General features: G+C 36.3%; 1 protein-coding gene across 2 annotated transcripts; it reads right to left on the bottom strand.

Annotated features, from left to right (window-relative positions):
- Nucleotides 1-109,511: 109,511 nt before the first annotated feature.
- On the bottom strand, nucleotides 109,512-273,158 carry MMP16 (matrix metallopeptidase 16). Of its 2 annotated transcripts, XM_072330184.1 has the most exons (10): nucleotides 272,715-273,145; nucleotides 189,364-189,512; nucleotides 181,833-181,955; nucleotides 171,910-172,214; nucleotides 152,711-152,872; nucleotides 149,202-149,419; nucleotides 125,983-126,121; nucleotides 117,636-117,786; nucleotides 114,353-114,468; nucleotides 109,512-112,433 (listed from the first exon to the last, which is right to left on the bottom strand). In XM_072330184.1, exons 1-10 carry the CDS (start codon nucleotides 272,844-272,846, stop codon nucleotides 112,099-112,101), a joined length of 1,830 nt encoding a protein of 609 aa, XP_072186285.1. In that variant the 5' UTR covers nucleotides 272,847-273,145; the 3' UTR covers nucleotides 109,512-112,098. The 2 variants fall into 2 exon arrangements, with proteins under 2 accessions (XP_072186285.1, XP_072186286.1); XM_072330185.1 differs by lacking the exon at nucleotides 189,364-189,512 and having other exon boundaries at nucleotides 272,715-273,158.
- Nucleotides 273,159-288,358: the final 15,200 nt, after the last annotated feature.

The following is a 288,358-nucleotide window of genomic DNA, read 5'->3' as shown; positions in this document are numbered from 1 at the left end:
CGAGTATCACTGACCTCAAAATCCTACACTTTCGAGATGAGTTCTATATGAGGTTTCTGAATACTGTTGTTTGGTTCAGGTGACATTTAAACAAACTAGAGTTTTATGTGAGGCTGCTAGCAAATTAAATCCACGGATAAGTAACTTGACTTAGTGATATAGAGTGTGTATGTTTCAAGTAAATTGTAAATTTGAGAGATTAGCATGGTGATAAATCAATTCTAAACAGATATTTGTTTCTGAGTATCATGATGTTTAATATGGGTAATAAAAGCCACAATAGCCACAGAAATGATATTGCATAAATATTAAATTATATTGAAATTAAAATGAAAAATGATAACTTAAAATGTCTTACAGATGACAAAATCTGTATAGATTTATATATACATATAGAATTATATCACTATGTCATCAGAATTATTTCAAATCTATTTGTATTTGCAAAAAGAAGTCAATATAAAGCAGAGCAATTCCAGTCTTTATATGATCTGAAATTTTTGAAAAGCGTACATGAATTATTCTCTTCCATTCATTCAGTTTCAGTGGGAATTTAGCATCTAAGTTTCTTCAGCTTCTGTAGAAAGCTTACTTAACATTCTTTGCAAGGTTGCTTCATATAGCTATGAATGTATAATACACTGTAAATGTCACTGAAAATATTACTGAATGAAAATACAAAGCTTCTGGCACAATAAAACACGTACATTCTTCAGATAATATGCCTTGTTCTCTTAGTGTTATCATTAGTAACGAAAGCTTGTTATTCCATAACCTCTGTAAAGGATATGTGACATAGATCTCCAGCACGAGAAAGACATGAAGCTGTTAAAGTGAGTCCAGAGGGTGGCCATGAAGATGAGCAGAGGGCTGAGGCACCTCTCCTATTATGTAGAGAGGCCAAGGAAGCTGGACTTTCTGGAAGCTTGGAGAAGAGAAGGCTCCAAGGAAATCTCACTGTGGCCTTGCAGTACTTAAAAGAAACATATAATCAGAAGAGAGACAGACATTGTATATGGTCTGATAGCAACAGGCAGGGGAGAATGCTTTTAAACTAAAAGAGGGAAGATTGGGGTTAGATGTCACAGAGAAATTTTTCACTCAGAGAGCAGCAAGACACAGGCACAGATGCCTGGAAAAAATCAAGTCCAAGATGGACGGGGTACTGGGCAGCCTGATCTGGAGGGTGGCAACCCTCCCACAGCAGAAGTTTGGAGCTAGGTGGTCTTTAGTGTCCTTTCCAATCCAGTCCATTCTATGACTCTATGATTTTCTATCAGAAATATGATTTATCAGTTGTCTTTAACGAAGAGAAGGTAACAGAAAACAGTAGATGGAAAATAAAATAACCTATAATATTTGCAACCACCAGTGTTCTGCTAATTTTTCTCACAGTGGATTCCATGCTGGCTGTTCTTTAGTCTCCTCAATGACAATGCAAATATCAAACACCAGCAAATAAGAAACCTAGATGAATAAGACTTTGTTAATATTTTATTACCAGGGTACTGTATTCAGTTGTGAAGTCCTTTGTCAGTGATATATTATGGCACTGAAGAAAGGGAAAATGGAAAGAGATGCTCATAGATCTGGAAAAAAATAAAAATAAAAATAATAAAAAAAAATCATCAACTTCACATAAAGAATTATATCAGAATCTCTTCTATATATATATATCCCTGTTTAATTAGTAGTTCTACAATTTAAGGTACATTCAATAATTAAGGTACACTTAAGCTTCTAATGGAATTTGAAAATAATATCTGGGAATTCAATCTAGTTATTGTTGAAGATCCATGTGGTGATCAAGACTTACTCCAAAGTATTTCCATCAATCAACTTTCAAATAACTGTGCTCTTCTGATTAAACAAATTTTCTTATTCATTGGATATCATAGTAGAAATAACAGTCAGGCAAAAGAAGTTGAACTTTAAAGCATCTGCACCTGTGACATTGATTAGTTTATTATAGATTAGTATTGTGGTCTCTCTTCTGATGTTTTTAAGTATACCAAATGAAAATAGTCAAAGATGGCTACACGAAAATTGACACCATTAGTTAAGGTCTGTTACAGTGCACTGGAATGTGTCATGTTTCTTGCTACAGTTTACTGTAACAGTACTTAATGATCTTCAAGTAATTGATTGGGATTTTTTTCTTTCCTCTGTGCTTTTAGAGTCTGTGTTATTTTTCCCCTTTTGTCTATTACTAGTGTGCTAGTAAGTGCTTCAAACTTTGTATAGTACTCTGGACAATAGAAATACCTTTTTAGCCACTTCAAGTAGTGTAGTCTTTACAACTGTAACTCAAATAAGATATCAGAAGATTCTGATAGGGGTTCAGACCTAAGGAAAGTAACAAGAGAAAGAAACTAGCAAGGTTTTCTTGCTTTATTTTCACTGAGAGACATAAAGTTCAGAAACAATGCTTTCATGGTGCTTGTCATCAGTCTAAAGATAGAGCCATAGGATAAAAAAGAAGCTTAAAAAAGATAATAATAATAATAATAATAATAATAATAATAATAATAATAATAATAATAGTTCTACCAGTAAATGCCCTTGCTTAATCCCAGGTGCTTTCTAAGTCCAAGTAGCCCATGAACCACAATGTATTTAAGTCTGATATCAGTATCATTAGTGCAACAGGATGTCAGGTGTTTAGTAATCAGGAATGCACTTAAGCCTGTGGTTTTTAGTCTTATAACTGTACTTTCATTCAGTCTCCTCTGTGGGGCAGGAGATATGACTGGGGCACAGAAGGAAGGTACTGTAATGCAGGTAGATGATTTCCATGTCATAGTGCACTTTCAGCAACATGCAGTGCAGTGTAGCTCAGACTTGTCCACAACTCTGTCTTTAAGTCCTCCATTTGTCACTTCTGTTTTCTACTGTCCTTATATGCTTCTTTTTCCCCGTGCTGGAAATCCAACCTTATTAGGCAACATCTCAAGCTTTTAAAATGTTTTTATTGTATAAGTGACAGTACTCTATAGCCAATCCAAATTTGTTTTCCTAGTTCTTATGATGTATCAGTGCTGTGCAGTGTAGCAATACAAACTGAAATAGAATCATTAGATGCACTGAACTGAGAGAGAAGTAACAGTAAGGACAGCTACCATGTTTCCAATCAGTTTTGTAAAGGGACCTGCTTACTTGCATCCAACCTGAGGAGTGCTATTCAACTCTTGTTCTTTCACAGTGTACTTTAACTGTCACTGAGCTGCTGCCATAAAGTACTTTTGCTAAAGTGGTTGTTTCTTCCCACAAACAAAATCAAAGGCTGAAGCTTGAAAGATGAAAGCTTGTGTCACTCTAAAATGCCATACTGTGTGCCTCATCCTTTTTTCCTTTCCAAGTTCCTCCATCGTGCTAGTTTCAAATTAATTATCACTAGAAAACTTGAGGCGTAGTCCATTCAGGTAAAAAAATGTGTTCAGTGAAAGGTGAAAGACCATCTGCAGCTTGGACTGAATGATATCAAAAGTCTGATTAATAGCATGGTGTCTAAAATTAAAAAAGAAAGTCCCAAGCCAAGCAATTAGGCAAATGTAATCCATTACACTAACAGACATTCTTGCTCTTTGGAGAGATTTTTGTCTTTACATTTCTCACCATCTTGTTCTTCCAATTTGTGTTAACTGTCTTCAGTTTAAAATGGCACTGTTGTTCATTAAAAATCTTATCCTCCCAGCTACTTTATCTTGTTATAAAAACTTCAGCTTAGTTGCTTTTGAACTGGTCTCTTGGTTGAAGTACTTGCTATAGCTTGAAGTGCTTAGGAGCACAGAGTAAAACAGCAGCCACTGGGGGGGAGAAAGAAAAAATGAGAGTGAGAGAGAGAGAAACCCAGCACCCTTAACTAGCAAAGCAACAAACAAAAATAATGAAATTGCCTACTATAATCCTACTGTCTGTATTGCTCCTGCAGGTAAAAGTATTCTCTGAGCATTTCAGATTGTTTTCAGAGGGCAATTAAAAGAATGAAAGAAAATTTCTACTGTTTATGGGCTCTTAGCCAACCACACTACAGAAAATGTTGTGGAACTGAACACATTATCAAGAAATTATGCTATAGATGTGGCTGTTATGCTCTACTATACTTGTTAACATCTATTAATATCCATTTTCAAAATTATTAAAAAGGCCATGTAGGAAAGAATGAATACAGGAAGTGGATAAAGCAGTAGAAGAAAATAGTAATAGAAGAAAATAGATGCAAAACAAACTAAAAAAGGGGAAGCATCAAGTTTGTAAAATGATTGAATAGAAGGACAGAAAGACGCATTTATCTTTAAATAGAAAGAGAAAAACTGGAGAAGCTTTGTGGATAATTCATCCATGCGGACTTTGAAGACCAGGTTGGATGTGGCCCTGAGCATCCTGATCTTTTGGTTGGAACACTATCCATGTCAGGGGGGTGGAAATAGATGGTCTTTAAGGTCCCTTCCAACTGAGATCATTCTATGATTCTATAATTAATTCAGTTACTTCTTTGGAATATTGTAATACAGAATGGTGTATTTTTGAGATAAGTTTGTTGCGGGATTCAGACAAAGGAAAAGTTCTCTCTACATAAATATTTGACCTATTTTTATTGGCATGGAATAATTGCTTGTATACTTTACAACATAAAATTAAAAGTGTATTTACATAAGTAGCTGAGTTTAAACAAAACACATATATATTCTTAGCAGCATTATTCAATACTCTGTATTATGTCACATACACTAAGCTTTGTTCAGACAGTCTGGACAGATAATGCTCATCTCTGTTAGATTCCACAATATCCTCTTGAAGCTGCATTTTCAGTAGCAGTCAAATTGCACCATTTTCATTATTATTTACTCACCTAGGTTCAAATTATTGAAACTTCAACATACAGTCCTTCATGCAGAAAGCAGAAAGACTTTGTCTTGGAATCTCTTACCTGCAGCAGACCAACTGGTACCAATGCACAGGTCTAGTCTGTGATTATATTTACACAGATGCAGCCTGGAGAAAATAAGTGAAATGTGTATGTAAATAAATCAAGATCTAGATTCAAATAACTGAAATAAAAAACAAAACAAAACAAACAAAAACAAACAAACAAACAAAAAAACCTTGACAAAGCCAAGCTTAATAATCTTTGAGATCTTGAATAAAATGATACCCATATTTTGTACAGGATCAGTTTACCCTAGTGAGATTCAGTCAAAAAGGAGTTCTCTTTATTTTAAGTGAATTTACAAGGGAGCTATACACTGACTGTACAAGACTTGCTTCCCTAAAATCAATGAAAGTTTTGTTTGCAGCCTCTCTGGGGACAGAATTAGACCCAGAAATTGTGTATTTTTTGTCCTAGGTTTCCATTAAATCTATTTCCATATCTATATGTGAGCACAGGAATTCAAATGTGTAGTAGCAATTATCTGTGGGGAATAGACTGAAAGTTAGATCTCCTTTGGGATCTTTATTAGCAAATTTCAAAAGTCCAACAGAGAGGAGCAATATGAACTCAATAGGTGTACAAATACCACCTTTTCCAACCTGGTTTGTAACAGATGCTGTTCACATGAAAACAGGTTAATCCTTTTCTTTCTCTTTCTCTCCTTAAGTACACAAGTGTGGCAATCATGATAATTATTAAATACATGTATTTATTTTATGTCAAAGAATATAGATTTTTATTTTCATAAAACTGCTTCTTGATCTTGGCAAGATCTGCAAGTACTTTTTACATTCTCTTCATTTGGACTGTGTTCAATATCTAATATGCTGAGTATCACATTCCTCCTCTTGGCTGCTGTGATAGTAAATTTGGAAAGCACTGTATAAAGTGATTGACATATAAGCATAATTGAAAATAATTAAAAGAAATGTTAGCTTTAAAGCAAGGTAAAGCAATTATATATTGTCACATGTATGCACACAACTCTACTCACAGCTATCATACAATTGGCTTAATTACTGTATTCTTTAATTTAATCGTTGGCACTGTATCTGTGACAAGTATTCTACTCTCAAAGAGATATTCCACCACAGTACAGACTCTCCAAACAGAGAGAGATTTGTACAACACAATTTACATTTTTCATTTGCTTAAAGCTATTGATTTTTAAAGCAATCTGTACATTTTCCTAAAATTCTTCATGAAAATCACTTCAGTAATTTTCTCTAAAATATAAAATGTTTAACATACTGACTTATAAGACTTTAGATGAGCCTGGATACTTTTACTTCTAATAGGGATGTGGGAATTCTTGAAGATTTGGTAGAAATTGATCTGTGATGATTTTAGAGAAGGAAGTGCACACTGAACCTTCTCATCCTCTGGGTTACAATAAGAGAAGACAAAATTCTCTGGTTGTGGATTTCTCCCCAGTCAGTAAAACAACAGAAAAAAATACAATAAGTTTTGTTTTGTTGTCTCTTCCTGTAGCCATTTTCTTCTATTTTCATTTTTTCTGCAATGTGTAATCGCTTGCTGTAGATCTCTGCAGCAGCGTATTTCCTTTGACCTTCTGTATTGTTACTGTCACAGTTATATCAGATACTTATGAAGCCTGTTTTCATTATCTGTGGAAATCTATCTTCTACCTTTCTATCCTGAAGGTTCTAGTGACACACTGCTTTTACAATATGTTAAAAATATTATATGGGAAAAACTATAAAAAATATTGCTCCTTTTATTTGATTAGCAAGACCATTAAAAAATATTGCATTCTCAGAATAGTTCTTAAAACAAACACTTATATCTCAATAAAGTTCTCAGTTTGACTTAAGAAATTTAAAGGAAAATGACACTGTGTGATCAAAAGTCATCAGCATTATCAGAAAAGTAAAGAAATTTAAAACAACAAAATGTGGAAGTCTAATATTAGCAGTACGACAGGCTAACGTCTGGCCAGTTTAATAGCTTAATGGATCTTTCTTTCCTCCAGTAGGTCAGGACTTATTAAATATTCTCCTGTTCACAGCTTGTGCCTTTTAAACTTCTTCCATTTCTGTGTCTCTTTCTGACAGAAAAAGAAGAAATGTGACAGAAGAGTTAATCTCTCCATGAGTCATGTGTGACAGATGAGAATTAAAGCTAAGAATAAATTATAATAATTATATAAACTCTGCATCTTTAAAAGCCAAGACAATTAACATGCAAAACGTGGTAACCTCCTGCCAAGACAATTAGCATGCAAAATCGTGGTCATTAAGGCCAGCACTAAGGGCAGATGGTATTGGAGAGAGGGATTCTTGCCTGCAGTGTTAAAATATGAAGGTGAAACAAGAAAATTGAATTAAACTGTTTTAGGAAAGGAAAAGGAGAGGAAAAGAAGAGAAAACAGAAACTATGAGAAACAGCAGAAAAGGCTTAATATTAATTGGGTAATTCCTTGCCTTGTTTGGAAAGGAAAAGCTCTTGGTGTTTAAAAATGATCTTTCTAACCCTAAGGTTAAAGAAAATTTGATAAAGAAGATGAAAATAATATGCTACGAAAGCAAGAAGAACAGTTCTCTTACTGACTGTCTAGACAAAAGGGTCAAAAATATGAAAAGAAGTGTAAAATCATATGATGGTACATCTGTTTTTCTCTGGTTTGAATTTTTCTAAGTATCATATGTGCTATATTATGCAAATTATCTCTTATTTGAAGCTTATTAAATCTATTAATAAATGTTGTTTTTAATAAGACCACTTGAATCACTGGATTTCTCAGGGAATATGATACAGACTGTTCCAAAGACAAATAATGCTTAATGTTTAGAATCATGTTGTGAAGGGAACACATTTGTAACTATGTATGTGCTATTTACACCTGAAGGAACTTAGAATTTTTATCCTGAAAGGCAAGAAGATAAAGGCAAATGTCAAATGCCAGAGGTAAGATTTTCTAAGTTTATCAGGTGAAAAGAACAAAACACTGGGGAGTCAGAAATGGGTTTTTTTGTTTGTTTGTTTTGTTGTTTTTGTTTTGTTTTGTTTTTTGTTTTTTGTTGTTTTTTTTCCCCTTTTCTTGTACCTTTTCCCTTATTCCTTATAAGTATGGTAGAAAGACGATTAATGAAAAAATGCATAAACACATAAAGTAAATAACTAAAGTAGTAGACTGAGTAAAGAGAGGATAGAGGGTAAAAATAAAGAAAGAATGAAGAAAAAGGGAAGTGGAGGGAAGGACAGGAAGTAAAGATGAAGATGAGGTAACTGAAATTATGTTAAACTACCTGAATGATAATAAAATCCAAAATTCTGTTGAATTGAGCTTTCCTGCTTGCTTTACTACAACATCATCTGGACTAAAACTTCACATATTAAGGAAACAGAATGTTCTGGATTCTGAAGAAAGAGATTCCAGAGTAATCAACCCAGGATCCCTGTCCACTCCAGTAAATACCAGCTCTACATCAGTATGAAACTGAGTTCTTTCCTTTAACTGCCTGTCTTAGCGCTTCACTGTACATTATATGTACATAATAGGCCATTCAATCATAGCCCATCCAATCATAGGTCATTCTATGATTCTATGATAATGTATAGTTCCCAGTAGAATAGTCCACTTGTGTCAGAATAGCACTTTTTCCATTAATGCTAAGATCAAAAGGCACAAATCTTATTCAGTTTTGTGGAAAACTGTTGTGCAAAATTCAAGAAGATGGAACTAAGCTCAGTTTCCCAGTGCCTCCACAAGCAATTTTTAAACAGGTTTTGGTAATATTTGCTGTTTTACATTTCTTCACAATCTAATCTCTATGATCATCCCAGCTATTCTAAATTGCCTGCTTCTAAAATAGATTCCTTCATTGTTTTCTGGCTGTACTTCTGTTTCCTTCCTCTGTCTTTACTGTATTTCTAACTCTCTTAAATTACTTAACTTTCTACTCTCTATAACTGTATTTCTTAACTCTCTTCCAGAACCTGAATATCATCAACCTGCTGTTTATTCATGAAGCACTGTCTCCTAACTCTTATTTTCTCTTTATCAGTGCACCTTGTTTATGATCTTCTATGCTGTTTTCAGTCAAAATAGAAATGTTTCTGCATCTAAAAAGTGATTTGAATTAATTTTCCACATAAGGTTTCATTATTCATTTAATCAAGACCTTCACTAAACTATTTTACAAGTAGTACTTCATATCATCTAGTGATTTTCTATTTCTAGTTTATAAAACAATCCAGTTTGTCACTAAGACTTATCTCTTAGGAGTAAAATATTGTCTACTTCCTTAATAGCTGTAAAATTATTTTTAATATAGCAAAACTTTCCTGCATGGAAAGACCAATTGTTCCCACTTCCAGTAAATTGTGAGGCTGGCTTATTGATAGCAGGAAAATAAATAAATTAAATAAAATAAAAGAAGACAAAAAAATGAAACCAAAAATAGAAAAGAAATTCACCAAAGTGAATAAGAAGCAATTTGAGCTTGAAAAAGCTCCTCTACAGTGATTATTAGTTCAAAGAATTAATTTAACTTTTCTTCTTTGACTTCCATTTCTTTGGTCAGTGTGGGAGGTAAAGTGGGGAAGTAAATGAATAAATATAAAAAATAGCAAGAAAAAAGAGAGGAAAGATAAAGAAAGAGAAAACAAAGAAAAACAAAAGAGTACTAAATTGAGAAAGAAATTAAAAAAAAAAAGGAGGAAACAGAATTCACAAAATCTATTGATTCACTACTTGAATCAAATACTTTTATTTTCTATTTCAAGATAAATGTTTATTATTTTGCAGTTACCTCAGGTTTTTTACCCTAAACATCCACACTGGAATTTATTTATGGTTCTTTGGATTTCTGAGTCTGGGACAAATCTTGTATAGTACTAGTGGAATATGAACTGCAATCATTCTTCTGTACTCTACTTGTGTTTTATAACTTCCTGTAAATTAGAGCATTGTTTCTTTCTGGATAGAAAAAAGAATCTGCTTTCTGAGGTAGATGCGACATTTCTTGTCCCAGGCAAGGGAATGCCTGCAGATGGAGAGTTTCTCATGCAAATGGTGCTGACAGTGCTGAGTCACTCTCTTGATGTGTGACAGACATTCTACACAAGGTTTGAGATTGCTTTATTATCTCTTCTGTATGCTGGTACAGAATTAAAATCTCTCTGCATCTTATTAATCTGTTCTGATGTCATTTATGAATTTGAAATAAGTCTTTTTAATAAGTTGAATTTGTTCAGTTTTAAATGCATGGAATTAGTTATGGCACTAGGCCTCTTTTTTCCTTGTTTCATTAATGGCTAAACTGCTTATATAAAGTTCAGTCTAAATATAATGCAGTTTTGTTCCGAATATGCCTTTTTAGAATGTTTACTTGGCATTTGCTAGATGAGGCCTCTAAATAATCTAATTCTAGGAAAAGCTTCATCAAAAGGTCATTTTCTAATGCTGAAAAAGTCATGATTTTTTTCTGAAATTATCTCCTTTTTCTTTCAGACTGCTGATGTAATGCCCCAGATCTGCTTCATACACCTTAGACCCTCTTCTGTTAGGGGCATTTGAATGTTAGAACTGATACTTAGCAGTAAACACAATTTGAGAAATGGCAGCAAAGATGTGTCTTGTTACAACTAGGCTGAACTGGGTGGGATGACTCCAGCATGATACAGATAGTCACTTGCTCCTGAGATTTCAGTGATGCATAGAGATGCTCACAGCCATTCAAGAAACAGGAAAATACATAGTCAGTGACCCACAGCCACTGTTTTTATTCACCCATTCATTCATTGACCTATTCACTGTTTTCCTTCTTGGACAACTCAGAATTATCTGATTTGCTTCCTTGTATGATGATTTTGTGTTACTTCACCAGTATCCCTTCTCCTTTCCTACCTCTGCCTTTTCAGTCTTTCTTCCACAGCCTTTTCTTGGGACACTTCACACAATCCCTATTTACAGAGATAGCATTTTATAAGTAAACATTATAATAAAACTTTTATCTTCCACTCAGCTGTCAAATATCTCCCTCTCCATTTCCACCAGTTCTCTTACAAGTTCTCCCCTGTTTCAAGAGTGTATTTTCTCACTTAAGGTTACTTAAATGTTAATGGAAAATTTCAGTGGAATCTTCGTCTTATTAAGTGATGCTAGGGCCAATCTAAAATGGCAAGGCTATGTAGTAGAAGCACTTCCAAAATGAGAACTCATAGTCATAGTTATTATAGTAAAGTGTTTGTCTTAAATTACAGTATAATTTTAATATATGACTTTATAGAACGAATTCAAATGAAATAATCTCTTGGTCTTATACAATCTCTTGGTATTATACAAAACCCTGAAGTGGCAAGAATACAGAGTGCAGTAGAATCATACATTAGGAGAAGTTCCCTTTTCAAAGTGCTGAACAAACATAAAATCAATGGTCAGGCAGAAGAGAATAGAAAATAATGGACTTAATTTTAATGGAACATAATGTTTTCGAGTCTTTTTATTTTTTATTTTCTCACCATTAGCAGTACTACCATAAGCCCAAGAAACTACAACTTTTCATCTCCTCTCTTTAACCTTCACCTTTCTGATCCTTTCATTTAGTGTTTTTTGTTTGTTTGTTTTTTGTTTTTTGTTTGTTTGTTTGTTGCCACAAAATAACAAAGATGGAAAGAAGTTACTCTTTGAAATACCGAGAGATTAAACTGCTATCACCTTGTCAACAACATTTAATTTTTAAAAAATCAAATCATTTAGCCCTACAAAATCAGATTATTTTAATTAGACAGTCTACTGCTATGGGTAGTTTCTGTTATGGCAAATTGAAATAGCACCTTATTACATTACATACTGTATTTTTACACATATGGTGATTTTCAAAACTGGTAGAGAGTGAAAAATAAAAAAAAATTGTCTGTGAATCTGTAACGCCTCTCCTGAAAATTGATAGAATTCCAGAATTATCAAATCATAGGTTCATGGAACCATAGAATTACTTAGGTTAGGAAAGACCTCCAAGATCAAGTCCAACCATTCTTGTACGGATTTGGTACCCTGATATAGAATCATAGAATCATAGCATGGTTTGAGTTAGAAGGTAAGATCATCGAGATCTAGCCCCACTACACCAGGTTGCTTAAAAGCCCTATCCAGCCTGTCCTACAATACTTCTACGGAAAGGCCATTCACAACCTCCCAGGGCAACCTGTTCTGGTATCTTACCACCCTCACAGTAAAAGATTTCCTTCTATATAAATCTCCATATGCAGCCACAAAAGCACAAAGCTTTCTAAGTCATGTTCTAAAGGGGGCAGGAAAATGATTTCATAGCACAGCTAAAATGTTTTTTAAAGAGCTTAAAAGGACACTTGGTATTCTTCCTATCAACTCTCCAGGTGAATGGAAGGATCTTCAGAGCACATTTTTTCTGTCATTTCAAAACTGTGTTTTTTAAAAAAAACATCTGGCATATGTGACTGCCACCAGCATTGCCTCAGTACAGGGAATTTCCACAAAGACACACTGCCTTCATGGTGCACCACAAAAAAATTTCTTACCAACTCCTGACTTGTTCCAAAAATGGGATTCTGGTACAGTGTTTAAATTAAGAGAAAATAGTTGTGGAATTTGGCTATTCTTTTGTTGCAGTCCTGCCTATTTACAAATAATTCTTCTTTCCAAATATATTACTCATATGAGAGGTCAGATGATAATACCAAAATGATTTTTTCTAATAATAGAGTTTAGGAATACTTGAATTAAACGTGAAATTAAAATAACTTTTATATGTAGATGGCTGATGAGTTATTCCTATTTTTCTTAGAAAGACACATGTATAACAGAAATTCACTAAATGATGAAAAATAAGGGGCCTTAAATCTCCAGAAAGCATTCAGAAGAAAAACCCTCTAATTTAGTTAGAAATTAATACTAGTTTTATTTAAGTCTTCTATACAATGTCATTTTGATTTCTTCTTTATCCCTCCAGTACTAGAGTATTGTGTTCCCCTGATCTCTGTCAGATCATATACTCTTCATTTAAGAATATGTAATCATCTGCTTTACCTGGATCTTGATGCTGAAGTGAAAAGATATAGTAGAGTATCATCTCAGTTATCTGACATGAGAAGAATCATAGAAACATAGAATCACAAGGTTGGAAAGGACCTACAAGATCATCTAGTCTAACTGTCCTCCCTTTACCATACCTACAGAAAACCACTAAACCATATCTCCTAGCTCCCTATCCAGACACCTCTTGAACACTGCCAGGGATGGTGACTCCACCACCTCCCTGGGCAGGCCATTCCCATGCCTGACTACTCTCTGAGAGAAAAAGTTCCTTCTTATGTCTAGACAGAAGAACACAAAGTTTAATGATTTTTCATGTGTCCACAAATACTTGCAGTAGCAACAATCTCAATTTGAAAATCTTAACTTTCTTTTTGCTAAAATTATAATAATGCACACAGTAGAAGAATTTGGAACCAGATAATGTGAAGGGACAGATAGTCATCGCCGTGGCTATGAAAAAGCAGCTCAGCTGGACTGACACTACCAAAATTTATGTATGAAAATTAACATTCTGTATACTACCCCTCAATTTGGCCTGCCTTGATGTAAATAGGTTATATGAGTCCTAAATTCTTAATTTGTTACAGGCCACTAATCTTTTCTATATCTTCATTTTGCCAATTTACTAAGGGGAAATGCTAGGACAAGAAGGATGTGTTTGAATTAGTCCCATTTGCAGAGGAAATTAATTCAATTTGCTCTGCTTGAGATAGAAGTAAAAGTTCAATAGGTCATATGTTAAGTTAAAAAAAAAAAAAAAAAAAAAAAAAAAAAGAAGAAGAAGAAGGAAAAAAAGGCCACTTGAAACATTGCTTTGTAGATTTTGCCTTGAAGAACTCTGTTTCTATCATGGATGAGTATTTCATTAACATCTTGTCCTCAGGACAAAATTAAAGTTTGACCAGATTAACATGCTACCCACATGTGTTCAAACAATCAAGTAATATGGATTTGTCAAGAATAAATTGTTTCAAACCAATTAAATATTCTTCTCTGACAGGTAACAGATGTTATGATCTGAAAAGAATTCATGGATGCCAAACATCTTGATTTAAGAAAAGCTTCAATTATGATGTTCAGAAATGAAGTAAATACAGTTTAAATTGGAACTACTATTGCTGGCTGGAAAGCCATTTTCATTGTAGGTAGTAATGGTTTATTGACAAAAGTGAAGGATATATTGACTGAGATTCTGTATGAATCTAGCCAAAATCTAGTGTTGTCAAAAATTTTCATTAGTAATCTGCTTGATAGAATGTAGTATATTCTTACTGAAATTGCAGATGATGGAAAGAACAGCAAGTATACTACAGGGTAGGAACAAATTCAAAAAAATCTTGGCGAGTATAAGTATTATATGGAGTAAAAAATTAACTGGGCTTATTTAATCAAGACCACTGGAATAAGTAAAGAATAACAGGTGATCACAATCTGACTTTGAGCAAACAGTTTGATGTTGTGAATAATGCATGTACAACAAAATACATACTACTATGTTAGATATATTATGTAACACTGGGACACAAAAAGAGAAGTTCATACTGCCAAACACATGAAGTAATACTTTTCTCACTGTTCAATATTTTTAAGTCTCAGACTGACTTCTTCAGTGTAGGGTAAGCACAAACTATATCATTTAGAAAGCAGCAAGAATTTTCAAGGTTTAGAAATCATGAGGAAGACTTTTTAAAAAGTGCGAATGTTTAGCATAGAAAAACACAATGGAGGACTATGACCTCTGCTCACAGGCACGCAAAAAGGCTACTGCAAAGAGAAGGAAATCTATTATGTTTGTCCATAGTACTTGACTGCAGTGAGGAGAGATCTAAATCAAAAGAGATTCAGCTTAGATATTGGAAAAAGGTTTACAGCAAGTGTGTTGAAGCACTGGAAGAGGCTGCTTCCCCTAGGAGGCTACAAACATAAATGATATAATTAAGATCAGGATAGATAAATAGTATTTGTAAATAGGATTTGGGGTAGTCTTGAAGACTTCTCAGGACTCCCTCCTTTCCTATTTCAGTAATCATAGATGGCCTGATGAGGAAAGTCACTGTATTGGTATGAGGATTTTACATCTTGCTGTTGGTGGAGAGAAAGAAAATCTTGCAATACTATGGTGGAGAGGTGTCAAAGAAAACAAAAATGCCATCCTCTACCATACAAATCAAGTTTTACTGATTATTGAAAATAGGTATTTTCTCTTAGAGTGCTTTCTCAAAGACAACTTTTTTAAGTGTTTGGAGGAAATTATTTTTGCCTCATGTTGTCAGTTATAGAAGCCTGCCTCTGATGCTAAAAAAGTCATGCTGCTTATAGCCAGAATGCTGATTGGTTCTTTTGTGCAATACCAGCTGACATAAACATTAATAAATTTAGGCCAATGGGAATGGAAGAATGAGCCTGTTTAGTCTACTCCTTTGTTAGTGTAGACCACCAATATTCTGTTTCACAAATTAATTAAGCAGGTTTAGAGATTTTTTGACTGCTTGAATAAATTGGCAGAGGTTGATTTTTTCATTAATTGGAGAGACGTTGAGTAAGAGGTTAATATTTTGAGAATTCACTTAGCTCAGTTCAGGTGTTCACTGTATAAGTCTTTGTGTCATTTTAACCCTAGTCTAACCCAGGAAGTGTATACTGTATTAATAGTTGTTATTTATGATGTTTATTGTATATATGTGTATATTTTAACAAATACAGAACTATTGGCATATAAAGCACAGAAGCTTTAATATCTGATATTTTGTAAAGTTTTCATATTTTGCAAAGCAAAATTTATTCTAAATTTATTTTACAAACTGCAACATTGATTGAACTGGGGAAAAAATAACTAAAAAGAAAACATAAAATTTTTCTAAAGTGCATTACATGTGATACCACGAACCTTCAGTGTTCAAATTCTTTAAATCCAACTCATTTCATCAGCTTAAAATTCACTCAATTTAAAATATAAACAAAAATGCATTTGAGTTGCCTTCTTTATTTCAGTAAGTACACCACACAGATTCAGAATGGGGAAACTAAGATTCTCAATTCATTTCAGGAATTGTAATTTTAAAACTGCAAAGTATATAGAGATCTATTGTATAATGGAAATTTCCTAATCAGGCTTAGAACTGTTATATTTGCTCTCAGCTGATTTTTGTGCGGTATTTTCAAAGTACTTGTTAGGGTAATCATTATTAACTTACTCAAAAGTTTTAACTGAATTTAACTCAAACAGCTTTTCAAGTCCACATTAACCAGTGTCCATATAGACATACTGCTGGCCCATAGGAGACTTGGTGTAATGGTCTGAAGTCACAGTTCATCACAGGATCATACCGTATACTGATGTCATCTGCTTAGCAGCAGGAGCCTATCCCACCACTGGGACTTCCTCAGGAACAGGACAGAAGCCAACTACAACACTTTTACTGACAGCAATCCAAGCATTATTTTACTCTTCCATCTGTTTCAGTTTCTAGTCTATTATTTCAGTTCCATATAGAAAGAAGTCTTCTTCCATCCTCACATATTCAATTCTTAGCTCTGCTTAGGAAGTCTATCAGAATACCATTCTTCTCCTTCCTTCAGTAAGTTGCTCTTTAAAAATAAAAAGAGGAGGTGCTAGATAGGAAAAGAAAAAGGAGGGGCTATTCATTTCTTGGCTTTGGATTAGACAGAAATTCACTCTTCTTATAAAATACAGAAGATACTATCCTTTCCCATACAAAATAAATGCCTACAAATAACAGAGAAACAACCAACCAACCAAACAACAGCAGCAACAAACTAGAAACACTGGGGGAAAAACAAAACAAAAAACAAACAAACAAAAAACAAACAAACAAAAAACAACCAACACCTTTCAATATGCAATCTTGTTTTTTTCCTCAAATTCCCATGGGAATAAGAAAATAGAATATTCATTCTCTTTTCTTGTTGGCTTGCATCTTTTCAGCTCACTGGCCCCTTAGGTCAAATCTATCTCAAGCTTATGTACAACTCTCATCAAATCTGTATTATATATCTCTGAGAATAAATAATGGTGTTTTCAGTGCACAGTGCAGGATCTATGTCATGTTTCTGTGGCATACTTCTGTGAATGTCAGAAAAAGGCATTGACTTTGCTGACATAGGACCAAGCCTTGACATCTATTAGCTTAGTAGAACCAATATTACCAATAGCACTTTATTGCTTCAAACATCCATTTAAATATTCCAGATGTGGTGAGTTAATCTTGGCCAACAGCCTGAAAACCACCCAGATGCTCACATGCCCTCCTTAACAGAGCAGGTGGAGAACAATGGATAGAAAAGCCTATGGACTGAGACAGAGAGAGCGTTCACCAATTACCATTACAACAAAAAAAGACTTGACTTGGGAAAATTAATTTATTACCAGTTAAGATAGATCCAGGTGGTGAAAAATGAAATAAAAAATTAAAACATGACTTCTTCTCAACCCCACAATCACCCATCAACTTCACCCTTTTCTTCCTGACTCCTTTATCGGCCTCCAGAGTGCAGGGTGACTTGTCAGCTCACAACACTCCTCTGTCATTTCTTCATCTCAGCTTTTTCCCTTGCTTGAGGGAGGGTTCCCCTGCATAGGCTGCAGTCAGGAAATACCCATCTATGTGTTCCTTCACAGAGGGCAGGCAGCTGAAGTACCTCCTGCCCTCATTCTTCTTTCACCTTGGTGTTTGAAGGTCTGTTTCTTGAACATTTTTCTTACTGAATATGCACTGCTTTCTGCCCTTTCTTATAAACACATTTTTCCGTAGGCCAACTCAAATGTCAGGTTCAGCTTTATCCTGTTGTGGGGCTGTTAGATCAGACTGGAAATGGCTGGAACCTTTGTGGAGCTCCACTGCAGCAATGGTCCTTAATCACAACTCTCAAACCAGCAACAACAAATTTTCCATTATTCATTTATAATACAGAGGCTACGGCTAGGGATGATATTTTATGGGATGGGATAGTAACTTAAGTCTAAGTCTAGTTAAATGATTCAGCCAGCCCTGATAAATGTTTCTTCCTTTTTGTAAAACCTGTATAAATTAGATCTCATCTCCAGGCACTCACTCAGTTTCAGTAGCGTGTCTGTTATCTTCACAACAGCTGTTGAGCCAACTGACTGTTCTCACAAATATGTGCTTGCACACTATTAACTTTATTGGCATGGTCCAGATTATTGGAAACCTGCAGTATCTTCTGGGGTTTCTGAGTTATTTCAGGGTCATTCTTAGCACAACATCTGAAGTTCCTTAGGGAAACATCAAAACTCAAAGCTCAGCTGTGTAGCAGTGCTGCTTCTTTTATCTCTTTTGGCAGTGCTGGTACTTCATTAACACCAGTCCTCTTTGTCTCTTGCTTTTGCCACCCTGCCATGTGCTAGTGATGCAGAAGGGACTTTTTTCTGGATTTGGAATTTTTTCCTTGGCACTCTCAGTTATTTCTTTTCCCTCTGATTTCTTTTACCTCTCTTACTCTGTGCTTCCAAAAGACCTGTTTCCCTCTTTTACTTTCTGCCTTTCTACTAATAGATCTGTTTCAATAAATGGTAAATGATGAAATGTGTGCCTTATAAATTTAACTCCATATGCATAGTCCAAACTACCTATGACTAGTAATATCAGTTTGTTTCAATTGTATATTCAGGTACTAAGGAGATGAGGAACATTTCTCTTCATTTTATTTAGTTCAGTCTGCTTTCCTATGTTGTCCCATAAAATAATCAGTGGTTATATATGCATATATATGCATATTATGATTGTATCGCCTCTATGATAGTTCTTTAAAACGGTTCAGTAATACTGCTCGTTCAGTACATCTCTTGTTTGTTGATAGAAATATAGATTTACAGAATCACAGTATCATAGAATCATAGCTTGCATTGGAGAGGACCTTAATGACCATCTAGTTCCAACCCCTTGCCATGGACAGAGTTGCCACCTGCCAGATGAGGCTGTTCAGGGCACCATCCAATTTGGCCTTGAGCACCACCAGGGATGGGGCATCTACAGCTTCTCTGGGCAGCCTGTGCCAGTGCCTCACCATGCTCTGAGTAAAAAAATTCCTCCCAGTATCTAATTGAAATTTCCCTTCATTATTTTAAAACTGTTCCTCCTTGTCCTATCACTATGTGTCTATGCAAAAAGTCAGTCTCCCTCCTGATTACACGCTATCTTAATTATGAGAAGGCTGCAGTGGGGTCTCCTGAGAGCCTTTTCTTCTTCAGGCTGAACAAGTCAAACTCTTTATCCATTCTTCATAGACCTAGGAGGTGCTCCAACCCTCTGAGCATCTTTCAGGCTCTCCTCTGGACACACTAAAATAGCTTTTGTGCTGGGGACCCAGATCTGTACAATATGGCTTTACTTTATTAACAATAACAGTGTGCTAGAACTCTGTAACACAGAAGGTGAACTAGTAAGCTACACAGCACAGTTGTCACTGATGTTATAATCAGCTGAAGAAATTCTCTAGCCCCACTCTACTGCGATAAACAAAAGTCTTATTTTGATTTGAACTGGGAGTAATATAGGTGAAAAAATATATAAGTAAGAAGATAATCAGACAGAAATGGTTTTATTATTGTTTCCATATAATGGATTGAAGAAAAAAAAGGAAGAAGGAAGGGACCGTTTTTGGCCCTAAACATCTATTAGATAATGTACTTTTAGTGAAGTGTAGGTAATGTAGTGATGAAAGATCATGTGTCTAAATTCATGAACAAAGAACCAGAAACTCATCCTCTATATTCCTCCCAATGGAGGCTTAATGACCTGCTTCTGCAAGAACATTATACAAAAGAAACTACTTAAATATATTTGGAAGCAAACACAATGGAAGAAATGTCTCTCTCGTTATTGTGAGAAACTAGGAAAACTATACTGAAAAGCTACATAATATTGTATTCAAATCACAGGAGGAAAGAAAATGTCAAAACAAAGTAAATTAGAAAAGAAACAAAAAACACAAACTCAGAGATACTTTACAGACTCTTCTAGAACAAAGTGGCCAGAAAATGCTCTACTCCACAATTACTGTTCAGCAAACAGTAAAAAAAAAAAAAAAAAAAAAAAAAAAAAAAAAAAAAAAAAAAAAGAAAAGACCTTACATTTTATATCTAAAACAAAACACTGTTTTAAATCAGTGGTAAAAAATAAGCTTAGAGAAATGCTTGACTCATCAGACGTATTAAGCCTAGTTGTTGTTGTGTGCTTTAAAATACCAGCAGTGAAACCATAATCACTCAATTTTGGGAACTGATGAAAGAATGCTGCAATTTCTGAGGGAAACCTGATGCAACTAAAGACATTATGGTGAAGTTCATTACGTCTGGGGCCTGTTGTTGATCCTTTCGAAATCTGAGTTGTTTAAAACTCCACTATGACCAGAGGAGCTTGAGACAGCAATTAAAAGCATCAAATGCTGAACACCTTGGGATCTGGGTGAATTTAAATATACATTAGGCTTCATTTAATCTTTGCTTATGAGCAAATTTAGAGGTGACTTTTTAGATAATTTATGAATTTCCATCTGTTATGTTTCCCATGCTGCAAGAGAATAATGCATTTTATTTTTCTCTTTACAACTTTTATTTTAAGTGAAGGAAACCTATAAGGAGTAAATAAAAATTTCTGTTTGATAGGGAGTTGAAAGAGTGGAAAAGCACTAAAGTGCTAGCACTCTAATTGCTTTCTTTAAAGGTTTCTCAAACTGCTCTTACAACAAAAAGTAGTGAGAGCACATTTCTCAGTGTTAAAATTACCGTCTATTTATCCCCAGCAAAGGGACAGGGGGAGGGTATGGAATCATCCAAAAACAACAGATGGGAGATGTACTAAATCGCCCATTTCCTGTGCTATTTTTTTTTTTTTTCTGCCCATAAATGATCAAATACCTTTTATATCTTATCACACCATTCTAACAGTCCTTTCCTAACACAGCTTGCAGACCTCTGCCTGCTTTTCTTTGCCACTTAGTGAGTGACCCTAGACCTCCCTAGCTGCAGTATGCAACAGTGTCACCTAAGGACTATTGATATGGGATTTTTTTTACCATACATTTAGGCATCACTTCCTCATCCTTTCACTTCTTACATGACATAGGTGTTCTTTGGAAATTCTTAATGATCCTGCTGAGTAATGCATTGAGGGCTCTATTAGCAGTGTAAGAAAGCTACATCCATTTTGGTAAATACCTGTAACACTACAAACTATCTACTTCTGCCTTGATTCTACCAATTTGTCTTGTCTTGGTCACAATATGACTTCCACTATAAAACTTCTACAGTCATATTACATTATGACTGTAGGTTTGTTATCCAGATATTCTTTGTGGATAAATAAATAAATAAATAAATAAATGAGTTATACTTCCAGTATAACAGTGTTGCACTAGAATATGTTATAATGCTTGTATTACTGCCTTCAGGTGTGCTTTCAGTTTGGAGGTAAAAATAAATGATGCAAAAGCTGACAGACACACTGGCCAATTGTTATTTACACTGAATGGAAAAAAACTGTCTCATGAGACAGCTGGAAATGTGGTGGAAGGTTAGCTGTTGGAGACACTAAGGGGGTTGCCCAGTAGCATTATAAACTGTTCTCCCTTCTGTCTGCCAGGGTCTTCTCCTCCTCCTTCCATCAGTCTTCCTTTGGCTGGCTCCAGCTCACCTGATGAAGAATGCTGAATCAGTAGAAAATGCCTACACTTCATCTCAGGGCTTGTTTTGTGCTGACTGACTGTACTGAATGCAGGGCCCTGCAGGTACTGGAGCCAGGACAAGGAAGAGGCTGGAGTGCAGCCAGGGATGGTTTAGTGAAGAGGCGCTACAGCTATCAATAATTATATTAGCTTGAAAGCCTTTTTTCTGATAGCCTATGCCATGTCTAAAGACAGTCCACAATTAAACTACAGGTCCTGTGTACCCAGTATATTGCTGCACTGATTAGTGTAGGGTGTGAATGTGTCAGAAAAAAAATATTGACCTGCAGTAACAAAAATGTGTAAGATAATAAAGGTGGAAAATGACTGTATGTGAAATGAAGTTATTTGAAAAACTGATTTGATTGAATAGGCATATAAAGTATTTTGAGTAAAGATAATGCCTATCATTGTCTTCTTTATCATGTTCAGGTGAGACAGAACTGTTTCATGTTCTTAAAATAAATTAAGCCAAAAATTATATTTCTATCTGGAACCAACCTCATCTTCTGTTGAAGACTGCTTGGAAATATGTGAAATACCAGTTATAGAATCAGGCTAAGGACAACAAATTATTATACCAATAACTTATACCAGTATTGATTAATAAGAAATAATTACTTACAGTGTCCATTTAACTGTATTTTCATTGAATTTAGTCTTTTATGGCACTTAGAATATGGAATGATGGAAGGACCCAGAAGGATCAAGTCCAACTCCCAGCTCCACACAGTGCCACTAAAAATCAAACCCTGTGTCTGACAGCTTTGTCCAAACACTTCTTGAACTCTCGCAGCTCGGGGCCATGCCCACTGCCCTGGGCAGCCAGTTCCATGTCCATGGCCCTCTGTTGCAGACCCTGTCCATCACCCCCACCCGACCCTCCCCGGACACAGCTCCATGCCGTTCCCTCAGGCCCTGTTGCTGTAACAGAGAGCAGAGCTCAGCACTGCCCCTCCACTCCCTGTGAGCTGCCATCAGGACTCCCTCATCTCCTCTGCTCTGGGCTGAACACATCAAATTACCACAGCCACTATTTGTACATCTTGCCCCGCAGACCCTTCGCCATTTGCAGCTCCTCATAAGAACAGTACTAGTCAAGTAGCCAGGATTCATTTTCAGAACTAAAAACCATTTAGCAGAAGCTGGATAATCAATAAAATATTTAGACAGAACAGGTAAAGTTTTCCAGATAAATTTGTCAGTCTCTTCTTCCAACAGAACTGGCAGGCAGCCTTATTCTTTCTGCACTGTTGATATTTCCTGTAAAACATACTTTGTATCTACACTGTTGATTTAGAGAAACTTTTCTAGTAGCCCAGCTGGCATGGTAACATGGATGCATCCTTTAATGCTGAACTTTCCATGTCAGAAGTAGGCATCTCTCAAGTCTCCCTAGAAAGTGAGCTGTTGAGTGCATAGGGATGGGAAAATTCAGTGTTACATTTCAGAAAAGCAGAGAACAGATCTGGAAAATACTGTGCAAGGGGGTTTCAGAGCTCTATCATAGAATTGTAGAATCATTGAATGGTTTGGACTGGAAAGGGCCTCAAAGATCACAGAGTTTCATCCCCCTGCTATGTGCTATCTGCTGCCCTGCTGTCTACCAGACCAGGCTGCCAGAGCCATATCCAGCCTGGCCTTGAATGCCTCCAGAGATGCAGCATCCACAACATCCTTGGGCAACCTGTTCCAGTGTGTCATCACCCTCTGTGTCTATAACTTTCTCCTAAAATCTAGCCTAAACCTGCCCTGTCTCAGTTTATAGCCATTCCCCCTTGTTCTATCACTGCCCACCCATGTAAGGAGTCTTACCCCGTTCTGTTTATACACTCCCCAGAGCCTTTTTTTCTCCACGTCTCCCAGTTCCATCAACCTTTCTTCACAGGCAAGGTGCTCCAGTACTCTGATCATCTTAGTGGCCCTTCTCTGAATCTGTTCCAAGAGCATTGTGTCTTTTTTGTACTGGGGACCCCAGGCCTGAACACAGTACTCCAGATGGGGCCTCACAAGAGCTGAGTAAGCTGAATAGAAGGGGACAATCACATCCTTCTCCCTGCTGGCTGCTTCTTTTAATGCAGTCCATGATATAGTTAGCCTTCTGGGCTGAAAGTGCACACTGCTGGCTCATATCTAGCCTCTTGTCCACCAGGACCTCCAAGTCCTTCTCCACTGGGCTATTCCCAGTTTGTATAAACACCTGGAATTGTCCTGGCCCAAGTTCAGCACCTTGCACTTAGGTTCACATGGGCCCACTTCTCCAGTATGTCCAGGTCCCTCTGGATACCTTTCTTTCTCTCCAGTATACTGACTGCACTGCTTAGCTTGGTGTCATCTGAAAACTTGCTGAGGATGCGCTCAGTTCCATTATCTATTTCATCGCACATTTATCCACATGCATGTCATATGAGAGAAGAAAGATTGCCAGGACTGAATGTTTTCTGTTTTGAAATCACGTGATCTGATAAGCTGTTCTTCATTTTGCAGGACTGCCAGGTTTCATTCACTGCTTACTAATTTTGCTATTAGTTTAATTACACAAGTTTGTTCATTTTAGAAGTTTTTTTTTTGTTTTGTTTTGTTTTTGTTTTTTTCTTCTTCTGTGTTTTATAACACAAATTCCTTCAAATGTTAAAATATGGAGGATTGAAGAAGTGGGTAATAGTTCTGAATTTTTTAAACAATCACTTTTACAAAAATAGAAACCAACAATGATAAAAGTAATCTGCAGTCCTTAGGTGCAGAAGTTTGCGTAGTTGAAAAACGTAAACCAATTTTTCAACAATAAAAGCCACATTAGAAACTCCACAAGAATATAAAGTCTTATAGTTATAACTGAATCTGTTTTCTTTAGTCATTATCATGCAGTGGTTTCTTCTTATATCATCATACAAAGCAACAAGGATATTCTCTTAACATGATGGCAATTATGCAGCAATAAAATTCAGCTAAGTAGCTGTTTTCATAATTGTGTCTAAAAGTTTTTTTATTATTATTAGCTTATTTCCATCTTATTGTCTTACAAAGAGTTCAAGAGAAAATAATGTCTGAATTTCTACTTACAAGGTATCTCAGAGATAGTAACTACAAAAATTCTTCTGCAGTTTTAACAATTGTGTCCAGCATGCACAACAAGTGATCAGGGAATGACAAAATCATATGTATTTCAGACAAGAGGATTCAGTTTGATTTTGATTTGTATCCACTGAAGTCTCACTTTAGTGTTTCACGTCAGCAGACAAATATAATTTGGTGTTGCTATTTATTAATAAAAAGACCCCATGTTTTAATGAACTAGTTCTTCACAAGGAAAGCAGATTATTAAGTGAAATGCTCTTTGCCAGCTGAGGTTAATAAAAACTCTCAGAACCAAGTGGGATGACATTTACCATGGTAACCAAAGCTTGGAATTATCAAGTACATCAAAGGTCACATTTGATAACATTTGAATCATCACCAGACTCAGTTTTCCTGGAGGAAAGTAGGGGTAGGAAGATGGGAAAGGAGAACACTTAGACTATTGTAACCCTACAAACGTTTGGGTCTTACATATGCTGTGTATTGTATGATTTTTGCAGCAATTGAAGGTGCTGTGTAAATTCACATTTCTGCTTAAAACTGATTGGAAATCCTAAGTAATATTTCTGTGTGAGGGATGTACTGGACAAATTATTCTACTCTATCTTTAGAAGAAGGATAACACTTAAAGCAACTACAAAATATCACAGAGTCAAAATTTCTAGGTATTGTGGATGTAACATCTACAGATTTTAAGAAACTTATGCTATTGTTTCATAGCAATATGAATGGACTAGATGATCTTGTAGGTCCTTTCCAACCTTGTGATTCTACAATTCTATGATTTTACAATTCAAGCTTTTCAATTCTTGGACCTGCCATTTTTCCTTTCCCTCTCTAGGCATAGATAGTAGTTAAACTTGGAATGCTACATGTTGGTGTCCCAAAACTGTACTTTTCATTGAAGATGAAGTAACTTTTATTGATTTCAGTGGAGTGAGAGTTTAATATTCATTTTTGCAAATCCCATTTTGACATTGTACACATTAAGTGGCATTATAATACAGCTCTCATGCAAAGATGAAGGTGTGGGTAAAGAAGAAATGTGAAAGAGTGGCAGCTAAAGATGTTAAGACATCTCAACACTGATTAAATATTGAGGGTAGAAGTCAAATATAATTATGAGGGTCTTCTTCATTACTAAGCAACTGAAAGGGATATTAAAGAAGATAAACTATAGAGAAACTAAATGAATTATTTATATCAGCCTTTACTCTTAAGGATAAGGAAATGCCTGTTATTTACAAGTTGTTTTTCATGGCTAATCAAGGTGGCTAACAAGAATAGAAGTATATATTTAAGATTTGTTATATGGCCACAGGAAGCAAAGTAGCAATAAATCACTGGGGCCCAATGGCATTCACACAATCAGAGCATGGAATAAATTAAAAAAGAAAAGTACATAAATAGTAAAATAAAATAAAGCACTAATAACTGAGGACTGGAAAGTATCCACATTTTTGTACATATATACAAATATGTACATTTATATGTATGTACATTTTTCAAAAAAGAAAGCACTGAGATGTAATTAGATAACAGATAATAGATAATAGATAAAAGAAAATGTTGGTTAGTTTTGATGCAATTACACTGATTTTAGAATAAAAACAAAGGAAAGTACCCTATCTCTTGACATGACTAATGCACATTGCAGAGGAACCATACTGATACAGTGGAATAAAAAAAATCATGTGCCCTCAAAACCCCAGCTTCTGTGAGGCACATACTTCAGCTTGGTGATACCATCTCTCAGCCTTCTTCAGATGAGCTAGGCACAGCTTTGTCACTGAGGATGAGAATCCTGAAGTGAGAGGATACAGCTGGTCACCTTTTGAAAATTAGCCCTAGTAAAGGGTCATCCACTGTCAGGTTGGGCCATTTGAAGGGACCAAGACTCTTCAGTGTCCCAGAGCTTCTGTCTTGCCCCAGCTCAGTATTCATCAGAAGATCCTAGCTCTAAGATTTTATGCAGAACTGGATATGACTCATTTGCTTCATCAAATAAAGCTTGATTGAAAGGGATACCTGTGGTTTTAAGAAAGAGGGACAATATCCCTTTGTTGCCAAGTGAATTAAATAAAGTTTTTTAAATAGGAATTATCACTATTGTGAAATTGTGATCATAGGAAGGAAAAAAAGCAGAATGGCTAGAGATCAGGGGACCATCTCTCTACTTTATGGAATGCCAAAGCAGAATAGATCAAATATTTGCTTTTCGTTATTGTTTCACACCTCTACCTGTGCCTCTAATCCCAAGCAAACTTTCACTGAGATCAGGTAGTATAATTCTAGTTATCCTAAACCGGCAGGACTGTGAGATTTGGCTTCCACTTTTCATTCTTTATTAACACATGTATTTTTAAGCAATATCTGGGTAAATTACATGGAAAACATTAATTTTCAAACTAAAATTGGTAATTTGTTCCTAAACTGCATCTTATACTGGGTCCATCAGTACAAAAACATCCTGTTGCTAATTTTGAAATTGCTTCCTTTTTCTCATCAGCCCTTCTATGACATCCCCTTGATGAGTTCATTGTTGCTACTGTTTTAGTCCTTTACATGCCTCTGGGACTAACATGCTAGTGGTCTTACCTCTACATGTTCATATTCAAATTTTTTTTCAGGAAATAGGTGTGGCAAAATATCAATAGAAAAAGATCAGACATTTTAAGTCTTCTCAGTGTGAGAAAAAATATATTTTTAGAAAAAGAACTCAATAACCTTCCCTGAATAGACCAGTAGTTTTTATGACAAAGAGGAAACAGTGCTATCTATCTGTTACCATTTTCATTGGAAATCAATTAGTAGAGTTAGATATTCTTTCCCGGCTTTTTTTCATACAGCTGTGTTTCATTCCTGTATTTTTCCTTTTGAAGCCTTAAGTATGCTCTATTCACTTTTACTATACTGAGTCCTTAGCCTAGGTCTTGCTTGCTCTGCTTGGACTGAGAAGGGATGCGAGTTTACTTTGCCTAGGCTCTGAATTGGTAAGAACTCACTCTGTTCATATCAGAAGTCATTGCTAGAGGCTGACACAGAGCTAATAAGCCTCAGTGAAAGCCTACGTGATACCTACTGACTGTAGTTATATACATATATTTTAGTGACTTGGAGATCTGGAGAGATATAGCTTATTGTACAGCATTTTTGCTAAAGAACCATAACAGATGCTCCTAACATAGTGATCCTTAGGTTGAGACTTAGTGTTCAAGAGCACAAAGACATCTTCCCACACTTACATCTTAAATATATTTTTAAGTCACACTGTAAGACAGATCTGTATCACATTCAGAATGTTGGCTGACGTAAACCCTTCAGGATTCTATTTAGCTGTTCATAGTGATTTGATATTCTGCATTAGATTCTATAAACAATGTATGTATCTTCCTTTGCATTATGTTCATCATCTTCATCAGTGACCTTGATAAGGGAATAGTGGCCACCCTCAGCAAATTTGCTGATGATACAAAGTTGGGAGGCTGGAGATCTGGGCAGTAAGAAATCGGATGAGGTTCAATAAAAGCAAGTGTAGAGTCTTACATCTAGGGAGGAAGAATTGCATGCACCAGGACAGGCTGGGGGAAGACCTGCTGGAGAGGAGCTCTTCTGAGAGGGACCTGGGCGTCCTGGTGGACGACAGGTTGGCCATGAGCCAGCAGTGTGCTCTTGTAGACAAAAAAGCCAATGGCATTCTGGGGTGCATTAAAAAGAGCATAGCCAGCAGGTCGAGAGAAGTGATCCTCCCCCTATACTCTGCCCTGGTAAGGCCTCTTCTAGAGTACTGTGTCCAGTTCTGGGCTCCCCAGTACAAAAAAGACAGGGATCTCATGGAAAGAGTCCAGAGGAGGGCCACAAAGATGGTGAAGGGCCTGGAGCATATCCCCTATGAGGAAAGGCTAAGCAAACTGGGTCTGTTTAGCCTTGAGAAAAGAAGGCTAATCCAGGTTTATAAATACCTGTCTCTTTTCAGTGGTACGTGGAGACAGGATGAGGGGAAATGGACATAAGCTGGAGCATAGGAAGTTCCACACAAATGTGCACAAGAACTTCTTTACAGTGAGGGTGGTGGAGCACTGGAACAGGCTGCCTTGGGGTTGTGGAGTCTCCTTCTCTGGAGATATTCAAGTCCCACCTGGATGCCTACCTGTGTGACGTGCTGTAGGGAACCTGCTTTGTCAGGGGGGTTGGACTTGATGATCTCCAGAGGTCCCTTCCAACCCCTACAATCCTGTGATTCTGTGATTTTGTGATTATCTTCTATGTCATTCTTATTCCTGAGGGAGTAGACAAAAGATTAAATGTTTCCTGAAAAGAAATACTCTAGGGTTTTGCTTTTCCTCTAGTGTTTAAAGACTTAAATATCTATTTCATTTAAACTTTTAAAAATACATATTTCACTTGTAGAATTAAAACATAATGCAATGATTTAGCTGTGTGAATTAATCTGAAGCCAATATCCCACTTTATCCCACTTGTCACCTTCCACAGAGTTGTTTTTTTTTTTTTTTTTTTTTTTAATCTCTGAAAATGTATAAATATGTCTGGGTAACTTTTCAGTGGGCCCTAGTCTGTCATTGCCTTGCTAGATAGAAAAGCCTTTATTCATATTCCATATTGCAGATAGAAAAAAGTTAGTTAAAGGCAGAATGTCATCAACTCCTACTGCATGAGAAGCTGTAAATAGTACTATAAATGGTTAAAGCTAAAATGTCAGAATAACAAAACCTCTTTACTTCTGCCTTTGAAGTTGGCAGTTTTCAACAGTCCTCAGACAGTCTTTCCCACTCCAGCTGGAGTGGGAAAAGACATATTTATGCTCCACTTATCTATGGGTTCATGTGGGGAGTAAGAATGGATGACAAAGTACTAAATAGAAAAGTAACTGACGTAAAACAAGATAAAAGAACAGGAAAGAAAACAGATCTGTTAAAGAGGTCTGCCTGACTAGAAGAAAGGATAAGGCAAACTAAAAAATCTGTTGTCAAATGTATTAAACTATGATTAAAGCAATTAAACCAAGAAGACCTGAAAGCAACAACAGGCTTTCAAAACAAACAAAAAAACAAAACAAAACAAAACAAAAACAACAACAACAACAAAAAAAACAACAACAAACAACGAGAGAAGCATAAAACAACAGGAAGCAAATTCTGCAGACAGCTGTCTGCAAGAACTAGCAATGTTAAAACTGATGCTAGCAGTCTAAGAAGCTGGTGTGGTTATGTTTGTGGCTTGTGGGAGCGTAACCTTGTATGCTTTAAGAGTTCAGTTTGTTAAATTGCTTGGGTTATCTCATTGCAACAGTTTCTTCTTCCTACTGGCCAAGGCAGAATGCCATCTCTCTGAAAGAGTCTCAGTAGGATTCAAGCCTGCACTCTTCTTTCATGACTGAGATGTATTTGACGTTTGACCTTGTGGAATTCAGAACAGTTTCCATAAGCATCTACTGAAGTTTTGCTCAGAAAATTCCCTTACTAGCAAAGACATGAAGTCTTATCAGTTTCCTGTTGGTAACCAAATTCATTGGTTCATAACAATATTATTCTTAAGGAGAATGGACTCAAATCCTCACTAGTCTTTACATGTGTCATGGTTTTGTAATTTTGTCACGGGCGCAGGTAGATTTTCGGTTAACCCGTGACAACATGTAAATAGTTTCCATGGGACATTTGTCCTTTGTTACCTTAAAATCTTCTGTCAAAAGTCAAGATTTTTTATTTTTTTTTCCACTTCCTTTCCAACACAGATAGTGACAGAATGAAAATCAGTGTACATAGTGGCCACTAGTTTTCTCTAAGTGGTTAATCTGAACATTATTTCTAACGCATTAAATGCAGGTGTGAACCCACTTTCAATCTCAAATTTAGGCTGTTCTCTCAAACTGTACGTGCAGGGTAGAATAGCAGCTTGACTGAAAAATGCCTTGTTGTAAATCTAGACTCTTGTGATCTGCAGGCTGTGGCAAGTCTGAGTCTGCACCACCTCTCTTTTCCATAAGATATCCTCCTTTGACTAAATAAAATGAGAAGCTATCACCAAGCTATAGATAAAAGGAGGTAGAATATGTGTATGTGTAGATTCAGGCATATTTTGATTTATTATCTCAAGTATATTTCTTATGGCTTGTATTCTTATCACTGGCTAAAGCAATCAATAAAAATAAAACAAACAAATTAACTAACTAACTAACAAAAACCATACAGGCGCAGGATCAGACATTTCCATGCGACTTTTAAACTGTTAGTGTGGTTCATGGCATAGTTTTGATTCATGCCAATGAGTACTTTCATAAGCAGTACCTAAGTACAGTTTGGACGTTAGTGTGGCCAGAAACCAATCCCAGTGGACAGTTTGAATGAAGCCTTTCTGCTCTGAGCAGTAGGAAAGTTTAACTATGGGAACATGATCTGTGCTGAGCCAGAGATGAGTCGTTGCTTTGTAATATTTACTGTTCCACAGGGGTAACCATAGCACTCACAGCGGTTACAGGGTTAGGCAAACTTCTCATATTAAAGAAGGCTCTAGCTAAAATGCTTTATTAGTGACTAGATAATCTATTTACGATTATTCATCAGTGGAAAGTCTCTTGTAAGCAGCATTTATTTTTTCAGTTAAACCTGGGCTGAATGCAAAATCATGTAAAATATAAAGGAAAAACTTTCCTTTCATCTGCCGTTAAAAGTCAAGAAGACCTGGCCCAGCTCTATTCACTGTGCTGTGGATGTTTTGTCCCAAGACTTCTGAGCCCTAGCAAGACATTTAAGGTCATATGTCTTAGTCCTGTTTATTATGGCAGCTTTTCCTTCCCTGGTTGCTGCATATGACTGCTTCTGCAAAAATATAATCCCCTTTCCACTGGCAGTTATACTGCAGAGAATCTTTTAAGTGGTAAAAAGCAAATCACAAAAGTGAGTCAGCCAATCAGTCAATCAAGAAAAGAGTGAAAATTGGCCATATAGCAATCTCATACATATATATTCCCCATTGCGTCAGTGTCAGATTCAAAATGCAGGTGCATAAATGCTCTTTGATGTCTGCACAGACAGTCATCATTACATCCTTCAACCAGTTGATAGGTATGCTCAGTAGTGCGAATCACTATTCAAATTTCCTTCTCACCAGGGGAAGTGTTTTTGTTTTCAGACTCATCTTTTTCTTTTAAAACCAATGTTTTTGTATGAAAATAAGAAAGTTGGATGAACAGCATGGGGATTTTAGCCTATTGGAATAGAAATCAGTATAAATAGCCTCTCTCATTTTCTCTTTCCTCTTGGCTGTCTTTTCTCTGTCATTCACGTCTTCATGGACAGGGGCTTTAAGAATAAGCCACTTTTATTTACTGACTTAATCTAAAGTGATTTAGATTGTTGCATATTGTTTTGAAAAATTATCAAGAAATCAAAATCCAGAAAAAAGAAAATATATATATATATATATGTATATATACTCAAGCTCAAAAATGCAACATAAATCCATAATGCACCTAATTTTCTGAACTGATTGACAATGCCAACTCAGGCAGCTATGTCTGGCTAAAGATGCCAGTCTTTAGTATAAAAGGTAGCAATTGGGCCACACCAGGCAGTGGGAAAACTGAGTAAGTTCCAGATCTTTTGTAGATGCAGGGATATTGCAGTATAACATGTCCCTGTGTTACCTCATATTCTCCATTTCATCTTTTGGAATTTGGCCACTTTTTGTCCTGCAACAGAAAATAACTGGGACCAGAAAGAATGCAAGGGCTGAGCAAGGAGCTATGTTTCTGATTGTATCTTCTTGCACACAAGGAAATATGTTCATGTTCCTCTGTGTAAGTACTGAGATTAGCTATGTGAAGCTTTTCTGATAGATTTTCTGTAGCACAATGCTTGACCTGGAAAGCCTGTGGCATATTAACTTTGGCACAGTAGCAAACCAATGTGGCTGAGCAGCTTCTGCTTCCAGACAGCTCAGAGTTTAAGCAGAACAAGAGTAGGTTTGTCTACATGCATCTGCATACGTTAGGTGTTGGATCATTTGAATAAGTAGTGATAGTTCTCCAATGCTAATTAGGAACATCAGACAGTTACAGGCACTTACAGGGAGCTGAGACAGAAAGAGTCCAGAAATTCCTTTTTCTATTTGAAAACTTGAATTTCTTTTCCACTTCTCCTCAAGAGTCTTAGTTTCTAGATAGCCTCAGCTGGACATTAAGTGATAGAAGGGAATGGGAAAATGCTTCATTATTGCAAAAGAAGCTTCTAAATATCAGGAGCACAAGAGGTATGGATATTGAAGAGCAACAAAGGAAATTTAAGTGATCAAAGTGTGGGAAACAAATAAGTGACTCTATTTCTGTTAATTTCTCTTTTGCTTCCACTCTTTCTGTCCATATGAGATACTTGATCTCCCATCTGAACAGAGAATCAGCTTAATCTTCCCAGCCAAATGTATACTGTCCTGGGCCACAGAACATATAAATTGAAATCAGCATCTAAAGCATAAGGCTCCAAACACACATCTTTCTCTTCAGAGCCACCATCAGAAAGGCCTGATTTGAGGGAGAGAGTGACAAAGACTTTTCAGTTAGGAATTTACTCTGCCAAGCTCTTTGTGTTCCTTAGTTTTCAGAAAAAAAGAAAAAAAAAAAGAAAAAAAAAAAAGAAAAAGAAAAAGAAATCTCTTTAAAATATATTTATCTGCTGAATCACAGAAAGACTTTCCATTTCCTAGACAGCAACATATTAAGTGTCTCCTGCAATTATAGGCAGAGATACATTAACCAAATATTTCTCTTGAAATGAGCAATTGATATGAATACCAACTTGGAGTGATGTGCTACAAAATATCATGGCCTCTGGCTCTGTTCCAGAGCATAAGATGTTGCATTACATCCCAACCTTATTCTTTAAATATTCCCATTAAAGTCAAGCAGTGATCAAAATGAATAAAAATATTATGAAAACTTTCTGTCCAATTTCTTATAAACCACAATATTTAATTAAAGAATATTCTATTCACCTTTCATCCAAAACTATTACAAATGTTGTAGGGTACAGCTAATCAGAACACTGTTGCAAAACATAATTATTATTGAATTTTTCAATGAAAGAGATTGCTTGCAGGGATAAGTTAAATGTTGCCCAGCAATATCATTTCTCTAGTATCAGAACTTTTAAAGGAAAAAATCAAATCAGTGGCCTTAAAAGGAAAATAAATAAATAAATAAATAAATAATAGGATTTTCATTTACTCTGGGATTTGATGATATTTATTTTAAAGATTTAGCAAAGATAAAATACTTAGAATGGAATTTTTTTTTGTTTCAGTTACTCTGAAGCTACTTAGGCACTATTTCACATCTGAAGAACTGTGAAGTGAAATAAAGATATTAGAAAGATCAATGGGATGAGTGGCTGAAAGATAAATTTCAACCATGACATCTAAGCCTCTAACAAACTCTGGTTAATACTTTTTATTCAGATCTATACTGATGAATTAATAATTTGTAAAAACAATGTCTTTCTACTAAAACTAAGTCTAAATCTAAGGGTCCAAACATCATAATCTTCTTGATTTTACAACCTGAAGCAATAAAATGTGCTTGATTTTTTCTACTTAATTTTGGGAGGAATGAGGGGGAAGTTTATATATACACATATTTACATACGATAGCATAAAAACATAAAATAAAGAAAGTATTCTCTTAAGTAGACAAAAGCACAAAACCTCACAAACAAAATTAAAGATAAAATAAATTCTTATAGGACAAATAGAAATTCTAAATCAACTACCTTCCTTCCTCTTCTAGAAACATTTATATTTATTTTATTAGACCTGCTTTATAATTTATCTAAGAAACATAAGAGGCAGTCATTTTTCACCAGTTTTGTGGACTTTGAGTTATTTCATAGATTCACATGGTAAAAAAAGTAACCGCTTATTCCAGGTTCTTATGTTTGTGCTTTGAAAACAATCACTTTTTTAAGAAAGCTTTTTCTTCTGAAACAAGTAGGAAGAACAGTGATAAAATTTTAAGGAAGCCTTTCCTCTTAGGAGCTTGAATGCAGTTTTAGAAAAGGCTGTGAGTCTATTTTTTTTAAGTTTGAAATCGCTTACCAAAGAGCTTATATAAATCAAATTTATGTAGCATATCTTTATGCACGCCAAGGCCCCTGAGCCTACTGAAGCTGAAATCCTTCATGAGTTTTCTGGAACTTGTTATTTCACTCAGACGGTAAATGTTGTTTTGCTTGGTGCTTAATCTAGTTAAATAATGAGGGATTTCACAAACTTAGCTACCACATCCAAAAACAACTTTCTCATACAGTTGGAACACAAACATTGGCTTTCTTAGCTGTCCTGAACTTGGTATGTGTTATATGGAATTCAATCACACTTTATCTGTGAGGGTTGGCTTGAGAAATTTATCTTTCCCATGTTAACCTTGCCAGTGATCTGACTATATTGTATATGCAGGACATTAAAATGAAAGACAGACCTTACCGCAAATCTTGCATTTTAACTGCTTGGAGAAGACTTAGTGTACGCTTCTTCTTTGCTAAGCTGTCTTATGAACACCTGCTGTCTTTATTAAAAAACAAAATAATAAAAAACTAAAAAATTATATATATCAGTAGTACTCAAGTACTTGTAACAATATGTTGATTGTCACAGCACAATGTGAAGTCAGTCTGTAGAGAGGTTCTATATCTTTCCTAAAACTAATTTAACTGAAAAAAAAAAGACAAGATGACAGGCCTACCAGAACTTCTGCAAATGACAATAACACAAAAACAAGAAATTGGCAGTTATCAGTCTGCTAAATTAAGCATGTATTAAATATATATATATATCTTTTTATTACCCCTCTGAAAAATTTAGGAATAATCTGATTAAGATTGGAAAAAAAAATAAAAGAAAAAAATGCAAAATCTTGAATAATTTTCACTGAAAAGTAGTAGAGTAACAGGATTCTGGGTAAACTCTCAAATATTCTTCATGCCTTGCATCTTGATTAATTTTAGTGATGTGATCCTCATGTGTTTGAACTACATCTGCTGGAAAATAGTACAGTATATAAATCTATGATAAAAGCCTCTACTCTTGTTATATATGGAAAAATCCATACTCATTCCCTTCCTAAATATGTACTCAACATATAGAGAGAACAGAGAAAGATAGCAAAGTTAGCTGATCTACACTGTGATATATAGAATACATTTCAGAAAAGAAGTATGTATATATGTTGCTCTGAAAGTAATACCTCCTATCTATTTCCATGGAAATTGCAACAGACACAAAAAGCACAATAGTTTTATTTGAATGAGCAAATTCTCAGCTAAAGGATGTTATTTTTTCAGCACAGTGACTACTATTAGCCACATATTTCTGCCAGTAATGAACAAGATCCTGTATGTCATGCTTGTAAAAATCTGATGACCTTCTGTTTCACAGATACTCCAAGGGTGTTGTTGGTAAGAAAATGTTTTGCCCATATATCTTTCATCAGCCCAAAGAGATGGAAGTCAGAATGAGCCAGATCCAGACTATATGATGGGTGTGGTAGATGGTTCAGCCAACACTGGAAATCTTCCCCACAGTTTTCGACCTAGTACTAGGCCTGGAATTACTTTTCTGGCAGATGAATCAATGGGATTCTCTCACTATGCAGCCAGATAAAGACCAGATCGAGAACATATAACCAAAGTTGTAAAACAGTGAGCAAGAAAACAAGAACAGGTGTGAAAGGAGAGGGATTTCCCACCATGGCAGAAATGTATCAGTTCATCCACAGCATCTGACCATCCCATCAAATATAATAAATATACCACTTTACTGATCTTGTATGCATTCCCTTTTGATCTTCAACTAAGATAACTTCCATCAATTACTTGTTTACTTATACTATTATTTTTACATTCATTCATCTTCTAGAATGTGTCTGCAGTGGTGGATTTTCAGATATGAAAAACAAAAAAGAGGTAAATTAATCCAAAAGTTCAAACCCACTGATTAGATTATAGCTCTAAGTTCTCAAGTTTCAAAGTTTGCAAAAGGGCTTTGCTGACAATATATACATTCTATCTTGGAAACCACTTTTTCCGGTATTAGAAAAATACATAGTCATATTAAAAAAGAATAGTCCATGCTTTCCCCCAAACATCTCTAGCAACATAGTCACTTCTGAAAATCTCAGTTCAGATGCATTCCACTAATATTATGCCATTTTCTACACACAAGTAGACAATCAACATCTTCATCAACGACCTTGATGAGGGGATAGTGACCACTCTCAGCAAGTTTGCTGATGACTTGAAATTGGGAGGATTGGCTGACACACCTGAAGGCTGTGCTGCCATTCAGCAGAACCTGCACAGGCGAGATCTGGGCAGTAAGAAATCGGATGAGGTTTAACAAAAGCAAGTGTAGAATCTTGCACCTAGGTAGAAATAATTGCATGCACCAGTACAGACTGGGGGAAGACCTGCTGGAGGGGAGCTCTGCTGAGAGGGACCTGGGCGTCCTGGTGGACGACGGGTTGGCCATGAGCCAGCAGTGTGCCCTTGTAGACAAAAAAGCCAATGGCATACTGGGGTGCATTAAAAAGTGCGTGGCCAGCAGGTCGAGGGAGGTGATCCTCCCCCTCTACTCTGCCCTGGTGAGGCCTCATCTGGAATACTGTGTCCAGTTCTGGGCTCCCCAGTACAAAAAGGACAGGGATCTCTTGGAAAGAGTCCAGTGGAAGGCCACAAAGATGATGAAGGGCCTGGAGCATATCCCCTATGAGGAGAGACTAAATGAACTGGGTCTGTTTAGCCTTGAGAAAAGAAGGCTGAGAGGGGATTTGATCCAGGTTTATAAATACCTGAGGTGTGGGGGTCATAGTGGCAAGGCTGGTCTCTTTTCAGTAGTGCATGGGAACAGGACTAGGGGAAATGGGCTGCAACTTCAGCAAGAACTTCTTTACAGTGAGGGTGACGGAGCACTGGAACAGGCTGCCCAGGGAGGTGGCAGAGTCTTCTTCTCTGGAGATATTCAAGACCCACCTGGATGCCTACCTGGGGGGGTTGGACTTGATGATCTCTAGAGGTCCCTTCCATCCCCTACAATTCTGTGATTCTGTGATTCTAGTTTAAACACATTAATAACTCTCCCAAGCAGAATTTATCCATTGAGGAAAATGATGTGGAAGCTGCAGAATTCTATAATATTGTGTACTGTAATGCATTAAAAAACTAAATATAAATTAAATACACAGTCAAATGACTAAAATTCTAAACTTACTTGAAGAAAAAGAATTATATTTATTTTATTTTATATTTTATTTTATTTTATTTTATTTTATTTTATAGTTAGCACATTTTTAGAAGGTGATGACTAAAAAGAAATTTATTAGGATTTTCATCCTGGGTCATAATGAAAAATTAATTTAAGGAATTATCTAAAAAAAAATGTTGTCACTGAGCTTCTTTTCATTTTATCTACATTTTGACAAGGAGACTGCTACACGGTGAGATATGGACTGCATTTTATACTGTTGAAAAGTTTTAAACCAACTGTAGAAGAGATAAATGAGTAATCCACACTCTACTAGCTTCAGACAAGAATTTAGGTTTGCAAAACTGATGTTTGCTCCAAGCTAAATTAATTTCAACCAGGAATGGGCATTTTTTTAAGTCATTCTGATTGCAAGCTGACCAAGGAGTTGAAACCTAAAAAAAAAAAAAAAAAAAAAAAATTAAAAAAAAAAATGCTATGGAATGCTATTTTCTAGAAAAGAACTTTTCTACAGGGGGTTTAAGAAATCACTGAAGGTTAAATAAATTTATCTGATAACAAAAATAGGAGTTTTCAACCTTATTGTTCTCATTTGGCATCTGTAATAAGATGTAAGATATCTAACAACACAGATTGGAATTCATGAAGTGAGGAAAATGAGGACTATCTAGGTGCTATATTGTAATTAGAATGGTAAGCACACATCATTTGAAACATATGATTACATCTTTCTTCCTGTAATCTGCTTTATATATGTTTTGTTCCTGTATTATGGGATTACTCTAAAAAAATAACATTGTTTTCATCACTTTTCAGTTTTTTATAAGTCTTCATAAAATGAGTTTCTTTTTTGAAGGTAAGATTTGAGGAAGGTGTTTGTTATGACATATACAGAATGAGAAGCCAGGATTGTAACCTACAATTTATGAGTAAAAGATTGCAGATAAACATATGTAGACAAGGGAGAAGCTAAAAAAGAGTCTCATCATTGATATTCCTATCATTGCCCCTAAGTCCAGAATTATTTGTGTTCCACTCTAATAAACTGAAAACTTAATCAATGTGTTAATATGACTGCAGGCATGTTTGTATTATCTGCCTGCAAGTGAAGGATTTTGTTGACACAGAAGAGATTTGCATCATGGGATTTCTGCAAGATATTTTCCACATGGCAAGAGTAAGAATGCAGAAAAATGATCTTGAGGGTGAGCCAGAAATGTAATGAATGTGTATCTTGCACTTTATCAAGCCAGATGTTAAAATAAAGAATGATCGTAAAAATAATTTGAGTATTTGTCAGCTATCACTTCAGTCATTAATTAATATTCATTTTCATTAGAGAAACATACAAGAATCTCTGACAAATGTTAAATTTTGACTGTATGCATCGTGAGGTACAATGTCAGGCCTACAAATATTTAAAAAACAAAACAAAACACAGAGTAGAAAGTGAAACACAGGTAATTTGACTTCCCTGCAATTAAATGAGTAGTAAAGAGGGAAGAACTGGAATATAAAACAGTAGCTAGTGGAAGATAGTTCATATTGTGTTCTTTTGAAAGCATAAGCCTTCTTTAATCTCCATTCTCTATCTGCATGAAGTGGTGTCTACTTCTTTCATGAGTATAAAGCGCGATCTTGTTGCTCTGCTATACATGGTTATCATGTACCTCTATCAGGATTGAATATGTGCTAAACATAAATAATTGACTCTGGCACAGGATATAATCATTCTTATTTGTAGGATATTATTGGTCAGTGATGCAAACATCAATGAGAAAAAATGAAAATGAAGTCACTGACAAGGAAAGGAATGAACTTACCTTTTAGGGATATCAATTTAATGGTTATCGGCACACTTTAGGAATCAGAATTTCTTCTCTCCCATGTTTTTTGTCAAAATACATTCTGAGCTAAGAAAGTTTTAAAAAGAATTCTTACAACTCCTTTTGAAATAGTCCCAGTGCTGAGTCAGCTTGTCTTAAGCAGAACCATCTGTTAGGGACTGATACCTTTCTTTCATACCTGCTGATTCTGCATGAGATGTGTGGTCCTCCAGCTTCATGACAGATAGAAAGAAGTTTCAGGGTGGAAGTGAAAGGCTCTTCTCCTTAATCCTAGCCTATGCGGTATGGGAGTATATGATTTATAATCACCCAAAAGCCTGACTGGAGGTCTAGGCCATATTAAGGAATTTATAAGTTGTTTGTTTGTTTCTGAAGCAAAATAGCAAAAGCAAGATCCAACTTGACAGTCACTTCAAAATAACTGTGGTTCTGTAGAGAAATTATTTATATTTATATACATTCATATATGCATATATAATAGCTCATCTGACTAAAAGCTTTCTTGATCAAACATTTTTGTGTAAGATATAATGAATTATTTCACACATTAAAATAAATTAAACATCCATGCGCAGGAGCCTGGAGTGGACAGGACCAACTGTCTGCTAGGTAGGTTCTACATGAGCAAAAGAGCTCTATGTGTTGGAACAGCACAAGGAATATCAGACTGCACTAAAAAGCTCTAACCATTTATTTGAATGGCCCTCAAGGTACCAAATTATGGTTTTGAAAGACTTGTTTTAATTAACTCTTTTTTTAAGAAAGATAAGTTGCAATAGGATGCATGGGGATCTATGTTGGAGCAGTGCACTCCTGCAGGGTGAGTCCCACGGTACAAATCTGTGTTTGAACAGTGCTTGGAGATGTGGGAAGCCTACAGTCAGTTCAGGAAAAATAGCATCCTGTGGGAGGGACCTTACACTGGAGTAGGGAAAGAGTGACCATGAAGGAGCACTGGAGATGAAGCTTTATGGACAGATCTCAGTTCCCATTTCCCATTTTTCGGCACTGAACTGGGAGAGGAAGTTAGGCAAGGGTGGATGGAAGTGCTTTTTTGCTCTTTGCTCTTTTTTTTTTTTTTTTTTTTTTTTTTTTTTTTGTAAGCCAATTAACTCAGAATGAAAAAATAATTAATTAAATTGTTGAAGCAAAAGTTCGTGTTACTTAAATCATGTTTAGTTGGAAGAGACTTGGGGCCTGAACTATGTTATGCCTCAATATAATTGTTCTTTGATGAAATGAACAAAAAGACCAATAGTAACACAGGTACTGTTCAGATACCTGTGCACCCTTCAGATTACATGGCTAAAAGAGCCTTTTCTCAGCATGATAGCTAGGATTCTTCTGAAGCTGTTTAAAGTTTTCTTTTATTTACTTATTAATGTCTTCTCAAAAACCTGGAGGATATCCAGACAAAATGAATTGGTCAGTTCTTCATACACAGTTCCTTCTCATGGCGTCTGTTCTCCAAAAGATCATTTGTCCCAAACCCTCTGACTCTGCTGCAGACTAATATGTTATGTCAATATTTCAATATATTCTATGTTTGGATTTAAATGAAGGACCATCTTATTGCTAGTGCTAGACCATCTAAGCTCTGATTTCTAAGTCATTTATTTAAGATTAGAGCGTTTTTTCATATAACTCTTATGTCTTAAGAACAACTTTAATATTTAGGTTCATTTAACAGAGTCTCCAGCAGAAGCAGGAATTGACAGTAAATTTGGATGATCAGGACTAAGACCATATCTGAAAATCACCAGAAATTAGAAACACTGAAATGAAATTATAGAAATTATAACATTGTAGCAGACCTGATGTATTTATCCTTTTACCAAAAAAATAAATAAATAAAAAATAGAGTTGCAAATCCTGTTGGGTCTGCATCTTCTACAGACAAGGTAAAGCAAATATCTAAATCTGGATTTCATCTGAACTATGATTAAAAGGCACTTCTTAAGTCCATTTTGTTTTATTATTATTGTTTTTCCCTAAGGAAAGTACACAGCACAGGTTCCTGAACAGATCAGGCAGATAAATAAAGCTTTCAAAGAAGGAACCTTAAACAACAGTCTCTAAAAGGACTTCATAATGAATTATGGGACAGAATTTACTTCAGCTAATATGTTAAAGTTTTCATTTTTATTTTTTGCTCCTACTGGCTGCATCTCATGTGGTTTCTAGTTTATATGTTTCTCAGAGTTGGTGTGTAATCATTTGCTAGTTACACAGACCACTATTTAAATATATGCCTAGTTCAAGATAAATAGCACTATTATGATGCTCTCATTGGAAATCTTTGTTGGAAAATTACTTGATGCTGGAGGTGTATATTGCTGCCAAAGGAATAAGGATGCTTGTTAAGTGATCAGAATACTTATTGGTCTGAAAGTGCCAAAATGCCAGATATAGTAAAATCTTCAAAATGGCTTTTAAAGGACATTGATTTAAAAACTTTATTCTTCCAAGCAATTTACTGGTTTAGCACTTCTTTTTCTTTGATAGATTTTCTGTTCATGGACTTTTTATTTCTTTATTTATTTATTTAATTTTAAATTTTTCAAGTGCAGCATTTCAAGCACTGTGGGAAATTTTATGGAGCAAACAGGCACATACTGGATTACACAGACTGATGAAATGAATAGTTCGTTTTATAAATGTTGCGTAAATCTTGCCTTGTTATCCTAAGTCCTTCTGTAGGTATGACTCAGGTCACGAAACAAACTGGTAGAACACCAAAGAGTTGAAAGCTACACTGTTATCATAATCTCTAGACTATTTTGTTACTCCTGAGAAGCTTGCTTCTGACAGCATCAATGGCAGTCACCAGAATAAGAAATAACAGAAGAGTTTTGGCTGTATGCTGAGTTCAGCCTCTTACCATCAAAATAGCAATGGAAAATGCTTATAAAACATTTATACTGGGTATCTAGACATTTGAGGGAGAGAAAGGGAAAGCACATTAAAAAGTGAGATTTATGTGAAACATAGAACAAATTGGGAAGCTTAAAGGAAAAATAATCCTATCATTTTGTAAAAGGACAGAACAAGATGACAGTCAAATAAGTCCCTGCATTTCATTTATGTAAAATAACAAAAGATTGGTTCTTATGAACCACAGACCATAAAACTGTATTTAAGTAGTTTAAATTGCTCTTCCATTGCAGAATATACAATCATCCTGCCCTTTACTCAATGTCTTTCCTCGGGTTTTGGTTAAAATACTGTGGATTTTGTTTGTTTTTTATTATTATTAATATTATTATTATTTAATTTGTCCTGTTTGGAGAATGTGTGATTTTGACAACAAGAAAAGAATGGGAAAAGGGCATTCAGACTTTTAGAGCAGGTGGGAAGTGTTAAAATGAGCCCTCTTAGTTTTTCACAAATTAAGCCATGGATATGAAGGAGCTTGTGAATCGCTAATGAACACAAGTGTCAAAGGTTCCCTTACTAAAATGATTACTACATAGAAAAGTACCATAAATGTGATAGGTTGTGAGCAGCAGAAGCAACCAAGCTACTGATTTATATATTGAGTGTGAGATTCTGGGTGGAATTCAGTCTATGAAATGTATTGGTTTCGTACTATAAACTTTCTCCCTAATGCAGTTTGTCTGCTTTAACAAGAATTTACTCTTATTACTCAAAAAAAAAAAAAAAAAAAAAGATCTTCCACTCTTCCACTCATCCATTTTATATTATTAAGATTGTACAGTGGCTCTAGAAGCTAATAAGGGCTTTCATACAAACATGCACATACATAAAATATTAAATAAAACTCATTCCCTTAGGAAAAAAAGAAAAAAAGAAATAGAAAAAATAGATTTTTACAAATTGTTTAAATGAAAACAAATCCCACAAAAGTCCTCCACTCATCCCCATTTTATTCATAGATTAATAACAGGAACATGTTAAATGAATTTTACCAAAAATTGTCTTAAACGTTACCCTTTCAGATGAGCCTGTTGAGGACAGTGACAGTGGATTACTGGGTTGATGACAGTGATGGGGGATGGAATTTAGGATTCATGCCCCAGTTCTAGCATTACACGTACATGGCATTGGAACTAACTTAATTTTTAGTCAAAGAAATGGTCTTTCTTCATCCAGAACTAGTAAATCCAGCTTGTAAATAAATTTCTGAATTTTGTTTCAGGAGAGGAGGAAAATTATTTCCTCTGACACATGGTTAATATGTATTTTGTTCTTGCTAGATAGTCAAAACCAACATGTGTGCATTAAGGTTTCTGTTAAATCAAAGCTAATGAACATTAAAATCTGATCTCACATAACATATCACAATCCCAGCAAACATTTTAAACTGTCATTGGTGAATAATGTCAGCAAATAGTATAGTTCTGAAGTGATGGGAGTGCAAATGCTGTTGGGTGAAAGTCATGAATCAATCAAAAAAAAAAAATACATTTTGAGGTGCGTTGTGATCTTTTCTAAATTGTGAGATTGACAAGAAAAGTACATATAGTAGAAAAAGAAGTTTTGAAATAAAATAGATGTAGCTTTCTAAGCAGGGAATTTTTCATTCATAAGAGCAAAGATAAACATGAAGTAAACAATATATATAATTTTCAAGGGTAGTTGCACACCTCCAATTATGCCTTCAATAAGAAATAGCAGAAAATCAGTTATACAACGTGCTTTTCAGATGTTTAGAGCTGTGGGTGATTATTCATTTCTCCCCTGAATTTATGTTATTACAGAATTTCATATATTGCAGCTATTTTTGCTCAGCACAGTAGGATCTCTCTAGTTTAATTCAGTCCTCAATAACACTGATCATTGAAAGAGGGTCTAACAAAACCCCTATGAACTACTGTTTACCTGCAGCAATAACTTCAGTCTTGCAGAAAACACTGGGACAGATATTTGTCTTTAAAAGAATTTTGTGCACTGATTTTTTGAGAAGCAGTCAGTCCAGTGAAAGACAACAAAATCAGCATGGGAATCGCACTAGGGTCTGTCACTCCTGAGATGGAGGTGTAAAACAGAGGAAATCACTTTTCCTGTTCTCTTTTTTGCTTTCCCAGTTTGTGTTCTTTTCAATTGTTGTAACTTCTTCAGGGGACACTGCATCTTTTGTTGCAACTCTTGTGTACCTAGTGTGATCTGGTGAATCAGTGATGATTCTGGATGCTGTTTCTAAAGAAAGAATTGAGGTGCTACAGGAGTGCATACGGTAGATTATATGAATTTTGTTTAAAAGTATTAATACTAATTAAGCATTCTCATAGTCAAACCAGTTTTCTAAAGAGTGGGAATCAGCTTGAATCAAATGAAATGGGCCTGGCAAAAAGCATAGTAAAGACCTTGAACACAAAGTCCCTGGTGACTGAGAAAAGGAAATATCACCACCGTTTTTAAGAAAGGGAGAAAGAAAGATCCAGGGAACTATAAGCTGATAGCCTCACTGAATAGAAGGCAACTGAAGTCTTCTACCTGGACATGTGCAAGGCCTTTGACATGGTCTCGCACCACATTTTTATCTCTAAATTGCAGAGTTATAAGTTCCAAGTGTGACCTATTCAGTGGTAAAAGCACTCATTGGGTGGTCATAGCCATAGAGTTATTATCAATGACTAGGCCCAGGTGGAGGTGAGTGACAAGTGGTGTCCCCCAGAGGTCTGTCTTGGACAGGTGTTCTTTAGCATCTTTATTGTTTACACAAACAGAATGATTGAGGGCACTCTGAGCATGGTTGCTAATGTCACCAGTCTCAGTGGCACAACTGATACAATAGAAGAAAGGGATACCATACAAAGAGACCTGGACAGGCTTGAAAAGTGAAACTAGAAGAGAACAAAAGTTGGGCCAGTAGTGTGCTCTTGCAGCCGGGAACACCAACAGTGTCCTGGGTTGCACCAAAAGAGGGGTGGGCAGAAGGGCAAGGGAGAGGACTGTCCCCCACTATTCTGCCCTTGTGAGACCTTATGGGGAATACTGCATCTAAGCCTGAGTCCCTCATCACAAAAAAAAAATAAATAAATACAGAGCTATCAGAGTGGGGCCACAAAAATTATCAGAGGGCTGGTGCATTTCTCTTACGAAGAACGTTTGAGAGAGCTGTGCTTGTTTATCTTGGAGAAGGATTAGGGGAGATCCCTTTGCAGTCTTCCAGTACTTAAAAGGACCTTGTAATCAGGAGGGAGACTGAATTTTTATACAGTCTGACAATGATAGTACAATGAGGAACAGTTTTCAACTAAAAGAGGTGAGATTTAGGTAAGATTCTAGGGGGAAATTTTTCACTCAGAAGGTAGTGAGGCACTGGCACAGGTTCCCAAAGAAGCTGTGGATGCCCTATCCCTGAAGATACCTCAAAGACATGTTGAACAGGTCCGTGGGCAGACTGATGTAGTGCCTGATTTAGTGGGTGGTAACTCTGACCATGGCAGGGGGTTGGGATTAGATGATCTTTAAGCTCCCTTCCAAACCATGCCATTCTTATGATTCTATGACTTTATGATACTATGATGTCTTACATCACTTATGGATCTATTTCTCTATGTATCTATTACATTACTGTAGAGAAAAATACATCAGTTTCCAAATTAAGCATTCTGTATTATATGGACTTTAAAGTGGCCTAATTTTCTCTAATTTCACATATTCTATTGCAAATGAGAAATCCAGCTTAATTGTAATTCCATATGCTTTAAAATTAAAAATGAATGACTTTTGCAGAACATTGAGACTTTTTCCAGGCGAAGTATTAACACTAACATGCACAGTGTTTAATATTTTCTGGAAGCCAGCCTTTTTGTCTTAAACTCCATGTGATGTTAATTTAATAACACAGTACAAAGTTCAGTTCTGCAAAAGCCTTCCTGTTCCATCAGAGCTTATGCACATTTCTGGACCTACTCATTCCTCTGTCTTTAAACCCAGAAATCCCTTTGGTCATAAAAAGAAATGATTTATGGACCTTCTGTCAGTGGCACACAGGGTTTAACCTCCTGTATTATTTGTATGTTAAAGGATTATAATTGATGTTCATCAATATCTGAGTTGAGAGCACACTTCTCTGTATGGTAACTTGTAGCTGGTTTATGGATTTCTGACCTAAATAAAGAAGAAATTTATTTATTTAGAAGACCTGAATATTGTCTGTTTCTAATCTTCTGCTACATTCTTAATAACTCAGATGAGTGTATCTTATTTTCTACAAAACGAGAATCAATAAATACGTCAAATCTTCAATCCAAACTTTATTTATTTAATTAACTCTTCAAAATGCTTTATTTTCCCAGTGAATACTTTGTTAACATCTTGCTTTAGCATCAAATGCCTGGAATGAACTTTAGTAAAATCTGCATTTATTTCAGATCTAGCCCTTTCCTCCAGTGATGTGCAAAGTAATTTTATCCCATACTCTGCCTCTCAGTAAAATGAGAGAAAATCAGGTGTGGTATTTCTAGTACTAATGTTTAAAGTTGTGTATTTGAATACACTTCTACTTTTACAACTATCTCAGTATAAGAAAGAGGGAAAAAATATCAATTATAAAATTTGTAGATACAGATAACCAAAAATATTTCTGAAGTTATATCAATTCAGTAAATCTGAATTCTCCATCAGCTGAACCATTTAAGTAATTTCTCCTGGAGTCTTGCTGGAATTCATTGTGTCGCAGGTTCAACCAGCATGAAGTGAGTCCATTTTTTCCCAGTATATGCTACAAATTCATTATTATGTTGTCAAGGATTGGAGACATTTCTACCTGGAGTCAACAACAGAAAGCTGAAAGCATATTTTAAGCAATAAAATAGTAAGCTAATAGTTAATTGCTGAAAAGCGTGTGTGGAAGGAAACATTCTATTTTCCTCACATACAGTGAATAGTTATTCTAATCTACTAAAGTTCCATTAAATCATATACCTTTAACACATATCCTAATACAATGTAGAAATGAAACAACAAAATTTAAAAATATTAAACTTTCATGCTTGTTAATTTTTCATATTTTTAGGAAAAAAAATAATTATAGAATCATAGAATCATAGAATTATCTAGGTTGGAAAAGGCCTTGAAGATCATCAAGTCCAACCACAGCCTAACCATAGTACCCTAACTCTAACAACCCTCTGCTAAATCATATCCCTGAGCACCACATCCAAACGGCTCTTAAACACATCCAGGGATGATGATTCAACCACCTCCCTGGGGAGCCTATTCCAGTAATTAACTACCCTTTCTGTAAAGAAGTGCTTCCTAACATCCAATCTAAATTTGCCCTGGCACAACTTGAGGCCATTTCCCCTCATCCTGTCATTTGTCATTAGTGAGAAGAGACTTGCCCCACTCTCACTGTAAGTACCTTTCAGGTACTGGAAGAGAGCAATAAGGTCTCCCCTCAGCCTCCTTTTCCCCAGACTAAACAACCCCAGCTTTCTCAGCCTCTCCTCATAAGGCTGATTCTCCAAACCCTTCACAAGCCTTGTTGCCCTTCTCTGGACCTGCTGCAGTACCTCCATGTCTTTCCTGTGCTGAGGTACCCAAAACTTGACACAGTACTAAAGGTGAGGCCTCACCAATGCTGAGTACAGGGGCAGGATGACTTCCCTAGTCCTGCTCACCAAACTATTCTTGATACAAGCCAGGATGCCATTGGTCCTCTTGGCCACCTGGGCACACTGCTCATATTCAGCCGACTGTCCATCAGCACACCAAGGTCCCTTTCCATCTGGCAGCTTTCCAGTCACACCTCCCCAAGCCTGTAGGGTTGCCTGGGGTTGTTGTGACCAAAATGCAGGACTCAACACTTGACCCTATTGAAACTCATGCCATTAACCTTGGCCCATCAATCAAGTCTATCCAGGTCATCTTGTCATAGAATGAAATCAGGTTAGTCAGGTAGGTTCTACCGTTCATAAACCCATGCTGACTAGGCCTGATCCCTTGGCTGACCTTTAGTTCAACCATGATGATACCTGAGATTATCCTTTCCATAACCTTCCCAGGCACCGAGGTGAGACTGATGGGCCTGTAGCTGCCAGGATCATCTTTCCGGCCCTTTTTGAAGACAGGCATCACATTCGCCAGCCTCCAATCCACCGGGACATCCCCAGTCAGCCAAGACCGACGAAAAATATGAGAGTGGCTTGACAACCACATCCGTCAACTCCCTCAGCACTCTAGGGTGCAACCCATCTGGCCCCATGGACTTATAAACATCCAGCTTTCGAAGCAGGTCCAGAACCATCTCTTCACAGGTCACGCAGGACTCATTCTGTTCCCCCTTCTCATCTACCAGCACAGGGGTCTGTGTTCCCAGGGAATTACAAGTGTTACTATTGAAGACTGACGCAAAGAAGGTATTAAGTACCTCAGCCTTATCCTGATCCTTAGTGACCAAGTTGCCCTCAGTATCCAACAAGGTGTGGAGATTTTCCCTAGCCTTCCTCTTGCCATTGATGTATTTATAAAAATATTTACTATTCTCCTTAACCTTAGCAGCCAAGCTCAGTTCTAGCTGTGTCTTGGCTTTCCTAATTTTCTCCCTGCACAGCCTCACTACATACCTGTAATCCTCGTAAGTAGCTCACCCACTCTTCCAGAGACCGTAAACTCTCTTCCTGTTCTTGAGATCAAGCCAAAGATCTCTGGTAAGCCAGCCTGGCCTCCTCGTCCATCGGCTTGTCTTTCGCGATTTTGGGACTGTCAGCTCCTGCGCCTTTAGGACAATTTCCATAAAGTATTCCCAACCTTCCTGGGCTCCCACGCTCTCCAAAGTTACCCCCCAGGGGACCCTCTCAACCACGGTCCTAAGGAGATTGAAGTCCGCCCTCTGGAAGTCCAAGGTGACAGTTTTGCTGACTCCCCTCCGTGGTTCGACAAGGATCAAGAAATCTAGTATTTCGTGATCACTTTGTCCCTGACGGCCTCCAACCTTTACATCCCCCACCAGACTTTCTCTGTTAACAAACAGCAGGTCCAGAATTTTGCTTTCCCTCATCAGCTCCTTCACCAACTGTGTCAGGAAGTTATCTCCCACACACTCTAGGAACCTCCAAGACTGTTCCCTATCTGCTGTATTGTAATTCCAACTGATGTCCGGGAAGTTGAAATTCCCCACCAGAACAAGGATGAAGAGGTGAGACTTATCATAAAAAGGGCCTAACATTCCTCCAATTCTCTGATACAGAATCATAGAATCGTAGAACCATCAAATGGCTTAGGTTGGAGTAGACCTTAAAGATCATCTAGTTCCAACCCTCCTGCTGTGGGCTGCTCAGGGCCCCATTCAACATGGCCTTGAACATCTCCAGGGATAGGGCATTCACAGCTCCTCTGAGCAACCTGCTCCAGCTCCTTACCACCTTCTGAGTAAAATATTTCTTCCTGATATCTAACCTAAACCTCATTTCTTTAATTTAAAGCCTTGTCATATCACCATCAGACTATAAAAATTCAGTCCTCCTTCTGCTTTTACCCACCCTCTGAGTAAAATATTTCTTCCTAACTTCTAACCTAAACCTCAACTCTTTAATTTAAAGCCTTGTTCTATCACCAACAGACTATAAAAAGTCAGTCCTCCTTCTGCTATTAAGTTCTCTTTGAGTACTGGAAGGCTGCAATGCTCTCCCTGGAGCATTCTCTTCTCCAAGTGAAACAAGTCCAGCTTCTTAACAGCAGGAGAGGCGCTCCAGCCCTCTGATCATCCTTGTGATCTCTGGATCTGTTCCAAAAGCTTCACATCCCTCCTGTACTGGGGGCCCCAGGTTTGGACTTAGTACTCCAGATGAGGCCTCACAAGGGCAGAGTAGCGGGGGACAATCCCCTCCCTCCCCCTGCTGGCCACCCCTCCATTTACCTATCCCTTCAAATCCAGTTTAAAGGCCTGGTGATGAGCCCTGCCAGCTTGTTGCCTTGTATCTTTTTGCCTCTCCTGGTCATTTGTGTCCCATTCTACATGTTCCTGTCTATAGTTGGAACTAGATGATCTTCAAGGTCCCTTTCAACCCAAACCATTCTATGATTCTGTGATATTTGTTATATATGTAACGTCTCTGTAGAAATAACTGGATACTAAATTCTTTTATGATCTGTCAAAATGGAGAACAGATGTTTTCTATGTATTTTATGATTGGGATCTCAAAGCCATTTAAGGAAAGCCATTGATGCTACTAACCTTCCTGACAGCTCAGTAAGAATTCTTCATATTTTAAAGCTGGAACATCTGCAGTCACAACATTGACTACTATGTTCACATGCCAGCAAATGTAAATGCATTTCGGTAGACCCTGTAAGAATTATGTAAAAGATTTTGTATTTCAGTATGAATTCAAAAGCAAGTCCAGGTAGCCAAAGAATTTGAAACCCTTTAGAGAAGGTTTAGGACTCATTTGTACATTGACTCAGAGTAGGCAAAATTCAGGCATTAGGATAAGTGCTTGGACTTTCTGTGTTTCTTTGATTTTGAGACAAAGCCTGGCTCATGAAATGAAAAGCTTATGCTATATGAAGAACAAACTTCACCTGTTCTTGAAAATTAACCTCTTCCATCAACTACAAGCTACCCTAATTACACCTCTCTCTTCCCATCAGACCCCACTCCAAGTATTTACTCACTGTTAGCCTTTATGAAAACAAGAACTAAAAGGATTTAAAACACGTAGAATTTTCCCCCCCTCTTCTCCTTCCTTTAGTTGTTACTTGTTTTCAGAATGTTAGAATTTGTGGCAAAGAGTATTTTGTAAGTAGACCTTTTCTATATTAAATTCAAGATCAAATTATAAACCACATCTAAGAAAGAATAGTAGTGACTTCATAATGACACTAAAGCACTTTACATGTCTGAGAGGTAGAGTGGAAAGCTACAGAAAGTACAGAGTGAAATGATAAGTACAAAATAATTTGAGAAAGTCTTTTGTATATAGTGTAACCAAAGACAGAGACAATTGTTAGAAATGGATTGGGCACACTTACTCTGCTCTGTAGAACTGACTGACAATGACACTGCAATTACTGTAAGAACACAGAGCTGTTCTTGTTGGTGCATTCTTGTAGGCTCAGCCAATTGAGTCAAACTTCGTGTCTTATAAAATTTGTTTCCAGAAGATTTTGTGAAACACAGTTTTTTTCCTCCACTCTGCTTTGTTCATACAAGCCAGTGGTTTCTGCCTCTGAGGTCAGTAACTTAGATACCAAGCAGTGGTTTGGATTACTCTAGATCACCAGATGTTAGGACACAGTGGAAAACGTCAGGAAAACCCCAGCAGAAAAGCATTCAGTAGTTTGTTTAAGCAAAGCCTGTCGGTTCCTCCCCAAATAATTTACTTGCAAGACTTCTTATTGCAGTTTGTTTTTTTTTTTGTTTGTTTGTTTTTGTATTTTTTTCTTTTTTGTTGTGTTTCTGTTTGTTTGCTTTTCCCTAGGAAAAAAGGGGTAGTAGTTTTATACCACTATACAAATTACAGGATACATTACCTTTTGTGACAAGATTTTTGAGTCTTTAGCATTAAATTTCAGGCAAACCTTTCAGAAGTCAGTTCACTAGAAATTTTATAAATTAATTCTGTTTATGCAAATTTCTCTCATTCTAGTGGGCAAGTTTGTATGTGTTGTAATACAGTCACCTCTGATTTATGTGGGAGCTCTCATCACTACAATCTTCTCATAAAAAAACACTATGGTACCATGTGATGGATTTTAGAAGTTCTTGTATTCCTGTATGTAAGCTTTTTCTTATTCTGTTTTCTGTTAGACTCCAAGTTGCCCCAGAAAGTGCTTAGGGTTTTATTGTCTGTTTACTTGAATTTACAGTACAAAATAAAGAACCACTGTGCTGAGTGGTCTTCTGGAAACTGTAATAAAAGAGAGGGGAATATTACATTTTGAAAAATATTGATGTGGAAGGTGTAGAATATTTAAGTTACGAATTTAATTCCAAATCCTAGGAATGATCCAAAAATTGGTCAAGATCTGAAGTTTAACATTGAGTATGCACCAGCTAATAGATTCAGGCCACGCTGATTATGTGAGCTATGGCAGGACCTTCAGTAAGGTCTGTCAGGAGAACTATAGCTTCACTGGTAGAAGGAAGAGTTCTTCTGCCAGTAAATAAGTACTATGTAAAGGAATTTAAGCATTAGAGCAGGAACTGTCTTACAAGGCAGGTAGAGTTTGTATGCCCAGGAGTTAAACAATTTAACTGCACAAGAAGCAATGCAGATCAGTCAATTTAAGACATGTGCAGCTGTGTTCAGCTTAGTTTGATGTACACTGAGCATATCACAAGCCTGCAAGCAAAAGGGATATAGTAGGGCTTGCCCCAGCTAGATCACTTTCCTCAGGTTGAGGAAGAAGAGAAGGATGCATTTCCTCAGGGATTCACACCATGCCAAATGCTTTGTAGCACATTGATGGGTTAGAGTCTGTACGTGGCTTGATTCTCTTTCAGCTCATGTAGACTTCAGGACAGTGTTGACAAACATGATCACTGCTGTGCTATTCTGCAAAGCAGATCAAAGGAGCAAGAATTTTAGCTCTTGTTTCATCTACTTGTCAGTCACTGGCAGCTTTCTATTTCTAACTAAAGCAACTTATTATTTATATTAACACACATTACAGAAACAGCGGGAAAAAATGGTATTAAGACTTCACTGTGAAAACTGGAGGTACTCATACATAAATAGTGAAACACTGCTGGAACTCTTAGAAAAAATCAGTGCAGCACACTGACAGTTACCAGCTCTTTCATCAGTCAGTGTGCAGAGCAAGAAGCAACCACATGCAGGCTGGAGAATCTACATGATGGCAACAGAAATACATAGATATAGCTGAAAGGAAATTCACCCTCCAGAATCTGTATGAGAAAGACTAAAATAAGGAGAGAATGTGTCATAACTCTTCATAAGTGATCATGAGTTTGCCTTGTGGGCAGCTAGGAAATATGTAACTCATTATTACAGATATTATGCTTTTAAACTCAGCAAGTCTGCAGTAGAAGTTTGTAGAGATAATTAGCATTCATTATGCCCTATCAGTCAACTTCCAGCATGGATCTCAAATTTTCTGGTATATTTAAGTATATCTGTCTTTTAAGATCTAACCATTGTTTATCAACAAAAGCCTTCAAATCAAGTGGTTTTTGTTTAATATACTTATCCTTATTTGACCAAAAGAAGAACCAATGTGAATTCTCTTTTAAAATTTCAGTGGGACTTTCTGAAAAATTTACAGTTATCTTGCTGGTTAACACAGATATTGAAACTGACAGTATTTGCAGATAAACAGTCTGAGTTTGCCTGTCAGTATTTCCCTCTCCAGAACTGACAGACTTAACAATGCATAGATGAGTAGCATCTTCAAGCACTGTTGGCTTTTTAGTGTAAAGAAAGAATCATTTATGGTTACTGACTTTATTGAAAATAATACTAATAATTATAACAAAATTTCACAGATTCACAGTTCAGTCTGCAGTAGATATACCCAGCTTCAGAAGTGAGAGGTAGATGAAGGTAGACTCCCCATCTGGAGTACTTTGTCTAGGTATGGAGCCCTCAGTACAAGAAAGACATGGAGCTGTTGGAAAGGGTCCAGAGGAGGGTGATGAGGATGACCAGGGGTCTGGACCACCTCCCCTATGAAGACAGGCTGAGGGAGCCGGGCTTGTTCAGACTGGAGAAAAGAAGGCTGCGGGGTGACCTCATTGCAGCTTTTCAGTACCTGAAGGGAACCTATATCCAGGAGGGGAATAAACTCTTTGAAAGGGCTGATAATAGCAGAGCAAGGGGAAATGGATTTAAGTTGAAAGAGGGTAGGTTTAGTTTGGATGTTAGGGGGAAGTTCTTTAGTAGGAGAGTGGTGAGGTCCTGGAACAGACTGCCCAGGGAGGTTGTGGATGCCCCGTCCTTGGAGGTGTTCAAGGCCAGGTTGGATGGGGCCCTGGACAACCTGATCTAGTAAACGTGGAAGTTTGGTGGCCCTGCCAGACAGCGGGGGTTGGAACCTTGAGGTCCCTTCCAACCCAGGTCATTCTGTGATTCTGTGATTCTGTGATGAAGTGGCAAAGAGGGCAGGTAACAGTGGGATGGCTGCAGGGATGTCCACCATGGGGCTGTTGATATTCAGGAGGGAGTGGAGCAGCGAACAGGAGCTGCAATGCCCTCTGGGCTGGAGGGCTCAGGAACAGGGAAGGAAAGAGATGCTGTCCTCATGTGACGCTAGAGCCATGCTGTACAAGAGATGCTGTGTTTACACAAAACACATTCCCTGGAAATGAGACACTGTTGTAAACAGAAATGTGTCTGGAAGCCAAGGAACACCTGGGGACTTTTGTTCTCAACATTACAAGAGCTTCTCTTCATTCACTGCCCCAGTGACAGGGTTCTCTTTTATTCCTAAGAACTGAAACAGTAAATCTGGACTGTCTGTCCTAGAAATTCTTGTTTCTCTGAGTGTTACTTTTGGGAATGGGTAGAAAAATAGTCCAGTATCCTCTGTAGATGTTTTCTGTGTCAATTGGGTCAGTAGCAAAATATTTATTCTTCCTCTGTGGACCTTGGAATGCAGTTTTTAAACTTTTTTAAATGGTTTATTTCAAACTTTGCTATGTGATACAGTACAGAGATTTAATTGGACATAAGAAAAAAGGTAGACAGAAGAACCTACATGCTCCCTTTTCCAAACCTCCTGCTAAGTGACACAGACATATCTTTGGACAGAGTATTCAATCTAAATCTTTGCTAATCACAAAATCTTACCTTCTGAGAAATAATGGATTTTCCTATCTACATATTCTGATGCAATATTTCCACTCTTGTTAGGCAACAATCGGGGCTGGCAATCACTTGCCAAGATTGAAAATACAAGCTGCAGCTTCCTTCAGCAAAATTTACACTTGGTATATTTTAAAATGTCTTAGCTGAAAGAAAATGTTCTTCACACATTTGCTAACTTATGAATATGGACACACATTCTGTTATAATGGCAACTTTGCTAATTTACTTATAGTTCTTTCTGTTGCTGTTGTTGTTCAGGCTCTTGAAAATGATGAAATACTTGCTGGTAGTAAAAATGGATTTTCCTACATTGTTTAATTTGAAATTTTATGGTATTTTTACACAACCCTGCTCATAGCCAGTAATAAGTAGTAATTTTCCATCTGGGTAGTGTGACATGTCAGGCAGATGGTACTGGTGTTTACTCTAAGGCTCTCTAAACATCTGCCTTGCAGAAAAATTATTTTTTCTACTTTGAACAGAAATTATTTCTTATTTTACTGTACCGTAAAAACATTATTTTCAGATTAGCAACATCCATTACTTCTTTAGAAGAGGTTGTGACATAGATCTTGTGGGAGAATAAAGCCTAATTGAGAGGATAAAAAGCTTAAACTCCAAGTTTGTCTCTGTTGAATTAGTCTGCAAAGAGATAAATACACAAAAAATCTTGGTTGTGTTAATGTGTTTGTGTCATTCCTACTAAACCACAGACAAATTTCTAATTGTCTGGTGGCCCATTTTTGGTTCCCATCTCTTGGCACAAACAAGGTGTTCATCCATGGAGGTGAGCAGAGCCTGGAGTAGTGGCAAGGGCTGCTCCCCCTCATTAGACAGTGAGTCAAAGTTGGCTTTGTGTCCATCTCAACTGTGCTCCAGACTTGACCTCTCATCAGCAGATGTTGGCTCCTGATCAGCACAGAGGCTGAAAATGAGGCTTATGGCTGTGTTGGAGGTCAAGTTTCGTCATTGTGATGAGCCAAAATAGAATCCAGAGCTGGCTTCAACAGTAGAAACAGTGATGAGCACAAGCTTAGTTTTATGTGATTCAGAACAAAGAAGCTGGTGCTCAAAAAAGTTTACATTTCTCTGTAAGTAAAGAATTGGGAAGGAGAAAAAAACAGAATTTGTTTTTATTGTGGAAGGGGCTTAGGTGCTTCAAAGAAAAATACTATTTTCATATTAAAGTATATTGTCATGAAAGCCTAGAACAATGCAAAACTGACTCCCAGTTGCTATAGTTTGTTTTTCACTTGTGGAGCTGTGCATAATGAGCATGTTCATGTTCCACTACTGTCTGCATTCTGGTTCAGGCCTGTACAGTTTCATTCTTGGGTCGTTAGTTTTACTTTTTGTATAGAAATGTTGCAGGCTGTGTATAGGAGTGTTAAAGGATTTTTGACAGTTACAAATGGGCTGATCTCAATGTACTGCAAAACAAACTGTGTTTCTAATGTAATGCTCTTGTTATGCCAATCAGATCTGAAACAGGGGTACAATTAAGAGAAATTGGTAGAGAAACTGATAAATTCAGCATTCTTTAATAGGGCTCTGGACTTCCACTGAATTCTCAGATACTCCTATGCTACACAATCCTGGTGCAAGTTATTTCCTTTTTATTTATTTATTTATTTATTTATTTATTTCCCACAGTGAGCTCTTTAGGTACTGTATCCATCTTGGTGTTTGTGTTATAGATAATAACACATCTAGTCCCACCCTGCTGTAATAGGTCTGTTTGGTAACCAGCATTTTCTAGAGTTTGTGTTATCTTAATCATTATTTGGCCCATCTATACATTTGTAAGTTTTTTATTTTTCTCTATTAAATCAATCTCTCTAGCATCCTCAACCATGTTATTGTATTTCACTGAAGGAAAAAGTCAGAGCGGCACTATGATTAAAGTAGCCTTACACTTTCCACATTCATAGCAGCAATAAAGCTGATTTATGGTATACAAAATCAATGCATTAAGAAAATCCCTCCAAAATAAACTAAATTCTGCATTTATTTATTTATTTAATTATTTATTTTTCCTGGAGTATTTCTAACTGTGCCTCAGTTTTCATTATACCTCCCTCATGCACACTGTTACTAGTTTTCAAGATGATATGGAATCAAATATATAGTCTTAGCTAATTTTTTCAAATACCTCACCAGGCCTTCCACTACTGTGCAAATTTCAGCCAACCTTGCCTTTGGGTGCACTGAGCCTTGAATTCATAATTTACATATCTGAATGCAGGAATGCAAATAGACTGACATAAATAAATATTACATGGCCCCAGTGCTCATACAAACACATGTAAACTCCTTGGGGATGGTTGCCAGCACTTAGGACAGTTAAAAAAGACTGCATGAAATTCTCTAAAATCTGGTAGTTTTAAATGAAGGCAGGTGGATCCTGCTTGTTTAAAACATGCACATTCCATACTTTGAGGACAAAACAGGAATAAGAAATTCTCCTTTAAGAAAGAATGAAAGAATCCTATAATGTTTTATAAACAGATTTATGATGAATTAATTTGGAACTTAACATTTTTCAAGGTCATTCATCTCACATAGTGCTATGTTTCAGATGTTAAGACTGATGCAAGCTTTGATAGATAGTAGTAGAAATGAGATGAACTACAAAAGCTTGTACAGTAGCAAAGATTTGCTTATATATGCTTAATCATACATATACTTTTACACAGAACCTGCCACAGCATTAGTCTCTTGGGATCACAGATCCCGGGGTAGCTGAGGTTGGAAAGGATCTCTGGAGACATCTAGTCAAGCAGGGATACTCAGAGCAAGGTGCCTAAACACATATCCAGATATCCTTTGAAGATCTTCAGGAGAAGACTGCACAACCTCTCTGGAAAACCTATGCCAGTTCTCAGCGATCTGCACAGCACAGCACAGAAGTTCTTCCTGATGTTCAGAGGAAACCTTTTGTATGCCAGTTTGTACCCACTGCATCCTGTCCTGGCACTGCTGAGAACTGTTGGAAAGGACCTCCAGAGATCTTCGAGTCCAACCGCCCTGACAAAGCAGGTTCCCTACACCACGTCGCGCATGTAGGTGTCTAGGCAGGTCTTGAATATCTCCAGAGAAGGAGACTCCACCACCTCCCTGGGCAGCCTACTCCAGTGCTACATCACCCTCACTGTAAAGAAGTTCTTGCACACATTCGTGAGGAACTTCCTATGTGCCAGTTTCTGGCCATTTCCCCTTGTTCTGTCTCCACATGCTACTGAAAAGAGTCTGGCCTTGCCACTTTGCCCCCCATACCTCTGATATTTATAGACCTGGATTCGGTCCCCTCTCAGCCTTCTTTTTTCAGAGATAAACAGACCCAGTTCACTTAGCCTTTCTTCACATGGGAGATGCTCCAGGCCCTTCACCATCTTTGTGGCCCTCCGCTGGACTCTTTCCAAGAAGTCCCTGTCTCTTGTACAGGGGAGTCTGGAACTGGACACAGTACTCCAACTGAGGCCTTACCAGGGCAGAGTAGAGGAAGAGGATCACCTCCCTGAACGTGCTGGCCATCCTCTTTTTAATGCACCGTAGAATGCTGTTGGAGACGGCGGGAGAAAAGCAAACGACGCCACCTGTCATTGACATATGATCAGCTAGTCTTGTTTATTGCTTGGCTGTGTGTACATTTATAATGCAGATAATTAGCTCATACATAGTGCAAAAGCGGAGCTCATCATTGGTCCTTGATTACATGTCATCCCGAGCATCTTTGCAACTTGTAGTTATCATCCTAATAGCTACTCCCTTGATGAGTTCTCAAAACCATGGCTAGTTTCTCACCATCACAGGACATCCTGTTGTTCTTGTTGTCCTTGCAGGTGGCATGGCTGCTTGGTTAGCTGCACTATGTTTACATGAGCCTTCTCAGCTAGCCAGTTGTCAATAAGACTCTCCACAGAATACCACTGGCCTTTTTGGCCATGAGGGCACACTGCTGGCTCATGGCTAACCTGTTGTTCACCAGGACACCATGGTCCTTCTCTGCACAGCTCCTCTCCAGAAGGTAAATTCTTCCAAACTTCCTCTTCACATTGTGAACTATTCTAGCTGTATCTGCCTCTCCTCATAAGAGAGGTACTCTTGGCCCAAAGAACCCAAGAATACTGTCAGCCTTCTTAGCAGTACACATTTCTGGCTCTTGTTCAACCTAGTGTCCATGAGAACACAAAGGTCCTTTTCTACTTTCCATCTGGTTGTTCCATCACCTAGGATTGTTATTTCCAAGTGTAGGACTTTACACTACCTACTGAATTTCATGAGGTGCCTGTTGGTCCATCTCTCCAGACTGACTAGGTCTCTCTGAATGGCAGCACAGCTCTCCAGCATACCAGATACTCCTCTCAGTTTTGTGTCTTCTATAAACTTACTGAGGGTACAGACTATTCCACTGTCCAGGTTGTTAAGGAAATTGTTGAACAGAAATGGACTCAGCATTAACTTGAGGTTTACTTTGCTCATTACTGGCCTCAAGATAGACTTTGCATCACTGACATCTACAGTCAATCTGAGCCTGACCATTCAGCCAGTTTATGATCTTCCTCACTGTCTGCATATTCAGATCGTACATTTATGGATATTTTATGGATAATATTGTCAAAGGCCTTACTGAAGTCCACAAAAGCAAAACCCACTGTTCTCCACACTTATCAGCCTTGTGAAACATGACTTTCTCCTGATGAATCCAGTTGAGTCTCTTGCCTTTTATGTACCTGGAAATGGTTTTCAGGATTATTTATTCCATTACCTTCTGAAAGATTGGGGGGAAGCAGACAGGCCTGTAGTTCCTCCTTCTTACCATTCATAAAGTTGAGTGATGCTTATTTTCCAACAGTTTTAAAGCACTGATCCCATTCATCATGATCAATCAGGGATTACTGAGTGTGGCCTCACCGTAACATCTGCTAGGTCTCTTAGCAGTCACAGGAGCATCCCATCAAGACATCAAGTTTGGACATTATTAATGTCCAAAGATTCAAGGTTACTAAACATAATATGTCTAATTTTTATGAAGAATCAAAGAATCGTAGGAGTTGAAGGGATTTTGAGGATCATCAAGTCCAACTCCCTTGCTAAGGCAGGTTCCCTACAGTACATTGCACAAGAAAGCATCCAGGCAGATTGTGAATTTCTTCAGAGGAGGAGACCACCATCTCTCTGGGCAACTTGTTCATCTGTTCCTGGTCACTTTGTTACCACCCCTCCTCTGCCCCCCCCATTTTTATTTATTTATTTATTTTTCTTTCAGTAAACAGATTCTGATGTATGTATGTATGGATGGATGTATTTATTTTGCCAAAGGAACACTCTCTAAACAATCTATGAAGAATAAAATAAATTATTTGCGAGTTGACTACAGGAAAGAGGAAAAAGAGATGATTTTGTTTAGAAGAGGGTCATGCTAAAGCTGTCAAAGGAGCAGACAGATTGTTATTGCATAATATATACTAAACAAAAGCAGAGATACCCAGATCACTGAACAGCATGGAACAGATAAAAGTACTACAAACATTTTATTTTAAATATTAATTGCCTGAGACTGCCTGAGACCATAGGAGTACATGTATTTGCTGCATGACCTGCTTCTTACGTAATTAAAGACAAGTTTAGGCCAAACTCTTCAATGTACATACCATAGATATTGAGGAATTTTGCCTAAATACTTGAGCTATCTGGTTTGCTTTTATCATTTGATATATCAGGCTTTCAAACTACATAACATAATGTTTCATTCTCGTTATAAGTTGTTTGGCTTAAACCCACCTCTAACCTTGATAACATTCCTGTATATTTTAATTTCACAAAACTCTTAGTGTTGTAACATGAATCTGACACTTAAAGATTTCCTTATATGTCTTTAAGTATACTTGAGACATCCCTTTGGTTTCAGTGTGAGTCTCAAGCACATAAGTGCTCTACAGGATCAGAGCCAAAGAATTTAGTATATTGCAGGACACAGCCTCTATAAAATAGAAAGAGCATTTATTACAACGAAGGTAGATGACTTTCAGATGTAGACATAGTGCCTTCTCCACAAATCTATAAATATAAAAAAGGAAAATAATTTTGCAAAAACTAATGATCAGTCAAAATATAATAATATATTTTTTTTTATTATTTCCTTGAACACATAAACAATATTACCACACAGTAGAAATTACTTAGTGCTTAACAAAATCACTGTAAAAGATTCTAGGATAAGAATCAACAGATTAACTTTCCTGTAGTGTAATAAACATGCAGGAATAGCACCTTTCAAATGTGATACAGAATTGAAGTGTCAGGTATAATCTTGCTTATATAATCACTAAGTAGGATCATCATGAAATATTAATGTATCAGTCAATAAAATAAGACTAGATAAGGTCAAACACCTTAGGTGTCATCTCCTCAGCTATAATTGCTATTACAACATGAACTTATGATCAGCATGAAACATCCTGCATTTTAGCAGAGAAAACATTGGCACATAACAGGCTGTTTCACAATAGTAAAATAAAGCAAAACAGTAAGCAGGATCTAATTCTGACATAAGCTCATAGGGGTACCTGCACAAATACAGAGTCTCTTCCTGGAACTGATCCTCCCACTCTACTCTTTTTGTACACATTAAATGCTGTAGAGAGTAGAAGCAATTCACTTCAGTGTGATTTAGAATCCTTCATCCTCTATGGGCATTTCAGTAGTTGCTTATACTACTTTAGGGAGAGTGTGATAAAGTAATGTGATGCAAAAGGAAAATCTAGCTAGGTCACTGCTTCTCACATCTGTCCAGGGGTAACAACATGTCCAGTAGTTTCTCAGTCTATTTCTGGTCAGCAGGACTCAGCTATTTCCCCGCATATCTAAACACGAACTACAATTCTCTTAAGTGCAGTGTGAGTGCAAATGAAAGCACAGCACTATTTGCAACTCTCTTTCAGTCAGTTGCAAGTTCTGTAGATGTCAGCGACATAAAAAGGAGTAGTTATGAAATGCATACCATTAATTAAACTGTCTTCAAATGCTGATAGATTCTAGTACTCCATAAGCATATTTGCTCTTACATTAAAAAGGTTTTTGTTGGTTTTTTTTTGTTTTTTTTTTTTTGTAACATTGAAGAAATTTAGATTTTTTTGTTTTCATTCAGGATGTATTTAAGGAAAAAGAAAAGCTGCATAGAGACTAGAAGCAGGCACTGAATAATGAGGGTCATGGAAGCAAAATGTTTTTATGTGGTTTTCTACTTGTTGACATATCTTTAAACAAACAAACAAACAAAACAAAACAAAACAAAAATAGAATATGCCAAAAACATACTTATGATTATTAATTCTCGTATCAATTTGAATGCATTATGATTTTGATGAAATACAACAGAGAGACACTGAAATGTAATATTTTCATGCAAAATGACTTGCATCTATACATGCAGAAAAATACACAATATTATGTATGAATCATTTAAGGGGATACACCTCTGAAAATCCATATGTTGATTTTCAGCTTCATTGACTTCAAGAATAGGAAAGACATGGGCTTGATCATGCAAGGAGCTGAAGTGGAATGCAACCAAGCAAAGCAGCCTGTGAGCAGAATTCACTGAGCTTCATAAGAAACTGGACGTAGGACTGTCAGTCTTTTCTGTTTATATATCATGTAGTAGATTTCAAATTTATCAGTGGAAAGTACTACAAAGAATCACCATTATCACCATTATCAGCTATGGTGCCCTGGCAACATGGAATATAACAACTTAGTAATTTTATCTGGCAATAAAGAAAGAAAAAAAAAAAAAAAAAAAAAAAAAAGGAAAAGAAAAATAAATAAATAAATACATAAGCACAAACAAACAGAAAAACCAGCTTCATAGCATGGAAAACTTATTGAAACTTTGTTTCTATTATTTGCTTTATAAGAAGTAATTTCATAGCATGTTGCAGTTTAAAGTTCTTAACCTATAAGACCTAGTTAGTCATAGTTTCCATTACACTCAAGAGCTTGAAGGCTGCATCATCCATGTCAGAACATCCTGATTGCATTTTTCTCCCTAAATATGGCATTAATACTGAGGTAGTTCCATTTCAGTTCAAGGGTCTTAAACGTCTTCTACATAAGAAGCACAAACAGAGAAGAATCCCTAACCTAACTAATCAAGATGCTTATAGTAGTTTATGATCTCATTAAGACAAGAGAAAAAGATCAGTCTGATGAACAAGGATGAGTCTTTCTTCTGTACCACTGGTCACAAGTATTCTATGACATTTTCTCAGATATTGATGAGAATAGATGTATCCATATTTGAATGGCTGAACAATTTTCTCTTTGTCATTCTATGGATCTTAATGTGCAATTATATTTTTCTTAAGGCTCATCTTTTCAGTATGAACAAGTGACTCCTAATAAGAACAGCAAAGCTTTTCCTAAAATATTTTTTTAAATATAATTAAAGTCCTATATCTCACTCCAAGATTACAAGATTTTTTACAAATAGCAGTTTATATATTAAAAAGATTATTTAATTCTATTCTAATACCACTCATCAGAATGTAAAGTGCTTGCAGAAATACAGAGGACTCAGCCTTCATAGTTAATTAGGTATTTCCTGTGAGGACTTCTGAGTGCTGAAGCTTTACCAACTGTTAAACTGTTTTCATATCTTATAAAATACCATTATGGTTCTTAGCACGAATTTGGCTTGAGCCAAAACACTGTCACATTTTTACAGGCTAGAATCCATTCATAATAGGCAATGTTATGTATCCTGTTTTTGAATGGTAGGAGATTTTAATGGTATGTAATAATAGACTGTAGACTGTATTTTGCCAGTTGGATTCAGTACCAGAGATCATTCACCAATACTAATCTGATTTGGTTCTGTAGAGCTACTTGACCTCTTCCACTTCTGTAAATCTTTTGCCCAAGTTTGCATCAGTGAGACATTTCTTAGATATTCCATGGAAGTCTTAGAACAAAGAAGAATATAGACAGAAAACAAAAACAAATCAAAACAAAACAACCAACCAAACAAAACCACCAAATGTATGACCTTGGCTCAGGAATACTCTGAGCTTCGGATCGCTCAGTTTTTGGAGGATAAATACAGAAATACTGTTACATGGTTGCCTCCTTGTTTTTTCTCTGAATCATTTGCAATGGCTTGAGGGAGTGCTCTGTATCAGTACAGCTGTTCTTTTGTTCTTTTAAGAACAACCATAAAAATGCCCATGGGAAAGAGGATATTGTTCTTTTTCATAGAGTGGCCTTGCAATTTTGGATCATGTAGAATAGTAGATTTTGTAGTCTAGTGTATGAAAATCTGTCTTGCTGATTAGAATAATTATAGTGTGTTGCTCTCTTTGTTTCTTCCACTATTTCCCTCCAGTAATTATCTGCCACTAATGAAGGAAGAAAGCAGGAAATATTCATATCCCGTTATAGAACAGATTAATTCACAAAATCTTTTAAGGAGTTACAGTAATGTATCACTACCAAATATGATGAGACTAAACATTGATGTTTTCCTTTTGTAACTGGTTTCTAGAGGAAAACAGATGATCTATCTATAAAAGCACACACACATATTAAAGTATTCTTTGAATGCCCAATTTTTAAAATGTAATAACAGCTACTGCTAATTATAATTTTACAAATGTTATATAATTATAATTTTACTACTGTTGCATATATTTGAGAAAATATTAAAAGGTAAAGAAGTAATGATAAATCAATTCTAGTTTATGTGGCTGAGGACTAGCGCATAACAATTCATAAGAAGAGTGTTGAAAAATAAGGAAAACTGATTTTGTTACAGAGCTCTAAGAGGTCTGGCATTTATTGACACAACACTAAGATTTCAGTCCTGGTTCAAAGCCAGTGATAGAAATCTAAAAAATAAAATAAAATAAAATAAAATTGCTTTTCTATAACCTTGGATTCTAGCTGTCACCGGTTTTGATTATAATTTTTTCCAGACCACTAATTTTTACATAACATCATGTTTTAAACTGAATTTTTGATATAAGTAATTTGTTTTTTCTTCTTCAAATTATTCTGAATATATTTAATATCTTATATTGAATGTTGCCGTGTGCAATTATATTTTAAACCCCCCCTTGTCCAGGTACTAGCGAAACCCCCGCTAGGGCCAAAAAGACCACCGTGACTTATCAAGAAAGGTGGCAAAATGGCGTTTATTAGGAGTAATCAACACCTTATATACCTTAATTACTTCGTCTACGCCCCCTAGGGTGCACGTTTGAAATGCGCGCCCAAGGTACATCACAAGGTAGGGGACGGAAGAGGTGGGGCTATTATCACCGTCACATCCCGAAAAGCCCCCGCTACCACCTACATGTTTACAACATCTCCCCCCCTCCGAATACTACAAGGTTCAGCCTCATTAGCATCTACAACAATTGAATGCATTGTAATTAACTTATATATTCATATATGCATTGTATTAATTACAGGGCAGTTGGACCTTTACAGGTCCTTTCCAACTCCCTTGCAGTGAACAGGGACACCTACAGCTCAATCAAGTTGCTCAGAGCCCTGTCTAGACTGACACTGAGTGTCTCCAGAGATGGGGAATCTCTATGGGCAACCTGTTCTGATGCCTTACCCCCATTGTAAAAAACATTTTCATTATATCCAATCTAAATCTCACTTCTCTTAGTTTGAAACATTTTCTTCTTGTCCTACCACAACACACTCTGCTAAAGAGCCTGTCCCCTTTCTTCTTATAGCCACCCTTTAGATATTGAAATGCCTCCCCAGATCCTTCTCTTGTCCAAGAATAAAAACCTCCAACTCTCTCAGCTTGGGCTTGCAAGGGAGTTGTTCCATGATTTTTGCGGCCCTTTTCTGGATGTATTCCAACAGGTCTGTCTTTCTCTTGTACTGAGGTCTCTGCATTTTGATGCAGTACTCCAGGTGAGGCCTCACCAGCACAGAGCAGAGGGGCAGGGTCAGCTCCCTCAAGCTGCTGACCACACTTCTTTTGGTGCAGCTCAAGATGCAATTTGCTTTCTTGGCTGCAAGGGTATACTGCTGGCTCATGTCCAGCTTCCCACCCACCAGTACCCCCAGGTCCTTTTGGCAGGGTTGTGTTCAATCCTTTAATTCCGAGCTTATACTGGTAGTGGGGATTACTGTGACAAAGGGGCAAGATATTGCACTTGGATTTAATGAAACTCATGAGTTCTTCCTAGGCCCACCTTGAGCCTGTCCAGGTCTTTATGGATAGCATCCCATCCCTCAGGTGTGTCAACATACCACACAGCTTGGTGTCATCATCAGACTTGCTGAGGGTGCAAAATCAGCAGATGTACTCCCAAAATATTTTTTTTCTTTTTTCACTCTTAAAGTGTACTTCAATTGATTTTACTTTCCTTTTACAGGAACACAGTCTCAACAAGGAAATACCACCTAGAAAGAAATAAATATTGATCTCCTACATGCTACATAAAACTTTGCTTTGTTACAGTTCAAATGTTGTCCTATAAAGGACAGAAATATTTATCACAATATATTGAGTTATGCATGTTGTTCAAAACTACTTTAAATAATGCAAAATTTTCATGCCTGATTTTAACTTCTATTTGGCAGTGGTTTTATTCATTAGCTCTAATTATGGATACTGTCCATAGAGGCAATATATGTCAGATTTTATTAAGAAGATAATCTGTACACTGCAGCTTTGCAGATTTTTTTCCATTCCAATACAATCTCATTATGGTTTTTCACACTTCAGTCTAGACTGTTTAAAAACAAGCTTTCTTAGCATTTGGCCAGGACACATAAATGTTTACATGAATACATTCTGCTTCTATCATGTATCGGTTATACATATTTATTGAATAAAATATTGAATAAGTAAGAAATAAAAATGCCTCTCAGCTAGGTAAGATTCTGGTAATTTCTAACTTGAAAAACTTACAAAACATATGCATTTCTTTCTAAATTAAGTATATTATTCTTGACTATAAATCACAGGAAGCTAGAGCAGAATAGAGTCATGAATTGCTACCAAAGAAGTGCAGTTTGTGCTATGAATGCAACCATTTGTAGAGATTGAATGTTGTCAGTATTTAGCTCCAACCTCGATTTAGCAAAGAAGATTTTCCTGTTTAATTACTACAGTTTTCAGTATAATTCTTATTACAAATCCCTTGTTTCTTTCTGTAGACACTCATTTCCATTGCTATTTTCCAAATATACATTTATTGTAAGTGTGTGTCCAAATGTGTGTGCAAACAGCAAGCTCTGACTCTGTAGGTCACACTCCAGCAACAAAAGTAATGGAACACTCAACTACAGTTTTACTACAATCCTACAGGATCTGTGTCAGAGACTTCCAAACATATACATTATTGATATTTCCAACACTCTTGTCTTGAATATATTGTAGATGTGTTGCCATTGCTCATGGGACCCGATGGGGTGCATCCACAGGTGCTGAGGGAGCAGGCAGAGATGACTGCTGAACCGCTCTCTATCATCTTTGAGAGGTCTTGGAGAATGGGGGAGATGCCTGAAGACTGGAGGATAGCTAGTATCCCTCTGGATACACACTGGACCTAGGTCTACAAATATCTGAGGTGTGGGGGGCAAAGTGTCAAGGCCAGGCTCTTCTCAGCAGTGTGTGGAGACAGGACGAGGGGAAATGGCCAGAAACTGGCACATAGGAAGTTCTGCACGAATGTGCACAAGAACTTCTTTACCGTGAGGGTGATGGAGCGCTGGAACAGGTTGCCCAGGGGGGTTGTGGAGTTTCCTTCTCTGGAGATATTCAAGACCCACCTGGACACCTACGTGTGTGACCTGGTGTAGGGAACCTGCTTTTTCAGGGGGGTTGGACTCGATGATCTCTAGAAGTCCCTTCCAACCTATACAATTCTGTGATCCTGTGATTCTATGTTCTACACTTGGTAAAAAATTGGCTATTTTTTAGGATACCAGACATTGAATAATTAAATACTCATGCTAGAAAATTTGAGCTAATAGTAATATTAATTATGTATTTTGCACAGTGAAATCTTACTGACATCACTGCCAGAAAGAATGGAGGGAAAAAGCAATAGGAAAGGATCCATCTCTGTAAGAGATGCGGAATCCAGTAGCCTGGTAGAAGTGAGATGGCTGCAGTTCCATGTCCAAAGGACCAGCTAGTGATAAGATAGAGCATGTCAATCCCATAGGCATGCAAACACAGATACAACATGCATACCCACATGGCCAGACACAAACACAATCTGTATGCATTTATTAATTGATGTTAACTGACATTCTGCCAAATCAGTAACTTGCCATGGGACATTCTCATCCCCAGTTCCTCCTGCACCAATATGGATGGGTGTCTCAGTCAAATCACAGACCCTATGGCCAACTCAGCAGATGGCTTGGACCTTCTATAATCAACCAGCACACACAGTGGTCTCTCCAGTGCTCAGCCCAGACTTATGACCACTTCCACACCTGTCCCCAGGCAATCTAACCACTAACTAGTTAGTCCAGCTGAATAATAGCAATCACACACTGACATACATATCTACGCACTATGAGCTATGCGCGTGGTCCATTACCTCTGAATGGAACTACGTGAAAAACTTGAAGGAACAAGCATCAACCAGAAGAACAGCTCTAAAAGTGTCATACACTGATTTCACCCAGAATAACAGTCCATTGGAACCCCAGCATTTTCATTTGTAACTGCTCTGGACAGCCAGTGTGGCAGAGGAAGGACATTAAGCAGTCATTAATGATTTGGAGGTAGGAATAGAAGGTGTTTTGAGAAAATTTGCTGATGATCTTAAACTGGGAGGACTGCTGATTCTATGGAGCTAAAGAGACATTGCGTATAGATTTACATAAATTACAGATCTGGGCAATCACCAACCACATAAATTTTAACAAGAATGAGTGCTGGATTCTGCATTTGGGAAGGGGGAAACCTCTCTGTACATAAGTATATATGGGCTGGAGAAAGAAATGCTGGAGAACAGCCCCAGTGAACAACATTTGCAGGTCCTGGCTGAACATGAGTCAGTAGTGTTCCCAGGCAGCCAGTAAGGTCAGTTGCATCCTCAGGTGCATCAAAGGACAGCACTGCTAGCTGGTCAAGGGAAGTGATCATCCCACCTTGAGAACTGTGGGTAGTTTTGCACATCACCATACAAAAAGAGCTATTAGAGTGTCCAAAGGAGGGCTACAAAGATGGTGAAGGTTCTAGAGGGCAAGGCATATGAAGAGTGGCTGAAGTCTCTTGGTTTGTTCAATCCAGATGAGACAAAGGAGGACTGAGGTGGCCTACAGCTCCTCACAGGGAGTGGAGGGACAGTGTTCAGCTCTGCTCTTTGGTGGCAGCAACAGGATCTGAGGAAACAGCATGGAATCGCATGGGGGATGGGGGTGGGAGGGGGAAAGGGGACATTCATTTGGGGGTTTAGGAACAGATTCTTCACCAGAGTTTGGTTGGGTCCTGGAACAGGTGCCCCAGGGCAGCTGTCACAGCCCCAAGCTGTTGGAGTTCAAGAAGTGTCTGAACAATTCTCTCAGACATATGGCTTGATTTTTGGATGGTCCTCTCTGCATCCAGGAGTTGAACTCAGAGATCCATATGGGTCCCTTCCAACTCAGGATATTCTGTGATTCTGTGAAGTCTCAAATTCTCACTACTTGTACAGATAAAGAAGAATTAAAAAGCTGCCACCTACCAAAGGATACAAAAAGAATATACAAAACTAACACAAGAAAACTCCAGTAAATGTGAGAGTACAGAATCCTTCTCTCCTTATGTCATAGGAAGAAATTAGACCGAGTGAAAATGTCTGGATTTGTGGACACATAGGGGGACTACATGGACACTGAGGTTTTAGTGGTTTGGGGTAGGTGGGTAAACAGTGTGAGTAAGAATGAGTTACATAGGTTTTGCTTAAAAATAAAACAACCTTACCCTGAATACCTAGGTTGAGTTCTGATACATTTTTGTCCCAGTGATGAAACATTATTTATTACAGTATAGACATCAGCTTGCTCAGTGTATTGGTTGCTGTGAATCTTCATTATTGGTCATTTTGGAAATTAGCTTAAGAACTTAAATTGTTATCTTCAGTTTATGTATTTATAGGTACTTGACATGTAAATATTTTGTGTAACAACAAGTCACTCTATCACACCTAAATCTGCTTCTGGATCTGTGTTTCAGTCACAATGCACTCCATTTTTATCTGTGCTGGAAACAGCACGATGTTGAAAATAGAATTTGTTGGCACTTCCAACAGGCAATCGTCACTGCTGTATTTGCCTGCTAAAGGGCTCACAGACCTCCTAAATATTCTCACAACAAATTATAAACATATGCAGTAATATTTATACTCTTCGCTTTGAAAATCCCTATCCAGCTGCGGCCTTCTTCTGTATTTGCAGGAGTAGTGTTATACCCATTGTGCTACCATATAATTAAAAAACAAGCATATATTCTTGTCATGGTTTTGTGCTGTCAATATTCTACATCATGACATCATGTGCGGTATGAACTGTTTTGGTGGTATAAGAAAGTGTAACGGAGGGTATGTGGAAGTGTAACAGAGGGTATGTGGAAGTGTAACAGAGGGCATGTGGAAGTGTAACAAAGGGTATGTGGAAGTGTAACAGAGGGTATGTGGAAGTGTAACAGAGGGTATGTGGAAGTGTAACAGAGGGTATGTGGAAGTGTAACAGAGGGTATGCGGAAGTGTGGAAGGTTCATGCTCCAGATCTGTGGAATGGCAGCATCCCGAGTACTCAGCCCTTGGAGGAAACTACATATCCCAGGGGACAACGCGGCCAGAGATGAATCACCAGAGGAGGAGGACACACATATAATCTCGCTCCCAGGCTGGAACGTCCCTCTTTTCGCCCTGTCTTTCGCTTTGGAGCGCTCCATCCCTGCCGTCTCGCTCTATCAGCAACGTTCCAGCCTGTCGCCTAGAGATTGCAGTAGGCCCCCGGTTCTCCGGGACTCTTTTTCTCTCTTTCTTTTTTCTCTGCCTTGTTTGATATAGTAGTTGTAGTTATATTGTATCATATTGTGTCTCGTATTTAGTAAAATAAGTTCTTTTCCTTAGATTGCTGCCGTTGTTTTTGTTCATTTCCCCTTATAGGGGCAGCAGCCTCTATCACGGATAAATCTAGATAACCCGATTACATTATCTTGGTGGAGAATGCGGGCAATCTGATTCGATTAGATCTGCTGCTTTTTTAGCTTCCACAACAACTCTCTTTTTGCTCTCTAAAAGCTTTGTTACAGGAGTGTTATTTTTTCATAGCTGCTCACTGAGAGCGTGACCTTGAAATTCCAGACGAACTGTCAACAGTCTGAGCTAGCTGCTCACTCTGAGCATTACTATCTTGCTTTTGTAAAGAAAACAAAGAGATTTCTTGCTCTCTCAGAGCACAGCTAGTTAGCTCTGACTTTCACAGGGCCTGCTAGCTACTATCAGCTATGAACCCACTCTTCATTCCAGTCGCTCTGTTTAGGGGATTGAAAGCAATCATGATCCTCTCAACATATTGTCCATACGTGCTTTCTTTTTGCGGAATTCTGTATCTATATAACCTAATAAGAACCGTGATGGAGACACCTGCCTGGTACTTATATGCAGTGTGGTATAATTTAATTGTCGGCACATACATTCCAGATGGAATAGCTAATTTAACAGACACCACGATGTTCAATCCAGTGTACAGGCTGTACTCTCAGATTGTCGTACGCTTTTCAACAGCCGAGGTAATATTAATTCTTGGTCTCATACTCATGTTCATGTTATCAATATCAGTGAATGTATATGTATTCCTATACATTCGTTCTATGCAGAAGTCTCCTCCAAAACCAGAGAATGCTGACTGGCAGGGAATATGGAAAGGTTTAGGAAAGATCTTAGAAGCGTGGGGACCCGCAGTGTCGTGGGATTTCACTATTGAACACCTGAGGGACCCTGAGAAATTAAGTGAGTACTTGGGTCAGAAATCTAAGGAGGTAAACATTATTTGGGGTTTGGCTTACGCATACCGTGCTCTGTATAATACTATTCTGGAGAGAGAGAGTTTCCGATCTGAGATTCAGACCAACAAAGATAATATCCAGGTCGACTCTAATCAGTCACGGGAGGCATCAGTAGCAATATCAGTTGCCCCTGTGGAAGGCAAGAAATGGAGACGGGTGTCCACGCGTCTAGAACGAAGAGAAGGAGGAGCAGAAGAAGAGGAAGCAGAAGAAGGTACCTTGTCTGGATCGGCACCGAGAAAGGCAAAAAGAAAGACTAAGAGGCGTGAAGAAGAGGCTGATGAGGAGGAAATTGTTTATCGTCGACCTCTAAAGCTGACTGAGATCCAAGGCTCAAGAAAGGAGTTCATACGGCGTCAAAACGAAGGTATCCTTGCCTGGTTGCTTCGCTGCTGGGACAACGGGGCCCACAGCCTGTCACTAGATGGTAATGAGGCACGCCAGCTAGGAAACATTTCCGGAGACACAGCTATCGACAGAGAGATTAGCAGATGTTCAGATGAAGATGCCACCCTCTGGGAGCGACTCTTAGCAGCTGTGAAAGTAAGGCACCCCTACAAGGCAGCTTTGAAGCTTAACGTTATTAAATGGGATACAATCCAAAGTGGTATCCAGTATCTGAGGGAAATGGCCATGGTGGAACTGTTGTACAACCCTGCGAATTTAAACGAACGTGATCCTGAGAATGTGAAGACCGATCCTGACATATGGCAGAAACTTACAAGTACAGCACCAGAGAAATACGCGTCATCACTGGCAACAACGTGTAAAGAATATGTGGACCACAACAGAAGGCCCGAAGTTAGTGAACTGATTAGGACACTTCAATACTTCGAACATCAGTTGTCCCCACTGTACACCGCCACTATTTCTGCCATCTCACAAGTAAAAGACCGGCTGGATGAGATGCACGAGAAACTATTTCCATTGACCAATCGTGACAAACCCATACAGGTATCAGCAGTGTCCAATGAAGATCAGAACGATCAAGGAAGTCTATTAAAGGAACTGATCAAACTAATTAAAGGTGATGAACACTACTCCTCACCTGTAAGATCAGAAGTCTCGGCAATTAGACGCACACGCTTCCCAGCTCGAGCAAGGAATAACAGTACAATTCCACCACGTGTTTCCATGTGGCGCTACCTACGTGACTGTGGAGAGGACATGAGGAAGTGGCATAACCAGCCTACTTCTGTACTGCGAGCACGGGTGAGAGAACTACAGAATAGACCAACCACCAGTAGAGCTGCTCCGGTTATCACAGGTAACCAATAGAGGGGCCCTACCCTCAGTCAGGGGAGGGACAGGGATAATAGAATTTATTGGACTGTGTGGATTCGATGGCCTGACACATCGGAACCACAGGAATATAAGGCACTGGTGGATACTGGCGCACAGTGCACTCTAATGCCCTCCAGTCATGAAGGGACAGAACCAATCCATATTTCTGGAGTGACTGGGGGCTCTCAAGAGTTGACTGTGTTAGAAGCCGAAATAAGTCTCACTGGTAAAGACTGGCAGAAACATCCTATTGTGACTGGTCCAGGGGCTCCATGTATACTGGGTATTGATTACCTCAAAAGGGGGCATTTCAAGGATCCTAAGGGCTATCGATGGGCCTTTGGAATAGCTGCTGTAGATACAGACAATATTAAGCAGCTGTCTGTTTTGCCTGGCCTGTCAGAGGACCCGTCTGTTGTGGGGCTGCTACGAGTGAAAGAACAGCAAGTACCAATTGCTATAAAGACAGTACATAGACGGCAGTACCGCACTAACAGGGATTCCTTGCTCCCCATTCACGATTTGATTCGTCAGCTGGAGAATCAGGGAGTGATCAGTAGAACTCATTCCCCTTTTAACAGCCCCATATGGCCAGTGCGTAAAGCCAGTGGAGAATGGAGGCTAACTGTAGACTACCGTGGCCTGAATGAGGTAACACCTCCACTGAGTGCTGCTGTGCCAGACATGTTGGAACTCCAATACGAGCTGGAGTCAAAAGCAGCCAAATGGTATGCCACCATTGACATTGCTAATGCCTTCTTCTCCATTCCTTTGGCTGCAGAATGTAGGCCACAGTTTGCCTTCACCTGGAGGAGTATTCAGTATACTTGGAACCGTTTGCCCCAGGGGTGGAAACACAGTCCAACCATTTGCCATGGACTGGTCCAAACTGTGCTGGAACAAGGTGGTGCTCCCGAACACCTGCAGTATATTGATGACATTATTGTGTGGGGCAATACAGCAGAGGAAGTTTTTACAAAAGGAAAGCAAATAATTCACATTCTTCTACAAGCCGGCTTTGCTATTAAGCGAAGCAAAGTAAAAGGGCCTGCCCAGGAAATTCAGTTCCTAGGTATCAAGTGGCAGGATGGACGTCGTCACATCCCAGCAGATGTGATCGACAAAATCACTGCCATGTCTCCACCAACTAACAAGAAAGAGACACAGTCTTTCCTGGGTGTGGTGGGCTTTTGAAGGATGCACGTTCCAAACTACAGCCTCATTGTAAGCCCCCTTTATCACGTAACGCGGAAAAAGAACAATTTCACATGGGGCCCTGAACAACAGCAGGCTTTTGAGCAGATAAAACAAGAGATAGCCCGTGCTGTGGCCTTGGGGCCAGTACGGACAGGACAGGATGTAAAGAACATCCTCTACACTGCTGCTGGAGAGAAAGGTCCCACTTGGAGTTTGTGGCAAAGAGCCTCAGGAGAGACCCGAGGCCGACCCCTGGGATTTTGGAGTCGAGCGTATAAGGGGTCTGAAGAGTGCTACACTCCAACTGAGAAGGAGATCTTAGCCGCATATGAGGGGGTTCGGGCTGCTTCCGAAGTAGTTGGAACTGAAACACAACTCCTCCTGGCACCTCGACTGCCAGTGCTGAACTGGATGTTCAAAGGGGAGGTTCCTTCCACCCATCATGCTACCGATGTCACCTGGAGCAAGTGGATTACCTTGATTACACATCGAGCAAGAATGGGGAACCTCAATCGTCCAGGAATTTTAGAGGTAATCATGGACTGGCCTGAAGGTAAAAGGTTTGGAACATCACCAGCAGAAGAGGTGTCACGCGCCAAAGAGGCCCCACCATACAATGAACTTCCGGAAAACGAAAAGAATTTTGCCCTGTTCACTGATGGATCGTGCCGCCTTGTTGGGAAACATCGCAGATGGAAGGCTGCTGTGTGGAGCCCTACACGACAAGTTGCAGAGGCCACAGAAGGAAGAGGAGAATCGAGCCAATTCGCAGAGGTAAAGGCTGTCCAGCTGGCCCTAGACATTGCTGAGCGGGAGAGATGGCCAGTGCTTTATCTCTATACTGACTCATGGATGGTGGCCAATGCCTTATGGGGATGGCTGCAGCAATGGGAACGAAACAACTGGCAGCGGAAGGGTAAACCTGTTTGGGCCGCTGAACTATGGAAGGACATCGCTGCCCGAACAAAGAATATGGCCCTAAAGGTGCGTCATGTAGATGCCCACGTGCCCAAGAGTCGAGCAACAGAGGAACAACAAAATAACCACCAAGTAGATCAAGCAGCCAGAATTGAGGTGGCTCAAATTGACTTGGACTGGCAGAATAAGGGCGAACTATTTCTAGCTCGATGGGCCCATGAGACCTCGGGCCATCAAGGAAGAGACGCAACATATAAGTGGGCCAGAGACCGAGGGGTGGACTTAACTATGGACACTATTGCGCAAATTATTCATGATTGTGAAACGTGTGCTATAATCAAACAAGCCAAGAGGATGAAACCTCTCTGGGAGGAAGGGCGATGGCAGAAGTATAAATATGGGGAGGCGTGGCAGGTTGATTATATCACCTTGCCACGATCTCGCAGTGGTAAATGCTATGTGCTTACCATGGTAGAGGCAACCACTGGGTGGCTTGAAACATATCCAGTACCCCATGCCACCGCTCGAAACACCATATTGGGTCTTGAGAAACAAGTCCTGTGGCGGCATGGCACCCCAGAAAGAATTGAATCTGATAATGGGACACATTTCAAAAATTCACTTATAAATACTTGGGCTAAAGAGCACGGCATTGAATGGATTTATCATATTCCCTACCATGCACCAGCCTCTGGTAAAATTGAACGATATAATGGGTTATTAAAAACGATGTTGAAAGCAATGGGTGGTGGAACATTTAAGCACTGGGAGAAGCACCTGGCAGAAGCCACTTGGTTGGTCAATACTAGAGGATCTGTCAATCGCGATGGTCCTAGCCGATCTAGTCCCCTACACACCATAGAAGGAGATAAAGTCCCTGTTGTGCATGTGAAGAGTATGTTGGGAAAAGCTGTTTGGGTCCTTCCAGCCTCTGGAAATGGCAAACCTGTCCGTGGAACTGTTTTTGCCCAGGGACCTGGGTGCACCTGGTGGGTGATGCAGAAGGATGGGGATGTTCAGTGTGTACCACAGGGCAAATTGATGCTGGGGGAGTGCAGTCAGTAATTCCATGTATCTGTGTAACCATGATGTAATAATGTAGAATAAGGGGTGGAATGTCATGGTTTTGTGCTGTCAATATTCTACATCATGACATCATGTGCGGTATGAACTGTTTTGGTGGTATAAGAAAGTGTAACGGAGGGTATGTGGAAGTGTAACAGAGGGTATGTGGAAGTGTAACAGAGGGCATGTGGAAGTGTAACAGAGGGTATGTGGAAGTGTAACAGAGGGTATGTGGAAGTGTAACAGAGGGTATGTGGAAGTGTAACAGAGGGTATGCGGAAGTGTGGAAGGTTCATGCTCCAGATCTGTGGAATGGCAGCATCCCGAGTACTCAGCCCTTGGAGGAAACTACATATCCCAGGGGACAACGCGGCCAGAGATGAATCACCAGAGGAGGAGGACACACATATAATCTCGCTCCCAGGCTGGAACGTCCCTCTTTTCGCCCTGTCTTTCGCTTTGGAGCGCTCCATCCCTGCCGTCTCGCTCTATCAGCAACGTTCCAGCCTGTCACCTAGAGATTGCAGTAGGCCCCCGGTTCTCCGGGACTCTTTTTCTCTCTTTCTTTTTTCTCTGCCTTGTTTGATATAGTAGTTGTAGTTATATTGTATCATATTGTGTCTCGTATTTAGTAAAATAAGTTCTTTTCCTTAGATTGCTGCCGTTGTTTTTGTTCATTTCCCCTTATAGGGGCAGCAGCCTCTATCACGGATAAATCTAGATAACCCGATTACAATTCTCATGATCCTAGAAAAGCTGTATTATTATCAAATAAAGAGCAGCTTGGTTTGAAGAAGAACATCAAGGTTTATTAACCAGTTCAAGCTGAATTTAATGAAATACAATTACTTACTGAGCAGCCAGAGCGTGTGGGTGAAGTGCAACCATGAGGAGGAAGATTTAACTATGTACATATCGCTATTTGGAACCAGCCTTTGCGCACCAAGAGGTAACTCTGCTTCCCTAACAACAACAAAATAACATTTATTTCTACTACAAATAAGTGCAATTATCTTTTTCTCATTTATTTAAAAATGTGTGGTTATATATAATGTACAGCTGCAATAACAATAGCTTAAAATATTGTGAGGAAGTAAGCAAGAGCTGCAGAATACAAGCAACTGCTAAACTCACAGGGATGGAGCACTGAAAGGGTGCAAGGCTGTTTGACTTTAGTGCTACACATGCACTGAGATATGGACGGTAGACCATACTAAAGGTGGTAATTTAAATTCACAAGATGCCTTGCAAGCCAGTGTGAAAAATTTTATATCCTTCTCCCTCTTCTTTAAGTATGTTTTCCTCATCATTAACAGAATACTTTATTTCTTCGATACTCTCTCTTGTGACTTTTAAGACAATGGTGTACTTTCTAAAGCTGCTGCCGGACACTCAAAAAGATGAGTTTTCAGTGCAATGACAGAATTTATAAGGACATTTTAGTCTTACATAGACATTTTGGTCTGGGGAAGGTGTGAGAGAAAACTACAACTCTTTTTATCATGTTTCCTAGAGCACACATTTGTCATCTCTCTGCTCAACACACTTGGTGTTGCAAATGCCCCTTCACACAGTGTTTCCAGCTATGGAAATGCAATTTGCTCTTATTTTTGCCAAAACAAGCTTACCTCTCCCTCCTTCTGAAACATTCTCTCAGGCCTCACCTCCAAGATGACAATTTACAGGAGAAGGCAATTAATTCCTGCCTGTATGTTTTCACAGCTATGGATCCAATAGCTGAGCCAGTTCCTCCTATACATGAAGATTTAGTTCAGCAGCAGTCACAAAGAACTCATTTTTCCCGTGTTTACATTTTAGAAGACTTAAAGGAATGTCTATGTATACCTTTAAGCCAAAGCCAAATAGAACTTATATTTCCAGCTGTGGGACAGAGCTGCTCTCTTCAGTTTCAGGTTAACTGATTATATTGCATATTTTATTTTACCTCAGCAGTTTTTTTTTGTTTGTTTGTTTGTTATTTTTTTGTTTGTTTGCTTTTTGTTTTTTTTAACTAATGTCATGATCTGTGCTAACATCACACATTATACTCCTTCTTTTATGATATGTCGTACAAGTCCTTACTCCACTCAGCTCAATGACAGGAGTCTACTGAGTTTGAATGCAAAATTCCATCCACAGATACAGAAAATATAACTCTTCCAGCAGTTCTGGAAGAGGAACAACCCTGTTTAGCAACAAACATAGCTAAAAAACTGTAATTTATTTGTTAGACAGAATTAAAGACAATGTTGCCATCTGGAGAAAACATTGTTACCATGAGTTTGTTTTGAAAATTCAGAAGGTGGCATCCTGGATGTGTAAGCAGCACAAGATTTGTTTTTCAGACACAATGGCCTTACTCGAGTATTTGACAAAGCCAAATGAAACAAGATATTTTATTTACTGCTTAACAGTCTTAGTAGTTAGGTCTAATCCAGGTTGTTTCCATTTTCAAATCCCTAATTTTCTAATCACAAAATTGCTGAAGAAGGGATATGGTCCTTTTCTGTTTTGAATCTTTTTATCTGACTCTCTTCTTAATTACAGTTCTCTTTTCCAAAATGTAGCAGCTGCTGCTCTAACAGAAGATAAACAAATCAACTTCAGAAGATATCCAGGAAGATGGAACTAGAAAACATGAACAGAATATGGCTAAAGAAAATCTAACTGTCAGGAAATAATGAAAGTATGTTTTAGAAAATAGTTACAGCAGATCAATCTTTCCTATTTATCAGAGCCGTCCGACAACTATTACAATAAAATCAACAAAGCCTTACTACAGAAGCTCACATACATCTGACTTCCCACTATGATCTCTCTCAGGCTCATTCTTTCCTGGGTTTCATCTTGAAAGCTCAGCCTGCATTCTTTCCTCACAGATGCACGACCTTATGGTTTGTCAAACAGAAGTGTATGTATAGATTGTGCTCAGTTTACAAGATGATCCAGTTTCTATATTAGTGACCTGCATTCTTCATTATTTACTGTTCCCTCAATCTTTGTCAACAGAAAACTTTATCAGTAATGATTTTATGTCTTCCATGCCTCTAGCAAATATTAAGTATTGTAGAATCAAGAATAGACCCCCGTGGCATTCCAGTAAAATCATACAGATAGATGGTTCTCCATTCAGAGTAGTATTCTGAGACACACAGCATAAAATCCATTTTGAATTTACAATGTTGGTTTTGGATCATACTATTTTCTGATTTAAACTGGAAAAAAAAAAAAAAAAAAAAAAAAAAAAAAAAAAAGTGCAAGACTAGAGCTATCACCTTCATAAATTAATTTTTTCCTTATACTATATTTATTTGATGAAATATTTAATCATAAACATCAGTTGATACCATCATTTAAATGACCCTCCAATTATAGCAAAAAGTTAATGACTAGCTGGTACACGGTGAGAACTTGATTAACTAGGAGATAAGTGCCAGTCATTAAAGCTGTTAGTTCAGCTCTCTGTAGGTACATAGATGTCTTATTTCAGCGTTAGGATTGAATATATTTATTTGCATATGTACTGCAAAGTGTTATTACTCACAAATTACAAAGAACTAACTACTCACAGGGGCCTAAATAACTAGATACCACCTCAGATAATTGCATGCAAAATACAGACTCCCTATAAGATCTTGCTGCTCTGGAGACACTTATATTCCTCACAAGCATAATTTTTTTTTACTGGTAATGACATCCTGGGTACTGAACATGTACTACAGACCCCATGTGAAGCTTGCAAGGGTATAACAGAAATCAAAAGCTCTTTGCATATGACAGGAATAGTCACAAATTATATGTTTTCATGTTTAGGTTATCATTCTTGCTTACTTCAGCATTTCCAGAATTTATTTTCTGGTTCTGACATCACACACAGGAAGGTGTCTCTTTTACCTAACAGCTCAGTGCTTAGAACAACAAGATTCATTAACTCGCATTACAGAGTCCAAAACTCACTTTCACAGATCTTGTTCTATTCAGTCCCTACAATCACAAATAAATCCTTATGTCTGTCCCATGGATAGATCTAAGGCGACAGGAGATGTCTCTGAATATTTGGGCTTCAGGGGCTTAGACAGACCTCTTTTGTAGACAGATCCCTAAGTTCTTGCTTTCCAAAAAGAGCACATGGATCTCTTTTCTGAAATGCTTGTAATTGTAAGTGACTTGGACCTTCATTTCTGTTCTTTTCTCTTACATCATATGAGCAGAGCCACCACTAAGTTGAATGTGCAGCTATGTTTAGCTTAACCAGTCATTAGATGTTCAACCTTTCATTTTTTTATCTATAGAAGTAGAATACTACTATGAAGGCATTTTGGAAAACTGTCTTATTTATAATAATAATAATAATAATAATAATAATAATAATAATAATAATAATAATGCAGATGCAAGTTGTACCCTTCCAGTTGAAAAATTCTATTCAGAACAGATGTTGACACATGTTTAGGACTGGAGTCTCCCTCACTGTAATGTGCTCAGGCAGCTTTGAGGTATGCAGGTATACTAGCTCTGTTTTAAGAAGAGATTAATCAGCTTATAAATGAGAATGCTTAGATGAGGCAAGGATAAGTGTCTTCCACTATAATCCATGACACCACAAAGTCCTAGAGCTGACTTTAGGTGCTTTGATTACTTTGCTGTACAGTTTGATGCTAACTTTCCACCTTAGAGATATGATCTGGTAAAGATTTTTTTAATGTATATATTCATAAATGTATATATTCGTATGATTATAGCACAGGTGTTTGAATTTAGCTGACATTTCATGACCTTGTCCCAGACATGATTTTCTTTCCTTTCTGGATCCTTCCCTCCCTGTTTAGCTTCCAGAGGTATGAAGCTGACATCTAAGAAGTTTCCTTGATGAATCATAAATGTTAGTATAGTCTATTGTCCCTCTAGAACTGAGGAATACAGAGAATAGGAAAAGAAGGTCAAAGTGGGCACCAGAATGTGCAAAAGGTTATTTTGCAATCATTTTGGTGGGAATTGTGCTCCACATTTATCTCACAAAGTCTTTTCTATATATCCTTTCCTTAAAATGTGGAGTTCTCAGTACAGGAGAAGCATAGACATTTTGTAACTTGTCCAGAGAAGGTCCACAAAAATGATCCATGGAATGTAACACCTCTCCCATGAGAACAGGCCAAGCAAGCTGGGGCTGTTCATCCTAGAGAAGAGAAGGCTGATAGGTAACCTGGTAGCAACATTTTGTTATCTAAAGAGGAGCTACAGGAAAGAAGGGGGCAGACTCTTTATCGGGGTCTGTGGTGACAGAACAATGGGAAATGGTTTCAAGCTTAAAGAGAATAGATTTAGGTTAGATATAAGGAAAAAAAATATTTTAGAGAGAGGATGATGATGTGTTGGAACAGGTTGCCTAGTGTTATGTTTGATGCCTTTTCCTTGGAGACTTTCAAGGCCCTGGGCAACCCAATCCCTGTTCATTGCAAGGGAGATAGACTAGATGGCCTTAAAAGGTCCCTTCCAACTCTGAAAATGATGAATGACATAAAAATATAGTTTTTATACTTTTAGCTCTCCTTCTCTTACAGAAGAGCCAATTAACAAGTGAAGCTCTGAAATACAGACTGAGAAACATCATTTTTAGGACAAAATTATCATGTTTCAGTGCAACAACAGTAGTGTATTTACATGCATATTTGACATTACATGTAACGATCCACAATCAAAAATAAAGAAATAAATAGAAAATAAAGAGATCATTTACTGATAATGGATTTGTTAGGATGTCTATCCTACTGCCAGCAGGCACAGGAAACAATTGTCTGGCTACTTGTGTTGGCTACTGTTAGTGTTGATGGAAGAACTGAAACGTCTTTCAATAGCATCCAAGTGAAAGGAGATCTTTGTTCTGTGTTCTAGAACTGAAAACATTCATTTGAAAACTCAAAGGTGTATGCTTTAGGAAGACTTAGAAGATGTTTGTTAACTGAGAAGGCTCCAAGAGGGGAAGTTAGACTAAATGCGCTACTGTTAAATTTATGATGATTTTCAGAGGCCCAGACACCTTCAGTTTCCAAGAAATTTTAAAGTAATGCAAAATAAGAAGGAAAATTATTTTTGCATATTCTCCACAAAAGCAGATTCATTGGCTGCCTAATTCTATTTGAATAAAGTATTTAAATTTGAAGTTTAAATTTTACTTTACAGGAACACAAAATATTTCTGTAGTATAACTTGCAAGAGATCAAAAATATATATGTATGGAAAGTATTCAATTATTCTATAAGTCTTTAATTCATGTACTGTATAACTTGCATATTATTATTCTGTACCTTAATGTATACAAAACTTTCTCCTGTCTTTCTTGTTTTATGTTTCATTTAAGAAATGTTAACAAAGTGAGTGGCTGAGAAAAAATAAGCTGGGGGGCAGGCTCTCTAACTTGTTTTCATATGAGTTATAAGCTATTTCAGTTCTTGGGGTGCTCATACTGATGTGCGCACTGCCTAAAATAGGCAGGCAATGAGACAAAAATATGGGTGTAATTGTGCATGTGCTTGAGAGCATTTCACCCAGACTGGTCATGGTAAGAAGGATGATGACAAAAAACAGGTTAAGCAGTAACCAGAGAGTTATCTTTGGAAGAATAAGATGAGTAATCTCAAAAAAAGTAGGAGATAAATATGAAAATTTTATGTTGAGAAGAGTCTTTGGAGAGAAAACATAAGAATCAGAGCAGGGCTCTACCTGTACCTCCCCTAGGCATGCCCACAAGCAAAATAAAACACTGAAAAATCTCAAAACCAGACCAGTGCTCTTCAACATCTCCATCAGTGACAATAGTGATGGGCTTGAGCGCACTCTCATCAAGTTTGCCTATGACATAAAGCTGAGTGGTGCAGCTGACACATTAGAAAAATGAGATGCCATCCAGAGAGTCCTCAAGAAACTCAAAAGGTGGACCCATGTGAGCCTAATGATATTCAACATAGCAAAGTGCGAAGTTTTGTACTTGGGTCAGAGTAACCCCAGATATGTATACAGACAGGAAGGACCAGTCCTTGAAAGTAGCCCTGTGGAGTAGGACCTGGGGGTCCTGATGCATGAAAAACTGAACATGATCCAGGATTTTGCACCTGTAGCTCAGAAGGCCAGTGGCTTCATCAGAAGAGGGATGGCCAGCCGGGACAGAGAGGTGGTTGTCCCTCTCTACTCTGCCCTCCTGAGGCCCCATCTGGAGTACTGCATCCATGTCTGATGGCCCCAGTATGGGAAAGATATGATGCTGTTGAAAAGGGTCCAGAGGAGAGCCAAGAGTATGATCAGAGGACTGAGAAAAGAAGGCTGTGAGGAGACCTAATTACAGCCTTCCAGTATTTTAAAGGGAAGTATAAAAAGGAGGGAAATGGTTTCAAGCTCAAGAAAGGAAGGTTTATATTGGATTTCTTCCATATGGTAGAGTGGTAAGGTGCTGAAACAGGCTGTCCAGAGAATGTGCAGATGCTCTTTCCTTGGAAGTGTCCAAGACCAGGATGGATGGAGATCTAGGCAACCTGGTGTAACACCAGATCTGGAGGTTGGTGGATCTGGATGATCCTCGAGGCCCCCTTCATCCCAAGCCATTTTGAGATTCTATAATTCTATGATAGTTTTGAGTCTCAGAGTTAGGCAGGTCCTTCTTTGCAGAAAGCAAGAACGATTTTCTACACCAATTCCTTCAGCCATAGCAGTGAAAAATCAATAAATAAATAAATAAATAAATAAATGAAAAATAAATAAATGAGTAGAAAGTATCTATCCATTCTGCTTCTAGTGAACATTTTTTTTGTTCATCTAATGTAATATGCAGCATACCACTGAAACAGAGAGAGAGGTTGCCAGAGTAGAAAATAGTTCTTCTCTTAATTGTTCTACTTTGCATAACTCCCAAATCAGACAAATTTTATCTTTTGGCAATGTTTAAAATACATTTAGCAATTTAAAATTTGTGTATAAAGTGAAGGAAAAAGAAAACATTCTGAAAGAATTAGAGTTTCTAACACAAGCATCGCAAAAATCCCCCATGATAATAACTTGTGTTTGGTACACAATATTCTCAGCAGAGGTATTTGCCTTACTTTACTTTTATGAATTTTAATTCATAAAAAATGTTCTACTAACAGATTCTAGGTGATTATGAGATGATCATTATTTTCAGTACATCATTTCTCATGGCTTTTTACTATTGTTTTATAGTTGATCAGTCCCCTCCAATATAACTTCAGGCAAGTGGGCTGAAACTCAGCAACCTGTCTCCCTCTAGGAAAGTATTTGTACTTACGCAAGCAAATAAGCTTGATTTCCCTGCTGAACAGGACTTAGTCCTTCTATTTGTATGCATTGCACATTTGGAGCTAAAAGAGATTAGTGTATGTTAGAAATGTATCTTCCTTCATGAGCACAGATGTACAGGTCTAATTACTCATTGAAACTCAGCTGCTACTTCTTCATAACTTCATAGTTATTAAAGTGCATTGAACCATAAACATATTCAATTTGAAGATGTTTTAATGGATTATGACATTTGTAATGTTTAGATGTAATCAGTGTTCTACGAATCTTTGCTGGTACTTGTGTTCACAAGCAGAGTTGAAAGGGAGGAAGTTTTGCAATGGTAGTTTTTGACACAATTTCTTTGCTAACTTTTCCTGAAGATGTATAAACTTGATTAATATCCTCTAATTAAACTGAACAATAAAATGATTTAAATATGCATACATGGTATGGAATATATGGAATGTGAAGTTGTGTGTTTTGTGAGGATATCTTGCTAGTGTATACTCAGCACAAGAGACTAGGGAAAGTCAGGAGAAGTAATAAACACCCAGGAGCACATGCCCTAATGAGCCACAGATGATAGCAGCAGTATCAAAGACCAGACCTCTGGATGCCTGATTAATATGCTATTGGCAGAACATCTCAAGGCCTGGAGGAGGTTCATTCAGACGTCCAGACATTTTATAACTGATAAGAAGAGGGAAATAGGATTATCTCATGTCTCAGGAAAATGATCAAGCTTATTATGAGATACATTAAGGGGCTTGTGACATTGTGAAGTTTATTATGAGATGTTTAAGGGAAAGGTCAAAGAAAATAGCTTGTAAACAAGTTGCTGGTCTGGCCCCCTAATGAATCCTCCTGGAGAGGCCTTTGTTCTGGGGCCAGCCTCAGTGGAGACTGTAGGTCTGTTGGAGAACTTTTGGAGGGTTTCTGGCTCAGGGCCAGCCACCAGAAAGTCCTACTTGTGTTTGCATGAAGATGGGCTCTGTTAGCAGCCTTTGAAGCCAATTAGCCTTCAAGTGAGAACAGGATGAGGAAACTGATATGATCCTAATTTCTAGGAATGCTGTTTGTGGGCACAAAACTTCTGTCTATCTATTGCTGGTAGACTGTAAATGCACATGCATGCACGTGTTAGAGGTACATGCTAGTAGTCAGACTCGCTACTGCTTAGACCTGGGGTCAGGAACCTCAGCAGCCTGTCTTTTGGAGAGTGGACCAGGACTTCTCTGGATCTTCAGCTGAGGTAGGTTGGGAATTATGCTTGAGTCCTGAAGTTCACCAAATTTGACATCCTCCAGGGATGCTCAAGGTAGATTACAGTCCCAGGTAGCCCAACTGAATTGCACTTAAGGGTTCACAGCATGAAGAAGGAGGGAGCATTACTGAAGGTGCCAGGTTTTGGAAACAGCCTTACTCTGACCTCTTCCTCCCAGAAGTTTCTAAGATCATGGATCCAAACTCAAAACTTGTATGGAGAACACAAAAATTAGAGAATAGGTACCAGAATCAAGGTGTCAAAGTCCCATTCTTGAACTAACAGGATGATACCCAGGTGAAAACTCCTTCAAAGGAGCCCAGAGCAATATAATGTGCCACAGATAAATCCACCCAAAAGCCATTGGTTGCTGCAAATTTGATCTGTAAGCCAATGCCAGTCTTTCCTGATCTCCAGTTTGATAGCTGATTTGATTTGGAGTACATGTTAAAAACACATTAAATAGACAGTGAGCAGACCCACTTGCACTACTAAAAGCACAAATGAATCTTTTCCTACATCTTATGCCTAGCATGAATTTTTCTGAATCTCTAAAGGAAGGTAAAATATAATTCTTATATACAATTGTCTAAGTACAAAGGAAAAAAATATTTCATGTCCATGAAAGTGCCCAGAGGAAATTCTTAGCATGGAATCAATATAGTACTGTGAAAATGCAGTGCAATATGTTGCCTGTTATGTATCAAAAATTCATGGCCAAGTGTTATCAATAAAGAATCTATTTTTTCCTACCTTCCAGGGTACTGAAATGGCAGAAAAGAGGATGGAAAGAAGACAATATCAGTGCTATTTCTCGTCATCTATTTTTTCTCATTTTGTTTTTATTTTATTGTTCTTTTATCTTGTATCTGTAGAACTAATACGCAGTCCGCTCACAAAATTGCTTTTCCTTGGCCTCACTCAAAACATTAGGAAATATATGAAACTTCAGAATAAACTCTTCAGTTTTCACGAAAGGGAATAGTTTGCATTTGAATGACAAAATTAACTCTTTTTGGATTAAAAATGGCCCTTTACACCCAAGATGCATCATGATAATTCCTTGTGTATTTGTTTATGAAAAAATATGAAAAAAAATTGAACAGCTGTTTACTGTAGAATGCAAGTACTGTAGAAACTCTGGTGACAAAATTAAGAGGCAGGTTTTGCCCATGTTACCTAGCTTGTTCCCAGGCAAGATGGGTCATAGTTGGTTGTGTTCTGGTCACAGTTCATCATAATTACTAAATCAAGAAAGAAGTATAAAACCCATTGAAAGCAAGGGAATCTTGCTTTTAAAATTACATATAAAGCGATGATCTCTGAGGAAGTCCTCCGAGAATGTTGATCAGCCATTTTTCACATCCCATATCTTGAATTATTATTGTATACCTTGGGGAATAACCTTCTACTCAGAAAGTAAGATGAATCATTCACTCCTCGCAAACCATGCATCACAGGTTTAACATTCCTGTTTGCATATACACACCTGCATTCACACACACATACTGAATTTTCTTTCAGAATAGGTGATTAGTTGAGTCTGAATAATTATACTGATTAATTTACTGTGCTCAGGATGGGCAAGATATGTGAAAACTATTCCCACGTATTAATATTTCTTTTTTAATACAAAAACATCAGTTGGTTACACTGTGCCAAGTCAGACTTCTCATGAGTCATGCTGAGTAGTAACAAACACAAGGCATGTCCGATGGGAATTTTGATGATGTAAATATCTGTGTCATGGAGACAGAATATGATATACAATAATCCTTGTCTCAGATTAGGTCCTCATTTACATAAATATTCAGTTATTAATTATAAGAATGACTGTTAAAATAGTTCTGAAATATTTATTTTTAGAAACATTAATAAAAAATGTGGATCTGAGGACCCAGGTCTGGTGTTTGATGATGATGCACATAGCAGATTAGTTGAAACTAGATGATCATTGTGGTCCTTTTCAACCCAGGTCATCTGATAAATCTGTGATTCTATGAAAATTCACCATCCCCAAGCTGATTACCACTGAGTCTGGTTTCAATTAAGAGAAAGAGAGAAATTACTTTCATGTTTAAATAGTCATATAAAGTATATCCGCTAAAAAATACATTGAAATGAAATACAAGGTTTGGTGAAGATCCTTCAGATTTACATTTGTGGTCTCATTTACTCAAAGCAGTGGGAAGCTTGACAGTTTACTCCTCACTGAGTCAAGTTAATTATAGCAAATGCTACTTGTTTGCCAGTTCAATATATAAACATATAAATGACAGTATGGAATCTAGTCCAGTATCTTAAGTGCTTCCCCAGAGATACTACTGCATCATGGTGTGAAAAGTCCTTCCCTGAGGACCCCCTGTGTCAGTGGTGGTGGTTTTCACTGAACAATACAGAAGAAATTTGATTTCTTTGTAATTTGCCTATTTAATCTATTCAAAATTTGAGTGTATCTAATAAGTAACTTTCAGCATCTATGATAATTTGTAATAAGTAGATGAGCTTCTTACTTCAGAGTTTTGTGCAGTGTCTACTTTTGCTTTTTTTAAGCTTCCATACAGTTTCAGTGGATTCTCTTAAGGAAGAAGTGAAAAATAAATTCCCATACACTTATTCATATAACTCATGGTTTTAGACTTCTGTTCCTCCATTCAGTTATCCTCCTATATGAAGTTATTCTTTATAAAATAGAAACATTCTTATAACTTTGGTCATCTCTGCAGTTCAAACATGACTACTACCTACATCATTACTTTGCAACCTTATGCATTTTTGATGCTCAAGGAGAGAAAAAGAAGCAGATTTTCAAACAGTATTCCTGATGCAGGTATGTAATGGATTTATGATGCAGCAAAATTATTTTTTATTATTATTATTTTGTTTTGCTCTGTATTCTATTTGCAATAACTTGTAATTTGTTTTCTTTCACTGCTGCTTTGCATTGCTCTGGCACTTTCATTGATCTCTCTCTCATTATCCCAAGAGCTTGCAGAGTAATACAAGCACATTATTTCACAAAAAGCAGCATAATATATATGAAATATATTTTTCATGTTTCACGTGCACTCCATTTCATTTATAAATTATATAATTTCCCACTTCCTTAGTATTGTGCACATTTTCTTTTTACAACTACTAACATTCATTCCTTGTCTTCATTACTGTTGGTGTCACCAGTAAACTTTGCCCTCTATATGTTTCTAGATCATTTATGAATATAGTGAATAACATTGCCCCTGACAGAAACTGTGGATTTTTGTTTATGATGCAACTCCACTGTGAAAGTGATATAGTAATCCTGTCTACTCTTTCCTGATCAATGTCTCATTTATGGGAGGTCTTTGCCTAATTTAGGAGCCTTTGGAGAGAGATACTGCTAAATGCTTTTTGGAAATTCAGAAATTCATATCAACTTGATTAGGATTATTTGTATGTTTTGAGAACTTTGGTGATTATCTTGCTAATGCCATTCTGATTCCTTTCCCATATATCACATTTATCCATATGTTTACTTACCTCTGTCTTGAGGTCAGCTTGTCCTCTAGACACATAGTTTACTTGGCTGAAATAAAAGATTGACTGATGTTGGCAAGGGGTCTCTGGGACTATCAGACCAACCCCTTCTCAGTCCAGGCACCTTTTAAAGATCTCCAAAGGGGCAGAAATGTAATCAAATAAGGTATATAAACTTTGGGAAGAATGGTTTTGACTTCAGCCACTATACAGATAAAAATCCAATTGCTCTCTCATTTTCTCTCCTCAATGGGACAAGAGCAGAAAATATGATGGAGAAACTCGTGGGTGAAGAGATAGATAACTTTCCAGTCTATGTCATAGGCAAAATCATAATTTAATGGCTGTTAATGTAGGTTATGATAGTGAGAAGCAAAACCACACTAAAAGACCTTCCACTTGCTCCTCAGTCCTTCTTTCCAGGCTTAGTTTCACTCCCTTATTTCTGATTCCTCAACATTCCCCCTTCCAGCGAGCAGTGCAGTGGGTGTTGTGTTAAGCCCCCCAAATCCCTCTTTGTTCCTCTTTCCTCCTCTGCTTTCCCCTTCTCTAGTGTTTTCTTGGCCACCTGGGCACACTGCTAGATCATGTTCAGCAGAGCAAGATTTGTGCTTTATTTTGTTGTTGTTGATTTGTTTTGTTGTTTGTTTGTTTTTTTTGTTGTTGTTGTTTTGTTGTTGTTTTTTTTTTTCCTCAGACCTTGGCCCATGTGGCATTTTTTCCCCTTCTTAAAAATGTTTTCCCATAGACCACCACCCTGACGTCTGGGTTCAGCTGTGCCCTGCAGTGGAGATACAGGAACTAGATAGAACCATTTGGAACTGCCTGTGAATGTCACAGAGGTGCCCTGCAGCCCCCAACATCATCACCTTGCACTGACACCCTGATGCCCACACAAAATACAACAAGTAACCAACAGCCTGTAAGACAGCAATGGGTCCTTGGGAAGATTTGTTCTGAAAAAAACAACACTGAAATCCTCACAGAATTTACCAGAATGACCTGCTCTAAATTTAAGAGACCCAGCACAAAGAATCTTTGTGTATACATATATCCCAGCTAGTGCTTAAGTTCTTTCTGCATTGACTGGAGTGGCACTTCAGAATTAGATTCATAGCAATTCCCATAATATTTCCTAAATTGATGCAGAGGCAAATACAATACTGAGAAATACAGAGAAAACAAAGTATTTAAAATTGTTCTCCTATCTCAGGGTTAAGTATGTGAATGATAAATGCACTCTGGAGATCAAATACCTGAATTGTTCCTTTGTAGATATAAAGAAGGCTAAGGTGAATGAAAGCCGTCTAATTCCTGAGAGGAGCCAAATCCCTCTGAGCCAAGCAAGTCTTTGAGTCCAGAATTCTCCACACCCCAGAGATGATACTTGCATGAGTCACTCATCTCCAAATGTGCAATTTACTCATTTTAGGAAAGGAAATATTTAGCCCCAGAGTGCCAAATGTACCTAGGTCTGGGATGGTGGCTAAGGCACAAGCAGTGTGGCTTCCCCCTAAAGCTATCACTTTGCTCAACGGCTTGGCTGCTATGGACTGTATTTTCAGTGTTTAGGGTATGGACATGGAACTGAGTTGGCAGTTATACTCAATTCAATACAGAGTATTTCAGCAGCTAGCCAATAGGGATTGTGTGATTTACCAAGACTCAAAGAACTAAACTCTGTCTGCTCTGGGAAGTTAAATCTTATTTCAGTAGGTGTAATATTGCCATCACCTAGGTTTCTGTCTTGCTCCAGCCACAAGACTAAAAAAGCAGATCCAAAAACACATCACAGGCCATGCAGAATCAGTCTTAGAGGAACCCCAGAGGTGAGCAGACTGTAGACTGGGATTTATTGCTCTAATAATCCATGAAAAAAGTATGAAAGACGTGGGGGAATAAGATTACCAATTCTAAAATAATTACTTTTTATGTATATAGAAGAACTGTAAAGCTTCTGAGATAAACAGGCATGTCTGATAGTGTCAGTTTAATTTGGACAAAGGTGGGAGATGTAAGATTGGAGCTTTTGTCTCAAGGAGCCGTTCCAGCAGCCCACATCAACAGGAGTTTATGTACTACACAAGCCCATGCAGTTTTGTCCATCAAAGTAATAATTTAATTTTCAGAACTTTCAGTTTCTTGTCTCTCTGAACCACTTAAATTCAATTCTTCTAATTAACATTAGGTTAGATTACTATTCCGTTTCCATTTTCAAAGGTCATTAGGACATAATGGCATTATGAATCATTCCTTTCATATCAAAGGATTTGAGAAATCATCTCACACTCAAATGTCTTGTACTTTCCTTGTATAGTTTATCTGGATTTATTTTGCTGCTTTCCCTTTACCTACAGAATTTACCTTCAGAATTTAATAAGTAACAAAACCAGGAAAATGTACATAGTCCAGATTTCCCCAAAAGGTAAATTCGGCTGTCTAGACTAATTTCCATATCGTATAAAGCAAAAATCAAAATTATCTTCTCTAAACACTTTTCTTTACCACTTTTCTCGTTTCTCACAGGATCTTTATCTTCCCCCCATTTCCATTGTTTTATAACATTGGTAATATGCTCTGTATCCTCACTTTCCTGTTCCCTCTTCCTCTTACATATATAAGTACACACACTATAGTAATACAAATATCTAAATATCTAAATCATATCTAAAGTCATATAAATGTCTAAAGGTATTATATTTTATATGATGTGACATTATATACTATGTCTAAATATCTGAATGTATTTGTGGACACCTAAAGTGAGGTGGAAGGCAAATGAATGAGACCAGGCTCTCCTCAGTGGTGTCCAGTGGTAGTGGTAAAATTAGAACATGGGATGTTCCATAGAACCATGTAGAAGAACTTCTTTATGGTAAGGGTGACAGAGCATTGGAACAGGTTGCCCAGGGAGGTTATGGAGTCTTCTTCTGTGGAGATATTCAAGACCCATCTGGACATTTACCTGTGAAATTTATTGTAAGTACTTATTTTAGTAGAGGGTTGGAGCTAAATGATCTCTTCAGGTCCCTTCCAGCCCCTGCAATTCAGTGATTCTTTGTGATTCTGTAATACTTCTCAGCAAGGTCAGTTTTATACGATATGATCCAGCATACACTTGCAGTTCGTCATAGCATCATAACTGGCATTCACCATCTGCTCCTACCACAAATTCCACCTTGCCATTTTAGCATAATACTGTTTTCAGCATACTGTGCTGCAGGGAAACACTGTGATGTTCTCTCACCATGCATTTTGAAAAGCATTGTTGTACCATACATGCACAGGACTTTATCTTTCCAAGATCTTGGCAGATCTTGTTCATTTTATGTCAAAAGAAGTCAAGTTAGAGTAGTTGTTGGGAAAAGAACATTTCTTCTACTGATATTCTACATTAAATTATCCATTTAAAATTTAATTATCTTTAGAGTAGGTTTATAGTGCAAATAAATCAGTTAACTGACCCGCTACCCCCATTCTAGAGATTTGGAAAGATAAAAACTTATTAACCCTCCCAAAAGTCTTACTCAGAAACTCCTTTTTTTGCAATCTATTTATGTATGATTCTTGAGCTCAGGCCTAAAATCCATTCTGAATTCACAGGGAAATGTAGCATGAAGAATTGGCAAGTTTCAACTGTGTTTCATTCTCAAACATTTAAGAATTCTCCCACTTTTTTTACTTCCTGTAATCAAAAGGGATGCTCCCCAAGCTTCAAAATGGAATGTTTATGCTAATATGATATAATTATTTGACAGTAACTGAAAAACGTATATGCAAACACTTACAAAAGCAACATGAGTTAATACAGAAGTGTATTGTAAGCTTCACTAAGAAGATCAGCACATTAGAAGGATGAAATATTATATTACATCATTAGCCATCATCCTGTAAGAGTGTTTTCATGAGTGAGAATCCAAATTAGCGAAAAGTGTCTTGAAGCTCTTGTTTGGAAAAAGCATTGCAAGAAACCTTGTTAGTGCTCATATCAGACAACTTTCCCAGTAGTTGAAGCAGGTAGAGATGTGGTAAGGAAATAATCATGCATGACTTCAATAAAAACATACAATTGGGGGACTTTGTCTTATATTTCAGGTATGTGAACAAAAACCTCCTGAAAATGTGGTCTGTGATGTCAGGAATGCTAGTGGTAATGCTTGACTGAAACAGAGATTAACACGCAGAAACATAGAGCAGTTTGGGTTGGAGAGGACCATTAAGATCTAGTTCCAACCCTCCTGCTACAGACAGGGACACCTCCCTCTAGATCACGTTGCTCAAATTCCCATCCAGCCTGGCCTTAAATGCTTCCAGAGAGGGAGCATCCACAAACACACTGGACAACCTTATTCCAGTGTCTTACTACCACCACAAGAATTTCTTCTTAATATCTAGTCTATATCTACCCTCTTACAATTTAAAGCCATTTCCCCTTGTCCTGTAGCTTCATGTCCTTAAAAAAATCTCTCTCCAGCTTTTCTGTAGGCCCCTTTCAAGTACTGCAAGGCTGCTATAAGGTCTCCTTGGAGCCTTCTCTTCTCGAGTCTGAAGAGCCCCAGTCTCTCAGCCTTTCTTGACACAGGAGGTTGCTTCAGCCCCCTGAGTATCTTTGTGGACATCTTCTGGGCTACCTTCTCTGACATCTCCACATCATTGTGTTGGGGCCCCAGACCTGGACACTGTACTCTAGGTGGGGTCTCATGAGAGCAGAGCCAAGGGGCAGAATCACCTGCTCTGACATGCTGATCACATTTCTCTTGACTCAGCCCAGAATACAATAGGCCTTCTGGGCTGCAAGTGCACATTGCCAGCTCATGTAGAATCTTTCATCAGTCAACACTCAAGTAATTCTCCTCAGTGCTGTTCTCAAGCAATTGTCCACACAGCCTATATCTGTGCTTGGGATTGCCCCAGCACACGTGTAATGTCTTGCACTTGTCCTTGTTGAACTTCATGAGGTTGACATGGGCCCACCTCTCAAACCTGTCCAGGTCCCTCTAGATAGCACCCCTTCCCTCTAGTGTGTCAACTGCACCACTCAGTTTTGTATCATCTGCAAACTTGTTGAGGATGCACTCGATCCCACTGTTCCATGTTGCTTACAAAGATGTTAAATAACAGCAATCCCAACACCTATCCCTGAGGAATGCCAGTTATCACTGGTCCTGTCACTGTCCTGTCCATTAGACCAGAGTGGTTCCTGGAATTACTGTCTCCAAAAGAAAACAGTTTTTGTTTGTTTGTTTGTTTTGTTTCTAAATGATCAGATTGGTGCAGTTCAAAAGAGAAACTACAATGCACACACAGAGTAACAGTCAAGGAAACAGAACCGGAAGACGTTTTGGAACTAAATTATTTGACACTGTAATGGAATTCCTTTCACAATAATAAGAAAACAAATAAACAAATATAAAACAATCCCAAATGGAAACAGTCAGTCTTTCCAAGCTGAATGTATTCCTTTAATGAAAATATGAGAAAAGATATGCAGGTAACAAGTTCTCACTGTAGAAACCAGGAAACTACAGCCATATGCCATGGTAAGATTGTCAGATGATGAAAAAAATAAAAATAAAAAATAGCCTCTAAACCATAAAACAAAAGCATTGCACAATAGATCTTTCATCTAACAATTAGACAGCAAGCAAGCAAGTCATGGATAACAGGGATGCCTTTACATGTCACTTCAGGGGAATATTTAAAAATAGAAGAATCCTGGAAAAGAAAAAAAGAATCAATGCAGTGATTAATGACAATAATTTCACAGAAACATCTGGGCAATTAAGCATGCACTTTTGGAGTTGTTTCTTGCAGTGACTTGTGAAGGAATAAATGAGTTGCAAACCAAACTTCACATCAATATACTGAACATTGCTAGTATGGTAGCAATACCTGTTTCAGCTTGGTAGCTTTTTAGAAATTAAACACTAATACAAAAACATATTTGAAATAAATAAATAAATAAATAAATAAATAAATCTGTTATTCTTACTATGCTACAAATGCTGCTTTGGTTTTGCAGCTTATTCATTCTAGTTTTCCTGAGTTATAACTTGAAAATTTCAGATCAGGAGAAAAAAACTTCATATGTGAAAGGGGCACTTAAGTGAAAACACCTATTTAATGCATTTAACATGACAAACACTGAATAATAGAATCACAGAATCACAGAAAATGTAAGTAGTTGAGATTGAAAGGTACCTGTGGAGGCCATCTGGTCCAAACTCTGCTCAAGCTGGGATGTGCAGAGTTTGTTCACAGCCGTGTGTAGACAGATTCTATCTCCAAGAAGAGAGATACCACAAAATATATGTAGAATGTGCATCAGTGCTCATTCACCTACACGGTAAAGTGTCCTGCTTTCTGGTTTGTGTCCATTGCCTCTTGTCCTGGCATTAGGACAACACATTGCCCAATGCTCCATCCAACCTGGCCTTAATCACATCCAGGGACAGGACATCGACAGCATCTCTGGACAGTCTGTTCCAGCACCTCACCAGTCTCTCATTAAAGAACTTGCCCCTGACATCTAATATAAAACTCCCTTCCTTTAGCTTAAAACCATTCTTATCACTATCTACCCATGTAAAAAGTTTATTTCCCTCATCTTTATAAGTTTTTTGTTGTTGTTGTTGTTTTGGTTTTGGTTTTATTTTTGTTGTTTTTGTTTTGTTTTGGTTTTTTGTTCTTTGTTTTAATAATATTGGAAGGCTGCAATGAGGTCTCCCTGAAGCTTTCTCTTTTTCAGGTTGAACAAGTACAGTTCCCTTAGCCTATCTTCATAGCAGAGGTTCTCCAGCCCTAGAATCATCCTCATGGCACTCCTCTGGACTCTCAAAAAGCTCCACATCCTTCTTGTGCTGGGGCCCCAGACTTGGATTCAGTACTCCAGCTGGGGCCTCACAAGGGCATAACAGAGGGAGGACAGACATCTCCTTCACCCTGCTGGTCACCTGTCTTCTGATGGAACCCAGGATACTATTGATTTTTTGGGTTGCAAGCTCACACTGCTGTCTCATTTTTTAACTATCAGAACCCCTACATCCTTCTCAGCAAGGCTACTCTCCAATATTTCTTCTCTTAGCTTGTATATTTGGAATTACCTCAACCCAAGTGCAAAACCTTGCACTTTGCTTTGTTAAATCTCATTAGGTTCACAAGGGCCCACTTTACAACTTTATCCAGGTCCCTCTGGATGACATCTCTTCCTTCTGCTGTATCAGTTACACTTTTCAGCTTGGTGTCCTAAGAAAACTTGTTGAGGGTGTACTCAATTATATAATTTACCTAACTGATAAAGATGTTAAAGAATTCCTGACCCAAGACAGACCTCTGGGTGATGCCACTCATTAGTGGCCTTCAACTGGACATAGAGCCATTGACCAGAACTCTGGCTGTGACCCTTCAACCAATTCCTTATCTAGCAAATAGTCCATCCTTCAAATCCGTAACTCTCCAATGTAGTGTTAAGAATATGGTAGGGAACTGTGTCAAATTCCTTGCAGAAGTCCAGGTAGATGACATATTTTTCCTTCCCATTGTCCACCGATGCCATGACTCTGTCACAGAAGGCCGCCAGATTGGTCAGGCATGAACTTCACTTGGCAAAACCACACTTTAATCATCTTTGTGGCCCCACATGGGGGTGTTTCCAGTATGCTCAGGACTCTCTTGTACTGAGGGACCCAAGAAATAGATCCAGCACTTCAAGTGTGACCACATCAACACTGAGTGGAAGGATCATGTACCTCGAACTGGTGGAGATACTTCTCCTAATGCAGTCAGGAGTATTGTTAGATTTCTTAATGCCACATTGCTAACTCATTTTCAATGTTAAACCTGCTGTTGAGCAGGTCATCAAAGTCTTTTTCTGCAGAACTACTTTCCAGAGCTGCTTTTACCCCGGGGGTTTTCCTTTCCATGACTCCACAATTCTTGTTAAACTTCATGAGGTACCTCTTGGTCCATCCGTCCAACAGGTTCAGATTCCTCTGGATGGTAACATAATTCGCAGGTATGTTCTCCACTCCTCTCAGTTTTGTGTCATCTACAAACTTGCAGTGGGTCCAAATCATTAAGGAAATTTTTGAGCAGGACTGGATTAAGTCCTGGGATACTCTGCTCATTACTGGACTCCACTAGACTTTGTACCCTATACCAACTTTGTACCAACTTTGTACCATTTATATCAACTACTGTCTCAGCCTGACCAACCATGACACCTCCTCAGAATCACAGAATGACCTGGGTTGGAAGGGACCTCAAGGATCATGAAGTTCCAACCCTCTCTGCTTGGCAGGGCCACCAAACTTCCATGTTTACTAGATCAGGTTGCCCAGGGCCCCATCCAACCTGGCCTTGAACACCTCCAAGGACGGGGCATCCACAACCTCCCTGGGCAGTCTGTTCCAGGACCTCACCACTCTCCTACTAAAGAACTTCCCCCTAACATCCAACCTAAACCTACCCTCTTAACTTAAATCAATTTCCTTAGTCCTGCTATTATCAGCCCTTTCAAAGAGTTTACTTCCCTCCTGGATATAGGTTCCCTTCAGGTACTGAAAGGCTGCAATGAGGTCACCCCGCAGCCTTATTTCTCCAGGCTGAACAAGCCCAGCTCTCTTAGCCTGTCTTCATAGGGGAGATGCTCCAGTTCCCTGATCATCTTCATTGCTCTCCTCTGGACCCTTTCCAACAGCTCCATGTCTTTCTTGTACTGAGGGCTCCATACCTGGACACAGTACTCCAGATGGGGCCTCACAAGTGCAGAGTAAAGAGGGAGAATCACTTCCCTGTCCTTGCTGGCCACCCCTCTCCTGATGGAGCCCAGGATACCATTTGCCTTCTGAGCTGCAAGAGCACACTGCTGGCTCATATTAAGTTTCTCGTCCATCAGTACCCCCAGATCCTTCTCTGCTGAGCTGCTCTCAAGGATCACTCCTCCCAGCCTGTACAGGTGCCTGGGGTTCTTCCGGTCCAAGTGCAAAACCTTGCACTTTGCCGTGTTGAACCTCATTAGGTTCACACGGGCCCACCTTTCAAGTCTGTCAAGATCCCTCTGAATGGTGTCCCTTCCTCCCTCTGTATCAACTGCACCACAATACGCACCACAACTCTTCACAGTCTATTCAGCTCATACATTGATATGTATCTTATAGGGGACAGTATCAAAGGTCTTAATGAAGACCTTACCAGCAAAACCTGCTGTTCTCCCCATGAGTACCTTCCTAGTGGCAGGTTACCAGACTGGTCAGCACAATTTCCCTTTGGTAAATCCATACTGACTACTTCATGTTTTTCATGTGCCTGGAATTCCAGGTTTCCAGGATTAGTTGTTCCACTTTCTTTCCCAGCAGCTGAGGAGAAGCTGACTGGCCTGTAGTTCCCCACATTCTCCTTACTGAAGTAAGAAAGCATGTTTTTCCTTGCATTCTGAATGTTTGTACAGAGGACATAATTTACCTTGAGCTGTAACTGGTGTAGGTGAATGTTGGTTTGGTACTGATCAGCATATATCTTTTTTGCCTTACTGAATCACACAGTTCAAATGTAAATTTCAGTCTTAAATGTCTTACAGCATAAAAATCTCCTTACTAATATTAAAAAATCCACGCTTTGACCAGTGCAGCAATTCATTGCCAATATACATGGATAAAAAAGCATTTTGACTAACATGTATTGTAAATTTTAAAGCTGATTGATGTTCATTAAAGTTCAGTCTTGAGAACTGGTGGGCATTCAGAGCTTTGCCATTTGGCTTAATAGGTGATCTGTAAATTACTAGTTTCCTTTACACTTAGTATATTTTGGGTGGGAAACAAGTTTATGCCATGCCATAATATGGTGTGTTGAAGTGAAGAAATTCATACATCATATATTCTTAAGTTTTAATTCCATTGACAGTTATTGAAGTCCAGATGTTTAGCTGTTGTTAACTAACAGTTCTCTAATTTTTGCTGAATCTTCAATTGTGAAGTGAATTATATGAAGTAGAAATTGATCAATTTGGAATTCTTCTTTCTCTCTTTCCCTTTCTCTTTCTCTTTCTCTTTCTCTTTCTCTTTCTCTTTCTCTTTCTCTTTCTCTTTCTCTTTCTCTTTCTCTTTCTCTTTCTCTTTCTCTTTCTCTTTCTCTTTCTCTTTCTCTTTCTCTTTCTCTTTCTCTTTCTCTTTCTCTTTCTCTTTCTCTTTCTCTTTCTCTTTCTCTTTCTCTAATTCCTGTGTTTCAGAAATAACACACTTCCATGAACGTAAGACACTAAGATATTTAAGACACTAAATCTTCACGTTCAGAAGTGGTGTTTTGCATCTATTACCTGCAGACTAGGGATAAATGGGTACTACTTTCTAGCCTGAATTAGTAGACTCATTTTATTTATACTATACTTTACATGGTTTTCTTTACACATAAAAAGGGAAGAAGTACAGACACTTGTTCATCATTCATATGTAGTGACTGTGACAGTAAACCCTAATGAGTGGCATTCAGACATTACAGAAATAGGTCCATTACCATTCTATCTCTTTTTCACACAAATTATTTTTCACCAATCTTTCACCAATTTTTATTTGAAGAATTAACTAGTGCTTGTTTCACCTTGCTAGTATCCAGATAGTAATATCTCTCTATATTGTCAGCATCTATTAGGAATTCCTTTTCTGAAGCTAAGTTGTCTGTAATGTTCTATTGTATCTAAAGAGCAGCAGATATAATTCTTCCAGTAATATATACCAAGTAAACCACAATGCCTTTATGAAACTTTTTTTTTTCTGTTCTCTTATTTATTGACAGATTTTTATTTTTTTATTTTTTTATTTTTTTTAATTACAACACAATGAAACCATGGTAAGTACATAAGATGCAATAGTATAAAAAGCCATTTTAACCCTTCCCTTGGTTAAGACACTTACAGCAGACAAGAACTGCCCCACCCCAATTCCCCCTTTCTCAAATGAAAACAAAATAAATATAAATTAATAAATATAAAACAAATCACTGCACAGCCCTTAACTCTTTGATTGCCATGGCAAGAACCATAATGATGATTCGAGCATGTGACTTTCTGTTGTTAAAGGTTGCCGCAGCAGTCAAAGGGTTATAGCATTGTAAACATAAGTACTTTGTTGAAAATGTTCAGTCTTGTTAATGGTCTACAGCAATGAGATTATTCATGACCCCTTGACCTTTAATGACACAACATTATAAGGAGTTAAAGAGATAATAGCTTGGTGAGCTGTTACATAGATTACTTAACCCATTTTATTTTTATTTTTTTAACAATGCAATATGAGGTCTTGATTTACTAATAAAAGACAACTTGTGTAACAAAACACTGTTCAATGCATTGATCAATAAAATCAATGAAAAAAATCAGTCTAAGCACCACAAAATTTTGCCTGATAATATCTGACAGTCATAATACACTTTAGCACCATTTAGTCAGCCTTGCATTTGCACACAAATAAGCTTTGTGTTTGTCAGTAGAAGCTACCTGAAGGAATAACATATGTCAGTTATAAAAAGGTTACTGTATAGAATGCTGTGTGAGCCAATAAAATAAAATCAAATAAAATAACAATAATAACATGAAACTTAGTTGCAGAAAAAAATAATAATAAATGCTCCAGTTATTTTATTAATAACATACATTCTAATGAGCAAACATGGACATGAAATGTATGGGGCTATGCAGAGAAAAGGAACACAGCTGAGGAATTTACATCACACAGAGAAGTCACATCCATATTCTGCTTAGTTTGTCAGGATTTTTAAATTAAGTGAGCAATTTATGGGTTGTTCAAGAAGTAGAGCTTGAAAGGAGTCTGTTTAACAATGTGTGGGTTTTGCGGTCATGGTATGAATAAAACCACTTTCAGAGATATCTTAGCAACTGTACCTTGTCTTTACAGGAAAAAATTATTTCTTTCTCAGAAGTGGAGGATAAACAAGAATATCATGGTGTGAGGAGTGAGAAGAGACTCATAGTGTATTAAGTACTAGCTAACATACTGGAATCAGATCAGTTACTTCTGGAATTATAGGGAAATAGGTGTAGGAAAGAATGGCAACTAGATGGAAAATTAAATCAGCTGCTAAAATCACAAATAACACCCAACAGACAGAAAGCAAAAATCATGTTCTGGTAGATATAAAATTATAGTGCTTGAATGAAAAGTAAAGTGCATGTTTGGAAAATAATGGAAATAAGAATGTGTATGTAGTATGCAAAAACATGTACCCTTTTGTGCATAACCATATCAAACATTGACTACACAGAGTTAAAAACAGCCATACAAGTTTGCCAACTGCTAACAGTACTAACCACTAGACTGGCAGGGAGCAGAACTCACCTCCTTCAAACATCTTCTGAGCATATAGGAACACTTATCATGTGCAGAAAACTTACAAAAATCAAACACTTGTACCTTTTTAGGGAGCCTGGCTTAAAACAGGCATTGGACTAGAAGACCTCCAGAGGTCCCTTGCAACCCCTATAAATCTTTGATGCTATGTTTCTCTGCAAGTTGTGACTGAACTGTGTAGTGAATCCCACTCCCAACCAACAGTATCAGATGAAAGAGAGAACGCTTCATAAATATGTTATTTCTGGTGCCTAAAATTTAGGATGCTAATGCAAGTAGGAAAGCTTTCTGCCATGCAACAGTCTGTGTTTTGCAACAGCAATAATTTATTGATCATAGATGCTTGTGCATGAATTGACTTGTGGTAGAGAAAGGAGTCCAACCCTACAGTTATTGTTGGAACATCCACGCATAAATCAGAGGCTTTGGAATGAAAAGAAAAACAAAGGAAAAAAGATAAAAAAAAAATTGAACTACTGCAAATAATATCAAAACATTAAAAAATGCAGATTTCTAGACTGCTCATCTCACACAGAAATTGTGAATGAAACTGTTCTGCAGGAACTGTCATCAAAAATTGTCTTTGTTGTTATATTATTGTACAAATTACGAGTGGAATAGCCATGAGAAGCAAATATGGATCCTATGATGATCAGTGCTTGCTTTGTCATATCATTTTAAAAGAGTTAAAGGATGGCTGTGTCAATGGATGTCAAAGACTTCAGAAATCTGAAGTGAATAACTTGGAGTTCAGCTATTAAGGGATCAGATAATGAACAAGATTTAGTAGAGACACATATCAAGTTCCTCAAATGTGAAAATGACATGTTTTTGAAAAGGTACTACCTATCCACCACATACATAAAAGGTGCCTTTCCTAATGATAAACTGTAAAAATTTACGTGATTGATGAGATGTACAGCTTCTTTTTTCTTTTGTCTGTAAATAGACTGTTTCTCACTTGTCTACCAAGATCAGATTATATTGCAAATTGGATTGATCAGTCAAAAAACATGTCAAGGCACAGTGGAGGGAGAAAACAGCAACAACAACAACAAAAAGGGAGGGATCAGAATTTTGAAACTATTCATCAATTTAAATACATAACTAATATATGAACAGTCCAGAGGTCATAGATTTGTTTCTATTATAGCAAATGCTTCAGTTTATGAAGATACGTGACTGAATTTGGGCTAAAGTGAAGAAAGACATCTTTCTGCTTATGTCTCATCCAACAGAGTTCTTCAAATGACAGTAAACTAGTTGGTTCTAATTTTTGAAAAAAAAGCAAAGAACACTTGATTGTGTTAACTTTTTAACAACTATTCAGGATGCTACTGTTTTGAGTAATCCTTTCTCAAATTATTTTCAATTGCAGCAGATAAGTAGAGTGCTATCTCTCCATATTTGTAGCGAGATTTAGAGCAACTGTACTGAGGAGCCTTTTTGGTTGACTGCTGTATAGTGGTCATTGACATAAAATTCAGAATTCAGTTCACTTTCTAAAGTCTAGCGGGTATTCTTTGGGAGATCAATAACATTTTTAAAGCTGTGATCAAATTTCTGATAATAATTCTGTTTTAATTTCAGTAACCAAGGTAGTGGATACATGTGATTTTCTGTGGTGTCAATCATCTTTGGTTCATTCTGTACCTGTTCATTTGTTTTTGCACTTGCTATTAAGAACCTACATGTTCTCATTCCTCCTCTTACATTATTATTGAAATGAAAAGCAGAAATGCCATTCCACTGCCTTTTCTGCGTTTGTCTGTTGTCTTTGATCAAAAGGCCTGGTTGGCTCTCCTGTGGATTCTAAAATTTGTGATAAGACAGTTCTTGACTAATTTAAGTTTCCTCTGATGAAGATTTCAATCGTGTAGCCCTAAAATCTGCATTTGTCATCACTGTAAGCCAAGGACAACCCTCTCTAAAGCAACACATATTGATAGCAGATGACAGACTGTGCAACTTAACCGATAAGAAGGGAGATTCATAGTCCTTGATCTATCTTATAAAACGGTTTTCATTCAGACACAGAAAGACAGTAATAGTGAATGACACTGTATGTACAAACTCACAAGCACAAACTGGCAAAAGATGTCAATTGGTTTCAGAAATACACACACACAAAAAAAGGATGTTAGTGATATACTTAGTTGACAATATTTTACCAAATGCATTACACTGCAAGTATTGAGAATAGTTTATTCACATCATCACACATTCCTTCAGTACTGGATTCCTAGTAAAGATTAAATTGTATTGAGTATAGGAATCTCAGGTATTCCTGCGAGCTGAGTGAGTATTAACAATTAACGTCCTGATAGTTTTGTTTGTTTTTTTTGTCTTCAACTATCTCACTTTTCATGGCATGAGTTTGTAGTGTGTCATTATATAAGGGAAAATATAACCATGCAGATGCATGCCAAAGCTATGCCTTGTGGGTATGAACTGTATTTTGTAGTGATCATCTAAAACAGTTTTGTAGGATGTTAATGATGTCTTCTAAATAAACTTAATCACATGTACCAATTTCCTCTTCTCACATTCAAGCAAACTATTCAGAGCTGATTTCAACATAGTGATTCTATAAAATAAGAACATGATCAGTATATATGCACTGTCAGTTTTATGGCAATAGCCAAGCAATGCATATGTAATATATGCATCTCTGTTTAGATTCATTGCATGCCTAAATAAATATAGGGCTGTGTATTTCAACTCAAATATATCAGTTGTACAATAGAGATTTTTTGGCTATATGTAATAAAATGTAATTGTTAACACTGACAAATAAAGAGTATTTTAAACCATTTTACACTACTGACCAACCTCCTTTTTTTCCTCTTTGATGTTGTGAAATCATAGTAAGGGAGCTAAAGATTTTTCACACCTTATACATGAGTTAGTACTTTCTGCTTGCTGACCCTAAGCACTGTCAGCTTCCACAAGACTTACAATTTTATTTATAGCCATGTAAGTCGTAAAAACATACGTAGACTCAGTTTAAAACTATCCCAGCATGTGAAAATGGAAATACGGTTTAGAAGCATCATTTTCTGATTTAACACACTACTCTCTGAAAGTGGTGAACCTGTCTCAACATGCACTGATTGGCACAGTTACAGTGCCATTACTACTGCATAAGTAATATAATACTTCCCTAAAACCTCTTCAAACTCTGCTGTCATATTGTTAAGGACTGAGCAGTTACCGCAGGAAGCTATTTTATTCTTCTGTTGTTAATCCGACCTCACTGAAACCCAGTTCCCAGCATGATGGATGGGTAAATGGATGATCCAGAACATGTGCATGGCACAAAGTAAAAGTGATTACTTAATGTGTCATTGCCAGATGGCCAAATGAAGAGAATGCTCAGTATATATTTTACTGCAACATCTTTTTTTTTTCTTATGGGGCATGAAAGGCTATGAATTAAGATATGCTGAGAGCTCGCCAGGAAGATTAACTGTGTAGTTGTAAAAAGGATGTGATGTAATTTCATAGGGTAGAGATAGCTGTTAGCTAAATGGAAAACTTTGCTTTATGCAGTGGCTCTTATAACTATCAGCTGTGAACAATGTGATTTTACAGAAGCAGAGGAAACCATGCTGTGTGACTGGAAAGCTTTGTACTGTAATGAATGGCTGCACAAGTAGTTGTTAGTGTTTATGTAGTTTTATGTAACAGCAAGAAGCACCATACTACATGCACATCCAAGTGCAGCAAATTCTCTTTAGCATGATCATTTGAATCAATATTTCTTCATTTATATCTTATCTGTCTTTAAAATTTATTTCATCTACACTGCGAGTAGACCAGAGTAGTAGTAAAGGCTCCATCCACAGAGCTGCCATACTCTTACATCCTCCAGAATGTCATATCTCAACAACAAAACAGGCAGTTGCAACTACAAACTGAACAGAATTTGTAGATGATATGCTAAAGCTTAGGAATACTGAGAAACAAAACCTGCTATACTCTTAGTGCTGTCTATGTACTTTGTAATTTTGAGAACAAATGCTTGCTGTCATCATATACTGATGATCCTTCAAAAAATGAACTCATGATTGTCACTGATATATCATACAGAAACTAGGCTGACAGTAGAATGTACCTTAGATCAAATGTCAGATGGAGCCAGACCATACCAGGTGATGGTATGCTATCAGACATTTTCAACATTCATGACACCGATGACAGTATCGTTCTCTACCAGTTTCTGACATCTCTGATGACAATCAAAAGAGTGGATTAGATAGATTGGTCTCACACATTAATTTTTTTCATGAGATCATTGGCAGACAATTCAAAGATTTACACGTATAAACCAGAAACATTAATGTTATGATTATATGTTGTATGGCTTGTTTACACCTGGTTGTGTAACTGACATATGTTTAAACACTCTTGTCTTATTTGAACCACACTATCTGCAGTCTGTGAACTATGAGCTAAGGAAGTATGCTTAATGTTACAGTGCTGGTTTATCTGTGCTACAGCACTGTATTCAGTAACAGGTTATCTGCTCCTTGGCTCACACACAATATCATTTCTTTATAACATAGCTGAACACTGAACTGGCCAGTGACTCTTGTTCCTTACACTGATAATAATGATTTTTCTTGTGGCTCGTAAGGCTGCAGTCATTTATTTACACTTCTGGAAAGAGAGCTTTCCAAAGACAGTCCTGACAACAACAAATGGTGACAAGGAGCTATTGTTCTGTAATGGCTGCATCAAATCTCCTACTCCTATAGCACATGGCTTTCTCCACCCCTGCAATTGGTAACAAAACCCTGGCCTCATTCTGATAAGGTATGTGAGCCAGGACAGAGCAAACCTCTGCAACCACATCATTATTCCTCACATTGTGCTACCTCCAGCTTAGGCTGCTAATGGTGTGATAGCTTGCATTTCTACTTTCTTGAAAATGCAGTGACTGGAACATTCACCATTAAATTTACTCCGTGTCTCTTTTAAGTGTTGCACTAGCAATGCCTCAAATGTAAAACAAACAAAGAAAAAAAACTAGAATAGGAAATTAGTGCTTCCACTTCCATGCACTTTTTTCAAACCAGTGAGATAGAATTCAATTCTACATAATTTAGTGCCCAAAACTAAATTTAACTAACATGAGGATTGTGAAATAAAGCAGAAAAAAAAGCTGACAATTAAAAAATAAGTCTTATACTCCATTTTTAAACCACCATGCTTACAAGCAAAGGATTTTTGAGAGGTGAAATACACTGCCGAAGGAAAGCATAAGTCTACCCCTGGTGTTTGAGTATATTACTTTCTCTTACTTTTATTCATAAAGTCAGCCTTTCTATATTTTTTTTTTCTCAATTGTTCCCCTCCCCCCCCCCCCCCTTGCCCCTATTTGAAAACAGAAAAAGACCAAAAGTTCATACAAAGATTTAAAATTCGTATTACATTTATTCAGGAGACTTGAAATGGCTCCTCTGGAGCCATTTGAGCCTCTCTACATCTCAGCCTATCCAGTAAATACACACTCATTTTTTAAAATGTATTTTCTGATAAAAATCAATTTGTGTGCACAGTCAATAACCTTTTCATAGATTTATACATTAAAAGGCCAGAAGAAACAGTGCTATAATCTGCTCTGGCCTCCTTCATCACACAGATCATAGTACTCTGAAGATACACAACCCTGTATAGCCAGCTCGATAGACTGTAATGGACTAACACAATGCATATTCAGTTTTGAATTGTTCCACAGTACAGATTGTTACAGTAGTAATATGGAAAAATTTATTAAAAACTTCATGAAAAAAGTAATGGCACATGAGCAGGAACCCAGACTGCAGAACTCAATGTATTTTCACTTCGTTAGTGCACATAATTATAGGCCCTGGTAGAAAAACACCTGTTTAAAATATAACATTGTCTTAGAACTTTTACTTGTTTGAGTTCAAAACTAAATCAGGCAACAACACTAATTTACTCTGAACTTCTGTAATATAAAGTCAGCCAGAAAGTATTTCGGAAATTACACTGAACATAATTGCTCCTACAGATTTTACTTACAGCAAACCTTTATGACTAAAAATAGGAGTATACAAGAGAATTGTTGCCACAATCTTGCTCTGTATGACATGAACATACCAATATAATATTACTTTTCCCTTTCTCCGTACATAATATTTATGCATTTTAGAGCAAAACAAACCAATCAATTTATATATTCGTGTATCTATGATGTACCATATACCAAGCACTAGATTTATCACACTTACCTTCTTGCACAATTAAAATTAAATTCCCCAAATGCAAACACTTTTGGTTACCTTATCAAAAAACAACAGTCAACATGCTCAGCACTTCATTACTCTCAGGGAAATAGTTGCACGAAAAGTTAAAGTTGCCATGAAAAATATTTCAAAGCCTAAGTGAAAGTTTCAGGTGAACAAAAAGAAAAACAGATGAGATGATGTTCTACTTAAAGGTAATATAAAATCAGTTCCCCTGTTGTAAAGGAAAACCGAATGAGGAGTAAGTAATAGTGTTTGTATTCTTCCACCAACTATCCAAGGGACTAAACTGTAACACATAAGGAATCAATTTGTTCTGTCTGTAACAGAAAATAAGTATAGTTGTTTGCTGACAATAAAAAATGGGTTAAAATATGTATGTATGTGTGTGCATGCATGCATTTATAAATACACAAATGCACGCACACACTCACATTCATATAAAATGAACAAACAGGCATAGAATACCAAATTCACCAAATGAGCTGATGTGCAGTAAATATTCTATGTTATTTAACTGTGAATTAATATATATTTTCACCAACTGAATTGGATTTACTAAATAATGCTATGGGTTGATACTGGTGCAATTCTAACCTACAGTATGCAGTTTCTCTACAAAACATCTCCAAAATGCCATCTGCATTGCATATTTGCTGTAAAACTATATCTTTTTTTTTTTTTTTGCTAATCTTCATTTTTGTTAGCCGTTACATATGTATATCTGTTTACACTCTAAGAAATAACAATTTGCAATGCTTCATAGCATGCCACATGTTCATAAAATAAGTTCTCAAATCAATATAAAATCATGTAATTGAACAAAAAGGCATACTATTTTTCATGCTATGCTCAATATAAATATAAATTCAAGGCAGTCAAGCTATCCATTACCAAAATAATAATAACCATAATATATATGCATATATACTTACACTCTCTAAAAAATGATCCAGTTATGTGAATTAAGAAACCGGTAAGAAATTGGCTGAATGTAGTACAAAAGTCTCATTTTATGTAAAAGCCAATATTGGCCATTTCAAGTATTTTAATACTTTCCTATAACCTTTTCATTAGCAACTAGCTATTTGTAGAAATGATAATTTTATATGGAAAATTGTATTCAAGTTAAATAAAAAAATCACTTATGCTGTATTTCATTTTTAGAGTGTGCATGTATACATAGCAAAATACCCTTCTACTGATCTATTATAAATACTTTAGTTTCTGTCTTTTATTTCCTAAGAAAACATTTCAACATTTCTTCTCTAATTTTGGATAACGTACATCAAGCCTTTTAAGAAATTAAACCATCTTAGTTCATTAACAACACCAGATTCCATTCCATTTGTGCCAGTTTGCAAGTTAAAGGTCAAAGAGCAAAGACATAGGACAGTACACTTTAAGGAAATTCAGACAGTGAAGCTGTTCACAGAAGACAATGTCTAACTTGGTAATGACAGTCAACAGGTCAATAATCAAGTTCAAGGCAAGCTGTTCATTGTTGCAAAAGCTACTCCCCTCAAATTCTGGCTTTCATAAGAAACCAGGTGTCTGACTTTTAGGGTGCATCATTCTGACCATCTTTAATAAGTTCACAGCCCAGTGACTGTAAAGCCTATCACTGCAAGAAGCAGCTCCTAAAAATCAATAAAGAGGTCTGTCAGTTGCTGACTTTTCTCTAGGAAAAAAATATTGATACAAAACCTGCTCTGCAGGTCACATGAATATGACAATACTGCTGTTAGCACAAATTACACAAAATGACAAAATGCTTTGGTGGTCCCTTGGCTCTTTTACTGATATCATGTTTGGCTAAAGGCCAGAGATTTGACTAACCCTTTGAGAACTATAGTGAACATGCAGGGGAACACCAGAAGGTACTCATGCAATATCAGAGTCATCATTTTAGTTTTCCTTTGAAACTGTAACTCTACCACTGGAGAGGTAAACTGAATTATCATGCACCATAGTTTTTAAAAGAGAAATTCAAGATGCTTAAGATAAAAGGCTAAGCTATAAAACTGTAGGCAGTTCAGAAAAATCCTATGGTAAGTGGATGAAGATATTAAAACAAGTTTGGTTATTTTAAGCAGAAAGTAGCTGATAAATATAGCTTTCTCTTTATGTTACAAATGCTTCTCTATCAATAATGCACGTTATTGAAAACACTTGCAGTCACAGGAAATCTGTTTTTAAAAAAAAACAACAGAACTGTTTTTCTTTTAAAACCTCCATTTTCCAAACACAATCCTGTAATTTAATGACAATCAAGATTAACATCCATCAGACTCTGAAAACTGATGCAATAGTTCTCAAAGGGTTATACCAAAGTAATACCAGTGTCAAGTTTCTCTATAGCATCAATGTTACTTTAGTTTGAAATCCATTTCAGAGACACACTGCTTTTTTACCATGCATTGGAATGAGTACTCCTGACAGACCTGTGAAAGGCCTGGGGCAGTTGGCTTGGTACAGCTTGGGAAAGATTATGCAGGAAAACCAACCCAAGAATCAAACAAACCAATAAAAAGATTCCACTTGAATATAGTGATGAATATAAATGAGTTTAAAACATTGAGGACATAGCCCAGAGCAGCTGTATAAAACACAAAATGAATGTATTATTAAGGCTGTTACTATATTGCAGATATTTTGGCCCCTTGTTTGTTGGAAAATGGCTGTCCAAACAGTCTGCAGTCCTGCATGTTATCCGGGTCTCCCACCTGACACAACTGGGAGTAGGAGTATAGGACTTTATCCATTGTAGACAGAAAGAAATCCTCTTTGGAGACAAAGCTGTTTTGGGTCTTCTCACTTTCCTGAAAGTTCCCCTGTGAGTTGTTGTGTTTTTTTCTTAAAAAAAAATAAAAATAAATAAAATAAAATTTAAAAAAAAAAAAATTTTCATAGGAGAACAGGCCTTAAGGAAAAAATGTAGAAACACTGGAGATTTTGGTTTTTCCTCTTCCTTACTTAATTCTGATAGTTTATCGGGGAATTAGTGTGCAGAGGAAAGGCCTAAATTGAATGACAAAGAAAGACAAAGGACTGAAGAAACAGCAGATACTGTGTATCATGGAAGCTTCCCAGCTGAGCGAATCACCACTCATGTGCGGGACAGGCAACCTCCTGGGTTTTAAAGATCAGCTTTGTTTCAAACTGACAGATGCCCGCTCCTAGCTAGGAAACTGCAGAACAGCTCTTGTGTTGAATCTCAAGTTACCACAAACTCCTGGGAGGGAAAGAAAAAAAACAAACCAAAACCCTACATCACACCCACTCTTGCATAGAGCGTTTGCAGTACAGTATGTGGCGGGGTGTTCCTTTCCTTTTGAACTGGAACACAGTGTAAACCAAGACAAGGAGGCACAAGGCCAGGATGCAGGGAATGACAATAGCTATGGCTTTCACAGTGCTGGCTGTGTTGTCCAGTTTGATAACAATATCAACGTCATCTTGAGGGCTGTGTCGATCTTTGTCTCGATCTGTTGGTCCATCACAACCCATAAAATCCTTTAGAATGGATCTTGGATAGCCAGGTTCCACTCTGAGCATCTGATTGTTGAATTTCCAGTACTCTTTTCCTTTGTAGAAATATGTGAAGCCTGAGGAAGAAATTTGAAGTTATTCATAGTCAAATCACGTGATCTATACTCAATGACCGAAACTGCTATCGTCAAATTATTTTATCACTAAGAAGATAAAATACATGAGAAAAATACCTAACTCACAGACCTTTCAAATCTTTCCAAGTTTCATTTCTTTCCCATTTATAGAAAATCTGTCATCCTACTTTTTTTTTTTTTTTATTTATTGAATAAATGGGCCTTTTATTTCCCATTTCCACAAACAAAAACAGAGCTCCAGAGAATATGATCTTCGATAAAGTCCAACTAGTTTGTTTATTTATTGAAAACACAGATGGAGCTCAACTAATCATAGGTTCTTCACCAAAAAGGTGGTCAGGCACTTGAACACCATCTCCTCAGGGTGGTGGTCATGGTACGAAGCCTGTTGGAGCTGAATCAGCATCTGGACACCACTCTCAGACATATGGTCTGAACTGCTGGCCATCCTGTGCACAGTCAGGGGTTGGACTCAGTGATCATTATGGGTCCCTTCCAACTCAGGATATTCCAGATTCTATGACACCATAATTTTCATTCACAAAGAGAGACATGTACTTGAGCTCAATACAGAAAACTTATTATGAGAAATAAAATCAAAATTACAAAAAATATATAAATACATATATGCATACCTACAAATACATAAATTCCATTTAAATATAGAGATTTACAAATATGCTTGAAAAAAAAATTGAGGGAAGAGAGCAGAGGTTATATGCATTGTACTTGAGTGTGCATACGTTTGTGCTCATTTCCATATATATATATGTATGTTTACTAACAGTTACTGAGTGTAGTATATGCAGAATATTAAGGCTGACCTACTTTCCAGTAAAATCAGAATAAGAAAAATAAAACCAGCACATAAAAAACTGTAGTCTAGCCAAACTACTGGAATCTGAAGATGATTTCTACTTCTGGATAAAACAGGGACAAAATAAGGAAGCAATTAGACACTCCTGGGAGAAAATAAATAAATCCATAGCACATTATTCAATAAAGTTAGAGATTGAAATAGTAAACTGAAGTGGTCCAAGCAAGGAAATATTTTTTATTAACTTATTAAAATGAAATTAAAATGAAATGAAAATATACGTGTTCTGTGAGTCAAGCGCAAGAAACTCAAAACTTACTAATAAATAAATCATAAATGTCATGCAACTTTTCCCAACAATGATACGTGATGACAAATGCCTATTTTCATTTCTGAAAAAGGGATCTACATTCTGTGCAACAGAGGTCTCACTTGGCAGCCTGCCATCAACCCCTGAGTAGCACAGAATTCTCATAAGATGGAAGAGATTCTGGCTTCTCTCATTCATTTGGAGGCATGGACAACTGAGATTCTAGATTCCTGTATGTAATGATCCATCTTGATCTAGGTAATAATATTTAATACTAACATCCCAATGATTTGTATTCCTTTATTGTGGGTTTAAAACATATTTTATTTAAATATATTCATAAGGATATTTCTGTTCAGATAAAGATTTTTCTTCCCTGTTCTGGTTGTTTAGAATGAAACCTCAGCCAACACCTTGACAATGAAAACAGAGATGTTCTGTGATTAGAAAACTCATTCTAAGAGACAATTTAATTCCATGTAGAACAAATAATTAAGTGAATTAGAACAGACAAAAACAAATAAACAAGAGCAGAAATGAATGTTTACTGCACTCAATTGGAAAGATGCTTCCCTTTCATGGTGTTAAATGGCACACGCAAACATAGCTTTTCACAAGAGCAAGTTCTGTAGCGGGATATATTTCCTCAGTTCATAATTCAAAAATACCTCCAATGCTTAATATAAATAATAAATCACTCTTTCACTGCAGTATCTTACATAAAAGCTGTTAGCAAGTTATTAAAAAAAATAAATAAATGTGTTTGCATACCATTTTCTTTGTGGACAAAGGCTCCCTGAGGCGATTCTGGGATACCTTTCCAAATTGTGATTGGTTTGGGATAGCCAGGGTCCATGGATCTCATTTCTTCACTGTACCTCCAGTACCTGTAATTTTTATTTATTTAATTATTTATTTTTAAAGAATGGGAAAAAAATATTTATTACATAGCAGACAATTAACATAGTTTACTCAATGCATAGTTTTTTACTTCTAACACACTATATCCAGTAGTCATAAATAGGAATGTTTGAGTTTTTTTCTTTGAAGATACTACCAGACAACAGAGAAATTAAAATTATTTGCCAACAAGATAATTGTTTCATGTTAGCTGAAGAAAAATATTTTTGCACTCCGACATCTGCATTAATGTGTGTTTCACTTAATAGTCACATCAATTTTGACTTCTGCACAGTGAAACAGAGATGCAACATATGTGAAAAAGGTCCAGAATATTTGAACTAAAATTTTAATCACAAAACTGCTAGCATGCCAAACTTGACTCCCTATCCCTACATTCATAATTTATTATGATATAATCATTAAATAGATATAATATATATAAAAAACAAACAGCAACAACAACAACAACAAAATCGAGATGAATTTTTCTGCATCTTTGTCTGTCAACCTTTCCCCAGTTTAAAAAGCCTAGGTAATCTGAACTTGGGAGATGTATTTATAGTTGTTATTTTGCTTAAAGATAATGTTGATACTTTCTTTGTCCATATGCAGATGGCTGAATTGCTGTTCACATCTACTTGCTTGGTTCTAACAAATACCACACTCTCAAGCATCTCTGTGTATTTTGATATATTTTGATTGGCTTCATTAACCTATAGCATCCTAAATCTTATTGGTGATTTAAATTTGCAAATTCAGCTTTACTCAAGTGAAAAATCATCTAGAAAGGCAGCTACACCATGTTTCAGGTCATCCAAAAAAAAAACCAAAAAAAAAAAACCAGAGAATATAACTCCAGCACTGACAATTTGATCATCACTAAAATCTTTAATCTTTTCCTAATTTGAATAATTTCACTTCAGCTTTTAGAAATAGTTGTTATGGTATTTTCTGATATATTAAAGAGTACTTAATTGGGTGATATTTTGTCCCTGTTAAAGTACTTCGACAATCTCTTGATTTCCTTTTTGAAAAAACAAAATTGACAGAACTCCTCTGAGCATCTCCATGTTGGGCATTGCTTCGGCTTTAAATTTCCAGTGAAATTAGTCTGGTGCATCTGTTAAGTTACATGAAGAACTATTTGTACTTAATTTTTTTCATTCTAACACATACATTATTTTACAGCCTGATCTCTTAATCTGATTGTATGTGCACCAATAGCCAACCAACAAAGCAATGCTTTGTAATTAGAATGGAACATCTTTTAGGATGTATGTGGAGAAAGAGACAATGTATAAGCAGCAAACAAAGCAAAAAAGAGAAGGAAAATAAATGAAAATGAACTGTGTGGCTTCAGGAAAAAAAAGTAAAATTTAGAAAATATTTGTTAAAACATGTTTTTTTCCTGTATTTAGTTTCCTGTTTATTTTCCAATACTCTGAACTACAAGATGACTAAGCTTTATAATTGAAAAAATATTAAGTTAATAGTGCAAAAAATAGACAGGCTTAAACAAAGCCATGTGTCAAGAGGTGCAGCAAGGTTGTTATCATCTTGTTCTTCACTATTCAATTCTAAAGACAGGAATAAGAGAGGATAAAATGATAAAATGTTTTCCTGTAGTTTTTTTTTTTTTTTTTTTTTTTTTTTTTTACACGTCTCTGAGTTAGGTAAGAAACATGGTTATTTTGATTATGGCATAATGTTTTGATTCCCTTTCATTCATACCTTCTGCCACTACTCTGCTACATTTATGCTATACTTTTTTTTTAGGATCAGAGCAGCCCAGTTGTAGATGTATACATACTTCTAAAACCATCAGAATTAAACTCCTTATCAATAATAATAATAATAATAACAATAATAATAATAATAATCTATGAAAAACATAGTGGAACATGAGTTTATTTCCACTGGTTATCAATATCCTGTAACAGATAACCGTCTTTGCAAGTTTCCTGATCTTCAACATTCTTACATATAGTCATGTATTATTATCCTGTTGAGTTTTATTGTGCTTATTAGATATAAGAAGAAATTTTCTTCATCAACAGATGTTTTTTGTTTGTTTGATTGATTTTCTGAAAGTTCACTAAGTTTTCTGTGAGAAGTATTTTAAGAAAGTGTTTGTGTATGAAAGTACAAAATGACATTAACGAGTTATAGGAAATAGAGGTCACATAAGATTCCTACTTCAGATATTTTACCAAGAGCATGGAGGTGGAAAACTGTTATCTGAAAATTAACTTGCTTTACAAATGATATCTATTTTTCAAACACCACAGAGTTTTACTTTATTATCTACTTTCTTTACATTGACTGTTGGAGGATGCTTTTTATTATTATTATTATTTTTAAATAGCACTAGCAGTACAATTGGTTGTGACTGCAATATTATAGTACTGGTAAAAGATTATTAACTGTAGCATGCTAAACATATCCCATGATGTACATTAAATTAATCTTTTAAGAGATTCAGTAATACTATCAATATCTCAGAATCCTAAGCATTACACAATATACATACATAACAGCAGCAACTGTACTATTAAAAATACTAATATAAACATTAAAGAAATTAATGCAGTTATTATACAAGTTATTTCTGAGTATTCTGAATACATTAATCAACAAAGATTGTAGCACACTAAATATGGGTAAAATACACCATCAAATAATATTTAGGAATTCAACAACTAGTGAGTTATCTTAACATTTCTATAAAGCAGAAAAATATTCTTTCCTGCAATTTTACAGATAAGGAAATGAAGACAGAGACAAAAAGTGACTACTGAAAGTGTGTTTAAGGACCCAGATTTTACCAAGATTTTGTCTTGCACTTTGAGTGAAAGATAATTACATTACCTGGAGTATTTAGGTTTAAATTTGCCACAACTCTGACTTGCTTCTTGATTTCTAAATGATAATTTTCTACTAGAAACAGACACCTCATTCCAACATGCTAACATTAATACAAGATATCAGAAATTTGAAAAAAGCATGGCCCTCAATGCAAGAGGTACTAACTGCATCCACAAAAAAACACTGAGCTATATAAGTGACATGACTCTTCTTGAGAAATAGGGCAAAAGGGTAATGCTTAGTTGTTATCCACCAAACGGCTAACTTGTAGAATTCCTATACCAACCTGTCTCCTTTGAAGAAGTAGGTTTTCCCAACGTCTTCCCACCAAATTGCAGAATCAATACCATGGGAAGGAATTCCACTTCCAAGTGTTATCAAATCATGAGGATACCCTGGTTGGAGAGTTGTGTCCTTGAAAACCCAGAATTTGTTACCTGTACGAAAGTATATATATACATGTACATATATGGGTGTTAGTCCTCAGAACTCACAGAACTGAAATGCACACATTCTAAAGCATGTTTCATGAGGAAAGAGTTACTCTTAAGATAAAATGAGATAAGAAATCATACAAATAAATAAGAAATATGAATTTCTTATTTTTATACAGACCATATTCTATTATTACACCATATTCTTTCTCTCTTTAAAAAGTTAAAATACTTATGCATGATACACAGTCTACTTTAAAATAACTGTAAGTGTAGCAGATTTTTTCATATAATGTATTCACATTAATAACCTTAGTATGGCCTAAACACTGCAGACTGAGATTCTGATGTCCCACAGGTAAAAATCACGTGCTTCCGAAATGAAGAGTTGTCTTAACACAGTAATGCTCAGCAGTTGTATCCCTACTGTTGCCATTACTAGTTTAACGTATGTTTTTATATGGACATACATGTTTATATTTGGGAATATATGTCTATAAAAGCAAAATTGGCACCAGTATTTTCCAGTATAGGCTCCAGAGTACCTATATTTGGAGAATATGCTTCCTGTGCCCTCTTCTGACTAGATAGCTTGACTCACCAGTCCTCAACTCCATTTTGTTCTAGCTTTCTAGCCAAGCTCGTCTTTCTCACCGTACATTTCCATGACTCATACTACTCAATTCACAGTCTCATATTATAATCCTTTAACCTAATGATATCTCTAATAATTCTGTTTTCTTCCAGATTCTTTCCTCGAAACTTTTCAAAATACTGTGCCTCATGGTCTATTTTTGTAACCATCTTTTCACTTTTACATTTTTGCTTTCTTCTAATTCTTTTTCAAAATCCACTTCTCACCTATGTCTTTTAGTAAAGACTTTTCTTTCAAACATAGATATGTGGGGCTGAAAAAAAAAGGTTATATCCTTGCATCCAGGCTGGATGGGTCTTTAAGCAATAGGATCTAGACAAGGGTGTCCCTCCCTATGGCAAGGGGATTGGAGGTATGTGGTCTTTTCAAACCTACATAATCATTTCAAAGCCAAACTATTCTGCTATTTTCTTGTTCTATGACAAAATATATTTTCCTCAGATACCTTTAGAAAGAGATCCTAAGAGATAAAATCAATGTAGTTCAATGTAGTCATATTTACCTATAAGGCTAGTCAGACTCTTACACAAACTTAATATCTTAAGGCACTGTGCTGAATAAATATTTTAGAAGGAAATATAATATCAACCCAAGGATTAGACACATGACAGACACCAAGAGGAAAAATCCAGAAAGCTATATTGCAGTTGGTTTTATATTTTATCTGTCCCTCGGTGGTATTAAATATGAGTTTAAAGGAAACATTATTATTATTATTATTTTAATCTCCCTGTTTATACTGTAGTGATTTAAAGCACACTTTAATTTTATCACAGTTTTAATTAGGAGAGGGGATATAGTTTCAGGCCCTCCCATGCTGGGTTTCCAGAGTCGATTTTTTATCAGCTTATTTACAGCTGCTTTTCACCCACTTCCAAGTGCACACAGTACAGTTTGCTCAACAGATTGATCTTCTCCCCCTTGCCAGCTCAGGAAAGGAAGGGTTCAAAGAATAAATGCATGCAGAGCCATTTGAAGTACTGAAAATGAAAGGGACACAGAGATATAAGAACAGACATAGAAAGCTAAGATTCATTTTGACCTGGAATTAAAGCCTGTGCTAGTGTGACATTTATCTTAACTGAGATTCCATAAAAATATTACTTAAAGGTGGTGATGATGATGGTGATCTTCAGTCTTTCACTGTCCCTGCTCCCACGTGGTTTAACTTTCTCTCAATTCATATAACTGGACACAGAAGGTTTCACATACTAATGGCAGTTGCAAACGCAAGAATAAGAGAAGTCATGTGTTTTGGATCTTACTAGTTGGTACTTACATCATGAACAACAGATGGCATCCAGTGAATGATACTGAGCCAGCTCATTTCTGTTTCAGAAGATCATTCAAAATGACAGCTGTTGCACAGCATTGGGAGGCATATGCTGTGATATATGTAATGCTATTACCTTTCCCCATGTTTCACAAGTAAAGCCAATTGTTAGGAACTGATCATTATCAGCCATACCCAACAAGTCAAACTCAGCTGTTAACAAGATCAGATCATAGCAAAACAAGCATCGGTTGAATACACACCATTTTAAGTGGCAGCACTACTGAGTAAGGTATTTGTTACATATTCAGGTATAACTAAGTAGGGTAAAGCAAACAAAGTATAGATGTGAGACTCAAGTGAGAAATTAAACCCTTCACAATTTCTTATTAGGAAGCAAATTCTTTTTGGATAAATAGAAAAAAGATAAATGTAACTATAAAAATACTGTATAAAATACTATCTAAAAACTGAGACAGTAGGGCATTGAGAGCTTTAACATCAGTGGGCAAGGCTTCTATTAATTCTAACTATAGGAAATTGTATTTAACATTTACATAGGAAGATATGTTTAGTCTGCTACAACTGTGTTGATTATTAATGGGAAGGTCTGTGTATAAGAAATCCAAATGTTCCATCTGGCTGTCAGTTTTTACTTTTTTGTTGTTGTTGTTTGTGTGGAGGTTTTTTTTGTTTTTTTATTTCTTTCTTTCTTTTTTCTCTTCTTAGCTTCTGTCCCTCTGCTGGGGGAAAGTGTGTGGCTGTTGATCAGATAAAAGTTTCAGAAAAATCACAGTAAGAATGGGAAGCATTCAAATGCTGAAGCACATATTACAGTGAGATGAAAATAACTCCAAATGATGCTTGACTATAATGAAAATTAGCGCCTTTTATTTCTAAATTATATATTTTAAAGTGTACTAAAAATAAATGTTTAAATTAGCATGCTTGCATTTAGGTCACATGCCACTTCCTCAAGTGAATAGTCAATGCACTTCATTAATTATGATTATAATAGAAATACAGAATATATGACAAAACTAAGATAACCACAGTTTCACCCTTCTTACAGATAGCTAATGCCTGGTTAGTGTCCTACACTACATCCTAGGCAGGAATTAGCACTGTATTTATTCAACAAATTTATATTTATTTATTTATTTATTTTTAAGGGCTGGTTGGTAGGTTTGTTATTCTCACCAAGCTTAATACAGCACCACAAGTTTCATGATTTCTTGCCAAGCTTTATAATGTTTCATCTCACTGCATTTATTCCCTAATGTAAGATCTAATTTAACAACAAGCAGAATGTTAAAGTCACAAGCTGGGAATGAAGAAAGGGATAAAATAGTCAAAATGTCTTACTTTTTCCAATGGTGCTTTGTTAAATATCACAACTTTAGGGAAACAATTGAGAAACATGAACTGTGACTGCAGTTATTTGAAGTTTCTTAGCATCTACCTTTGACATTCTCAAAAAAATAATAGAAATAAATGCTATCTTCATTGCAAAGCATCTTTTAAAATATCAAATATTTAGCTCCAAATAGTCTCCAGACTATTTAACTACCTACTGCCAACTACAAATAATAGTACATATTTTAGAAACTGCATTCATTCATTTTAGAATCCAAATGCTAATGGTTGTGCTCCAGGGTTACCAGCATCAAGCCTCTTATTCTTGGTATATGCAATTATGATATGTGTGTTTGCAAGGATACAGCGCACAATCACTACAGGTGCTATGATGAGTCAAATTCTCAAAGCTTTTATGTCTTCTATTTGTCTGAAACCAGGTAGCATTTGAATATCTAATTCTGGAAGGCTTTTCTCCAGTCACCCTTGCTTTTAACTCTGGTCTTTCAAACCAGGATCAAGCACCTTCTTACTAATATCCTCAAACTACTACTCTTGCTTACTTTTTTCCAAATTCTTGTCTCTGTTACCACTCTGCTCCATGATCTGGCAATATAGTAAGTCTATTTTTCAATACGAAATTGTCAGGCAGTGAGGTATGTGCAGTTGAAAGTTATGATGGTGGCATTGGTACAGTGAGTTTTACAGCAGCATTTCTATTGCTCCATTTGGTTTACCATAACATTCAACAGAGCAGATGGCTTGACAATTTCATTTTAAGCTTCATATAAATTCCTTCAGGTTCACAGAATAAATTTTACTATTTACATTTCCTCTATCAAAGAAGAAAAAAAAAGAGTATCATTCTGATGCTGTCTTCTTATTAGCATTCTGCATGGACACTCACAATGAATAGTAACAAGAATGTAAACAGCTGCTTTTTATAAGCAGCCGTCCACCAGATTGCTGTGACTTTATGAATATTATGAGTCATAAGGAGGCAGGCCAAGTATCTTAAGCCACCCAAAATGAGCAAGTATCACTTTATAGCTTTGCACTACAAGCATCCTACTGAAATTTTACAATCTTTTCCCTTGTATAAACAAATATTAATTTAAAAAATAAAATAAAATAAAATAAAATAAAATAATAAAATAAAAGTATATGGAATTAGTTTAAATGTCAATGTGTGAAAAAAATATTCAAATCCAGGAAAATTTCAAAACCAAAGAAGACATTTGATCTAATAGTCCTGAAATTGATTCATCTATGTTTTCTACACACATCTAACACATTATGTGCTACCTCAGAGGCTCCTCAAATATTCTCAGAAGAGCAACACTAAGCACGTTTAAGCATACTGATAGATTTTTATTAGGACAAGTAAAGAAGAACTACATTTCTCATATTTAAAAAAAAAAACAAACAACAACAACAAAAAACAAACAAACAAACAAAAAAAACTATAATGTTGTTTCTAAGGATCATTAATAAATATTCCATCTTGAGCTGTCATCCCAATATGAGCATATGGCTCACGTATTACAACACAGCTCCATTTTAAAAAGTTATCCTATAAACTTTTATACCTGCTTTGTATTTTATTTCTAGTACTATAAAGCAGAAGTCTATTAATATCCTGAACCCAACAAATAAATTTTAAATACAAAGATGTAGAAAAAAATCTAGTACTGCTATTAATTTAAAAAAAAAAAAGTAATGAAGATTTAAACCTGTTTATTATTTAAATCAACTATTTCAAACTTGATAATTTCTGTTTTAAAAGGAAAGTATTTAAACAAAATAAATTAGAATAGAATAGCTGAGGTGAGTTGAGTTGCAAGTGGAAATCAAAGATTATTTAGTCCAAGTGCCTGAACACTTGAGGGCTATCAAAAAATAAAGAATATTAGTGAGGGTACTGTCTTCTTCTCTGCCTTGACTTTGGAAGTTTGAATCTTCAGCTTAGTCAGAAGTATGATGTGATCAGAGATGATGGTTTCCCCAGGTTTCAGAACATCCAGAAGGATCACTCTTTTCCTATCCCAAAAGAGAATACACATCACTTTACCTGCTGAGGGCCATGTATTCTTTGACAGGGAGTTCACAGGTTGCCACGCCACGGACTGCCATTTTGACTCTGGCTTATAGAGGTGACAATACATCTTGTCATTGGTGATGATGTGATCCAGACAGCTATCACCTTCAGCCTCAAATTGGTTCAAAAGGTACTTAAAACCTTGCAAATGTTCTTTTTATTCCTGTGTTGGTATTTGTGGGACCCAGCTAGTGTAAACTTTGTAGTATTCCAGGATTCTACCACTGTTTCCAATTCACTGAAGCAGATATTCATCTCCATATACAGTTCACTGGTTGTAATCTGCCAATTTGCATGGATGAACTGATGGAAAAGCTCTTCATTTCATGGTGTTGCAGTTGTGCATGGCCATTTGAAACATGGCTTGTCTTTCATGTCACCATCACTACTGCTGAAATGTACCTCCAGTCACGTCATTGTTCTACATCTTGTTCGGTTTCCAAAAACATTCAGCAAGTCGATCAGTGCCAGAGAGTGCCATTTTTTCCATTGAAAGAATTCAATTCCAAAACTTTGCACTTCCATCTCAGATACCATTTTGTCAGACTGCCCCACTTCTGCCATCTGCTGCATGGCAACAAAATGTAACAAAGTACTGATGGGAAGAATTGACCTCTACAGCAATATGACCAACATCTGTCTCCAATTTTTTGGGCCAACACAATAGAATAGGAGGCATTACTTTCAGAGCAGCCCTCAGACTTCTGCAGGCATGTTTCACAAAGCAGCTGCGATCTTTTTTTAATGGGACCGTCAAGGATATACATATAAAAGACTCAGTTGAACATGTAGATTCTGCAGCATTAAGAAAATATGAAATCCACCGATAGATAAATACCATCAGGTAGATATTGAATATCATGAAGAGTTAATGACAGAGAAGCAAAAATTCAGAAAAAAAAAAAAAAAAAAAGAAATAATAAAAAAAAATCCTACAAGGAAATGTAAGTATTTTTTTACTTTTGCAAACAAAGAGACAGTGCAAATGTCACTGGAAAGACACAGGAAGGAACTCTGAACAAAAGAAAGTTGAAAAATCCAGGTATATGATATCAAGGCACAAAGTTGTCTGATTTGAACACAAAGAACAAAATCTGAGGATATGCAAGAGAGAAAAGAACTTAATTTTATGACTTGTACAAACACATTACTATTGTTTTTGCTTGCTTTAATTAAACTTGATTATTTAATTTCCCATATTAAAAAAATAAAAAATAAAAATCCTCTTAGCCTCTCCTGTTGTTTTGTAAACTTATGATATTACATATAATAGAATCAATCTATTCCTCTATGGCCTAACATGAGTCAGCCATCATTTGGCAAAGATTTAAATGGTGACATAAGAAATTCTGATGTCTGAGCAGGAAATGAAAGGAAAGCAGGTCTGACACTGAGCTGGATAATTCCTGTCTGAGGTTCAGGCAGTGTATCCCAGAATTATTGAGAAGAGTTCACATGCACAGGATGGCTCCTTTGCTCTGTGCAACATGATAAGCCAAGAAATACCTACAGAATAATCACTCTATCCTTTCATGACCCACGGACACAAAAATCAAGCAGTAGGATGGGAATTCTGAGGTACTTTCATAATGATTCTTGAACTTACCAGCTTTCCAGATGTTAAGACATTACATTTATTGCATTGTAATACAAGTAAAAGTATACATTGTTTTGACATAATGTAAATAGAAATGAACTGTATGAAATGTGATTTATCTTAGTATTCACACAAAAAGCCTACAAGTTTGTAGAATCATAGAATGTTTTTTGTTGAAAGGGACCTTAAGGATCACCAAGTTTACAGGTTGGGTAACCAACTGTTAGATCAGGTACTGGATTGTCCAGGGCCCTGTCCAACCTGGCCTTGAACACATCCAGTTCCCCATTAACGGAAGATAAGATTTATCTTCATTGTACTGCTATGTGCTATTTCTTCATGTTACTAAGTATTTTAAATTTAGTGTTCCAAAGGTGATAACCTTTCCATGAAGTATTACTTATATCTTCCTGTTAATGATTCTGTGTGTAAAAAATAATTTCTGACATAAGAATTTAGACACAAACATGTTTTTTACACTTTTGTAGTGGGTTAAGTGAATCACTCACAACACAAATAAATGGATTGCAGTTTCTTATTTCTTCTTTTAAATTATTATCTTATGAAACATATTTCATATGGCTTTCACTCTTCTGTAGCTAAATAAGTATTCAATAAACATGCAAGACAAATTCTCACAAAATCTGAATTTGAATAATTTTAATGATGTCTGGATTGAAACTTATAAAAATACTTAAGATACATCTATGGAAAAAATAGCTTTTTGCAATTCATTTCCCACCTGAAAATGTTAGCATCATAGTACTCATGTTAAATAAATGCATCACAATAGACAGCAAGATATATGCAGGTGAGGTAACACTTTAAAATGCAAATATCATTTGTAATAAGAAAGAAGAGCAAAGAGAAGTACATGAAAATACACTGAACTGTATTCATTCTTGCTTCTGATCCACATTTTCCAAAGAAATATTGCATAGCATACAAATTCATATGATTCATTGGATCCTGCATTGCAACTGTGTTGCATGTATACTTCCAAATTTCTATGGCATATATCAAAGTAAAAAATCTGATACTTTGAAGGGTAATCATAAACTAAATCTGGGTTGACTGAATTAAAAAAAATATAACTCATGTACTCTTCAGTTAGCTGGAAACTGGCCACATAATTTACAAACTATTAGTAAAAATAAGTAACTATATTCCAAAAAAATCATCACGGTCAAATGTATTACACAAATTCTGATATTTCTTACCTTTAAAGAAGACAAAATTCCCTTCACTGTTTTCATAAACTGCATCAATGCTGGAAGGCAGCCCTCTCCAGAAGTAGGTAATCTGCATGGGGTATCCATCCATCACCCTGTTGTTTCTGACTCGCCAAAACCACTGATCCTGGAAAACAAATACACATCTCTTATTGTGCTTTGAGGCATAGATATATAAGTTGATATCCTGGAAATAATGAGCAGCCCATCCCAGAAGTTTTAGTGCAGATTCTTTTGATGTTCACATAATTGTATTTGTGTTTGCATTCATGCTACCTCCTCTCATTCCAAATGTACCAAAACTGCTAATTCCCTGAAGTTAGAATAAGCTGTCCACCTGAACTGCCTGTGTGGAGTGGATAACATTTAGCAGATTGCTCAGTGTGCTGTATAAGATGATGTAATCTTCTCAACACCATTCTCTTTCATGTTGATGACACTAAAAATGGTTTCTCCCTGTGGGATAGATGTGCTACTACATTAAGTGAGAATTATATGGAAGGTGCCTTGTTGACTGATAGGGAATGTTCAACTGAGAAATTAATATATAAGGTATTTAGTAATCATTAATAAAGATATCTTTGCTATAAGAGCTGAAGTGGTACTACAAAAAGTTCCTGTTGAAAACAGATGGCCTAGTCAAGTATTTTACTTTTTATATACATTTTCACATTTACACATTATTAATATTATATATAATAGAACAAATCCCCTTATATGACAAAGTGCTATCCTGACAGATATCTGTCATTAGTGTTTTATGTCTTCAGTATGGATCAACTTGCTAAGCAAAAAAGAGATCTGTGCTCCTGTGGGAAATAACACAGCTTAGAGAAAGCACCTTGAACATCTGGTTATGTGATTTCAGAAGACTGTAAACTTTAGATCACCGTATGATTAAAATAATAATAATAATAACAACAACAGCAATAATAATAATAAAATGTTAACCCAAGCATGCTAGTTTTACTGATTATGATAATTATACCTACATTTAATAACTTTTTTTTTTTTTTCAGAATTTGTATATTTGATGAATTATGTATTGAGTGACTACTTTTTTCACATGAAATTAACACAAGTTAAGATTTTACAGAGAAATCTAAAACACAGGTAAAATAACAAGATTAAAGGGTATATATTTTTAAAATGTTAGAATTATTATGTATTACAAATTTAGAAATAATTTCAAAACATTCGTATATGAACCTGGTCTTATAATCATAAAAGGGGTAGCAAATAAAAAATTTCCAAAAAGTAACCAAACAACTCCTTTTTGGTATCAGTTACTATCATGGCCCACTAGGCCTGCATCTTCTGTCCCGAGGCATCAACAAATTGACAAACAAGAAAACAAAGCAGAAAACATGCAATGACAACTCTCTGATACACTCTCCCTGTCACTTGTGGCTGAGGAGAACCCTAAACCAAAGGTGATAATTTAAGAATTGATGACACTTTACTTTTATGGATTCCTTTCTAAACACATGCTAACTCACAGCATACACAAGCATCTGCGGAAATGTGTATGGCAACATAACAGCTGCCAGTGTGAAAACTTGTAAGCAATTAGGAAAATTCACAGCTGCTCACTCGTGTTCAGCCTTCATTTACCCACTTTCATTTTCTGTATCATCAACAATAGCAGTCCTTTGCAAGAACTAATTCAGGATCTTTTCGTTTTCAGGAAGTTTTTCAAAAATTTTATATATCTGACAAATATTAAGAAGAAAGAATCTATGGCTTGAAATAAGATATTCATATTCCACAGGTCTTAATGTCTAAGTATTCCATCCTGAAACATAATTTGAGCATAACATATCAAGCTCTGCCTTCTGATGTGCAATAGTATAAATTTCTTAGTAGTATAAATTTCTTAATAGTATAAACTTCAGGAAATTCAATGGAGCAGTACCAGCATTACCAAGAATTTGTCCCACTGACCTTCCTAAATTCCGTTAGTATTTTTTCCCTGTCCTTAAACTGTACTAACACCGCATTACAGTCTTCCAGGAACTGACTGATGAAAGACTTTCACAGAAATAAAATTTTGGAAGGGTATAATTCTAGTATTTTAAAATTCTTGCATAAATAGGCAGAAGCAATCACATTATTTGCCAAGAGATGTATTTTCGGAGATAGGCAGATCAATAAGATGGAGTAAGTATCCGGAAATGTCTGAAAACAGGACTGGAAGTTTGGACCATTTAAAAGAATGGGCAAGGTAGGTGCTGGTGAGTATTGACAGGATAATTTGTTTATGTAAATTGAATTTTCCTGGCTGTATTTTATATGAACTTAACAGACCTAACAGTTTTTGGCTGCCAGAGTTCAAACTCTGGAACTCAGTTTGAGAAAATGTGGCAATGAAACATGCCAAGGATCTTTCTGAGGTACCAAATAGAAAGGCTCTGTTTATAAAAAGAATGAATCATTTCAGCACATATGACAAAATTTACTGAATTTCTCCTTGACAAACTTATGCTTACTAGCAATTTTATCATCTGGATTTTGGTAAACAGATACAAACACTGGAAAATGCATTTACAATGAAGTTCGGCTATTACTGAAATTGAAAAGAGGCATAGTCATAAAGAAAGCTTATTCACTTCAAGAATTCACTCATTCACACTGAAAGCAAATAGTCTGAAACAGTTTCTCTGACAAAACACACCTCAGCATACTTGTTTATACTAAATAAACACAGTTTTGTCTCTTTTGAGAAATACTGTGCATTGAAAAGCTGTTTCTTTCCACTATATTGGTTTAATATACTCCTAATTACTCTATCTCCACAAAACACATTAACTCCTGCAGACAGATTGAACTTATGACTTGTTACATGCATTGCAATTCCAAGCCTAAAAACCACATAGATTGAGTGCATATATTTTAGTGCCTTTCCTTGCTGGTTAGCAAATGTTTTTTTGTAAGCATCTGTAGCCATTAACAACTAGCTCCAAATACCTAGATCATCTCAGTGCAGCTGGGATACAGTACAATAATATATCATTAAATATTATAACCACAGGCATACTAAGTCAATTAAACTTGGACAATTATCCCCAGTTCAAAAAACAGGAACTATAACAAACTAAAAATCAAAACTGAATTCAAAAGAGAGCAATACATTTAAGAATCACATAATGGACATAGAGAAAAGACAGACTGTGAGCTACTTCAGAAATACTATTATGGACAAAGACAAATAGTAGGATGAATGAGCAGGAACTGTCACTCAGATTGACTGATATAAAATTTTTAAGAGGAAACAAACTGAACAGAGATGGTACATAAACCATTTTGGATTGTCAGTAAACATTGTAGATAATTTTCTCCTTATCTTAGAGAATAGATTAAGGGAATAAAATGTAGCAGTGTCTGCATTGTAATAACAAAAATCTTCACAAAAGCATTTCCTTGTGGAGAATCTTGTATGGAAGACTACATTATAGCAAAAAAGATCTGTCTCATAATGAGAATACATAATAAAACAAGCAAACTTGCATTTCAGTGATGATTGAGGTAAATTGTGTTCATTTTATTGGATTCTATGAACTCTTTTAGAAACATTTCTTAATCAAAGACTTTGTACCTTTTATTTTCTTTTTATTTCACATTGTTAAAAGTTGCTGCTATTTCATTTTAAAAAATGGACATTTAAATCTGTATTTCTATCATAATAGTTTCCATACCATTCCCTGGTATTTTTTCTCACTGTAAACATTTTCCATGTTCCTTAAGGGATGAAACTGATGGTAGGAGAATTAAAAAAAAAAAAAAAAAAAAAAAAAAAAAAAAAAAAAACATCTGAAAATATCTCAATTAATTTATATTAGGAAATCAAATTAGTAGAGTTTTTAGTGCAAAATTAATGGAGATTTTTTTTTTTTTTTTCTCAGCATGCCATTTTCTCCTTCATCTCCAGACCAATAACTGTCACCAAACATTAATGCACTGCAGAATCTCCAGAGCTCTGCTCTTTATTGTACATTTAATGAACTCAACCTACAATTTTGCAATGACACGCAGCCCCTCAACCCTGACTCTGAGCTCTAAAGAACACTCACTAAAAACAGAAAAACTGCCCAATGTGATGAACATTCTCAAAATTTGGAGTTAGAAAAATAAATAAATAAATAAAAATAAAATAAAATAAAATAAAAAATTGGAAACATTCTTTGTGATTGCTTTCATGCCTACCTGGCAATGAAAATTATGTTGCCTTTAAGAAGAAATTATGTCTTGTGCCGGTTTTCAAGAGAACAAAAAAACTTGCTGTGGGTATACAAGGAAAGAAAAGATGTTATGTTAAAGTATATATATAGTGCTGCTAAGGGTATTCCACCTCCAAAAGATGGAATGAGATGCAAAACTGAAAAACAGAGAATCTGCAGCCACAAGAGTAGTTTTCCTATGGCTGTGATCCTCAGAGATCACTGCTACGCCAATTTAATTTTCTACAGAAAGGCAAATAAATGTAATACTTCTGCCCTAAATCAAAGTTAATTAAATGCTGAATTCCAATTAATACTGTAGGTTAATAGTATTGACAAAATACATTAAGGTTTCAGCCTGGGTCATGCCTTTTCCCATAAGCCATCTCTCATCATATACAAATGCAAGCCTTTGTCAATAGAAGATCAAAAATTCCCAGAAGCTATGAAAAGCTGGAGAGGCAAACTGAAAAAAAAAAAAAAAAAAAAAAAAATCAACATGCATTTCTCTATCTGACCAATGTAAAAACATCACGTGGTAAATAATGAGCTATGATCTTTAGCAATTTTAAATTGTTCTCTTACAGGGAAAGAAGGGTTATGTACAAAGAAATATCAGAGAATAAAACCTTCACAGTCTATATTCCTAAAGAACATGATACAGGTCGAGAATGAAGGCCCACAACTACACACCTTCATGAGAGAACTTCAAAGTTTTGTGAATTTTTGTGAATATTATTTATTGTATCAAAGTAGTTATGAATCAGGAATAATCCTTTCAAAAATCCTGATCTAATTTCAAAAGACACTTTTTAACATAAACTCCATTTGTTCATCTGAATTTCACCAGGACATTCCAATGATGGGGGGATAAAAGTGTTTGCTACTGGGTGTGCAACACATTTCAAGTCTTTGTTCCTACTTACTTTAGGGAATTTCTCTATTTCTTTCATATGATCCATTTTCAACATTCCAAAATAGAAATTTATAGCATTTAACCTATGAAAGGGTTAAATGTACATGTACAAAGAGCAATGTACATAATAGGAAAAAAGAATAAAATGCTTGTGAGAATTTTTCTTTAAAAAAATTTTAATGGGGCAGAAGAAAAAGTTACAGTCTAAGGCATTTAAAAGTAGAAAAATATATTAGCTTTGAGAATGATTTCTGACATTATTATTATTACTATTTTCATACATACAGGATTTGCAAGGAAATGTATAGATTAGACCCACTTCAGTTCCTACTTAATTACACAGAAGAAAACAATTGGTTCAAGTGACACAGGAATCAGACATTAAATGGATGCTGCCAATTTAGACCACTTCAAGAAACAAATAAATGGGTTATTTTATATACAGACTGAATACTTTAGCTCATCTTATTAAGCTGATTCACATTAAGAACAAACAAGGTTCCTTTAAAACTACTGTTATCTGCCATGCCTACTGTTATGGACTGTTATGAATACATAATGAGTTGGAAGATTTGAACTAGTAAAACCAATTCATCTCTTCTACTGAGTATGTGACAAAAGCATGACTATATAATGGGGTGAAAATGTACTCTAAATGACTGCGAGAACCCAGAAATCTTCTGACTTTGCTCAGCATCTTCTATGGTGAGATTCTGTACTTTCTAGAGGACATCAGACCATCTCATAGATGCAAAACCAGCATCAAGTACATTTCACTTTCTGATGCTTCCCTACATTTGCAAGTAAGGAATATAACTCTGTGATGCAACTTGTTAACTACTGCTAATCCCCATTACTAATCGTTAATGAGACACTGAAGCACTCCTCCGCACAAATTACAGCCATTGTTTGTAATGAACATACCCCTTATCTTAACAATATGTTTATCTAACCAACACCAGGATCAAAAGAACTGCCTATGACTCAGAATAGAAGATAGATGTATAATTATGAATTTGTTGTTTGCAGGAAGCGCTACACTTCACCTGAAATAAACTGTTTTCAAGCATGAAATGTATGGAATGATTTTACCTAGAAAATCTTTGCTAAGATGTAGCATGCATATTTTTCTAGTACCACTTATTTTATGTGTTTTTTTACGTAAATGACAACATAAAGTAATGGCAAACAATTTATTCAGGGTGTCTTAATTTCAGCTGGGATGGAATTGCTTTCTCCAGAGTGTCTGGGATGACTCCATGTTTTTGCTTCTTCGAGAAAAACAATGTGGATAACACACCAGTGTTAATAGTTACTTCTAAGCAGTGTTGTACAGAGCCATTACCATTCTGAGAGAGACGCCCAAGGAGCTGGGAGGGAACAGAATGAGGACAGCTGATTTAAATTGGCCAAAGAGATATTCCATAACAACTGACATCAAGTGGAAGGAGTTTTAAATGTGTTAGGAGTTCATCTCACTCTCTTCTGCTGCCTGGGGACTAACTGGGCATCAGTCAGGGGGTGGTGAGCAATTGCTTATGCATCACTTCTTATATACACAAACATATGTATATATTTATCATAACTATTATCCTTTTCCTTTTCTATATCTTAGTAAATAGGTTTATCTCAACCCAAGAGTTTTAGTTTTTTCTTTTCCTTGATTCTCTCCCCCTTCCCACTGGAAAGGGCAAGGTGAGCAAATGACTTTATGGTGCTCAGTCATCTGCCAGGTTAAACCAAAACACAGGGTCAAAAATGGGCTGTGTTTATGTTGAAATCTGCTCTCTTGGATTCATCTTCTGAGGAAGCTTTAAATTGAATAGCCTCTTTTGCTCATTTGATATATATGCAAAACCATTTCTCATAACTCATGCTGAATTCTTTTATTGTACTTTTAAAAAAGAGGATCAATAATCCAATGGTTAGAGTTCAAAGATTAGAGATTAAAATATGCTAATTCTGTTTCTAAAGGAGTCAAAAGACCATGGCACTCTGTAGATACTTTTAAAGACTATTAGTCAAAAACGAAAGCTTTTTTTCTCCCTTCATTTCTTAATATGCCAAATACGTCTACTTCACGGATGCTAATAAAATTGCAATCTGCTCTCTTGTTCATCCAATGTCTGCTACTGTTTTATGTACCATAAATATAGGATGTAATAAAAGAAGCTGCAACTAAATCTGAAGCAAAAATATAACCAAATTTTAAAGTATGGTCAATTAGCCAAAGTGTTGGTAAATCCTCTGAAATCCCTTCTAACTTTATGTATTAATTTCAATGAAATACAGCATCGCAGCTTTCCCATTTCTAGTGCTGCACAGTGCTAGATCTAAGACGTGTACTTTGTCCTCTATTTTACAACTTATTTTGAAGTTCTTATTTTATCCAAAGGCTTCCTTTTTCAATTTGTTGAGTGAATATTCTGGAGATTTGTACACAGTGTCAGTGCTACGTGCTGGCTATAGGGGCTGCAGGGATCCTATGTGAAGAGAGACCAAGTGACACCATGCTATTCACAGCCTTTCCAACCAATTCCAGTGGGCTGCAATGGCACCAGTGCAGGGCACAGCTGAGCTTGACACTCGAGGTGGTGGCCTCTCAGAAAACTTGCTTAAGAGTAAAAACTTCACATCGGCCAAGGAATGAGGAAAAAAAGCACACAACAGCCTTGTGAACAGCAAAGAGTTGAAACCAAACCAAACCAGGAAGCAAACCTAAAGGTAAATTTCCTTTCCAAAGGTCAAAAAGTAAAAATTAATGAAACTGACATTCTGCTGTGACCATTTAAATGTCTAAAAAAATCAAGCATCTGCTGTGCAGCCAAGTCATTCCTCGATGTATCTGGTCAGTTTTATCCATGGTATGAGCTTAAACACATTTTCTAATCAGCTTTTACATTTATTTTTTTTTTTTTTCCTAGAACAATAAGAAATAGTTATTTCTACAGGTGTGCATCTGTATTAAACGCTCAGAATCATAGAATCATAGAATTACCCAGGTTGGAAAAGACCTTGAAGATCATCAATTCGAACCGCAGCCTAACCACACTATCCTAACTCTAACAACCCTCTGCTAAATCATATCCCTGAGCACCACATCCAAACGGCTCTTAAACACATCCAGGGATGATGATTCAACCACCTCCCTGGGGAGCCTATTCCAGTAATTAACTACCCTTTCTGTAAAGAAGTGCTTCCTAACATCCAACCTAAATTTGCCCTGGCACAACTTGAGGCCATTTCCCCTCATCCTGTCATTTGTCACTAGTGAGAAGAGACCTGCCCCACTCTCACTGTAAGTACCTTTCAGGTACTGGAAGAAGGCGATAAGGTCTCCCCTCAGCCTCCTTTTCCCCAGACTAAACAGCCCCAGCTTCCTTAGCCTCTCCTCATAGGGCTGATTCTCCAAGCACTTCACGAGCCTCGTTGCCCTTCTCTGGACCTGCTGCAGCACCTCCATGTCTTTCCTGTGCTGACGTACCCAAAACTGAACACAGTACTCGAGGTGAGGCCTCACCAATGCCGAGTACAGGGGCAGGATGACTTCCCTAGTCCTGCTCACCAAACTATTCTTGATACAAGCCAGGATGCCATTGGTCCTCTTGACCACCTGGGCACACTGCTCATATTCAGCCGACTGTCCATCAGCACACCAAGGTCCCTTTCCATCTGGCAGCTTTCCAGTCACACCGCCCCAAGCCTGTAGGTTTGCCTGGGGTTGTTGTGACCAAAATGCAGGACACTTGGCCTTATTGAAACTCATGCCATTAACCTTGGCCCAACAATTGAGTCTATCCAGGTCCCTCTGTAGTGCCCTTCTCCCCTCAGGCAGATCAACACTCCCTCCCAACTTAGTGTCATCTGCAAACTTACTGAGGGTGCACTCAATCCCCTCATCCAGATCATCAATGAGAATGTTAAACAGAAGCAGCCCCAGCACTGAGCCCTGGGGAATGCCTCCTGAAAGATTAGGAGGAAGATTAGGTGGAAGAATCATTTGTTCATCTCCTACCCACATCCTTAATTTGTAACTATGATTTGTTGCATCTACATTTCATTAATTATAACGGTGGCAATAAAAGAAGTTCATCTGTTTTAGAGTGAAGTGGACAAAGCTGAAGTATTTTTATGGTAATGTTTTACATTAGAAAAGGTGTAATTCTATTTCTACTGTATGACAACTCTGAAATGCTCAGGGTGAATACAAGTACTTTGTGTATTTCCCTCAATATTCCAACATATAATTTATACCAGAAAAAAATAAAAAATAAAAAACAAAATAAAATAAAAAGCATTAAGTATTAGATTTTATGTTTTAAAGTGCCTAAGGAGGTCATTACATTATTTATTTCTTATTTGTTTATTTATGTAACAGTTCTGGCATAATTCGTGTGGAAACTATGGAGAAATAACTTTTTCAAATGAATATAGTGAACATAGCATATTTTCAGAGGCATCTATAATCATGATTATAGATTATCTTTTGAAAGAGATGCCTTCATGTGAGCCTTGGATCTTCCCTGTCTGTATTCAGGTGAATGCATTAACTAATTGAAATAACTAAGTAACATAATTTTTAAGTTATTTTGTCTAATTTAATGACTGCTGTTGCCCCCGCCAGTGCAGATGAAAGCATCATTTTTATTATTTTTTAAATATTTTTAATGTATTCTCTACATTCAAACTAACAAATTTACACTACTCCATATCAACAGTTTCAATCTAAAAGAGGCATCTCTTAAAACTGCTACTAGTATTTGGCACTCACTTAAGAACACTTTGATGCACACTCACAGAACTGCATAATAGCAGTTGTTGGAAGGAACCTCTGGAGATCATTGAGCCCAGTTTCCCTTCTAGTGCAAGTTGCCTATAGTAGGTTGCACCATAAAGTGTCCAAGTTTTGAATATCTGCAGGGAAAATGACTACACAGTCTCTGTGGACAGCTTGTTCCAGAGCTCTGTCAATTACTACACGGATGTATTTCTTTCTCATGTTCGGATAGAACATCATTGCCTCTTTTTCTATCACTAGGCCCACCAAAAAGAGCCTACCCTTATCCCCTTGACATCACCCTTTAGATATTTATAAGATATTTATAAGATAACTTCTAAGTCTTCTGCAGGACAACCTGTTCTAGGACTCAGTTATTCCTCATAAGGGAGATGCTCCTGGCTCCTAGTCATCTCTTGTCCTGTTTTCATCTGGGACAGAGTTGATTTTCTTCATGTCTGATATGATGCCATGATTTGGCTTTGGAAGAAGAAAAACAGCCCTCCACTGGACTATCTCAATAAGTTTCCCGTCTGTATAGAACTGAAGATCCCAGAAATGGACACAGTAATCCAGATGTGACCTTACCAGGGCAGGGTAGATAGGGATGCTATTTTTAATGCACACCAGGATAATACTGGTCTTCTTAGCAACAAGTGCACACTATTGGGTTCATGGGTGCTGCTATCTCAAATACTTGTTTCCTTATTTTGTTTCTGATCTATTCTCATTAGTAAATAGTGATTTAAATATATCAGTTATTTTATTTATTTCCGTCTTATTCAAATTTATACTTTATATATTCTTCTTTATCAATTTTTTTCCAATTTTTTATAAAATCTTTTTATGCATATCCATGTTTTATTTTTCTTGTGCTGACCATAGCAATGATATTAATGTATTTCTTTGAATATATTAACCTTTCTAGATACCCTGAAACAATAAAAATCTATGAGTATATACAGAATGCCTTCAGTTCAAGTAAAAACTATTATGTAGAATACTTTTAAATTACGCCACTGAGCCTTTGATTACCACCAGCAGATGGATAACACTATACATGAAATTCAGCATTCTCAGATACTAAAAAAAACAATGAGTTGATTTGTGCCTCTTGTGAGAGTACACCAAATACAATATCATAGTCATATACTCAGAGAGCACTTAAGTCTTCATGGAAAGTCTTCTATACCAGAACTTTTCCAGTAAATCTATTCCAACTGAAAATCTAAAAGTGATGGATCTTGCATTATAGTGCAACTGGAGATGATAGGTTCAATGGCTTTTCTGATGTGTTCTAGGACAAAGAAATTATAACGAATTAATACAAGTCATGTCACTAATCTTGTATTATTGCCAATTAGATAATTCCGTTAAAGGGAAAAAACAAACAAACAACAACAGAAACAGCTATATTTCCTTCTGGTTTCTCTGTTCCAAACTGGATTCAGCATTTCAGTTCATTCTGATTTTGTCCAAAGTAAAACAGACTTTGTCTCCATAAAATGATCCTACTGCCATATGATGATGATTCAGTATGAACAAACAAACAGCCAGTCATAAAAGAAGCACAATAAAAACCTCTGAAGGCATTAAATCTAGGCTTGCAGCCAGGAATCCCTGAAATGCTCCAATTCTCTCTAATGCACTACAAGTTATGGCACATGTACATGAAGTTCTGTACAAATCTCTTCTTCCAATAAACATTAGACCTTAACAGAGCTGTTGATTATTTCCCCGGTAGTGAGTGCACTTGGGAGTCTACATAACAGTCTGTAAATGGTCTGCACCCAATTATTTTGCTTGTTTCCTTGGGGAGTTCAAGTCAGTGTGTTTCAGGAGTTCATGGAGTATTCTGCACCATAGAAAGATAAGAAACTGCACATTTATATGTAACAAGAATAATAATAAAATTGTTATTAAAAATGCAACAATATCCTGGGAAAAAAAAAAAAAAAATATCACTCTGCAGTGGTGACTCAAATGGAAAAAAAAAAAGTTTCATGTTTACATTAACACACATGCCTCCCCACATAATATAATTAAAAAAAAAAAAAAAAAAAAAAATAAAGGCTTATTGATAGATTCACCTTTCAAAGCATGAAAGCATGTTAGTATATATTACAGGCTAAAGAATGAAAAGGTTCGATTAGTTGTTGCACACCAGTATGAGGTGTAGATGTCTACTATGCAGCAGCTGATCTTGTCTCCTTACAAATCATAGCGTAAAAGTGAGTTGGAATGGAAATTGTTTTTCTGTAAGGCCTGCATCTATATAGACTGTGTCAACACATTACCATTTTTCTTGGAAATACTATAGAAGACATACTGAATATGTTGTTTAAATGTGTCAGAGATTTTCTAGTTACAAACACGTACTTTTTGGTACTTCTCTTACACTGATATACTCTCCTCACAGTGCTATGGGAAACTAAATAACCAGTACACTTAATAATAGATTGCAGGCCTAAATATGGCAAATACTTGAGCATCTCTTCTATTTTAAATCTCATTAATAGTAATTTTGCAACCTCCTTCATCACTCAAGTTATCATAGATATTGTATGTCATACTCTCCACTTTTATTCAAACTATCAAACTACACTATTTCATGAAGAAAAAGAGTGTCAGTAATTGTGGATTATCTTTTCCCTTTAAATAAAGTTGTAAACAGGCTTTGAAAACCAATGAATAGATAGAATATTAGCATTAAAATATTTTCAGGATTCTGTCCCCAGCTGCACAATATTCCTTAGCAGTATGTTATACTATCTTAACAGCAATAACATAGATCTTACAAAACAAATATCTTCCAGAGAAGCACACTACCAGTAAGCTCCTGTAGAAAATTTAAGGTTGTTTTTCCACATTTCTTTTCAATTTATTTTTGTTGTTTATCTTGGCCAAAAGAAGAAAATAAGAAATATTTCTTTTTCTGTACTTACATTTTTAAATATAACTTTTATTTCTTTTTTAAAATCATATTTTATCTATTTCTTATCAATTGGAAATTTTTAGCTCCATATTTGTAAGGAACAGTGAAAAAATAATGTCATAATTTCCAGATACAGTACGTTACTAGGCCTCTTCTACAATAAATTTTTATTATTCACTCCTATTTATTTTTATTTTTACTGTTTCACATTTTTTTCAACTGCTCATGAAGACAAGGGAGCACAAAACTGTATCCAAGGTTAATCAAAGCCACCTGTCACAAACTTATTCTTCATAGCATATTAACACGGAAATTAGTATTTCGAATATTCTTATAGATATTTTAATAGAATATCCACTGTTTTCATGCAGTAATCTTTGTACTCTGGAATGCATTTTGATACAAGACACTTGTAAACAAAGTAAGAATGCATTTTATTTTACACTTCAATCTTTCTAAATGCAAATAAGTTCTTTCTAAGCATATTTCTTTGTTCCTGTATTATTCACATTGACCAAGGTAATCCTCTAATGAAATGTTTAAAAGCAAAAAAAAAACCCCAACATCAAAGGGTAGTTATTGTAATTAAACAGTCGAGGAGACAAGGACTCTGAGATATATTGAAACAAACTAGATAGCTAAATACTTGGACTGAAATAACAAGAAGTTGTTTGTAAATAATGAAATAGCTTTCAAAGGTAAGAAGCGACATCAAAAGTAGCTGCAGGTCAAGGAATATGATTCTCCCTTTCTACTCTGCTTTCATGAGAACCCATCTGGAGTACTTCATTCAGCTCTGGGGGCCTGCAGCATAAGGATGTAGAGAGGGCCACAAAGATGATAAGAGGGCTTGAGCATCTCTCCTATGAAGAAAGGCTGGAGAAGCTGTGTTCAGCCTGGAGAAGGGAAGGCTTTGGGGAGACCTTGTACTAACCTTCTGCTACTTAAAGGGAGTCTGCAGAAAAGATCAGGAGGAACTTTTGTTATCATGGAGTGTAATTATACTATAAGGAGTATTCAGTATTCAGTGTGAAGTTAAGGCAATGGAACAGGCTGCCCAGAGGAGTTTTGGATGCTCCATCTATGGAGAACTGCATGAGGCTTTGGGTAACCACTGTAAGATATAGCAAAAGATTTCCCTGCCCATGGAAGGGAAGTTGGAACCAGATGATCTTTGACAGTCTATTCCAACCCAAGGAAGAGAATTCTATGATTCTACAATTCTGTGAACTGAGATAGAGAGGTCCACACAAATCACTAGAAAAGAGTAAGACATACAGACCAGGGCATAACCAAATTCAGCCTTTAAAATTATATGTGGATTTAATACAGGCTTCTTATAAGTCAGTCTTTCATATTGCTTAGGTAGTGAATGAATCAATAAGCTCTGATAAGCTGATAACTTATGAAAATAGGGGAGGAGATTGTGTAAGGAACTGCTAAGAGGAGTTATTTTGGATTCAAGCCACTGAGCAGCTAAGACACTAATATATGCTGTTTGATCTCAGCTTAATGCTTGTGTTCTGTGAAACTTTGCTGAAAAGAATAACAAAAAATATAACCAGAGTTGGCTTTGAGTGCCATGCTGCAAGCCTAAGCATATCTTCTTGTCCATGGAAGTGGCAGGATTAGAAAAAAGACTGTAGTCTGTGGGTGAACACATCTATTCTTGAAATGATCCAGCACTGATATTGACAGAAATGACCAAAGGGGAAAACAGACCATGGAGAGTTTCACATCCAGGAAAGATTATCCAACAACAACATCCACTGAGACAAAACAGGTATAAAATTGATGGATATTTGACAGTCTTTGTGTTATCACTCAGATGGTGGAATTAGATCATAAAAGAATCAAAGGACTTTCTAACAGTGAATATGTGATAATTTAAATTAAATATGATTACAGATAAGCTCGTAGCTTACAACTTAAAGCACTAAATGTCTGTGAAGGCTCTATCATGGTGAGACTGAGAAAAGACACTACTAGGGAGAAGGGAAAAGCACTGACCTCTTTTGTCAAGTACATTATTTGATCTAATAATACAGTCTGTTTTCCTCAGTGAAGATACTCACACTGGACAGATGTGTTTTAAATCATTACCTGAAATTGTTCCTGCCCTATTTCAATTTATAGACTGAGATTGAGACAAGCAGTATGATCAAGACTGATATTACATAGCAAAGCAGTTCTTGATTTCATATGCTTAATATTATTTCTTGTGTTATTTTTCCTAATTCCGGTTTACTCATTGCTGATGATCTCCCTGAGATGCAAAAGGTATTTAAGTGGTGAAATCCTGATTCTATAATGATCAATGGAATTTTTTCTCATTACTTTTAATTGGGCCAAGAATTTACTCCATGGGCAAAGAAGACCACACTTCACTGATGACTTACAAAAAGAAAGAAAATACAGAATTTAATCTACTATATTTTTCTTATGTTTTAGTAGATTTTCAAATTGTGAGTAGTGCTTCATTGGATTGCTGAAAAAATATGTGGATGTTGCTCAATTTAAGACTTCAATTTCTTAGCCCTGCAGTACATTGCACAAGAAACAACTAAGAATAAATAAGATGATTTTCTTTTAATCTGTACTAAATTTCTGTGTTGTTGATCTTTAACCCCTTGAATGGGCAATAAATAGAAAAGTAAATGAATAACTAAAACATATATAAAATATAAAGCCTCAGCAGTAAATTAAAATTAAGCATATATTTCCAATATTTGGTCAATATCTTTCTTGGAAAAGTTTATGTTGCAAGTGATTACAATGGTTTACCAGAATCTTTACCTAAATTAGTTGAAAGACTACCATTTTTGTACACAACGAAATTGTAATTAATCTTTGTGCTTGAATTGTTTTTGAAATTATTCCCTTTGGTTCCATTAGGATGTAACTCCAATTAAAGTGTATTGTTAATATTCCAACACTTGCTGGTGGTACAAAATTGAAGATATGCCTCCATGTAATTTTAGATTTCTCCTTGCTGAGAGATTTTGCAAATATTTTTTGGCAATAATGTTTTTTTGTTTTGCAGTTCTCTTGTCAGAATTTTTTTTTTCCTTCATCAGTACACTAACACACTGAATCTTTGCAAATATGCAAGTTTAAAAATTGAATACATTTTGTACTCTACCATTCCATTAATACCTTTTGTTAAGTGATTTCCATTGTAGTAAAACAATAAGTAAAAAATTGATTGTGTCCCAGAATTCTCTCACTGTAATGTGCAAATACTGTGAAGGAAGTGTGGATAATAATTGTTCATAATGATAATAGAAGGAAACAGTCCTTTAATAAAGTGTTCTAGACCAGAGCATGACCCCTGAGAAGGATGGTGATTTCTCCTGAATGTTGATACAGAGAAAGGAGAAAGGAGAGGATATGTCCTGCATAGCTAGAGAAGGTAGATTTTCCCCTTCCTACATTAGCCCCTCATGAACAGCAGCCACATATCCAGCTGTCCCTGTCCCCTTCTCCTCACTCAAAGATATCATTCAAAAATCAGACTCTTGACCAAATCTCACTACTTACTCCCTGTAAGGGCTGTAGCCAAAAAGAAACGATGGATCAAATGCTACTGGAACATAGACTGTTGAAAAAAACAAATTTTCAGTGGATTCACAGCATCACAGAATGACTGAGACTGGAAGGGATCTACATGGGTTTTGGGAGAGTATCAAAAAATGCTCAGTCCCTCTTTTGGAGGAGAGAGGGGAAAGTAAGTGATGAAAAGACATTTTGGAATTCTATTCCTTTATAATATTCACATTTCAGTTGCTACATAAAATCACAGAAGGGTGACACTGACAGCACTTCTGGAGACCCAAATGCCTCCCTTGCTCAAAAAAGTCAGATAAAACTGATTGTCCAGGGCTCTGTCCAGTCAGGTTTTGAGCAGCTCCAGAGGCTCCGCAGATTCTTTGTAAGGGTTTACAACAGGAAGGATTTTTTCTACGTTTAAATTGAATATAACTTGAGTTTAAACAAGGTATTCTGTCTTGTATTTATCTCAGGGAAAATAAAATTCAGAAGGATGTTAGTCTGTAAGTTCAAGCTGATGTTTCAGGACATCTGTTAAATCTACCCCTTTGCCCTGGGCTGTATTGTGATGTACATCATCCAAACATGTGGTGAGGAGATGGCCAAACAGCAGGTACCATTGTATCACTCAAAAAATAGCTTCAAGTGAAATAATAATATGTGTGTTGCACAGGAGGGTTTATTTAGGGCAAGATGGTGTGGGCACTGACATGTTAACAACACTCTAACATTACTTGCATTGAATGAAAGCATTGTGTGGTACACCATCAAGGGGCCCACAGTCAAAGACACCAATGTCTAAGGGGTGGCTGCCCTTCAGAAAAATCTGAACTGCATTTGTAATGGAATTGTTTGGCCTGAGAGGACAGACTGTATCTAATTAAAAGCAAAGCACATATGACAGGCATGAGAGGAGCTCACTACCATCTGCTTTGATGCTGATCAAATCCTTTTACACCATATCATTTGCCAATGAAAACAAAGCCTTCTTGGAAAAAAATAATACTCTTCCGTCTGACAAATCTAAAGCCCTGCTGAAGATACTGAGTCATGCATCCTTCTAGGGCTATACTTTGCAATAGGCCAGTACATGAATAATATGAGTATTATTAGCCAGACAGTACAGATTGTTACTGTAACTGATTATTAATCAGTTCAAGTTGTTTATGAGTTTGAATAACATGTAAATACATTACACTGATACTCCTGTAAATAAATCCCTAATAATATATGGTTGTAATTCTTTAAATCTTTGTAAAGATTATATTTATATGTGTAATAATATGTATATAGGTTAGTAAGTTCTGGGTAACTGTCATTATAACTGGGTTCCCATCTTTTAGAGGAATTGTGACCAAGATAATTCTTTCTAAAGGCAACAGGGAGGAGTGAGGGTTTAATGGAACTCTTCTAGGCTGTGAAGATTATCAAAGGGCTGGAGCACCTTTCCCATGAAAAAAGGTTAAGGGAGTCAGGCTTGTTTAGCTTGAAGAAGGCATTAGAGACACCTCGTTGAGGCCATCTAGTACTTGATGGGAGTTTATATGAAAGAAGAGGACAATGAAAGGTTTAAATAACATTTGGAAAATATTTTATCATCATATAATCATTATATTTTATCATCAGCCATATATCAAAATACATAAATTATGACTTTTTGGTATTTTGTTATTTTCATGCTTTTGTCCTTCTTGATATTCTACAATTTGCACTGTGCTGTAGAGCATCCATCGTATACATTTCCAATGAGCTTTATCTACTGTAAGTCACTGAAGTCCCTACTGAATATTCACTGCTTTTCTCCCTTCTTTTCAAAATGGATTCTGACTTATCTGAAAAAAAGCTGTCCTCCCCCCATCAAATGGTTCTTTCTAACATAATAATTTGAAAATCATGGAGAAAGGAGTCTACTCTTTGCAGTCTTAACTTTCTTCTGACTTCCCACTCCTAATATTTTACAGCTGAGATGTCAAGTATTTTCCCCTCTCAGATTTTGAAGTCTTGACTTCCATAGCTTCCTCTGCTAAACTTTCCCAGGCTGCAGCTGACAGACCAGACATCCACAGCATCACGTGATGAAAAACAGCTACACAAACAGTCTAGGACAGCTTTGAAAAAATATCCTTTTAAATACTGTGGAGTCAGGTCTCGTATCGTGTCTGCTTCTTTGTCTCTACATTTCCTCTGTCTTTTAGATTTTTTATTTTTTTATTTTATTAGATCACCAGTTATGATTAAGTAGTCAATGCTAAAATGCTTTAAAAAATCTTCTTGTTTTTTACCAGATAACAAGAAACAGGGCTAGTTGTTGTTTTTCTTTTTGTGTTTAACAGCATACTCTATGTAAATACAAATTCTGAAAGGGTTATTGAATGGCATCTATACCATTATATATGAAAGAAACTGTTGCCTAAACTAATGTCAAGAGGTAATGACGGCCTAATTGACTTTGCTTGTTTGGCACTTCAGAAATGTTTTACAGGGGTTCTTAGCAAATGGAGAAATGGAAAACAGTTTTCTTAAAGTTGTGGAAAAATTAATGAAAAATAGTAAAACAGCCTGTTGAGGCCTTCCAACAGTTACTCTACCATCTGTAACACTAACATTTGATAAAACATTTCTCTGAGCTGTTAATGTTCTTCCTCTGATGGACAGGCTTCCTTCTCCTACCCTTAACATTTTAACAAACACCTTAAGATAAGGTTATCCTTAAGGAACACAGGTAGAAATTGGACATATATGTTGCAAACATCTGCACTAATGAATATTTTCTGGTGTCCTTAAAAAATGGCACTTCTTTCATAAAGCAGTAACTCTAGTGGTACTTTCATGATATTTCAAGCAGAGGACAGGATTGTCAGATACTACATATTGTAGTATGTATGTACTATATACGTAGTATTTTATGTACATATGTACAATGGCTAAGTAGGTTTTTCCATTAAAGAAAGGCATGCAGGCAGTCGGAAGTGCAAAGTGCCACTTTGGACAACTTCCCCTATTTGTTTTTCTCCATTTGTCAGCCATTTTCTACAACCCAGGAGAGTTGTAATTAAAAAGGGGGAGAAAACTGCTGGAGGAGGAAACACTGGAAATGAGAGTGTCAGCTAATACTAATTGCATTCAGCATAATTACAGAAGCTAGATGAAATCTCAATAAAAACTTGGCAGTAGTGAATTTTGGCATAGAAATTCTTCTCCTGATGATAGCTTTCACCAGTTCAAGCACAATTTAAATAATAACAATAATTGAAAGAACTACATACAAACTTCATACATTTTAGAGTATCACTTAAGTCAGCTAAAAACAATACTTAAAATACACAGACTTAAACTAATAGCACAGAGAATTTTAGGTCTTATAATTTAAAGAATTCAGGAAAATAAGTCATTTTGGAACAAAAAATATGTCTGTGCTCCATATATATTAGATGAAAAAATATTTTTTCCTTAAGATTCAATCATTTCTACCAAGATAGTTGACACACAAAATTCTAATGCTTTTTGCTGATCTTTGGGGAACGTTTGACAAATTGATTGCTTTTTCTTTTGTATTTATCAGTAATGTTACATGAAGAACAATTCTATTTATTTCATTTCTCTAAAACCATACAAATTTTATCAAGTGCTACTTGGACTGCCTCTTTGTCAAAGCAATGGCAAAAAAATAAAACAATAAGGGTGACTATAAATTTCGTTTCCCCTTTAATTTTATTCTTATTCTTACTCAGTTTTACTCTGCTTATATCCATCTGAGAATATCAGATATTCTTAAACCCATAAAGTTAATGGATTTGACTGAATACAGAATTGTCTCTAATATTTCAATACACTTAAATATACCTAACAGCTCAACAGGCAAGATAAGCAGTCTTCTAGAAATCCGCAGTGTATCTCTATCTTCTGTGCTTCAGTTTTATGTACAAATTAGAATTTAATTATTCAGAGGGCTTGCATTCTTCAACTCTGTGTCTAAGCTCCCAAGCAATTTTAAGGCTTATTTAAACAAATTGAGCACCTGATCTTGAGACTGGCCCATGAGATAAAGATATTCACTATTTTCATTTTGAAATTTGTACGGAGCACACATACCATTCAAAAGGCAGTAAAATTGGCAACTACACAGTCATTGCAAACCTGTGGATAAAGAGGAAGAAAGCAAAGGATGTAATCTGATTAGCCTCCAACTTTATGAATTTTAACTCATTTAGGAACTATCGTGCAGTAAGTCTTCCACTGGAGGTTATAACTCTTCTTTAATTGTTTCCACCTGGTACAGTACTGACAACAATCCCTGCTTCTTCTCAACCTCTCCTGTACCTGGCTCTCAGCCCATCTCTCCTGTCTTCCCATACTTTCTTTATACTAGCACTAAGGGGCAAGGCCAAGGAGGTCAATCTTTTCTGTTGTGTTAGATCACCAAACTCCCAGCTTCACTTTCTCCATTACTGGATGCTTTCCCTGAATTCATTCCTTATTTCAGTTTATACCTTTTGAAAATGAATTCCTGTTGTTCTGCTACAGCCTGATATGCTGAGCTATAACTCGTAACCTGCTCTCCCTCTCCCTGACATCTGCAAAGAAAGGTAGAAAAATGAGAACGATCTTACTTATCCAGTTTCTTCCCTTACCTGCTCATTCCATGCTCCTCCCCATGCAAAACAAACAAACAAACAAAACCAACCAAATAAACAAACAAGAGAACAACAGCAACTACAACAAAAACAAACAAAAAAACCCTAACAGATAAATCAAAACATCGGAACACCAAAACCAACTCCAAATCACATGAAAAAGAAATCCACAAAGATAACTGCTTTAGTAGATCAAAATCTTCCTTAGAAAATTATTTCCTGAGCAAGAAAGGTAAAGCCTACTAATGCAAGTATTCAAAGACAATCAGACTACAAAGTCAGGATTTTTATACTTAAATAGATCCTACTACTTAGTATGTTAACCCATGTTATGCCTTGCCACACTACCAGATACTCTGAAATTATTTTAAGAGAACTGCAGGACCCTAAAATAATTAATCTGGAGAAACTGTATCTTTTTTTTCTCTTCCCAACACCTTGGTTTTAAAAAAACAGTAACCTAATTTTGGAGTCAGTCTCTAAACATAAAATTTGTACACACTCTGATTCTGGTTTCTTTCTAATAATATTTGTTTCCTCATTTGGGTGTGGATCATGAATGGAGTTTTAGCTGTTGGAATACAGTGGCAGTTAGCACACTAGTAAGCATATCAGTGATAGAGTAAACATACAATGTTAGGGCAATAAGCAGCAAATACTTTTTGAAGTAATTACAGTCTTTTCAATCAGAATAAAAGAGTGTGTTCAGTAATGATAGTCAGTATTATTTTTCCAGGAATACAGACTTGGTTAGACAGGAAATTTTGTGTTAGTGGAATAGCATTTCACTATTTATTGATTTATGTCTAAAATAAATGACAGTATTTTCTATTCCTCTTGAGGTGGGTGGTGTGAGATTGAAGTAGGTTGTTTAATATCCTGTTTAACGTCAAGTCAGAAAATTAGACTCTTTCTTAACCTTTGAGTTTTAGTCATAGAAGACTGATAGTTCAGGACCTCCTAGAGTTTGAAGACACAACATCTATCCAAATGAAAAGGTCTGACATTCCCAGGGAAGGAATAATCCTTAGATTTTTGTGGGAGGAAAAAAGAAATTCCTGTTGTGAAGGTAGCTCAAAAAGTTTGAGTAAATTCATGTGAGGCTGTCATTAAATATGTTTTTGAGGTATGCTAAAGACAGTAAAAGCCCAGATAGTACTGCTAAAGAGATTAATCTGGAGTAATAATGCACATAAAAAGAAAACATTTTATGGGGGAAATGGATCCCATCAGAAAGGTCAACAAAAAACATTGGACTGTTTGATGACAAATTCGTATGTACTTGTAGAAGAAAAAATTGCAATCCATTCATGTTGAATAATGTCACAGATTTACAAAACAATGGCCCTACTCTTCCGGTACCTTAAGCATATTTGGCACACAAATAGTTTAAAATAAGAGACTATACTGTTGCACATTTCCAGCACAGCAATACTTGTCAACAAGGTATTTTAAGATACTGAATAATAAGAATTCTGTAATTATTCTTCAACACTGAATGCTTTCTGGATACAGTATTGTAGATCATTATCCTAAGACAGCTTTGATGTTCATGAGCCCTAGCAAAGACCTTCTATCCAAAGATTGTTTTCAGTTTAGTTTGTTCAGTTCAGTTTGTTGCAAATGCTACATTTATCAGCTTAGAGCTAGAATATGAATGTAAACAGACTGTGACACAACTGGAGTAAATTTTTGTATTTTTGTGACAAAGACTTTACTTAGGTACTTCCTGTTTAAATGACTGGCCTAATTGTAGAGCTGAAATGTTATCTCCAGGCAAAATAAAAACAAATCAGAATTAAATACATACTGTATCTACTGTATGTCTGGATGTGACTGTTTTCCCAACAGAGTCATTCTTACCACCTCCTACTTCTGAGCTGAGTTATGCTTTTTTATCTCTTCATAACATACAGAATTTATTTGCCTTTACATTTTGAGGCATTACAGTTTCTGCTGACGTGGGTCTTTTCCCAATTTAGAACATTACAGCAGCCGTCTGCTAGATGTTTAAGCCATGTGTATATTTACTTTTTAATTTCTTTCCCAAACTTTCTAACTGTGAGAGGGCTGGGAAAGTGGAGTCATGGTGAATGAGAGTGCTTTAAAAAATAAATAAATAAATAAATGCAGAAATGTAGACACTTGATGTAACACTGAAAAATTCACAGCCTCCTACCTTGAAAACAAACATTTCCCGGCGAAGAATAGCTAAAGTGTTGAAGTTCCCATCACAGATGTTAGGTTTGGCCCCAGGGTAGGAAGGTTTGTCACCAGTGGGTGGCCGGGGAGGCTTAGGTTGTCTGTCATTTTTCCGTGGGTCTGCTGGAGGGATCGAACGATGAGGTGGCACTGTTGGCAGAGGTCTTGTTGGAGGCTGGATCCTGTCAGGTGGACCTTTAAAAATGGCACCAAGATGTAATTTATTTGCCTATCAGTGACATTCCAAGAAGAAATAGAAAAAAAAACAACAAAGAAAGGAACAAAAAAACTAAGCAGTGTAAAACCTCCAATGTAGTGGAAGGGGAATAAAAAAAGGGACCTACCACTCCCTTGCTCTTAAAGGGTATAGTGAAGGCATGCTACAGAACTAAGGCATTAATGAAGAAAATAATTATTTTTCACTATTCAGTATCATTCTTCCAAAAATCTGCAAAGGATGCACATTCCACTATCATTTCAGATAAGAAGTACTTAATTGCATGTACCAGCTGAATAAGAATTTTTAAGACAGAATCGTTGTGGTGCCCAGGGATATGATTAAGCGGAGGGTTGTTAGAGTTAGGGTACTATGGTTAGACTGTGGTTGGACTTGATGATCTTCAAGGTCTTTTTCAACCTGTTTAATTCTATGATTCTATGATTGTCAATTTCATAAAATAATGAACCAAGAAAACCCTTTACCAGTCAAAACATCATCAATCAATGTTTTCAAGCCATCTTTTTTTTCTACCTATCAATTCACGTATGCCTATATAATTACCGCTAACCCAATTTGTAGGCATATTAGTATCTATTTCAGGATATATCCCAGGCTTTCCACAATGTTCCTTGCTGTGTCTAAATGTTCTCTTGGAACTGGAATTCAAATCATAGGCATCCGCATAAACAAATACCCTAATTCACAAGTTTTCTTCAAAGTTTAATTAATTTTTTATATCTAATTTTAAATTTGTGTTTGTCAGTGATTTTAACAAAGCTAGATACCTAGTAATTAAAAGGATTTCTAAGGATAAAATGAAAAGGAATAACTGAAATGAAATCCAAGCTGTATAATATAAAGCATTTTTCTTTTTGCAAATGCATTTATGTTCATAATATACAGGGATTGATGGCAGATAAAATAACTGTCCCACTCATAATTTCTCTATTCAAAAGTCAAATGGCCTTCCTAGGCAGATGTTTTTAATAATCTTAATGGCATAATTCTTTAATTTCAATTCAATATATCTTTCCCTTTCACCATGTATTACTACAGTTACTCATTTGTTATATGTATAAAGTCTCCATTGGATCAGTGATATTTCTGGAAACAAGATGAACGTGCTAATTTGGCTCATTCTATTTAGCTCCGTCTTCAAATCATTTAAATTCAAAATCAATTTGATTTCAAAATATAAGCATAATTTGCATGAATTGGCTCAGAAAGACATTTAAAGAGTAAGAGAACACTAAAACTGCATAAATGTCCTTTGAATTTCTGATATTTATCCACAGTAAGCATAGTGTTTTGAAAGCATAGTTTTTTGAGAAAAATATTGATTATACAAGGAAATGGTAAACTCCCCTTATGACTGTTATCCTATTTAATATGGCATTTACTTCATTCACAGTTTTAAAGTTTGTGGCATTTATAATTTACAGTTAATAATGGTGTTTGGAGGAAAACTGCAGATCAGAGTAATTATTTTAATAGGCATGACATTTTTATTGTGACATATCATCTTTTCATTTTAAAGGGAGCAAAGAAATCAGTGTGCAGTAGCACACGTTGGAAAGATTGTAACCCCAAACCAAAGCTTTCATACGCTATTTGCAAGGGATGTCAGATATTACTTCCCAGGGGTAACACTTCTCCTAATGTATAGCCCACAGCTGTTTGAACTTAGTGGTTAGTTTTTGTCAAAGTATTGTTGTCTAGCCTTTAAGTCTAGACTATTAACTGAGGTCATGAGAAACAACCTTCCTTTTTGCTAATCACACAGGAAAAAACAAAAACAAAAACAAAAACAAAAAACAAACAAACATGGTAAGCCAATCATTTTCAGACTACTGTTTAAGCTTCATGAAAATATATATCATGCTTGCTAATGTGGTATTTAAAAGCTTGTTAATATAAAACATAAAGTAGTGGTAGGAAAGTTCTAATTAGCAGTACTGTTGTTCTCTGCCAACATAGGTGTCCATTGTCACAGTAAAGATGAGCAAGGAATGGCCTTAATAATATTCAATTTAGTTTCTAAACTGCAAATAACTAAATGTGATAAAATATAAATTGGAGAATATTAAACAAGGTGAGTAAAATTATACATTCTACATACATGGCATAAATAGACTACACAGATATTTCAGTATAGAGACAGAACAGTTTTTTCATTGTAGGAAAACGAACAAATCAAACAACAAAAAACTCTTCAATAAATATCTATAGAATCAGTCTTTAAAATCAGGAACAAAGTTATGGCTTTGGAAATACATGAAACAATAATACAGGAATTAATTTTAGATTCAGCTCATAGGCAGAATAAGGTTATTGTTTTGGTTTGATTTTGTTTACAATTTTCTGTTACTTCAAACAGAATTCATTTCTATACTAACTACAGGGAACGGTTTTCTGGGACCTCAAAATTGATCTATTCAGGGAACTGTTTAATATTATAACCAATCTGGAGCACAGGCCTTATGAGGTGCGGCTGAGGGAGCTGGGATTGTTCAGCCTGGGGAAGAGGAGGCTCAGGGGAGACCTTATTGCTCTCTATAGCTTCCTGAAGGGAGGCTGTAGTGAGCTAGGTGTCAGCCTTTTCTCTCATGTAGACAGTGATAGAACTAGAGGCAATGGTTTCAAATTGCGCCAGGGGAGATTCAGGCTGGACATTAGGAAATATTACTTCTTGGAAAGGGTAGTCAGGCACTGGAATGCACTGACCAGGGAGGTGGTGGAGTCACCGACCCTGGGGGTGTTCAAGAAACGTTTGGACGTTGTGTTAAGGGATATGATTTAGCTGGGAAGTATTGGTGATGGTTGGACTGGATGATCTTCTAGGTCTTTTCCAACCTTGATAATTCTGTGATTCTGTGATTCAATCATTTGATAACTAAGAAGTAGTCAAATCATATTACTATCTTAGTTTTGAGTACTACAGGAATAAGTGCGCTATGGTTCCATCTTACAAGTCTTAATATTTTAAAAGATCAGGATCCTTTTGCAAATATTTTCCTTATGGTATTTAGAACATTTAAGATTACCATTCCAATTGAGTGCAAACTTGAATGCAAATTGTGAATAATTAGAAACTAAGTAAAAGAGCTTTACCATAATATTTGGCCATCACAGAATTTGGGATAGCAAGTGGCAGAGTTTGCCCCAACATTTTTATATTTCTTTTTTTAGAGATAGTGTGAACAGGAGGTTCTCAAACACATTCTTAAGCAACAATGTTCAAGTTTCCTAATTAAAACATGACATACCATATATCTTCTGGATGCCCTGTAAATCATCATTAGGTAGTTTGAAGTTGTCAGTTTCCATATACTGATAAAATGGAGCCATAATTGCTGTAGGATCATTAGAGTGCTCCAAGCCCAGAGCATGTCCCAGTTCATGCACAGCAACTAGAAACAGATCATTTCCTACGGAGAGAAGAAAGAGAAACAGTCTTTGAAACTGTGAGCATAGTAAAAGAAACAACACAAGTGGAGCACTCTTCACTTGAAAGACATTTTCACTGAATTTGATTTTACTCACTGATACAACAAACAACAAATCAAGAAGGTAATTTTTAAAAATTGTTAATTTGTATTGTTGTTACTCTTATAGATACCATAAGTGTGCTTATTTATTTAACTGATGCATATTGTTATGACAGCAGTCGAATGCCATAGCTGGCATCTTGTCTTGTGTACAACTTTAGACATAGATTTATGATGTATTTACCCTAACTGAAAATACCTGTATCAAGATATAGTTCCAAAAGTGCATATAAACTTTATGGACTGAGAACTACCTATGTTGGACAAACACTACATGGAACTTAGTCATTCAGATGCATGCTGTCAGGATCCTGCTGATTATTTGTACATGTTGTCCACTTCTGAGTCACCATAACTGAAATCCCAATATGCAAAATATGGGCGTTTTGCTGTACTTCTCAAAATGGAATGCTCATATTTGTTTCATTGTGTAGTCCCCTTATATTTCCAGATTCTTAAATATTAGAAAATTTTGAATTATATAGATATAAACAACCAAATGTCAGACTCATAGACTCATCTCACACTTTAGTTTTTCCCTTCCAAAATTCCACGTTTAATTTTTATTACAGGCTATTGAAAAAATCAGAAATGTTACAAGGTTTACCATAAACTCTGGAAAAAAACAAAAAAAAAAAACAAAAAAAACACAAATTAAAGTCAGTGCAATTGTTTCTATAAAAGTTTCAGAGTTAGACATCTATGATATTCATATTGCCCATTTTTATTCATTATTTTTTCAGCATATCAGTATATGAGCCTTTTGTAGAGGTTCTGCCTGTAGACAACGTGTAACACACAATGTGTGAGACTTTGGAAAAAGTATTTTGCATCAGGAGAAAGACTGTGGTTACTTGGAGGTAGTTCATATCCAGGGTATTGCTCATTTTCATCAACTAGGAATAGGAGGAATCATTCCTCAGAAGTGTGTTCTTCTCTGACTGACATAAGAATTTTTCTAGATAACAATCTTATGCTGAATTTTTAGAAGGCTGGACATAAGTGAAAGGGGTCCTACCAATAAAAGGTTGTTTCCTGTTGAAATGCCACTATAAGTGGTGAAAAATTAAGAGCGATGTAGGTTATTCTGTGCTCTAGCAGAAAGCTGTATATTAGGATGATAAAATATTCAACATTTACTCTCATTCTACATTCTACATTGTTTGGAGGTAGATGGTTATTCCACAGCTAGCACTGGAATTCTAAGAACTATTATAATATAATAATAATAGTAAACACTGGACTTAGGAAATATATATATGTATAAATTTATAGAACTTTGAAGATATAATTGACAGCATTTCAATTTTTCAAGTATTTTCTCTTGCTGACATGAAGAAATAAACTTTCTCCCAGGTACATAGAAAAGGAGGAACACTTGGCAGTAGATAAATCTACGATATATGAAGCCACGTTGATGTTTGTAAAATAAATGCTTGATTGAAAGCATGGAAATAGTCAAAGCTAAAACTCTGTTCTTATTTGACAATCTTTTCATGTCTTCCTGATTCTTAATCCAGAAATATGAAAACTAAATGCTTATGCTCTTTTATCAGTGTAACTGTGCAGAAAAAAATTCACATCTTTCAAAAATTAATCTGACATAATATGCATTCAGAAATGAGAAGAGTTTATCCTATCCTATCAATTATAATTATGTGGTTTTCAGATTAAATACTTTCTCATCTACCTATATATATTGGATGCAGTTCTTTATATAGCAAAGATTTTCAGTGCACTGTTGTATTAGGTTTGAGGAGCTTCACTGTCCCTGTCAGGAGTATTTTTGATACCTGAATTTACCCTTCAATATCCAGTCAAAACTGATCTTGACATCATCTCATATGAATAATCCGCAGTTTCTGTAGTTAGCTTCAGCATTATAAGTGGTACATGGGAGCAACTCTGTAAAGGTATTCATTCACTCACAGTGGAATAATTAAAATCCCTTAATAATGATAACTAAAGATGAAAAGACATGAAGTCTTTTACTGTGCCATAACCATTATATTACAACAAAGCTCACAGTTTTTTTCTACACTTTATGGAAGTTAGAGTTTCAGCACAAGTTTATTAGAATGAATTTGTGTGGCATTACACTATATATGTAAGATTGAACTTCCTTTTGCTCATTACAGTGGTGAAAAGCTAATTTCCTCCTTGACCTTGGTTTCTATCATCATAATTAAGAATGCTAACAGGCCTTTGTATTAATAATTGAACTAACAAGTTGCACACAGTACTTATTGAATCCTTTTCATGTGGCTTCAAATTGATAATATTTGATTTTACCGCAAGGTTACGCTGGTCAATATCAATAAATTAGGGTGTTTTACATGTGACATTCAATTCTAGTGTTTAACATGAGGGACTGCGAGGTGAACTTCTAACAATTCTTAAAATTTCACAAAACCACACTTCTTAATAAAATAGCCTTGGAAGTATCTACTTCATCACTTTAATTGCGCCACTTATGCAATGCATGAATGATCAACAGGTTCTTTGGTTCTTAGTCACCAGTGTGTCTCCAGGAATTCAAGTATCTTGTTCCATGCTGACCTTGAGGTCCCTTGAATTACATAGTGAAAGGAAAATAAATAAAACACACTGTAATCTACTGGCATATGTTCCTACAAGGATCATACGTAAAGTTTGTGTGGCAAAGCATCTCCAAATTACTTCTAAGCAATAATGGGACTATGTCAGAGAACAGGTGTTACACAAAGGACTGTCATTTATCTTTCTTCCTACATCTTTTGGGTGGGGCAATTAAGCAAAATAGAATACTAAATATTCAGCATCTGCTTGCCTCTTCCCCTCCCTTCTCCCCCCAACAGAGTTAAAGCCTAAACTCAAAAGGCAAAAATGGGACTGTGATAATTTCCAGTTTCTGCAATGCTACTTGTAGACATCAGGGGAACTATAAAACAAGGTAAACCAGAGACAGAGCAGAGCTTGGAGGAAGAACATAAGGAGAAAAGGAAGAAGGTCACAGGAAAAAGCTGGGAGAATAATATTCTTGCCTGAGGTGACAGAGTAATTTAACAGGGAACATATTTTCTACTTATAGTCAAATAGACCCATTATTCATAGTAATTTCCATCAAGAGTCATGATTGTCTCCAGGGCATCCTGAGTTTAAACTGACCCAAATAACTCAGTGCATTTGAAACTGAAGTTTAAACCAGTTCAAGATGTGCTGCATGAGACCACTGCAGGTAAGACTCACTACTGCCACAGTTTCTATCCTTCATCTCTTGTATCTAATCAGATTTCTACAGTTCAGCAATAATTACTCAGACCCCCTTTGATTTTGAAAGCAGACTAGCCTTGAGCGCACCAGTGTTAGTATTACCACAGAGATCTCTCTTTCTTTCTCTCCTAACTGCATAGAAGTTTACTAGTGAACTCAAGGTAGATAAAAGATATAGTTCCCGGGTCAGTGCTCAGAGAAAGATGAAGTGTACAGGCAAGTGAATGTTCATACCAGCTCTGGCTAACTTTGTTACTGTACTGGCATTGGGTATCTTTTTAAAATGTTTTCAGTCCCTGCCATTAAATAAGAGAGTCACAAATGATTCTGTATATATTTTATATATATATTTTTTTTTCTGTATATATATATATATATTCCAAGTAAAAACACATTTTTCAGTCTACTTGTTAAAATGAAGAACCATCTCAAAAACTTTAAAAAGTCATGAGTAACAGTTAAACTACATACAGTTATGATGGCTTTTAAACTAAAAGCTGCCACTTCAGGATATACAGTGGTGAATATTCATTGTGATAGTCTCTGTTACATCTTGTTATATTTAACTACAAGGTAGAAAAGAAATATTTCAAAATATATTTCACACATAAGAAATGTCTGCATGTCTGTTCTTATGTTATTAGAATTAGGATTTAGAATAGACAGGCTATAGGCTCAAACTGAATGTGATTGTTTTTCTTATTTTATCTCAAGTTTGATTTCAGAAAGAAAAAAATACCGTGTGTAAGGAACTAAAGCAAAATGATTATTTTTATACTGACACTTTTCTCTGAGGCTATAAACTATTTTAAGCACTAAATCTGCCTGACTTTACAATCACTGCCCAAACTCGAGAATATAAATATGTATTAATACATCAAATATTCAACAGCCAACACTGTGGAGCACTGTGGAGCATGCTGTATGGAGAAACCTTTTCTCCATAATATATACACCATTTTTCATGCCTACAGAGAAAATAAAGCCAGTATGTTTGTCCACAGCAAGCTGTAAATTAATGCAAGTTCTGGAGACATTATTTCCTGTTTTAATTGGTATATGAGCTTAATTTAGAAAAGTAATGCCTTAGTGGCTTAGCAACCCTTAGGTTCATCTCTTGGCCATCTTTTAGATGTAGCACTAAGTGACACCCCAGGATTTGTCTCTTGTTTCTTCTTGGCACGTGACAGTAGCTGCTACTATATGTTGTGAGCTCAAAGATTCTCAGTGGTTTAAAAGCCATGTAACCTAAATTCTGAAGATTTCTATATCCAGAGAAATACAGAAAGAAACTAGAAGCTGAATTTCAAATGAGAAACAGATTGGAAAACTACAAAAATATTTTATACACTGTTACAAATGTATTAAGAAACATTAATTTCCATGAAAATGTTGACAGACGCAAAAAGCAAAAATTTGATGGAGCAAATTCTTAGCTACAAAATAGCTTTTCAACAGCCACCACCATTAGCTATGTATTTTCACAACCCATGAACAAGAGGCTGCATACTGTCCTCATAAAAATCTGCATCAGCACAGGTGACCCACCGTTGCTATTGCCACTGCTGAAATGCAGCACACACTGCCTTACTGTGTTAACAGACATTGTTTGGTTTTCATAAATCTTCAGAAAGCATTGATAAAAGTCAGTAGGTGCCATTTTTCCACATGGAGGTATTCAGTGACACACCTTTGCTTTATATGCACTTTCACATCAGATGCCATTTGATCAATCTACTCCTCTGCTGCCAACTGCCATTTGGAAACAAAATGTCATGGAATATTGGTGGAAAGGTTCAGCCTCTACTGTCATACTTCCAACATCCACCTCTGACATCATGGGCCAGCATAAAATAGGAGGCACTACTTTTAGAGCAGCCCCCATACATATTTACATTTTGTAACTGTCTAGTAAATAGCTTGAAATGGGTAGAATAAATAATTTCACAAAATATTCTACTCATGAATCAATATCACCTTCTCCAAAAAGTGGAAAAATCAAGGAGCTGGGAATTATTCTTTGAAAGGTAAGGAAGGCACAAGAGTAAAGTGTTCTTCAGTAAGATGCAATATATGTGTGTTTTTTCAGTAAATATGAAATTTAGGCCTTTATTTCATACATTGAGGAAACTTGGCTGTGACAATGAACATAAAATACTAATAATATCTACAGTTATGCTGAATCTGTATCTCCTGGGAATAATTTCCATCTGTCTCCTGCAACTACCTTCTTCAGCATGCAGGTACACTACTGCATTTCTATACTTTTGTCATATGACATTTTGCATTCAGACATTAAAGAAGCAATACCAGTTAGCAGACTGAAGTTCTATTTTGCGTGGGCTCGTCAGTAACTTCAGATACAAATTTTTAAAAATTATTGTATTTTAATTATATTAAGATTTTGCAATTTGCTAGGAAAAAATATTCATAAATCAATTTTATTCATCAAATTCACACCAGTAAAAATGCTTTAAAAGACAATGGTTATTCTTGTAAATATACAAAAATGATGTGGTTGCTAAATATCACTTACTCCATTTTCCCAGTAGTCTCACTGCTGCTAATACTTAAGCAATTTTATTTATTAATAATCTTTCCTGTCTTCTATTTTTTTTCTGGTTTTTGTTTTTGTTGTTGTCATTGTTGCTGTGGGAGCAGTGAGCTAACTCCTGACTATGAGAAATTATGCAGGGACTAAAGGCTTAGATTGGTGTAAGATATGTGCAAGAGCATGAATCACCTTTTCAGCTTCTTCCATTGCTGTATCCTTGAGGGTCATTCATGTGAAGGGAATGGACAACTTTCTACCACTGGTTGGTACAGGATAAAATCTACCCACTGAGAAGGTGAAGATAAAAATAAAAGGGATTTCATAGTGATTGGGTGCCTCTTAAAATCAAATCCTTATCTTTAACAACAAATGTAGATTTTGACTTTTAACCTCTCAGCTAAAATGATGCCATGTTAACACTCTGTCTGCTTTTGTATTGAAGAGATATTTTTTTCTCCATTTCCCCTAATGTCCTGTGTATCCTACTATAAAGAAAAATGCATGTAATTACTAGCAGGAAGGTCAAAGTCATGCTGTCAATATTCATAATAGATGTAACTTGCCATGGGGCAGAAATCTGCAAGGGTCCAACGGATCACTGAAGTCACCAGAATTTAGTTTATATATAAAGCTTGTGTTGGCTCTCTGCAGAGACAATTTTTTATCCAGTTTCAGTTAAACTACTGAGAGCAATTATATTATCCTCTAATTTAATTCACACTAAAGCAATCAAAACCAGGTTATTATTCCTACCCAGCTTAACACATCTACAGGAACTTTAGATATTTTTTTAAAGACAAAGTGACATAGCATTGCATATTTATTTGGGATATTTATGTGAACAGTTCAATGTTATTTTATTGTTTAAGTGTACACATTAAAAAAAAGTAAATCATGATACGTTTGTCTATATATTTTTTTTCTTGGTTAGATGATGACAGAACTGGGATTTTAGAATCTTAATTGGCAAAATGATTACTAGAAGGAAAAAAATCATTAAAAATTCTCTGATCTGAGAAGCAGATATGTTTTCTGAGAAGCCTTCAGACTTCAAAGGGATACTTGATCCAAGTATATATTATATTTTAAATTGAGGCAATGCTAATCTGGAGATCATAAAAAAGGCAAATCTTCTACTCTGTAAAATTTTACTCATATGAAATGCTATGATCTATTGGATAAATTGTTGTTATCCATGAATATAGCTATATACCTTTTTGATTTACTTTAGATAGAGGATTAAGTGAGGCACTTGAAGAATGATGTCACTTTGGCACCAGGGACTCTTGCCATCAGCATGGAGATGACTAAGAACAAGCTGTGCAAGGCATTCTTCAGGATTAAAGCTCACAGAGATGCTGGAGAGGTTTGAACACAGTGATGTTAGCTGGGCAAGAGACTGACTGTGGCCATCTGTTCTAGCACATTTTTCCCTTCTGTTTGTAAGGTGCCCTGCTAGACTCAAGACATTGGTCCCACAGCTGGTCTACCACATTTTGCACTTAAGCAAGCCTGGAACCATTACTTTCCCCCTGTGCAACTACCATGGTCAGCCCTGCTAGAAACACAAGTGGTCATTAAGAACACAAACCAGCTAAAAAACATCTATTGGTATATATTGCAGCTGTTGGATCTTTCTGAAGCTTAGGACATAATATTTTCATTGCTTCTTCTAGAACTGCTAGCTGAAGTGAAACTAGCAACATTAATCCTATGCAACATTACTTCCATAACTTCAGTTTTCTAAGTACACAGTGATCATTTTCTATCTTACTACTTTGCATCAGTTCACAAACTACATCAGTACAAAGGAGCTATGTATTATTCTTATAGTAAGGGAAAGTAAATATTTGTATGAAATTACATATTACAATATTACAAGCAACACATTCAAAATGTAAGCAGGGCAATTCTTTTGTGTGTTACCAAATTTGGACTAACAGGAGAGTGTTTACTGTCCCACCCTAGGAAAAGGAGCACTAGTAATCACCTTTTTTGAGTGTAATACTGAACCATTTCCAAATCGGACATCTCTCCTGAGGAGAAAGATTTATTTGTACCCCAAATTGTGCTATTATTTGAAATTAGTTATCATTTCAGTTCTCCTCATCTAAAATTGCATGGTTTCAATGCTGCAGGCAATGTATCTCTACTCTCACTACAAAGGGATTCCGTGAGATTAACTCAGAAATAAACATCAACTTTAGGTCAGATTGATTCCCCTCTGCTGAAGTCTGCTGCTGAAGTCTGTTTTTTTCATTTCAGCCTGTAGGAAAACATTAATTATAAAAGTACAACTTACAGATTCAATTATGATGTGAACAAAATCAGGAAACATTAATCATTTACTCGAGCTAGAGACTTAAACTTGTCTGCTACAACAAAACATTTTGCACAAATCAGTCCTGTTCTTGTAATTTAACTCATTCTTTTTGATCTTCATGTTTTCATCTTTTTCCCAACCAGACATTTTAGCCATAGATGTTTCCAGGTACTAGTGCTCACTGCTCAGCATTTTTTTGAAACCCAAGCCTCTTAAGAAGTCTAAATATAGGATAAAACAAACAAACAAACAAACAAACAAACAAACAAATAAATAAAAGAGAGAGGAAAAAAAAAAGAGAGAAAAAAAAAAAAAAGGCCTCAAGACCATACAATTTGAACATTTTGACATGAAGAACTGTCAAGGAAAAACATCAATTAGTCTCCAGATTGGAGAACATAGACGTATGAAAGTCTTTCATTAGAAAATCAGACATTATTTTTTTTAAATGTATAATATAATATTTCCTTATATTTCAGAATTAGCTTACATTTTACATTTGCAACAGCAATCTGTTAATATTTTGCCTATTAAATAAAGAATTATATGTTTATTATAAAGTTCCCATCTCATTCTCTCAGGAAAAATGACATTTTCCATGGTAACTAGGAATGTGATTTTTCAAATTCCATTTAACCCATGAAAACACAGGGAAGAGAAGGAGTCAGCACAGTAATGATAACCTACTGAATGTCTGTGAGGAAAACATCAAATTTTCTAAAACCGCTGTCTTGGAGAAAAGGTTTCTTTAGATCACACTAGAATTGGGCTACCAAGATACCAAGATCGATGCCTACTTCAAATAACAGAACTTTCTGTTTGGTCGGACAATTTGAGGATCACAGATAATTCTGCTTCCTAAATTATTTTTACCACTATCTCAGATTGATAAAAACTTGATTTCAAGCCGTTTCTGTTTGTTTGTTTGTTTGTTTGTTTTAATTTTCTTTCTATGGCAATTTGTTCATGATTATAAAGGTGATCTGGCATGTTTAAAGAATGTAGATTTTCACATGCTTTACTTAGCAAGAAAGCTTTTTTTTTTTTTTTTTTTTTTTTTTTTTTTTTTTTTCTTCATAGTAGTTCCCACTCAGAAACGATGTGTGAGGTCTTATGTGGTTTATGTGGTTGTGAAAACAATCATAAAGAGGCTGACCTATATTTTATATATGCACTCATTCAAAATATAGTCATCTGCCTGAGAAAAAAAAACATCCTTGTGAAAATGACCTTTTGTAGCATACTGAAGAAAAAAATCATTATAATAATCATCATGGAACTATCAATAACTTCAATGTATTTTTAATTTCGATAACTTTTTCAACTAAACTTCCCCATAATAACTCATTATTCCTAACATAATAGTACTGGTGTCTGGTCCAATGAATCCAGCTTGGGAAGACATTAATAATGTCTAATTACTATGTAGTTGTATATCAAAGACTATGTTGAAAAAAAAGAAAAAATAAAAAAATAACTCATAATAATAATGACATGCTCAGCCCTTTTCCTTTGAATGTAGCTGCAATAGTTACAGAATTGGCTGCTAGAGTTTGTTCTCCCTATCAGCTAAACATTTCCTTGGCAATAGTTGACATAACAGACAGTGTGAACTTTCATCATTTATTTCTATCCAAAGTCTGCCAGCTTAATATTAACACTTTTCATTCGCAGTTTAAGGCTGGCTGATAGCAAACAGAGGCAGATGACAAATCCAAGAAGTTTGTTCTGCTGGCCCTGGTGTGTGGGAAACAACCTCCAGTTGAAACTGAGATGGATAACTGAGTTTGTACTTTCTCTACTTAGTCCATATAGGCTTGGTTTCTATTTTCCTACAGCATGATGGGAGCAATATGTAACTTAATGGATTTTGTTATACTGCCTTTTTGGCTTACTGAATGCATCATGACTCTTTTTGTCTGACCATAGTGTAAAGACCACCTTGCATCTATAGGTACTCAAAGCATAGTGTAAGATGTGCTTAACAGTCTACATTTTTATTGCTTTTATTAAAAATATTGCAAAGACCATCTCCGTGACATGCTCTTCATCCTCTCTTTTGTTTGACGTAATGGTGCAAGATTTTAGGCCAAAAAGAAAGCTGAGAATGTAATATTACAGTCTCACAGACCCTGGGCTATGTTACAAGTAGCCAACTAAACACATCCAGAACACTTGGCCCAGATGAGTGAAGATGCCATTTACCCACCAAGTTTACCTTTTAATTATATATAAATCATAGAATGGCCTGGGTTGAAAAGGACCACAATGATCATAGAGTTTTAACCCCCTGCTATGTGCAGGATTGCCAACCACCAGACCAGGCTGCCCAGAGCCTCATCCAGCCTGGCCTTGAATGCCTCCAGGGATGGAGCATCTACAACCTTCCAGAGGTTGAGGAAAGCACTTTTCTCAAAGATGGGTGTTCTGTGAAATAAAAACAAACAAACAAAACAACAACAACAAGAACAAAAACCTACCAAAAAAATAAGTATGCAAGTATGCAAAAAAAGCTCATTACCTTTACAGTGATTAGTATTCTCCAACATCTGACTTTCAGCAAGTACAAGGGTCTACCAGACAGACCTGCTTAACTTGTCTGTACAGTCCTCTGTCCAATGACTGAGTCCTCACCTGCTACCCATGGCCACTCACTGCGGTTGTTTTTTAAAGCATTCTCCACCTCTTCAAGAACTGAAGGGGTCTTTCTATTCCTGAGTGCAGCTCTACATTCACAGCTCTGCATACCACAGTGATACTTTTAAGTACACTTGGAATGTTTCAAAGATACCTTCTTATGTAAGATCTTGGGGTGACTGGACATGGAAAAACAGGTGAGTGTATGCACACCAAGTACACCTAGATAAGGTATGGGAAGCTTGAGGACAGATTATTCTATTAAGTCCTAACAGTACAACATGCATTCACAACTGGGGAATGACTGGTTTGATATCTGAATAACAGAAGCCTTGAAGTTTTGCAATAGAAAGCACTACCTGCATGTGATCTGATTCCTGGATATCAAGGGGAATGGTGAAATGAAAAGAACCAGCAGTTACTCTGCTCATCTGCAGCTTGCAACTTTCTTTTAAATATTATCTTGGCACTTTCATCATTGTGAAATTCTACAAACATAATATTTGCTTTTTTTGCCAGCTAATTTATAATACTGCTAATTCTCTCATTTTGCACTCAAAACAGATTCAGTTTAAAACAGAACTGGTCTTCTTTAACCTTGCAAAAACATATAAACAAATAAAGCGAGTACTCTTTATCTTGAGAACAAGGTATGACAGAGGTCCAAAAAAAAATATTAACATAGATAAAATGATTCGAAAACTACTTCTTCACAAGATAAGTATCTCATGAAGTAAACTGAATTTGTTAATGTTAGGTTCAAAATTAAGGAAAAGATAGTTTTTCATATCTGCTTAAGCTATATAACACATTGCCACAGGATGCTGTGGATACTAAATGCTTATACAGGTTCAAAAACAGATTACAACAGTTCATGAAAAGAAATCCCTCAAAGGCTATTAAACACAAAAATATGGCTTCTGGCTCAGAAATTCAATGAGCCACAGATTGCTGGAAGCTAAGTGTGAATATGCTAGTATTTTGTTGCCATATGCTCACTCTGCTCTTATCCACTTCCCTAGGCATCAGCTAATAGCCACATTAACAAGTAGGATATTTTCTGGGAATCTGTGTTGCCAATTCTGTGTTCAAATACATATACACAAGTATGACACACAAAAATGAAATAACACAATCAGTTTTTACGTATTTAACCTAGACATTAAAAATAAGCATGCAATGACTGGTGGATCACATTGTCTGACTGCAGATCAAATCCAATATCAATAAAAGCTTATTAAAACATATATAATCAATTAAGTAAGAGAATTCTGAAAGTAGTGCTAAGATCTTAACAGAATTTCCTTTAATCTGAAATGCTCAGCTTGCTTCATATCTAACCATTGCATATAACATGCATTGTTTGAGACATGGAGCTCCCTTAGGAGATGTAGTTTTTACAGCTCCACTGGTTTATATTTCCAGCAGCATATATCTGCTGCACTGTGACAACCACACTGGCAGCCAAAAAAAATTTACTACAAGTTGATCTATGCAGTTCAGAGATCAGGATTTTCATAATTTTTTCCTGGCTGCCAACACAAAGCTTACAGTAGAACACAGCAGAATCTACACACTAACTAGAGTCCAAGCATCTTACACTAGATAGTGTATCTCCGTGATGTCCCAAGAAGTTTTTTCTGGCAAAAATAAAAGAACTATCAATTGCAGGGTACAAAGGGGCAGACTTTTTTGTTTGTTTGCTTTCAAGTCTGCAAAACTTGCTACATTTGGATTACTAAGGAGTTAGCAAAAAAATTACAAAATCCTTCAAAAGAGTTTTTTATTTACTTCTTCTAAAACAGATTAAAGTATATGAAGTTCCAAGTATCTCAAATGATTGTTAGCACTCAGCAAACACTATCTTCAAAATTTAAAAGCAAATGCACACCAATATCTTCTATTACTTCTGTAAAAGAATTTGACTTGCTGTAATAGAACTTCGTCTATTCTTTTTTGTTGTTGTTGTTATTTCCTTGTTTTGCCTTGTTTTCTTTTGTTTTGATAGAAGACTGGTTTCTTTAGAACTTTAAGATTATGTAGTAGCTGCCATAATAAGTTTACTACAGACATAAAAAAGCATTCATGTAACCTTCATTTCTATTTCTCTTGCAGTTATAGAATCATAGAATCCTTAGAGTTGGAAGGTGCCTTAAAGTCCAGCTCCCCTGCAATGAACAGGAACATAAACAGCTAAATCAGGCTGCTCAGGGCCTGATCCAGTCTCACCTTGCAGGTTTCCAGACACAAGGCATCCACCATATCTCTGGGCAACCTGTTCCAGCGCCTCACCACGACCACTGTAAAAGACTTATTCCTTATATCTAACCTAAATCTACCCTCCTTAAGCTTTAAGCCATTTCCATATTTTTGTCACCATAGACTCTGTCTACTTTTTTCCTGTAGCTCCCATTAAATATTTAAATGCTGATATCAGGTCAAATCAGAGCCTTATTTTCTCTAGCCTGAACAGCCCCAGCTCTCTCAGCATGTCCTCACAGGATGGGTGTTCCATCTATTGGATCATTTTTGTGGCTCTATTCAAGATGTGCTCCAACAGATCTACATATCTTCTGTACTGAGGAATTTACACTGGGATGCAGGCGAGGCCTCACCAGCACAGAACAGAGGAGCAGGATCACTTCCCTCACTCTGCTGGCCACACATCTTTTGATGCAGTCCAGGATACAGTTGGCTTTCTAGGTTGCAAGGACACATTGCTGTCTCATGCCCAGCTTCCCATCCACCAGTAGCCCCAGCTCTTTTTCAGCAGTGAAACATCCTCATTAATGTGAGAATATCAAACTAATTCTACTGATATACTGAGAGCTTATGCCTAGATTTTGCCAAGTATTTTCTGCCACTGAAATCCATACTTCTACAGTCAGATTTTAGTCAGCAAATGGTACATTAAGCATCACGTCTAATCTGCTTGAAGCTTAAGCTCTCAAGACATCCTTGTTTTCCCCAAGAGCTACTTCTAAATCTCACTCTGTTTTCAAAAGCTACACATGTGTAAGTAGGTCAATCTTAAATTAATCTAGTTAGAAGTACTGCATTCTCCATTCAGACTGGTTTAACACTCCCTTAAATAGGTTTAGATTCATTCAGCACTTCCCAGAAAGAAATAACTGCTTTAAAAAAGAGCTTAAGTGCATTTAGCAAGACAAATCTAAAATCAATTTTCATATACCAATGCAATTTTTTAAGTAGAAGCAGGAGTGTATGCTTTAAGTTAGAGCCTTTTACCTTCTGACAGATAGCAAAAATGTTTCAAATACTCTCAAGTGAAGAAAGGAAATTTCCTGTCACTACCAGCCAAATAGAGATTCTGGGCACAGTTTTTAATCAGAAACCTCACTCTGATGGGTTGGGGCTTCCAAGGATTATGAGGAACTCTTAGATCCGATGTTGGCTCATCCTCTTCCTCAACAGTTTTATCATGGGATCATAAGCAAGCTCCACTCATTGGAATAAGCCAATCCAATCAAATCCAGTGAGTACTATAAAAAGTGCATATTTATTTTCTCTTTAATTTTCAGTTTTGAAATAAACATAGGAAAACTTGCCTACAATTTTTATATTCTATCACTATATATTACTAACAAGGCAGATCTGCAAGATAAGTTCTATTCACAACCGTATTGTTGAATTATGTTGCCCTCTTCTTTCCCCTAAGCAAATAGCTAAATTCTTTAGACATTAATTAAAATTTCCTCAGATTTATAAAGAACACTGCTTAAAATAAAGCAAAATATGAAGAATACAAGTAGAAAAAATATAATTACTTTTCTATAGGATAGAGGAATGCACCATATTTATAAAACCTTAAAAATGTATATGGTCTATCATGCTGCAGTAATTTGGAGAGTAAGAGAGGAAGATGTTACTGGTTCTCAGGCTTAACAACTACACAGTGATTGCCCAGAAATATAACTAGAATCCAACACTTCAACTTCTAATTATATTGAAATGAATTAAAAAAATTAAATTCTCCATATTTAATAATGGCAAGATGAAGACAACTTGGAGGGCAGCCCTGTTAAAGCCAACAGGATTTACCATCAGCTTCAGGGAAACTCAGCATAGTAGAGGAACTTTTCACTAGCAGTAGAGACAGTCTTGTCCTCCTCCTGTCTCTGTGACTTCCAGTTTGCATACAGTGATTTGAAACATTTGCAATTAAAACTATACTTAGAAAAAGATTGCTGTTAATTACTTTGAATATACCTTTATATCTCCCATATTGCAGCAAGAGTCATTGTCTAAAGTTCTCCTTTTCTACATTTAAATACATCATTCACTGCCAATAATTTTTTTGTTTCAGAAATAAGGTGATGTATTTACAGTGCCTAAATTTATTGAAGTCATGAGGGCAATGTAATATCTCTCTTGTTTTTAAATTAATATATTAAGATGTCTTTCTTTTCCTTTTTTTTTCCTTTTTTTTTTTTTTTTTTTTTTTTTTTTCTTTCCAGTGCCTATATTCAAAATAAATGAAAGGGTTTTTTTTTGTTTGTTTGTTTTGTTCCTTTTTTTTTTTTTTTTTAAATAAATACTTATTTCCTATTAAAATAGATTCTGCCCTTGTTTACACTGCTTTCCTGTGATTGCCAGTTTTTCATTCTCCTTTCTGCCATCAGCAGAAGTGCTATGGAAGGAAGTTCAGGGAAGAGTTACTTGCAGCTCAGTTGGAATTAAGGTACCAGTTGTATTCAACTTATTTTGAAAGCAGAGCATTAATTTCTGTAATTTCTGAGTGCTTTTTTGTTTTTTTTTTCTGACCAGTAGACCTATTTGACTACTCCTACAAGTCTGCATTTCTACACTCCTTATAATGAGGGAAATGTCAAAGTACAGACTCCTTTCCTACATCCTTAAAACTTTTGATTAGAAATCTGCAAACCACAAAAATAAATAAATAAATAAATAAAACAAAAACAAAAAACAACGTGTCCCTTAAGAGACAAAGGAAAGTAGCACTGAGCTGCAGAGATGAAGTGTAACAGTAGAAAATGATCTCTCAGTTTGGAAAAATATTTAAGCCAAGTAAAAACCAATAAAAGCAAGAAAGCATGATGAGAAAAACAAACAATAACAACAATAATTATAAAAACAGCAACAAAATATCTAAAGTATGAGGTCACTGTGATTAACTAGATAATGTAAGGTAACAAAAATATTTTTACTCAGAAATTATAAGTCAGAATATTATCAGAATATTTATATTCAGAATACTGAATTTGTATATCATTCCTTATTTTATTCTTGGTTTAGTGCTCATTCAGTAGGAAAAAAAAAAAACAAAAAAAAAAAAAAAAAACATTTATAAAAATTAAAACAGTTTATGGAAGCATTTCAAGGAGCTGGCCATCTTTTCTGAAGTAGACAATAGTAGACAATAGGCATTTTCATTAGCAGAACAGTAAAAGTCGAAAAATCAGGACAGTACCTTTCAATAGGATCTGTGACTTGCATTTTGCTTCTGATTTGAGTTTTCAAATCACTCTGGTTTAATTAGAATCAAAATTAAATAGATAATCTAATTACAGATAATAAAGAAATCTGAGAAAATCATTGCTTTCAGGTGATATTTAAAAAATAAAAAATAAAATTTATTGCTAAAATTTTCAATCTTCTGTTCGATATTTAACAACACCACATGAAGATAACTACTGGTGGACTACTGCAGCAATGAAGCTTAAAGAAAAGACACTCACCTGGGAAAAATGACTCATGGCTAAGATCAGAAATAGATTTTTCAACCTTCTGCCACTTTTCAGTGCTCTTAGACTGAGCTCAAGATGGTAGAGAGCCTAAAAGAGATGTAAATCTTTTCTTCCTGTCAATCCCCAATGGAATGCTTGTCTTCTTTTTCCACTTGGAAAATTTCCAGTCACCAAAAAAAAAGTAAAAAAAGTGGACATTCCTTCAGGATTCCTAGACCTAAGCTAATGCAGTAAAATTGTCATTGGCCTACCTGATAGCTGGAAGTCATAGAGAAATAGGAACTCTGAACATACAAATTGACATACGTTGCTATTCTTAGGGTGTCAATTACACAGTGCTTTTGTTTTGACAATAGCTGTGACCAAGAACTTGTGATACATATGATATCAACAGTGAAGCCAAAATTCTTTGGAAAACCCACATTGGCAAGATATTTATTTTAATTTTCATTTCTTTTGCAGGAATTTTGCAGTCATAAACTATCCTGGGTTCTGGATCTTGACTATTGGTTTCTAATAGGAATATCTCATAAAAGTACATAAGAACACATCAAGGTAGAACTTACTAAAACTGGAAAATAATTTTTTTCTTATAAGTATTCATGACACAGACAACAAAACTTTTTTCTTATAAAAGACCAATGTTCTAAGATATCTAAAAACATATTTTTAGTAATAGCACCATTATGTCGCCACTTTAAGTTTTCATTCTAGATATCTTAAAATAAATAAATACAAGAAATAGCTTTTGAGAACTGATATACAGAAGACAACCACAAAATGATACAATAACAAATGTGTGTCCTTCTGTACTTTGAAGATAATTTAAGAAACAGAACAAGATAGCTAGAAGGTCACACATTTTAATATGCTCTAAAAGTATCCATGTGCTGAAATGCTCCAAAGGTATTATCACATTTTACACTGACATCTTGTCTTCAAAATACAAATGAGTGTAGATTTTCTTGAGTGCTTTAAGAAATAGTTCCAGAAATAAGGAACATTATCTGCAAAATTTGTTTCCCACTAAAACTATAAAAACACCTTGATTTAACCTCACAATGCAGTGACTGAAAACTTAATTGAACTGCACAAAAAGCAGAGTATCACTGCTGTTTCTCTGAGCTGAACTTGTGAAAGGCAAATATGAGCAGCACACTACCTTTTGCTCCAAAAGAATCTAGGGCTCAGTCCATAGGAGGTAAGCTTCTAGAATCCATTCTCCTACTAAAGATCTTCAAATTACCATAAGCTGCTCTAGCCTCCCTGTCTCTCACGCAGCAGAAGTGTTGCACCATCAGAACAATCAAAATATTGCTGAAATATTCATTTAGTGCTTTGCTGCAAACACCAGGCTACAAATGCTGGTACACAAAACCCTCTGAATTTGACTTGGAAGATCTTAGGTGAGAAAATTTCTGTTAGATAAAGCCTCTGAATATTCACAGGATAAGTTTAACATTTGAATAAAATAGTTTTGCACTTAATTGTTATCTTTATAATCTTTTGTGCATCAGTAACGTCCTGTTTGTGCACTCTTCTGTGCATCATTGTTTGCTGAAAAGACTACAGCTGCGTATCTGAGATAGAGAGATCTACTAGTACATCTGGAGCCAAAGCAGTGAACACAGAATATCTACACAAAAATACTTTCCTGTTGCTCTTCTGAAGATATGCAAAAGTCAGCTTTAAATTAGGCTTCTCAGATAATGGAATTAATTTAGTCACATGAATTCAGAGCTCAGCAAAAGCTAGATTATATTTCTGCAAAGAATATCTTTGAAGAGCATCTGTAGTCTTCAGCTGGTAAACTATAGATTTGTCTACTGCATTGTGTTGTTACTTGTATGACTATAAGAATATACACATTAAATAAGGAATCACAAGTTCCAAAAAAGATTCAAAATTCGGAAACGTTAGTTCTGTTCTTGGAATAGCACTCTTAAGAGCTAACTTAAAATGCTGCCGTTTTATCACCATTAAGAAAAACAGATTAGATTTCTTATACATAGATATTCATTGTATCGGTGAGTAGTCTCAGTTGTTTTTAACCACTCCTATATTACTTCTAATGAACACTCAGTTTTCCCTACATGAAACACATATGGCAAACAAGTCAGAAATGAAAGGAGTTTATGTAAACATTCAACAGTACAATGGTTGAATGAACATAAAAGTTTCTAATGAGAATTTAATGTGCTTCAAGAGAAACATTTTTACACGCTCTAAGTTACTTTTAGACAGAAACTTTTTGTTGAAGATTCCTAACAGACTAATTAAATGAAGAGATTACTGAAGAAATGTGAATTTAGGAAACTAAGTGACTTTAAAAAATAGGGAAGCATGGAAATAGCTGAAAATTCATGACAGATTTTAATTATTTTTTGTTGTTGTTGTTGTTTAAACTGAAATCTTCTCTTACCATCATGATTAGGATTTCCCAAAGTCCATGGCTCATCTGAGTCAAAATGAGTGTCTCCCCCAATTCCTGGCCCAGGGAAATATGCATGGGCCAAAAATCCTCCTTCCCCATCAAAGGGAGAACTGTCTCCATGAAAACCCGATGCAAAAATGATCGTAATATCCACATCTCTCTTGCCGTTTTCTAATTCAATATAAGGAACTTCTTCAAATGTTAGAGGAGTTACATTCTGCCACACATCAAAGGCACGGCGAATGGCTTTACGAGTTTCAGCATCGCCTACTTTTGGAGTGACGTTCTTAATGCTGAAAGAAACAAAGAAAGATTGAACATACTAAATTTGATGGCTTACATTCATTTTTCATTAATTATTTAAAAAAGTGCTTTTACTAAAACAGGCCAATGTGGCATTATTTCCCTTAAAGAAACTATTTTTAATCAAGCAGGTGAGAAATTGCGTTAATCTGTGTATTCCTTTATGCTAAAACTTATTACATGTTAGCTGGGTTATTCTCAGCAGTACAAAAAACTTATTTTTAGAACATTAAGAATATTTCTAAATGAGAAAAATCTAGCAGTGGGATAACCAGACTAATCAACCACTGACTGTTTACCTCCTGGATCACAGTTCAAATCCATCACATCTAAAGAATGGCATGTCAGTTATGATCAGAAGCTTAAAATGTTTCCAGTTAAATGAAATTTTTAACTTCTTATCAGGTCCATTAATAATTGCAGAGCTTCATACTGTGACCACCAACCAGTATTTGCAAAGCTTTGAAAATGGCACTTGATACATTTCCAACTGGATGGATAATTCCTTATTGCTAATAAGGAGCTTGATGCTAATATGCCTTTTATAATCTGATTGCTTTTATTTATCATTCATAAGACTGTAGAGTTCATCAGAAAAATCCTTTTATAGAAAATAATTTTATGTTAATTCTGAAAGTATTATTGCTGAGTGCAAATTACAGTCTCCTCTACTTCTTCAATTACAGGCAAGTGAAAGACAAAGAAAATGAAGTCAGAAAAATAATTGAGTTCCAAGTGGAACTAAATTTACAGTAGAATTATCTTTAAAAACTCCTTTATTTGCTTTTATTTCGGAATTCAAGAGAAGAATGCCAATAATCAGTCTTAGACTTATGAACTTGTACTACTCCAATCTGATGCACCTTGTTCATTTGACATGTACTTAATTAAAAGGACAGCACAAGTTTCACAAGTTAACATTCTAGAATGTATGTAAATTTCTATGCATCCACACAGCAAAATGTGTTAATGGAGAACAAAAAGAAGGTCATCAATATACCTAAGAGACTATTTTTCAACATAGTCACCACCATTAGCTCTGCATTTTTGCCCACCATGAAAAATAACCTGGAAGCTGCACTTGTAAAAATATACACCTGCAGAGGTGACCCACTGTTGAAACATACCACCCACTGTCTCACAGTGCTCACATCCACTGGTTTCCATAAACATTCAGCAAGCATCAGTGGATGCCAGCAGGTGCCTTTTTTCCCCCATGGAGGAATCTAATGACACTTCTTTGCTTTATACGCATTTCCACATCAGACATCATTTGGTCAGACTGTCTCTCTTCTGCCATCTGTTACACAGAAAATTTGTATGTAATGGAACATTAGTAGGAAAGTTCAGCTTCTACTTCATACCGCCACCATCCCCCTCTGATGCTGTGGGCCAGCATAATAAAATTGGAGACAATAAATTCAAAGAAGTGCAGTCTGCAGCTATCTAGTAAATAGCTTGAAAAGTGTAATTACGTATTTCAGACATGCATAAACTTCTTTCCAAAAGAACATGGAATTAAGGATCTTTTTTCTTTGTTTCTTACAACCTCAGCCACAAGTGATAAAAAATTTCACAACTCATGAATCAACTTCTCCAAAAAAGGAAAAGTTAAGCAGTTGGGAATTATTCCAGGGGAGGTAAGGAAGGCATATGAGCATAGTGCTTCTCCAAAGAGTGCAATATAGGTGTGATTTTTCTCCAAATACAAAGTTTATAGCTTTGTTTTTGCTTGCACGTGTAGCTTTTCCTTTACCTTTTAAATTGTTTTTTTCTCAGCCCATGTTACCTTTCTGAGTCTCCAGCACATCTGGGAGAGTGAGTGAGTGGCTGGTAGCGATGAGCTGCCTGCAGAGGTGAAAGGTGAAACCTTTCCTGATAGTTATTTCATGTGGTTAAAAAATACTGGATGCACTGGTCCAAGGATCAGACCCTGCAGAATCTCTCCCTCCTTTGGGAATTACTATTTTAAGAAAGTTTGTAACTGACCCATTCTGGGCCCAATGAGAATGCATAATAATTTAGAAACATGAATGAAAACATCTCACAAAAGTACACTCACACTGGCACTACCAAAAACTTCATAACAACTAACATGCTGCCATGCTAAGAGTTTAAATGGAAAAGCTGGTGAATTTTGTCTCTCTCTCATCCGGAAGCGTGCACATAAAATGTACAAAATGCAGTTCACTGAAAGATTAGGTTCTCTGTTGTTTTCTATTTATAATGAATACAGCTCATGAATCAGTATGCTTTTCTAGGAAATAGAGTATGTCTAGCAAACCTGTTATTTTCTATGTAGTAATGCTTAACCTGATAAATTTACTATTATTTTTATTGCATTCTATTTAGAAATCTTAGTAATGGATCAAAATCACACTTTGTGGTTATATAAGCTGCAAAATGACATAAATTTGATAATAGCTTTTTCAGTGCACAGAATGAAGTTTTAACCACTGATTAGAAAAGAAAATGCATTAAATATGGGTGATTACCTATGATGGGGGACCAATACCAGGAGCTTCAGCTATTGAATTATTATTATTTTTTTTATATAACATTCTACACCATAAGATTCATTATCAAGAAAAAGCATTTTTCAGTGCATAATTCTGTATTAGCACAAGACTGACTGAAGGCTTCCAAAATGGCCTTCTGGAGAGACTAAGATTATAATGAAAAATGTGGCTTCTGAAAGAAAAGAAACAAATCAGCAGTTATCCTAATTTCCAGAAGATGATTGTCCTTTTAATGGGTTTAGTTCAAGTCATGTTCAGTCCTAAAAGGGCAAATTCTAACATTTATTTTAACAACAATATTGAAGTTGTCTAGCTTAGAATATTTTACCAGTACGGACATATGAATTCCAAAGAATTTCACATTTCTTTCATGGTCTCAGTCTTCAAAACGTGGTAACACAATCAGTAGTCACAGTGTATCAGCTTTCAGAAATTTTAGGTATTTATAGGTTTAGGCATTATAGTTTTAAAATGCATTTCCTGTGGAATAAAGAAAAATATTTCATCCATGATATGAACTTTTTGCACTGAAGTAATATTTCTACAGATGCTTGAAGATTCTTGTTTTGGAGACTATTTTTCTCAAAATCTACCTCATGTTCATTTTAAAAAAAAGCTTTGGGTTTTCCTTCTCTTCCTTCCCCACTTCCTCCAAAATAGCCTCCAAAAACTTCTTCATCTTTCAGTGACATATTTTTGGCTTCATGAGCCTTCTAAGGCTTCCAGGATATAGGATATACCTCTCTTGGCTCTATAGAATCACTCCTCTGAAATTTAAATAGGGAATCACATCTTGACATTAAATTTTATTATGTATTTTTATTATGTATTTTTTTTTTTTTAATTCCCTTGCTATCATTAGAAGATCAATCTATTTATTTATTTATTTGTTTGCTTGTTTGTTCTTTTCTTAGATTGGTTCACATCCTGTATATAAAATTAATGCTACTGACACAAATTAGACCCAATGCACGGTTCAGGAAGTGTTAGAGAAAGCTCTGAATACTTTTCCATAAAGCTTTGCATTACTGCTTATCTAGCAGTTGTATTTTTCACAGGAGTTGTAATAACTCAGTGACAGAATCCTCCATGGGCTGCAGAAGTAATAAATAATGATTTAAATTGGTTTTGCCTGTTTATCCAGAGTACAGGACTACCATCCTGTTGTGATGATTAGAGTGGATATTAATGGGTGCCTTCAGAATTATCGGGTAATTATAATAATGCAAATTTTTCTATGACAATAATATATTAATTAATTTGTAGAATAGTTCAATTTCTTTTGAAAATTTCAAGGTTTTCTTGATCAAATGTTGCATATGGGAAACCCTAAAATAAGACAAGACACAGAAGAAAAGAGAAGGAAGTCCAACTGAATAGGTACAAAGATGCAGTTACTAATCTATATGAAGTAATCAACAATTTCTAGATTTTTACATGACATGAAATAGTTGAAATATATATTAAAAAATTAAATAATTGGTTGAAACATCAAGGTTCTTGTCAATCGAACCTAAACTGAACCTAAGCTTTTCTTTTCCACTTTTATGATCCCAATCTTACATTTATTGAAATGACAAGATTGTCTGGTCAAAAATATTTTTTATCTTGTGTCATAATTTCTCTAGAGACACTTTCCAACAAGTTACTTCATTAATCTCTCACTTTTTCTTACTTTGCTAACTCTTTGAAGCTATAACCTAAAAACCTTTCTCATGTAAAATATGATCATGATTCATATAGCTCCTGCACCAGCTGATTAAACTCAACACAGAGATATTCCTTTTGATTTTTCTCTTCTGTGGTCACATTAAGAATCACCTTACTGTTGCCGTTTTGGAGAGAATTTATAGCTCTCCTGACTCTTGTTTCATGGCCAATACTATCCCTGTAATTTGTTAAAAGGAGCTGAAAAGTGACAAGAGTAAGGTTCCCAAGATACAAAGCCAGTTTTAGTAAATATTTTGCTTTTACAGGAATGTGATCCCCTGCTGTAATTTACTACTAATTAATTTGAATAGAATGCAAGACAAATGTATTGATGTTTAAGTATTTTATTATTTCAGGATTGCTGAAGTAGGCAGTTATTAAAAAAATGAGAATTTATATTCTGTTAGGGAGATAAATCTTATTTGAAGAAGGCTAGTAGTAAACAAGTAGTGAATGAAGAGTATTTTTACTTTGATTACACAGTGGAAAAGCATAGCTAATCAATTTACCAGGCTTTTAAGTAGGAATACACTCTCACAAGTATAGATACTGGATTTATTTTTTTATTTATTTTATTGCAGAAATTTTAGAATGTGTAATTTAAACACTCTCTATGTATATTCTACATTTCCTTCCCCTTCAGTTCAGAGGTGAGAAAGGCTGAGGTACTAACAGCACTTTTCAAGGAAATAAAAAGCATTCCCTTTATGAAAATAGATTTTGTGATAACATCAAGGTGGTTTGGGGCTTTTGTTTTGGGGGGTGGGGAGGGGGGGAGGGCAGAAAGGTGGGGTGGCTGGAATACATGTTTAAATCAGCATGTAGGAACAGAACTTCTCAATTTTAATCACATTCATAAACTTTGCCTATAGTAGTATCCTAGCAGAAATAGGTAGATACCAGAAACATTCCCAGGTATTATAGAGTTGATTAGAAGTGAAAATGTTATACTATTTTTGCTTGAAAGCTTGCAGGAGATACAAGTATAATGGCTTAAGAATATTTGATATGTCATTATTTAATTCTGCATCCATCAATACTAAAGAAAACGAATGTATAGCGTCAGGAATCCCTGTCTCAAGGATCGAGCCCTACCATAATCTAAGAGTTTACAAGAATTGCATTGTAGAAAACAACTAGTCTTCCTAGTATAAATCCCCATTCTTCTAGAGTTTACAGCTGCAAGTCATCAGAGCTCCAGCAAAGCATGTCAATAGGAATGAGAAGAACTCGCAGGTGGGTAATTTTAAAAACATGTTTTCAGAGAACCCTAAGAACTTCTTCACCAAGCCACTCAGCATACTTTCTACATCTGCAATTATCAGCACTCAGTATAAATCTGCATGTATTTTTCTGTACTACTGTGACCTCTGTGATACAAGAGGAGCTACAATCTTCAAAACTGGCATTGACTTGAAGGTTCAAGAGCACATTGTCAGGGACTCCCACTGAGTTAGTTGTGTAAACTTCACATGTATGTGGGGAAAAAATGATAATGAGGCACAACCGAGTCCTATACATTCTAGCATATTTCTATATTATATATTTCTAAATATATCAGTTAGGTGTAAGTAAATATAAATAAATTAAAGCACAGAAGATTGTCTTCTTATTGAAGACTGTCTACCAGATATTTCAGTTGCTCACAAATTAATTAAACTTAACATTTCTGAAAACAAACAAACAAATAAATAAAAATCAGACTGTTTATTTCTCCTTATTTCTATCTTTTACCCTTAATGGAAAGAGAACTTGCTCATGTCTTGACACTAAAATATTGATGCATTTGGCATTTGTCATTAACGAGCAAACTGAAATAAAAAAAATTCAGCATACACTGACTTAACGATGAGTAGAATTAATAAGTGTGATTCCTCAATTTAGGAAATACATATTTAATATTCACTGTGACAGTTATTTTAAAATATTATGTTATTAACCAAATTGTATTTTTCTCTTCAACAAGAAGTCAGAATAAAGCTGCAGAACAGTGCTTAAAATACTTTTTAAATTCTCTTTTAAAGTGTTTAGTTCTAAATGATGGTGATAACTCAATGCAAATCTCAGATTTTTTTAATAGCGTTCTTCATGTTTATTTGAAAAATGTTCTGCAGAATGAATCATCTGAACAATGGACCATTTACTGACTCTCTTAGTGCTAGAGTTAGAATTATGAATTGTATGCCAAGACTTCTTGTGAGCAAGACTTTATATGAAATAAATCTCCATCTAATTATATTTCTACAAAAGATATATAAACATTCATGTTTTATTCTATGAAGCTGATTTCTTTATCAACTTCTAATCCAACCCTTTTTTTAAAGTACCAGGTGATTTACTTCCCTATCAAAAATGGTGATTGCTTTCAAGAGCAATTCGTGTCTTGGTAAACTTCACCTTAAAAAGAAAAAAAAAAAAAAAAAAAAAAAAAAAAACAACAAAAAAAAACCATTAAAATATCCCTTTATTGGTTTCATAGGTTTCTATTCTGAATCTATATTATGTACAGTCAGAGACTAGTTTGTAACTTGATACAGAGTGAAACATAAGAAAGAGATAAGACTGTATAATTAATTTTTTCTGAACTGTTCCGTAATTGAACTACAGGTTTTAGCACTTGTATACACAAGCTGGTAAAAAGGCTCAAATAATCACTTTTTTTTTTTTTTTTTTCCTTTAGTAAAAATAATATTAAAATACAAGACAAGTGTAAATAATACATAAGTAAAAATAACATTTACAAGATATAACATGCATGAACTATATAAACCAGAAAAGATGCAGGGAGAAATATTGCTGTGTAGCTCCACAGAAATTCTAACAAACAACCCATTCACCAGTTCAAGTAAATGGAAAGCTGCATTCCCTGAGGGAGATAAATTATAACTAATAAAGCACAGTTCCCATTCTATGTTATGTGTCTGTTTAGATCCTCCCAATTACTTATGATTACAGAGACAATCTAACAGGGAAAATACTAAAAAAAAAAAAAATAAATAAAAATAAACAAACAAAAAAAACCCAGCTCTTTTAAATATAACAGGTATCAGCAACAATACTTTCAGTACAAATAGTAAGATAGACAGAAAATGAGAAACTAAAAATTCAAGTAGATGCAGATTAAAATGCATTTATGTGATCTCAATTCTATTTTACCATCAACAATGTTATGATATTTTTCCTAAAGTGATATATAAAGTATGTGATGATATATGGCATCTAAGATGTACTCTTGCCAGACAGATTGGAAATGATGAATTTGTAGCTGCTGAATTATTTCAGAGGGCTTTACTCAGCGTTGTCAATCTTTAAGTGACGCAAGAGTCAAGAAACAGCATTATATCTGTGAATTTCATTGAGTTAAACAAGGTTTTGTAAATTTACAACTAAATATTTTCTTGAAATAAGCAGCTAGCATTTGAAAAGTTTGCCTTGATGTATTCTAAAGTTCTCAACATAAAAACAAACAAAACAGCAGCAACAACAAACAACCAAATATTATCAGAAAACCTGTTATGAACTGCTGCCAAGGCTCACCTGTTTTTGTTTGTTTGTTTGTTGTTTATTTTTATACATACAACACACTCTTTGCAATTACTTCTCTTGTTTAGAAAAGAAGGTGAATGCAGTTCTATGATAAAATAACCTTGATAGACGGCATCTTTTCTTCATTGTTTATTCTGTGTTTCTATTTTGTTCTTTTCAGAGATGTGGAAATAAGAGATAAATTTATTCTCATTTGGTGGTTTTACTAAGCCTACTTAGCAGGCAAAGATCAGACTACAAGATTTGTCTAGATAGGAAGGTAGAATGCAGATGGAAACCTGCAGTTTACAAAGAGATTGAGAAGTGGCGCTGGATAAAACAGAGCAGGCACAAAGCTAAAGATATGATCAAAAGATTAGGGAACAAACCAACTTAAAATGTCAGTCAGTTAATTGGAATTGAGCCTGTAAGCATGAAATCACAGGGAAGGACAAGGAATTTTTTTTTTTTTTTTTTTTTTTAATTGATCTTATTTGCTCTGTATTATGCATATCCAGAAAGATTAGTATTGTATGATTTATTCTATTCTTTAACACTAAGCTTTGTTCTAGGCTTTACTAATTTAAGTCTATTTTGGTCTGAAATTTACCAAAAATTACTACAGGTTATAAAAAAAACTTCAATGAAACAGAAAATCAAACTGCAAACACAGGATAAGGAAAAAAACATCCTTTTAGCTGATCCTGAATGCTTTTCATATGTATGTATGCTCACTATGTTTAAATTTTAGAATTCAGATAAAATTATTTTCTTATTCTGATCAGTTATGTATTTCATCTACATTAAAATTAAAGAGCATCAGCAAGTGCAGTGTGCTAATCACAACATAGTCAGTTCTCTATCACTTGAAGTTATAGCAGTGTTTAATGTCTTAAAATAAAATTCTCCAATTAAAACATAAGCCATAACATTGATATAGAGTTAGTAATAAAACTCTCTTCATGGTGGTATGAAGAACAGTCAATGTGACCACGAGAGCTTACAGACTTAAAATTCAATATTTATATGGGGTTATGAATAATGTCAGCAGTCAGTGAATTTAAAAACAATTTTGTCCCCTTGAACTCACTTTTCTTAGAACAGCAATCCCAGCAGGGCTGCACAAATTTTCAATAAGGTCTTGTTGGAATCACTGGCCTGTTGGAAAACTGTGTATTCTACACTGCATACCTGATATTTACTTTGGGCAGCAGAGCTTTATCAAGTACACAACTTGCATCTAACTTATCCCGGAGAGATCAGCTTTGACAGAATAGGCAATATACTGTGTAACCTCTGTGCCAGACTCAGGAATTGCACAGATGTATATCCCCACATCCCAATGCCCATTAATTACCATGTGAGCAGGACAAAGTCATGTCAGTGACTCACAAAAATGTAATCCAAATTGTGGTTGCTTCAAAACATACCTGCATACCTGTAGGCCCCAGAATTTTACTGAGACCCTCAACAACATATTTTACATACTTAGAGATTTCAATTTCATTAGAAAGCTCTTGCTTTCAGAGAAATGCTACCTGATAAGCTGGCAAGAAGGTTGTAAGGCAAGGTTAAGGACATACTGGGTGTTAATTTGATGCTGAAAGCTTTAGAGAATTTACTGCTTACTATATGCATTGATTTTTATGAATTTTTATTAAAAAAAAAAAAAATAAATCACTTGATTGTAGCACATACACACACACTTAACCAAGTATTCAAATCAGCATTTTTATAACACATATTATCAATAAACTTCTTGAATTATTGAAACATAGTTCAAAAACTTACATTTACTTTTAAAATTCATTGCGACTAGTGATATTTATAAGTCTATGTTAGTGTTTTTGGTACCTGTAAGTGATATGTTTGTGTTGCCACTTCTGTCCTGTTAATGCATATCGTTTCCGACGGATGTTAAATTTAGAGCTGCCTCTTGTTTGGTCAGGCACACCACATCGAGGCTTCTTCATCCAGCTGCAAGAAATGCCACACAGTTGAAGCAAGGTGGTATAAAAATCATAAATCATAAATCACCCAACTAACAAAAACACTTAACTTTTTCCAAAGTTATAGTATTATCAAATTTATGTCTGCATGAAACAATGGATAAAAAGAGGAAGTTATCTTATTACCAGATATGTATTTTCTGGAGATTCGTTGGCCTCTCATGACATTCAGAAACAAATTTATTTGCTGTTGTTTTCCCTAGTTGGTTTTGCTATAACCACTGAACAAAGGCTTCACAACTAGACAGTAATTTACTCTGATTCATTCAAGGCAATTATGATCTGTATTACTGCCTTGCTTACTTGAGGTGATGTTAAATACACAAAGGTTTACTCAAATCACCAGTTACTAGCTTAATTTTTTGTTCTGTGATCCTCCTATTTTGCATCATTGACATTTTATTTAAAAAAGCCTCAAGTTTTTCTAATCAAAGAACCCAGACAACTGTCAGAACATTGAAACTTCCAACATCATAATACTATTGACTTCTTTATTAAATTCTCACTGTCTCACTGACTTTCTACACAGTGAAAAGAATCAGCTCCTGAAATATCTTACTCAAGAATTTTGCCTAGGGAAAATTTAATGTTGTGTGTAGAATGAATTTGAAAAGGTCTAATTCACAAACAAAAACAACCATTGTGGCAGCATGAGATTTCCCACAGAAATGCTTAGTTCTTGCAGCGATCTTAATGTTTCAAAGTATTCCAGTATTTCAAATACCTTCAGTTTGTCAACATTACAAATTATCAAAAGAAAGATAAAACATGATTTCAGCAGCAGTATGACTGACAGAACAGTTTCTCCTTTGCAGTACAAGGGCTTATTTAGCTTGATTAAAAGTAACAGAACTCAGCTGAAGCAATGCTTTCATATGAACTGAATAGCTACAGCGCAATTTTCCATCAAGATGATAGTCTGATTTCAGACGTTACTTGTATAAATAAAGCACAATCTCCTCTGTTACTTTTCCAGGTCACAGTCTTTATTTCTATTATACCAAATAATTACTGATATAAAAAGTATAGCTCTCCTATAATACTTACTTCTATACTCATGCTTGCATGAATGACTTTCTGACTATTCAACTGGCATTTAAGCATAAATGCATGTACAACTTTATGAATAGAAGACAGAGAAATCACTATAAATGTCACCTACATCTAGAATGCAGACACCTTTTAAAAATATGTACAGATAATAAGACCTCAAGAAACCAAACAAAACAAACCAGCCAAGTTATTTAATCTTTTCATGTAGATATTTGAAAATTATTGTATTTTGTACAAAAAAAACCAAAAAAAACAAAAAAAACAAACATGGAATATTTGTGACCCAAAGGACTATTGTATATGTATGTATACATATCGTAATACCGTATATGTAAAAATATATGTATATATGCTACACAGTTCAATGAAATCGACTTTTCAATTCTGTACTCAAGGAATAAAACGTACATTGCAAGTTTTATAACTGCAACTAATACAGGACAAAGGACACATACTGAATGAATTTTTGGAGACAGACTAATGGGATATGGACTTCCAGTCAAATCAGCCACACTAATTTTTATAAATGAGCCAAGCTTGTAATGCTTCATTTATAATTACAGATAGAAAACTATGGTTTAAATGTCTAAACAAAATCAGCTTGTAGGAAATATAAATTTTAGTGACTGAATGAAGTTGACTCTTAATCCCACTTGCATTAGTAAGCACTATAACAGAATGTCATTGGCTGCAAAAACTTTGACAGGTGATGGCTCCATAAAGTAATGCAACAGAGAAAACCAAAATTTATTCATAGTAGCCAACAGTTACCTAAATTTTGGTCTGTTATCAAATATGAAGCAATAATTTGCTTTAATTTCTTGTCAGAATAATTATGGAGTATGTCTCTCACATCAAACTGTTGAATGCATGATGTGTTTGTAAGGAATATATTGTTCTTTCTCCAGTGTCCACAAAGACAACAGTGCAAAGTATATAAAATGTATTCTACTAATATTTGCTTAAATACCCTGCAACTTTACATCAGGTTCTTCTCATATTTTTATAGAAAGTGTAAATTCTGCAAAGTAGACACGAACGATTTCTGGGATGCATTTTTTAGGTTTGCTCAAATAATCAAATTATAGAGGCATATCTTAACTACAAACCAAAGCTGGCTCTATTCTCTGTGAAATATATTTTATCAAATGAAATATAAATACTTTATCAAATTAGATTAAATTTTGGCTCAGGCATCACAAAGCTTTTAGATGTTGTTAGTAATACATTTTCTCACTGAATCATGCATGTTAGATCATCATGCAGTTACCATGGGGTTTTATGGCCTTTATATTATGTTTCTGAAACTGGACACTCAAATTGCAGAAAAAGACACATGACAAAAAAGCAAGTTGTATCACCTTAACACAACAGCTCAGCACCAAAACAAAGTAGGAAGCAATGAAGAAAAAACAAACAAACAAAAAAAAAACCACAAATAGCAACAACAACAAAAAGCCTGTTGTACTTTCTTAGAAACAGTTACAAAAACATCAGGGTTTTGTATATATACATAATATATTACTTACAGTTTTATTTTTTCATGGACAATAATTTTAAATCAATGGAATTAGTACTTCCTCTCCCTCCCCTCCCCCTCAAAAAATTAACTTAATCAGCTTAGCTAATGGAGCCTCATTAGAAATTTAAGCAGTCACAATTTGTTCTTCCATTGATTCTGAAGTGCCATGTAGCTATCCAGAGTATTATTCTTGCTTCCTTGCTGGTTGCCATCAGCAGGGGATTTTCTATGTTGTTATGCTGTCTGTATCTCACTTATGTCCTTTTGGTTACATGAGAACTGGAACTGTAGTTCATACATAGCATAAATCACATTGCAAATCAAGTGGAGGCTTTTGCACAAGTGGTTCACTAGCTTTCAACAACTCATCTTCAAGTGACATTTCAGGAAAGAGGCAGTTTTTTTCTGTTTAATGCAGTGGAAGAGCTGGACTGTCATCTGATCTATGACCCAGATCCTAATTGAGCCACATTTGGCAATTGGGCTTTACAACAAATTATTAGTAGTAAATTAGTATGGCAGTCAGGTTCAGAAATGAGAGAAAATGTTAACAATTTCTGGATGATAACTTAAAATTTCATATTTTTTAATGTTAAAAGTTTTTTTGAACATTGACAGGCCTTATTTTGATTAGAGGAAAGGCCTCTGTTGTCAATCATTAATGCTCTGAAATTTGTGCATACCTAGTATGCTCTTCCATCTCGGTGGTAATTGACTTAGAAAACATTCTTTTTTATTTTCTTCTAAGTATAGATGCTTTTAACATAATATGATCAATGTCTTCCTTGTTCTTGAGTACTTAGACTTTAATTATTTTTTAAAAATATTTTTGTTATTATTGTGTTGTTTTTTTTTAAGTTGCATACTGGTAATGGCTGCCTCTCTTTCATCTGTGTTTCTGAACCTGTGGAAATATGTTATGCAGCAGCCCCTCAATATTAATATTTTATCAGTACTCAATAAGGAGGCTTAATTGTGACTAATGTACTCTGTCTGTAGACTACGTCACATCAAATTCTTCTTAGGTCCATTAGTTTAAGGCTTGAAGAGCTATGTATGTCAAGAGAATTAAAACAGTTTAGAATCACAGAAAAGCTGAAAAGATTAAAATTAAATATGTAGCAAAATTATAATGTTCCTCCAGTGGGGAAAAAAAATGAAGGCTGAAACTAAACTTCCCATGACTCAGCCCAGTTGTCTAGCCATACTTGGTTCTTTGGGGAATAAAGGAAGAGTTTATCTTTTCCTCCGCACCTTAAAACTTCAGAATAAATTGTAAAATACTTAAAACATCTTTCCTGTTTATCCATAATCAAAATTGTATAATGCTTATTAAGAATAAATAAATATTTGTTTAGTTGGAGATTTACTGAGTGGCTGGAGTAGCATTTTGAGAAGAAACAAACTCTAAATACCACAGAAGGAAAATAAAAAAGAGAGTGTAAAAAAATCAGTTTGACTTTATAGCTGAAAAAACTGTAGACCTTTATTTCAGTACAGTTTACCACTGAATTGCCCTGAATCTTCTTGTGAGGAGAGAGAGACGTTTTCTAAACGTCTTTATCCTTCTCTACTGCATTCTTACTATTATTACAGGACCTTACTGGCACTCCTCTATGTAATAGAAAGCAGTCAAAGAGTGATATATGATACTTTCAACCCTGTTACTGAGGATGTTGTTTCTGCAAGGCTTCTCACTGAATGTCTGCAGAAGGAACAAGACCTTATCTACACCTTTTGCACAAACCCCAGCATTTACCAACAACACAGACTGATGACATGATTTCTGCAGCTCAAAGTTTCCCACTATCCTTATTTTGTGACTGGTAATTAGTGTAGATGCAGCAGAGATCATGCAGAAATACAATTACGTTTTAATTATAATCTATGAATTAAACTTCATTATAAGCTCCCCAGAGCACTAAAGTGACCGCATTTGCCATATATTTCTAAAGGATGATTTTAAAATAAAAATAATTATTTATTAATACTGAATAGATTTATCCAGCATCCTATACAATATCATCCAATCTGTATACCAAAAAGTTCCTAATGTACCCCTTAAAAATACAAAACACATTTTAGAAATAAAAAATGTATACCAGTTTTATGAGAAGAGAGCAACTGACTACACTTTCTCTACTTAGTAGCTTTTTTACAAGGATGTGAAAGACCAGGAAGCCAACTGTGGATCCATTTCCAGTATCTTTTTATTGAGTTGTTTACTGGGCTTGTTAATATATAAATGAATCACATACAATAGTGCTGCAGTCCATGCAAATGTGAGACAGTATTTTCAATGGACTTGGCATTGTAATATTACTTCCATTCAGAATGTCCCTCATTTTTTACACTATTATGATGTGATCCATTTCTACCACTCTGTTCCTCATCCCCAGCAATAAGCATGTAACAGGTTTTTCAAGCCACCTGGGAAACAAATTAAAAAACAGCAAAATTAAGTGAATGGTGAGAAGAGGGAAGATGAACACTGTTCACATTTATGCATGTCAATGTAGTCAATAAGGAATTAACTGTTTTTCAGAACAACAAGCTTCCTCCAGGGGACATTTGACAATGATGCTGCAGGACATTATTTTTCTGTTAATGTTCTCAAACTTGATTCTCATCAAGCTACTACAACAAATTCTTTTAATTGTTCATCCTTCTGCAAACTAAATGGCACTTTGTAATCACTTTTCAAGACATGCTGGAGAAGCAAGTATACACAAAATGAAAACATGTTTCTATGAAGTTCCTGATGCAGTCTTTATTTTGAAATCCCAGTATTTATTTATTTATTTATCGTGATTATAACATTAATCACAAAGAAACAAGTGTTAAATTGTTACATATTTCTGCCAAAAGACAGTATATATTCTCTCTACATAGACAAAATGGAAAATGTTTGCAAATATTTACAAATCACTGCTATAAATGAGCAATTAAATATATATATCCTTTGTTCATAGCCAGTTCATGTAAGAATATTCAGTGCTGTTAAATAATGGTAACTTGAGGCCATACTTGAGTTTAATGAGTTTATTTTTTTTTTCTCAGTTAAAATAAGACAAGTCTACAAGAATCAGGTCTGCTTTCAGCTTGACTCAAGTTAATACAACTCTAAATGTGAATATGTAATTCATTTGGCCTAAGTTGTATATACCTAAGTATTGCTGTGTGCTAGTCTATATAGAAGAAAATCATCTCAGTTTTCGATAGCTTGTAAAATGAATGCTTTGGACTACTGAATGGTTGTATTCCTCTGCCTCTTACATAACCTAAGAAATGAGAAAAATCTTGCAAACATAAAGTACTTTCCTTTGTAATTAAAGGTGCAGGGTTTTTTTAAGTTGTTTTAGCTTTTGTTTTGTTTTTAACTTGCTGACTGATGCCTTAAAGCAAGAGATGGCCTCTTCTTTAGTTTTCCTTTCCTGTTCTCTTGTCTCTCTTTACTGCTACCTGTGAACAGATTATTTTCCTTTTAGTGAAATATATTGCCTCTTACAAAGGTGTCACTAATGTGTCTTTATAAGGCTACAAGCAGTGGGTGTAGCAGTACTCTCTCCTCAAGGATCAATCAGTGAAGCCGGATAAAGAGCCCAGTCTTTCCACCCTGCAGGCTGGACCATAAACATACCTCTGAGCACAGTTCCCTCACAAGGCATTTCCTGAGCCTATTGCTATTGCACTGCCTTTTCTAAGGTCCTTTAAATTCCAAAACTGAGGGATGTCTGATCGACTCACCTCCCCTTAGGGCAGCCCTAAAATCTGCTTTGCTTTATTGCTTTTCAATGCAATAATGAGCATGCCAGTGGAATAAAATGATTTTTCCAATTCTGCCAGCATTTTAGGTAGTCTCTTCCCTAAACCATAAATGATTGGAAAATCATTCATGTCAGCTACTTTACTAGACAAGAATTACAAAAGATGGATGACACATCAGATCGGGACTGGTAAGGCTGGTAAGGAATTTTTTCTCCTCCCAAAAAACACTTAAGAGAAGTAGAAGGAACATACTTCAGTAAGGTAATTATTGGATGCATTATTTTGTTATTGTTTGCTTTTCAAGCAAAGTAACTTCTAAAATCACAGACAATCCGTACTGTATTTTAAATGGAATTGCCCCAAAACTTCAAGTCTTAAGCCCAAATAAGTATTTTTCTCAATACTTCTGGTACATTTCTAAAATTTGTCATAGCATAGGGTTTCTTGGAAGATACTTTTAACCTCTCTTTTCTACATAATTTGTGCACAAAATCAGATTCTGCCCGCCTTACATGATTTTATAGTTGCAAAGCGCATGCAAAATTAATCTAATTTTACTGCATGTGAAAATGATCACACTTGGTCTTTTGTTACCGGAAACCATAAAATGAATGGGCCATTGCAGCGTGCTAACATTTTTGTTTTGCAATGAGGATAAGGGAATTTGGAGTAAAAATTTTCAACTGCGATATGTTTTTGTGAATTCTTGCCAGTTTGGATTAGGCCTCTCTAGTTTTACACTGATAGACTCTTGGCCTTTACTTTAGTTAACCCTGAAGCATTTTCGTTAGAATCACATGCCCAAATGTAGCCAGCAGTGGCAACTGACTACGTGCTATCAGAAAATACAGCAGAACAAGATGAAAATAAAAAAAGTCAAGGAGAAGCAGAAAGGCTTTTGCTCCCCATATGAAGGTAGAATGCTATTTGGGTATTCTGGTCACCCTACTTTGTGTGTCATAAAGTTTTTCCATTTCTATTTTAGTCTTCCTGAAACAGAAAAGTCAAGAGCAGTTCAGTACCAGTTACTTACTCAATCGTGTTCCTGTCCACTTTTCCTGTCATATTAATGCCATAGAACTGCTGCATGGCAGCTATAGCTGATTGCATGGTTTCTGCAGAGCGCAACACCGACATTCTGGGGTCAGTTGGTGGAAGGTAGCCATACTTTTGTAACCATACCTGCAATGACAAGTTCAGTGGCTATTAAATAGAAATTAGAGGTAAATAAAATGCTCCCCAGTAATTAGTTTTGTGTGTTATATAATGAAATTTCTAATTCATCAAGCATAAAATCTGTTAGTTTGTTGGAGGTATTTTTACAGAGAAGAAAGCTTTCATTTCTTCTCCTTTAATAAAGATTCTTTTCTTTCAAGACTTACAGTGTTTTGTACCCTGAAGTCAGCTCTCTTTATTACCTGAAACTACCTGCTTCAAATATTTTTAATGTATTTATTTATTTGAAGTTACAGCTTAAGTACCTATTCCTGGCTGTATGCACTTCAAAGAATTTTAAAGCAGGGAAAATATAAAACCTACAATATATGTCACATAGGGCACATAATAATATTCACCAACTATAATAAACCCAAAATAGCTCTCACACACTTACACTGCATTGTTATCTTCTCTTGAAGAGCACAAAAAAGAGAATGAGGAGAGATTCAGTTTTCTAGGAATGTAAAACTTGCATACTCATAAGCAAAACAAGTGGTTGGGAGACAGGGAAGCAGCAGAGTTTGCGCACACTTACAGGAATATCCCTGGTAAGAGGATCCTCCTCTTCAAATCAAGACAGATTTACTGCCAACTATTTATGCTCTTAATTGTGTAGACGTGAGAGGAAGAGGACATGGTCCAAATAACTGAAAGCATTATGGATTACAGCCAATATCTTAAGTACACCTGGAAAACTCTCAGAAATATGCTGTCCTCTTGAGGCAATGTTTCACAAATAAGTATCTGCAGTTATCCAAATGTTTTTAAGTATTCTAAAAATCTAGCCTATACAGAAGACAGTGTAAAGCTTCTGAGCTGATGAAAGTACTGATATGTCTTTGAAAATGTCTTAGCTTCCCATACAAGGATTGGAATATCTCACTGCAGTGAAAACCGCACATATTGCCACTTTATGAACTACATTTAGATTGTACTCCTTTCATATCACTCCCCAGAGTAACAAATCACCTGCTTGATTTTCCATAAGCTTGATTTTCCATTCTTAAAAATAATAATAATAATAATAATAATAAAAAACAGAAAGTCACCTCTCTCAAATGTGCCACATACCAGTTCACAGATCCAGAATCATTAAAAAACTGCATCTACCTACACTTTCTTTACAGAGCACAGTGAGCAATGTGTGCCTCATACACACATTTGACACACAGTCTGACACCAAACAGTGCACTTTTTAAGTTTAGGTGGAAGACACCAGTCCAGATAGCCATGTTTGGCACTCCCATTTTACACAGTTAAAAAGAATAAGCTTTCCACAGAAGTACCTCTAGTAGAGCAAGTGAATCAATTTATTGTAATGGTTAACTTTATTGTGCAGTGAAAACATATTATAGGTGAAAACTGTGAAGGATCAAACTAGCACTAGATATAGGGAAAATCTTCATGTTATGCATTCAGATATTTATGATTTTAAAAGCTTTACCTACCCAGCATGCAGTACATACAAAATCTCAAAAATGTCATGAGCTTCAGACATCAGAAGAATGAAATACAGACAGGATTAAGATTTAGTCTAACCACTCTTGCCTTCTCATTATCTCTACATACAAGATCCATTCAGAAATGAGACCAAAAGCATATTCAGTGGACAGGATGATGCCCTTATTTCCAATTAAACTGAATTGCTACAATCTGTATCTACATTCAACTTTGCATACACTTGACTTGTGCTTTTTTGCTTTGAGGATGAACTTGTGAACTTTAAGTTTGTATTATTTTGTGTCATCTTAGCTTATCTCTTGTTTGCCTGTAGGAAGTCTGCTTTTCCTTCCGTTACTGGAGGATGGCTCAGAAAGGACAGTTAGAGGTATAAGGCTGGCAAGAAGAGTTTGATAAGTAGAAACAAGACACTGGAAGCAACAGATCAGTTTGACAGAGAGTACTGATTTCAAGGTAACATGTAGATTTCCTTTGAATTAATATTTACAAAGAGTACATTTAAGACTGGGGTTATCTTGAGACTCATCAAGTCAGTGCAGAAAAGTCAAGAGGAAGAATGTCAGTGTGATATTAAACCATATGATGAGTTAGGGAAGAAAAATAATTCTGAGAAGCATATCACTGCTGCCTATACCAGTGCCGCCTTCTCAGCATGAGTTTGGTATACAGACACTCAGCAGGCTATCCATGATGTTCTATTTGAGTGATAAAGGCACAGAAAATTGCTTGGTAGGCTTGAGAGGCCTCTCACCACTCAAAAACATCTTCACTGCTGCAAACCTGAAGGAGACAGGGATATGGGCTTATAGGTTAGCAAATTTACCAGTAGAAAAAGCTTTGGATATCTAAATTAGAAAAGTGCTAAGGAGAGTGAGAGATGAAAGAGCTTGAGGGAGTATTGCTTATGGCAGAAAGGGATTAGACTGAACAAAGTGCAATTAAGTATAGTGCTGCTGCAGACACAGGGAAAAACAGAAAGAAAAACAGCAAGAAAGGACAGTATAGCCTATTCCCTTCTTATAGTGCAGGATGACTCCCTAACACTGAATAAAAGAAGCAGAACACCTCTGTATTCAAAATAGCAAATAGAAGTCTAAATATTTGAATGTTGGAGGACAGTCTGAAAGTAAGTTCATTTTTCTGAAAATTCAGATAAATTGGACTCCAAACTCTAGTAATTGGTAAATGCTTGGAGAGCAAGTCCTGATACTTTTAAAAGCTACTAGTGCTCTGTATTATCATGCATCATTAAATGAAACAAGTGACAACGAACTTCATTCCTATGTTATTCTTCAGATTCTCCAGACATCTGCTACCAGATTTTGAAGGACCTCAGCTCAGTCTGCCAGATAACTGAAATATGCCTCTAAGAATTGTGCGCAGTACAAATGGTGGGAACTATGAACGAGAAACTTAATTGTAAGTCCAAAATATAGAAATGGAGAAAATGAAAAAGAGGAGGAAAATGAGGCAGCCAAAGTAGGAGAATAAGTTAAAACAATTTTCTCACATCCTTGTAATTTTGAGGCAACCTATTTAAGAAATTATGGCCACAAGAATTTCTCACTCCCTCACTAATGCGATTAAATGTCTCCCTGCATTAACGCACTTCAGTAATGATAGCACAGTGCCAGCTATTCATCTGTCACTCTGAGAAACTAAACTGTCTTGGTAAAAGAAAGTAGTGAAGTATATCCATCTAACATAGGTGTTATAAGGAAATTATTTACTCAAAGGATGATGAGGCAATGGAAAAGGTTGCCCAGAGAACCTGTGGATAAACTATCAAGGCCAAGTTGGATGGGGACCCTGGACATTCTGAGCTAGTGGGTGGCAACAATGCCCATGGCACCGAGTTGAAACTGGATGATCTTTAAGGTCCCTTCCAACCCAAACCATACTGTAATTCTGGTAACATAGAATCCAGGATGCCAATGGAGACACTTTACACAGACTCTGGAATCAGTGTTAAATCCCATTCCTTTATACAATTTAGAAAGATTAAATACTGCTATTTCGAGTAGAGCTTTTGGGAAAGACTTTTCTGCCCTGCAGCAATCTGACAGCCAAGTAACCTCCCTCTTACAGTAAGCACAGAAAAACATAGCTGCAAGACAACAGCTCTATCACTTCCCTCTTTATTTTAGCGCTTTTCCATCCTACCGCTGTGAGGTTTGCCTCAGAGTTGAACCTCCACTGTTGTAATTTAAGCCTGTAGCTTCTCATTTTACCTGCTACTGGTGAAGTGAACTGAATATTCTTTTCCCCTCTGCAGCAGCCTTTTATGTGTTTGAACTCTTATGTGAGTCACTCCACTCTTATTAAAATAAAGATAACCTATTTGTTTAATCTCAGAGACTTTTCATTATTCACACTAACCTGTAGGAAATTAGAAACTAAAATCTCTCCTTACTAAACATCTGCTTGCCCTAGATTTGTATGTTAGTTCCCATGGGTGGCCTATTAACAAATACTGGAATTTAAATGAACAATGTTGGGTTCAGAAGGACCCAAATACTCAAACATATTGTTTTGGATGGATCTATATTAGTCTAAAACTACTTTTTTTTTTTTTTTTTTTTTTTTTTCTTCTTCTCACTTCTTGAAACTCAAGCTTATGTCTCATTTTTTTATTATTATTATTTTAGACATCTTAAAATGAAAAAGCCATGCTCTTCACCATGATCTTTTTCACCAGAAACAATCCATCACACAATTTCAGCTTCTTATTTCAGAACTTATGGAAAACAAAATGAAGCAAAACACATAGGTGAGGAAATCTAGAGAGATGCTAGGAGTTTGTAGGAGATCTGCACATTCTGAAGCAGTCTACAGAACCCATGTGTTCAGCACGTGTTGTTTAACCCTCCCGATGTCATTGACAATATGCTTAGACTACTTTGTTTGTTGCTGTGTATATTTCCTGCCGTGACAGAATGATCGTTTTTACATTCATTTGAATCTGATGTGATTGCACCATCTGATGACAGAATAGATATATTTTTGTCACTTGTCTGTATGCTTGGTTCCTCTAAAAAATAAAGTATGGGTTAATTTAAAGCATATGAAATACATCCATGAATTTCAGCCATTCAGGTCTTTGCAGTTTGGGGGAAAGGAGTGTTCTTTAAAACAGTATGTTGCCAATAAATTGTTAACGAGAATAAAGAGATTGCATATATAATAATTAAAGATGAAGTAAGACTATTATGATGGTAACCAGAGTATTTAAGAACTCAGTAATTTCTAAGATAGAAGAGAATTTATCAATGAATCATTAGTGTTACTGAGTGACAGTGCATAATATAAACAACAGTACAGTTATGTACTATAAACCTGAAAGTTTTGTAAATCAAACAAACTAAAAAAGCATAGATCAAAACAATTTCATAAACACCTTCAGTAGTGCAGTTGCATATCATTATTATTCATGCATTCCTGTTCCTTTCTCACATTTTATCATAAAAAACAAATTGCTATGGGTATTGAGTAAAACTGTGAGGTTTCATAATTACAAAATTTTTTGACTTCTGTTTTTTTTAAGGTGTTTCTACCAAAGATGCTATAAGTGAAATTATTTAAAATGCCTGCATAACTCAGTCTGTAGTGTCAAAAAATACACATTTAGGAATCTAAATCTTATTGCACACCATGGAATTAAAGTTTAAGTGCTGATGTCACCTTGTAAAGAGCTTGAAGGCTGTGATATGGGTAAATAAGCTAACTCTAGAATTAGAATTTGTAGATCCAGATTAGTTCTCCACATGGGCCAATTTATTACATACTCTGCTAATCTGCAATTTCCAAAGTTAATATCTGTATCAGATTTTGCATCTCATCTTATTGTTGCTACAGTGATATTACTTGAAACACCATTATGATACTCATAAACTACTGTGAAACTGATGCCATATATTAGTATCTGAAGAATAATTCATCAATGTCATTTTTTTCATTTCCACCACGCTTACCTCCTAGTGATGTAGTACTGCTGCAATTTTTTAACAGTTAATAGTATGTCTAAGTTACAGGCCTAATTTCTGCAGCTAATACTGAATTTTCAGTGCCAACTAGATAGGTAAAGAGCCAGATATAGCCTGATGTACATAAGTACTTGCACAGAAGAATAAAGGGAATTTTCTGCTGTTCTTCTCTACTTCTTAATTCTGTATCCACAAGTTCTTTATCGATGGCATTTCCTCTTTTTAACAGCAGAAATCAATGTGTTTTTACAGAATATACAGAAAATTGTGTACACAGTGTATATTGTATGTATTTATCTGGTGAGAAAAATTCCTATGTAATTCCTCCTTAAAGCAAAAAGAAACATACTGACCAGCAGAATCTAACTTAGTCTACAGAAAAGACTAACAAGATAAATTATAGAACAGAACAGTTGAGTCATTAAGTTTGGAGAAGACCTCTAAGATCATCTAGTCCAACCATCAACTCACCACCATGTCCACTAAACTGTGGTCTTCAGTTCTATATCTACACGTTTCCTGAACACCTTCAGGGACAGTCATTCCAGCACACACCTGGGCAGCCTGTTCCAACGCATTACCACTCTTCTGGAGAAGACATTTTTCCTAATATCCAACCTGAAACTCCCCTGGCAAAACTTGAGGCCATTCTCACTTGTCCTGTCACTGTTACCTAGGAGAAGAGGCCAACCCTCACCATACCACAACCTCCTTTCAGGCTGTTGTAGGGAGCAGTAATTTCTCCCTTGAGCCTCCTTCAGACAAAGCAATCACAGCTTCCTCATTTGTTTCCTGTAAGACTTGGGCTCCCAAACCCTCTCCAGCTTCACTGCCCTTTTCTGGACATGCTCCAGGGCCTTGATGCCTTTCTTGCAGTGAGGAGCCCAAAACCGAACACTCAAGGTACAATACTACTACCAAGTATGGAGGGATGATCAACTCCTGGTCCTGCTAGCCACAGTATTTCTACACAACCTAAGCCAGGACACCATTGGCCTTGGTCACCTGGGCACACAGCAGGCTCTGCTGTTGTTCCAACCCTCACTATTAGCCCTGCGTCTTCTCCAATCCTTCCAATGGACCCTGTGGTTGCTGTAACCCTCCTGATGAGCCCTGTGGTTGCCCTGACCCTCGTAATAAGTTATATGGTCACTCCAGTTTCTGTGATGGGCCCTGTGGTACAACCAGAGAGCCAATCAGTGATTGCATCAGCTGTGGCAACAACTGTCTTCTTGGCAAAGAAAAGATAAAGTACATGCATTTAACTTTTAGTTTTCATATGACCTAGCTCTTCCTAATGTAGAAATGTGCCCATTTCTTTTGTTCTGCACTGACATGACAAACTCAAAAAAAACAATTCACATATTATTTTGTCATGATCTCAGATCCGTTACTTTATACAATTTAACATGGATTAAAAGATTTGTAATACGGTCTTAAACAGAAGAAGTCCACAGTATATGCATACGTTGCAGACCACACTATAGTAAATACTTAGCTGTAGTCCTAAAAGCAGCAGAGTTGAGCTCACAGTGAGCCAGAGGACAAATTAGGCTTCACTGACTTCACTGTTGCTGCAGCTACATTAAATCTACATTAAATTTTAGTTAAGGAATTTCCAGTTTTAGTATGCTTATTTTTATGGTTTTGCCTGCGTTCTTTCTACAAAACGGACAGGAAACTAAACATCTATATTACGTAAGTCTTAATAAGAAGCCAGATTTGCCAGTACATGTTCACGTATATCTCACTGTATATGAAATGATGAGAGGGATTAGAGTGTGGAATTTCCCTATGAAGTACATAGTGAATGGTAATTCCACTGCAAGTCAAGGCTGCAAAAGGTCTGCCTGGCTAATAAACTTAAAACAAAGAAGTGGTGCAAGTAAAAGGGCAAAACATATTCAAAAATGATGTTTTTCCCTAATATTTATGATCGTTATTATTTATTTTATATGTGCTAAATCTTTTGCTTTACTGTCATGGTTGTGCATGGAAAAAAAAAAAAAAAAACACGTACCTTGAGAGAACTGGAATGAAAGAGGTAACCATTAAGTAGTAGAGGTAGGACCTGCATGTAATGCTGTGATTGAGAGACTCTGAAGTACACTTGGAATAGGGGTCAGATATCACTCATATCCAAAAGCAGGAGTTACATTCTTTATTCACTGCTGAGTGTCTGTACAGGGAGGGCGTCAGAGTTACAACAGATTATGACACAAATTTTTGACCTGGAAAAGAAAACTCTTTGTACCTTGATCATTACTCATAATAGTATATACATTTTTATTGCTGACTGCAGAATATAAACTTACTCATTAGTTTCTCAGGGAAATTTTCTCAAGTCACTAATAGAAATCTCTGGAGAAGACTGGCACGGACCCAAAGCAGTGGAAACACTCCCATAAATAAAACTAACAGCTCTACTAGATGTAAACACTCCCTCATACAGTATATGTCTGGAAACACCAGAATTTCTATAGCTTCTTTGAAAACATGAAATACTCTGCAGTGCTAAGGATGTTGTGTTGAATAATCTGGCTGGGTAATTCATGACTGTTTCAGAGAAAAGTCTGAAGCTTCAGGGGCCAAGAAGATGATGAAGGGGCTGAAGCACATCTCTTATGAGGAAAGGCTGAGGTAGCTGGGATATCTGGTATAGAGGACGTTCAGAGAGAACCTCAATAATGTCTATAAAAACCTAAAGGGAAGGTGCAAAGAGGACAGCATTGCCCAGTGCTGGGAAAAGAGGCTATGGTCACAAAGTGAAACACTGGAGGTTCCAGGAATCACTTTTTTAATGTATAAGTGTGAAGAGATTGAGGAGCCTAGCCTACCACCTTGGAAATATTAAAAATAATCTGGACACAGTTCTGGGTACACTTCTCTAGGTGGCCCTACTTGAGCAGGGGTTGGACCAGATGGCTCCAGAGGTCACTGGACTTCAGGCATTCTGCAGTTCTGCAATTTTTAGCTGAAGAATCCTGAAAACTTGCAGAATCCTGTTCTTACTGGCTGAAATGATGGAAAAATCTCTGAGGGATCAGAAATCCATATAGTAATTATTAGCATTTTTACGGTTTTTTGTTTGTTTGCTTCTTTTTTCCCCCACCTTCCCCCTGAGATCTGCTGTAGTAACTAAAATTATTCTGGACTCCTCATATGACCACAGAGAAATATGATAAATTATTTTACTGTGTATAGTACTCCTCATTTGAAGCAAATGTATACTTTTGGTCACAGGACTGAGTATATAGGCGCAAGCACAAATCTGTCCTCAGGCTGATTCAAAGCAGCAGTTCTAACAGACACCGATCAAGTGACTGTAACACAAATTTTTTCTATGCCTTCTATGCCCATAAGGCACACAGACTACTCCTAACATGAGGAAAAAAAAAAGGATCAATACTAATCCTAATCAGTAGTGTTCATGCTGTAGCAAGTAGATAGTTTGCTACAAGAAGCAAGAGATTCCTATGGTGCTACTCTGAACAAACTAAGAATGAGAGTCAATTTCCTCATCTGAAAGAGATTCTCTCTATATTAATGTGAAATGAAGAAATAACCTACAGGAAGGAGAAAATGAAAGGTCACGTGAAAAGGTGGATGATACCTAGTATAGAAGAAACACACGCAAATGCTGTAGGAGGGCTGCTCCAAAAGTAAAGCCTCCTATTTTATTACCTTAGCCCACCATGCCGGAGGTAAATGGTGGTATGGAAGTAGAGGCTGAACCCTTCTACCAATATTCTATTACATGTTGTTACCATGTGATGGATGGCAGCAGAAGTAGTCTGCCAGAATGGCATCTGACATGGAAGCATGTATAAAGCAAAGGTGTAGAACTGAATTTCTCCATTGGAATAAAATGGTACCCATTGACATACACTGATCTCACTGAACATTTATGGAGACTGAACGGTGGATGTATAGTACAGTGAGGTGGTGGATAGTGCATTTCAGCAGTGGTGGTGCAGATATTTATGTGTGGAGCTGTATAGAAGGCTTTTTTTCATCACTGCTGAAAGTGCATAGCTAGTGGCAATGACTATGTTGAAAAATAATGTCTTGTAGCTGAGAACTTTATCAAATAGTGTTATTGTGCTCTTTATATCTGCTGTAGTTTCCATGGAAATAAATAGGAAGCATTAATTTTGAAGTAACCCAAATATGTACAATGGATGCTGAGTCATTTAATCTGTTGTGGTTTAACCTGGCAGGTAACTGACAACCTCACAGTTGTTCGTTCAGCCCCCCCTTCCCAGTGTGATGGAGGTGAGAACTGGGGATAAAAACAACAAAGTAGAACTTGTGGGTTGAGATAAAACTAAGACAGAGAAAAGGGAAAGGATAATAGTTATGACTACATATATATAGAGACATTTATATATGATCACTCATCTAAAAGATAAGTGAGAAATTGCTCACCACCCCCCAATGTCCAACTCACCCCCTGCACAGCAGAAGAGATAGAGATGAAATCCCACCCCCTTCAAAACTCCTTCATCATGATGTTGTATGATATGGAATATCCCTTTGGCCACTGTAAATCAGCCGCCCTAATTCAGTTCCCCCCCAGCGCCTTGGGCTTTTTGCTGAAAACGGCCTTGGCTCGGTACAACACTGCTTAGCAGCAACTATAAACATCAGTGTGTTACCAGCACTGTTTTTCTCCTAGAACTGAGAACACAGCAACATACCAGACACTGAAGAAAACTCCATCCCAACTGAAACTAAAATATAGTCTTTTAAAAAAGACAAAGTAGAAAGAAGGAGTGATTCTTAGTTGTCATCCACAGTTGCTGGAAAAAAAAAAAAAAAGTTGGGGGAAGGGGGAGAAGTCTTAAAGATAACAACTTATCTAGCAGAGTACTCTAAGTTTAGGAGGTGAAAGTCTTCATATTCAAAGATGAAAAAAAAGTCCCAGGAATATAATTCTCCATAAAGCTCTTTTTCTACGTTATCTGTTTTATAGCAGATTTTATTTGTGAATCTCAAACAAAAGAAGCACTTGGTTGCAACTTTGCTACTTTTTGTTTGCCTGACAGCTAAGCAATCTATTTTCTAGAATACATTTTGTAAGAATTGTACTCTACTCTGAAAACCATCAGAGAGGATTTTTGTGGTATGGAGACTGTCCACTGGATCCTATAGTCTCCTGTCATAGTATCATAGTATCGTGCGAGTTGGAAGGGACCTTAGAGATCATCGAGTCCAACTCCCGGGTTTTGAGCCCTCTGTGTAGCGAAGTGGCACTTCTACCCCTGCGCCACAGGGGGGATTCGAACCCGGGCCCTCCAGTGCTGCAGGCAGCAGCTTAAACCACTGCGCCACTGGGGGCACACGATACCATATGTCCATATGAATCTTTATATTTGTCCCTCCCCACCTTTTCTCTCTTTTTTTGCCTCTTTCTTCTCTGAGAGGTTCACACCTGGAACATCCTTGATCTTTTCTAAATTGTCTTCTTTCTCTTTTTTTTACTGATTTCTAAGGCTTGTTATTTGTAACTGCTTGGTTCATTCAGATACCTAGGTCCAGAACACCATGGGACAGACTAAAGTGAGTAGCATATATCAGATGATGAGTCTGGAATGAGTCAGAACAGTCCTGGCTGAGCCACAAGCCTGTTATGTGTTCCTGGGTAAGTCACTTGAATTTCTTGGCAGCAAAATTAAGTAAAAGTAATGCTTTCAAACGTCTTTTTTCATCACAGCACTGCAAGAATCCAGACAGGGCTTGAAACACATAAAATTCTATCTAAATGCAACTGTCAATTTGTAATGTCTCAAGGACGGCAAGAGTTCAAAGTGACTCTCTCATGACACTCCTGAAGATTACACAAAGTTGAAGAATAAACCCCACCTTGTCATCGGTTTGGTATTAGCATCTTTGATCCCTATATCTTTGCACTAACTCACCTGCAAGCTGATTATTTTAGACTAATCCATCTATGTATTCTGGCATTATTTAGACTGTGCTTATCATCACACTATTTTAGTGTAGCTATTTCTTCCATTTCAGTATTTTTAAAAGTAAGCAGGGAACTAAATACCAGTCAAAGAAACAGTGTGCTGCATAGCTCCTACAGATTAGTAACTGCCTGTATTTTTGTTATTCCTGTTTTAGATTCCACAAGATGAGAGAAAAGCCCTCACATATATAATCACCAACAAAGGAAATGCATTTCATGATTTCTGTACAGGCAACAAACACTCAAATTGTTGGAAATGATCAGAGACCATTTTATGCCCTGTGAATATCACTACAGTCAGTCACATACTTCCAAAGAGACATCTGCATCATTATGATTCAACAGGGATTTTTTTTCCTTATAGCCTTTAAATCATTATCAACATTACCTAACAAATAAAAACTTTATACTATTATAAGAGAAAAATGAAAAATCATCATTATTTGGCTTATCTTCAAGTTTGCAGCTATAGGTTATATAATTTTATATGCATGCATATAAATATATACACATGAGGAAATCAGGTAAAAATGCTTGGAGGCCTGCAAGAATGAAGAAGGAGATCCTAGACAAACTCAAGCACAAAAAAGGTTACAAAGGGTGGAAGCAAATACAAGTATTCAGTGAGGAATATAGAGAAATTATCTCAGCCTCCAGGGTTTAGATTAGGAGAGCTAAAGCCCTCATTCTGGCCATGGATGTGAAGAGCAACAAGAAAAGCTTCAATAAAAATGTTGGTGATAAAAGGAATATTAGGGAAAATGTGAACCCGTTCCAGAAGGAAACAGGAGACCTGGTTACCTGGTTATATGATGAAGGCTGAGGTACTCAATAACCTTTTTGCTCCAGTGTTCACTAGCAATTTCACTAGCCACACCACTCAAGTTGCAGAAGCCAAAGGCAAGGACAGGGAGAATGAAAAGCCACACACTGCAGGAGAACAGTAGCTTTGAGACCATCTAAGGAACCTGGAGGTGCACAAGTCCATGGAATCTGATAAGGCACACCTGTGGGTCCTGGGTGAACTAGCAGATGAAGTTGTTAAGCCACAACCCATTATATTTAAGAAGTTGTGGCAACCTGGTGGAGTTCCCAGTGACTGAGAAAGGGAAAACATAGCTGTTATTTTTAAAAACTTTAAGAAGGAAAGCAGGACAGTCAGTTTCACCTCTGTGCTTAGTAAGATCATGTAGCAGTTCCTTCTGGAAATTATGCAACTGATGTCATCTACCTGAACTTGTGCAAAGCATCTTACGCTGACTCAGATGACACCCTCACCTCTAAATTGCAGAGGCATTAATTTGATGGATGGACCATTCAGTAGGAATTGGCTGGATAGTCACACTCAAAGAGCTGTCATCAAGGGCTTAATATCCAGGTGAAGACCAGTGATGAGTTGTGTCCCTCAGGCACCTGAGACGCCTATGCTGCATTGAAAGAAGTGTGACCAGCAGGTCAAGGGAGGTGCAAACCCCCTCAGCTCGCATGAGAACACTTTTGGAATCCTGTGTTCAGCACTGGTGTCTGCAGTACAAAAAAGACATGGAGCTGTTGGAGTGAGTCCAGAGGAAGGTAATGAGTATGATCAGAAGGCTGGAGCAACTCCCTTACCAGGCAGAACAGGCTGAGAGAGCTGGGATTGTTCAGCTTGGAGAAGAGAAGGCTCCAGGGAAACCTTATACCAACCTTTCAGTACCTAAAGGGAGTCTACTTGAAATCTGGAAAGGGACTTTTTATAAGGAAATGTAAAGATAGGACAAGGGGTAATGGCTTTAAACTGAAAGAGGTTAGATTTAGATGAAAGAAGTAATCATTTACAGTGATGGTGGTGAGGCATAGGGACAGGTTACCCGAAGAAGCTGTGGATGCCCCATCCCTGGAAGCTTTCAAGGCCATATTAGGTGGTGCTTAAGGGAACCACATCTAGAGGAAGGTGCCCCTGCCTATGGCAGGGGTGTTGGAACAAGATGATCATTGTGGTTTCAAATTATCTGAATAAAAGTGTTAAAACTTTGTTCTATTTACATAGGAAATAAATAAATACATAATGTACCAACAGATGGTGTTGTGATACTTTATAAAGGCTCGTGGGAAGGTAGTTCACTGTAATAAAATCAAAAGGTCAAGTTGCAAAGTTCCTTTGAGGAAATGATTATTCAAGCCATATCTGACACTTGGTATTTGAATCCATTAGATAAAACTGTATTGTTATAGTTTATGAAATTTTAAGTTTACATTAGTGAAACAGGAGTAATAGAAGTTAAGCATTTATAGGAAAGGTGACCTGCCAAAACCTTTTTTCTTAATATTACATATTTAATTTTCTTCATTATCAAATTTACTTTTACATTTTACTGACACAGGAAAAACAGTATTTTAATCATTGAAGTATCCAAGAAATGTCTATACAAATCTTTCCCGTATAGATCCTTATGTCCTTAATAACATGAGAATATTGTGGATTCAACTCAAACTGCATGGATGCAAAAGAGAAAAAATGTAATGACATAATGCTTATACTTCATAGGCTCTCTCTTGACTGCATCTTTACAGGTAAGACTGCATGTAAATTCACATGGTACTCTAGATGTGTTTGAATGCCTGTGTCTTTAAAAAAAAAAAAAAAGTCGCCCTTAGTGGAAATGTATTCAATTGAATCAGCAGATCCTTTATTTTACTGAATGTTACTCTTCCTTCCTTCCTTTCTTCCTTCCTTCCTTTCTACACCTTTTCAGCAATGACCAATGTCAATACTTGCACCAGGAGCTTTTATGAAACAGTATGTTTCCTATGTTAAAAAGACTTTTAAAATATAAATTGATAATATAACTACTTCTAAATTCAAAATATTTGTCTTCTGTTTTTCAAAGTCAGCTGTTCAGGATGTATACTTTAAAGATTTTGTGCTAAATATCATTCAGAGATTGTAAATAGAAGTTGAATATGGATTGTATAAGGCACATCGCTATCTATAGATAATATCATGTTGTCCTTTTCTAGAAGAAGACAGGAAGAGAATGCAGTGAACAGTAAAGGCAATGCTGTGGTTTCTCAAATGGTTTTACTTAGTCCACATGACATAATAGTAACAGAAAGAAGTAAGTACTACAACACATCATTCAAAAGAAAAACATATTGTTTCTTCTACCAGGGCACAGAAAGGAAACAATATCCCTGAAATCTAAAATTTCTTAGGAACAGCTGGAAGGAAGGAGGTGAATTTTTAACTTCTGCCACTCTCTTCCTGTTTTGCAATGAAGACAATCTACATAGCCGCATAGTAACCCTGTCAGATTTGAATCTGTATGGATGAAAAGGAAAGGCCAGTACACAAATAGGCTAGTCCTCTGTCCCAGTTTCTTTCTATTTCTTTACACCTTAGTTTTGAAGATGTCATTTCAGTAAAGGAATTTTCATGGGATGTTCATCCATAATGAATGTTCCGCACTTTCATTTCCAGATCTCCATCAGAAAACACCCATGGGAGAATGTGACTCAGGGATGCAAGGGATCAATCAGAGTCTAGCACATTTTTGCATACTTGCTTCTACTAACTCTCTTAGATAATTTATTCAAATAACACCTGTCACATTTTCCTCTTGTACATGTAGTTTGAATGGCACCGTTCAGTGCGCTGCAGCTGCAGAGGTAACAAGAATACTGGATAAATAGTTTTACACCATTAAAAAAATAAAAAAGAAAAAGAAAAAATCACTTTCAGCAGCAATCACATATCTTTTATAAATTCTGATCTAGCATGTGTTATAGGTCAACACAGTAGCTTTCCTATCTAGAGTTCAAATCTAAAGTAGCAAGAAGGTGAATTCAGTGTGAGTGCGACATTATCTTTGCTTCAGAATCACTGCAGAATCTCACAGTTGACTTCTGCTGTAGATGTTAAGGTAGGGAAAAAGAAAGTAGAGAAAACTACCTGCTACAATAAAGACCATATCAAATCTGAAGTTAGACATTCCCTTTCCATGAAACCATCAGTGTAGATCAATGACAGAATATGACCAACTCAGACTAGCTGTATTAGCCTCCTACTTTCATGAAAAGTTCTCGTACTTCATTTGACAAGTAAGTCTATTTTGCGTGTAGTACACTAACTTACCAGCTGTCTCTAATGCTTCAGCAAGTAGCAGAAAGACTGCATATATTTCAGTACATCTGCAATTCTCCTTTTTATGTCATCCTCTAAACTCTATTTTTGTTAAAGGGCAAGATTACAAAAATAGAATGGGGGAAGGGGAAGTGGTAGATTGATGCAAGTGAGGGATCTGACAAGGTGATTCCTGCAGGCAGAAAGGGACACACAGTAATTGCTTCAAAGCAAACCACGGTATTATCTTTTATTAGCTCCCCTACGGGCTATGGTCATGTGCACTGCAATTTAAAAATGTAATAGAACAATTTTAGCTTTGCTTAATTAGGATGTGATACTGTGAATTCCTGAGTACCCTCAATAGCCAGAGTTTCCAGTGGATGCTTAGAGTACTCAGTAGCTGGCAGAAGTGTCTCTATCAACCAAGAGCAAGATTAGGATTTATTTATACTTTTGTGTATTAAAAAAAAATAAAATAAATAAAATAAAAAATAATCTACAAGAAAACAATTTCATTACACTTATCACAAGTAGCATTTATAAGATCCCAGGTAGTGCAGATTATTTCTGTATAAATACATTATTTTTCTTGCTCAAGCATGCAGACAGAATCACAAAAATGTAAAAGGACACAGAAAAATATATTTGCATGGTGGTTTCTTGTTTCTTTTCCTGTAAGGCATGGTCTCCAATACAATGAAGAGGGATAACATGCTAAACAAGTAACCCAGTACATTTTAGATACTGAAATTCTAATTAATACCTTAATAGTTCCTGTATTGTCATGTCATTAGCATACGTATAATGTGAAAATTACGTTTAAGTATTCCAAGCTGTACCTTATTTTATATTCATATACTTTCAGTTTATTATAAATTATCTAGACTTTATCTACAGTAAAATACTGGAAAAATCTGAGCTGGGATAATCAAATTGAGTAACAGAACCTGAATATTTTCCTCCACAAAAGTGTACATATTTGAACAGATCCAGTCAGCAAACAACAACAGCAGCAGGAAAAAATACAGTGACTGTGTTACTAATCGTTAACATACAAATTGAATACTTCATTTCTTAGCTTCTACTAATGAAAAGAAACAGAGTAAGTTTTGCTTTTGGGAAAAAAAATAAAAATAAAAGGATTTAAAAAGCCCTCAGGCTTGACATTCATACAGAATCACTGAATAGCTTGGGTTGGAAGGGACTATAAAGACCATCCAAATCCAATCCCCTGCCATGGGCAGGGATGCCATGCACCAACTCAGGCTGCCCAAGGCACCATGCAATCTGGCCTTGAATGCCTCCAGGAATGGGGCAACCACTGATTCTCTGGGCAGCTGTGCCAGGGCCTCACCACCCTCTGAGTTAAAATAGGGAACAAACAAGCACAAATTATGACTGGGACCATATGAGCTGGTTAGGATTCATTGTTCTAGTCTAGTCTAACACCAAAACACAACAGACTTGCAAACTATATCCATCTGAGAATTTACAACATGTGGTGGACATTATGGATGCAGTACATTCAAGTTTTTTTCATATGTGACAGATAAATTATAGCGTATTTTATAGCCTGGGTAATATGTTGATATCTTTTCTAATTCCAACATATAAAACTAACACTAGGCTTTTGCATCCAGTTTGAAGATTGAGTCTGCATGAAAAATGTCTTCACAAGCACCTTCTCCTTCATTCATCTTAAAATTGTGTAACAAACATTAACTGTGCATATCCTAAGGTTTAATTTGTTAATAAATGTTTTCCTTTTTTGTTTATTTGTTTGTTTTCATAAGAAATTTTTCACACACACACAAAAAGTAATCTTTCTTCTTTAAATGAGAATTTTATGTTACTAGCAAAAAAAATCCCTGGCCTTTTCTACCAGTTTTTAAGTACTCTATGAGATCAGCCTTTAAAATAATAATAGCATTTGAAATGTATGATTAGGACTCAAGTCTTTTTTTACTTTAATAGCGGATTTAATAATGCAGCCATTATGTGAACAGAAACTGGTGCAAAGGTGACTTCCTGAACCTGCAGAATGTACTAAAAGTGCTCATGCTTGTCTTTAATTGCATTATAAGGAGTAGCATGGCTATGGATAAGTCTTTAAAGAGAAGTTCCTTCATAGAGAAAGTTGCATAATCATACTGCCGAAAAAGTTAACACAGGGATGTAAATGGAGGCTCAGAGAGTGGCAGTGATCTTTCTTTGCTTTCTTTCATGTCAGAAAGTCTGAAGAAGCAGATGGAGACCAAGTTTACAACTAGATGGAAAGTTCTAACTTACAACTACTGAAGGATAGATCTTCAAAGTTATTAAACAGAGTATGAAATTTAGCTTTGAAGACCCTAAGTCCCTTTTAGAAGATGATTTCCCTTTCTCAGACCTTTCCTCCTCCTTTTCTAAAACTGTCTTGATCAACCATTTTCTGAGACAGTCCCCACAACATAATAAACAACATGTAAGAAAACAGTAAAAGATTAGCTTAATGACACTGTTTCAGAATTTTAACACTTCTGCTTTTTAAATGCCCTAGCACTTCTTTTTTTTTTTTCCTGCATGGTGTTTTTGCTGAACTGTCCATAACATTGCCAAAGTCGCTTCCCTCAGAGTCTAAAATTAACACAGAAATCTGCAACATGGGTGAGAAATTCAAATTATCCCCTCTAGTGTGCATTACCTTATCAACACTGAATTCTACCTGCCACCTTCAATAAATCAATAACCATTTACTCCAATGCACACATTCTGAGAACTATACTATGGCACTCAGCAAATAATCTCTCTCTAAAAATAAATTCATAATCTTAGCATAAACTCACTTCTCAAATAAATTGGCAGGGGGGAAAAATGTATTTCAAGGATAAGTAGCTACTGGAGTAATTTTCACAATTTTATGAGATATCCTTCTCATGGGCAATTTGGATATTGGGATGGATTTTTTTTATTATTATTTTTTTCACCCTAATGGATGTTCTTTATTTCAAAATCAAATTATTTCTGGGAACTATGACCTCTTCTACAACAGCAAATTTATCAACACTCTTCTATGATTAAAGGCCTTGTGTTATTTTCTTCCTTGAGGTAACTTCTCAAGAGACTATGATTCCTTATAAAGAGGAAGATGTGATGGGATACTTGGACAGTCACCATGGTAGTAACTACCAGACTTGAGCTTTTGCATGTCATGATCTTAGAACACTAATCAGTGTTATTTTTTTCATTCCTGCTCACTTTGTCTTAGCTCCACAAAACACACATAGTCATGACAGCAAAGAGGTAATGCTTACTGTAACAGAAAGTTGTATATTTAAGAGATAAACATCACAAGAATACGAGAGGTCTGGTATTTCATGCCTCTAGGGACCAGAGCACAAATCTTAATGAAAAGAAAAAACAAACAAACAAACAAAACAAAACAAAACAAAACAAAACAAAACAAAACAACAACAACAAAAACAAACATCAGGGACTGACAAATAGCAGGACATGGACCTGCAGAGCCTCTAATATGGATCAGCCAGGGGCTGGAAGGGACTGGAAAATATTCATTTGGTTTTAATGAGTGCTGAACTGCGTTGAAAGAAAAAAAAGAAATCTGAGAAACGTATCATAAGTCTGCTACTGAAGTCTGGGACAATGAATTGGCTCAAGGGTTGTTTATATAAATGCTTCATTTGCACACATAAGGTCCAGACAGGTGGAAAACACATATGTATCCCTTCAAACTTAACCTCAGATAGTATTCTGTCATGTGATTAAAACAAAATCTTCTTGCAATATCAGAATGAGCAATTTATTTTGTTTATTTCTGTAGGTTACACAGAGCAGCTGACATCCCAAGTTCTGTACATGTCACTTTTCATAATGTAACACTTGAATTAAATCTTGTAAAATCCTTAGAAATAATTACCTTCATTTCTCTTCCTGTAAAATTCTGAACTCAGTTAGGAAATAATATGAAACCTTATCTTTGTTAGGATCTGTTGTGGTATAACACAGGGAAACGATTTCAAACTGGAGGACAGGAGATTTAGCTTGGATATAAGGAAGAAACTTTTTACAGTATAGATGGTCAGGCACAGGTTGCCCAGAGATGTGGTGGATGCCCCTTCTCTGAAGCCATTCAAGGTCAGGCTGAATGGGACTATGAGCAACCTGACCTAGATGTGGGCATCCCTGTTCACTGTAGGGGAGCTGGACTAGATGACCTTTAATGGTACCTTCCAACACAAATGATTCTATGAATTATTTTTCCAGCATGTTGGTATAGCTATTTTAAAAAATCAAAAATTCATGCTAATGTATACATAAATAACCCTCCAGAACTTCAATTTACCCAGGATTTCATCATATTGAACACATTTTATCAAATATTTGGCTATGTCAAGAGATTTTTAGGTCACATGCAAATTTCTTTCACAGAAAGGGCAGTAAGCAGGTTTAGTTCCAGGATCTGGAATGCAAAGCCATACTGCTACTGTTGCTCTTCTCTATGGAGCCATTCCTATCACTGCAAGCAGTATTTTTGCTGTGCATACAGCAGTACATGTATTACTGATGGTGAACCTTCAACATGTTGCTTGCATTCTAACAGACTACTGCAAGGGAACATGGCAAAGAAACAAGAACATGAATAAATACCTCATTTGCAAGACCACGGAAAACATGGTGACATCTTAGTACCAACTATGTGGTAATGATTTCAAAGACCACTACTAATTAGCAATCCAAAGAGCATATTTAGCTTAACAAAGCCTGAAAGTAATAGATGTCATAATCTTCTTTTCCCTTCAGTACTTAAATGGAGCTTATAAACAGGAAGGAGACTGACATGGTTTTGTGATCTCTGTTACCAGCTTCTGCCCTTCTAACAGTCTGCTTTGTCACATTACATCTCCCAGTTTCTTCAGAAGTGATTGCACGCAACACATACTACAATGAATGTGAATAAGAATAGCTTAAAAATCATAGACTCAGACAAATTAAGAAAAAGAACACAACAAGGAAAATAATATGAAATCCTAAACAGAAAAAGAGGCAAGCAAAGGAAGCATTCACCCTTGAGACACAAATCAGGAAATCTTTAAATCACTGTGACCTGTTTTGAACGCAACACTTTGCTTTTGCTAAGCGGTAGACTTGTAGATGTCACAGAGAAAAGAACAGCACAGAAAATAAACACAACAACATGTCCTCAAATGAAAGTTTAAGCTATTTAAGACCAACAGAGTATAGTCAACTACTTCTGATATATATATATATATATATATATTTCTTAAATATATACCAGATATATTTGAGAAATCAAATAGTGGACTTGAACATACATTCAGTTTCAAGTAACAAATCATAATCTGGAAATCTACTAAAATCAAAAGCCTGAAAAAAAATCACATCAAAGCCTCTTCAGGGAGAGAGTTCAGCAGGTCAGGTGGAACTGCATATGGGATAAGTACTGTGAGCATTTCTTCATTAAATATTTCTAACTCAAGAGGATAGTTATGTCACAATGGATTGTTTTCTATGTTTTGTTTTGCTGTGTTGTTTTTTTTTTTTACACTGATTTTTTTTTTTTTTGTAATGATGATCATATTTTGTTAATGTACATAATTCATTAATTCTTTGAAGTATAAAATATATATGAAGGTTTATAAAATACATATCTCCACAGATGGCTGCACATGACCAAGCATTACAATGACTGCAAGTATTTGCAAGTATGAGCTGCTTAATTTTTTTCCTCCAATTATGTTAATTGATAGATTAAAAAGAAAAAAAAAAAAATCCAACAGGAGCTGCAGATGGACTCTACAGGTACTTGTCTGATAAAATTAAAATATTACATGTCTTCGCTGTGTTCACAGCCAAATAGAAATGAGCTATTTATGTCACAGTGCATTTACAATTTATTTTAAGTACAGCTACAATCATTTTCTCATTCTATCAGAATTTTTTAATGATTATCACTTGCCTTTGCTTGTTGTCCCTCGCAAGTACTTGTCCCCCTTTCTATTGTTTAAAATAATTTTAATTTGATAAAACATACTTGCTCTTCATTTTACTCTGGCATCAAGTTTTATTATGGCATATCCTTGGTAGGTTTTTCATTACATGAAAAAATGACACAAATTGGCAGCTAGATAGGAGCTCTAAATTTAGCCAAGGAGTCACAAAAAGCACAGTTTTTACCAAGTATTTTTCATGCCTTATTATCAGGCATGACAGGGTCCATAGATCCATATGATACCTTAAATACTATCACTTTACTGTAAGTGATTCCAGCAACAATAGCTTGGCTTTCATTTCAGCATCTTCCATGTTTACAACAAAATCTGTAAAAACTAAGAATAAGTTTGTTTTACAGTACTTTAATGTAGCTAAGTGATGATTTTAATGTTGCTTGTAACACCCAAGGTCTCATAGACACCAGTGATCCAATTAATAACATGAACTGTAAACATACTGGTTTTCACATAGTATTAAGTGTATGTTGTTTTTTCAACACTTGGTTGTGGATATTTAGAATTAAATCCAGTCCCAGATGTCCTTTTGTGTGTGACAAATGCAGGCAGACTTGCACATGAGGAAAGTCTTAGCTTGAAGCACATGAAAGTCAGAAGTTTATTATATAGATGGGATATTATTAAAATTGGGATTAAAGTGGCCTCACCAGATGTTTATGCTTGCAAAATGCTTAAGACCAACAAATGAGAAACTGTGTCAACTGCTTTCTACCATTTTGATGAAAAATTGATAAACTCTGCTTTTTGAAATATTTTCAGTATTTAAATAAACTATAAACAATGATCTGGAAATCTCATTTTACTTGATTCTTCTGGCAAAACTTTTATAAACTTTCTGATACTTAATAGTAAGATAAATGATTTTGCGAGTTTCATTTTCAGTTGCAAAGATAATGCTCAGGTTCTTATCAGTCTCGATTTTTCTGACCCAAAATTCAAACACAGTCTCAGTGACAGGGGATCTGACAAAGAACCTCTAAGCAATGCCATCTGTGATGAGAATATGACATGTTCAGCTTTAGAAAGGTCAATGCAGAAGGACAACCTGACTTGCAGCATCCATCAAAATGATATTTAGCAGTCTGGATGAAGAAAATGATTTTGTTTAGCCTGATCAATCACAATATCAGGGTGATATCTCAAAATACTACAAACAAGCACTAACATGTTTGTAAATATTGATTTTTCTTTGATGTCATCACCTTAACATTTACATAATACCCCAGCCTAGGGGACTATGACAAACCATTTCACAGAGTAGAAACAATGTATAAGAAAAGCTGTCAGAAAATAATACCTTAGAAATGTTTTTCTTAAATCATAGCTTTTATAATGCCTTGGAGTGTTTGTAAAAAATGTCTAAATTCTGATTACCTAGTTACAATTTTGTTCAGTTCAACAACCTCCAGGCCATGAAACTACTACTTTAATTGGTTTATTCCCTCATGGATTACTCAATCCTGCCTATGCAAGCAATGCCCTTCATCAACCTTTCAATGCTTCTGGTATGCAGGGACACTTTGACCTTTTGTACGCCTCTTCAAAATGTGACAGCAAGGTAGAATTATATTCTGCTTTTCTCAAAATTCACCGTTTTCAATGGACATCTGAAAAACAGTAACCATGAAATGCTGGACTCTCCAAGGAAGTTTTGTGCTACTTTTTGGTGATGCCAGCTTGGTAGCTACATTGATAACTATGAAAAATGCAAGTCCAAAGAAAACAGCAAAGCACTGATGGATGCAGTGAACTTTGTTCAGAATAAAAGAAAACAGTGTAGAAATGAAAATAGGATTAACCTTAGTGAAAGCTACAGAAAAACTGTCTGGAGCTTGCTACCAATGAAATGAGCACCAAACAAAGTTTGGTCTTCATGGTACTACTGAGTAGCTGCAGTTTGTTTTCCAACTAGCTAACACTAACTCAATCTGATCAGTCAGAAGTCTAGAAAAGAGACATGGCCCCACTTGGTTTTTACTTTACACAGTAGTGAAAAATATAATATAACAGACAATGAAAAATAACAATTTACTTATGCTGATACGGAACACTCAATAGCACTGAATTCAGGTCATATTTATTTCTTTAAAAAGTCCATGCTATTTCTTTTTATTTCCATTTGCAATTCATCTTAAACAGTTTCTGAAAGCACCACTTGGATTACTTCTTACATAAATGGCAGTCATTCCTCCTTTTATTAGCACTAAAACAACAGCCCCACACGGCTAAAAATTTGATAACAGTCATATGTAGTGTCCTGGGCAGGTAGCCCTTTGGAAAGTATTTTAGTATAGCAGTCTTCAGTTAGAAGTAGGATAAAAACATAAAATAACTTGGATTGTGAAGAAGATGCTCAGACCTATTCCAGTCATAGAAATACATCTGCTGGGATTACTTTAGTCAAATATAATCACGGAGAATTATTTAAAAGTTATCACATCTCTGAAATGCTCTAGTGTCAACTAACAAGCCTAACTTGCAAAAGTCACTCCAGATTCTACTATTTGTTCTAATCTCATTTCAAGGAATGCTTCAAAATGAGTCTTCCACACAAAATGTGGAGATGTGAACACAAATGCAGACAGAGTGATGCCACTCTACATGCATGCTGGTTTAATATCTGCAAGTCCCAATGGATGACAGGGAGAAGAATGTCACCTAAGGCCGTGTTTTACTTCATAACTTGTGACATGGGCTTCTTTAACCAAAACCAAGCATGTGAAAACAAGTCAGTTGTTGGTAAAATACACAGAAATGCCTCATAGTCGTCTGCTTAATACCCCTTGGTTATTACATTTTCTAATATGCCATTATTTTCACATGGATTCCCTGGTATAATAAGCAACAATTCTTGCAGAGTCAGAGCTAGACCAGAGACATGCTTAGGAAGTCTTCTGTCTCAACTCTTCCTCTTATCTGAGAAAGCTGGCAGCTGGCACATCTCTGTGCCAAACTCTGCACAGGTTCAGGAAGGGCCTTTTACTGGCTACCCAACAGCTATCATTCATTCTCTCTGTGAATACATCAGTGGAATGTCTGATGATTTTATTATTGCTATTTCACATGCTGCTTTTAAATAGCTGCTGTATGAAATGAAAGAAATGTATAGCATGGTTTGGATGAGAATATCAGCTAGCAAACTAAGTGACACTGAAGGTAAATTCAGACTTCACAGCAGCCCACTTCTGGGTGGGGTGCAGTTCTACACCATTAACAAAAAAGTCCATCTATGACATTTGTATTATGGTGCTGCCCCCACATCTGTCATGTAATGATAACAACTGCAAACAGCCCACACTTCTACTTAGGCTCAGTGCTTTCCAGGCAGTTAGAATCAACATTAATTCTCAGCCAATATGAGATAATGAAATGTATTTAACCTTCCAATCCTGACAGCTTGCACCAAGCTCTCCCCAGGCCCAGCTAACAAACATATATCAAGCAGAAATGCCAGGTAAAAGAAAGCAAAAATGCTGTTGTCCTAAGAGCCCCCTGGCACCTTAAGCAACCAGTACAAGTCAGAGCACAGATCTTACAGTCTTTTACCTGTGCAGAGAGACTGGTTCTGTGAGAAACCAACCCGCCCTGAAGTCATTTTTGCACCATCTACCAGTTAATATGTGCCAAATACTGCTTGGTCACAGCTGCAGATCCAAATCAAAATATCTCTCATTTGAAAACACAAACACATCTTTCACTTTCAAAAGGTAAGAGCTTCCAGATGGTACAACTGTCGAGGCAGATCAGTTTCTGATCCAGTTCCAGCCACCTTGACAACACAGTCCTTAGTACAGATGCATACAAAAAAAAGTCAAGAAATGCAACAGGACTGATGAGATTTGAATTTCAATTGCAATGCATACTCTTTTAATTCCATAATGACAATATTTAAAATAAAGTAACTTTTTGCTATTTCTTTTGAGACAAAATATGTAGCTGAATTTTGCAGATACAGTTTATAAGCCCACCACTGAAAACGCCGTGGTGTCAAAATAGTATTTTACAATACAGGCCAGGCAATACCATTCAGTACCGTTTCAAGCAAAAGCAAAGCAGAAATGATACAACTGAAGTGCCTAGTAAACTGGACAACTGTCTAATAAGAGAATATGTAAATCAGAGGAAGTGCACTCCACACGGAGAAAATTGGTGTTTATATTTGTGAAGGAATATGACTGAGATAACATAGGTTTAGAATTACACACAATTCTAACGAAAGGAAGTCAGCACATCCCAGGCGGGAGACTTGACTCTCAGAGACCTCTGCTGTAAAACATGAAATACTAGATGTCAGGGAAAAACACTAAAGAAACAGGGAAACAGGATTGTATAGAAGAAGGGACAGAGAGGGGCAGAGAGGGCCAAAGAGAGAAGTGGGATATAAGTTTGATATTAGACATAAAAATCATGAACAGCAAAATACCATGTGCTTAAATTTATGCAAGATCTACGTAAGCAAAGGAAATTCTAAGATAAAAATGTTCTCTAAATATGATATAATACATGCCTGCAGTACATTTTGCAGTACACTTATGATGTGTGTAAACTATTTTAATGTTTATTTCTTTACCTACTTCATGCAAGACATATGTGGTTCCTGCCTCACTTTCAGTTATTTTTTCTATAAGTTATTCTCACATTTGTAAATAATTCTCAAATCATTGTCAAAAGTTTTTCTAAATTTGAGGGAGGAAAAAGAAAAGAAAGCGGTTTTTTACATTTTTGTGTTGTTTGTTTTGCTTTATAAAACAAAAAGAAGTTGCTTTTTTGTTTAAAAATCAAACAAACAAACAAACAAGAAGCTGGCGGATTGGCACTGGGAGGCTGATGACAGCTTTGTAGAGTATAAGGAGCATATATGCACTTCTTCAGTGTTTACACAAAAGAACAAATCTGAAATTGACCTACCTAATGCTTAGCCTAGAGCATCATGGAAGTCAGAACTGTATTTTATAATCAGATCAGAAAAGGATGTTTGTGTCACAGGTTATCATAAGCATGTCACGTGTTACCATAAATTTAGTATATTTACTCAACCACATCAAAAGACTTTGTGCACCACCTCTGTGTCCCCATTACCTCTCAAGCCTGCAACAAGCTCTACACTTTCGTTATGAAAGACCAAAAGTCTCATAAATGATAATGCTGAAGTATATAGCATCTTTTCTTCAGAGGTATTATGAGGACATATTTGAAACTTAGAGACTGCATCTTCCAGAAGAGAAGCACGGCAGTCAGAGTGCAAACTTGAGGGCATAATGTGATTAGTTTCTTCTATTGATTTCTCGCATCTGCACCTGGTGGTGCCATTTATAGCTGCTTGCCATCATAAGCATACTAACCTTAGGTGAAAGTATGAACCATTACTGAATGACACACGTAAGTTCTTTAAAATAAAAACACACAGGCAGCCATCAGCAGAACTAAATTAATATGATCAACCTTAAGTATGCTTTAAAGCAGCTGTGTGGTGATTACACTGTAAAAGGAGAAACTGCAGCTGGAAAAACCTTCAACAACTAGATATTTTTGCCCTCTGATTGCACAGAATTAGGAATACACAAACAGTTGATACCAACTGCACCTTGCTTCACCACAGCTTGTTTGTGAATTAAATAAATTGCAGTAAATCATGATGCATTCCGAGTTTAGAAGAATCAGACATTCCTATATGAACCCACTATTTAAACAGTCATCTTCTGAAAAAGAGTGTATTTTATACTCTTTCGTGTGATTTTATGGTTTTACTTCTATTTATGTGCCCACTTGTCTCTGAAATCCTGATTTATATTCTTCCTGAGGCTTTCCCTTCTGTCATCCACCTGTCTCCTCTCCCTTCTTAGACTTGTACTCATAAACTTTCACATGCGAGCCAGGATTACTCCTACTTAGACCGTATTTGGCCTCTCTAAAAGCTGTTAGAAAATCTTGCCTCTTCTCTTTCACTATCTTCACTGGAAATTAAAAGTGCTAAAACTGAGTGCAGCGCTTTTTCACTTCAGCTTTACCCGAGCCTCCTTACTTGCCTTTACCATGTCAAGTTTTTCCATGCCATATTACAGTCCTCTTGGCAACAGCTCATATGAGTCTGCACAGTGCAGGAAATGTGGAATTTATCTGTACAAGCCAAACAAGATGTACCTGCTTTACACAGAGCTACACCTAAATTAACAAGGCCCTCTAGAGATAAAAAGTACACCTGTTCAAACTCAGCAGTATGTCAATACAAGCACACATCTTTTGGATTCAATCCAACTCACACTGCACTTTCTCTGAGTGCCTGAAACATCTGAAGTAGATCTACAGAACATCTTTGATATATTTCCTCACTCTCTCTCCAAAACTGCACATGCATTCAGATGAATAAGTGCAAAGTATTCTTGGTCAAAGGAAAAAAGTCCAAAGAACTGTTTTGTTTACTTTTGCTGTTCCCTATGTAGTATTTTCCATTGCTTTTTAAATTTGTTCTCTTACTGTAAAACCAATCAAGACAGCTCTCTTTAGGCCGATCATACAAAGTCTTACTAGCCCTGGTCACATCAAACTTCTGGACAGTTTTCCCGCTTGTGATGCTGCCTTTTTGGGGGGATTCCTTTTTCCACTTTTTGAACATACTTCTATAGTCTCATCAATATGGTCCAGAGACCACAGACCACAGACGGATTACTGTTGCCAGTTCTGGACTTCCCAGGGCAAGAAGAGGTGCTTTCAACCACTCTGTTATTTCTACCAGCTTTGTGCTTTTCATTAATTTTCCTGCTTTTGACAAAATTTTCTCTTCTTTCTCCTCCTTGCCACTTTGTGTCTCCCTTTTTCAAAGGCGCATTAATGATATCAGGTTGCAGAGTCAGCTGAAATCAAGAATCACCACCTCCACAGGGCTGCTGGACTCCAAGCCCTACCACAGCTGCGAAGATCAGAGCAAAGTTTACTGTGCCAACTGAAATCATACCATGGCCTACACAATCTTAACATAAAGTTGACTTTCTTCCTGTTTTCCCTGTTCTTCCTCATCCTTGCCACCTTTATCTATTATAATGTCTCTTTTTTTTTTTTCCTTTATTTGTCCAGAACACAGGTGCCCTATCCCCCTACTGCTATTTTAAATACTGCATTTAGTTACTGTTATGAGACTGGCTCACAGTAAGCTTCAAACAGGGTTACATATTAACTGCTGTTTTCTGCTATTGTTGTTTATACATATGCTAGCTGACATAAAGAAAAATTACAAAGAGCACTCTGTCCAACTGAGATGGTCTAGATTAAATTAAAGAAAACAAACAAACAAACAAACAAAAAGCAAAACAGTGAATAACTTAATCAGTGGCAAGTCTGCTTTACTAGAAGTTAAATTATAATAAAACTTCCCTTAATAAGACTTTGCTATTACTTAAATCCAAACAAATAAACTAAAACATCATCTTGTTTCATGGAAAAAAATAATAAAAAAAAAAATAATAAAAAAAAATAATCTATCTATCTATCTATTTATATACAACCTGCTGATGTTTTCAAAAAATATTATTTCCCTCATTCTTTTAAATACACTGGTACTGCCAGAAGTTACACAGTGCTTAAAATATGTAATTACACAGAACAATGGGGCCAAAGACCTGAGGAGTATTAAAGTCATGCATGAAATGATCATAGTAGAAACAGCTCTCCAGAAGGGAGGATGGAAGTAGAGCTGTGACATTCACCATGAAATGGAGATCAAGTAATCCAATTCTAGATATGGCAGATACAGATGCAGGTTTAAATAATGGAAGTGTTATCTGGAGAAGAAAGGAGGAAGATCCTGCTGGATAAGGTGATCCTATTTTAGTTCACTACTTATTGTTGGGCCTGAGGATGACCTGACAGTGACCTTCCATATTCCTTCACAAAAAATAAAAAATAAATATATATATATATATATTTTTTTTAAATAAATCAGCAGTAATGTTAGGACAAGGAACTAAGTATGTGTATTTTCTAGTACATGGGTACTTCTAGAATCACTCTACTACAGGCCCATCTGAGGTCTTCTGCCCAAGCTCTACTGAGGAAGGGAAGGAAAAACGTACAAATCTAGAAATGGTTATCAGAACATCTACCTATGCATTGCTATAAGGTAAGCTGAATATAAGATTGATTTGGAAACTCCCCCATTCCCCCAAATAAGTAAAATATCTGGAAGTGTTTCAAATAGACTTGAAATGCAAAACTAATCAATGAAAATAAATAAACAATGTAAACTATATTTGTTGTTCTTTGGACCAGAAACAAAAACATTGCAGTAGCTGAGGAAACATGGTTACTGTTGTTGTTTAAATGACAGAACTTTTGCTGAGGTTTCTTTCATTATCCACAAAACTGTAAATACTTACATGTTTTCAAGGAACTCTACAGCTTTAGTAAGAACCTTATGGAAATCAATGTGTCATGATGATCTACTATTTATTTTTCAGAATAAGTAAACTGTTACAAAAAGAGTATAATGGAATAAAGTTAAAATGTGGCTGTTTAAGAGCAAATAAACAAGCTCTTTACATAACCATTTCGACTTCAAAAAGAGCAGAAAAATCCAAATTAAAAAATTCAGACTTGTTAGTACTGCCTATCAGTTGTACAGCAGCAATCTAAATACAGTATTACACTACTGCACCTCCTCAATATATTCTTTATTCTTTTTTTTTTTTTTTTTCCTCTTTTATCCTTTATTGAAGCAACTAAGATCAGTATGGCTATAGAAATGCATTTAGTCATCAATCAAAATAAAAAAAGTCAACCTATGTTTCATATAAACCTTTCAGCTTTTAAAAGAAAGTAGAAAATATTTTTGCTAAAGAAACCTTATGATATGAGGCTCTGTTTTCACACTGAATTGCACAGCTTGATGCTTACAGTTCTTTTGCTAACACAGACACAAATCAAGAACAATCTCAGATCTTATATACTTATTCCAAAACAAAAGTCACGCAAGCAAATAACCAGTGCTATTTGCTGTCAGTCAGTCATGAAATACCTGTTATACCTACCATAAGGAACTGCAGTCTAACCTAAAGGAAACCAGTGTGACAGAGGGTATCTGATCTAGTGAGGAAGACAGATAGAAAACAAATGTCACAGTACTGGAATTGCCTGTGGGACAAAATCTGCGATTTCAGCTAGCTCTGATGTGATATGTTCAGATACAGCAGTTGCTGTTTCCATCAAATGGTCCCAAAATAACCAAACAGAAGCCTGGAGAGGTGATTTTCTCAGTCCACAACAGAGAGAGACTGTTGTGTTCCAAATGCACATCTGGAGCATCTGCAAGACAGAAAAGTGTTCATGCAGAACTGCTAAGAGAGTATCTGCGGTGTAATAAATAGCAGCAGTCTGGCAAATGACTCATCCTGAGCTGATTCAGGATCTCTGTTCCCTGTCTCTCTATGTTTAAACCTATTTGGAATTATAGATTAATTAGGAAAGCAACACACTGGAGTTAACTTGTCCAGTTCCCAAAGATAAAGATCAAATTGAAGGGAGACACTGAAATAGTAGAAATTCTAAAAGAACACGAATGAGATAAAATTAGTATTTTGGCATAGCATTTTGCAGAGAATTAGAGAAAAGGTTGATTGAGAGTTTACTGACTACTGCTTTCCTGCATTTCATTCACAAAAGTATTTTTTCTAGTAGCAAATCTAAATTACTGGGCTTTGATTGGTCGGTTGGTTGTGTTGGTTTTGTTGTTGTAGTTTTTTGTTTGCTTGCTTGTTTGCTTGTTTTCAAAGTAGCCGCTAATCTGCTCTTTTCCCACATGGATATCTTTCTTTTTATTTTCTATAACAGTCTTTTACATAATGGAAGTCTGTTATCATGTGTTCCACCCTTCAGACAAAATCAAATAACGTGTTCCACTCAAAAGGGAATTTACATGGAATTATAGGATCATTAAGGTTAGAAAAGAACCTTAAAATCAAATCCAATCATCATCTAAGACTAAACAAGTCCAGCAGTTAACCACATCCACAATTTCTGCATCTCTTAAATTCCAGTAGGGATGTTGAGTCTACCACTTCCCCAGCAGCCTACTGCTATGCCTAATCATACTTGCCATCATTAAATTGTTCCTCATACCTAATCTAGACTTCCTCTGGTACAACGGTAGCCTGTTCCCATCCTTCTTGTAAATATGAAGTTCTCCTCTTCTTCCTATGCTGTTGATGTTATACGGATTTGTCCATAATTCCACCATTCCACAACAGTTTTTATTATTATTATTATTAAGTTACATTCTATGTTTTCTAATGGGTCAGGGACTGATTTTGTGATTTTGCTAGATTTTCTAAATCTTTCAGGGCAAATTGAACTGGAACCTGTCAACATGAATAGATCATGTTACAGCAATATTATTTTAAATTCCTCCTTCTGAATTCTGTTTTTTCCCCTTCTAGGTAATGTTATTTTGTTAAATATGTCCTTGCAGAACTGAAGTAAATTTTTTAACCTGTTTCTTCTTACACTTTTTCTGTTACAAAATGTATCTACACACAATGTATCATTCTGACAATCTAGTATATTTTTCTAATACCTTCAGAATTTTTTTCCCATTGCTTTCATGTGCCCTATTTGTGAAGCCTGACTCACCCATGTCTGTCTCTGAGTGTACTTCCTGCTATTCCTTCTCAAAGTAATTGTCACTTTGTTGTTAATCTATTCTCTTTGAGTAACTGCAAACTCTCCTTCATTCACTTACCCTTTAGATTATTTTCCAGGAGACCTTTCTACCAGGCCCAGGAGTTCATAAAATTCCGCTTTTTTGAAAATTATCATCTATCTGCTGCTACTATTGTTGCTTCTTCCTAAAACCACAAACTTTGCCACTTTACAGTTACTTACACTCAAGTCAGCTTCCAAGCAGAGATGGTCATACATTTTTAGAAATCACTTAGTATTTAGGAAATGCTATTTGTAATAACTTTATATTTTTAAGTTGTTCATGCCAAACCTTCTCTATTCTTCCATACTATTTTTGGAACTGATTAACTGATCTTTTTGGAGTTTCTGTTCTCCTGATCAAACTGGCCACAGAAAATTCTCTTTTCCCTTCTCTGCTTCACACAGGCTGGTAAAGGTGTGTTTTCAAGATGTCTGCTTCTCACTTCCTGACTGTATGACAGAGAACTAAAATGATACTTTTAATAAGGTGTAACTGTTTTGTTTTTGTTTTGCCATATCTTTTCTAAACAAATCATGCTTTTATATCCAGAAGTCCATCTCTGACTTAATTCATGACACCTCTGCGATCCGCACGAAGTAATTGTTCTAATAAGTGCTCAAATTCAGGATCTTATGAATTATGGAAGAAATCTTCCATAAGGATTTTGGAATTTCTGTAAAGAAATCCAAATATCTGCTTGCTGCTGTCCTGCAGTTTCCAGGTTCCTGTCACAGTTTTCAGTCATGGGAAGACTTCAGCAAATCAGTGACATTGATAGTCACAAATTGCTCAAAAGTCATTAGCATGATTCAAACTTATGTTAAAAAAATTCTTAACATCTGTGTGTCTTAGTGAGTTATCAGTGTAGTATATTCCCTTCCTATAAATCATATCAGAAGACTTTTATTAATTGCATGTATCTATCTACATATATGTGTATATTAACAGAAGGAAAATCAAAAAGAAGGAAAAAAAGGTGTTTATGAAATATATAAACTCCACAGCAAGTGTTATTATCCAATCAATTCTTTCAATATTAATACTTAAAATAAAATAAACTCCATTCTGTTTATTACAGATGCATTTTTTTTAGGATTTGAATTTATTTATTTATTTATTTATTCACTCATTTTGCTTTAGGCAGAACTAACCAAATCCTATGTGCCTTTATGTTTTCTGAAGTATCAGGTATGATGTGAAAACCTATCAGTCATGTCCTTTGATCTCATTATGACTGGACCTTTTATTATACTATATTCAGAATTGGGAAGAAATTCTGTATTGTAGATGTTATGAAAAAAAAGCAAAAAAAAAAAAAAAAAAAAAAAGCAAAAAAAAAAAAAAAAAAAAAGCATGAACTTAAACATAAGTGTATAAGATTACATTAAAATCACAGGAATTAGGTAATGAACACCTGGTAGCTACTGTTACATTTGGTAGAATCACAACATGGAGACAATTACAGAACAAGGTTGTATGTGCAACATAAATTTCTACCAGTGATGTTACAACCACATAGTTGCTCAGGTTGGAAAAGACCTCAGAGATCATCAAGTCCGACCACAAACTAACCATACTACCCTAGCTCTAACAACCCTCCGCTCAATCATGTCCCTGGGCACCACATCCAAATGGTTTTTAAACACATTCAGAGATGGTGACTGGTGACTCAACCACCTCCCTGGGGAGCCTATTCCAATGCTTAACCACCCTTTCTGTAAAGAAGTGTTTCCTAACATCCAACCTAAACTTACTCTGGCACACCTTGAGGCCATTTCCCCTCATCCTGAGAAGAGTCCAACCCCACTCTCATAGCACCCTTCAGATATTGGAGTAAGGTTTCCCCTCAGCTTCCTCTTCCCCAGACTAAACAGCCCTAGTTCCTTCAGTCTCTTGTCATAGGGCATATTCTCCAAGCCTTTCACAAGCCTTGTTGCCCTTCTTTAGACCTGCTCCAGTATCTCCATGTGTTTTTTGTATTGAGGTGCCCAAAGCTGAACACAGTACATGAGGTAAAGCCTCACCAATGCTGAGTACAGGGGCAGGATGACTTCCCTAGTCCTGCTCACCACACCATTCCTGATACAAGCCAGGATGAAAATACTGGTCTTATTTTTTTAAACAAGCTGACTAATTAAGGAAGATTACTTCCTCCATGAATATCTTTTGCAGAGAACAGGGAAACTGTGATTAATTTATTAATCATCATTTTAGAAAATATCCAAAATGACACTATGGTAGTATGACTTCTATTATCACAAGCTTTTCTTTGAAAGGAGTTGAACAATTGGCAACATACAGAATCACAGAATCATCAAGGTTGGAAAAGACCTCTAAGACCACCTGGCCCAACTGCTAGCGCATCACCACCAAGCCCACTAAACCATGGCCTCAGTGCAACATCTACCCTCTTCTTGAAAACCTCCAGGGACAGAGACTTCAACACTTCCCTGGGCAGCCTGACCCCTACCTCACTACAACCACCTTTCAGATAGCTGTAGAGAGCGATGAGGTCTCATCTGAGCCTCCTCTTCTCCAGACTGAAAAATCACAGTTCTTCACATTTATTTATTTTTTTTTTCAATATATACATATTTATCAAAACACTGATTTTTAAACACTTTCCATATAAAGAAAATATACAATAATCATATGTATTGTCTTATAATTGTATATACTGACAAACAAATACATCCACACCTGCAAACATTTTAACAGAACCATTCATCACTCATAATCATTTGTTTTTAAGAAATGGGTATAATTAAACTTATAAAACTACTGTATTTTTTGGATTACATATGCTTTATAAAAATGCAATGAACTTTTAAAGCATCTATTTAAATACTAAAATAATTGCTCATATAAAACTGATTTATTTACTCAGATAAAAAATAAGTTAAAAGACTGAGAGTCAGAAATGTAGCACTCCATTGTCCTAAAATAAAAAATGATAAAACTATTCCAATAAAAAGGAAATTCCAACAAAATGAAATATTTTCGTAATATTTTCCTTATGCTATACATACACTGTTGTAAAACAGACAAACAGTAACACTGACTTTTTTAGCTATCAGCTAGTACAGTGTCATTATTTACATTGGAATAATCATTCAGTTTACAGTTAATTAAGTTATTGATGCATTCTGGTGAAGTTTTCTCAGTATATAATTGATTTTATATACAATTCTGGTGAGTTAAAACATTTTAACCTTTCTGCAGTATACCTTAATGTTTAAGAGAGAGTTTCTTTTACATTGTCACTAAAAGATGCTAGGCAATTTAGCAATCTCTCTACAGTATAAACATTTATAAAAATGTCAATCACTGGGACTTCCATGTGCTTAAAAATATTTAAATTCCAGATGGTGGTAATCTCAGTTCCCTGCACTGTTCTTCATTCAATTATAGGCTGTTATTGAAAGTCCACCCATGTTTTCTGTGGTTTACAATTGAATCTAAATAGGGTGAGATTAAGGCATTCTCTAATGTCGTTTGAAAGGCTTCTTGAAAATGATCTAATCTCCAGCTCCTTTGAGTTTATTCATGTATTCTTATAAGATGTAGGAGATGGTTTATGCTTGATATTTTTAATTTTTAATTTTATTTTTTTTTTTAAGGTTATGGAAACCTAATCATTAAAACCGCTGCAGACATAAAAGAATTTACCAGAATAGAATACTAGCACTATTTAAAGGAAATGCAAAACAAAACAACAAAAAAACAAAAAACAAAAACAAAAAACAACAACCAACAAAAACAGTTATCAACTGTAGTAAAAATGAATACAAGATATTTTGTGATTTACAGATTTGCTTCAGTCAGGTTCTTCTTCACAAATTCTGTACACCATGTTGAACAGAGTATAACAGAGAAACTGTTTTCATAGTTTAGCTCATTGCAATACTTTCATGATGATTTGAATAATTTGATTAATTCGAATATTGTGGTCTGGTGCACTGAATAAACAGAAATTTCAGAGGAAGAGAAGCTGAAAACATCCATAGGCATGAGAGAGTTGTCTTCATTAGAAGACAACTGAATCTATAAAAAGTTATCTTAAGAATTGCAAAACAAGTTTGGCAAAGCCGTAAGGCCAAGGACAAATATTATAGCTTTCTAAAAGTAAGGAGAACAAAAATCAACAGAAGTTCTCCTAGCATCAACTTAGGATCCAGATTTCTCATCACCTCACTACCCACGTTTGCGATAAATTTCAAGCAGAAATGAAATTGCAGTGCAAGAATAATGAAAAGAAAACAAAGGAGGAGTCAAATGTTTGGTTGAATGTTAGGTTGAATGTTGTTGCAAATAAATTTATTAATCCTTGATGTTAAAATACTAACTTAACTCTACATTTTTCTGCAGTAGTGGGAACCAAGTGTAAGTAAAGACTTCTCTCTTATTAGCGGAAATTTGATAACATGTTCCCAAAGTTCACTCTCCAAGTTGATGAAAATCTTGCACACAGTTACACTAAGCTGCACAGAAAAATGTGAAATAACACCATTAAAACAATGGTTAAGTCTGTTCCAGCTTATATGAGCCTTGTCAGGAATTGTAAGTAACATTTTGGCTGAGAAACAGGCCTATGTGAATCAAAAAGAGGTCAGCAGGCTAGAGGGACATGTAATGACTTGTAGACACTCAAATAAGTAATATGTTTTAAATTAAATGCACTGGAATCAGATCCTTGCTACCAGACTGTGTATACAACCACAGATTTATCAATGAATGAAATGTCACCATGCAATGCGTAAAATCCAAGAATCAGAGGTATGATGAGAATTTAAAAAGTTGAATTGTACTGGAAACTCCAGACCAAAGTAGAATTCTATAAAAATTCTGTAAAATTTTGAGTTCTAAAATAGAATGTTATAGAGTGTATATATAAATAGAATTACCAGTTACAGGAATTTAGAAAAAGGGCTGCTTTGCAAATGAACATGAACTTTCTCACAATTCGTTTGTCTATAGCAGGGAATCCAAACTTTTTAGATGAGCTAGTCAACTAGTCAACTAGATCTTTCATTTCTCACACACAAACTTAATGTTTAGAAGTTTTAACTTAAAAAATAAAAATAAAAATAGATATTTATCTTTCATTGTTTTATAAGGTCCTCAAAATTTTTAGAGTCATTTCCAGGAAACATGCAAGAACCCATAGCCTATAGGATAGAAACAGCACGGAAAGGGATGCAAACTCCTAGCAACCTGCAATTTATTCCTTGCAACTTTGTGTTGCACTGAGACTAGACACTCACATGGGAAGTCTGTGATTACAGATTCTGAATGGCTTTTTCCCCAAGACCTAATTCCTGAAAAGTGTATTTGAACTTGGCAGCATAAAATTCTATTGTACTATTTATTAACATGACAAAACAACTCTGAAGCCACATTTTACAGATCACCACAGTGACCAAAGATTAGATTTCCAGTTGCATGAACAGTTACAATATATTCAACTTTTTACAGCATTATGTTAGGAATTTGCAATAGTTTGCAAGATTAAATCCCAGGAAATTTAAATGCACATTATGGAGTCATGGTACAAATTGGCTTATAGAACTTTATTTCCTTGAAGTGACTAAACTTGAGGCATGAGCTTAATGAAGGAAACATATGTGACTACCAATTCCAGCTTTCAGTCATTTCTTTGCTTCTAGAATAGCTTTATAATTGTTTAATTCTCAGACTAATCTGCACCTTTCCATTTCTGTCACAGCAAAGACTTTATATTTAGTAATTCTAAATAGCCTTTATCATACTGTCAAATAAATGAGCATAAACGTGCCTTCAGAACATTAAGGAGAAAACATCTGCCCCTAATCTAGAATTCATCACTTCCCATTAGAAAACGTTGCATAAGACTAAACAGGTATTATTTATAGATACATTTTAAATCCTGTTTTCTTTTAATTTTGGAAATGTTAGACTAAAATAAGTTGTAAATATGTGTAAAGACAAAAACACTAAATCTTTGATGACAAATAGGAGTCAGAGTCAAGCAATATATCAATATCTCTTGCAAACATCTAGCAGTTAATTATACTAATTTCACACACTAACGGCTTTACACTGAACCTAAAAAAGCCTAAAGCCACTTTATGAAAGAAGGAAAGTGTGTAAAAATTCTGTTTATTGCTCTTTCTACTGTTAAGCTTTACTCAAATCCTTACTCCTTATAGGAGAAATTGTCGGTTTTCTGCCTTAGCTATAGGTCCTGGTTTTAGATCAAAGAAATGACCAGACAGCATAGCTATGTAGACACAAATAATTATCATTCTCTGAATGGTAAACATCCATTGAGAGCTTAATTAAAGATCCATCAGCAACCGATCAGAACCACAGTAACTAAACCCGTATCTCCGTATCTCTATACTAATCTATATTCTACCTCTAAACTGTTTTTTTTTCTTTTTTCTTTTTTCTTTTTTTTTTTTTTTGTTTTTTCCTGATATACTAAGGTATTGATTTGTATCATTTGTTGTTACAACCTTGCTAATTAACTTTCAGATAAAATCATGCTATCATTCAAACACTTCTTCATCACAGGTGTTTCCATTGCTATCACTGAAGGCAGAAGGCAGTTTGCTTCCAGTTTTGAGACTGCTGTGGTATTATAATCTTTAAAAAGACACTTTACCATTCCAATCCATATTTCACTAGTAAAGTACAGATCTGCCAACCATCTTCTCATCAGTGATGAATTATATAGGGCACAGACAGCTAATTTTGAATAAATGTTAGATTCAGTTCAGGATATGCAATAATCATTTAGAAGATGCTAGATTCTCCCAATTTTTGTATGTATTCGTGTTCAAACAAGGTCTTACCAGTGTTTATTGGATTGCTATGACAATTGTCACATCAATTCCAAGTCTCTCAGGCCATTGCTATCTCCCTTTAGGTTATTCATATTTAGGTTATAACCCTGAGACAACATAGGGAGATGTGACCAGCAGACCAAAAGGGGGGAATGAAGGGCAGTCACTGATGGAAATGTTCATCCACTTCTGCCTCTGGACATCTAATGAAATATAATCTCATGATTCTTCTGGAAGTGTTGAGTTATGAAGTCTGGTTTCCTTTTCATCCTGTAGATGTCTACAGTGCCCTTATGAGAAAGAATAATTTCAATTCCATTGTATGACACAAGGCTTTCAGTCCCTTTAGGTTTATTATTTTAAAGATGACCAAGTCCTGAGAATCTAACATTAAACCATCAATTTTTTATGTAACTGTATAAGATAAAGCTTTAGAAAGCTTTCATTTCTGCAAATGATGTATACATTCATCATTTTACAATCAGTATTCTGAAAAGGCACAATGGGATTCATGGAGGATCTTTTAATTATCATCAGTGTAATAGTGAAAGAAAAGTGGAGGCCAAAATAGTTGAGATGATAATACCTATGCATATGTGTCTTCTTTAAATGTTATGGCTGGTATATCTCCTTTTCTTTTTGCCTAACAAACCTAAAGGTTTTGTAATTATTGGTTTTGGATAATCATCATTTTGATCTTTGCAGTCAAGTTAAAAAAAAAAATTATTAGTAGTATTCTGCATGTAAATTGAGCATCACACAATTTTCCACAGAAGAATAATCATAGAATCATAGAATCATTGGAGTTGGAAGAGACCTCTGAAAGGCCATCTAGTCCAACTCCCCTGCAATGAACAGGGACACCACAGCTAGATCAGGTTGCCCAGGGTCTGATCCAGCCTTACCTTGAAAGTCTTCAGGGCATCGACCACAATGAAGCAACCCTGTCATTTTCTACAGCTGTTTACCCTGCTTAAAATTAATTATTATAACACACTCATAAGAAATTTGCACAACAGCCATTTCCAATTGCTTTACAGCAATATATACATATTTATTTACAGTCATTTCACAAAGGAAGCCTGTTTGATGTTTTAATAATGGATAGGGCAAAGTCAAGAAAGTCAAAGTTTTTACAGTAATGTCTCTTCTGCTGTGCCAATTTGACATTCAATTTCTTTTCCTTCTCTCTAAGCAGTCTGTGAAACAGTGTCTAGCCAACTTACTATATTAAAAGTGTAACTTAACCAAAAGAGGACTTTATCTTTTTAACTGAAAAATATGCTAGCAAGAGCCAGTCTTGCAGCTGTCATGAATTAAATCTACTACAGCACCATCCAGTTTTAAATTCTGACCTTGTTCAACTACAACTGTGGGTAAATTTTCTTTGCCTGTGGTTAAGCATAAAACATATATTTGTATGGCCGACCAAAACACAAAGTATTATAACAAGCCTAATAAAATCTATTCTCACTTTATTTATAAGTACTCCTGCACACACACTGCCCTAAGTACTTGCAAGACTAGAAATTGCCTTTTCCTGTTGTGGAAGGGAAAAAAAAAAAAAAAAAAAAAAAAAAAAAAAAAAAAAAAAAAAGGTACTCATATTAACTTGCACACCACTGATCTGTACTTAGGAAATTGAGTTTGAAGTAATGTTTTTCAGATACAGTGTTAAAAGCAGTTTCATGCACACTACAGGCTCAAAATCCCCATACCAATTTGTATCTCTACAGTCACATTTTCTCAGTGCTAACAATGTTTTTCTCTCCTCTTTTGTAGTATAAAGCACCTACATTAAGAGTGAGAATTGATTTACTAGCACTCTTTTAAAGTAGATCTAATGGACAAAGATGCATCTGGAGCATCTCTCTACTGTGAAAGAGCAAAGTAACTCTGCAACACATTTATCTTCTTCCAAACATAAACTCATTTATGTGAGCAGTGATGCTACAGATACTGCCCCTTTCTGGTACAGGTGCTAGACTCAAGAAACAGATAATGAACAGAGAAGACATTTCTAGAAGGAGACAAACCTCTCTAATTTCCTTCAACTATCACCGATGCATGGCAGGATGGGAAGTGCTAGTTCACCCATGCAAGACAGGCAGCTTTCATATAAGCAGGTAGGAATACTTGACAGTAGTAGGCATCTAATTGCAGAAACCAAGAAATAATCTTTCGTGACAGGAGACAGGAAAAAGCAGGGCACAAAAGAAACAGGAAACTGACATGTCTGGCTGAAGTCCACACATCTGTATTTCACATTAATAAAATATTTCATTCCATTATGGATTTACTATTACAAATCAGTGAAGGATTAAATTCTACAGGGACAAAATAATATATATATTTTTTTTTTCATTTGCTTTTTGTGAGAGTTCTGAATTTACTTCCAAACTTTGAAATTACTTGATTCATACTTAACTGAACCACATGATGCTCTGAGAGCAAAATATTGCCACAGTACCCAAAGACACATATCATACTAAGAAGAAATAGATCCCTTTATCCATGGTATCCAGTTTTCCATTACAAGAATTACGTATTCCTCTTCAATGTCTCTTTATGTGTTAAATAAATACAGTAATCAATTGCCACATAACATCTCCCTACAAATAATATCAGTAGTCAAATATTATTTTTTTTTGAAGTGCCCTCAAAAATTTTAGGCTGCTATTGAATTCAATTGGCTAAGTAGTAATTACTGTCTTTTAAATTAGATTTAGAAACATTCCTTTCAGCCATTGTCTCCTAAGCAAACAGCAAAATGAAAAGCTTATAATCTTTCTCTTTTTAATTTACTGAAAATCTATAATATAGTCTTTCTCTTCCAGTGTTTGTCCAATAAGCACATATCTCAAATCAGTTTACTCGTGGTGAAAAATGTGAAAATTAGCCTTCTGTGATATAAGTACATACCTATCTTGTCATAAAAGTCCCTCCGTTTAAGCAGTGGTGATAAACATGTTTAGTTTGGCTCTCTCAAGTGCACCTTCTAATCTGACACAATTCCATAGGAGAAGGATGCTCAAATTCAGCCACCTCTACTCTGGAACAATCTCTTCAAGCCTTTTAAATGACACAGTTAATTAGGTACTCTAGAAAACACATAAGTATAACAGAGGTTCTGGATTACTACCAGCAAATTGGTAAAAGGAAGAACTCAGGTTCAGCAAAGGAATGTTTGAAATACACAGAAGTATTTTTCTCCTAAAAAAGAAAATGAGGAAAAATGTGAGGAAGGGTTAAACTATCCAGGTAAACAATATGCTGAATGTAGCTTCACTTGTGAAAATTCTAGACTGTGCTTGTTTAGAAGTAACATTCACACTTCCTTCTCATATTCCACTAGATGTAAAGAACACAGATTTCTTTCCTATCTTTCCTATCTCTGCTTTTTCAAAGGAAGTTCTCTTTGCTCTAATGCTCCTGTCCTTTGCTACTGGATTCCTTTCCAGAGAGCTGTTCAGAGTAAATGGTCCTGCCTGGAGAGCATCCACGCTGTTCCCAAAGGGAATCGATGCTGATTGCGCTTCATTTCTCTCACATATCTTCCTACACTGGGTAATAGTTTCCCTGTAGAAAAATGAACTTTTGTAACCTTAGCAATAATTACAGTCAAAGCAGGGATGAAATGCAGTTACACACACACACACACACACACACAAGCCCCCAGACACCAAGGAACTCAAATCCCAATGGGGACCAAAACACCAAAGAACTCATCACAACATTAGAGTATGCAGTGCAATTTCTTCTTGAACAGATGAGTGCCAGCCAAATGTAAAGAGTGATTCAACTCCAAAATACATTCCTGTGAAAACAGCACCTTAGAGCTCAAAGTTTACTGTTTTAGAATGGCTTTTATGGGTTTACAATAAAAAAGATTACAAAGGAATCCCCATTCCTCTGCTTTCCAGCTCTCAGCATGGGATCCAGAAATCCATTTTCCCTTTATCATCCTCCCCAGTAATCTTGACCAAACATGTATATTAACAAATGGACAATATGTCAGTGACCTGTTGTCTGGACTACTGTCCTCACTGGTAAATAAGGATGATACTTCAATTTAATTGAAATAATTTAATTACTTTAATCTTCATTAAAAATTATGATCTGGTAATATTTATAAATCCTACATATATATTAAATGCAACTCCCACATACATATAAAATGTAAGATAATCTACCCCAAATTCTCCAAATTCTGTGAAGATATAAACTCCAGGTGTACGTCTTGCTTGAAAAGAATTATCTCTTGGCACATTCTTTGAAGGTTAGCAACAGCCAATATGCTCCAAGGCTGCTGCAGGAAGTGATTGGGAATATCTGACAATTCTCCTCCCCATAATCACTGTGAAGAAATAAGTTCTGGAAAGACTGGCCATTCTGAACTGCTACAAAACTCACCATGGATAAAGGGTAGCTTTATTTCATTTGAGGATTATGTACCCCAATCAATATCAAAAACGGCAAGCTTATTTCTAGAATCATTCTATGATTCTATTTCTACATATAAAATTCATTAACTATTTGTCACCCATTCTCAGTACAGATAAGCGCTGGAATTGTATTGCCATTCAATTGATAACAGGGGATGCAGGACAGTGTTGTATGTATGGATGCTGCTACAGTCTGCCAGAAGCATGGAGAGGCAGTAGAGTGAAGCCCCAGACTTCACTGGATTGTGTGCCCCAACTAAAGATGAAAGCTATTCAATGACCTTCATGTGATGCATAAATGCAGGCTGTATGAGAGTACAAATGCTATTTTTAATTTCTAATGATTGTCTTAGTGGTTCTATTACATTTCCATATCTTTAAAAAGTATACAAGTGCAATACACTGCCTTATCTCTTCACCATAAATCAATGTCTTATTTCAAATATTTGAAGGTAAAGCATCAGCTGTGTTAAAAAAGCATTTAGTTTTGGCAGATAATCATTTAGAATACACAGAAAGAACCTCTACTTTTCATAGTATTTAGGTAGTCAGAGGTTAAATTTTTGATTAGCTAATCAAATGTCTGCGTTTTGCAGTTCTTGACTGTGTAATTAAAGATGCAGCACTGAGCAATAGTGTCCAAGGTCAGCAACTAGAAAATCAATCATTTAAGTAATAAGCCCTGGCTGACTTTCCTAAAACCATCCTTCACTTGCAAGCTGTCTTTAAACAGATAAGGAAGATGGCCACGTTATGAAAAAAGGTTGTACGCCTCACAACTGGACCAATTCAGAAGTTTAAATTAGAGGATTAGCTTCAGAAACCTCAGCATAGCACACCTGTTAAGACTCATGTAGGAATAATCAAGAGGACTGCTCAATTAGAAGTCTGTTGTAAAGTAATTGTTAAAAAAATATCTCTGTTAAATGCAAACTAATAATTCCTGGTACTATGTGTTGTATGTAAGTTACTCCGAAAGTAATGCCTTTTATTTATTTCCATGGAAACTACAACAGATACAAAGAGCGCAATAATGCTATTTAATAGAGAAATTCTCAGCTACAAAAACTGCTTTCCAACACAATCATCACCATTAGCAATGCATTTTCACCAGTGGTGAACAATAATTTTCCTTCTGCATTTGTTGAAATCTGCCCCAGCAGAAGTGGACTGCTGTCACTGTCATCACTGCTGAAACACAACATACCCCACTACACTGAGCTCACATCCACAGTTCAGCAAAACGTTCAGCAAGCACTGATGAATGTCAACAGTTGGATTTTTTTCCACTTGGAGAAATTCAGTGGCACACCTTTGCTTCACAAGCAACTCCATGTGAGAATCCATTTTGTCAAGATGCCTGTCTACTGCAATCTATCACATGGCAACAAAATGTAATGGAATATTGTTGGGAAGTTTCTGTGTGTACTGCCACAACACCAACATCCATCTCTGACACTGTGGGTGACCATAACAAAAAAGGAGGCATTACTTTCAGGGCTGCCCTTATTGATACAGTTTATCATAGAATCATAGAATTTCTTGACTTGAAAGGGACCTTTAAAGATCATCTTTAGATACTGAAAGGCCACACTAAGGTCTTTCTGGAGCCTCCTCTTCTCCAGGCTGAACAGCCCCAGCTCCCTCAGCCTGACCTCAAAGGAAAGGTGTTCCATCTCATGTGTCATTTTGTGGTCCTCCTCTGGATGTGCTCCAGCAGGTCCACATCTCTGCAGTACTACACATCTGGATGCAGCACTCCAAGTGAGGCCTCGCCAGTACAGAGTAGAGGGGCAGGAACCTGCCTCCTGGCCACACTACTTTTGATGCAGTCCAGGACACGGTTGGCTTTTTGGGCTGCAAGGGCACATTGCTGGCTCATGTCCAGCTTCCCTTCCACCAGTACCCCAAAGTCCTTTATTGCAGGACTGTACTTAATTCTTTCATCCTCCAGCTTTTATTAGTAGTGGGGATCCTCAGGACCTAGGGGCAAGACCTCATGTTCACCTTTGCTGAACCTCATGAGCTTCTCCTGAGACTGCACCACACAGCTTGGTGTTACCCACAAACTTGCTGAGGGTGCACTTGATCCCACTGTTGATGTCACTGAAGAAGATGCTGCAAAACACTGGTTCCAGTACTGACCCCTGATAGACACCACTCATCACTGAACTCCATAAGGACACTGATCCATTGACCTCTACTCTCTGGGTACAATCTTGCAACCAGTTATTTTCCATCAAACAGTTCACCCATCAAATCCACATCTGTCAAATGTAGGGAGAAGGATGCTGTGAAGGATCATGTCAAAGAAATCCAGATAGATGACATGTGCATCTTTCCCAGTCACTAGAGATTTACCTGATTCTCACAACTTTTCAAATATAATGTTTTATAAGGTTACAATTCAGCCAGGTATTTAAAAAAATGATAATAGAATAATTTATGTTACCTAAGCCAAAGGATCTATTTAAATAGAAGAATGCTGAGAATTTTTGTGGAAATTTTGAAGGTCAACAACAGCACATACAACACACAAGCAGTCATGTTCCAAGGCTGATGCAGGTCCCTAGGAAGATTCTAAATTTGCTTGTGGAAGGCTCTTGTGTAATCTAGTAAAGAAGGAAACAATTCCACTCTTGTACCTTACCAAGAGGTAGATTGCAGTACTCTCTCTAATGCAAGACTTCGGCTGAATGTAGCAGACATTGTATTCAAGTAACCAAGCAAGAATGAAGTGTTTGTTTCAAACTACTACTCAGAATTTTGCAATTCAACATAATACAGAAAAGCGAACATTGTACAGAGCCTCAGAGGAGTAAAACATGTTTCAATTTAACTGTTTACAAAATGGAAGAACATCAACCATGAATACTGTTGATAGGATAATTGGAAATGTAAATATCTTTCGCTTTCCCAACTCTCAAGAACTAAGGTACATAAAAAACTGGAAGGAGCAGGCTTATACAGTAGCCCAGTGAAAATACGTTCATAGTATTTCACAATGCTATTTCACGAAAGGAAAAAAAAAAAATAGCTCATTTAGATTTTCAAGAACATTCTAAGATTTGTGAATTACTTTAGTAAGGAGCTTTTAAATAATTTAAAATTCTTTTCTCAAATTCCAGCATTCCAAGAAGTAAATGCCTCTGGCCTTTTAATTCCATTTCTAAAAGGTTGTCTTTTTATTTGCCTCTCCAAAATGCAAAAAGATTAAAGAGCATAATAAAAGCAAGCATGGATAAAAAGCTATTGCTGTGGTTCACTGTGTTCCAAAAAGCACTGACTGGAAAGTAAATGGTAGAAAGAGGGCAAGAAGAATGCCTGAAGTGTTCAAAACAGATAAATGAATGCTTTGTAGTACATGTGAATCCATCCTGCAGTTACCTCAAGAGTATTTCTTCAGGTCAAATAAGAAATCTTATAGATTCAGCATAAATATCAGCCCCTCAAAGAGGCCACACACAATATATATATATATACACACAATATATTGTATATGCTAGATAATATATATTATACGTCATACATGTATTTATTTGCTATATATTTATACATTATATAAAGTATCACATATTTAATCTTAAACTTAGTATATAAAAATATACCCCACTATATACATATGTATCATAATAAATGCATATATAGTTGGTCTGTACTGCAAGCAATATATATCTTTCTAAATTTCCAAACCACATCAGATTTTAACTATTTATCATTCCTTTTTTTCTGTAGTACGACATCCAAGTCTCAGGCCCTCAACAAAGAATGATATGGAGCTTTTGGAGAAGATCCAGAGGAGGGCCTTGAAGATGATCAGAGGGCTGGAGCACCTCTCCTATGAAGAAAGGTTGAGTGATTTGGCCTTGTTCAGTTGGGAAGAGAGAAGGCTGTGGGGAGACCTCATTATAGCCTTACAATATTTAAAGAAATATTACATACAGGAGGGAAATCAAATATGTATATGGGTAGACAGTGATAAGATAAGGTGGAATAATTTTAAACTAAATGAGGAAAGATACAGATTTGATGTCAGGGGGAATTTTTCACCAAGAGGGTGGTGAGGTGCTGGAGCAGGTTGCCCAAAGAGGTGGTGGATGACCCTTCCCTAGAGGTGTTTAATGCTAGGTTTAATGGGGCCCTGGACAACCTGATCTAGCACTTGACCAAGCAGTTGGCAACCCTACCTGAGGCAGGGGGGTTGGAACATGATGATTCCTTCCAGCTCAAGCCATTCTGTGATTTTGTGATTCAAAGAACTTCAACTCATACAGTCTTGATATTCTCACATATCTCACCATCATTTGAGTAATACCTTCATAGCTCTAGGAATAGTGACTGCTTTTATCCGTGTCAGTGTAACAGGGGAAGAAACAAAAATAATTGTGTATCACAAAGAAACAATTATTTAGAAAATTCATACCTTGTAATACAATAAAGGAAGATAGGCTTAGCTGAGGGGAGTCTGAGGACTATAACCCAGAAGAAGATAATACTCAAGAACTAAACCTGATCTGATGTCTGACATTTAGTATTACATAATGAACACATCATTCCAGATTAATATTTGGCTGAGTTCTGGCCATGCTGCAGTCTAAGCAGTCTGATCACATTACTTTTGAGAACCTGAGCAAAAGTCTGTGTTTTGCTTTCTCTACCTCTTATGCAGGAAATAACAATGTTCTGCTATACAAAGGTTGCAGTTAATAATCCTGAAGAGTCTGATTTCTAATGAGAAAGATAAACAAAATGTAAGAAATAACTTGCAAGTAAGAATTATTTGTCTCTCAGAAAAAATTACTGAGAGAGCAATATTGTTTCCATAAAATGTTGTAGATTGCTGTTCTATGGAGAAAATTACAAGTTCCCCTACAAATACGTAGTTCTAGTTACTTATAGATATGGATCTTTAAAGGGAGTTGGAAAGAGAAGAATGACTGAACTGTAGGAAAGCACCTCCAATTCTGCCATTATTATCACTAAATGAAAAATAAAATAAAATAAAATAAAATAAAATAAAATAAAATAAATCCAAACTAATTATCTAATTATCTCATTTACTCAACCCTGCTTGGCAATATTTATTTAAATAATAATAAATTGAAAAAAAAAATTGTCAAAAAACATCCAATAGTTTTTAAAAATGTGATAAGATCTTTCATATAATTCAGTTGTATCAGTAGAAAACTGGATGTGATCCAGGATGTTTCACTTTGATGCAGCAGAGCAGTTAGTTGCACTTACAGAATTTCAGTCCATTTTTGAATTACATGTATTTGACTCAGCACTTACACACAGAAAAGTATAGCTTTTCAAATAGTAAATCTTATGGCAATAGCTTTAGCTAGTTGGCATTGTGGGATTAAACATCTTCAGTAGCTCATCAGCCACAGTTTAGCCAAGTTAAATTAAGGTCAGGTACAGCTGCCTCTATATGATGAGTTCTGGGATAAGCAGTGCAGGTTCTTTTCTGCTGTAACTGATGAAGAAAAAAGCATGGAGCAGCATGTTTCTCTTCAGTTTATTTCTGTCTCTTGGTCAGCTGAAGACAATAGCTTTCTCTTTATCCCTTCTGCAAAAACTAATCTCACAGCAGAAGCTTGCCTATTCTAAATTTTTAAGCAAGTATAGGTATTCCAAATCTATTATTATAATAGCTTTTGCCAGACCTACCTGTGTAGGTCTTATTTTCTTAACCATTTCTCTGCTGTGTTTAAATACTTGCTTAACTTGTTTAATACCTTTTGGGACTGCTGATAAGCAGGGAACATTCTACAGATGATTCATTCCATGTGCTCATTTGAGACACCACCAAATATCATCATGCTTTTGAAAATGGAGAATAGAATAAGGTATCTAGAGGGGCAGTCCAGAGAGGACAGATTTAGTGACACAAGACAGTTAAAAAAGCATATAAAAGCATTCTGGGAGTAAAAATTATGGTAAAATTCAGTGGAAAAGGGAGTAAAGAAAACAGAGATGGTGGAAGAAAGTGTAGAACAGAAAAATGAAAGAAGCTAAAGACAAAAAAGTGGAGGAAGCTGTATTGAGATTTTTTGAATTATAGAATTTTTACCTTACTCAACAATTTCTAGGTATAAGTGAAAAAAAATAGCTATATTTATTTTAAAAGTTTTTTAAAATCTCTGAATGTTTTTGGCATCTTTGATCTTTTAGCACTGACTTCAGTTTTTGACTCCATTCAATACATTCTGCTTCAGCAGAGGAATGCAGGCTTACTGGGATTCTTCCTTCAAAATATTTTCTCTTATATGAAAAATTTGCTCCATTCACAAGGAAAAGGACCAAAGAAGCATCTCAGTACTTACATACCACATAAAACTATCTAATACCAACTGGAAATTCAAACAACAGATGAATACAAAACCTGCTGATGAAAGCAATAATGGGATGCTTGCCACAGTTTTCTCTCTCTCTGAAATTTCAACAGGTTGAAAAGAATAAAATTAGGCAAAAAAAAAAAAAAAAAAAAAAAAAAAAAAAAAAAAAAAGGTAAAAAGTTCTTTCTAGTATCAAATTTCATTAGGTAGATATTTCTTCCATTTTCAATCCAATAGCAAGCAGATATCATGTTTGTTAACACCATGTAAACTATTAGATCCAAACAACTGATCAGGAGGTAGCTCACTGCAGTGTCTTCCTGGTAAGGTATTCAAGATGTTACAAAAGAATAAAAAAGAATACATATGTAGCAAAACCAAAAATATGGTATAGCTACCTATTTTTGTCTCCCCACTCGTAGAAAAAAACCTGACTAGAAATCATATTCTGAACAATCTAAAATAAATACAGATAGATGATTATGGAAGACTCAAACAGTCAGGGAAGTGCTAGCTGACAGGATTAAATACAGCTTTGCAGTTGCACTCTCTTACACTGAGCTAATACAAGCATTTCAAGATAGAGACATATAAATGAAATCTACAGTAACAGTTTGAACAGAAATGCTTAATAGACAAACAGCTTGTGGAATGAAAACACACAATATGCTGAAAGACAATACTATTTTCTCCTAAAAGATTTCATACACATTATAAATTTCAGTGGACATACATGAACAGAAAAAAGAACTAAATATCTCAGTAAGAGAGCTCAGCAAAATCAACACTCAACCCAGTCATGTGGAAGACTATAAACTTTAAATAAACTCTTACTCAGGTTTTACAAATCAGCATTTACATTCACTCACAGAAAAATGCAAAACATAGTGGGCATCAGCATCAGTCAATTAGCTTACCACGGACCATATGGGAGGATGTCCCCATAGACTGTGCATCTTGTACTAGCATGGCATCTGCAGTACATAGTAACACTTTATCTGATGTAATAATGCCTTCTGCTCTTAGTCATTCTAAGTTTTAAAACAAATGATTAAATAATTTAACCATAAAGCAGCCTCATGAAACACTGACAAGGCAACTTGTGTGGAGGCTTCTGGAATTCTTTGGTTTCTTTCAGAAGACATGACTGTGGATCAATGCATGTTCTCAACAAATAGATATCATGCTTTGAAATTATTCTGTTAGCTGGAATGAATAATGCAACCAGTATCATCCACAACAAAATCATAATACATTCATGGCTGTGCATCTTCAAAAAACAGTAAGAGAGCACAGAAATATGTCAGCATCTTTTGTTGTGAGAAGCTTATAAGATCTGCAGTCCTTTTTGCACTCCAGTTCTTTTACTATGTGTCAAATTTTGGTTTAAAATAAAGATAACCCTAGGACATGATAACTTTTTATCCCAGGATTGCCTTTTATTGACATACTGCATAGATATCAGAATTATTTTCTCTGTAACACATAAGCTAATAAACAATTTCCTATTGTCCATTTTAGAGCAAATTCTGTATAACTCCACTGGTTATAAATGAGTTCCCATAATTTTACAGTAGTCCAAATGAAAGTTGCAACAAGTTGCTTAGATTCTGACAGTTGAATGAGGCTGATGAAGTATTTTTTTTTAAGGATTCCTTATTTGTGAAGTTCCAAAAACCTCAACTGGCTTATAGGTCCTGAGCACTACGTGCAAAAAAATGTAGGTAAGGGATCAGCCTTTCACAGGGTTTTTCAATTCTAGTGCTACATTTCCACTTAAATTTCTATCTGAATGCTGGAATGCATTAGAAAGAGGATGTTTTCATGTCTGAAAGCATTGTATGTTAAGTATGTACTCCAGATAGTCTAATATGTGTAAAATATACAGTGGGGTTGTAGTTGTTTCCTACTAGAAAATAGCTATGCATGTCCTTGTCCTTTTCATATAATACTGCCATTCCTTAGATAATCACCAGTAATGAAAAAGTAATAGGTCTTCCGTCAATGGACAAACCCAGTAGATATCTAAAGAACTAAATACAGTCTTTAAATAACCTGCCTTAGTTTAATTTTCTCACAAGCCAAGCCAAATGAAACACATGCAGGCCACAAATATGATTATCATGATATAGGAAAGCCACTCAATGCTGACTGCAACCAGTGTTCTGGTTCTCTTCACAATGGCTACTTCGGAAAACCAATGTTCAAACCTCCATGGCTGGGAGGGCGGAGATTTCTACACACAGACACAGGCATTGACTACATAACCTCCAAATAGCTTTCCATGATAATTCTAGGCTGTCTATAAGAAAATGAGAGACAACACAAGCAATGCAAGAATTACCACACTTCCTTTGAGGTTGAGATCTGCAGGTGAGATTGACCAAACCCTTCCTTTATGCTCACTCACTATCAACTAAGGACTCAGATGTCCTGCTACAGAAAGTCAGGGAGGTAAAGCATAGTGGATAAATGAGAGGATTTCAGCAAAAAACATGAAAGGCATCAACATGGGAAAGGATTTAATGATAACACTTTCCTACTCTTTTGCTTGTATGTCTACTTAATTACCTGAATTTGCATGCAGGGAGGTTTTGAGCATGAATGCTCATATTCTACACAAGAAGCAAGCTGAGTTCCAAGGAATATCAGCAGTGTGGAGTACTGCGTGTAGAGCTGTACAAGTTATCTCATCGAGTAGAGGCAGTATAGTTGCATTACAGAAGTGTTCTGCCACAGCTAATTAGACCACCCACTATAACATATTGTGGGAACATATCCTAGGAGAGTTACTGAAACCTGACATTAGATTTCTCATACATTTTAATTTCCAAGGTGGTGTATCTTCTGTTGAACCCAGGCTGATTCATGAGTTCTGAAATACTTTGGAATTTATGTTTTCCCATCTAAACTGACTCAAAATCTCCAAGTCAATCCACTCATTTGCCAAGGCTCTGGCTATCACAGTCTTCTGACTTTTTACCAGTTAAATTTCAGACTAGTCCGTGATGCACTTCACAGCTATCAACAATTGCAACTGTCACCTCCTGTTCCAAGTTTATTTTACCCACAATGACTTCCCACTTCACCCTACTCTGTGTTTTACCATGAAATCTCTTAGCTGTTTAAAATCCTCAGTAGTCCAATTGTTTCACAACTTTACAGAGTACTTGCATTTTCAACTCAGAACAACCAGTTGTTACTAATATCCTGGAAGCTTCCTTGACATCCTGCACCAAATATTTCACCTTCAAAGGCTATGTTTTTATCGTTTGATTTAAAAGCAGTACTCTGGGTATTCTGAGGAGTATTTTACACTGTCATGTGGATTTTTACAAGCTCCTATTCTGCTAATGTTCCTGGGCAACTTTTCAGTGGGTCCAAAAACAGTGTTTAAAAATTTGAATCTTCAACCTAGGACTTGGTGTGCTGGCAAACTGAACATGAGCCAGCAATGTACCCTCACAGCCCAGAAAGCCAACCATATCCTGGACTGCATCAAAATAAATGTGGTCAGGAAGGTAATTCTGCCCCTCTATTCTGTGCTGGTGAGGCCTCACCTGGAGTACTGCATCCAGATGTGGAGTCCTCAGTACAGGAGAGACATAGACCTGTTGGAGCACATCCAGAGAAGGGCCACAAAAATGATGAAAGGGATGGAATACCTTATGAGGTCAGACTGAGAGAGTTGGGGCTGTTCAGCCTGGAAAAGAGAAAGCTACAGGAACACCTAATAGCAGGCTTTCAGTATCTAAAGTGGGACTTTAAGAAAGAAGGGGACAGACTCTTTTGTAGAGTTGATTGTGACAGGAGAAGGGGAAATGGTTTCAAAGTTAAAGAAGGAAGTTATATCTTGTATATAAGGATTTCTTTTTTTTATTTATTTATTTTTACAATAATAGTAGTGAGGTACTGTTACAGGTTGCCCAGAGAGGTGGTGGATGCCCCATCTCTGGTAACACCAAAGGTCAGGCTGGATGAGGCTCTGAGCAACCTGATTAAGCTGTAGATGTCCCTGCTCATTGCAGAGTAGTTGTATTTAGATGACTTTTAAGGGTCCCTTCCAACTCAGACAATTCTGTGATCTACTGAATTATAAATGAGATGAGTCTCTCTTTTCATGCATGCTTTCCACAGGTAAATTCAATTTTTGTTCTACATGTAGAAACTTTCCTAATATGTCAAATGTTTGGTTAGCATGTTTGGCATCAGCACTACCATGTTTATGTCCATGCCTGCCTTAACTAAAGTCAATCATTGCATTTCTGTTTATTTTCTGACAACTTAGTTGGCGTCTCCTCAAGATTCCCAAGCCATGAAATCTACTGCAGCAATACACAATCTCTTGTGACTGGAAATTATGAGAAATAAAATTAAAATTTTCTAAAACATAATCACAAGTAAAAGGCTTTGTACTTATTTCTCTTAAGGAAATCTGGAATGCTACTGTAATGACATACCACCTTCTCAAAACACTGGTAAGTTTATGTACTGCCCTCGGGCCCTAAGGACTGCCATATACATTCAACATTAAAAACTTCAACATGCAAGCAGCCTAAAAATAGGGAGATGGCAAGAGTTGTCAATACCTGAGAAGAAAAGACTACATTGTACTGACTCTTGAAAGTTTGTCTTTTTCACTTAACCTGTGTAGTGTCTATGTAATATTGGTTTAGCAGTATCACTGAGACAAACAGGAGGGGAACCCTGCAAATCTTTCCTTAGCCTAAAAGGAATGGAAGATCATCCATTTCTATATAATTCCAGTTATTTTAATAGAAATGCTGACCTCAGTAACTTATCATCCACTCTTTAAATAGTTCACTTTGCTCTGAGTTCAGTCTCTGACCAATAGCTTTCAATTTATCAGAACACTTTTAACATACTTCTTCAAACACTCCAGCATTCAGTATTAGCAGGATGGCAAACAGACCTGAAGAAGCCTGCTTTACTACTAGTAATGATTGCTACGCCAAAACTTCCATATCTCTCTTCATTTTTGTTTCCTGTCTTTTCTGTCTTAGCCTAACAGTGACCAATACAGTTCTCTGCTGAAGTTCTTCCATTCACAGTATTTCTGCTTCTAAGTAGCTTTGCATTTCAAACAGATATCAATGTAATCTGTCACACTAAACAACTTCAATTTAGCATGCAGTAGCTGATACAATAATTCTTCCAAAAAATTTAGAGAAACAATGCACATACTAATACTACTGGAATATTAAAATAGCCTCCCAGAAACGTTAGATAGCAAAAAAAGCTTGAAACTTCAGCACATGGATCACACAGATTTTCATTTGTGCAAAATATCTTTTGATATTACTCTTTTGATAGCCTTGACTCAATCTTTTTGAACATGCATTGTACTCATTTCTATGGAAACTTAAAGTTTGCTTTCATTTGGAGATGCAAACCAAGCAAAACCTTGCAATACCTATATAACCTATTTTAGAAAGAAAAGTACTCAGTCTGAAAGTCAGTTATCATACCACACCAGAAATACTTTCCTATGTTCAGGCTACACTTCTGACCAATTGCACTCTACGAATGAATGGAATATAAATAACTTGCAGCATTTTACTGGACTCTAAATAACTTGTCCCCAAAGGGGAGAAAGACTCTTGAATACTCTTATCATCCAGGCACACAATCACCAGCTCCATAGGCTATCTGCACACACATTTGCACAACCACAGTCAGACCAGAATAATTATGAACATTCCAATGATTGACGTGTTCTCAGATACTGGGATCACTGACCTTAAGACCCTTTCCTCAGAGAAAAAATAACTCTACTTAACATTAATAAAAAGTCACTCCCATTATGCATTATTTGGAGAAATATTTCTTCCTAAATGTGTTCTGAAGGACGTATATAGAACATAGCCCTATTGAAACAACTTTCTCTCTCCCTTGAAGTGCAGTAGGATTATTTTCAGAAGAAATCACAAAATTGTCTGGATACACAAGGGAATGAAAACAATTTTAAAAGCATGCACAGGCAGAAACAGATAAAAAGACTTCATACAGAAGCCTGAAATTGTCTGCTGAATATTCTTCATTGCAATTGCCAGTTTGCACACATGTACCTGACACTATTTTATACACAGATTATAGAATAATAAACATCTTGATTCGTGGGTGGTTTTAGCATAATAGATATATCCATACAGTGACAGCTCCTAATTTAGATATGGTTATGCCTTCTCTGCATTACATTATTCATACTGTAATATCTTTATAATTTCCTGCTTCCACATCTAGAAGTAGGCAAATCAGCAAAGAACAACTCTCTGCATATGTCAATTCTACCAATACATACTGGTGTGCAGTTTGCTATTTTGCCTATCTCACCTACTGCTAGGAGATTAAATTTTACTGCAAACAAGCTGCGATGGGCAGTTCTGGGCTTTCATTCACTCACAGTCATAGTTATGAATACTGTTGGGATGGAATCCACTTAAAAGGAGAGATTGCTCCTTCCATGGGGAATACTCCTGAAACAGGTAAAGCAAAGGAACCTGCAGAACTGGGAGACTGCAGCTCCTTTGAAAAAGTGAAGAAACAACTACAAACAACCAAGCCCCACAGCTGATGTGACCTTTTTTTTTTTTTTTCCCAGTGTGCCCCACAGGATGGTGTTGAGTCAAGAGGTCAGTGAGTTGTATGGAAGCAAGATTCAACTCTGAGAAGGCATTTGTTTATTAATCATTCTTATTTCTACTTATTTCCTTTCCTAAGTGGCTTGAATTTTCTTAGAAAGTTAACTAATCTAGTTTTATGCTAAGAAAGACTAGAGGTAATTTACTTATTTGCTTGTTTACTTTCAAGACTTGTGGTTTTCTTTTAAGAGTTCCTTTAAAAGGAAAAGTCTGCACATCTGCATCACAGCTGTGGCTGACTTGGGTTTCCCTGACACTAAAAAGTAAGATCTCAAATCAGAAAAGCTCTAACTCTTACTCTGACTGTAGCCAGACAGTCACCTACTGGGAAAAAAAAAAAAAAAAAAAAAAAAAAAAAGAGTGCCTCACAAATAGTGAAGTTAGATTAAATCCAGCTATTTTAAATAAGGAAAGACAAACCACAGCACCAATTACCTCTTTGCAGGCTCTTTACTTTACACTGTCAAATAGATTATCAAACTGTGATACTGCTATAAAATAATCTTCCAGTATTTTTTTTTTTCCATTTTTACTATGCCTTAAATTGACTTCAACCAAAGTTTTCCATGAATTTATTTTTTTAAATATATGATCTTCAAGTCAGTCTGAAGTTATTCATCCCTGATTTTAACAACAGCTAAGTGTCATGTACACTGATTTCAAGGGGCTGCTGGTGCTCAGTGTACTGCTCACAGTACTGCCATAATGACAGCTGGTTTTGGACCACCACAACGAGGGATGTGGGAGGGATCTACCATAAGCACAAGCTGTGCAATGTTTTTCTTCTGTTCTTTTTTTCCACTTCATTTACAGCTGTGCCAACCATTCCAGACATAGATTTTGTCCTGAGTGCTCACCTTCTTCAGTCTCTACAGGACTTCAGATGTGTCTAGAAACTTATCCTGTGCTTTATTTATGCAAATATTTAATTCAATCTGATGAAAAAATGTAGGAGAGAAAAAAAGTAGTCAGTCTCTAGAGTAGATTCAGTCCATTTCACTAATAAACAAGAGTTAAGGTGTCATTTTTAGAATTATAATTAAGAGTAGAACATTTCCCTCCATTTCCTATTTGTACAGTGTTTTGAAAGCCAGGCCTAACTAATCTGCTATGCATTTCTTAAATAATGTTGGTTTTAACTGCCTAAAGACAGTGCATTTCACACTGTTAAATTATGGATTACTACTGTTATACTTCAGCGGAGCTATGAGATCATACCGTTCATTAAACATTAATCAGGATATTTTCTTGCAGTTTGTCTTTAAATTTAGGGACATGGAAATGAATACTGCAGAAAAGTGGAAAAGCTCTCTTCCCTCTTCTCTGGAGTGGGACAGATGTAGTGGTGGAGCACAAAGCTGGCAAATGTCCTGAACCACTATCATAGCACCATCAAAGCAGTCATCAACTTGGATGATCAGTGCAAAGCATCAAGATTAGAAAAAAAATACTATTCATGCTATTACTTTAAAAGCAAAAAGAATATAAGAAAATCTGTTCCCATCTTTTAGTACCTCTTTTTACAATTACAAGATCTCTGTTTAATGTTAATGAGATCAGACTAAGGAGATCTTGTAATTGATTCCATCTGAAGTGTTGCAATAGTATTTAAAGGGGGTTATTTAGCATACAATTGTTTTCACACTGGATTCTACAAAGATGCTATAAATTCTGAAGTCAGGCTTTTCATAACTTTTTAAAGTAAAACTAAAGATAAGCTTATATGTTTGATTTTTAAGGAGTAAATATAATCCTTGTAATAACAATACCCAGATGTTCCACCTGTCAAAAGCAATATAGCTTAAAATAAAGGAGCATGTAAACCCCAGACCTTAGCTATAAGTAACCTTCTAATAGCCCTATGTAGAGCATTATTTTCAGAATTCAGAAAATGATCTCCCAACAATAAGAAATAACCCTATAAATGAAGAAAAAAAGAGCACTGATAAAAGAAACGTTAATGGGAAAAGAAAAAAGAAGAAGAAGAAAAAAAAAAAAAAGAATAATACTTGTTGGTTATTCATAGAGAATGAGGACTTTGTAATTCCCAATAGTTTGAAATGTGTTTCCTCCCAACTGAACCATTAATGCCTCTTTATTGCAGTGTTCTTTTAGTGTGTTCAGCTTATCTGATTAAAAATGATATTTCCTTTTTTTCTAAGTTCATTAGCTGTCTGCCTCTGAAACACTGTGCATCTTCACAGTGGCTTTGTTAGGTCTTCAAATTCTTGTATTCTCTAGATTACAACTGAACTTTGTATTTGCTAATTCATCTTTATTTGCAGCTGGCAGATGCAAAGATGTTAGCTACACTCAAGAGACTTCAACATGTGACTTCTTGAAATGTAGAGAAGCTACAATTTTCCCTTTAGCAAATTGTTCCAAGTTTTATTTCAAGAAATGTGAGTCCCAAGGCAAAATGAGGTTAAAAGACTGACTTAATCTCTTTCAAAATAAAGGATTTAATGACTAACATACAGCTTTTTACTTCTAATAACCTTAGCTAGCTAAGTCTTTGGTTTAGTTAATGTTATGTCTGGTTAAAACAAAAGCAGAGACAGAGGATTCTCAGACTTTTCATCCTGCATGCTAACAGCCATGGAGAAGGACCTCCTGACTTAGGCTGGCTGGATGCAGCTTTGTGAACAACAAGCACCATCTCACCAAGTTAGCTCAAGTCTCACATGGCCTAATTATACACTACGGTAGACATGGAACACTGTGTCTGCAGGTCTAAGTTCCATGAAGAACAAATGAGCTGCATGTTGCCATGTCAAAATCAAAAGGAGGTGAGTCAAGCAACAGAATAGACTTGAATTTCAACCCAGTGACAAAGACATCTGTCAAACATCCTACTTGTAATCCTCACTTAATGCTGTCATACAAGGAGCAGGCATAAACTTCCTGTCTTAGAAAACTGTGTCCAATTGACATGCTACCATTTCATTCATTATCAAAAATTTTCTTGCAGTAAATAAATTTGCAGGAAATAGTGCTAGAACAATCAATAATTTCCCTCTATTTTAATTAAACTCCTCACCTACAAGGATGCCTCAAACCCAAAACTGTACGTATGCTTTTTGGGTAGGATAAATGTAATCTAAGCATAATAACAATGTGAAAATAGAATATATGTCAGTTAACTTTGTCAGAAACATCTGACAACTACCATATATTCTTTAACTGATAACATTAATTAATTATGCAGCAATCTCACACATACTTCAAGATAATTAAAGATCATTAAAAAAAAAAAAAGAAAAAGAAAAAAAAAGATCAACTTACATAACTATTATTCTGTCGCTTTCTATTAATACCATTTCTAAAATGTGAGTGCTAACAGAGATCATCAACAGCAAAGCCTTAGGAAAAGCAAGAGTAAACTGGCCACTCTGCTGGTGGGTGATAGCCTTCAAGCATAACCATGTAAGCAGACTGATGGCACTTTACTTCTCTAAGTTATTCACTAAGAGCCTGTTGCTGTATCTTTTTTTCTTCAGCAGAACTAAATAATTCAGGGCCTGGTGTTCTGTGAGCAGGCCAGACGGCAGGCACCAGGCCAAGACTGAGGTCGCCATGGAGACCTGCATGCAGCATCATTCTTGTTCTTCTCCTCATTGGGAGAGCATCTGAAAAGCGGCATCAGCTGAGCAGCCGTCTTCATTTTAGTGATGAACAATAGGTACAATAAAAACAAAACAAAAAAGAAGCAAAATAAGGCGACAAAAGCATCTGCTGTAACTGCATTGAAAGATTTAAATGACAAATGGTTCATTAACCATTTCCTATTTGCGCTAACATAACTAATATTTTACGTGAGAAAAAAAGTAACACCTCATAATCCATGAGACCTACTGCTTCTCTTCAAACAAGCAGGCTGACCTATACATTACAGATGGTGAATTATTAAAAATATATGTTCTTTAGACTTATTTTTTGTTACTAAAGCAGAGTTGTAAGGGTAAAACAAAATCCTACACAGAAACAAGATTTATTTCTTAGATTTCCTTTACCTTCTTAAATATACTTGCTGTAAAATACTGAGTTCTCTCATCACTCTTTAAAACCCAGTCATATTTATTAACTAAACATAACAAAACAAACAAACAAAAACAAAAGGAAAAAAAAAAAAAAAAAAAAAGCTGCACAGAAATGCTCCAAACTACATCAAAGGGGAAAAATACTTTTATTGAAGTCATATTTTTTTTCTCAGTGAACTAATAAATGAGAACCAAAAAAAACCTAATAATAAACATGAAAATGACATTCTTGCATGTCTTAAAAGCAGTAAAATTAAAATCTGTTCTTTAATATTTTAAGTTTGCACAGGTGATAATGGGAAACCTTACAACGTGAGATAAACACACATATCAGAGAATGACATGGCTTCTGTGCAGTAACTCTGAAACAGGAGGGGAGCATCTCTGATTACTTGCCCTGAGAGGTTTTTATACCTCTATATCTCATTGTCTCCACTAAAGACACCTGTTAGGGCTCCAAATATGCACAAATATTTTGAATGTTTTTTAACTATGATTGCTAATCTCATTCTCTGACTAAGCTCAACTCTCTCTATCAATATTCTTCTCTATCCTTTGCCTTTCCAGAGATATCTATTAAAAATTTTAGATGAATTATATCAGTGCTGAGTGAACAGAGCACACCTCATCTGATTTCAGGTGCTCCCACAGAGATTCTCTATTTTCAAATAAAATTTCATAAATAGAAACCGTATACCATTTTGCAGCAGTGTCCCCAACGGCTATGACATGCATACGGGCAAACATTTATTGGACACTAATTTCTTGCTGAATAAGACTGATAGATGAGAACTGGAGACTAGTGTATATCTGGATAAAACTAAGCAGCTGACAATCAGAAAACCATTTATCTCAGAACTTCTAAGTTCAGTTTAAGTCCCAGTCCAAGCACCAAAATTCACAATAACTATTTATTTAATTATTTTCCCTATACTTATGAAATAGGTAAATAAGCTCAAAAGCATACCTTTTAGTGAAGACTTCTTTTTTACCCAGAATAATTTTAGGCCTGTAAGAACTCAAAATGTATTTCATCATCCAGAGATTTAAAGCTCCCTTGCCTAGATAGACACCACTAAATCACACCAAAAAACAACAACAAATCACCCAAAACACCCTCTGCTGATGATCTGAAGCATTCTAAACAGAAAATTAGAATAAGTCCCTTTGCTCAATTATGAAATGGTAAAAAACTAAAGGTAAAAATCTTGACACACAGGTAGGGATATTGTGGTCTATTGCTAGAAGCCCAAATTCCATTACAGGAGGAAGGCAGACCTCCAGGTGGAGTTTTCATTCGAGATGATCTAACTGCAGCCTTCTCAGCCAACTGGCCATTACATTTATTTTCCATTGGATTTGACAGGTCTGGTCTGCCTCCAGGGCTGCATATGGAACAGCCTGAATATCATGGAGCTGAAGACCTCATTACAAATGTTAAAAAATCCAGATACTGTAACACAAACACCAGCAAGTGTGGAATGGCTAACGAAATCTGGTGAATGATTCTGATGCTCCTACTGATTTTATGTAGACTAGAAGGGAATTATTTCTGAATCAGCTTTCATGCAATGTCAGTCAGGTCTTCTATTCTCCTTTGATCATACATAGCATGAAAAATGTTGTTACTCCTCTGTTTATTGATCTACTGTCTCATGAATATCACACTTAATACTTCTGTAAATACATGTAGATATTAAAGTTAATAAATATTTTTGACTTTTACAAACTGTTACTCATAAAAGGAAAAAACAAACAAACAAACAAACAACAACAACAATGGTCAACTTCCTTTAATTCCAGAACACAATGAAAAGGCCTAAGTAAGTTTGTTGACTTTTCATTTAGAACACAGTGTATGAGGACATGGGGAAAAGTATAAAAAGAGTAGTTGTCATGAAAACTCAATAGAAGAATTGTTAAAGCTGGACTCATGGGCTCCTGAGGACATGAGGAAATAAAGGTAATTAACAAAAATCACATTTCCTGATATATGATAGCTTCTCTTGTTATCAAGATTATACAGAAGATAAAATATATCAGAAACAGCTTCTTTTGGACTTGGCTTTCAGCAACTGGCATGCTTTTTCAGTCTTCTATGTACAGTAGTCGTACAGGGGACAATAGTGTCACTTACAGGCTTAGAGCCTTTTAACACAGAAAAGAACAGAGAAGTAGTTTTCATGTAAGTTGCACTAGATTTCGCAATGTCCAAAAGCAATTTCCCTTTTCTTTTGTATACTCGCAATAGTAGGAAAAAATGGGATGGAACTGCCTTGCCACCTCCCAAAGGAAGGCAGATCTTTGAACAGAAAGAGGCAGCTTTCTCTTTAGTTTCCAGTTTCTTAGGTATCTTTCTATCTTCTGTTTCCTTTAGCACATTCACTGCTGTTGGTTACTTGATCTATCCTGTGTAACCCCTTGTAGACATTGTGGCTTGTGTGTTGGTGAACAAAGGATTTTTAAGTTTATTATTAGGAGAATATGAGACACTGTGGCCTGACACTGCTTTTTCAAAGCTACGCATGTTGACAACTTATCTTTGCTCTCACGGTGAAGACAGGGAATATTAATGGCTGTCAGCTTCCTCATCTATGTGTGTATGTCAGACTAAGAAAAATACCCTACAAAATCCCATTTGACAAAGAAAGAATTTATAATTTGGTCTTAAAAAGATGAAAAGTCTGTTGAAGTTTTACAAGGCTACCATGCTATGTACTAGTACCAATTGAGACTTGCCTTTGATCATACAGATCAAATAACCAGACATTCCACTTACACCTTAGCAGATATGTATGCAGAAATTTGGATCAATTCCATGACATGTTAAATGACTTTACCACCAAATTGCAGATAAGTCCTATGGCATGTGCTAAGTTCCACAGGAATCACCAGGGATGGCAAACTTTCACGGAATGGGATGTTTAAGCAAAGAATGAACATGTCTAGACAGTGAAAGCACTACAGACTGGAGACTCAAAAGAACAATAAGACTGTGGAAGAGTGACTGAAAAGTCTGTCTGGAGTGATGACTAATGATTTCCAGTATATATGTTAAAAGGTTTTAATAAATGTCCTATAAAGTGCAACAGAAAGTGCACAGACCATGTTTTTACATAGCATTATTACCATCATGAAAATATGTTTGCCAGTGTTTGTCAAGCATTTTCAACAAGGGCACATTTATATGCAGAAATAATAAAATGCAGTCAGATTTAGCTGCTAGGCAACTATGAAAGAATGTAAGGCTCTTCCTCCAGACTGCCATCACAACTTCATTTCATCCTGACACCCCATATTTCCTCCTGAGCACATGGTAATCTTGGACTCCTATGTTTTTGCTCTACTATTTTAAATGTTTAACAAAATGTTAGTTTGACCAGCAAAGTGAAATACAGTAAAATGAATTTCCAAGTTCAGTAAAGGACCTCCTCTATGTCTCTAAACCTAGAGGAGCAAGATCTTAAACTATAAAAATGCTTTTTTTTTTTTTTTTTTCTTTTCTTTTTTGTCTTTAGTTACAAGGATTTCTTGCTTAGGTGTAGTCTCATGTATGTAGGACAAGGGGGAATGGTTTTAAACTGAGACGGGGAGGTCAAGGTTAGATATTAGGATGAAGTTTTTTACTCAGAGGATGGTGACACATTGAAACAGGCTGCCGAAGAAGATTGTGGATGCCCCAGCAAGGCCAGGCAGGACGTGGCTCCAAGCAGCCTGGTATGGTGGTTGAAGACCCTGCACGTAGTAGGGGTGTTGAAACTACATGATCCTTGTGGTCCTTTTCAACCCAGGCCATTCTGTGATCCTGCAATTCCATATAGCTTTGCGTATGTAGCAGTATGACGGCTACTGGGAAACAACTGACTGTCACTACCTGCAGGTATAGCAGGTAGAATCAATGATTTTTCAGAATATCTGTGTTTCACTATGCATTGTAGGAGACATACGTCCTGAATATCACAAAGAAAACTATAGTGACATATGAGCATCTCACATGTTTTAAAATAAACACTTGGTCCACAGCCAAAAACAGTAGGAGTAGTACTGCTAATGCTAATAGAGCGGCAGTGGTGTAGTATATATCATGCTTTCCTTCTCCACTTGTGGCAAAGTGCAAATAATTTGTCTCAGCATGTAGATCAAACAAAATTGATAGGTCAAAGTAGCAACATTCACAGTCTGTACTGCTGGTGAACACTCAGAATAATTTCAAGAAAGAATTATTTCAACTTGAGGCAGAAATTATGTACTTATTTAACACCATAGTGAAACATAAGAAAAATGTTTCTCCTGACCTTGTATATGTCTACCTGGTATATACAGGTAAGTTAAATATAAATAACTGTTCTATTTTTCTATAAGTAGATTAAACTCAGGTGCCACCTTGAAAATTGATTGTCAGGCATCTCACTCAAACAAGCCCTAACTAAGTCTCTTTAAAGATATCTTCACAAATATCTGCACTGCCCCATTTTTTTTTTTCTATCACCTCGTCACTTTCAAAATAAAATAAAATAAAATAAGATAAAATAAAATACAGTAAGCCTTAATGACTTAAAGTTTTCTTGTCAATCACACAAGAAACATTTCTGAAAAATTATCAGTCATTTCTATCAGCCACAGACTTACCATGAGAGCACTACTCCCCATATACTACAGTGTTCAATCACTAATGCTAGCAAGAACTAATCCCATGAATGAAAAATACAGAGCAAAGGAACGGGAAACATTCTAGCTGGTGGCAGAAGATTCCCAAACTGCAGCCATATTCCTCACACTTTAAGCAAAAGCTTTGTAAGAGAAGTAATCCAGGTGACCACAGACACACAGATGCTGAGTAAAAATTTTCAGACAGGACACAATTTCACTGTAGGAATTTGTCTGTTACTAAGAATTACTAGTCTTACTTTTTTTTCCAGTAATATTCTTTCTACTTAAGAAAGTGTATCATACATTACATTCTAATAACCATATCTATATAAAGAACAAGCGTGTATCTGAAGAACTGCATTCCATTAGCTCTGTTTTCATGTTAGGACAGATATTGAAAATGCTTGTTATGGTCTTATCTACAAACTTTTAAAACTGTATGAAGCACAGACAGCCAGAATAACTCAATCTCATAAAATAAAGACAACCTGCACACAGCAAATTTATTGTACACATTGCTGATATGATAGACAAGTGTGCCATGATGAACATTTTATTCATCTTGATTTGAAGCTCATTCGTGCTGTACCACACAGCAGTTTCCCCTACAAGGTCAGACACTAAAAAAATTGATCATTCGGATTTAGAATTGGCTTATGAAAAGAAAATGGAGGGTGTCAGCTCAGGAGGAAATGTTTGACTTGTACTAGAGCAGTAAGCACAATAGTTATCAATGGCTTGAAATTTACACTTTATACTGAAAACAGTATTTCACAGAATATCAAAGAAGGATAATTATATCACTGACAAAAGAAAAAACACACTGAGCCTTCTCCTTTTGGGACACTGAATAGTCTGGATTACTCTAAACACCATCCTTAAAAGAATGCTTTCCCAGACTTTTTCCAGTCTTCTATACACCAGGCCAAACTTTACAAAAAGAAACATAAGGGGAAAATAAATGGAAGAAGACTCATATTTTCCCAATTGAGTACTACTTTGAATGTGGTCCTAAGGGTATTAATAATATTGGATCACTATTACTACAGGAGTTCAGAGGGCTGCTGCTGGATAACACAAGCAGATCATCCTAGTTTGGCTCCCAAAAATATGGTTCAAAAAAATTATCACTGCCTTTCTTTACAATTTCAAGAAGCACCAACAAAGAATGAGCTTTTGGAAGTTCCTCTGGTTCACCCCCATCAGCACAGGAGAATTCAAGCACTGGTGACTCACAAATCATATCCCAAATAAGTACAATGCAATTCTCTGCATAAAACTAAGGGACTACAGCCTTTGATTTTCTCTAAGGAAATGGGTTTCCCACAAAGATTTCATTAACTGTGTGACTTTTCCAGGAAGTACAGTCCTGACTGTGAGGCAAGACCATAGCTTTTACACTATTCACAACATGCAACCTCAATGAAAAGTTTGTAATCTGATATGGCAGGTGTATAAATTTCAGAGAATTATTTCATAGAATCACAGAATCATTTCAGTTGGAATGGACCTTTAAAGTTCACCTGGTCCAACTCCCTTGCAGTGAACGGGAACATCAATAGCTGGATCAGGCTGCTCAGAGCACCATCCAGCCCAGGGATGGGACATCCACCACATTTCTGAGCATCCTGTTCTTGTGCTTCACTGCCACTAGTGCAAAAAAAAACCTTTTTTTTTTTTTTTTTTTTTTCTTAATATCCAAGCTAAATCTCCCCTCTTTTCCTTTGAAACCATTTCCCCTTGTCCTACTACAACGGACACTGCTAAAGAGTCTATCCCATTCTTTGTTATAGTTCCTCTTTAGGTACTGAAAGGCTGCTATGCGGTGTTCCAGGAGGTTTCTCTTTTCCACACTGAACAGCCCCAGCTCTCAGTTTGTCCTCAGAGGGAAGGTGTTTCATCCCTCACATCATTATTGTGGCCCTCCTCCATATGTGCACCAACTGGCCCATATCTCTCCTGTATCAAGGACTCCACATCTGGACACAATACTCCAGATGAGGTCTGCAGAGTAGAGAGGCAGGATCATCTCTCCGCTCACCACATTTCTTCAGACGCAGCTCAAGACATAGTTGGCCTCCTGGGCTGTGAGGGCACATTGCTGGCTCATGTCCAGTTTCCCATCCACCAGTACCAATAAGTTATTTTCAGCAGGGCTGTCCTCAAATCCTTTCATCCCCTAGCTTGCATTGATAGTGGGTATTACTGTGACCCAAGCACAAGACCTTGCAATTGGCTTTGTTGAACCTCATGAGGTTCTCCTGGGCTTACTCCTCAAGCCTGTCTAGGTTTCTTCGGATGGCAAGGTTTCTCTAGGTCTCTCTAGATTTGATGAGAGCCGATGCATAGGTGATATTCAGAGTTAACAATTAACATTTCCACCCCTGCCAACTCCATTCTCACATTCAATCTCTGATCAGCTTTGGCCCAGCGTCAGGTAATTTGCACTGTCACTAACTGTTCTACTGACAATGACAGGAAAAAAACATGTCCATCTCCCTTGTAATCATCACCTTCTCTTTCAAACCTGAACTTGCATGCAATGAAAACACGCTCATAAGAAAACAGAAATTCCAAGGAAATACAGTACAGGGCAGACAAACAATGTGCTGACTCTCAACCTAATTTATGCAACAAATGGCAATAAAATTGTTTCAGACTTTTGATGGCATAATTTCAAAATAATAAGTAAAACATGACTAATAGATCACTATGACTATACCGAAGACTAATACTAAATAAAGTCTTGATTCTCAAGTCTTTAAATCTGGTTAAGCTCCCCATCTACCACAAAGGTGTCTGAAGCTATCCCTTCACTGTGTTGCCTGGATGATGCGAGTCCAAAGAAAACACCGTTATGCAAAACAAATAAACAATGAAACAATCAGTTTTCCAAACTGTAATAATGACATAGTTGCTCTGGTCTCTTCCCCTTCACATATCATCTGAGTAGAATGAATCACCAAGAGGAACTACTCAAAAATCAGTTCATATAAGAATACTTACAGAAAAGACCAGTTATGTTTAAATTAAATGTGTCTGAGACCATTTTCCAGCACACACACACACACACACACACACACACACACACACACAAATAACTAGTACAATAACTCAACTCTACACTGTTAAACACAAAGTGTGCCTTAATTCAAATCCGTCAGAAGGTTGTCCTGAAGATTTCTATAGCACCCATTAGCTTACCAATAGAATTATCCTATCTGATAGTGAATTTTATACTTTTTGAAACATGGCCTGCTATTTTGAAACTTAACTCCTGCAAGCTAACTTGCCATGAGAGTGGTATCTTGAGTCAAGAAAATGGAGTGAAAGAAATATTCAGTGATATGAAATTTTATCCAAACCTCTTCAGTTTATTAACTGTTGTTAAAATCATTAACATAATTTAATATACTATAGAATTATTAGTCAATTAGATCTACAGCAATTTAAACTAGATCAGCATTTTTAGAGAACTCTCCAGAAAACCTTCAAAAATAGTTTTATTATTTTAATATATTATACATAAACAGTCAGATCTCTTTCAAAATCTTGCAATAACATGTTCTTTCAGAATAAATCCACAGAGTATAAATTGAAGCTCATAGTGAACTCAGAGAATATCTTGTGAGGGATCTGCTTTACCTTATGTAAGACTGGTTTTACAGCCATCTGGGGCTGCATTTCCAATGTTTTTCTGTCTTCAACATTTGTGATTATGGCTTTACATCTGAGCTGAACATGAGTTAAATTCATTCCAATATTTTAGAGCCTCTTTAGGTGAATATAACTCAAAAGCCAAATCTGAGACTATTGGTACAAGCAAAGAGCATTGTTCCTGCTTTGTTCTTTCAAAACAGATAGCCACACCATCCACTGCATTTATCTGACAGGTAATATTGTGTTTCTGTTGAGCTCTTACTTTGAAATTAAAGACTTGATGCTTCCCTTCTACCTAAGTAACATTTTCTGAATTGTATGAAAGAAATGTGGTAGCTGATTTAAAATGCCTCCTATCATACAGTAGACATAGTTAAAATAATGATGAACTTCCCATTTCTTGAAAAAGCAGAATCCCTATTGCCAGGTCTTCCAAAGGTCATCCCTTGATTTTCAACTTCTGACGCATGCATGAATCACTAAGGGGATTCGGAAGTTTAAATTTATATTTTAAAGCAGTCAGATGTTGTTCCTTGCCTCTCCCTCCCTCAAAATCAATATCCATTGAATGTGCACCACTGGCATTTTTCTCATGAAATTATTTTCTAAACAGTCAGCTACTTTTTCTGTTTCACATTTTTCAATTAAGGCAAAATAAAACTGCAAAATAAAATAATTTTAAAAGTATCTGATCATATATAAAGAAGGAGTTTTATTGTCTAAGTACTGGTATCTAAATTAACATACTCATCTACAAATGATTTTTAGTATGCAACTAAAAGTATACTGACATGGGTACTGTAATGTACTGTCTTTGGATATGTGTTCTCCAGGACGCCACTTCACTACAATTCCATTTGTCTCTCATGGATGGTAAAAAGTACTGAATTAGAGATCACAGTCTTAGTTTAGAAGCAGTAAAACCTGTGCTTTTATCTCTCCACTGCAATAAATCATAGATTCTGTAAAAACAAAAGCTCAGTCTCTGGAGCAGTACTCAGTCATTGCTACTGCAAACAATTAGTATTCAATACAAAAGCTAGGCTAATCAAAGTTAGGCTTCTTCCATGGTCAAACATACACTGACATACCAGGCCAGTCAGCCAGCCACTTTTAGACAGTTTAACAGTATTAGGTAAAATGTAAAAGGTTGATGCTCATCACAACAACCCTTTGAAAAAGTCTTTGGCAGAAGCTAGAAGCACTTTGACCTTTGGAAGTGGCAAGTTTTAACAGTAGAAAAAATACAAGCAAATAGTGTTTTGAAGACATTCCAAACTGAAAAGTGGTATGAGGTGAGTATTGTGCCTAGAATTTTAGATAGGTGGTTCCGTAACCATTTGGCATGTTTCTTGAAGACTTAGTCTACTGGCTATAATAAAATTATTCTGTCCCTTCATTAGGACCCTTCAGGTCCTGTCATTGATTCAGGAAAAGAAAAAATTATCTTGAAAATTTTCACAAAAAAGCTAAAAAATCAGAAGATAACAAAAAATATTTCAAAAGTTACTTTATTAATTTCAAACCACACTGGCTAACAATTGGCAGGACTGAATTAAATGTTATTGGAGAAAGACGCTTTCATATACGGTGTCTGAATAGCATTAAGTGACAAAAGGCAATGAAGCGGAAAAGTCAATTGATGCAATACAATACAAAATTTTGTTCTAATGAGATAGTTATCGAATTCTTAAAGTAGACAGACTAATATGAAAGAATAAACATTATAGTTAATAGTTGTCAGTAGAGACATCAGCTTCACTGAAAAAAGAAAATTACAGTTAGACTGAGAATATAGAGCAAGGAATAAATTCAGTCCATTACTGCTGATGACACAAGTTAGACTACATAAGCCCTTTCATTAAGTGCTTAGAACACTCCTCAAGTTAATTTTCTTTTTGCCCCTAGTATTCTTTCAGGAATTCTTTCACAGTGGTCACTCTTTCAGTGGTATTACACTTCCTTTTAATGACAAGATTCAGTTCACACAAAGAGATATTTTATCTCTACTTCTTTTTGTGCCACTTTTAACCTTTATGTATTGGCTGAGATTATGGATTTAAATCACAATATTCATCCTAGGTATTCACTATAAAAATATACACCTCACTGACATCATTAAAATGTTGGGTGATTCAAGGCTTTTGAAACCACTTGGAGTAAAATACTATATTCAATAAAACTAATGGCAAAATCTGACGGATTCTGTTAAGTGTGAATCTCATCAATGCTTTCCAGACAAGACCACTTGACATAGATATTCAATAAGGATAATAAGTAAAAAAGCAAACAAGGAGCATCTACAAGTAAAAGAAAACAGAAATTGTGGGTGGATTCCTTCCTTTCTGTCTTTCAACTGTTTCTCCTTATCATTGAAACATGGATAATGTTCTTCTACATAATTTTGAAGGCTGTTCACTTCTTTCAATGGCTCTATGAACTCTTTGCTCCAAAGGAAAACAAACAAACAAACAAACAAACAAAAACAACAAACAAACAAAAAAAATTTAATTAAACAATTTTCAGGCACACATGTGGCTATTTTATGTCTAAAAACAAGTTTAAATCTACAGAGTACTTTATTTGTAGGATATTTTAAAGTTAAAAGTCCCTCTCCGCCCTTTTCTAGCTATACTGTTAAGATTAATGGGCATGATGAATTTCCTTATTGTGTTAGAGCTGGAACACTAGAGGAGCTACAGTTGCTTAAGACTCTCCAGTCCTCAGCCACTCATAACTTTTACTAAATATCACCAAATGCATTGCTTTAACATTTTTAAAGCTTGCTTTCACCTTAAGAATCATGTCCTGGGCTGCTGAAAATTCATAGGGGGAATGGGATATTTATAACACACATACACATACATACAAACACACATACACATATGCACACACAAAAAACAACAACAACAGCAAAAACACACTTGAACTCTTACAATGAAACACAGGTTTTGTTTTGTTTTGATCAAAACTGAAGGAATATATGTCCACAGAATTTAAATCTTTTGGTCCAATTTAAACTGACATCACCTCCTTAGAAAGATCTTACATGTAGAGAAGAATTCTCCAATTTCTCAATGGAAAAGACATCTAAGCAATTAATCTATGAAGAACAATGACTCTATCTTTATCTGACAGCTGGGACAAAAAGTGAATACTCCTAGCAGCCAGGAAAAATGATGGGGATTGTTCACAAAGGAATGAAAATACTGTTTTTTTTCTCTAAATGAGCCTGTCAGTGCAAAACAATAGAGTAGAACTAAATATTACAATGAAAGATCTTCAGGAATAGATTGCAGATATAATCACTCTTCCTTTCTAAGTGCAAGTCTAAGAATCAACAGTAGAACTATCATCTCCATAATTATATGACAGCAGAAAACTCAGTGAAACTGTACATCAGGTAGCAAACTCAAGCATTTGAAATTTTGAATGTACAAGGAAGTAAAGAAGCAAATATAAACTGATCAACAGCTCTCTTATTCTGATCCAGTCACCTTCAGAGTTCTGAAGGCCTACAGGAAATACTGTAAACAAATCAATGAATTAACGTATCTGACTATGATGACATCCAAATTCTAACACAAAAATGCAAATTTCCATTAAATTAATCCATTAAATTAACAGAAGTACTGCTAATAAGCTAATTATTATTTAGTGCCCAAGACTATTACACAGAGTGCCTCTGTAGATTAGCATGTTGCACACTGATTTAAACAGCTCAGGCCTGGTCTCATTTAAAAATATTTAAAATACACTAAATCTGAAGAGGTAAGAAAATGTTATCCTCTGGCATTATGTGATAAACATTTAATGTGTGGGGCATGAGCAAGAAACAGTACTCTACAACAGTGCAGTTCTGTTCTTGGCCTTGTCCTGCTGTGACTTGAGAGGATCCACTTTACCAGAGAACAGCAAACACGTCACTAGTCACACTATTCTGGAACATTATCTAAAGGTCAAGCAAGACAGACAACACAGTCTAAACAGCACCAGGTACTCAGGCACTAAATGAAAAGCACCCATGCAGAGAGAAGAAATTCAACTCTAAATCAAGACCTTTGAATCACAGCATCTACCTCAGAGAGCCCCATACCTACAAGTGCCTTAACAACCTCCCCCCTCATTGAAATCTGGAATAGAATTCAGTTACCTAAACAGAAGTTCCTAGTGCCATCTGAAATTACCTAGGACATACAGTCTGGCTTCAAGTCACTAACCTAAAAAGAGGAAGCATCTATAGGTCCTGTGGTATTCCTAACTGCAGTCAACTTTGGCCAGAAGCCAAAAGAGAAATCTACTGAAAGGAACACTGCCAGTTTAGTTTTCTAATGTACATTTACCATAGTCTTTTCAAATTCAATTTTGAAAGTCCCATTGCTTTAGATTTTAAAACTTGACTTTACAAAATACCAGCAAATACATAATAGTAAGTGATCTAGCACTGGTAGACAAATAGGCTCTTCAGAATTCTTTCTCCGTCTCTAATATCAATGATTTTATGGTTCAGTAATAACTGATGTTTTTCCTTGGCAGCAGACTGTGCAAAGACAAGATGAAGAAAACAAATGAAAAGCAAACAAACAAACAAGCAAAACAAAACAAAGAAACATACAAAAACGAGATAAGAAAGGAAGCAAGGAAAGTGGAAGAAGTTTATAAGGTGAACTTAAGGTGCCTTAAAGAAGATTCAGTACTATTCAATTCTATACTTGATATTTCAGTATAGCAAATTTTTAATTCCCTCGGTGCCTCGTGTTGGACTAATAGATATTCAATAACAGAGGTATGTGAGCAGCAAGTCTGCCTATTTGCGGTGTCAAGTCTGCCTATTTGCGGTGTCTAATAAACACATTAATACAAAGAGCAGTGGAAGTCCAATCTTTTATTACATTTCATAAAAGCCCACTTGTATTAAACAAAAAAAGGTTAGATACTGTGATAACAAGACAACATGAATGTTTGTAAAATGATTATTTAATAGCTCACTTGCTTAACAATAAAGCACTTTTTAGTTTTGCATTATGCAACATTTACAGTTTGATCTGAAATCCATTTTATTATTTAAATGCATTTTCAACCAGACTAGTTGATTTCATATTTGGGTATCAAGAGTTTTCTCATTCAAACTTTCCTTCTGAAACAGAATGTGATACACTGTATCCTTCAGTTCTCTTACCACATCTTCTGTGTTATCCTACTGACTACACTCTCTAACAAGTTCTAGTGCTTATATTAAGAAAAAAAGAAGAAAAACAGTAAACCTAAAATAGAAGCAAAAAAAGATTTAAAGTGCTACTATGGACACTTTTGTTTTACCTTTTCTGTTCTGGTACTTTTTTGTTCTTGAACCACCTCATTACTTCATTATTACACAGATAACCATACTGAAGCACTGTATGTATTTTTTATGTCATTTCCTTACTGGGTTTTTGTTTGTTTGTTTGTTTGTTTGTTTTCTTTTTCAATGAAAGAAGTAAAACTGCCCTCAGACAAAACAAATGAATGATGAAGAAACATTCATGTCTCTTTAGCAGTACTTCCCTTCTATTGTTCCTGCCATGTATCGGAAAAGACAATAAATACTCTTCAGTTACTTTAATGCAAATTTGTAGAAGCTAAGTTAAAAAGATGATAGCTCTTGCTATCAATATTGACAACCTTGCTATCAATATGAAGACTCATGATGGAATTGGATACACAAATCAGACCTCCAGTCTCCCAATACAGTGCCTCAATCACAAACATCATCTTATTTTTCCTACCTATTAAAAATACACACAATGCAGATAGAGATCATGAAGGCATTTACAAGGATGACATACTGTACAAGTAGGGAAGGACAGAAGTGCCAGAAGCCTGCACTTCATGATTAATTAATTTTTTTAAGAATGTAATACAGTTCTGGGGTTTGTGTATGTGTGTATGAGTTTGTTTGTTTGTTTTTTTTTAATTGTTGTTTGCTTGTTTGTTTTTTAATTATTATTTTATTCATATATACATAGATATCTAACATATATATAATTATTTGTACAAAAAGCCAAAGAGAAAACAAGTCTCACTTTCCAAGATCAAAATCCTGCTGTAAATTAAGCAATATAAAACTATTATTGCTAGCAATAACAATTAGCTTTACTGTGTGGGAGATAGATCATTTATTTCATTTGTAATTTAATACATTGCTACCATTCTGCACAGCGTGTAAAACACAGTGTATAGACAAACACAATCTGTCAGTTGCTCTGTGAAGACAGTGGGTCAAAGCAATTTCCTAGAAGGACATCACGCAAGCAAAGTCTGAGGTAAGAACAAAAAGTCTGACAAGATCATCACCTTCAGATCCGGATATAGTACAAGAAGGAAGCAATTTCCTCTTAGGTACGTTTCATAAAAATCTATTGTCACATTTAAGGGAAGCACACTCCTTCCCAGTGAAAAGGATGTTTGATCTTATGTTTTGCTATCTATTTTCCCTCTGTCTTTGAGCTGATAACTTTCTGAAAAAAAAAGTCTCCCCCCTGCCAACCTGCATTTCACGTGTGTAAGTGGAGACTTGTCAGCAAAAACAAACAAGATCAATTAAATGAAAAGACTGTGTCTCTACAAGATCATGTGGAAAAATACAATTAAAAATATTCTGAGCTTAGCATTTCTTTCCAAATGATCTATACAACTACAAAAACAGTTCAATTGTTTCTCAAATGTAAAAATGCAGAACATCAGCTTCATGTACCACAGACATTATGTGAGCAGGAAAAGCTGATGAAAATCCATACCAATTTGTATTACAGCAGCTACTTTGTCCCCCATATCCACAGCCTGGTATGAACAGTACTGGTGAGTCAATACAATTAGAGGCTCAAAGTGGAGGGCACAGCTCCCAGAGGGAGAAGCAAAGCCACTTGCAGACCAAGCAGTAGCAACAGAGAAACAAAGCACCTTCTACCCTGTCCCTAGAGTGTCAGACATTCCCTCAAGATGCAGCCACAGGGAAATTGTCCCAGTATCGCTCCCAATGCATACAAACATCTTCTTTGAATAAACTGCAGCACAGTTGCTCCATTCTGCACAGCTATTCATAGAATCATAGAATGACAGGGTTGGAAAGGACCTACAAGATCATCTAGTCCAACCGTCCTCCCTTTACCATACCTACATAAAAAAAACACTAAACTATATCTTCTAGCTCCCTGTCCAGATGCCTCTTGAACACTGCCAGGGATGGCGACTCCACCACCCCCTGGGCAGGTCATTCCAGTGCCTGACCACTCTCTGAGAAAAAAAGTTCCTTCTTATGTCCAGTCTAAACCTTGTCTGATACAACTTGTGGTCATTTCCTCGGGTCCTGTTTGTTGCCTGGGAGAAGACAAGCCCCTCCTCATCACAACCTCCCTTCAGGAAGTTGTAGAGTGCAATGAGGTCCCCCCTGAGCCTCCTCTTCTCCATGTTAAAAAATCCCAGCTCCCTGAGCTGCTCCTCATAAGGTTTGTGCTCCAGGCCCCTCACAAGCTTTGTTGCCCTTCTCTGGACACGTTTCAGGTCCTCAATGTCTTTCTTGTAGTGAGGAGCCCACGACTGACCCTTGTATTCAATCAAAATATGATCAATAAAGAACTAACAAAAAAGGCAAAATATCTGTCATCTAGAGTCACAAAACAATCATCAAATCATATGCTTTATGAATGTGTTTTCACATAGTGTAATAAAAACCGCTGTTTTCTATAGAGAGAAAGAAGGAAGCTACTTTAATGTTCTATAGAATTGTCGGGGCTTATTACTTCAGGATGGCCCCATCACAGCAGATTTTAATCTCTGATTTTTCAACCCCTTTTTAAATGTTGGGCTCTAGCCTTATCACTTTGGTTTAGGCTGCCTAATGCTTTGCAGTAGAATCAACAGGAGATAAGTTTCCTCATATCCTGATGTCTTGATCTTGAAATTAACAGAGTTTAAGCATGACAAAAACGTGCTCGAGCCCCTATGTCAATTATGTGCTGTAATACCATAAAAGGTATGCCAGGAGTATTATAATCACAGCTGAAGTGCAGATAACTCCTCACCTAGTATAAAACAGCTGTTAATATACAAGCATTATACCAGCAGTTTCAGTTAATAAGTAAAACTACAGAAATATTATATTTCTATCTCTGTAATTTCTGTCAATTTTAATTCATCACAGAAAGAAGTTGTTACCACTTAATTGCTCTTACTGTACAACAAAGATGCTTATAATGAATGATGATAAGCAGGAACATGAATGAACAGTTGCCAGGCAACAAATAAATAAAGGTTCCAAATAGCATGACCTCTCTTTAAAAGATAAAGCTCTAATCATAATTATTTTTCAAATCCCTTTCTGTGCCAAGTAAAATCATGTTTGCAGCACTAATCCTGGTCCTCCTCATGCAAAACGAAACCAAATCTGTCATTTGACATATCACAGTTAACAAATTAAACAGATTCAACCTGTTTCTTCATATTATGGTCAGTAGTATGGTTTGAGGACAGCAAACAGGTTAGACAGTAAACTGAAATCTGGAACAGGAAGGTGAGAAGCCTCAAACAGTTTAATGAGTGTAATTTAAAAACTTATATTGTTGATTTAAGGATCTTCAGAAAGTATCAAGATTAAGTCATTTAGGTTTTAGTTCCACAGTCATGCAGGAAAGCAAAAGGATGAGAAAGAATTTAAAATACTGAGACCAAACGCAGCTTAAAGTTGTTTTTAATCTATATAATACCACATTCTCTCTTTACTAACTCTTACAATTCAGTCTTGCTGAGTGCATGAGAGGAGCCTGGAGCAAGCACTGACCTTTAAAATGAATTCAAATAAAACTGACAAAGAGCAGTGTAAATCTTAAATCAGTTAAAGATGATGGTGCACCCACTCTGAAGAAACAATGAATGGGAACGCAAACGTACACTGTTCCATTGTAGGATATCTTCTAAGTAATGGAAGAGCAAAATGCTTGGGCTTGTTCAGGGCTTTTTGTTGGGCTAATAAAGTCTGTCTTTATTTTAGTATGATCTCATGTCAGAAAAGATTAGGAATATACTTTTTTGTATGCTTACTTTGCACTAAATGAGGCAGTTACATAAACCTTCTTGTTTATTTGCTTTATTTCTTTAGTAAAAATGAGACCCACTAATAGCTGTGATGCTCAAACACTAAGTGAGAAATTTGCAATAGGAATATAAGAGGAACTAGAGTTCTATATATAAAAAAAAACTGTGTTGCATCTAAGGTATAACATACTAGGCCATTGGTGAACTCTTTGGAATGGGGACCATTTTTTCAAGATGTATTTGAAGAAAATGCAGACTAAATAATCTGTAAGGTTCCTTGTAACCTTCAAAACATAAAATATCTCGTATTCCTTAACAGAAAAAAATGATCTACTGTAATTTTTGTAAAAATAAATTGTTTAAATTATAGCAGAGAATGTATTCTGCTAATTAGTAGCCTCCACATTTATTTCTGAATATCAAATTAGAGTCTGCTTTTCATACAGTTGCTATTTGCCTTTTGTAGTACAAAAGCATTCAATGGCAAAACTCAGAACTTAACTGAGGATCACGCATATTGTCTGCATCTAAAAGAATGCAGAAGACACTTTTTAGGACATATGGCACTATTTAAATCAAAACCACATTAATTGCTTCTCCATATTAATTCTTGAGCTTGCATTTTAAAAAGTTACAAAAAAAAACAGTGTTGTGTTTGCAAACCTGTTAACCAAGGCCACTAGCTGATAAGTGTGTCAAGGTGATATTTGAAGTTTAATCCTTTTCAGTTTCCAGATGAAGAACCGTACTGTTTTCAAGCTTAAAAGGCCAGAGCATATGGAAGAAAAGGTCACGCATTTCCACTCAAGAGGAGCTCGATGCTAAATGTAAAGTTTATTAATAATGAAAACAATGGGGTTCTCAGCTATTTATTGCCATGGAGGAAATCAACTGTATTTTCCTGAAGTTTTGATTCTACTGTATTTTTTTCACAATTTATTTTTCACATGGGAGGAAGTAAAGGAGATCATTGCTTTAAATAAGTGTCCACACTAAAACAAGACACATTTTAAGATCTCCCCTATGGATTCAGCTCTATATATTTTGCATTAGAAAAAAAAAAAAAAAAAAAAAAAGCATAGCTTAACTGTCTGCTTAAGAAGAGAGATGATGAAGCATACTTCAAAGTGTTTACCAAATCACAGACACTGTGAATGAAATTTGTTCTGATTCTAAATACATTTATTCAGTCAACAGTCTTTGTACACACACCCAGCTGATACAGCTGCTCTCAGAAATAAGAATACCCAGTATTATAATCCAATAGGAATCTTATTCTAGAACCATGATAACTTCTGACCAAGGTAGTAGTGTTTCAGTAGCCATTTTTCCCTTTATTTATGGTAACATTACTTTCTAACTTTTGTATGGAGTACTTTATAGTCCGAAGATGAACTTTTAGGTTAATACCAGCTCAAACAGTACAGCAATGTTGGCTTTAGGAAAACATAAAAATATCTATACAGTGAAAGATCATATGTTGACATTCCCAGTAACACAAAGGAATTATTACCTAACAGCATGAGTTATTAATACTACAGAGAGAATCTCTGAGAAAAATAAATAAATAAATAAAAATCCTCAGTTGGCTCAGAATATCACCATGTATCAAATTGCAGCAACAAACTATCTTGTTTTCACTTGTTTCAATTTTATTATTTAAATGTTTGTTTTAATAACTATTATTCCATTCACTGTTTCATTGATGGATATTTTCTCCTCTTAGCATATGGAAATCGTTTAACAAAGCAGAAAAAAATAGAAAAAAACTTGACATCCATAAACATATTCTTCCATTATTGCAATTACTCACTGATGTTATGGTTTTGGAGCAATAGTTCAGCACTGAGGATAGGGAGCTAACAACATGCTCATTTTTATCATGACATCGAAAGACAAGTTTCATCAAATTGCTAATGGCAAACAGTGAACTTTGATAATTAATGCTAAAATCCTTCAACACACAAGAGTATGCAAATCTTAAGCTTCATCATGATCACTTGAGCTATCCATTCACAATCACCTCTCATTCAGCTTTACCACAGTCTCCCAGTGTAAGGTGTGCCCCTCCCAAGTCTTGTACTCCATGGCCTGATTCCTACTCAGCCATGTCTATCACATATATGAATACTACATACATGAATACACTTCAGAATTGATAATGCAGCTATAAGTGAAAGCTTGAGGATTTCATCCATGTAGATCTTTGGTTAAAAGAAATTTTACAGAGAGACAATAAAATCACAAAGAAGGATTAGCCATGTTCACACGGACTTGTAAACTTGAGCTTTGTGCTTTTCTTTTAAAGGGCATTTTTATGTAATATCTTTGAGCTGCAGTAGTATCTCCTAAGAATTGTTCAGGTGCATAGCCCAACAAACCTGCACTGAAACAAACAAAAGCTCAAAACTGCTACACAAATGTTTCCTATCAATCAGGTATACAGATAACTGAGACAGAACAGTAAGAGGAAATAAAGGACTCTGCATTTTATAATGTTCAACAGGTATTATTTGTACTGTATTTAGAAACAATAACAAAATATCCTTTCCAACCACTCTAAGTATTTGTTCAGTGACATTTAATTCATCTAAATACATATCACTTCTTTATGAACTCTATGCATTTATTCCTGTTGCCACTAGAAATGTTTGTCATACATTTACACAATGTACTATCACATAATACTGCACTCGTGCTGACAGGGAGTACTGTACAATACATACAGTGCTACTGCCAACACTTTTGCCTCAAATTTCCCATGGTTTTTTTTAGTAGTTTTGCTGCTCTCAACAAAAGGAAGCTGCATTTTCAGTGCTATCCCAACAGTGTAAAAATGAGAATGGTTGTTCTGGGACAAATCTCAAGACTGTCTAGACAGGATTATGTCACAGAGAGTGATCAAAAATGGTGACCTAGCGAAGAGTCCCACAGGATGACTCTTGAATACTAGAGAAATTGCCCAGAACCAGAACACTTATCTGGCTACCAGCAATCCATGGAACAAAGACTGTAATATGAAAAGAAACCAGGAGAGTTGGCATATGAAGACATAGGAGCAAGAGGCATATTTCAAACAGAAGAAATATATGCTCTTGTCACACAGACTGCTTCATTCCACTCAACAGTGTTTTTGAGTCTTGGTATTGTCTTTCACCCTCATAATGTGCTGTTTTCCATATGGAAGAGGTGGCAAAAATGAAACCATTTCCCTTCTTTCCTCACAAAACCTCCCCCTGACTGGAGTTGGCCTCCTGTTCCTATTCCACTTGACTAAACCAATCTTTTTCTCCTCCCACACTAGCTCCATCTGCTGCCCGTCTCTCCAGCAGAGCCAGATGCCAGCAAAGCAGACTACTGTGGGAGGAGAAAGTTCTGTTGCTGGAATTTCTTCCCTATACCCTGCAGGGGGCCAGCCTGTGAAGACTGGGGAAGCTACAGGGAGCAACTTCCTCTCTTCCACGCGGCTTCCCTCTGCTCATCAGTAAAGAAGGCAGCTGAGGACAGGAGCAAAAGGATAAAACTTTACCATGCGCTATTAAATTTGCAACTTTTATATTTCTATCATAAGTCTTGCAACTGGCCTTCAAACCAAACTCAGCACATTTCATAAACATATAAGAAGACACAAGTCCTGCCCTGAGGAGCTTTCAATGAAACAGAAGCAAAGATGTGCATTTATTTGTGATAAGGAATGAGAAAGAGTGACTAGAGTGTAGATGGCGGACTAAATAAATGCAGGATTTACAATCAGGAGAGTTCTTAATGACTGAGTAAATGACTATACTTTCTAGATACAAGCTGAGGTTGTGCGTTAATAAGCAGAAAGGAGAACTGTACATGGCTTGGGAAAATATCAGCATAAAGTATGGAATGAAAGAAGAGAAGGAAAGAAAAAGTGATTTTTTGTTATGTTTGAGATGATCATACATAAGGCAGAGGGAGAGGTAAGGACTTCAGACTGAAAGGGACGGAGAAGCAACTGCGGAAGCAGACTTGCCACAGTAACAAGAATGAGTGTCACTGAGCAAGAAAGGAGCTCAACATAAAGCAAGCCAGTGTGCGTATGTGCAAGACATTATAAAAAGGCACAGGCTTCATTTGTGTGAGAGAAAGCATTGTGAAAACATCAGATGAGAGAGATGAGAAACAGGAATGGGTGAGGGTGATGTATGGGTGCAGCAGAAAGTTTGGAGTGGGGTAGACGGAGCAGGACAGAAGTAAGAAAAGGAAAACAGATCTAACAGAAAAGTGATAAAATGCTTGTGAAGTTGAAAGAGCACATGTAGAGAAATGCATAACAGGAAAGATGAAATAGAATAGCTGGGGAAAGAGGGAAACACATCACAATGAGAAAGATGAGGAAGAAGGGCTCACTACAGAACGAGTGACAGAAAGGAAATAAAAAGGGAAAGAAGATGTGGTAGTAAGATAAAGACAGCAAAAGATCATTACTTAATAGGTCCAGTTATGTAAAAAATACCAAACTGGAAAACTGAGACTGGACAGAAGAGTGACTGGAAACGGATGTTCACTGAATTCACACTGTGTTTGTAAACTCTTAGGGTCTGCCCCATCTAGGTTCCCTGTGTTCTAACCTGCTTTTTCACTTAGAAAGCAATGTATTTCCTGGTCCTCCACACACCCTAACTTTTTTGTTATAGTTGCACCTTTATTGCATTTGTTTCACCGTTTCCAGTGGCAACTCTTTGTGTTAGATTTAAATGGGAAATGCTCTTATTTTGCTGAATACTTGGCCACAAAGAAACGTGCCCACAATTTCAAGTTTCTTTCCTCCTGTCCCCATAGCATTCATCCTTCTTTCAGAAATATAATAATAATAATAATAATAGAAATTTAAAAAAGAAAGAAAAAAAAAAGAACGAAAGAAAGAAGGGTGGGGAAAACTCAGCACTACAGCGGTATCCTGCGTTTCTGAGACTTCCCCGAGCTGCTCCCCAGTTCCTCCCAGTGCCCGGGATGAGGTTTCCCATCTCCCACGGGAGAGGGCTGGGAGGCAGGGCCGGGAGGGATCTCCCACCGAAACGCATCCCTCGGGCGGGGAGGGAGCGCTCTGCCGGCTGCGGGAACGGAAGCCAGCACAGCCGTGTGCCCTGGATGCTGGCTGACATGGCTGGCTGCTTTATTTCATTTAGGGGATACGGAAAAGGGATGGGGGAAAGGGAGAGGAGGAAGCGCACGCTCGCAAACACGCACAGGCTGCTCTTACCTCCACATTGAAATACTGCTCCGCTTTGCACACTGTAGTACATAAAATCCAAAGGCAGGTTTGCAAGAAAAACACCCTGGATTGAGACACGAAATCCAACGGGCTTCCAGTGCTGAGTGCGAGTACGATCATAGTGAACTGTGCTTCAATGGATGGAAGGTCTCTCTCTCTCTCTCTCTTTTCCTTAAACAGACACACAAACAAACCAGCCCCCTCCCGTGTCGATGAGGAGCCCGTAGCGCAGGTTCACCCACAACAGGGGAGGAGGAGGAGGACCAGACACTTCCCAGATCGGGCGGCGACAGCGGGCTCAGCTCTCGCTCATCCTCACCGCCAGTCCCGTCAGGAGGGAATGTGGCGTCCGAGTGCAGCCGCAGCTCCTACACGGCTCCTCTGCCCAGCAGCAGCAACCGCCTCCCGTGCCCTCTCTCCTCCTCCTCCTCCTCCTCCTCTTCAGCCTCCTCCCCCTCCTCTTCCTCCTCCCACTCTGCTTCTCTGCTTCTTCGCGGGGAAGGCCGGGCGGGCTGGCCGGCTGGCCAGCCAGTCGCCGGCTCGGCTCGGCTCGGCTCGGCTCGGCTCGGCTCGGCTCGGCTCGGCTCGGCTCGGCTCGGCTCGGCTCGGCTCGGCTCGGCTCGGCTCGCCCCTCGCCGCTCCCCTCCTCTCCAGAACGTTCAGCCGCCATCTCCGTGGCTCCGCCCCTCCGGCCTCCTGGCCGGCACCTTAAAGGCAGTGGGTCCGCCAGGCGGCCCTGCCGCGCTGCCTCTGCGTGGCTCGACTCGCTCAGTCGGTCCTTGTCGCTGCCGGCATCTCGGGCGGAGCGCTCGATTCTTCCTCACGGAACGCACCGAAGCAGCCGCAAGAACGGCTTCCTGGCGCCTCTCAGCCCGACGGGAGCCTCCCAGACCCTCTGCGGGGCTGAGCCCACCCTGAGGAGCGGGCAGTGCTGGGCCCGGTGTGATTCGTACTCTTTGTAGCTCGGAGGAACGTGCAGAATCGCTGCTGGCAAACTTTAGGGAGGGTGGAGTAATGATGGTGCACTTAAGTGATGTAAGTGAGTCAGTCAAAACAATCTGTGCGACGAGTTGATTCGAAATCTATTTAAACGTGCACAAATAGAGAATCGTGTGTTTAAGGGGAAACAAAAGTGCTTTCTGCTCTAAGTGGATAAACATCTGTTGTGATTTTTATTGCTAACCGGACATTTTGTGGAGCCCTTTGTTAGTTTGATAGTGGTGCTTTTCAGTCAAAGAAGGTGGAATAGTGCACAGTGTTAGTGAGGCAAACTATTGCAGTAACATCTTGTTCATGTATGTATTGACAAATTAAAAAAAAAAAAAAAAAAGGAAAAAGGAAAAAAAATAATTTTAAAAGATTCCAAGACTTAAAAATCTACAGTATTTCTTTAATTATCAAAGCAGATACAAAAATACTTACTAGGTCATGATGTGAAACTACTTGGAGATGGAAGATTTCACTACAGACAATTGTCCTTTTATGGATAGTTGAGGTTAATGGCAGAACTAAACCACATACAAGTTGAGTTAAATGTACAGAATATTGATAACACCTAGTAGCAGGATGAGGGGATGTAGTAGTTTCTCCATATTTTGGTATCACAAAAGTAAGGCAGTTATCTCTGGGGAAGTCATGTTCTGCCTAGCTAAAAGTAGTGAAATTCCTTAAGGAGTATACTTTTTTTCATGTTGATTGCTTGATCACAGAAACATAGAATAGCTTATTTTGGAAGGGACCTTATCTCCACCCTGCTCCAACCCTATGCCATGGATGGAGTTGCTACCCACCAGATCAGGCTGCCCAGGGCTCTGTCCAACCTGGCCTTCCTCTGGGGATGAGGCATCTGTAACATCTCTGGGCAGCTTAGTCCATGTCTCACCACCCTCAAAGCAAAGAATTTCTTCCTAACATTCAACCTAAATTTCTTCTCTTTTACTTTAAAGTCATTTCCCCTTAGTTCTGTCACTAAGACCATGTGAAAAATTGGTCCTCCTCCTGCTCATAAGTTCCTTCCAAGTGCTGGAAAACTAGAAAGTCTCCCTGGAGCCTTCTCCAGGATGAACAAGCTCATTTCCCTCAACCTTTATTCATACAAGAGGTGCTCCAATCCTCCAGTCATATTCGTGGACCTTTTCTGGACCTGCTCCAACAGCTTTGCATCCTTCTTGTGCTGGAGGACCTAGACCTGGCCACAGCACTCCAGATGGGACCTCATAAGGGAATAGTAAATCACCTCCCCCTCCCTGCTGGCTACCTCTCTTTTGGTGCAGCCCAGGATACACTTGGCCATCCAGACTGCAAACGCACGCTGCTCTCTCACATCCAGCTTTTCATCCACCAGAACCTGATCTGAAAGATGTTGTCTGTCCTTTAGATTATCAGTGGAGGGGGTGATGGAATCATGAAACAGAAAACTGGAAATGAGCTAGAAGGACCTCTTGGCACTTAGCAGCCAGTATCGGAAGTCAAAATGATCCTAACAAATTAATGTCTTGAACCTACCAGGAAGAAACTTAATACTGAAAAATGCAAATTAAGTTTGGGAAGAAAAATCAGAAAGTATGATACTGGTAAAATTGAATCATATCAGAGAAGAGTCTGAAGGATGTAATGGACCATAAATATGAGTCAGCAACATGCTACAATTGGAGGGGGGAAAAAAAAGAAAAAAAAAAAGAAGGAAGGAAGGAAGGAAGGAAGGAAGGAAGGAAGGAAGGAAGGAAGGAAGGAAGGAAGGAAGGAAGGAAGGAAGGAAGGAAGGAAGGAAGGAAGGAAGGAAGGAAGGAAGGAAGGAAGGAAGGAAGGAAGGAAGGAAGGAAGGAAGGAAGGAAGGAAGGAAGGAAGGAAGGAGGGAAGGAGGGAAGGAGGGAAGGAGGGAAGGAAGGAGGGAAGGAGGGAAGGAGGGAAGGAGGGAAGGAGGGAAGGAGACAATGCAACTTCATTTTGGAGCATATTATTAAGTGCCATGACCATACAGGTGATTTTTCTGCTAGGAACTGCTGAAACCAGCTGTGTTTGGTCTCAAACTAAAGAGGCCAAGGGAAAACAGCATTTAAAAAATAAGATGTAGAGTATTTGAAATAACACCATATCTTCAGTCAGAGAAAATCAGGATAAAGAGTCTATTTATATGGAAAACCTTGTTGCGAGAAGGACAAAAAAATAAAAATATTTACTATTATTTTTGTATTTAGGATGAAGGAAGAAAAATGAAGGAACTAAATTATCCTGGAAGTTCAAATGCAGTGTTAGATAAAACTTTCTAAAATAGGTAGGTAGTTCCTACATTTGGAACTGACTACCCAGTGGTATGAATGTGAAATATTTGTAATTCAGAGGTTTTATAAGCAAGAATATTCCATCTATATCCTCTATTCTCAGTGTAGTGGATTTATAATAAATTGAATTGTGTGATGTAGTAATTTTTCTTCTAGTATACCAGTAGTTTCTTTCCTTTTCTTACTCTGTGAACTAATAATTGTTTATTACTGAGGTATTACTGTATGGATTAATAACTGATAATTGTTTACTTTATGAATTAGTAGCTAGTTGATAAGAAGTGCTTATACTGTCCATTTGATTTCCCTCTTCTCCTAATAGGCATTCTCATTTGCACTTTCAGCGAGCTCTTGTTCTGTATTTGCTGCTGTATTTTTTGAGGGTTTGCTGTTAGCATAATACAAAGAATTGGAAACTGAAATAGAAATAGATATGTTCCTTTAACTGGAATTTCATTCATCTTCCCTGTCAGTGCTGCTGTGACTATTTGTTATGAAAAGCATGGGGCCTTGAATATGACTACCTCCTTCCTTTACACTGTATCCATTTGAAGAGGAAAGAAACAATTGTATGAATAGAACAACCAAGAACAAAACCACACAAGTATTTGTGTGTGTGTGAGAAAGATAGAGGTACCACACAGGTAAAGAAAGAGACTGACAAGGAACAAGAGCAGCAAAGTGTGGATTTGAGTGCCACAGAAAGAGATGAGGTGTATGAAGGACAAAGAATATCTTCGAAGTGAAAAATATCATTCAGGAATACTTATGTGAGGGAAGAAGCACCAGCAGTGAAGGGAAAGAACCCTGAATATTTATGAGAAAACTGTGGACAGGAGTATACAGGAGTAATATCACAGCCTCTTGGTCATTCGAGAAGCTTGGGAGAGATAAAAGTATTTTAAAACGCCATACAGGGAGCTTGTTTATAGATATCTGTATATGGGTGGATGCGAGATATTGAAGAAAAGGCAGAAAAGAGCAACAAAGTTGAAAGAAAAAAAAAATGGAAAAAAAAATAAAAAAGGAGAAGGAAGGAGAAAAATGCAACTGCAAGGAAATTTGAGCTATTTCTTTAAATATTCAGCATCACTGAAAAACTGACATTTAGTTAAAAACATCTAGTTCTGTAACTTTTAGCCGTTTTGAAAGACAAGATCTTTTTCCTCTGCTCCCAATCAACTCACTTATTAGCTCGGTTTCTTTGACTCCGCAGATTATATATTTTATGGATGACTATATTCACAGCTTCACAGTGGATAGAGTGATTACTAGAAGCAGACATAAGCATCATTAAAAACTCTCATATCCACCCCTGAACACAGGGCAAAAATCTTTTGCTTTATTGTCTATGCCATTCTGAATAGAAATTCATATGATAACTTAAAATAATAATAATAATAATAATAATAATAATAATACGTGTCAAACTTTCTGCATTTTGTGGTGCTACTGGTAGCACTAGTTGGAATATTATAAACCAGCAGTTTCATTGCAACATGTAATGAACTGCAACAACTGAGGGTAGACTTCGCTCATCTTGCATATCTATGGACTGCTATGACTAGGGCAAGATTATCACAGAATGATTATAGAATCAGAGAATAGACTGGTCTGAAAAGGACATCAAAAATCATTGAGTTTCAACCCCTTGCTATGTGCAGGGTTGCCAACCCTCAGACCATGCTGCCCAGAGCCACATCCAGCCTGGCCTTGAATGCCCTCTTTGGACAACCTGTTCCAGTGTGTTACCACTCTTTGAGTGGAAAACTTCTAATATCCAACCTAAACCTCCTATCTCAGTTTAAAACCATTCTCGCTTGTCCTATCACTGTCCACCCTTGTGGATAAGATTGGAAAAGATTTTCTAAACACTTGGCCTTTTTCTTATGGAATGAGCTTTTCACAGATAATCTTGACTGTTTGAAAGATCCCACAGTACATGAAGTAAACAAGCTTATTGCATTTAATATGTATTGTTGCAGGGACCATGATTGCATTGCCTTGTTTTCAGATTGCTATGGTTCTTTACTTGCACAAGTTTCATTGCATGCATAAGCCTGTGTAGTCAGGAAGTAGAAGTCTTATCCTATCGTGCACTTTGCTAATTCAGTAATAATTCAGGATATTTTGGCTGCAATTTTCCAACAGAAGCCAGTGAAGTCAGAGAGGAAAGAAGTCTGAAAGTACAAAAATAGTATAACCATAAGTTGGACTTCCAATTCTAATAGGATCATAATGTCATGGAATAATTTAGGCATAAGATGGCCCCTGTAAGTATTCAGGTCCAACTGTCTGCACAAAGCAGAGTCAATTCATATTAGGTTCTGTTGCTTGTTCAGGGAGTTACAAAGTGAGTTAATCTAACCTAAGCATCGTAACCTAGTCTGCAATATGACTTCCCTGTGTCAGGGAGCTATTTTAAGTGTAAAATCTCTTTTGTGAGGCATTTGTCAGGCTTTCAGTTATTTTGCTCTGTGTGGTGACATCAATTTCAGCAACTAAAGCAGTATCTCCTAATCTCTTGAAAGTAGAAGAGATCACCAAGAGAAATAGGTATAGAACATATAATTCTGCAGCTGAAGACTGAGAGAAGGACATTTTAAAGACAAAGAAGATAGTGTTAAAGAAAAATGATTCTTCTAAGAAAAACATCATGAACTACACAATAACAATAAAAGTAATATCTTTTTCAATAATAAAATCTTCATGAAAGCATTTTTAGTAATGTGAGTTAGTGTGGGGTTAGTGAACAATGTATCTGAAAAATGCACCGAAGCAGACAGCTCCTTACTTATTTGCTTTATGTAAGTTTTGATGTCAAACTTTATTTTCTCTATTTTATAACAGCTTTCATACTGCTGTTTTCCCTCACACTCCTAATGCATTCTCTCCATGCTTTCTGATTTTTGGCTCAATCTCCATGGCAAGGAAGGCCTGTTTAAGCATCAAGTCAGTCAGCAATTTCCCAACATACATACTTCATCCTAAAAGGCTTGTGAGTAGCCCAGCTATTTTTTGGTCTGTTCTGCTGATTACTCAGCAAGTTTACCGTAATGTCAGAATGGCAGTCTGGTGACTGTTGTAAGATCTGAACAATTTGTATTGAGTATTATCAATTTCATTTTACAATGTGACCTGTATAGAATACTGATACTTTTAAAAGCTAAGGAAGGAACATGATAAACACAATAGAAATAAATAATGCAGTGTAGTAACAGATGAGTCAGACAAATTAGAGATGAAAGGTGTAAGGAGTTCTGAGAAATTACAGTGCTTTAGCCAATGGCTTCTAAGGAGTTTAGGAGTTACTGAAGAATTTGGTCAAGAAAGAAACCAACAAATGTCCTTCATTAATACTGTGTTTCAGCTGTATCTCAAGATCTAGTTACTTGGTAGCTTCCATAACTTAAACACAAGGCGCTACATAGGTACATATTAAATTGGATCTTAAAAGGGAAATTTTCCCAGGCTTTTTACTGCTGTAAGCAATCTAGAAATTCGACATCAGCCTGGGTTAAAACAGATACATGTGACCCCCCCCAAAGGTCATTTTAGTCTATAGCATTATTATATAACATTTTGGATCGGGAAGAGCAGTTTGTGGGGAAAAAGACTGCATTCTGCTTGTCAAGAGAAAACAGTATTTACAATAGAAAATGTATTTTTAAAGAGCTTGCTTGAAAACATAGGAGACCAGACTGCAACAAGAGGTTTCACCCAAGGTTAAACTTACTTATTACACTATTCTGCAATATCTGTCATCCAAAGTGGCAGATACCTGTCAGATACAGTCAGAGCTAGGAAAAGTCACACAGATGATTCCATTTCTGTGTGTTTATATTTCCCCAGTTACATGATTTCCTCCCATTTTTGTTGCCAACCATTTTAGGTCTTTTTTCTATAGTTGGTTCTTTTTTCCTCTCTTGGGAAATGGTCAGATCAATGGATTCTATAGAATAATGCTTATTCTCTTGAGACAGGTATTAAAGTCCTGCTTGCAATTTCAGTTTTGCAGTTTGTGTGCTGATGGGCTAATAAACAACATCTAACAATTATATAAATGCTGCTTCTAAGAGTGGAAATGTTGAGGCATAAGTGTGTTTTTACAAACCCACAAAACCTGAAGTGAATAAGTGGAAAAGACAAAGAAAAGGTAAGAACTGGAAAACAAATTCTTTGAATGGAAGGGCAGACATAGTATATGAAAATATGTTACATATTTATGGCATTTTGTTGCTCCATACTTACAGTTTTACTTGTCCATTGGGGAATATAATTTTGAACATGACTCAGTTTTCTTTTGCCCCAAATCCTCTGATTAAACTATGTTCAATTCCTCTGTTTTTAACACAGTGTATTTCTAAATGTTAACAGTTTCTTCTTAAGCTCACTGTTGATTTATGATTTACATTTGTCTTGGAATGAGAGGATAGGGAATTATTTTAAAGCAATTAAGCATAAATTGAATTTTGCCTGATAGCATTTTTCATCAGCCAAGTTTTATGGCTTTGCCTGCTCTTTGCTATTCATGTGTCAGTCATGTCCTTAGATTCCTCTTAGAAAGAGAAATTTTCAATTTGAAAAACTGCATAAAATGTGATATTGTAAGGGTGAAGGTGCTGGTGTAGATGTGGTTACCAGGGAGAAGAGTAGGAAGTTTCTTCAACTCTGGTGTCCTCCTGCTGCAATATTATTGTAGCGTTTTCAAAGGGGAGGTACAATTCAAACATGTCTGAATATATGATTGAATTATATATTTGTGTAGAATAGAGATAGAAAAATAGATTTAATTTCGTTATCTTTCTAGTGCTATATCAAGGCAAAATTAAGATAAAGGAAAAAGATGGAGAGATACAGTGGGGAAACACATTTGGAGGTTACTACCCTTGAAATGTCTGGTTGGACATGGCTACTGGTAAAGGTGAAATTGGCAGTGGTTGCATATACTGTGGTCTTTTAGAGAGTCTGATTGATTCAATTTGTTGTGATCTGTGTAACTTCTAAATCAGCAGAAAAGTCACAAGAATACTACTGAAGATTTCTGTAACACCACTTCTCTACAGTTTTGCTCTGTACCATGTGTGATCCCAAACACAACTGTAGAACTTGTAGTGCTTTATACTGTCTTAAAGAAATCCATTATATTTACATATTCTAATGTATTTATATATTTAGTATTACTTAGTCTAAGACATAAAGATTTTTATATCTTTCCACTGTCTTCCTTCTGGGATTTTTTTGGTCTTCTCGATTTTACTTTCTGTTATCTTCTGTATAGCAAGACGCCTCATAAAAGCACAAGTGCTGTCTGTACAGTATTTCCATATCATTAAGGGAACTCCCAGTAGAGATCCCAAACAAATGTTCTTACTCATGCATAACTGAAGAAGAGGAAGACTTATACTTAGACCTTTAGCTTAGGAAAGTCTTCTAAATATTGTTCATACTTGCAGGTTGAAATTTCAAGGCCACCTAACAGATCTGAACACTTAAATCTCATAACTTTTTATGAGAACTGGACAAGTCTCTATGCCCATAAGCGTATATGAAAATGCCAGACTTACACTTCATCTGTTTCATTGCTCTGTGGTAAAAAGGACTAAAGTAAAAGTGAAAGGTAAACAAAAAAACAAAAAAACAAACAAAAAAAAATTACTGAGGTTTACTAATATTGATAATTATTTTTTAAAAGCGCATTTATTGCTATTTATTTAGTTGCTTACTCATCACCTGATTTTTCCTGTGTTTACATGAAATTGACTGATGCTGCAGTGGCCCAGTTTATTAACTGCTTTAAAAGCCTGTTATTATCCTGTTCCTATTATTTAGTATTATTACCACTGTTATTTTATTCAGACATTTGTAGTGAAAAGCCACCTCGTACATGTAGTGAGTGTACTTTTATGAGATGTGAGGCCTTTAGCAATCTTTGTAGCCATCAGCTTTCACTGACCCAAGGGCAACTGAAAATATATTGTTAAGAAATTTTATCACATTTTGCTGGAACATTTCCTTGTTTGTTAGAATGGGGAACATTTCTGGAGGATAGAGGATGACAATAGCATCATTAGGAATAGGTACATTTTTTTTCTTTGTGAAATTCATACTAAGGCTGTTCTGTGAGAATGCATATGTGTATTAGAGACAAAGTAAGCAAGCCAGAATTCCAAATTCTTTACTGTAGGGAATATTATCTCTAATTTTTCATTATTGCCATCAAGAAAGCTGTTAGAAATCAGAGGGAAAGGTGAAGTTCTGGGACAAAGAAGCCCATAGAGATACTTGTATTCATGCACATTATGTTTATACATCTTTAGAATGTAAAAAAATATCAGTATAAGTAGATATGCGTGCTGTGCTTATGAGAGCATGTACATACATATGGATTAATATTTTATGGATGTTAGATCACATAAAAGAAATTTTCTTGCTAATCATTTGAACAAGTTACAGTGTACCAAAACTATTCCACCTGGAGCAACAAATCTGTAAATTTATCATTTTTTATTAGCCAAAGAAGTGAGCTAGTTTGTTCTTTATTGTTATTGCAACTTGGATATTAGAGTTCATAAAACAATTAAGTTGGAATTTTCTGCATTTACCTTTAGCCCATTTATGCTTAATATTTTACTTCAGTGATGATCAGATACATCCACTTGTTTTTCTTTTCAGTGTTTTGACTTTAAGCTTCGTAGTTTAACTTAGATACAGTTCTGAGCAAAGGTTGTCATAGGAACATTCTGAAAGTAAAATGTAAGGGTTACATTATAAATATATACAGAGATTTATATTCACATCACATAAGTGATCAATAGTCAAATGAAAATAGCTAATTTTACATTAAGATGAAAATTCAAATACATCTGTAAGTGTATGTTCATAATGAACATAAATAATAATCAGATGACTTATGAAGCTATGCTCATGCAAAACATTGCAGTGTTCTGAAAATAAATGTGAATTAAGAATAATATCCTTAAGAATATAGTTCTGAAAATGTGTAGATAGATATATTTCCCACATGCAGATGGGCGCTTATTCTAATACGCTGTAAACTGATATTTTCAAAGGAACTGATAAATTTTATCACTGACACATCAGTTTCAGGAAATATATATTTGACCTAAATACTTTTTGTAACACAATACAGCCAAAATCTTTACTAGCATTACTAGCATTACTAGCATTACTAGCATTACTAGCATTACTAGCATTACTAGCATGCAACAGACTAATGTATGTGTGATGAAAGAGGCTTTGAACATTACATGTTGGTTTGGCCTCTATTTATATATATATATATATATATATATTTATGTATATATATATTATTTATATACCCTCTGCCTGAGGGTAGGGAGGCACTCCAGAGGGATCTGGATAGGCTGAATCGCTGGGATGAGGTTAATGGGATGAGGTTCAACAAGGCCAAGTGCCAGATCCTGCACTTTGGCCACAATAACCCCATGCAGCGCTATAGGCTTGGTGCTGAATGGCTAGATGAATGTCAAGAGGAAAAAGACCTGGGGGTGCTGGTTGATGTTTGGCTGAACATGAGCCGACAGTGTGCCCAGGTGGTCAAGAAGACCAACAGCATCGTGGCCTGTATAAGAAATAATGTGGCCATCAGGAGCAGAGAGGTAATCATTCCTCTGTACTCAGCTCTAGTTAGGCTGCATCTCGAGTATTGTGTTCAGTTTTGGGCTCCTCACTACAAGAAAGACATTGAGGACCTGAAACGTGTCCAGAGAAGGGCAACAAAACTTGTGAGGGGTCTAGAGCACAAGTCTTATGAGAAGCAGCTCATTGAGCTGGGATTGTTTAGCCTGGAAAAGAGGAGGCTCAGGGGAGACCTCATTGCACTCTACAACTTCCTGAAGGGAGGCTGTGATGAGGAGGGGCTTGGCTTCTTCTCCCAGGCAACAAACAGGACCTGAGGAAATGGCCACAATGATGATGAAGTTTAGACTGGACATAAGAAGGAACTTTTTCTCTCAGAGAATGATCAGGCACTGGAATGGCCTGCCCAGGGGGTGGTGGAGTCGCCATCCCTGGCAGTGTTTAAGAGGCATTTGGATAGAGAGCGAGGAGATATAATTTAGTGGTTTTTCTGTAAGTATGGTAATGGGAGGAAGGTTGGACTAGATGATCTTGTAGGTCCTTTCCAACCTTGTGATTCTATGATTCTATGGTATGAATTTCAGGCAAATGTAAAATCCATGGTACTTAGATCATTAGTCTAATAAGTTTGTTTCTGTATCAATAAGTGTTCTGGTGTGAAATAAGGACACTTTTCTATTATAGTATTTTACAAATATTTAAGAAATTTAAAGTCTTTTTCCTAATCACACCATATAGTTCCTTTTTCCCTTTTAAATTGTAATGTTTACATGGTTTGCCAACACATTCCACATTTCTTAAGGAATTTTCTCCAGTTAGTGCACTGAAATTCTGTGTTAGAGATTAGAGCTTCTTCTTCTTCTTCCCCCCCCCACTCTCCCTGCTTCCCCTAAAACACAGGAAAAATCCTCACTTTATGGGAAGTTTTGTGAGCTGCTGTGGAACACATTAGTGTGCTGACTAATGGGACTACACTTTGAAGCACTAGTATTCTCTCCCCTTGTTTTTGCTGACAGATGATAAATTTTTCTTCTGCTCTCAGAACTGAAAGCATTTCATTTAGCAATTAAAAATATACTTGCTTGTACATACTTCCTTGTTATGAGCTTGCCATTCTGAGAAGACAATGACAGTAATATGATTGTAATGTAACTGCAGCATACATAGGTTTGGGAAGTGATCTCATTTTCTGAAACCCATAGCTTACCATAATAGTTATCTGTACACTCTCCAAACTTTCCTCTACAGATGGGAAAAGGATAAAGTTGTCTAGACCCTATGCAGATGACAATAATCAGACTGTACCAATTTTTAAGTCACCTTAGTACATTTCTGAAGATAGAAATTAAAGATGCTGAACTGTTAAAAAACACTGATCCCAAAGGCTTGATTAAAAGCATTTCCTAGATCATTTTCCCTGCACTGTACGATGAATAAGATAACTAGTTTAAATAAAGTGTTTCTGGTACAAGAGAAGGATAGCCTCTTGTTTTGTTTTGTTTCCCCACTAATAGTTGTCTGAGTTGGAGGAGGAAAAATATAGACTTTCAAGCTTTGATTCACATTACAGAAGACCACCCTGCTATTAATGCAGCTATAAATGGTTAGTTTCAAAATGAATAGTAATATTGCTCACCATGTTACTCTTCTGCTTGTCCTTTGTCTTAAGAAGTTATTTCCTATACAGTGTAAAGGTCCATAGCTAAGAAGACTATTTACTTAGTTTCAGTAATGAAGACAGGGAAGAAGAAATAACAGCTCTGAGCGTGTAGCGCCTTGTGAACAACCTGTATAGCTGAAAACCTGTAGCTTGAGTAGGGCAATAGTCAGTAAGGCAAAGAAAAACAAAGTATGAGACCAGTACTGTTTAGAACAACAAATAAAGTGAGGTATGCAAGGACATGACCTTGTGTTGAGTAACCTGCTCTTTATGCAAGCAATTTTCATTAAGATAAGCTAATGAATGCAGGGAATTATTTCTGTAAATATTCATTTAATTTTTTTAATGAATTCGCTTTGGTATTGTATTTCTTGATTTTGTTTGTCTATGAATATTCTAGCAAACTAGAATTAGTGTGCAGGATCATGTTTATTTAGTTAGATACTTTTAAAAAATAGTTTGTTCAAAGTAAATGTTGGATAATGTTTCAGGAAGATGAGTCTTGCACCTGCAAACAAAAACTAATTTAGACTATTCCAGTACTTTGCAACTGTAAACTTCATCAGCTTCAGGTAAACAGAAAATGACAAAAAATATCCTAGAGGCTGTTTTTTCCCTTTTAAAACGTCTGGGCATACTAATGCCATTCTTTAGTTCTTTAGTATTTATTGCCTCTCTTCCTACTACTATCTAGAATTAAGCTGAAGCAGCTCCACAGGCTTTATTCCTGGGGTTCAATTGAAGGTTTTTACATACAATTCTGTTGGAGTGTGTGGGAATATAATACTATTTCACATGTCTCTGTTCTCTTCCTATTGTATTCATCCATTTTGTTTAAAGAATCTGTGATTGTTCCTGCTTGAAAAAGTACCAGTTGAGAAACAACCCTCCGATGAATGCAGGTGTAGGAGAAAAATCTTCAGATCTTTCTTCCATTTGCATAGGGCTATTCTAAAGTCATTTATAACATTTAACATTTTGCCTGTCACTGGAATTTTCTCTGATTTTTAAGACATGAAGAATAAGATAAAACTTTTAACCTTTTTGGACATAATTTCTTTCATCATTTCCTGTTAATGGCTCTGCCTGATCCCCCCCTTCTTTTTTTTTTTTTTTTTTTTTTTTTTTTTTTTTGCTTGTTTTTGTATTAAGATATTTCTAATTTTTTTTGTTGTTGTTGTTTTGGGTTTTGCTGTTTGTTTTTTTTTGTTTTGTTTTGTTTTTTTTAAGGTATTCCTACCTTTTGTGCATGTGAACAGAAGATCCAGTCTCTTCTCTGTTCAGAGTAGTAGGCTGTGCTTCTGTCATCCATGTGAAGACCACTTTCATGTCACTCCTTAACAAAGAAAAACCAGAACAGAGAAATACACAAACAAGAAAAAAAACAGAACAGAGAAATACATAAACAAGAGAAAAAAATAGTGATATAAAATTATGAGCTAAGCTAAATCAGGGAGTATTCTTTTCAGTTGTTGACAAGAGATTGATTGTATGTACTAAGGAGGAGATATTGTTGCATCTAAGAGGGAAATATGATACTGTGTGAGAACATCATGATTGTCACCATCTGAGGAAGAAGCAATGAAGTAATAGGATGAGATAAGGAAATATAACTCTATGACTTCATTGCCACTTGACTGAATAGGGAGAAAAGATTTTCAGTTTGTAGATTGACAGGAATATGTTGAAACAATGCAAAAATATCTAGGAAAATGTTAAATAAAACAAAGGGAAGGGAAGGGATATCTTTGGATCGAGTTGCATCATTCTCTCCTCAAAATGAACTGGTGTTTCTTTCCAAGCCTGACATTCATGTGAGGAAAATTGTATAGTCATTTGGATTGGAATGCATCAATAGTATAGTCATTTGGACTGGAATGCATCTAATTTTCATTTTAGAGTCTCATAAGGTGTTGTGTTTTGGATTTTTTGTAACAGCACACAAGGTTTTAGTGGCTGCAGAGCAGTGCCTACACAAAACAAAAAACTCTTGATTCTTGTGCTGCCCTACCGGTGAGAAGCCTGGGAATGCAGAAGAAGCTGGGAGAGGATTCAGCCCATGCAGTGACCCAGACTGGCCAAAGGGAGATCCCATACCATATGGCATCATGCTCAGCCATGAGAGCTGGAGTATAGAAGGAGGAAGGGGGAAACACTCAGGGTGATGGAATTTATCTTCCCAAGTAACTTTAAAGTGTGATAGGTATTGTTTTTCTGGAAGTGGCTGAACAGCTGCCTTCCAGTGAGAAGTAGCAAATGAATTCCCTGTTTCGCTTGGCTAGTACACACAGATTTTGCTTTCTTAAACAGTCTGTATCTCATCCCATGAGTTTCTGCTCTTTTACCTTTTTGATTATTTCCTTTATCCCACCTGGAGAGAGGGAGCAAGTGGTCATACAGTGCTGAGCTGCCTTTGGGGTCTAAACCATAACAGGCAGAAAATGTTTTTTATCTCCTGAGAAAAAATGGTGAAATCCTGGCTCTAATGAATTCCAAAGGGTTACCTGTAATTTAATTATAGCCCAGGGGTTTGAGTTCACTCAGCGTATTGAATATTTGCCTTTATACTTCACTGTATTTCCAAGTTTCTCTTCTGTACCTCTTCTACTAGGAGAAATTTCTTGGACAACTTCTTGAGCAGCATATATTTTTATTCTTCCTGGTATCCATTATGTAGCACTTTTGACTCTGAGTTAATAATAGGGATATTTTGATGTTTTGTATAAGCATGGAGATAACCACATATGCAGCCTTTTATTATGGCACATTATGCAGCATGGGTGCAAGGTCTATACCGGAACCCCACAAAGCAGGACAGCAGAAGATAGATCTAGGCTCATGGTCAGTTACAGCATAACTCAGGGCAGGTCTGGGTGTCTAGGAATGAGCCTAAATGAAACTGCAACACCTGTAGACAGAGAAAGTAAGTGAAGCTCCATATAAGGCTGCTTGGGGTAGTTAAAACCTGTTAGTACACTCAGGGACCAGCAGGGTAAACCCAAAGTAATCCCATTCACTTTACAATATAAGCAGTGAAATTCACAGTAATCTGTCTCTCTCAGTCAAGC

Source organism: Excalfactoria chinensis, chromosome 2, assembly GCF_039878825.1.
Source record: "Excalfactoria chinensis isolate bCotChi1 chromosome 2, bCotChi1.hap2, whole genome shotgun sequence".
In the NCBI taxonomy this organism is placed as follows: Eukaryota; Metazoa; Chordata; class Aves; order Galliformes; family Phasianidae; genus Excalfactoria; species Excalfactoria chinensis.
The sequence above is the reverse complement of the archived record's forward strand: the minus strand, read 5'-3'. Positions and strand labels throughout refer to the sequence as shown.

Coding starts and splice junctions, on each gene's coding strand:
- MMP16 (XM_072330184.1), bottom strand. CDS start 272,846: ATGATCGTACTCGCACTCAGCACTGGAAGCCCGTTGGATTTCGTGTCT. Junction 181,956..189,363: donor GTGGACAGGAACACGATTGA/GTAAGTAACTGG, acceptor CATTTCTTGCAG/CTGGATGAAGAAGCCTCGAT. Junction 117,787..125,982: donor GAATTTTGTCTTCTTTAAAG/GTAAGAAATATC, acceptor ACTTTCGTACAG/GTAACAAATTCTGGGTTTTC.